Source organism: Polypterus senegalus, chromosome 6 (genome assembly GCF_016835505.1).
Source record: "Polypterus senegalus isolate Bchr_013 chromosome 6, ASM1683550v1, whole genome shotgun sequence".
NCBI classification, from domain to species: Eukaryota; Metazoa; Chordata; class Cladistia; order Polypteriformes; family Polypteridae; genus Polypterus; species Polypterus senegalus.
In genome coordinates this window covers 180472235-180712873 of record NC_053159.1, presented here as the reverse complement: position 1 = coordinate 180712873, position 240639 = coordinate 180472235, and the positions used below count along the sequence as shown (strand labels likewise).

The following is a 240639-nucleotide window of genomic DNA, read 5'->3' as shown; positions in this document are numbered from 1 at the left end:
AAAACTCCAGACTGCTGGAGAAAAAAAATAAAATCTGCAGGGGTTCCAGGCCACGGGACCGCCCAGTCCCCTCTGGGCATTCTACCTAACATAAATGAAACAGTCCTCTTTGTAGTTAGGGTTCTCACGGAGTCACTTGATGTTGATGGTCATACAGACTTCTGGCTTTTAATCCATCCATCATTGTTGGAACATCACGGTGCTTTGAGTAGATGGTGATGGAAAAGGAAACAGAAGAGAGAGTAGGGGTTATGAAGTCAAAGTTCAGAACACGACTAACAGACGAACATTTAAATGTCTCCATACAAGTGAACCTCAGTGGCTCCACTCCACCAGACACCTGCCTCTCTTGTTGACTCCATGCAGTGCCAGTCATCTGACTAATTCAACTAACACATTACACATGCACCTGGACTTGTGAATAAAGTGACATATGACAAAATGACACATAAATAAGGAATATCTGTGTATTTGGAATTGCATTGTTTTGTTTTGACAGCATTCATGTTTTAATTCAATAGTGTGAGATACACTAGAAAATGCATGCAGACATACAAAATGCACTTGCAGGTGAACTAAATATTTTTTTGTGATGTTTTAATGCAAAATGTGAGTTGTGGATACCAACATTTTGTAAATGTTCAGGTAAAACAAGCTTATTCAGTTTGTTTGGGTTGAAATAAGTTATGAGAATAAACATTAGAAAACATGAGTAGCTTCTCAGTTTTTTTCATTTTCTAAAAGTAACTCTCGGGGTAAAAAGGTTGGAGACCCCTGCTGTATACCATGGGCGTTGAACTATGGTCCTGGAGGGCTGCAGTGGCTGCAAGTTTTCATTCTAACCCTCTTCTTCATTAGTGACCAGTTTTGTTTGCCAATTCACTTATTTTGCCTTCGTTTTAATTAACTTGACTTAGGCCCCATAGTTGTTTCTTTTTCGTTAATTAGCATCCAAACAATAATGAGAAACAAAACAAAGCGCCACATGACCTGCTCACCTGAAAATAAAGAAAGGTGATGGTCTCAGTAAGGCTGATCTCCCAGGTCACTAAACCATTTGTCAAGTAAAAAAATAGAAAAATCAACAGTTTTGGAAATGTCTACTGTGGCAGAATGAGAGCAGCAACAAGTCGTGGAATTAAATATCAGGCTTAATTAACAGCGAGAAGCAGCTTCTCATTAAGAGACAGGTTGGAGTTTGAAGTCTCAGTTCAGAGGGTCATCTGTTGGCTCGTTTCACGTCTTTTTTTTGTTTGGCTTCCATTTAATGAAGAAAAGGAATAAATTCAGAGGACTGAATCCTTAAAAATGCGGCTATTAAAATGAAGGGAAAAGAAATGAATTAGCATTGAAAACTGGACACTAATTAGGAAAAATGTTAGAATGTAAACCTGCAGCCACTGCGGCCCTCCAGGCCCGGAGTTCAACACCCCTGCTGTATACTGAAACACATACATTTTACAGTGCTGCTTGGCAGAACATTTACAGCATAAATCGCACAAATTTATAACCTTCTCAAAATGTTTCGGCTGTTACAAGTCTGTTACAGTCAATGCAGTAAATGAGATATGACATCAACATACAGTACATTGTTATGTGTTTAGTATATGACGTATAAGACAAAATCTCATTGTACTGTGCAGTGTACACATTTCATTATATTAGAACATTAAAACAAGTGTGACAAGAACAGACCTTACAGCCCAACAAGCTCATCCATCCGTTCGCTGAGGATTATCTAAAACATCAGGTTGAGTATAGAAGGTCCGTAAAGTCCTACTATCTGCTAAACAGCTTGGTAATTTATTCCATTTGCCTGTATTCTTTGAAGAAAACTCTCAATGTTTCTGTGAAATCTACCCTTAACAAGTTTCTTACCGTGTCTCTGTGGTCCTGTTGAAGAATTTATTTTAAAGTTCCAGCTTTGATCTACTGGAATAATTCCTTTCATACTTTTAAATGCTTCAATCATGCCACCTTTAATTTCCATTTTCTTTAATTCGACCTCAGCTACTTATAGCTCAGACCTCTAAATCAGCCCAGTGGCTCTCCTCTGTACTTCCTCTAGTGTTGCAATGTCTTTTTTTTTTTGTAATATGGAGAGCAAAGCCTCACACAATACTCCAGGTGAGATCTAACTAGTGAGTTATAAAGCTCAAACATAACCCCTCTTGACTAACCCAAACACATTCATAGCACAAATTAGGTGAGGATCTAATATGAAGGGTATTGGCTCTGCATGGCCTCACAGTATTTAGCACTGTTACCAACCTGAGGTCAAATTCAATTCCTGGTGGTTGGTCATGTGTGGTTTGTGCAATAGTGATGGAGAGGTTGACAGACGAGATTAGACAGGAGTCCCCGTGGACTATGATGTTTGCTGATGACATTGTGATCCGTAGCGATAGTAGGGAGCAGGTTGAGGAGGCCCTGGAGAGGTGGAGATCTGCTCTAGAGAGGAGACGAATGGAGGTCAGTAGGAACAAGACAGATTATATGTGTGAATGAGAGGGAGGTTGGTGGAATGGTGAGGATGGATGAGTTTAAATACTTGGGATTAACAGTAGAGAGTAATGGGGATTGTGAAAGAGAAGTGAAAAAGAGTGCAGGCAGGGTGGAATGGGTGGAGAAGAGTGTCAGGAGTAATTTGTGACAGATGAGTATCAGCAAGAGTGAAAGGGAAGGTCTACAGGACAATAGTGAGACCAGCTATGTTATATGGGCTGGGGACTGTGGCACTGACCAGAAAGCAAGACACAGTTGGAGGTGGCAAATTAAAATATTTTAAGATTTGCATTGGGTGTGACGAGGATGGACAGGATTAGAAATGAGGACATTAGAGGGTCACCTCAGATTGGATGGTTGGGAGACAAAGAGAGGCGAGATTGCGTTGGTTTGGACATGTGCAGAGGAGATATGTTGGGTATATTGGGAGAAGGATGCTAAGGATAGAGCTGCCAGGTAAGAGAAGAGGAAGGCCTAAGAGAAGGTTTATGCATGTGGTGAGAGAGGACATGCAGGTGATGGGTGTAAGAGAACAAGATGCAGAGGACAGAAAGATATGGAAGAAGATGATCCGCTGTGTTGACACCTAACTGAGCAGCCGAAAGAAGAAGAAGATCATGTGTGGTTTGCACATTCTCTCAAGTCTATATAGGTTTTCCTGAGGGCTCCCACATCCCAAACGTTGTGTACACTCTCAAATACACATTTTAAGTTATCGAGACCATAAAAATTAAATAGTGTAAGAATTTCAGGGCATGAGATAAAAGTTCACCATACACCGATCAGAAACAACATTCAAACCACTGGCTGGTGGGATGTATAACATGGATTACCGTGTTACAGTGGCACCTGACAAAGGGTAGAATGTAATAGACGGCAAGTGAACTGTCAGTTCTTGAAGATGTGCTGGAAGCAGGAGAAAGGGGCAAGCATGAAGATCTGAGTATCTTTGACAAGGGTCAATTTGGGCTGGCTGGACAACAGGTTCAGAGCATCTTCAAAACGTCTGGTCTTGCGTGGTGTTCCCAGGATGGAGTAGTTAGTACCTACCAAAAGTGGACCAAGGAACAACAACCGGTGAACTGACAAGTCTCACTGATGTGCATGGGAAGCGAAGCCAAGCTTGTCTGCTCTGATACCACAGAAAAAACCATAGCACAAAAAAGTGAAAGAAAAGTGTCTGAACACGCACTGCAGCTCAGCTGGATGAGTATGAGCTGTGTAGCCACAGACCACTCAGAGTGCACAAGCTGACTCCTGTCCACTGCCAAAAGAGCTTACAATGGGCACTTAAGTGTTGGAGCTGTATGGCCAAACGATGGAAGAAGGTGGCCTGGTCTGGTGAATCCCATTTTCTTTTAGATTATGTGGATGAGCAGGTGCGTATGTGTGTGAAGAGGTGGCAGCAGGATGCATTATGAGAAGAAGGCAACGGTATGGAGGCAGTGTTCTGCTGGGAAACCGTGGATCTGACATTCATATTGGTGTTGCTTTGACATGTACCACCTACAGTACTTAAAGATGGTTGCAGACCATGTGTGACAGTGGCATTCCCTGATGGCAGTGGCCTCTTTTAGCAGGATAATGCACCCTACCACACTGTTCAGGAATGGAACGGGACAAAGAGTTCAAGGTGTTGACTTGCCCTCCAGATTCCTCAGATCTCAATCTGACTGAGCATCTGTGCGACGTGCTGAAGAAACAAGTGTGATCCATGAAGGCCCCACCTCGTAACTTACTGGACTTGAAGGATATGGCACTAAAGTCTTGGTGAAGATACCACAGGACACCTTCAGAGGTTTTGTGGAATCCATGGCTTGACGGGTTTGAGCTGCTTGGACTACATGAGGGAAACCTACACAATATCAGGCAGCTGGTTTAAATGTCATGGCTGAATGGTGTATACTGTAGTGAGTGTGTTTCACTGTGAAATGTATGCATTTCAGTATACAGTGTATGGCTGTTTCATTATAGAGTGTTTAGGTTACAGTATACACAGTGAAAGCATTTCAGTAAGCAGTTTATTTTTCAGTAAATAGTGTATGTACTGTGAAGAATGACTTGAGTCCTAAACAGCACCTTATAGACAAAATGAAGCTGCATTTGGCAACTAAAAAAACATGCTTCTCCCAAAGTGGCTTACAATTGCAGCCATCAAGGTAACGTGGTTCTTGCCTATAAAGCCCACTTTTATGCAGTGTTTTCCAAATTTTGGGATCCTGAACACTGACCTGGGGTGAAGGCAGAGTAGGCAGAGTTGTGTACTATTTAAAGCTTTGAGGTTCAAACCCTGAGGTTATGGGTTCCTCTACTGCTACTGATACTGTGTGACCCTGAGCAATTCACTTCACTTGTCTGTGCTCCGATTGCAAAAATAAAAGAAATGGAGCCAGTTGTAAGTTGTCTTAGATAAAGGGGTCAGCCAAATATCAGAATTCACTTTATGGCCCAGGTACGCTAATGTGTAGTGGGAATTGATCTTGACAGTATTGGTGCAACATACAAGCACATCACAGATTATAAAAGATAAATTATAAAACGACAAAATATGATGCAGCATACAAGGGCAATGCAAAAAATAGAGATAGTAGGATTAAAAAGTCCAGGCAGTCTGGTGTGCAGGTATACATTGATACTGAGAAGAAGCTCAGACCTGATAGTCAGAAGAACTGCACTCACTGTTCAGTTGACGTGTTGTTTTAGCTTTCACTGCACAAAGACGTTTGCCGGAGAGAAGCGTTTGGAACGAGTAATGCTCTGGATTGATTGGATCAGAAATTATCTTTGTGGCCCACTTCCTTACCTCGGATTCTTATAAGTCTTGAATGTGAGGTAAGTTACCGTACACATTGTCTAATGGTGTGCTGCAGATTGGCCTTAGCCTTAGCAGAGGCAGCACCAAACCAGACAGTTCGAGACGAGGTCAGAATGGTCTCGATGAAGTCTATGTAGAATTGGACCAATAATGATTGAATTTCCTTACTTGCCGCAAAAAAAAGAATATCCTCTGATGGGCTTTCTTAATAATACATGTGACTTGTTAAACAGAACCTTCCAGATTTTCCTCATCTTGCACCCTCATCCATGCTGGAAAAAATATTGCTCAATTTTAAGGAATTAGACTCCATCTCTACAATATATAAAATCATTTTACAATCCCTCCCTTTCAAAGATCCAAGAGGACACTGGGAAAAAGATCTCTCAATTAATATATCAGAACAGGTGTGGAAAGTAGCAATGCAGAGAATTCACTCGAGCTCCATATGCGCAAAGCATACAATTATACAACTTAAAATTATTTATCGAGCACATCTGTCTCGACTAAAACTCTCCAAAATGTATCCAGGGCAGGACCCAACCTGTGAACGCTGCAAATTAGTGCCAGCCTCACTGGGTCACATGTTCTGGGCCTGCTCCAAATTAACATCATTCTGGACAAAATTTTTAATTACCTCTCAGACAGCCTTGGACTCACAGTCCCTCCTAACCCATTAACAGCTGTGTTTGGGGTTCTTCCAGAGGGGCTTAAAGTGGAGAAGGACAAACAAACTGTGATTGCATTCACTACACTTTTGGCACGCAGACTCATTCTGATAAACTGGAAGAATCCAAACTCTCCTCTTTTAAGTCAGTGGGAAACTGATGTGTTATATTATTTGAAATTGGAAAAAATCAAATACTCAGAGGATCCGTACAGACGTTTTTCAAAACATGGCAGGATCTAATCATCCATCCATCCATTTTCTAACCCGCTGAATCCAAATACAGGGTCACGGGGGTCTGCTGGAGCCAATCCCAGCGAACACAGGGCACAAGGCAGGAACCAATCCTGGGCAGGGTGCCAACCCACCGCAGAGGATCTAATCAGTAATATTTTAAAATAAGTTCATGAAGCATAGAGAATTTATTAATTTAGGTATGTTTAAAAGCTGTAAAATTTTTATGCTGTTTGGCTTGCTCTCTCTCTCAAGGGTGGGGATCGATCTGTTCTTAACTCTATTTTTCTTTTTGTAAAAACTTGATTGCTTTGTATGGAGTGTAGTAAAATTAATAAAAATAAAAAAAAATAAATAAATAATACATGTGACGTTATTGTCCCACGTAAGGTTTGCTGACAGCAGTATGTCAAACATGAGAAGCCTGCAGCTCTTTGGATGCTTTTTTTAGGATCTTTTTCTACCTCCTTGACAATGTTATGTTTCACCCTTGGTGTAATTTTGGCAGGCCTGCCACTCCCGGGAAGACTCACGTCTGTTCCAAGTGATTTCTATTTTAAGATTACAACTCTCACTGTGGTCCTGTGATGTCCCGGAACCTTAAAAATGGCCATCTTGCACTTTCTTGACTGGTAAGTGTAAATAATTTGTTTCTGATCACTTCAGGAATTTCCTTTTGATTGTAGTATTATGCTCTTTTAAATCATTATGTTGGTAAATGGACTCTACAGTGTGGATCAAAATAAATGAGAGTTCTAGTAAACCTGACTGACTGTCATCAAGCCCAGCGCGACTGTGTTAAATAAGCCCCTTTCAATTATCTCTTTAATGGGGTGATTAACCGGGGGGCAGTTACCTTTTTTTTTTTAATGCCAGCTAATGTTGAGTAACTATGAAGTACATTTTTACAAACTGTCATGTGTTCCCTTTACCTAATATTTAATTACAGTTCCATATAAAAGTTTGGACAATCAGTCGGTCACTCATTTCCCAACCCGCTATAGCCTAACACAGGGTCATGGGGGTCTGCTTGAGCCAATCCCAACCAGCACAGGGCACAAGGCAGGAACAAACCCTGGGCAGGGCACACCAAGCACATACCAGGGACAATTTAGGATCGCCAATGCACCTAACCTGCATATCTTTGGACTGTGGGAGGAAACCCACGCAGACACGGGGAGAACATGCAAACTCCATGCAGGGAAACAAACTCCTAAATGTGAGGCAGCAGCGCTACCATTGAGCCACTGTGCCGCCAGGTTTGGACACCCTTAGCCAAATTACATATTTTGTTGACATTTGAAGAAAAAAAATGTTAAGTACAACTTCAACAGCAACTTAGAAGTGTTAATATACAATTAGGATTTAATTAATGTACTGAAAAAAAAAGTAAGAGTAAATGCGGTACAGATATTTGCAAATGTTTGGGCACCATTTCAGTTGTAAAGTGGTGGGACTCATGAGGTTGATATTCTGGTCTGGCTTCACTTGTGAGATGTTAGTCTGGTCAAGAATTGTCATTAGGAGTGGCCAGCTGACTCTTCAAACAACTATGGGCTCTTCTAAGCTAACTGGTGCCCACAAAGCAGGGTAAGGCTATAAAAAGAGAACAAAGTGTTTACAACCAGCAATTCCCACAGTCCAAAAGTCAAGGGGAACCATGGTGGTCAAGACAAGAACTGTAAGAAAAGTGAGAAATAGAACAGTTGGTGTACTGTGCAGGAAGGCAAAGCAAACCCCCCATATAACTGCAAGGGGCCAGCAGGCAGGTTTAGCTGTGATGGTGCACTGATATGGCCTTCATGGAGGAACAATCAGAAGGAATTCTTACCTGCAATCTCATCACAAAAAACAATGGGTTAACTTTCCAAAACAACATCTGTATAAGACAGTTGCATTTCCGAACCAGATGTTGTGGATGGTTGAAGTTAAAATTGAGCTCTTTAGACACAACAACAACAACAACATTTATTTATATAGCACATTTTCATACAAACAGTAGCTCAAAGTGCAAACCACAAATGGTTTGTTTGGAGAAAAAAAGTGAAGTAGAATTTGAAGAAAAGAACATCTTAACCAACACTTACGTAGGGGGGTGTGGGTCTGTTATGCTGTGGTGTTGTGTGGCAGCTAGTGGCGCAGGGAACATTGTACAAGTATAGGGAAGAATGAATCCATCTAAACAGCAACAAATTCTCAAAGTGAACATCGGATAGTCTGAAGACTGAAAAAAGGATGGCTTCTGCAAAAAGACAACAATCCAAAACACACTTGGAAATCTACTATTAAATACCTTAAGAAACATAAGGGGAAGGTGTTTGAACTTTCCTTGCATTTCCCAGGCTGTAATATCATTGAACATCTGAGGGTAGATCTTAAACATACTGTTCATGCGATACAGTCCAAGAATAAATCATGGCTATCAGCGACCTGGAATGGAAAATGTCCATCCATTATCCAACACGCTATATCCTAACACAGGGTCACGGGGGTCTGCTGGAGCCAATCCCAGCCAACACAGGGCACAAGGCAGGAACAAATCCCAGGCAGGGCAAATACACACACTACGGACAATTTAGGATCACCAATGCCCAGACACAGGGAGAACATGCAAACTCCACGCAGGGAGGACTCAGGAAGTGAACCCAGGTGTCCTTACTGCGAGCCAGCAGAACTACCACTGTGCCACCGTGCCGCCCAAAAATGTGCAAAACAAAAAATTAAACAACATTTATTTCTATAGCACATCTTCATACAAATGATGTAGCTCAAAGTGCTTTACAGGATGAAGAAAGAGAAAAATGACAAAATATATAAGAAATCAAATTAGGCAATACTGATTAACATAGGATAAAAGTAAGGTCCGATGGCCAGGGAGGACAGAAAAAAAAAAAAAACTCCACACGGCTGGAGAAAAAAAAAATCTGCAGGGGTTCCGAGGTTACGAGACCACCCAGCCCCCCTCTAAGCATTCTACCTAACTTCAATGACCTCAATCAGTCCTCATGGTATTAAGGGTTCACATGGAAGAAGTTGATGATGAGGGTCATGTGGACTTCTGGCTTTTAATCCATCAATGTAAGGACATCACGGTGCTTTGAAAAAGAACAGCAGAGAAAGTAGGGGTTAGTACGGATTATGGAGCCAACATGAATGATAATGGTAATTAAATGCATATACAGAATATCAGGATTAAACTAAAATGTAGCTATGAGGAAGCCGTGTTACAGTAATGAGTTTTTATCAGTTTTTTAAAGTGCTCCACCGTATTAGCCTGGTGAATTTCTATCGGTCTGCTATTCCAGATTTGAGGTGCATAACAGCAGAAGGCCGTCCGCCTCACCACTTCTTTTAAGTTTAGTTCTTGGAATTCTAAGCAGACCCTCATTTGAAGATCTAAGGTTACGATTTGGAGTGTAAGATGAGAGGGATTCCCAGATATATGATGGAGCAGATTATTGAAGGCTTTGTAAACCATCAGCAGTCAATAAAGACTCACAGCTGGCCACAAAAAAGCTTGCAAGCTGTAATTTTTGCAAAAGATGCTGTTACAAGCATTGATTCAACATGGTGGACAGGAACTTTTATACTTTATTTATTTGTTACATTTTTCATCAAATAAACAAATGCACAAATAAATAAATTTATAAAATGGAGAAAGCTGACAGCACTGTGAGGATTATGTTTTTTGATTTCTCCAGTGCCATCTACCCATCCATGGATATGCAGGTGGATGAGCCTGTGGTGTCCTAATAATAAGACAATCTTGTCCAGGAGACTGCAGTTTGTGGGACTCGAGGACTGTGTGAGCAACACTGGAGCACCACAAGAAATAGGCCTGTCTGCTGGACTCCTCACTCTGTACACCTCAGACTGTAAATGTAACAGCAGGTCACGTCACTTGCACAGAGTTTCAGCTGATTCTGCACTTATGGGGTGCATTGATAAGGGGGGGTGAGACAGAGGAGTGGAGTCAGGGGGAGAACTTTGTTTCTGGGTGCAGAAAGGATTGTCTACAACTTAACATCATCAGACACAAGGAATTGGATATTGACTTTTGCTACACCAAAAGAGCCTCTGTGCCCAGTCACTGTTCAAGGAATGGATGAATGGGTAGTGCACTCCTACAAGTACTTGGGGGGTCGACATCAGTGACAGGTTGAACTGGTCTCATAACAAAGAGGAGATAAATAAGAAAGGGCACAGCAGGGCTCTTCTCCCTTAGGAGACGGAGCACTTTAAAAGTGGGCAATAACATCCTTTACATCTTCTACAACTCTGTGATGGTCAGTGTGTTTTTCTATGCTGTAATGTGCTGGGCTGGTAACATCACTTAAAGAGAGGAACCCAGAACTAACAAGCTATTTAAAAGGGCAGGCTCAGTTATAGGATGAACTCTGGATCTCCTGGAACTCATAGAGGAGGACAGAATGTAAATGAAAATTAGTGCCGTTATGAACAATGCTGCACATCTTCTCTCTGACACAGCAACACTGAGGACTTTCAAACAACAGATAATACAGCAGAACTGTGTCAAAAAATGTGACTGGGACTCCGTTATACCAACAGCAATACGCCTGCATAGCTTAGCAACTCGCACAGACTTGGACTGCCAAGTCAGACATTTCTCTTTCTTTTTAGTTTTCTTCCTTTTAGGTCAGTCTGGTGTGTGTATTCAGAGTGTTCAGACCAAAGTACTATCTATCTATCTCTCTATTATATAGTGCCTTTCATATCTATATATCTCTATTATATAGTGCCTTTCATATCTATCTATCTATCTATCTATCTATCTATCTATAATATAGTGCCTGTCTCATCTATCTATCTATCTATCTATCTATCTATCTATCTATCTATCTATCTATCTATCTATCTATCTATCTATCTATCTAATGAGCTTCTGAAAAAGAGTGCCATTATGAACAAGGCTGCACATCCTCTCTCTGACACACACTGAGCTTGGGCTTTCAGCCAATGAATTACTCAGCCAGAGGTATGTCAAGAAACACTATGTGGGTCCTTTATACTGACAGCAATACGCCTTTATAGTGCCACACAGTGACTGGGACTGCCAAGTCAGAATTTCTTCTTTCTTTATTATAATGTTCTTCCTTTTAAGCTATTGTGGTGTGTGTCCAGACTAGAGTCTGTCTATCTATCTATTGAACTAGATGTACCATCCTGGCAAATTTGTTTTTTTAACTAAATGGATAGTAGCGATTTTTAATTTTTTTTTAATTTTTTGAGTGAATCTATCAAGTTTGCATTGTATATAGATTTATTTATTTATTGAGCTTCTGTAAAAATCCAGGATCTAACTGTGGACAAATAAAGTGCTATATCTATCATATATTGCCTTTTGTATCTATTATATAGTGCCTTTCATATCTATCTATGTAGTGTATAGTGCCTTTCATATCTATTATATAGTGCATTTCATATCTATTATACAGTTCCTTTCACATCTATTATATAGTGCCTTTCATATCTATCATTATATATTGCCTTTCATATCTATCTATCCTACCGACTATACCAATTAATATCTATCTATCCTGCCGACTATACCAAATATCTATCTATCTATCTTGTGTAAAAAGTCTAATTCCTCCCTAGGGACAAATAAAGTTCTGTCTTTGTATCTATTGACCTAGATGTACCATCCTGCCAAATTTCAACTTTTTTTTAACTAAATGGATAATAGTGTGCTTGTTCATGAATGAGTGAGTAAATCCGTCGTCTTTGCATTATATAGATTTGTTTTTATCTATTGAGCCATTCTAACAAGCCTAATTTCCCTCTGGAGACAAAGTGCTATCTTCCTATCTATTATACAGTGCCTTTCACATCCGTCTATATAACAAAGCCTTTATCTATATCATAACTGTACATTAGCATTTCATACAACTGGTTTTATTTTAGTCTGTTTGCTGTGGACGCTGTGCTGTGCATTTACTATTTTTTTACGCCAAATGTCAATTAAAGACGTCATTTGGCCAGAGGTGTACAAACTTTTGCAGTAAAAGATGAAACCTGGCCGGGGGGCGTATACTTTTCTTGGCACTGTTTACTATTTAAGCTGCAGCCTAACATGTGAGTTTACCTTAAACGATGCCAGCAATTTGTTTTTAAGAATTGAAGTTTTTTTTTTTTTTTTACGTTTACATCTCCCACTTGGAAACAGCCCTGCGGAGAAGGGCGATGTGGTTGGATGAATCCAGCCAAGCTTTGCCCTCGTGGCACACACCCCCCTCTTCTATTTGAAGTTCTAAAATAGGGCCCAAAACGTTCCGTGCCAGTGGAACACACCCTGATGGGTTTACAGAGGAACATCTGGCAACTAACGGGGCACTCAACCCCTGAGATGCTCCCAGTGTCGCACAAATTTTAGCGCTGGCCTTTTAACTGTCCCCGTCTTTTTCCACGTTGTCTTCAATAATCACCGCTCGTTTTTCTCCGACCTCTGCGTTGCTGGCTGGCGTGCGGCGTGCTCCGCAGTCCGCGCCGAGGGCGAAGCTCCTCCAAGGGAAGTTTGGCGGTTTTAACATCGAGCGGCTTGGAAGCGCCAAGAGGAGCAGCGGCCGCACATCTGGCAGGGTTGCATCATTGCCTTGCAAAAGGTCCCGGATTGAGAAAAGTCCCTGCGGCTAATAATATCCTCCTCGGCGCCGCCGCCGCTGCTGTCGCTGCCTAGAAGACGTTGCCGCGAGCCTACTGAGTAAGCGAACGTGCGCCTGCCAGCCCGCTCGTCCGCCGTAACAGTGATGTGAGACGCCACCAGCGAGCCGGTAAGTGCCACGACGAAACTCGAAAAGTGCTCACCCGCGACTTGCTGACATTGTTTGAATTTTCTTCGAACTGTTGCGCTCTTAGCGGGGGATGGGAGCGTCGTACTGTGTTTTTGGGAAGGGTGGCGTTTGGAAGAAGGAGCTGCCGCTGCTGCTTCGTGTTTACGGAGGGCATCACTTCGGCGAAACTCCACCAAGTGCGCGCGGCCGCGGCGGAGCGCGCGTGTTCGATGACAACTAAATCAAACGCGCTAGCGGGGCGAAGACTGGACGGCAGACTTTTAAATCGCAAGTCCGCGAGTCTGCAGCTGCCCCTTACGGACCATCTCTAACTTGTTGGAGGCGCGGTATCTGCCGGGGCTGGCTCGCGGACAGATTGGTTCAGATCGCCATGCCCAGGACTGGCAGTGCTTATTTCATTCGATGAGGCAGCAGTGTTTGAGTGAGGGGATTCCTTCCCACTGGTTTTTGAGGTTGAATAATGTACGGTGTCTACTTAGCTTGTGGCCACTCCACATAGAGCTTACATGTGTGGTCACCCAGTGGTCAGTGTGATCTGCTATGTGATCTGCTGTGCCACGTCCTTCTGTGGAGAGTCCAATGAGGCTGGCAGTCCTGTGGTCCACCCACTGATCTCGTGGTCATCTGGTTATGAGGCCACTTGGGCAGCAGTTTGTAACCATCCGCTGGTCAAGCCTTTTGATGCCAGTTAGAAAGCGGTATCTGGTCTAATAGCTGTGGTCGATCATCAGGCAGCGCTGCACATGTTCATTTGAGCAAAAGTCTTCGGTGCTTTCAACAGTTCACTGAAATGTTTGTCTTAGAAGGTTATCTTCTGGTGTGGTACGGCAGCGTAAAAGATGAACGAAATATGTGTGTTATTTCACAATCATTTTTATTTTTTTAAAAGTATTGCATTATTTCACAATAATTACTGCATTATTTTGCAGCCAGAATTTTGCAGTTATTGTTATTTTCCAAAAGTATTGCAATATTTTGCAATAATCATTGTGTTATTTCGTAAAAGAGTTGCAATATTTTACCATTCTTACCGTTGTTTTCCGAAAGTACTGCATTATTTCACAATAATTGTTGTGTTGTCTTGCAAAAAATGTCAATATCTTGCAGTCATCATTGTTATTTCCTCAAAGTATTGCATTCTTTCACAGTCATTAGTGCATTATTTTGCAAAAGAATTTCACGATTTTGTATTCATTATTGTTAATTCCTAAAAGTATTGCATTATTTCACAATAATCATTTTGTTATTTTGTAAAAGAATTTCAGTATTTTACAGTTATCATTAATTTGCAAAAGTACTGCATGATTTCACATTAATTATTGTGTTATTTTTGCAAGATATTGCAAGAATTCTTTTTTAATCATTATTATTTCCTAAACGTATTACATTATTTCACAATAATTATTTTTATTTTGCAAAAGAATTTCAATATTTTGTAATCATCATTGCTATTTCCCAAAGGTATTGCCTTATTTCACAATAATCATTGTGTTATTTTGTATATGAATTTAAATATTTTAAAATTATTATTATTTTCCATAAGAACTACATAATTTCACCATAATTGTGTTATTTTGCAAAAGAATTTCAATATTTTGTGATATTTCCTAAAAGTATTGTATTATTACACAATAATTATTGCATTATTTTGTAAAAGAATTTCAGTGTTTTGCGATCATTATTGCTATTTCCCAAAAGTATTGCCTTATTACACAATGATCATTGTGTTATTTTGTATATCCATCCATTATCCAACTCGCTATATCCTAGCTACAGGGTCATGGGGGTCTGCTGGAGCCAGTCCCGGCCAACACAGGGTGCAAGGCAGGAAACCAACCCCGGGCAGGTTGCCAGCACACCTCAGGTTATTTTGTATATGAATTGTAATATTTTAAAATTATTATTATTTTCCAAAAGTACTGCATTATTTCACAATAACTATTGTGTTATTTTGCAAAAGAATTTCAATATTTTACAATAATTATTATAAATTTGCAAGGCTATTGTCTGCTGCTCTCATATCATCATTCCCAGTCAGTTTCGGTTTCAGCTATTTCAGAGTTTTGGTTTCAGCTATTGATCGAGAGATTAAGCAAGCATGTAGCTTGCAATTAAATAATAAAAACTGAACAAATGTTATAACAATCATGTTCATTTCATTATTTCTCAAAGACACTGACTTTTGGGGTCGATAATAACATCATGCAGGCAGTGTGGTGTAATAGTTGTGAATTTCCCCTTGGGATTAATAAAGTATCTATCTATCTATCTATCTATCTATCTATCTATCTATCTATCTTTTATATAGTGCCTTTCTATCTATCTATCTATCTATCTATCTATCTATCTATCTATCTATCTATCTATCTATCTATCTATCTATCTATCTATCTATCTATCTACTCTGAGCAAGTCAATTAGAAAAACAAATGGAAATGGAACCAATTGTATCATTATTTTCGTAAATCATCCTTGGAGAAAGGCATCAGCCAAAGAAGTAAACGTAAATGTGCTCTGACAGTCTAGTGACAGATGTTGAAGAAGAGGTTAAGCATGTGCATAGTGTGCGATCAAGTGACAAGAACTGACCAAAAGTTCTAGAATATGCATTTTAATCCTGCATGGGCTAAGAGGTACATTTAATCCACTTAATTAGTGTCATAGGAATGCAATGATTATTCTCACAGCAACACATGTGTGTAAAGCAAGAAGCAAACTGGTGGACGATACATCAGCTGATTACAGTTCACAATCACAGAGCCAATCAGCAGAGAGTGTGCTGCATGTAATCTGGTTATACAAACCTACACGTAACACAGGTTTTGTTTTAGTCTTATTATTTGCTATAGATATTTTGGAACAGTGTGATTTGGTGGCCCAATGAATTGTATTCATACCACAAATCTGCAAGAGCTCAGGTCGGAGATGGAAAAAGGGAATGGATGTTATTTACGTTTCCTCCCACAATCCAAAGACATGCAGGTTAGGTGGATTGGCGATTCTAAATTGGCCTTGGTGTGTGGGTGTGTTTGTGTGTGTCCTGCGGTGGGTTGGCACCCTGCCCAGGATTGGTTCCTGCCTTGTGCCCTGTGTTGGCTGGGATTGGCTCCAGCAGACCCCCGTGACCCTGTATTCGGATTCAGCGGGTTAGAAAATGGATGGATGGATGTTATTTACATCCCAGCACGTGAAGGACTAAATGTGTTTTGTTAGTTGAGAAGTATTACTGACACATTTCCAGTGTTAAACAGGTAATCGTATGCAGTTTAGCACACTCACTGATACAATCAATCCACAAATGCACACGGAGCACATGCAGACCCCATACAGACCCTGGTGGTGTGAGTCAGGAATGACAGCTCTGCGCTACCACTCTGTATATATTAAAACACATGTGCTAAACTTTAACCAGATTAATTACATTTACTTTTAATCTGGTTAATCTACAGCATTTGTTCATCCTTTAATTACAATAGCTGAAATAGAGGAGACTGAAAATGATTGGCTCAATAATATGACAGCAAAATAACACAAGAAGTATTGTGAAATAATGTGATACTTTTGTGAAATAACACAATTATAATAGGCTTCCATAGATTAGTGTGTCCATAGAAAAGAGCATATTTTAGAATTCCAAATATTCACTTTCCAAAAAGTGAAGCAGTATAAAAAGATATATGAATGCCCTTAAAGAAAGAAAGATACTCACATTGTAGTGGACCACCTTCTAGTCGTAAATATCAGATCTTTGTAGGCATACGGCCCGGTGCTTGATCACAGTGCTAATGGTACATGACATCATTTGGAGTTGAACCAAAGTGATGAACTGAAACAGAAACGGCCATGTAGGGGGAAATAAAACTGGGCAAGGGATCACCAGACTGAAAAATGAAGATGCTGGTAGACTTGGCTGTTTGACCTGCAAATCTTAACACCATGGGAAAAGTGAGCATAATGACAAGACACAAATGCGGTCCTCCTGCATCATCAAAGTTTCTCTCAAGAGGACAGATGTTTCCAGTTGTGCCCTTTGTCAGGCACAAACAAACAGGCAAGGTTTAGGGCTGGAAATGCATCAGTCAGCCACAGAAATTGAGCGCAGCAAATGACAAATTCATGAAGCTTACTTCCTGTTTTAAATCAGAAGATATCCAGCCCTGCTATCAGTGCAAAACGGGCAGAAACCACTGTGACTGTGGTACGTCTATCTTCAGTCCAGAGTAGACTTATCAGAAGTGGTCTTCAAGGAAGAGTTGTGACCAAAAAAACATTCTATTGAGGTAGAAATAAACTCAAATGACTCACCAACACACAAAAACACTGAGTCTAGGGTGCAGGAAAATGGCAGCAGGTGCCCTGGAGTGATGAGTCAAAACCTGAAATTTGTGGCTCCTACAGAAAGCAGTTTGTCCACTAGGACTAGGGGGGTGCGATACACAGACGAATGTCTGCAGGTAAATGTGATGCATGATGGAGGAACCCTGCGGGTTCGGTGTTGCATTCCTGCAAACGGAGTTGGTGATTTGATCAAAACTGATGACCCCTCTACTGCTGAGAAATGCAGATTTTTATCCATCATGTTGTATCATCAATGGAGGAGGCGTCACATAAATCCCAATGTCATCCTGCAATTCTGTGGTGTAGGAATAACCACTGACATGGCTATAATCATCGAGGACTATCAGCAGTGAAAAGAGGAATATATGGGAATATATGGAGTGTAAAGGCACAAGAGACAAAAGAAAGCAGGCAGGCAAACCCTGTATATTAAATGGTGGGCAAAAAGTGTTAAGAAAAAAAACACATTGTTAAGTGAAAAAGGTTGAGTTGCCCTGAAAGTTCAGTCCTCCTACCCAAGATGGTGACATTTCTTATGAAGGATTCTGGGAGGAAGAGGTGGATCCAGGTGATCTGACCCCGGAAATGACATCATGGGTGGAAATACATCAGTCTTCCTTTCTACAGAAGGGAAAGGAGAAGAGAAATCATTATTACGCAGTGTCCCTTCTTGTCTTGACAGAGAATTGCATTAACATAAGCCCTTGAGCTGCTCCCCAAGAGCACGCATCTGACCGTTGTCACTCACTATGTACATTGTATGTGTGTATATATTTATATATATATCCATCCATCCATTTTCCAACCCGTTGAATCCGAACACAGGGTCACGGGGGTCTGCTGGAGCCAATCCCAGCCAACACAGGGCGCAAGGCAGGAACCAATCCCGTGCAGGGCGCCAACCCACCGCAGTTTATATATATATAATATATATCATTCATCCATCCATTCATTCTGTATCCACCATATCTTTAGCAGGGTCTCAGGGAAGCCAGAGCCTATCTCAGTAAGTGTAGAGCACAAAGCAGGAGCAATCCCTGTACAAGGATCAGTCCATCACATATAAATATCCATCCATCCATCTATTTTGCAACCCGCTGAATCCGAACACAGGGTCACGGGGGTACATATAAATATACAATATATATTATATACTGTGTATATATATATATATATATATATATATATACTGTCAGAGGTTTAAAACTTAGGTTAGGTCAACTCTGCTTTAAGACCGACAGAGGGTTTTTAAGTAATCAACAGAAGTTGGGACACTTCTGCAAATTGTTTGCTTCAACTAGCAAAGCTTAATTTGCTTTAATTGCTGGAGAACATCTGTAAGCTGTAACCTATTAGTTGCTCCTTGAAGAAGGCCCATTTGTAATATTCTGAGATTTCTTTTTTCAGTTTTTCTAACCTAAACTTTAAATTTAAACCTCTGGCAGTTTACTGCTTACCTTTCACCATTTTAGGTCATTCCTTGCATTTCAACTGATTAAATTTGGAGAAAAAATGGAAAAAAAATTAAGTGTTCTAAAATCTTTGTCCGATAGTGTGTATGTATGTATCTATATCTATATCTATATATATATATATATATATATTGTGGTCCCGGCCAGGGCTGGAGCCCGGCTGGGACGCCCAGGAGGACCAGAGGAGGGCTTGTGCCTCCTCCAGACCGCGAGGGTACGTCCGTCCTGGTTATGTTGTGGGCCTCGGGTACAACGCTTGGAAGCCCAGCCCTGTAAGGACCCGTGGCCACCGCCAGGCGGCGTCCCGGTGCCGGAATATCCCGTGTGGTCGCCGGCCGGGCTCGCCCAAGAGGACCGGAGGAGGGCTTGTGCCTCCTGCAGACCGCATGGGGGCGATCGCCCTGGTTGTATTGGGGGCCACGAGTAGATGGCTTGGAAGCCCAACCCTGTAGGGGCCCGTGGCCACCGCCAGGCGTGCGCCCAGGTGCCTGAGGAACCCTGGAGCCCAGCACTTCCGCCACACCAGGAAGTGCTGGGGAGAAGACGACAGGGACACCCGGACGGCTTCGGGTGCGCAGCCGGCACTTCCGCCACACTGGGGTGTGGCTAGGACTGATTGCCGGGAAGCAGCTGGAGCCCATCCGGGTTCCCATTTAAGGGGCCGCCTCCCTCCAGTCAGAGACAAGAGTCGGGTGGAAGAGTGGCAACGTCTGGAGAAGGGAGGAGGCAGTAAGAAGAAAAGAAAGAAAGAGAGAGAGAGAGAGAAAAGAGAAGAAGAAAAGAGAAGGCATTGGAGTGGCCTGGACTGAGGGGTATTGGGGATTAGTGAGCTGAATTGTAAAAAGAGATGAAGAATAAACGTGTGTTTGTGGGTGACATTAACGTGTCTGCCTGTCTGTGTCCGGGGCAAGGTTCACAATATATATATATATATATATATACTTGGAGATTTGCCCTCTGCTTGCTTCGCTTGCCAACCCCCCTGGCCTGCACTATGCACCAGCCACTTTGCGTCTCTGCCTCTCCCGTTGTGAAGAGGGGGGCTGAACGCACCCCAAGGATACGCGGTCGCTCCTCCGAAGTCCCCTTTTAACCAGTGATACAATGGGAAACACATACACTTTTTTTTACCTCCTGTTTGCTCGATCAGCTGCTGGCTTGCTGCTGCTGCCATGCTGTGTGACCTCGATCTCGCGCAGCGCTTCGAACGTTTAAAAGCTTGTACAGCAGCTGTCCTACTCTTTGGCTTTTATTTCCGGCCCCAGATGTGGTCAAATTTCTTGGCACAAACTCTCATCTCGTGGGACGCGAGCTCTTGATATTTTTTAGTTTATAATTTAAAAACAGAATAAGAATCTGAATATCTAACGACATCACATTAAATTTCGATACATTCTGAAAAGAATGACACCAAACATATATATGTAGGTTTTAAAATAAGCCCGATTTAAAGCGTGACATAAAATCATTGCACAAAATCGTTGCACTTTTAGGCTTAGGATTTTATACATATATATATATATATATATAGGTTCAACCAAGCAGTTGACAATGCCAATTAATACTAAAGAAGTTTAAAAATGATCAAAAGCAACAGGTACATGAGGGTGCAAATAAGCACAGCCAAGGCTGAAGTTAGAAATCAAATGAACGCCTAGTGGTCAGCTTGGTCTCCCGGTCCTGTATGAATTTCCACTTCAGGTTGTTGTGGTCCTTTTATCTGGTGGTTATGGAAACAGGCAGGACTTGGTAGAAGATGCAGAAATGACCTCATTGTTTTTCTGAAGCCTCTGGATTGTGGACACAGATGTCCCTCCTTGGCTTGGTGTGTAATTGCGTACCTTTCCAGAGTCATGAAGAAGACTCCAAAGAGCTTTTGCTTATCAGTATATATTGCAGTAAATATGTTTAGCACTTTATGTAAGCTGTTTTCTGTTGATTTTGTACTCTCACTATTTTGGGCATTTGCTTGTAGTATGTACACGTGATAATAAATATGAACTTGAACTTGAGTCCACCGAAGCAGCATTGTCTGGCCGTTCAGTTGTCAGTCCATAGAGCAGGGCTTTTCAAGTTCAGTCCTGGAAGGCCGTAGTGACCACAGGTTTTTGCTCCAACTCTCTTTCTCAATCAGAACTCAATTCTTGTTTATAACAAAACTTGTTTTTTTTTTTTAATTTTATTTTATGGCTTTTATGTGGTTATGTCAGGACACTCATAAAATTCAGACTTGTCTTCTCTAAGAGTGTCAATCAAATGGCGTGAGGCCTGGACTAAATTAGTAATTCTCAGTCTTTCACTTTTTTGTGTTGTTTTCTTTCCAATATTTTATTTAAAAAGAGACTTCATAATACACACACACACACACTCACACAGATTGTCAGTTGTTGAGCTGCTGTAATTGTTAATTAGTTTAGTAATTAAAGGTTGTAAATCTCAACAAGCAATTCATGAAAATGCAGTAAGGATGTTTAGCTTTGAGGATTTCATGCCCTTATTGTCAGTTCACTTTGGCTGCAGTGTTTCACCAGTACTGTACTACTGGGGGTCCTTTGAGGCTGCAGATTCTGGGCAGTCAGGTGTCAGTCCAAAGAAAGTTGTGTCACATTTCTGAGAAACAACTGAGGCAGCACTTAGCACTTGTTAGTCACCCTACGGTCAAGCTGTGGAGGGTCTTGTCTGGTTTTGAGACCATATAAGAAGAAGTGTTTGGTTCCCATGTCCATGTGCTGTTTTGAAGTCACATGTTTATCACAAGTCAAGCTAATGAGGATGTTGCCTTGTATTGACCTCCATATAATAAGAAGTGTTTGGTCATCTCAGTGTTGGTGTTTTTTTACACTTCCATGAGTCCACTGCGGCTACAGAATCTGCTAAATAAGAAGGTAGCCTAAAAGAGGCAAGGGTCACTTGCTTGTGATTGTGAGATCATGACGTGCTGTGTTGTTAACACAATGGGATTGCAGTTTCTGGTCATCTAGTAGTCAACCCACATAGGCTCCCATGTGAGCTCATTCAAGTCTGCGTCCATATAAGCTGCTCAATCTAGTCACCACACACTCCATTGTGAGGCCATATGAAATACTGCGTCTCATTATGCCAGTGAGAGGTCAGTGAACCTGCAGTTTCTGGTCATCCAGTGGTCATTCCATGAGTCTTTATTAAAGGCAGAGGCTGACGTTTCTGTGTATCTAAAGGTCAAGCTACAGACTTCCTGATCCTGTTGTGAGGCCTTATATGGTGCCGTGTTTGGCCATGTTGCGCTTTAACCACAAAGCATTTGAATCACACTTCTGTGAGTCCACTGCAGTCGCATTATCTCTTTCCCCAACGGCCACCACACAGAGGCTCCTTTATGTTGCCGAGGCTGCAGTTGTAGTTTGCCATACAGTTGCCCTTTGGTCAGGCTTCAGAAGGTTTGGTCACCCTTTTCTGAGAAGATTTATGATGGGATGTTTAATTATGCTGCGGTGGACTGGCGCCCTGCCTAGGGGTTTGTTTCCTGCCTTGCGCCCTGTGCTGGCTGGGATTGGCTCCAGCAGACCCCCGTGACCCTGTAGTTAGGATATAGCAGGTTGGATAATAGATGGATGGATGGTTTGATTATGCTGTTGAGAGATCACTCTGTTGCACTTTCTTGCTGCAGGTCCAGAATGTCTACATAATAACATCAGAAATTGGAGAAACGAGAGGAGACCATTCAGTCCATCGTGCCCATTTTGTTTAGCTCATAGCTAACCTGTTCCAATATCTCATCCAGATTCTCCTTAAAGATTGTCAAGGTTTCTGCTTCAACTCCATGTCTCGGTTTTTTGTTCCACAGTACCACAACTCTTTGCGTAAAGAAGCGCTTCCTTAAGTGCAATTCTCCTTCATTTCCAATGGTGTCCTCAAGTATGCAGTTCACCCTTAAACTGAAGGAATATTGCTGGATCTGCTTTATCAGTGTCTTTGAGGATTTAAATACCTGGATGAGGTCCCCATGCAGTCTCCTCTGTTCGAGACTAAACAGGTTTAATTCCCTGAGTCGGTCACAGTAGGACATGTCCTTATGTCCCATGATGCACTTGGTTGCTCTCTTCTGCACAGCTTCAAGTGCTGTGTTGTCTTTCTCATCCCGTGGTGACCAGAACTGCACGTAATACTCCAGATGAGGTCTTATGTAGTGTATCTTCTCTACTTCTTCGTCTTCTTGTCCTGTCATTGACATACTGTATACACCGGTATAACAATGATGTCTATTGGTTCTCCTTTAAGTTTCAGTTCAGGTAATATATTACCTTTCTCTTTTATCCCGGTAAGATGATTAGAGTACACCTCACAATGACAGTGACTTCTGTATGTGGCTGTCATCTGTACATTTCCATTTGTAAGTTCATTTGTCATTCACTTACGAGTGCAGTTTACTGAGGCTGCTTTTAGTTTTTATAGCCTGTAGCGTCTAAGGCAGGGGTCCTCAACTCTGGTCCTGGAGGGCCCCACTGGCTGCAGGTTTACATTCTAACCCTCCTCTTAATTAGTGACCTGTTTTTGCTGCCAATTAACTTCTTTTGAATTCATTTTAATTGACTTGTTTTTAAAGATTTGTTCCCCTGAATTGCTTCCTTTCTTTCCTTAAATGGCACTCAAACAGAAATGAAATGTGAAGTGAGGGAGCCAACAGAAGACCAACTAAGTCAGGGGCCTCCAAATCCAACCAATTTCGCTCCAGCCAGTTGCTTCATCAGGTGCTGAGTCTCGTTGTTAATTAAACTCGTTCTTTAATTCCGTGGCTTGTTGCTGCTCTCATTGTGCAATAAGCAGACATTTCTGAAACGGTCGATTTTCTCTTTCTAAGAGCTCTGGTCAAATGTTTTGGAGACCTGAGCGGATCAACATACCTGAGACCTTCACCTGTCTTTATTTTCAGGTATTGTGTGATGGACACCAAGTGTTTTGGCTCATTTTGTATCTCATTATTGTTTGGCTGCAAATTAAGGAAAAAGAAACAATTGAGGGGTCCGTGTCTTCAAGAGCAAGTCAATTAAAATGAATTCAAAAGAAGTTAACTAGCAGCAAAAACAGGTCACTAATTAAGAAAAGGGTTAGAATGAAAACATGCAGCCATTGTTGTCCTCCAGGAGTGGAGTTGGGGACCCCTGGTCTAGAGAGACACTGGAGACTCTAGTTGTCCTTTTGTTGACACCTCTTTATAATTTGTAGTGATTCAGCAGTCCAATCATGGATGGTTTTAGAAACGTCTTTTTGGATTACTAGGGGGCTCGCTTCACTCGCCTGGCTGGTAATCCAAAAAGACGTTCCTAAAAGCAAAGTGGCTACCCTCCAGCCACTTTGTGTCTCTGCCTCTCGCATATGTGGATTTCACTTTCACCAAACAACAAATCTTTTAATTCTCACAGATAGGCCTCTTCTTCTCCTAAAAGAAGAAACTACTTTTACCTGATGGCAACATGAATTAGATGATCTGCAAGTCTCTGACTTAAACTTGAAAGCAGAACAATATGTCATATCACCTATGTCTGTATATTCAATCTCTTTTTGCTGTTCCATCATTTCACCGAGTAATAATTTCCATTTGTTTGTGCTAATGCAATCTTTATTTTCATTTTTTTTGAGACTTTCGAATTTTTGTACGTTCATTATCTCTACCTTGCTCTGCATGCCGTTTTTAAACCTCTTTACGACATTCTACTTCTCTTTGTCTTTTATTTCGACCCTGGGCGTTGTTAAATCTCATCACGGAACCAGAAATTATCTCTCTGAAAAAATCACGTCTCGTCGACCCTGGGCGTTGTTAAATCTCTTCACGGGACTCTCTGAAAAAATCACGTCTCGTCCCTGGCTAAAAAGTCTTGTCTCATCCCAGGATTTTTTATACAAGGGTGACATAGAAAAATGGGAACTTTTGAAAAACCCAATAAAAATAGAAGAAATCCAACAAAAAAAAATGTATTGACAGCAATTGAACCTTTTAAGAGACAGTAATCCAAATTATCAATGTCTGAGAATTGCGTCCTGTAGATGGCGTCCTCCTGTACGTATGCATTCTTCCAATCTGCTGTTGAGGTTCTCCATTGATCACTGCAACATCTCAGCTGGGATACCACGAGTTTCGTCTTGAATTCTTTGTTTCAATTCTTTCAGTGTCCTTGGCCGAGTCGTGTAGACCCGACTCTTAAGGTAGCCCCACAAGAAAAAATCACAAACGGACAAATCCGGTGATCTTGAGGGCCAGGGAATGTCACCGAATCTTGAGATGACACGGTGACCGAACAATTCTCGCACAGCTGCCATTGATTGCCTTACAATTGATTACTAAATGACTAAATGGCGAGACTGTTTACAGCTCAAGGTCCCTGTTCCGCAGTGCTGCCAACTGTACATGGCTGCCACTACGCATTTCAAAAGTTCCCGTTTTTCTGTGTCACCCTGTATAATAGAGAGATACAGTGTATTGGTTTTCCGGTCGCGCTATGTGAGGCATTATACCATATAAACTGGATTATCTTGACACTCTACTGGGAGTTTGTATGTACTGAAGTGTCCAGTCAGCCCATGGAGGTTTAAGCCTTTATGTTAGTGCCACTAATGCCACGTTCTGTAATGTCACTGGTCAGTTTATGGTGAGCCGTGCAGGGTCAGAGTATTCAGGAAATTCCCTTGTGAGGCCACATGGTGTGTATTCTGTGACCATTAAGGGGATCAATTTAGGACATTAAGACAGAAGCTGCTGATCATCCACAGATGTCCTTGGCCAGCCTGCTAAGAGTCCATATGAGGATCAGAGTCTGTTTATTTTGTTGAGCATCCACTAAGGTTGCAGTTTCTGGTTAATGTGCTGTAAATAAGCTCTTGAGAATGATCGGCCTCCAGTGGCTTTTAATGTCTTTCTGTGACATCAGTAAGGCTGCAGTGTCCAGTTCTTCTCAACCAGCAGTGAGCCAGTGGAGACTCTGGTCATTATCTTATTAGTACCTGAAGGATGCAGTTTGAGTCCCAGTACACTTGGCTCATCATAAGCCCGACTTTCATTATTATCAGGCACTCAGCCTTCCTTTATGGTGACTGCACATGCCACAGTGTCTGGGTTTCTGTTACGCGAGGGACAAAGCCAGCTGCTTATCTCTATGGCTGGTTCAGTGTGGCTGCTCGTGAAATTTGCATTTTGTTTTACCAGTTTGTAGTATGAAAGTTTGGACTGCAAAGGCAGAATCTTAAAAACATTTATATACTTTTTATATTTTTCACACATACAGCTTTTCATTTTTGGTTTACAAGTAGCAATTCTTTGGATTTACAGTATCTGCACACATACTGTATGTGTCAATTTAATGTTCCAAAAATATTCATAAAGTTCTTTGAAGGTGCTCAGGAATGCCGCCTTTACTCCCAACATGGTTTTTAAAAAGTCATTCCACATATAAATAGAACACATAATCTTGTCCTTTTTTTGTCGACTTAAAATTAGAATACATTTTACACATGAAACAGAATCTTCTTGTCACAAAATCAAAAGAAGGCCAAAGTAAGGTTTGGGACAGCCACCCCTATGACATTCCTTGGCTTCAAAATGGTTTAAATGTGTACAGATTAGAGTCCAGAACAGAACTGAGGAGATGGAGGAAAGATGGCGGCTTTAAAGGCCAGTATAGGAAGTGACAGCAAAGGGGCAGGAACCGGAAGGGTCTTCATCCATAGGCTCACACCCGGAAGTGACGAAGGGGCCGGAACCAGGAATGACGTCATCAGGGCCAGGTGGAATTTCCCGTGAATGGTCTACAGAAAAGTGAGAAAAAGAGTTAGTGCACTCTGCTACCTCCCGGTCTGACTCAGAATTTCTCTCATTCAAGCCCTTTAACTGCCTGCAGTTAACGTGCGTGACACTTTATTTCACAGTATTTAAAAAAAGCTTCATGACGCATATTTCAGGTGCCATTCATAAAATTAGAATATCATGACAAAGTTGATTTAGTTCAGTAATTCAATTTAAAAAGTGAAACTTGTATATTAGATTTACTCATTACACACAGATGTATTTCAAATGTTTATTTCTTTTAATTTTGATGATTATAACTGACAACTAATGAAAGTCCCAAATTCAGTATCTTGGAAAATTAGAATATTGTGAAAAGGATCAACATTGAAGACACCTGGTGCCACACTCACTCTAATCAGCTAATTAACTCCAAACACCTGCAAAAGCCTTTAAATGGTCTCTCAGTCGAGTTCTGTAGGCTACACAATCATGGGGAAGACTGCTGACTTGCCAGTTGTCCAAAAGACGACCATTGACACCTGGCACAAGGAGGGCAAGACACAAAAGGTCATTGCTAAAGAGGCCGGCTGTTCACAGAGCTCTGTGTCCAAGCACATTAATAGAGAGGCGAAGGGAAGGACAAGATGTGCTAGAAAAAAGTGGACAAGCAATAAGGATAACCGCTTGGACCCTGGAGAGGATTGTGAAACAAAACTGTGGGGGAGATTCACAAAGAGTGGACTGCAGCTGGAGTCAGTGCTTCAAGGACCACCAGGCACAGACGTATGCAAGACATGGGGTTCAGCTGTCGCATTCCTTGTGTCAAGCCACTCTTGAACAAGAGACAGCGTCAGAAGCGTCTCGCCTGGGCTAAAGACAAAACTGCTGCTGATTGGTCCAAAGTTATGTTCTCTGATGAAAGTCAATTTTGCATTTCCTTTGGAAATCAAGGTCCCAGAGTCTGGAGGAAGAGAGGAGAGGCACAGAGTCCACATTGCTTGAGGTCCAGTGTAAAGTTTCCACAGTCAGTGATGGTTTGGGGTGCCATGTCATCTGCTGGTGTTGGTCCATTGTGTTTTCTGAGGTCCAGGGTCAATGCAGCCGTCTACCAGGAAGTTTTAGAGCACTTCATGCTTCCTGCTGCTGACGAACTTTATGGAGATGCAGATTTCATTTTCCAACAGGACCTGACACCTGCACACAGCGCCAAAGCTACCAGTACCTGGTTTAAGGACCATGGTATCCCTGTTCTTGATTGGCCAGCAAACTCGCCTGACCTTAACCCCATGGAAAATCTATGGAGTATTGTGAAGAGGAAGATGAGATACGCCAGACCCAACAATTCAGAAGAGCTGAAGGCCACTATCAGAGCAACATGGGCTCTCCTAACACCTGAGCAGTGCCACAGACTGATCGACTCCATGCCACGCCGAATTGCTGTAGTAATCCTGGCCAAAGGAGCCCCAACTAAATATTGAGTGCTGCACATGCTCATACTTTTCATGTTCATAACTTTCAGTTGGCCAACATTTCTACAAATCCTTTTTCTGCATTGGTCTTAATTGATATTCTAATTTTCCGAGAGACTGAATTTGGGACTTTCATTAGTTGTCAGTTATAATCATCAAAATTAAAAGAAATAAACATTTGAAATACATCAGTTTGTGTGTAATGAATGAATCTAATACACAAGTTTCACTTTTTGAATGGAATTACTGAAATAAATCAACTTTGTCATGATATTCTAATTTTATAACCGGCTCCTGTAGTTAGATAGATAGTGTGACCATGGTGATGAGATAAAATAAAGGATTTTTAATCTTTTCTCCACAGCAATCAGCCACAATAACGCTACACAATCATGATAATGACATTTCCTCCTCCTCTCTACCTCTGCTAAGTGTTGCCCACTACCTCTTTAATGTGAGGCAGCAGGCACCCTTTTATGCCAGACCCAGGAATGCTTCTGGTGCCACGCCATGTCTTCCAGGAAACACTTCTGGGCCATTAAGAAAGTAGGGAGTAGACAGCAGCCAATATCGGTACATAAAGGCTGTAGCGACTCCAGCTGAATGATGGTCAGCTCTCAGACTGATGGTTTATGAATGTTTATTACCGTTTCCGTGACCTTGTCTCATAAACACACCGTAAGAACTATAAAGGCAGAGTACAAAATAAAAATCATGTAAATAACTTAACATAGACATCTGTAACTTTTGTTTTACATATAATACAGAGAAATTAATACCTTATTCACTTTTCAGCGAGGTGCTTGTTTCTTAACCCCATATGTCGCTATTTTCCTTTCCTATTCCCGGCAAAAACTGCACAATTAATTATGTAAACCAAAGACACCCAATAAGTTATCAAAATAAAAGTCACTCAAACACTGTGGTTCAAGCCCTGCTGAAGCATCATGTGTCCTTTACAAGGACCCCGAGTGGGCTGCATTCACTCTATATCCCAAGCACACTTGTGGGTGTCCCAGCTGGGTTCCCATATGAGGACCACTGCCACCTGGTGTATGGGGGATGGAACAACTCCCAGTTCTCGGTTTCTTTCAGTCCGTCTCTTAAATGATAACGGCCGGGCACAAAGTTATTTTTCCTTCCTTCCGACCAATTCATTTGCCATTCTGCTCTGGCCCCCATCCAGGTAATGAATCCTCCTCCTTTCCAGCCGGGATGCCCATTGTCTCCTTATAACAGATAGATAGATAGATAGATAGATAGATAGATAGATAGATAGATAGATAGGTAAGGGGCTATATAAAAGATAGATAGATAGATAGATAGATAGATAGATAGATAGATAGATAGATAGATAGATAGATAGATAGATAAGGCAATATATATCTTTTTTTTTTAGCTGAAGCTCAAATATGGTTACAACATACAAGTCCATTCAATGTTTCATTAACAGTTCATCAGTTCACTATTAAACAGTTCAGCCCCGAGGTTGTTGTTGCTGATAAGATATTATTTGCCCAGTTACACTCAGTAACTTGGAATGCAGAGTGACTTGTATTTCCACTTCTTTAACAGGGATGCCACGTAAGAATTAGATCGATAGTGTGGAAACCAGCCCGGACACCAACACAGACAGACACAGGAACAGTCCCGAACACACACTTTTAATTATAAATTAAAGTCTCGCACACAACACAGTGCCCCTGCACCAAACACTCTTTCAAAGTCCGGGCCTCTTTCTGGTCCTTCTTCCACTGCCTCTGCTCTGCTCTTCTCCTCCGAGCTTTGTCTTCTTCCTCCCGACTCTGGCTAACGACTGGAGGAAGGCGGCCTCTTTTATATCCACCCGGATGTGCTCCAGGTGCCGTCTGGCGATCTTCCTGTGGCACCTCCTGGTGTAATTATGACCCTATAATTAAATGTGCCTTTGGCAGGTACGTGATTTTACTGTTGCGTTTATGGCATGCAGTGCTGTTTGTTTTAGAGGATAAAGTCTTGACCATTAAAGCATAAGGGTTGCCAGTTCAAACTTAGCTTTTACTCTAAACAAGTAACATAAGTTGCCCCTTACTTGAGCTGTAAAATATTGTATATGTTTAAATATTTGGAACAGATATTTGTCCTTCAGAAGCACCTAGTGATGGTGTTCAGTACTGAAAGTAAATAACTGTCTTTTAACCAAAGTCATAGTGAATATGGCTATTTGCAGATTACACATCTGATAGTTTGCTCTTGTGGGGTTGGGTTACAAAAAAATGTCCCCAACATCCACTATTAATTTTGAACCATAATTTTAAACATCTCTCATTGGAAAATAAAATTTGTGATCCATGAACTTTTTTCTTCAGCAGAGTTCACTGTAGGATTCTTTCTTTCTTTCTCTTCAGCATAGTCACTTACTGTATTTCCTTTTTTGACGTTTTAAGTGTCTCCTATAAGAAGCATGGTTAAAATGTTGGATCCCAAGGCCCACCTAATTTCTTATTGCAAACAGTCAGCCGTTTTCCAATCCGCTTAGTTCTGGGGGGGTCTGCTAGAGCCTATCCCAGATAGCGTAAGGCACAAGGCAGGAACAAACCCAGTCCATCAGAGGGCAAACACACACATGCCAACTACACGCCAAAGCTGATTTAGCACCACCAGTCCACCTAACCTGCATGTCTTTGGACTGTGGGAGGAAACCCACGCAGACACGGGGAGGACATGCAAACTCCACGCAGGGAGGACCCGGGAAGCAAAGCCAGGTATCTTAACTGCATGGCAGCAGCGCTACCACTGCGCCACCGTGCCCACCCACAGAACTAACATCAGAATCAAATATAACAGGAAGAAATGTAAGGGTCTTAGTGTTGTCGGAGATGGAGGACCGGAGGAGGGCTTACGCCTTCCCCAGACCATGTGGGGGCGACTGCCCTGGTTCCTTTGGGGGCCACGGGTACAGAGCTTTAAGGCTGTACCCTGTAGGTGCCCGTGGTCACCGGCAGGAGACACCCCTGTACCTTTGGAGTCCTGGACCTCAGCACTTCGGCCACACCCGGAAGTGCTGGGGGGAAAAGGACTGGGAACACCTGGAGAGCTTCAGGGTATGCAGCCAGCACTTCTGCGACACTGGGGAGTGCGGGTGGAAGATTGCCGGGTGGCACTTGATTATAAAAGGGGCCGCATCCCTTCATACAATGGCTGGAGTCGGGTAGGAGAGGGACAGAGCTTGGTGGAGGAGGCAAGGAGGCGGCCTGAAGAGAGTGAGGCATTGTTGTGGCCAGGACTTTGGGGACTTTAGGGACTTGTGAGCACTTAATTGTATATAACAGAATGTATAGTAGGCAGCACGGTGGCGCAGTGGTAGCGCTGCTGCCTTGCAGTTAGGAGACCTGGGTTCGCTTCCCGGGTCCTCCCTGCGTGGAGTTTGCATGTTCTCCCCGTGTTTGTGTGGGTTTCCTCCGGGTGCTCCGGTTTCCTCCCACAATCCAAAGACATGCAGGTTAGGTGGATTGGCGATTCCAAATTGGCCCTAGTGTGTGCTTGGTGTGTGGGTGTGTTTGTGTGTGTCCTGCGGTGGGTTGGCACCCTGCCCAGGATTGGTTCCTGCCTTGTGCCCTGTGTTGGCTGGGATTGGCTCCAGCAGACCCCCGTGACCCTGTATTCGGATTCAGCAGGTTAGAAAATGGATGGATGGAGAATGTATAGTAAATGTGTGTGAGGTGATTCAAATGTGTCTGCCAGTCTGTGTTCCACAGTGTCTTGAGGCTCTGCTTGTTTTGTTATATTTTAAACTGCTCACCAAAAACACTCTTACTGTGTTCTCATTGTCAGTGAATTCAGTTTACATGTAAATATCTGATTAAAATAATATTTGGAAACTGAGCTTGTTGTGGAATACTCGTTTTAAGCAAAGAGCAGAAAGCAGGATAAGGATGGATTTGTGTAAACTGATACTGAATGAATGGAGCACTAAGCATGAAAATCTCTTCCTGTGTCGTAAAGTAACCCGTGAACAGAAGAGACATGTCTGCTAGCTGCAGTACACACTTATGTCGGTGATCTTGCCTTCGTTTAAAGGTACCCGGCTCAAGTCATTGGAGCAGCCAAGCGGAGAGCGTGTTTGTGCTGGGAACTGTCAAGTTAATTTTCAAGACGAGAAAGACGAAAGAAGGCTGTTAACGGAAGTTCTGCACTTCCTACTTCTATCATATTATTATAATCCTTTTTTTCACATCTGCTGTCTCTGTAACCAAGATGAGAAGGAAACATGGTCGATGTGGTGAACACGGTTAAATGTGTGAGCATCAACACCTTGGAGTCTGCAGTCATACAGTAGAGTCCTGCCAGCTTCACTCGTATTACCAAGCTCGCCCAGTTTCTGTTTCTCACGCCCCCCGGTCTGGTTGTTTGTAATCTCTGTGCTACTTCGGCTCAGTTCAGATTTTATAAAGTGGCCTGCCTTTGCACTGTTATTGTTATTTATTGTTATTATGCATAGACATTTTTATTTTCATCCTCAGAGACATGTTCCCAATCCAACCACCTGTCCTCTTGTTAGGTATTAAGAACTAGGAAATAAGGAAATGACTTATTAGAAAATAATTATTCCTTTCTATAGAAATTCAAAAGTTACAAAACAACATTCCGAGTAAAAACTGGAGCTCCTTGATATTAGTTTCCCTTGAATCGCAGTTTTCTCAAATTGGACTGAAGTTGGTCTTGAGAAAACAGCATGCAGTTGCCCATGTGAGAAGACAGGATTAGGTAAGTAACTTCCAACTTTTGGTAGAGTTTGTGTTTGTAGCTTGTTGATCGTCATAACAAATGTGACTTGCAGGAATTTGTTGTTTTAGGCCAGGGTTATACTTCATGCGATGCGGCTCATGCTCCAGCAGACGCTCCTGCTACACAAGCGTTCTACTGTTTATGCTTGCGCCCATACTTTACATAAATCTGGAGGAATCCAGCAGGCGGCAGTGCGAGATATCATCACGGTGAGAACAGGTTCGGCTTCACTGTGTTGTGAATTGCCTGAAACACGTGTTAAATTCTGATGACACCTTACCGCAATATCTCGGAAACGGATGTTTAATGATTAAATCCATCAATCCAGGGATGTGTCCATTCCAGCAAGCATTGGGCACGAGGCAGAAACAATCCCTGGACGAGGTCTCCGCTCATTGTAAGGTGAATACAAGCACACACACACACTGGCGTCATTTTAGTGTCACCAAATCTGCATATCTTTGGAAGGAAACCGGAGCACAGTGTGGAAACCCAGCAGGGAAACACGGAAACTCCAGGCAGGGAACACCAGCGACGTGACACGCTGCGAGACAGCAGTGCTACCACGCTGCCACCGTGTCACCCCCATGTGTGTAATTATTAACAGTATTTAAACCTTTTATTGGCTAACTAAAAAGATTACAACATGCCAGCTTTCGAGGCAACTCACGCCCCTTCTTCAGGCAACATGTAATCAATTGCATCTCACCTGAAGAAGGGGCCTGAGTTGCCTCGAAAGCTGGCATGTTGTAATCTTTGTAGTTAGCCAATAAAAGGAGTCATTTTGCTTGGCTTTTCTCTACACTCATAATGGCTAACACAGTACAACACCCTAGTACTACAGTATTTAAACGAAATTAACGATTAATCTGTCAAATGTAACATACATACTGTAATGCAATTCATCATGAAAGTGAGATCAAGGAATCTAAGGATTCTAAATGTGCAGAGAGTTGGAATATCATAAATGTAAAGCGTTGTGTGTGGTGATCAATTGCTGTTTGCCGCTGCTGTCAGGTCAGGAGGAAGCCCCAGAAAAATAGACGGCACAAAAGATGGTATTAGAGACTTTTAGAATGTATCATCGTGTCATTACAATCGGGAATATGCGACACTTGAATATAAAAGCACCACGAATGCATCTGTATGTCGGCATTTTGCTTCACCACATCAAACCATTCGTCAAACATCGATCCTGGAGGATCCTCAAAACAGCTTTCTGTCACATGTAGATAGTAAACAGAGACTGTGACGTCACATTCCGACTTTTATCACACTGTGCCCCCAGACTCGCACGCATCTCGTTAATTTCTGAGGACGTGCTTAGAGGACGCATCAAATGAATGCTGGGAACGCGTGGCAGCCATGGGTGAAGTATAAACGAGCCCTAAGTGAAATAAGTCTGAACTTTGATCATCCAAACGAATCAGTGGTGTAAAAACTGTCCAGTAAGAACTTCTCCAAATATGAGATTAGGTGTTAATTGTGCAACAGTAAGTCTTGTTCCATTGCATAATCCTTTTTTCCTATTGATGTTCCTCAATAGAATACTAATGGCTCTTATTTTTCATTTAAGTCGACATACTGTATGGGCATTCTAGTTTGAGTGAGAGAATTGAGGAATTCAGCAGGAAACTTGATTTGATCTGCTCAGTTCCATCTTTGATTGAGTCGATTGACTAACACTCCACATTTTGTCCTTTAAGAAGATTTAGTATTCGAGATCTTCTCTTACATTTTGCATGTGCAGATCTACTTGAAAGATCTGATTTTTCTTTTGTAACTATTATCGTATTTACCTTAAATGTTGCCAAGTTTAATACATTTGTTTATCACATTTTTTAACGCATGTAAATAATTTAGTTGTTATTAGATTTATATACATTCACTGGCCAAAAAATTGTCATTTATCAGCTAACTGACTAAGGCCGGTTTTACTGTAGCTACGCAGTATTCAGTATTTGCACCATTATGTTTTTGTGGCAGTTTGATAAGTAGTTAGCAGATGTTTTTACCACTAAGTGTATTTTTAAAAATATCATATTTGAATCTGTGCATTTAATTGCTGTAATTTTTCTGTATTAAGAAAGATATTAGCAAATATAGGTGGAAAAACAGAGAAAAATGAATTAAAGTCACATTTCTTTTGGAAGAACATTAATTATTGAGAATATATGTGGGTCAGGCCCCTTTATGGTTCTGGCCGAAAATATAAAACATTTTTAGTCAAAATTCTGAGGTCACAACACCAAAAATGAAAGTACCTATTCAGGACAAAGATCTTTCTCTTTCCTGTATTATGTAGATATTTTCTCGATTCCTTTTTCCAAGTCAGTTTAAAAGATCAGGATACAATACTGTAATTAACATAATTTGATTTTACAGTTGAAGCATTGGCAGTTAAGTGGCTTGCCCATTGCTTTACTGGCAGCCCTGGTATTTATAGTCTAGTCTCCTGTTCAATGTACCGCACTGGCCAACTGGCAGCCCAGCTGATTCCTGGACCCACTAAAAGTGACAATCAAGTTGTTCAGGCAGGCAAGTGTCCCAGAATGGCAGTCCTGGTAGTGTTGTTTGAAGGATTGCCCTGACAATGAGGAGTCGCTTGCCGGGAGATGGAAGGCACACTCATGAAAAACAGCGTGAAGTAATATTAGGTTAGTGGCAGCTGTTGGATACGATCTCACTGTTCTTACTAATCTCTGATTTATTCACAGATGTCACTTATTTGGCAGGTTGTGGACATTGATAACATTGTTTTTGTTTGATCTCATTTAATTTTTATACTTCTTCTTTTGTGGGGTCTCCACAGCAGATCATCTCCTTCCATATCTTCCTGTCCTCGTCATCTTGCTCTGTCACCCATGTCCTCTCTCACCACATACATTAACCTTCCTCATTTCGTCTTGCCTGGCAGCTCCATCCTTAACATCCTTTTCCCAATATACCCAGCATCTCATTATTTAACCCAATTATTTTTATTGCTGTTTTGTTTCCATATTCTTATTGAGTGCCATTGGTTAATTACATTATCAGCTACTTAATTCAGGCTGCCCATGAATCTGATGTTTTGTCATCTCCTGCTGCACGTGTGTATGCTGAAACAAGTGTGTGTGCAAGAAATACAAAAAAACAAAGATGAAGAGTTGGGGTGCCTTGTAAGCGAACCTCATATAATTGGCTGGGAAAAATTATCAAAATGACAAAAGAGCGATTATGTCTTTCTTAAACTGGAGTCTAGATAGCAACTGAATCAAAGATGGTGGCGCACCCCTTAAAAAGTGGCCAGGCCTGGAAGGGGTGGGGTCAGGAGACCATGATCCGCGAAGTGACATCACTGGGACCATAGACATAGAATTACTAGACGCCGCATGACCAGCAGCATCGTACGTCAACGTCGCCGCCATATTGCGAGTGGCACTGTTGTTGAGTGAAGTAATGAATAACGTGCTGCTTGAGTTTGTGCAAACCGCTGTACGCTCCAAACCAGATCCCAGGGGATTACATTTCATAGGTAAGGCTGAACAATTGTTTTGGTTATATTTGGCCATTAGAAAATCCCGTTTTATAATCTTAGCACTCAGGGTCACCTTACAATAAAATGAAACAACATTATTAAAATAAAACAAGAGAATGATAAATCAAAAGCAATAATTAGCAAACAGACAAAGATAACTGGCAGTAACAGTGCAAAGTTCACAATTGGTATGCCAGTTTGAAAAGATAAGTTTTGAGGGCAGTTTTAAAATGTGTTATTGAATCGAGCTGACGGATATGAGAGTGAAGAGAACTCACAAGTTGAGGAGCACAATGAGAGACGCTCGAACTCCCATAGCACTGAGTCTGACGTGTGGTACAGAAAGTCGAGCTGCAGATGAGGATCTGAGTGAGCGAGAGGAGTGCCAGTCTGGAGGAGATCAGCGAGGTTGTGTGGAGCGTTAAATGTTCAGAGCGGTGTTTAGTATTGTATTCTGTATTGAACAGGGCGCCAGTGAAGTTGAGAGAGAATCGGTGTGATATGTTCAGTGGATTTAGAACAGCAGGTTATTATCCTGGCTGCAGAATTTTGAAGAAGGTGTAAGCGATGGATACGTTTTTGTGGGATGCCAGATAGAATAGCATTACAGTAATCTATACGTGAGGTGACTCGGACATTAACTGATACTTCAATACTGTGTTGTGTAAGAACAGGACGAGGTCTAGAAATGTTTCAGAGATGGAAGAAGGCAGTCCAAGAAATGTTACTTATATGGGAGGAATTATTTAATAATAATAATTAAATTAATTAGTGTAATAAATAATTGCATGTAAACGATTCGCCAAACTGTTTTAAACATTACTGTTTTTTTCATCAGAAAACCCAGTCTCCACATCTACCTGTATTAGTTTAAATGGCACTTTTGCCACTTGCAATATGGCAGACGCACTGATGTATCGTGTCAACTGGGCAACACAGTGAATGCGGCGTCCAACTATATATGTCTATGACTGGGACTGCCGGTCACCTGATCTGTAGGAGAGAAAGGAGGAGAAGAATCAGGCAACAGCGCCAACCTACGACTCGGGGTGGAATTACCATTAGATAAGCCTTCAAATTGTCTCCCAAGCCCACTTGTGTGACAGCGTCTACATATCAGCTGTCTTATTTAAGGTCCAACTACGTATCAGAACCTCAGAATCATTCCTCTAGGACGTGCACTAAAAGTCTGTCTAGGATACGAATTTGTACTGCCCCAGATTAGAGAGAGTGCCACCACACGACAAACCAACTCAGGATCCCAGATTAGCACCACACCAGTTCAGATGGAGTGGAACAATGTGAGGTTTTTTATGGTGGCAGGAGTGCCAATTCTGCCACCAACCCCCAGGTTTTCCCCTACAGGTTGGAGGGCCTACATGCAGGGCTGGATGCAGATTAACGTCATATCCAGGATGGAGCAATTGGAGGTTAAGGGTCTCGCTCAAGGGCCTAACAGAGCAGGACATGAAAAATAGGAAACATGAGAAATCAGACAAACGAGACCATTCAGTCCATCAAGCCCGCTTGTTTAGCTAATAGTTCAAGCTGCCCATATTAGTTATGAAGCATCCTACACATTTCACAATGAATATATTATGATTTTACTGAAATCACATGACACTTTGTAATTTTCTGATGCTAATGCTAAGACTTCACCACAAAGATTATCATAATACTAATAATAATATTCAAATATTTGTACATAGGTATGTTCAAATTAAAGGTTTGCACCACTCTCATAAAGCATTCTAGAGTGCTGCTTAAAACGGAACAACTTCGCAACAACAACAACACATGAGTATGGGAAAGGTGCAACATAATTAAAATGTGTTATTGTTATTATTATTAACATCAAGAATAATACTTTAATGAGCACCACAGTGGAAAGCTTGAGACACACGCACCGAATGAGAGTTAATTCCGATTACAGGCCTGCTTATTTAACAATAAATGATTCACAGCCGTACTTCCAGAAGAATCAGCTTCCCGCTTTTTAGGCCACAGGAAACGCCACGTAAAATAACAGTTACTGAAACTAACCACAGCTCATCTTGCGCTATTTCTGAAGTCGTGTTAACTCTTCCAGTGTTCCTGTTCATTCTGTAGACTCGCATGCAGTGTCTCTCTTCTTGATATCCCCCCTTATCTTCTGTGAGGCTCTATTTATCCAATGCCCCAGGAGTCACTTTCTACTTTCTTGAATCTTCCTGGGTTTGTGAAGTGTAACACAAATATGCCAGGGTTTTGTGGAATACAAAGTTTATCATACCTGTGTGACATTTCACTGTCAATGATTCATCAAGCCCTGCCTATCTTTAGGGTAATATGCTGGCTCCTATAATACAATTTGTATCGATGACCGCCTGGGTGTTTATACTGTGATATCGCTTGCGTTTCACATAAGGCACGGGTGTCGAACTCCAGGCCTGGAGGGCCGCAGTGGCTGCAGGTTTTCATTCTAACCATCTTCTTAACTAGTGACCAGTTTTTGCTGCTAATTAACTTATTTTCCCTTAGTTTTCATTAGCTTGATTCAGACCCCTTAGTATTTTCGTTTTCCTTAATTAGCAGCCAAGCAATAATGAGACACAAAACAAGGCACCACATGAGCAGCTCACCTTTGCCCATCACACAATTTTTGAAAACAAGTAACGGCGTACTGCACGCTAACATGCAGTGAATACGAGGTGTGGCAGAAAAGTAATAAGACTGATTTTTTATTAACCAAAGTTTTTATTTTTTTCAAACATCAATGTTATCCCCTTCAAAGCAGTTCCCTTGGGCAGCTACACACCGATGGAGACGTTGTTCCCACTGTTGGTAGCAGCGCTGGAAGTCTTCAACCGGTATGTTTTCTAAAGTCCCGAAATGACGTCCTTTGAGGACATTTTTCAGTTTAGGAAAAAGGAAAAAGTCACACGGACTGAGGTCAGGCGAATAAGGGGGCTGGGGAACCACAGGAATGCCTTTTGAGGTCAAAAATTCTGTTATGGAGAGGGCAGTTTTTCGGCACCATTTTGGCACAGACCTTTCACATGTGCAAATGTTAAGTCAAAATTTGATGAACGGTAAATCTGTTCAAATTTAATTGTCCACTCAACATTCTTAATGTTAAACGACGGTCTGATCTCACAAGAGTGTTCACACGTTCGATGTTTTCATTGGTTTTCGAAGTTGAAGTCCTCCCTCAACGGTGTTCATCTTCAACGTGTTTTCTGCCTTCCAAAAATGATTTGTGCCAGCGAAAAACTTGAGCTCGGGATAAAGAATGTTCCCCATAGGCCTGTTTTAACTTTTCAGACGTCACACTTGCCGTTTAATGGCACAACGTTGCTCCAAATTCCGCTGTTCCATTTTGCGTGACGCACAACCAAAAACACAACTTCGCTAATAGCAGTCACAAAAATCACGTAGTTAACGGAAGGAGTTGAAACTCGCACTGAGCTATGGGAGGGTACTGATACACGGGCTCTATTAAGGACAACAGCGCAGCGTTGCCACATCGCTTGCCGTGTTGCCAGTCTCATTACTTTTCTGCCACACCTCGTACACTTGACTTGAGCATTCCTAGTTTTCATCCTCTTTCTCTGTAGTTTATCATTCATTTGATGCGCTTGCTGCTTCCTGAGCTGCTCTTCTTTTTTCCAACCTAGCGGCCCACTGCTTCTTTTCTTTCGTCTGCATCTTTTCGCTTTAAAACTGATTAAGTTAGTTTTTGTGTTGCAACTACTTGGTACGTTTTCTTTAATTTTTCACTTAAGCTGGCACTTAAGTCTTCAATCTGCCTCAAGAATGTTGAGCTAAGGTGGTAGGGAATGAGAACGGCGTCCATACGCATGCGCCGCACGGCCATCCTGCTGCACGCTGCCGAGAGTTGATTCTACAATAAAATAAAATAAAAATAAAAAAAATAATAAAAATCATCACCCCGAAAGTGGATAGTAGATGTCACGTAGTATTTGTGTACCAAATTTCAGGTCAATAGGTGAAACAGTTTGCGAGCTACTGGTGATTTAAAATCCTGGACAGACAAACGAACAGCCACGGTAGCGTATTATATAAGAAGACTAGCAAAATACCCGCGCTTCGCAGCGGAGAAGTAGTGTGTTAAAAAGCAATGAAAAGAAAAGGAAACATTTTGAAAATAAGGTAACATGATTGTCAATGTAATTGTTTTGTCACTGTTGTGAGTGATGAGTGTTGTTGTCATATATATATATATATATATATATATATATAAACATATATATATATACATATCTATACATATACACATATATACACACACATATATACACACAAATACATATATATACATATCTACATATATACACACACAGCTATTTCGTATCAGTGCAATACGCTGTTTGTTAAAACGGTTGACTCCCGCTCTTACGTGCAATAACAAATCAAATCATTCAGTTGTCTTTGCTCTTATGTCATTTTAGAGCTGGACGCCTGGCATCTTTTTGGCCACAAGTTCGTTTCTGTTTGCTGTGAGGTTCTGTGTTGTGGAGATTCTCAGGATGGATTGCAGGTGCTCATCAGTGAGGCGACTCCTGTGTGCTGTTTTGTTAGTCTTTATCACTGAGAAGAGCTTCTCACACAGATATGTGCTACCAAACATGCACAAGGTTCGAGCCGCATGTAGACGGACTTTTTTTGTTCTTCAAAGTCACCAAAGCGCCGTGCAAACTCAGTGCGCAATAACTCTAGCTCCGCAATAACTTGCAGCATCATAAGGTAGACTTGATTAATGCGGTAAGTGTTCGGCAAGGCAGCTGAAGTGCTGCATTATGGGATCTGTAGTTTATTGTGTTACCAGCGCTTCATATACCGGGCCATTAATAACAATAATACAGTATATAAAATGATCTCGGGCGGATATAATTACACGCCGGGCGGATGTGGCCCGGCCCTTGAGTTTGACACATATGGACTAAATAGAACTTGAAAAGATATATTTTTCAAATGTGATCGCGCAATTCAGATAGAGTTGACGCAAGACTACAGCCTGCATGCCTCAATAAGTCATCCTCCCCTCGCTCTTACTTTTTTACCGTTCATCTAATGAATACACTGAGTATGGCTTTACCAAAACAATCATTGATGGCGAATAAAGTATCCATTATTCGAATATGTAGATCGGGATATATATATACATATATATATATACCCGTATCAGCGAGAAGTAGTGTGTTAAAAAGGTAGAAAAAGAAAAGGGAACATTTTAAAAATAACGTAACATGACTGTCAATATACAGTATTTGTTTTGTGAGTGTTACTGAGTGTTGCTGTCATCAAGGATTTGATTATCATTATTTCTTTCAATCAGGTTCGTATTTGTAGGATGTGTTGTGTTCAAGTTACATTCCGTGTTTGTCAATCGTTGTAAAGATGACAGGTTTCATTCATCGATTCGTTTCTTACTGCATCAATAAACAGCTCGTCTTCTTCTTTATCTGAGACCTGACACACTGCATGCACGGGTTTTTACACTGTCTTCCTTTAGCGGGACATTGACTTTTCCACCGTGTGCTTTGTTTCCACAGTAGCTGCATTTATGAATATGCTTATCAGGCGCTTCATATTTTTGCTGCCTTTTCAATTGTGTAATTCGGTTTTTGTTCAGCGCTCTTTGGAACTGTTGCTTTTTATCTGTGCACTGCGTCAGTTCACGTGAGCCACTCGGTGTACTTGCATCGAAGGTTCCCAGCTGTGCTGGTGCCATCTCGTGCTATGTCCATGGCTGTATTTAATGTTACCTTAGTCCTGGCACTTAAAACTTTCTCTCGCAGTTTCGCTGAGTTTGTGTCAAACACCACCCTGACCATCTCATCTTCCTCTCCATAAGCACAGTCCTTCACCCGTGAATATTTAGTGGCAGTTTGCTATTGGATTGCCGCTGACGGACGGCCTTATATGGGCAGGCACTAAATTACAAACGCCAGCGCAGCCTGTCTATGAACTTAATTTAAAGTGTAGGTTTACATCGTGCTTTGTTTCAGTAGCAGAACTCATGAATATGGTTGTATATGTCACTCACTCGCTTCTTATTGTTTCGCTGCCTTCTCAATTATATAATGCATGTTTTCTTCAGCGCTTTTTGAGGTCTTCCTGGTTTTCTATGTACTGCGTGATTACGTGGGAGGCGTGATGATGTCACACGAAACTCCGCCCCGTTGAAGCTCATCTCCATTACAGTAAATGGAGAAAAACAGCTTCCAGTTATGACCATTACGCGTAGAATTTCGATATAAAACCTGCCCAACTTTTGTAAGGAAGCTGTAAGGAATGAACCTGCCAAATTTCAGCCTTCCACCCACACGGGAAGTTGGAGAATTAGTGATGAGTCAGTGAGTGAGTGAGTGAGTGAGGGCTTTGCCTTTTATTAGTATAGATATAGAAAAGTGAAGGTCTCAGTAAGGCTGATCTCTGACATTTTTAATGATGTTCTTAGAAAAAACAGAAAAATCAACAGTTCTGGAAATGTCTGCTGTGCCAGAAAGAGAGCAGCAACAGGCCATGGAATTAAAGAACAAGTTTAATTAACAGCAAGAATCGGCTTCTCATTAAGAAACTGCTTGGAGTTTGAAATTGGGTGGAGTTTGAAATCCCAGTTTAGCTGGTCATTTGTTGGCTCGTTTCATGTCTCATTTCTGTTTGGCTGTCATTTAATGAAGAAAGGAATAAATTCAGTGGGCTGAATCCTTAAAAACAGGGCTATTAAAATAAAGGGAAAACAAAGTTAATTAGCAGTGATTAGAAAAAGGGTTAAAATGAAAATCTGCAGCCACTGCGGCCCTCCAGGCCCAGAGTTCAACACCCCTGACATATTGCATGATCACTGACACTGGGGGAATGAACATCATGTCAGTCTTTATGTCAATCACACAGCCATCTCCTGGAAAGCCAGTTCTTTGTATGAGTTCAGCCTTCTATTACCTCATGTGCAATAGTAGAGAAATGTATAAATCTGAAGATTACCTCACACATTGTCGGAGTATTGAAAGTTTGGTTCAAAATTTGAGAAATGGTTGCTTGTGACATACCCAAATCATTGCTATTGCAAAGCTGCATTTTTCCTGTGGCCAAAATAATGTAACGTTACCAACACTTTCACTTTGCCTGACAGCACATTGCTTTTTCTTGTAGATGGAGCGATCAAGTGGCGTACAAGATGTATTACCAACACTATTCCATCTCTGTCAATGTGACAGTAAAAGGCAGAGTCAGAGCCTCTTCAACCTGAAACCGTCAATAGTCATGAACCAAGATAAGCCGAGCAAATGAGGACACACACATACAGCAAGGGGTTGGTGCAAAAAGTGTCAAGTGCTGTTAGAACAGTAGAACACTCGAGACAAGAACAGGCCATTCAGCCCAACAAAGCTTGCCAGTCCTATCAACTTATTTCTTCCAAGAAATCATCAAGTCGAGTTTTGAAAGTCCCTAACATCTTACTGTCTACCACACTCCTTGGCGTCTAATTCCAAGTGTCTATCGTTCTTTGTGTAAAGAAAAACTTTTTTAATGTTTGTGCGAAATTTCCCCTTCACAAGTTACCAACTATGTCCCCGTGTTCTTGATGATCTCATTTTAAAGTCACCGTCTCGATCCACTGGACTAATTACCTTCATAATTTTAAACACTTCAGTCAGGTCTCCTCTTCATCTTCTTTTGTTTAAACTGTAAAGGCTTGGCTCTTTTAATCTTTCCTCATAACTCATCCCCTGTAGCCCTGAATCAGCCTCGTCGCTCTTCTCTGGACCTTTTCTTGTGCTGTTATGTCTTTATGGAGACCCAAACTGCACACAGGACTCCAGATGAGGCCTCACCAGTGTGTTATAAAGCTGGAGCAGAACCTCCTGTGACTTGTACTCCACACAGCAAGGCGCTATATAACCTGACATTCTGTTAGCCTTCTTAATGGCTTCTGAACGCTGTCTGGAAGTCGATATCTTAAAGTCCACTGTGACTCCTAAATCCTTCTCATAAGATGGACTCTCGATTTTCCGACCGCTCATTGTGTACTCAAACCACACATTTTTACTTCCTATGTGTAATACTTTACATTTACAGACATTAAATTTCATCTGCCACAAATCTGCTCAAGTCTGTATGCTGCCCAAATCCTTCTGTGATGATATAACGGATTCCAAATTATCTGCTAATCCACCTATCTTGGTATCATCTGCAAACTTAACCAGCTTGTTCCTTATATTCCTATCTAAATCATTTATATTTATTAAAAATAGCAGCAGCCCTAGACTGACCCCTATGGAATACCACTCTTAATATCGGCCAGTTCTTTTTTTACAAAACAATCAAAAAAGCAATCTGTGTTCAAAAAGTGTAGTGCATCAAATTCTTCTTTCAATAAATGAATAACCCACAAAAATTTGTATGAAGGTGGAGGTTAAAACTTTTCAATAAATAAATATCCATAAATGAGGTTAAAATCACAAGGCAGGAATCTGTTTCATAAAACACTCACAAGCCCTAGTGCATTCTTTCTGCTTACCCCAGATGGGATCCTGCAGGCAGAGGAGACGTCTTTCCACCTTTCATCAGTGGGGTTCCCAGCAATGTGCCGCACCGAGCTGAGCCTCACTCCTTCATCTCCCACTGCTACTCCTCGGCCTTATGCAGGAGCCCTCTATGAGCATCGGGTCACTCCAGCCACCCCAAGAAATGCTCAGTTGGAGCGGCTATCTTCAGATCTCTCAAGTGTCGGCCATATGCTCCTCTAGGGGCTCTCCTCCCAACTGCCTGCCCTCTTTCCTCTGCACTGACATCTCCATAATCTTCTCCCCTTTTAACCTCTGACTCTCTTTCTCTGTTCTTTTCTTTTTTCCATTCCCTTCTCTTTTGTCTTTTGCCATCTTTTTCCATCCCCTCTTTGCCATACAGGCTCCTTTTTATGTATGTGCCTGATTGGGCGCAGGTGTGATATGCTGCTCCCTCTGAGGTGTTGATCAGGCACCTGACTGAGGAGCATTTGCACATGTATGCGCGATCGATCACCCAGGGACCCCAATCAATCACAGAGCACAGCACGCTCGCACCTATTTGGAGCCCGCATGCTTTTTCAGTTATTTATTTAAAAACTGCACCGTGCCGTGGACCTCTTATCACAGTCAAATCAATTTCTTTTTTACAAGTTCATCATTTTCCAGCCTTTTCAAAACCTGGGATGTGTGTGCTGATCTCTGCCTGATCTTCATCTTCTGGAAGCTTTTATCAAGTTAGGACAGCTCTGGAGCTCTCATAAAGCCTGGTGAAGTTAGGAATAATTTCCAAAATTACTAAAATTGATGCTTTTGGTCCTACTCCTACGAGCAGGGCCCAATTTGTGTCACTCAGATTTTTTGAGCCAGTTACTGTAAGTGCATTTTCCTTCTCAGAGACGCTTGATGAATATGGACACTGATCTTTGTTTAAAAGTAAAGAGAAGATTTGATTTCAAGTATTAATAGTCTTTTTTTTTTTGTGTGATCAACTTTTTCATTAAGTAAAGACTAATTGACAAGATATATCAATAAACAGACACGGCATACAAAGTAACATTAAAATTCTGCTTATGGTTTATAAAGCCTTAAATAATCTCGCCCCATCTTATATATCGGAATGTCTGACACCTTATATTCCAAATCGTAACCTCAGATCCTCAAATGAGTGTCTCCTTAGAATTCCAAGAACAAAACTTAAAAGAAGTGGTGAGGCGAGCGGCCTTCTGCTGTTATGCACCTAAAATCTGGAATAGCCTGCCAATAGGAATTCGCCAGGCTGATACAGTAGAGCAGTTTAAAACACTGCTGAAAACACATTACTTTAACATGGCCTTTTTATAACTTCACTTTAATTTAATCCTGATACTCTGTATGTTCAATTCTTCATAATAACTATTCATGGTGGCTCTAAAATCCGTACTGACCCCTACTCTCTTTTCTGTTTCTTTTTCCGGTCCTGCGCCATCACCACCTACTCAAAGCTTCATGATGCTCCAACAATGATGGACGGATTAAAAGGCAGAAGTCTACATGACCATCATCATCATCAAGCCCTTCCGTGAGAATCCTAAATACAAAGAGGACTGTTTCATTTATGTTAGGTAGAATGCCCAGAGGGGACTGGGCAGTCTAATGGTCTGGAATCCCTACAGATTTTATTTTTTTATTTTTTTTGTTTTTTCTGTCCCCCCTGGCCATTGAACCTTACTCTTATTCGATGTTAATGTTGATTTATTTTGTTTTATAATTGTGTCTTTCATTTTTCTATTCTTTAATATGTAAAGCACTTTGAGCTACTGTTTGTATGAAAATGTGCTATAGAAATAAATGTTGTTGTTGTTGTAACCTATCCCACCCAGCCAGGGGATTTAAGAAAAAAAAATCAAGGAGTTACAAGTTGAAATTTTCACAATTGAGCCTCAGCAGATCAGGATTCAATTACATTACTGGGAGCGCCATTAATCTCCAGATGTGTTAGGTTGTAGAAGAGGACTTCCAGTTGTCGGCAGTGACACATTCAGGTGTCTTCCAGCGGGAGGCAAGAATTAGTTTGGCTGCCAGGGTACACAGACAGAATGACTTGCCTTTGGAGAGTTTGAGTGGAAGCCTAGAAAGGTCTAAAAGAACATAATTAATATTCTTGAGCAGTTTCACGTTATGACAAATCACCCATGTTATGATTTTAAGGGTCATTTATTCCTATGCATTAGGATGCTTGTTTTTGTCTCCCTGGTGACACAAACCACATTCCCATCTAATTCTGTTTTTGCCACTACACATGACATCATAGAGCTGTAGATTTTGCTTTTTTTTTATTTGAGACTGAAAATGGTTACAACATACAAAAACAACATTTATTTCTATAGCACATTTTCATACAAATAATGTAGCTCAAAGTGCTTTACATGATGAAGAAAAGACAAAGTAAGAATTAAAATAAGAGAACACTAATTAAGATAGAATAAGAGTAAGGTCCGATGGCTAGGGAGGACAGAAAACCAACAAAAAAAAAAAACTCCAGACGGCTACAGAGAAAAAAATAATCTGTAGGGGTTCTGGGGCCACGAGACCACCCAGTCCCCTCTGGGCATTCTACCTAACATTAATGAAACAGTCCTCTTTGTATTTAGGGTTCTCATGGAAGGACTTGGGGCGGCACGGTGGTGCAGTGGTAGCGCTGCTGCCTCACAGTTAGGAGACTTGGGTTCGCTTCCCGGGTCCTCCCTGCATGGAGTTTGCATGTTCTCCCCGCGTCTGCGTGGGTTTCCTCCCACAATCCAAAGGCATGCAGGTTAGGTGGATTGGCGATTCTAAATTGGCCCTAGTGTGTGCTTGGTGTGTGTTTGTGTGTGTCCTGCGGTGGGTTGGCACCCTGCCCAGGATTGGTTCCTGCCTTGTGTCCTGTGTTGGCTGGGATTGGCTCCAGCAGACCCCCGTGACCCTGTATTCGGATTCAGCGGGTCAGAAACTGGATGGATGGATGGGATGGAAGGACTTGATGATGATGGTCATGTAGACTTCTGGCTTTTAATCCATCAATGTAGGAACATCACGGTGCTTTGATGAGGTGGTGGTGGTGGTGCAGGTCAGCAGCACAGAAAACCGGGAAAAGAAACAGAAGAGAGATTAGGGGTCAGTATGGATTTTAAATCCGCCATGAATAGTTATTATAATGAACTGAATAAACAGAGCATAAGGATTAAATTAAAATGAAGTTACAGCATACAAGTCCATTCAATTTTTCATTTACGGTTTATCAGTTCACTATTAAACAGTTCTTAGCTCTAAGGTCTTTGTTGCTGATAAGAGCTGGGATAGTATTTGTCCAATTATACTCAGTCTCTTGCAATGCAGACTTATAGTTTCATTTCTTTAACATTATAATGGGTTGTCAGGTAAGAATTAGATAGATAAGGTACTATATAATAGATGGATGGATAGATAGATGCATAGGAAAAGCAATATATTACAGACATATTATAGTTCTTAGCGTTAAAGGAAATATTGGCTCTGGCAGTTCTGATGCCAATGTCAATTCAGAGCTGAGGGTACAATATCAGTGGAAGTGGCAATCCGAATATCATTAATGATTGTCCCAGGAGTACATACTTAAGTGGTACAACCATTTAGTAATGGCAGTAGGAAATGATTAATAATTTAATATTAGTACCCCATTCCACTACAGAATGAGCTCATCATCAGTATTTGTGAACTCCAACAGTATATTGGGGAAGACAGAGGGATTGTTTGCTTCATTATCATCTTTTCCCACTTCTATGTGGAGCCGATGTGCTTGATCCACCTTCTCCACCTCCTCCCCAGTCAGGCCCTTTTCCTTCAGATCTTCTTTTACTTTATCCATCCACCTCCACTTTGGCCTCTTTCTCTTCTCCTGTACGTCCATTCTCATCACTCTTTTGCCCACATCTTTATTGTCTCTCCTTATCACATGTCCAAATCACTTCATCCTACTTTCCTCTGTCCTTTCTTAGATATCTCTCCCACTTTTGTTGTACCTCTGATTGTTTAATTTCTTATCCTGTCCTTTTCTTTTGAACTCCACACATCCATCACAACTTTCTCATTTCTGCCACATCTAACTTCTTCTCCTTCACTGACCATGTCTCAGCTCCATCCATCTTTGCTGGTCTGACCACTGTCTTAACCTTTGCTTTAATTCCTCATTATACACAATACTCCTGATACTTTCTTCCACTTGTTCCGTCCACACTGCACTCCATGGGTTATCTCTGTGTCTAATTGACTAATTGCGTCTAATCTGGCTCTTTTAGTCAAGGTCATGGTTCATTTTTGCAGGAGTAGTACCCAAGGCTGCTTGGGAAGCTTTAGAAGCGTGTCCTCAAGGCTGTCAGAGCACAGTAATGACTCTGTAAGTGCTTAATGCTGATTCTCCTGGAAGTATTCAGAGACTCCAGTATATTCAGAATTGCGCTGCCAGGATCCTGATGAGGGTGCAAAAGCATGACCATATCACCCCAATCCTGAAATCACTGTCCCACTCAGAATAGAGTATAAGGTCGTTCTCCTCACCCATCAGTGCATCTATGGACATGCCCCCCCTTTACTTACAGGAACTCGTTACCCTTCATACCTCCTCACGCACCCTCCGCTCCGTACACACAAACACTCTCCAAGTCCCTAGAACCAAACTTCACAGTATGGGTGATAAGGCTTTGTCATCTGTGGCGCCGAGACTGTGGAACGCCCTCCCTGACTACGTGAGAGCCCCACAGTCGACTGATGTTTTTAAACGGAATCTAAAAACTCATCTTTTTAGAAAGATATTTTGTTAAAGTATAAATAGATTTTCTTGTTTTATTATTTTTGTTTTTACTCTGTAGCACTTTGAGATTTCTAAAATATGAAGTGCAATATAAATAAAATGTATTATTATTATTAAGTGAAATAGAAATGGGGATATAAGAACACTGCACTTCCAAGGACCAATTGCTCTTGGAGACAGGAGGAGAGTCAATGCAATAAAGAGAGGCAAGAGTACGAGACAGACAGCAGGTAAGAAGGGGGTGCTTGTGACACATTAGTGGGCCAATTGACCAAAACTCCTGTCTGTTAGACTGGGGCTTGAATTCATTTGCAGAGTTTTATTTTATTTCTGATTGTGTCATATTTTTGGGAATTCCATTAGTGTTTTCTTCGCCGTCTTTTATTTTTGTTGTATATTTTTGCTTTCTTTAGCATTATTTTGGGTTTGGGGTGTGACCAGTAGCGCCCAAACACAACCTCACGGACACAGTCCTGGGTTCAAACATGAACACTTATTATTTTACAGACTTCCTTTGAGAGGTTTCTCTCCATAAAATACAGCATGATGCCACAATGTAACTTTTCTCGTCTCCACTCCTCCCTGGCAAGTGTCCTCCAGATCCTCTCCTGACTCTAACTCTTAACATCTAAAATGGAGCTGCTTTGTTTATCCTGGACTTGGAGTACTTCTGGTGCCATAACACTGTCCCTCAGAAGCATTCTCAAGTTAGACAGCAGCCCCATGAAGTAGGGACCATTAATCCCTGCAGCACCTCATGGTGGCACCAACGGAACCCAACAGGGCTTCCCCCATGGGACTACAGTTCCCAGCATACCCTGTGGATACCTGTAAAGAGATGTTTTGGGGGAGTAAGTAACCCAGGTAAGTTGCCTCCATTGTACTGGCATCCCGGCCAGTTAATGATCCTTGATCAAGTCCTTCTGGGATGCCAGCATATTCATTTCTGTCCATTTCCTGGCTACTGTAGGGACCACCCTACTTATTTGGTGGGCTGGTCTCCTGGCCAGGAAAGAAATCTTGAACCAATCTTCAACACAAGCCCATGCCTGTCATCCATTACGTGGGACAATTTTAACCTGTATGATGCACAAATTACAAAAACATAAAGGCAATTATTTGGGGAATGTGTCCAAGGATTAATTACAGGCACAGTAAGAATTATTCATAAGATCTGTGACCACCAGGGGCATCGCAGTCTGCCACACGCCCGACACAAAGGCACAGACACGAGTCCCGATTAATACAAAGGTTTTAATCCTTTAAATACCTTCACAATAAGGCACACGGCACACACTCAATACAATGCCTGAAGGCTCTTTTCTTCTCCTCTGCTTCTCCAGCCAAGCTTTGTCTTCTTCCTCCCAACTCTGGCTCGCCTGGATGAAGGAGACCACTCTTTTTAAGTAAACCCGGGAGCACTTCTGGTGTCCTGATACTGTGGCTCGGTAGTGCTTCTGGGTATGTCTGGTGCATGGCGAACTAGGGCTGGCACGGGACCCAACGGGGTTGGCCGATAGAACTACAATTCCCAATGTTCCCTGAGGGTCTCCGTAGCAGTACCAAAACCCAGAAGTGCTGCCACCTAGGGTGCTGGAGTGGACAAAGTCCTGAATAAATTGTCTTCCCTTGTCCTTCCATGCTGTTGGCATCCTTGCCAGGGAAGGATCCCAGTTCTGCTCCAGCCGAGATGCCAGTCCCTGCATGTCTTCTCTCACAGAGCATGGTAACTGCATGAATTGCATGACATGTCTCATAACGCTATAGAAGATTTATATTTAAATATGAGATGGTCAGTGTGAAACATAAAACGGCTAGAAATGCCTAAATGAAGTATCAGTGTGAGTGTGCATGTCATATCTGTCTCAGGTCGACTTCTCATTAAGGATCTCCATCTGATGTATTGTGGCATTGTTGCTATCTCATTTCTTTTTTAAAGTCTCCTATAAATCAAAGAAATCATCCACAACAGAAGTGTTAGGACTTAGGAGTTCAAGTAAGCCTGAGGAGGTGAGGCTTCGCTTCATTTTGAAAAAGTTTAAAGACAAGGAAGTAGATAAAACTGCAGTCAGTATTGGAGACTTTGGATATCAGGCTTTTGAAGTTAATGTCGTGAAAAGTCAAGCAAAATGAAACTTTCTATTAGTTAACTAGAAAGATTACAATATGCACCATACACCTCAGACTATAAATATAACACCTGGTCATGTCTGTGGAAGAAATTTTGGGGTGTATTGATAAGGGGGATGAGAGAAGGGAGGGCAAAACTTTGTTTCCTGCTATAGTACTAGGGTGTTGTACCGTGTTAGCCATTATGGATGTAGTGAGAAGTTAAGCAAAATGACATCTTTTATTGGCTAACTAGAAAGATTGCAATATGCAAGCTTTCGAGACAACTCGAGCCCCTTCTTCAGGCGAGATGTAATACAGAGACTGGAGTTCCCTGTGCTTATATACACACACTAGGACAATCAATCAATCAATCAATCAACATTTATTTATATAGCACATATTCATACAAAAAATGTAGCTCAAAGTGCTTTACAAAATGAATAGAAAAATAGAAGACACAATAAAAAATAAACATAAGTCAAAATTAATTAACATAGAATAAGAGTAAGGTCCGTTGGCCAGGGTGGACAGAAAAAACAAAAAAAAACTCCAAAGGCTGGAGAAAAAAAATAAAATCTGTGGGGGTTCCAGACGACGAGACCGCCCAGTCCCCTCTGGGCAATCTACCTAACATAAGTCAAGCAGTCCTCTTTGTATTTAGGGTTCTCATGGAAGGACCTGATGATGATGGTCACGTAGACTTCTGGCTTTCAGTCCATCAATGTTGGTGCATCAGGATGCTTTGAGTAGGTGGTGGTGGCGCAGGCCGCCACCACAAAGAAACCAGAAAAAGAAACAGAAGAGAGAGTTGGGGTCAGTACGGATTTTAGAGCCACCATGAATAGTTATTATGAAGAATTGAACATACAGAGTATCAGGATTAAGTTAAAGTGAAGTTATGAGAAGGCCATGTTAAAGTAATGTGTTTTCAGCAGTGTTTTAAATTGCTCCACTGTATCAGCCTGGCGAATTCCTATTGGCAGGCTATTCCAGATTTTAGGTGCATAACAGCAGAAGGCCGCCCGCCTCACCACTTCTTTTAAGTTTAGCTTTTGGAATTATAAGGAGACACTCATTTGAAGATCTAAGGTTACGATTTGGAATATAACGTGTCAGGCATTCCGATATATAAGATATATATATATATAAGGACAAGAAACAACATTGGTCTTCAGTTCTTTTAAAACAGGAGATGGAGTCAGTTTAGTTCCAACTGCACCAGATAGACTTCTCTAGTACGGAAAAGCAGGGCTAAGGAGCAGATAACAGATTTGCTGCACCAAAATGATGACTTGCTAACACTTCAATGGTGGCTGAATGCTGATATCTTGCTGGGAAATGTGCTGTGACCGTTCACTTGAGGCACAAAAGACAATATTCCCCAGTGGCTCAGTTAATCCACATGAAAGGTTTTCAATTCCCTGGTGGTGTCCCATTTAGAGAACGGTCTTGTAACTTGAATCTGGCCTGTGCGAGAGGTGAGTGGATCAGTTCTCCCTCCATAAAAAGTGGAACTGAGCAAGCAGCATGTGAAGGAATATAAGTGTAATGTGACCAAAGTGGCAGCTGTCTGCTTCCTCAAGCCTTGCTCTTTAGTGTCACTTGTTTGTAAATTTGTATTGTTAGAGAATGAAGAAAAGTGTTAAGGAGCCATGGGTTATCCTTTATTATTAGAAATAATTAATGCCTTGTTTCTTCAATGTAAAGTGTTTGTCTGTATTCAGCGCCTTTGGAAATAACAATAGTCCCTCAGGACTCATTTTCTATGGATGGTTTATCTCACAATGTACTGAAGGTATCAAAAAGGAAAGAGGTGCTTTCCTACCACAGGAACTTTGTTTTTAGGAACCAATGAGTTCCTGCACGATGTAGGCCCTGGGTTACCTGTGGTCCCCAGCCACTTTCATGTGTTGTGTTCCCACCACACAACAGAAACTTTTATGCAAAATATGAGATGTGCAAACAAAAGTGTGGTGTGATCGCAACTTCATAGGGGACAAACCTTATTGCTTCAAAGTGATTGCAACTTTACATGGAGACAGAGACCGATATTTAAAGACAGCTGAGTTTGTCATGTGGTGGGTGCGGCGACGTGCAATGTCAGCGCAGGTATCTCCTCTGAGTTTCCATAAGAGTTTGCATAACAGTGCTGAAATAATATTACATACCATCGAACATTTACTCTGATTGGTTGGTTAGCTTACACACCCAAATAAAAGTCTCATTCCACTACAATCTTGTCCTTCTCAGTATCTCTTAAGTTCAGCTCTTACCCTTTATGGAATTTCTGTGTACATGACAACTGTCAAGTCTTACTGTGCTCATGACATCAACCAATTTCTTACACCACCGCCTAGAACAGGGGTCCCCAACTCCGGTCCTGGAGGACCATCGTGGCTGCAGGTTTTCATTTGAAACCTTTTCTTAACACCCCCGTGACCCTGTAGTTAGGATATAGCGGGTTGGATGATGGATGGATGGACCTTTTCTTAATTAGTGACTTGTTTTTACTGCTAATTAACTTCTTTTGAACTAATTTTAATTGACTTGCCCTTGAAGACTCAGACCCCTTAATTGTTTCTTTTTCCTTAATTTGCAGCCAAACAATAAAACAAGCCAAAACAACTGGTGTCCATCTCACAATATCTGAAAATAAAGAAAGATGAAGGTCTCAGGAATGTCGATCTTCTCAGGTCCCCAAAATATTTTATCAGTGCTCTTAAAAAGAGAAAATCAACAAGTTCGGAAATGTCTGCTAATGCACCACGAGAGCAGCAACAGGCGACGAAATTAAAGAACGAGTTTAGTTAACGACAAGAATTGGCACCTCATTAAGCAGCTGGTTGGAGTGAAATTGGCTGGAGTTTGACACCTTCACTTAGTTGGTCTTCTTTTGGCTCTCTCACTTCACATTTCATTTCTGTTTGGGTGCCATTTAAGGAAAGAAATTCAGGGGGAGCAAATGTTTAAAAAGCATTTCAATTAAAATTAATTCACAAGACGTTAATTAGCAGCACAAACAGGACACTCATTATAAAAAGAGTTAGAATGAAAACCTGCAGCCACGGTGGTCCTCCAGGACTGGACTTGGCGACCCCTGATCTAGAACATTCTTGTCTCTTTACTTAACTATTTCGGCAGTCTCTTCAGGCTGTTTCTAAGACAAATGCTTTATATTTATTTTTAAATGTAAACTGCATGTCAAAACACTTGATGCGCAGTAACTATAGTACACCTGAATAACTTCAATTTCTTTCATGGTAGATAGACCCTACAGTTAACATTTTCACATATGGGCATTGGCTTTTCGATGAATTTGTTTATAAATTAAATGTAGAGATGTGAAAATGTTACACAATGTGTATTCAGGTCGTCTCTATCTGTTAGTGGGGATGAGTTTCTGAAACATTTGGGGCCAAAAATATGAAAAAAGCCCACACAATCAAAAGATTTCAGTAATTTTTCATGGAACTGTGAGTATATTGCACTGCTTCTCTGACCTAAACATTTATTTTAATTTATTGGACATGTGTGTTTATATTTGTTTTATACACGTGTTCAATTATAGGTAGAATATTGACTGGGAGCCGATCGAATCGGGCTACAAATTCTATGTTTGTGAAATCCATACTTTCTCTGCAAAGAATTATTTGTTTTTTTAAGTCCTTGAAATGATTTTGTTATCATGGCACTGATTCGTGCCTAAAATAGACATTTTCGGCCGATGTAATGAAGAGCTTCCTTTTTAAATGGGGCTGTGAGACGTGAACTCAGCTCTCCGGCGCACCTCATTTGACTTTTTTCCAGCAAACAAATTTTCAAAACAAACCGTATTTTACGACTCTAATCAGAGTCGGAGTAATAATTATGTAGTCGTGGTCATTTTAGATCTGAGATCGGCTAAAATTTAAACAGTGACCGTTGTTAATACCCAGCCGTCATTACTCAGTTTGCCATTAGATGTCAGAAGGACGGATGCCAAAACTGAACTGCCCAAAGATAGATTTTGACGTACCAAGGGAATGGCGATACGTTCTAAATTACTTGCGGTTCCGGAGCTGTGGAAGGGTTTAAGTCAGTCGATGATGTTAGTCCTGGAAAGTACGCCCCACCAAACCAACGCTCCAAAAACCAACCGAACTTACTGTTATCTGCTCGAACCAACACTGATTTACTATACAGTAATCCCTCCTCGATCGCGGGGTTGCGTTCCAGAACCCCCCGCGATAGGTGAAAATCCGCGAAGTAGAAACCATTTCTTTGTATGGTTATTTTTATATATTTTAAGGTCTTAGAAATACTCCCACACTGTTTATAAATATTCTCCGCACAGAATATAGATTATACAGATACAGAATACAGATTATACAGTAAACCCTCGTTTATAGCGGTTGATCTGCTCCAGACAGATAAATGAATTTCCAAGAAGTAGGATTCTTTATTTATAAATCTAATATTTTCGCAGTTAGAGCATTGAAAATCTGTTTACGACCTACTAAATACGTTTTTTTTAACATTATTAGAGCCCTCTAGACTTGAAATAACACCCTTTAGTCAAAAGTTTAAACTGTGCTCTATGACAAGACAGAGATGACAGTTTTTTCTCACAATTAAAAGAATGCAAACAGATCGTCCTCTTCACGGTGCGCGTAAGGAGCGGAGAATGTCAGAGAGAGAGTCAAGTAAACAATCAAAAATCAATAGGGCTGTTGCGCTTTTAAATATGCAATCACCGCGATAAAGCGGTGCAATGAAGGGATCAATGTGAAGGTAGCCTTTCAGCATTTTTTTACAGGCGCGTCCGTATCTTCTAAGCAAACAGCCCCTCTGCTCACACCCCCTCCGTCAGGAGCAGATAATGGGGCCAATCAAACGCCTCCCTGATGGTATTGCATGATGGATAAGTATCTGCCTGTATTTCTCAGAGAGAGTGAGAGACAGAGAAAAGCAAACAATGAAAAATCAATCCGGGCTTTTAAGTGTGCGAAGCAGCGCTTTGAGGAGTTTTATTTAATATGTAATACGTGCTCTGATTGGGTAGCTTCTCAGCCATCCGCCAATAGCGTCCCTTCTATGAAATCAACTGGGCAAACAAACTGAGGAAGCATGTAACATGAATTAAAAGACCCATTGTCCGCAGAAATCCGCGTACCAGCGGAAAATCCGTGATATATATTTAGATATGCTTACATTTAAAATCCGCGATGGAGTGAAGCCGCGAAAGTCGAAGCGCGATATAGCGAGGGATTACTGTACTCAGCCGTCCAGTGGCGTCACTGAAGCGTTCGAACATTCTTAGCCAATCATGCAATACTGCGTCCGCGTTTGCCACGTGATGTTCAAACTACAGAGGCAGAGTCCCATTGCTTGGTTCTAACTTGTATTGAGTCGAAGTATTGACACGAACACCATACATACGGATAGTATCAAATTATATAGAAGGACAGACAGATAGAAAGAAAGCAAAAGGACTATAAAATAGATAAATAGCTATTACATTTGTCAAAAAGGGAAAATTTAGTTATCATAGAAGCACAGTACATAAATATTACAGCACCAGTGGGTGCCGTTTTAGTCATAAGTTTATTTTTGTAAACAAGTCTTCTGTTTTTTGCCCGATTAGAAAAGTGCTTATTCTGCCTTTTGCTTTTTTTTTCTATTTTTTTATATAAATTGTAACTGTAAATTCTTTTGGAACAATACTCACTGTGAAAGGAGCCATACAAGACAAAACCTGTAGGTTTACAAGGCACTGTATAATAGATGAATTTCTAAAGAGTAAAAAGAAAGACAGCTTTTTCTGATATTCTTATATGATTATTATTTTAGCAATAAAGGTTACATATTTATTTTTATCACAGAGTGGTTTTATAATCAGCAGTTTACCTTTATGTTACATTTTGATACACTAATAATACTGCATTATAGATTAAAGGGCTTGGAAATGGAAATATGCTCTAAAATGAAATAAATCTGAAGCAATTTCTAAATTATACTGTTGCCATTATTTCTGTCTTTTATTCAGAATTTTGGCTCATTGAAGACTGTTCTCATGGTCACACCTGGAGTCGGTGGTGAGGATTGTTCTGACTTCTTCTTGAATTACAATCCAACACCTTAGCCTCTAGAGAGCCACCCTGTTTCCTAGTTAAAGGGGTTCAGTCTGGCAGATTACAGTATGTCAGATTTCTTTTGTTTGCTATTCAGAGCAACTTGATGACAAAGAAATATAAATGCTAAGCCGGCTTTTTTTTTGGCCATTCTCTAATTTATTCAAGTACTAGCTGTTATCCTGTGGCTTTGCCCACATAGTAATGAAACAGAACAAACTTTAAAAATCAATAGACATTGGCATTATATCTGATCGTGTTCAGCTCTGACGTTAAAGCGTTCCCCGCGTGGGGAGAAAGGCACATGCCCGTGATCAAGTCCCAAGTCCTCATGGTTTGGGAGATTTCGTGATGAGTAAGTCAGTGGTATTTGGCTTTTATATAAGTAGAGATAATAAGCATTTAAAGCAGAAGTTCCCAGGTTCAGTCCTGGAGTACGACTGTGGCTGCGGGTTTTCATTCCAACCAGCTACACAAACACTTACTTCTTAGTTCTAAATGAACTAGTTGTTGAATTAGTCTTTTTCTTGTCTTATTTTGTATTCAGAAATATGTGCTAGTATATTTACATGTAATCAAAATTGAGAAGTTGGCATCTTTGTCATATCTTTAAATGTTAACTTTCTTTTAACTCACCTTTCCCTGTGCAGTTTACTCCCTGAATTTTATCCGAATTCTGATGATTAAGGATGAGCAGTGCAGACACGGGTGCAAATGACACAGAATGTTAAACCAGACCTGCCACTTCAATGTTACGTTTGTTTGTGTGTTAATTAGTAATACAAAGTGGTCCTCAAGTTCAGTCCTGCAGACCACCTGAACTGCACATGTGCATCCCAACCACCTGCTGCTGTTAACTCCAGCTTTTATTAAACTAGCTGTTATTTCCCCCGTTTCTGTCTTTTTTGTTATTTCAGAAATTACAAAATTGGTTGGGCGGAACGGTGGCGTGGTGGGTAGCATCTGCTAGGGCTTCCCGGGTCCTAGCTGCGTGGACTTTGCATGTTCTCCCCGTGTCTGCGTGAGTTTCCTAAGACATGCAGGTTAGGTGCGTTGGTGATTCTAAGTTGTCCTTGGTGTGCGGGTGTGTGTGTCCCCTGCGGTGGGCTGGCACCCTGCCTGGGGTTTGTTTCCTGCCTTACGCTCTGTGTTGGCAGAGATTGGCTCCAGCAGACCCCCGTGACCCTGTAGTTAGGATATAGCGAGTTGGATAATGGATGGTTGGATGGACAAAATTGGTTTGCTAAATATTCAGAGGAATTTAGCAAGCATTTGTATGCATGGCATTAATTATTGCTGTTTTTCTTGTTTTTTAAGATTTTACTCTTTCTGTGTTCTCGTCATTTATGTCTTTTCTTATCATTTAGCTCACAAGTGAATTTTATACTGAAGTGTCTGTTTCCTTTTAGTATTCAGTGCCATGTGCACCTGTGTCTGTGCTGCTCATCCTTAATCGGCAGAATTTGGATACAATTAAGGGAATAAACTCCACAGGAAAAGGGGGATTAAAAAGAATGTGGTTAAAGAAAGTTACATTTTAAAGATATAGCAATTTCTTTTTTTTTACATGTAAGTATACTAGCCTATACAGTGGATATTAAAAGTCTACACACCCCTGCGAAAATCATAGATTTTGTGTAATAAAAAATAAAACCAAGATATCTTTATTGCATAATTGCAATTTATACAAAGAAGGCGAAAACAAATCAGAAACTATTTAGTGAAAAAAGGAATAAAAATCGTTAGTGTGCAGACCCTGTGGCAGCATTCAGAATCAGCCAATCACAATAAGGCTCATCTCAAACAGTAATTAGTTTACATCTGACATCAATTCAAGTGGCTCTGATTGAGCTCAGGTAAATGTTGGCTCTTCCTGTAGGACTATTCTGGTATCTTCTTGGTGGCAACACACTCTAAAAGTCGTGGTCCACAAAGAACTTTTAAAACATGAACGGGATCTCATCATTGAAAGGTATCAATCAGGACAGGGGTAGAAAAAAGTATCCAAAGTATTAAGCATCCCATGGTGCACAGTGAAGACAGTCATCAACAAGTGAAGAAAATATGGCTGAACAGTGACTCTACCAAGATCAGGGAGTCCCTCCAAGACTGAAGAGAAGACAAAGAGAAAACTGGTCAAGGTGAACACCAAGAGGCCTACAGCAACGGTAAAGGATCTGCAGGATTTTCCTGGCAAGTACTGCTTGTTCCCTACATGTGACAACAATCGGTCGTATTCTTCATAGGTCTGGGTTCTTGGGTAGTTTAGCAAGATGAAAGCCTTTTCTCACAAAGAAAAACATCCAAGCCTGGCTAAATTGTGCAAAAATGTATACCTAGTCTCCCACAGCCATGTGAGGAAGTGTATTATGGTCTGATCAGACCAAGACTGAACTATCCATCCATCTATCCATTATCCAACCTGCTATATCCTAACCACAGGGTCTGCTGGAGCCAATCCCAGCCAGCAGAAACAAACCTCGGGCAGGGCACACGCACACACCCACACAGCAAGCACACACTAGGGACAATTTAGGATCGCCAACGCACCTAACCTGCATGTCTTTCAACTGTGGGAGGAAACCCACGCAGACACGGGGAGGACATGCAAACTCCACGCAGGGAGGATCCAGGAAGTGAACCCAGGTCTCCTAACTGCGAGGCAGCAGCGCTACCACAGCACCACCATGCCGCCCAAGACTGAGCTATTTGGCCAGAATTCCAAAAATTATGTTTAACGCAAAAATAGCCCAGCACATCGTCAAATGAACACCATAGTGAAGCATGGTGGGGGCAGAATCAGGCTTTGGGGCTGCATTTCTTCATCTACATCAAAATCAGCAAAGCAATGGCCTCAACAAAGGAGGATCAATGTTCTGGAATGGCCCAGCCAGAGCCCACTCAGATCTGCGAGGAGAGCTGTGCACAGGAGATGCCCTCATCGTTTGACAGATCTGGAGGAGTGGGTAAAAATCGCCAAGTCCAGATGTGCCAGATTGATAGACCCTTACCCAAAACTACTGAGTGCTATAAAGACATCAAAAGGGGCTTCAACTAAGTATTAGTTTAGGGTGCGTGTGTGTGCACACTAACAACATCAGGTTTTTGTGTGATTTTGTTTTCCTTTTTTCACTAAAAGTTTCTGATTTGTTTTCACCTTTTTGTACAAATCCACTGCCACGGGGTACCCCAGGAGGTGAACATGGGTACATCCTTGACTTAGAGGAGTCTGCATCTAAATATGTGATACAGGAAAGACGTCAGTGCAAGTTTTAAGGTTATCTGTAATTCTTCCTCTCGGGATTAATAAAGTATCTATCTATCTATCTATTGTGGAATATGACCCAGACACAGACAGGCAGACACATTAGTATTACCTCACACATGTTTATTGTGGTCTTCCATCCTTTACAAAAGTCAGCTCACAAACCCCCAATACCCCTCAGTCCAGGCCAACACAATGCCTTCTCTCTCTTTCCTTCAGACCACCTCCTTCTCTCCTCCAGAGACCTTGTCCACTCTTCTACCCGACTCAAGCCCCACTCTGAAGGGAGGCAGCCCCTTTACATAGGCACCCGGATGTGCTCCAGGTGTGTTCCCGGCAATCTCCCACCGACACGCCCCAGTGTGGCGGAAGTGCCGACTGTCTCCCCGGAAGCACTACGGGTGTCCCTGGTCCTCTTCCCCCCAGCACTTCCTGGTGTGGCGGAAGTGCTGAGATCCAGGGTCCTCCAGGTATTGGGGTCCCCTTGGCGGTGACCATGGGTCAAGCTTCCCAGCTCTTTACTCATGACCCAGGGCGGTCGCCCCCTCGAAGTCTGTAGGAGGCACAAGCCCTCCTCTAGTCTTCTCGGGCGTCCCGGCTGGGTAGCACCCCTATCCGGGTACCATACTATCTATTATATAGTGCCTATCTATCTATCTATCTATCTATCTATCTATCTATCTATCTATCTATCTATCTATCTATCTATCTATCTATCTATCTATCTTATCTATTATATAGTGCCTTTCATATCTATCTATCTATCTATCTATCTATCTATTATATAGTGCCTTTCATATCTATCTATCTATCTATCTATCTATCTATCTATCTATCTATCTATCTATCTATCTATCTATCTATCTATCTATTATATAGTGCCTTTCATATCTATCTATCTAGCTATTATATAGTGCCTTTCATATCTATCTATCTATCTATCTATCTGTCTATCTATGTATCTATCTATCTATCTATTATATAGTGCCTTTCATATCTATCTATCTATCTATTATATAGTGCCTTTCATATCTATCTATCTATCTATCTATCTATCTATCTATCTATCTATTATATAGTGCCTTTCATATCTATCTATCTATCTATCTGTCTATCTATCTATCTATCTATCTATCTATCTGTTATATAGTGCCTTTCACATCTGTTATATAGTGCCTTTCACATCTATCTATCTATCTATCTATCTATCTATCTATCTATCTATCTATCTATCTATTATATAGTGCCTTTCATATCTATCTATCTATCTATTATATAGTGCCTTTCATATCTATCTATCTATCTATCTATCTATCTATCTATCTATCTATCTATCTATCTATCTATCTATCAGTTAAAAATACTTCTGGGATGGATCTGGAGAGAAATGCATATAAAAATGGATACACCATTCCTTCCTTTTCACATATAGACTCACACAGAAATAGACGAGAAACTTAAGAGGTACATGGAAGCTGAAATCTTAAAAAAAAACAAAGCAAAAGTTGAAAAGGAGAAGTTCAAAAATGGTTGCACACAGAAACAAGCTCGTTTCTCTGTCTTCTTTGCAACCTTTGCATGTATTGGTAAAAAAAGGAAGCACGTTGCTCAGTAGCTCAGCTGTGCTGCAAATAGGATGTGTAAAACTTCCTGGGGGGCGGGGGGTGTCATGTGGCCAGTGACAGGGAGCAGAGTTTGTGGGTACTGACACCTCTCAGGGGTTTAAATGGGAAGCTCGTGTTTGGTAAGGGCCAGTGACTGGCAGGCAAGGCTTTCTTTGCTTTTTTTACACGCTAAGAAGCTGCTCCTTCTACAGTGGCTGGCAAGAACATGACAAAGGGCCATTTATTTATTCACATTGATTGTGTTCTTTTGGCCTTTATACATTCATGAAAAGATGCCCCTGTAGAGCCATGCCAGCAACACAAGGCCCCCCTCTGTCCAGGCTGGCGTGAGCTGAGCTGGAAGCTGTCGGCGTCTGAGTGGAATACTTTAGTGCTGAGAAGTTTCACGTGTCGGCTCAAGTCAGTTGTGACCCTGCTGACATCTCATAATTATGACAGATGCCTTCAGTAAAATACTGAAGTTAGACTTTTTTTAATCGAAAAAGAAGAAGAGCTGTAAATCTCTTGTATCTGTTTTCTAATTGCCTACTGTTGGTCACTGGAAGACACAGATCATCTTTTAGGAGAGTAGCTGGCATGTGTTGGCGTGCATAGAGTCTTCAAAATGAAGAGCTGTGCGTGAGGCTTTTGGGATGTACGACTGAATTGAGAGTTGAAGGAGACGGCGTCCTCTTTAGTTATCTGAGATGCAGTAGACCCTGTAAAAATAAAGCTTTTATTTACACTTGGAAAACACGGAAACTAAAAGAAATGCCTTGGCCTGTATGGATATATTACAATACAGTTTACAATACAGTTTATTTTTGTATAGCCCAAAATCACACAGGAAGTGTCGCAATGGGCTTTAACAGGCCCTGCCTTTTGACAGCCCCCCAGCCTTGACTCTCTGAGAAGACAAGGAAAAACTCCCAATAAAAACCTTGTAGGGAAAAATGGAAGAAACCTCGGGAAAGGCAGTTCAAAGAGAGACCCCTTTCCAGGTAGGTTGGCGTGCAGTGGGTGTCAAAAGTAGGGAGTCAATACAATACAATATACAGAACAGAACAATTCCTTAAGACAGCATAATAATAAAAATTTTAGAAGTACGGTTTAACAGTAGATGATATGACATAATTAGGTTTGGATATTTTTAGAGTCCTGGAGACCTCATCCATCTAGCTGCCTCCCCATTTGGCCATGCCACGGCTGAAACGTTGCTCCGATGAAAGGACCCCTCTTTCCCATGATTCCTGTGATCCTCCATCAGGGATGACTTTACCATAGGCAGGCAAACAACTTGGCAGGTGGGCGTGGCACCAATTGCCACATTTGGGTACCGAGAAAAGAAACAGAATAGGTGAGGGTTAGTATTCAAATATAATTATCATGTTACTTATGTTTAGTGCTAATGACTAACAACAGAGATGCAGTCTGTACAGTTAATCAGCAGCTCTAGTCAGGGTGTGCTAAACTGAAGTAGTGAGGATTTAAAGGCTGAGACTGAAGGGGCATCTCTTATGGAAGCAGGAAGACCATTCCACAGTTTAGGGGCCCTGTAACTAAAAGCTCGACCTCCCACTGTTATTTTATTAATCCTTGGAATCCTAAGCAGACCGGCATCTTGAGATCTTAATGTGCTCAGGTTTGTAAGTCATGATAAGTTCAGACAAGTAAGCGGACCTTGGCCATTTAATGCTTTATATGTTAAAAGGAGGATTTTGAAATCTGCCCTGAACTTAACTTGGAGCCAGTGTAAAGATTTAAGAACTGGGGTTATGTGTTCATATTTTCTTGTTCTTGTAATAATTCTTGCAGCGGCATTTTGGATTAACTGGAGGCTGTATAGAGAACAGTTTGAACAGCCAGTGAACACCGCATTGCAGTAGTCAATCCTACTAGAGATAAATGCATGAATTAATTTCTCACAATCCTGTTTATTTAAAAGCGCCTTAATTTCCTAACATTTTTAAGATGGAAAAAACATGTTTTGGATGACTTTGTAATATGCGCTTTAAATGACATGCTAGAGTCAAAGAGAACTCTGATATTGCGGGCTGATTCAGTAAAATTAATTGGGATTCCAACTGAGTTAAATGGCGACAAAATATTGCTGTGATCAGCGTCATTCCCTCAACAATTAACATCTCTGTTTTATCTGTATTTAAAGACAAGTAGTTCTCATTCATCCATTCCTTTAATTCACTAACACAACTAATTAAAGACAACATCGGAGAAACTTCATTTGATTTAAATGAAAGGTATAACTGGGTGTCATCTGCATAGGTGTTTCTGCAGTGAAAATTAACATTATGTTTCCTAATGAGAGATCCCAGTGGAAGCATGTAAAGTGAAAACAGTAAAGGTCCCAGTACTGAGCCCTGCGGGACACCATATTGAACTTCTGTGTATAATGATGGAGTACTGTCTGCACATTTCTGTACATACTGGAATCGATTTGATAAATAAGAACTGAACCAAGCGAGCACGGGGCCTGTAAGCCCAACATCGTTTTCTAGCCTGTGCAGTAAAATAGAATGGTCAATGGTGTCAAATGCTGCACTTAAGTCCAACAACATAATTACAGTGGAGTTTCCTTCATCAGAGGATATCAGAATGTCATTTACAACCCGTGTTAGTGCCGTTTCTGTACTATGACCAGTGCGAAAGCCAGACTGGAATTTCTCAAATAAATTGTAATGTGTAAGGTGTGACTGAAGCTGATTGGCGACTTTTTCTAGTATTTTAGAGAGAAATGGTTAATTTGAAATAGGCCTATAGTTATTTAGTATGTGTGGGTCTAGGTCTGACTTTTTAAGTAAAGGTTTAATGACTGACACTTTTAGTGCATCAGGTATGTGCCATGCAGTAATGAACTATTGATAACGGTTAGAATAGGTGCTGCAAGAACATCCATTGCACTTTTTACTAGTTTTGTTGGCACCGGGACTAGGGAACAAGTAGTGGGCTTCATTTTAGTAATTAAAGTTAAGACTTCCTGGTGAGTTACAGGATTAAAATTAATATAATAATATTAATATTCATCCAGCTGCTGGAGCCGATCCCAGCTAGCACAGGGCGCAAGGCAGGAACAGGGCACCAGTTCATCGCAGGCCAAACACACCCACACCCAGTTTAGCACCACCAGTTCATGTGTTTGGAGCACCAAGAGAAAACCCACATAGAAATGGCGAGAACATGCAAACTCCACGCAGGGAGAACTGGGGATGTGAGTCCTGGTCTCCTAACTGTTTACACTGCACCAGCCATATTAATGTTCGCTAATTAATCATTTATTTTGTGTAGCATTCTTTATAGGCAGAGCATAGGGCAGCTGTTTCCTATGAATGTAAAATACGTAAGCCATTTGATGAAGCAAATAAATACCAGAAAGTGCTCCAGCTTTCAAGTCAGTTAACTACTGTAAGTCACAGCCGAGTGTTACACTATCTGCACATTTCTGAACTTTTTTAAAATAAGAAAATGCTTATTTAGCCAGCATTAAAATATGCAGAGAAACTTAAAAAGTACAATGTTTTCTGTCATTTAGATATCATTAAATGGTATTTGTATCATTTTTTGTGATGATGACTGACTTATAAGCCAAGACGTTCTAGTGCCGAGTTTTATAAACTATCCCGACTTTTGCCTTAGAAATGGCTCACAAGTGTTTCTGAGCGTAAGCAAATTTTATACATGAGGCCCGTAGTGTCTACTTCATTCATTGTTAATTGTTATTATTAGGACATAGTTAAGGGGGCAAGCGCCACAGAAAAAGGTTAAGTAATAAGAACTTGACCAAAGAGAGACACTTAGTCAAAAATATGAATAGGAGTGTAAAGTTTACACTATTGTTCTTTTCGCAATGCGTAATAATAGAAGATAAAAACAACCGACTACTTAAACACAGATCAGTCAGGTACAAAATGATTCAATTGCTGTGAAACAGGCTGGAAGAAAAATCTGCAGCCACAGGGACCCCCAGAAGTGGGCCTGAAGCTGGTCTAGGCTATACTCCCTTATTATTCTCATAAAGGACCTCATGCGATCAGTCGGCCTTTATATACATCACGCCTTCAACGCTGAACACTTTCACAAATCACTTGTTTTGTAACACATTAATCTCGCCTTGATTACTGCAACTCGCTGTATTCTGGGATTAGCAAATCGCTGATACGCAGGTCACAGTTGGTCCAAAATGCTGCCGCTCGCTTCCTGGTTGGGGCAAGAAAGTCTGATTCTGTTTCTCCAATATGAGCTTCTTTACAGTGGCTGCCTGTCAGTTTTCAAATTGATTTTAAAATCTTTTTGTGAATTTCTCCTTGGGATTAATAAAGTATCTATCTATCTATCTATCTATCTATCTATCTATCTATCTATCTATCTATCTATCTATCTATCATGTTGCTAGTTTTTAAATCTTTACATGGTCTTGTTCCTGCCTATTTATCTGAATTGTGTGTCTTACACCAGCCATCCAGAGTGCTCAGATCTTCTGGTCAGTTGTCTCTTGTTGTCCCTCATACCAAGTGTAAAACTAAGGGGGACAGACAGGACTTGTGCTGCTGCTGCTCCTCGCCTGTGGAACTCTTTACCTCGTCACATAAAGGAGTCGTCTACAATTCAAAACGAGATTAAAGACTCATTTCTATTCAGTTGCTTTCCGTGACCTTCAGTAATACTGATGGTTTCCTCATTGTGATTATGTAACATTACTTCTATTTATTATTTATTTTATTTATTTACTTTTATATTAATTGTATGTTTTTTTCTTATTTTATTGTAAAGCACTTTGGCCACAGCATTCCTATGTTGTTTTAAATGTGCTATATAAATAAATTGACATTGACATTGTATGGTGTCTTCTGTAGTAAAAAAATGTAAAAGAGTCAATACTGTAAAAGCATAAGTTAAAAATTAGAATCATTAAAAATAATTTGAACATTGAACACTGTAATAGGTCTTTTGAAGTGTGCAGCAAGCTACTGGAAATGTTTTAGCAGTCCATTGTAGCCAGCGTGTTGTTTTCATGGTGGTCTCCTGGGGAATCAGCTTGATCTTGTGTGATGTAAAACACCTGTACAGAATTATCAGTAAAACGATCCCCATCATAGAGTTATCCCTGGACACTCTGGAGGCAGTTTTAGAAAAGAGGATGATGGCAAACTTGGATGCCTTCATAAGCAATTCTGCTCATCCCCTCCAGGGGGCGCTTTCAGTACTTTCAGCCACATGCAGGCTCAGCCTCTGCCATAAGATGGGCCTCTGGTGATCTTGTCTGCCTGCTGCCATTAGTCACAGATTCAAACTGGTACACTTAATGTTTTACCATAATACATATTGTATCATGTTTGAATTCTATTGTTTTATATTGTACTTTGATTCCATATCTGTGTAGTTTATGTGTTTTGTTTTGCTGTGGTGTGCATTTGAATTTCCCCTTGGTGATTAATAAACTATTACTAATCTAATCTAATAGTAAAGGAAATTCATCACCTCACTGAAAGTGCTACAAGATCATCAATGAGGCCAACACTCAAAAATCCAACCCAATGAGGTCATGAGATCAGGGAGAATTGGCCAAAAGATAGACATGATCCTTATAGAAATTATTTAGATAGTTTAATAACATCAAATTGCAATATATAAATAAAATGTGATATTTTAGTGTAAAATGATACACAGTATGGATACGAAGTGTTGTTTTTTTAGGTTACTTCTCATATTACAAGAGGGCCAAAACCACCATTTTGAAATTAGTCTTTTCTGCATATAGTGCCTTTCATATATAAAATATACACACAGAATATGATAGGATTATTCACACCATCTTTATATTTTTGGACTGAGAAAGAATAAATTTAATTGTGCAACTGGGCATTGTTATTTAACATATTTTATAATAGGGGGACTTATGGAATAAAACGATGTGTAATGTTTTGAAAGGATGGCAGTGTGCAATGCCTCATAACACTTGTTAATAATAACGTTTTATCTTGTATGGCTCCTTTCACAGTGAGTATTGTTCCAAAAGAATTTACAGTTACAATTAATGTAAAACAATAGAAAAAAAAAAGGCAGAATAAGCACTTTTCTAATCGGGCAAGAAAAAAAGATTTGTTCTTGTAAAAATAAACGTACGATTTAAAAAGCACCTAATGGTGTATATTTGCTGTAATATTTATGTATTGTGCTTCTATAATAAACTAAATTTTCTCATTTTGATAAATAATATATTACCTATCTATTATATAGCCTCTTTGCTTTCTATCTATCTATCTATCTATCTATCTATCTATCTATCTATCTATCTATCTATCATATAGTGCATTTCACATTTATCTATCTATCTATCTATCTATCTATCTATCTATCTATCTATCTATCTATCTATCTATCTATCTATCTATCTATCTATCTATCTATCTATCTATGTCTCCAAGAACGATCTTAGTAAGAAGTGACTGTGTCGTCGTTTTTGCTTAATACACATTTCGCCGGGTGCTGCTTCTGTTTTGCCGGTGAATCAGATCGGAAGATGTTTCTCATGAGGCTTCACGGGGTTTAGGTGAAGAGAGGAAGTTTGCAGCTGACATTGCGCTTTCAGGAAGTTCGCGATCACAGACACTGGCGATCGGCGCTTTGGAGCCTGCAGTCCACTGGACGCCGCCGTGAGTAGTCTCATTTTTATAAGTCATGCCGAGATCCTTGGCGTGAACTGCTACTTTATGTCAAAGCCGTTTGTCTTTGCGAAACTAGAGACAAAATGAGCGGACCCGTGAAATGTAGCGTGTATTTGGTTGTCGGCTATGTGGCTATACTTGATTTGCTAAAATTGAGTTTTTTTTTGTTTGTTTTTTTTTGTTTTATTAACTCTGAAATTAAAAGGGGGACATCGTTTCAGGAAAGAATTGCCTTTCCATTCTGCCCTCGATCAGTTCGCGTTCTTGCCGTTATTTTATAGAGGAACTACCTGTTGAGCACTGTCAAATCTAATTCAGTTAAGGAAATGGCATTGTATGAAAATCAGTACCTCCCTCGTGAACTGAAGTCGAGGTTTTAAAGAACTATGGAATAAAGCAAAACACAACAGTAATTTAGCTGTAAAGTAAGATTGGATGTGTAAAGAGAAGGAAATTGGGGGACAGAATTATGCTGCAGTGGGGAGGTAACGTGTGGCTACTGCTTCATAGTCCCTGCGCCCAGGGTTCAGATTCGCGCACTGCCTGTGTGGAGAAGTCTGTGTGTCCTCCACATGTCTTAGCAGGTTTTTCTCTGAGAACTCAGATTTGCCTTCTCACAATCCAAACACATGTCGATAAGGTTATTTGTCATCTATAAAAAAGAAGAAAAAAATAACAACGGGCAGAATGTGAGTGCAAATCTGCTCTAGAAAAGGACTAGTGCCCCATACAAGATTCCTTCATGCCTGGTACCGAAGGCTGTCTGGATAAATACTGGATCTTAATGACTTGTACAGTTTACAAAGTTTTGAATATGGATGATTTTTTTAATGTGTGTTTGGGGATTTTTTGTTTGTTATATTATTTATATATATTTCTCTTTTTCTCTCTGGATCTTCTGTAAAGTTTTAATTTCCTCCAGGGGAAAAATAAAGTATCTATCTATCTATCTATCTATCTATCTATCTATCTATCTATCTATCTATCTATCTATCACTCATATAGTGCCTTCTATCTATCTATCATACAGTGCCTTTCATATCTATCTATCTATCTATCTATCTATCTATCTATCTATCTATCTATCTATCTATCTATCTATCTATCTATCTATCTTCTGTAAAAAGTAAAATTTCTCCATAGGGACAAATAAAGTTCTGTCTTTGCATCTATTGACCTAGATGTACCATCCTGCCAAATTTCAACTTTTTAACTAAATGGATAATAGTGTTTTTGTTCATGAATGAGTGAGTGAATCCATCGTCTTTGCATTATAGATAGATTGTTTTTTATCTATTGAGCCTTTCTAACAAGCCTAATTTTGCTCTGGAGACAAAGTGCTATCTTCCTAACTATCACTTTTATAGTGCCATCTATCTATCTATCTATCTATCTATCTATCTATCTATCTATCTATCTATAAATCAGTAAGGATTTTGATGTTTAGTAAAGTTTTGTAGAGGGCAGAGGGTAAAATTACTCTCCTATTTTTAATTTGAATACCGGGAATTTGTGTGGCCTAAAACTGTTTTTCTAGGCCTTTAGTAAATTAGTTTACCATCTGCCTGACTTTTTTTTCCTTCTACTTTCTGTGGACTAGCATATTACAAGAGTATCAATCAAGCAATTGAGCATTTATAAATATAAAATGCCAATACATTTCTGTTTATCACGTGACTACTCACAAAGTAATGGGGCTGGATCCTTTATCTTGGTCTCAATTGACAGCTTATGGTCAGATATGTTCTGGTAATTCAATTCAATTCAATTGGTAGCGTCAAACTGGCAGTCACTTTACTGGTGGGCAGAAAAGTTTATTATAATGAAAGCTCAGTCTCTGCAAGCTCATTTATTGATAATCCCCCAGAGCACAGTAGATACTTTATGTGTTCAGAATTCAAAATAAACTAAAGTGTATGAATATTTAGCCTTTTGTAGCATTTTATTTCAGGCCCGTAGGTTTCACTAGTATATATCAGGGTCCTCAGTCACCATTGTGGAAGGCCGCAGTGGCTCCAGGTTTTCATTCCAGCCAGTTTCCTAATTAAAATTCAGTCCTTGGTGATAATGAAACTTGGTATTTAACTCCATGCCTTGTTAGTGCTTTCATTTATCAAAGACAAATTTTAGTAACATTGTAGATCAGAGGTCCTCAGTTACAGTCCTAGAGGTCCGCAGTGGCTGCAGTTTTCACTTCAACCAATTTCTTAAGTAGAACCCATTTATTTACCACTAAAGCAATACATTTTTAGGGCTTAATTTTTGTAATCTTGCCTGTTACCATTCAGAACCCTTAATTGCCTATTTTAGTTTTTAGCAGCTGCGTTGAAGTTGTAACTGTTGCCTGTTTTTTTAGCCAGACATTAATTAATAATGAAATGCAGATATCCAATAAACCCGCAGATCTCCAGCAAACGTGCTTCCTTTTAAACCTGTGCATATGCACCTTGAAGTATGTGTGTGTTTTAAAAAAAATGTTTAGAGATAAATGAGAGGGGAATCGGAAGGAGCGTTAAGTTTAAATCAAACGCATGGATAATGTTCTCAGAAGCTCTACAGTGCGATTAGCATTTCTCTTGGATGAACGAAAGCACTAACAAGCCAAACAGTTAAATGCTAAGTTTCATTATCAGCAAGGACTGTCTTCTAATTAGAAATCTATTTGGATGGAAAACCTGCAGCCACTGTGGCCCTCCAGGACCGTGATTGAGGACCCCGGGTATATATTAATGTGGTACATTTCATGGTGTACACATTTTACTGGGCTACACGATTGGAGCACAGCAGAGTCAGGCCAATTATCCACAATAAGGAGTAAGTTGTGAGCCACAGCTTGAAGGTGAACCTGCAGCCTTGTGGTTTTTATCTTTGCCAGTCGATAGAGCTGCCATTCTGGGATTCTGATAGCTCGATGAAAAGCACAGCTTTCGTTGACCACACATGAATTTTTGGCTGAGGAGGCTGACATCTTAGAGCTGGATGTGTGTGTGTGTGTGTAATGATGCCTCATATATTTTGACCCTTTACCCTGAATGCACTCCATTGGCCATGAGGTGTGAGCATGAGGATATGAGAGCACCTTCTGTTAAGTGATGGGCACTCAGCTGGTAAGGCAGGCCTGCCCGATGTGGTGCACAGGACAGACAAACAAACAATAAAATAAAATAAACCTGGCGGAGTGAGATAATTAAATAAGCTGCACTGGGGGCCATGGAACAATTGTTTGTCAAGAGCTGAGCTTTGAACAAATGTGAGTGTGGTGAGGGGATTTTAAAAGAAAGACAGGAAGGAAGTGTTTACTAAATACATGAAAACAGGCTGCTGGTGAAGAATGAGGTGCGTGAACAAGTTGTGGTTTGACTCAGAATTGAGGATTCATCACAGTAAAGTGGATCTTGAGCCTGCTTCTCAGGGGATTGGTCAGTGATGACCCAAAACACCTTTATGGTACTTCAGATAAGGGGACATACAGTAAATGACATTTTAAATTTTAGGTTTTTGTAGTCAAAATGTCTTGTCTTGTGAATCCTTGTCTTTCCTGGCCAGATATGACTGGCCACTCTAATCCAGCTCTCCTGTGTGTCTTGGCAGCACCCCCTTTCGTATCCCTGCTTTACATCATTTTCAAGGGCTGACGTTCGGTGCAGTCTTCAGCCGATCCTATACACCCCCTCTCCTTAGTTTGGCCAGCCCAGCTGGACTATATCTTAATAAGAAACCTTCATGGTGGCCTCTATCCCGAAGCACTTTGCATGTGTTTTATACCCAGGAGGGCAGCTACAGTATAGGAGTGGCACGTGGATACACAGTGCGCTGGCAGAGGAGTAAAAGCCCACAGTCTCAAGTCTTCAATCAGTAGCTCGGCCTTGTTGCCTACCACTGTGTAAAGCGGCTGTTAACCTGGCTTGGCCTGCTCTCTGAACGATTGTAAAGTTCACCAAGGTGGGTTAGTTGGCATGGATGGAGACTCCACTTCTACTCCCCGTCACTTTCCAGGTGAGAAGTTTGAGTTGCAGTTAATCAAAGACCCTGAAAAGAAGAGAAAAGAAAGCTCCCTGCAAGAAAACAAAAATGTGATTAGGGACCAATAAAGAAACTGTACTCCATGGCAGGATCACTTGCTTGTTTAATTTGAAGTACGTGACAACACATTTGGAGCATCCATGAGCGACTGGTGGTCATTAGAAAATATAGTATTCACTCTTGTTTGCCATCCTAGAAGTGATGGCTTGTAGAAGACAAGCAGGCAGTGTGGATATCACACTCATTTGAGCAGCATAAAGAGCACATGCTGAGCTTCTGCATTTTGAAGAGAATGCGGAGAGGAAGTAGAAGTCAGTGAAGCCAGCTAAGGTTATGTGGCCATTAAATCAGGTCTGAGCCTCTCGTGTGCATTGTGCTGATTTGTATTGCATTCTTGGATGCCATTTAATGATCATTATTCAGGAAAGTACTAAACAGATGAGAAATAATTTTATTATTATTATTTTTTTTTATCATTATTCATTTTAATTAAAGAATAACATTTCGGTGGCGCAGTTGAGAGTCCCTGGTTCGCTTCCCGAATCCTCCCTGCGTGGAGTCTGCATGTTCTCCTCCTGTCTGCGTGGGTTTCCTCCTACAGTCCAAAGACATGCAGGTTGGGTTCATTGGCAATCCTAAATTGTCCCTAGTGTGCGCTTGGTGTGTGTGTGTGTGAGTGTGCCCTGCGGTGGGCCGGCGCCCTGCCTGGGGGTTTGTTCCTGCCTTGCACGTTATGTGGGGGCTGGGATTGGCTCCAGCAGACCCCGTGACCCTGTGTTAGGATATAGCGGGTTGGAAAATGGATGGATGGAATAACATTTCATACAATCAAATCTAACTTATACAATGAGGAAGATGACATCACACACAATCAAGTCGAACCTAACAAAACAGAATTCAACCTCCAGCTGAGACAGAGAGGAGAGTCAACAGCAAGGGCAAAACTTTAAAAACACCAAAGAAGGGAGAATGTCTTTTTCCTCCAATATAAATGCTTATTCTAAAATGTTATTAATTAGATCTTTGCTATATTTTAAAAAAGTTTTGAGCAGATCCTCTATGCGAGAATTTGATTTTTTCCAATCTCAAACAGTACAGAAATGGGCGGCGCGGTGGCACAGTGGTGGCACAGTGGTAGCGCTGCTGCCTCGCAGTTAGGAGATCCGGGTTCGCTTCCCGGGTCCTCCCTGCGTGGAGTTTGCATGTTCTCCCCGTGTCTGCGTGGGTTTCCTCCGGGCGCTCCGGTTTCCTCCCACAATCCAAAGACATGCAGGTTAGGTGGATTGGTGATTCTAAATTGGCCCTAGTGTGTGCTTGGTGTGTGGGTGTGTTTGTGTGTGTCCTGCGGTGGGTTGGCCCCCTGCCCAGGATTGGTTCCTGCCTTGTGACCTGTGTTGGCTGGGATTGGCTCCAGCAGACCCCCGTGACCCTGTATTCGGATTCAGCGGGTTAGGAAATGGATGGATGGATGAAACAGTACAGAACATCACTGACTTATGACAGGTGGCCGAGGATTCTTCCAGTTGAGCAAAGTAAGTCTAAGCGCTAGTAGTGTGGTGTCGGCAATTACAATCCATTTGTCCTTCTCTACTTTTAGCCCATCTGGGGGTCCACCACACACGGATGTCAATGGGTTAGGAGTGATTGGGACCCTCAAGACTGTCTGATAGGCATTCACAGATTTTTGACCAGAATGATGTTCATTTGGTGAACTTCCACAACATGTGATCCAGTGAGGCTGGAGCTCGATTACAATGTTCACAGATTGAATCTTACCCTTGGTACATTTTGAACAATTTTAAATGAGATACATTTGCTTGATAAAATATTTTAAGTTGAATGATTTGCATATATGGAGCTCGAGTGTATTTTCCTTCTCTGAGATGTTAGATGAAAGATCCTTTCCCCATCATACCTTGGGTTCTTTTAACAAGAAAGACTTTAAGATGACTTTGCTGTCTGAGTCTTCAAAACTGATCCGTATTTCTTCCGGAATAGAAATAGATGGGAGGTGAGGAAAATTGGGCAGGTGCCTTTTAGCAAAGTTTCTCATTTGTAAGTAGTGGAAAAACTGTGCTGATACGAAGTTAAATTTAAAGCATCTTTGTTCATAAGTTGCAACGACATTATCTATGTACAATTGTATGTGTTGTAATCTCAGACGTTTTCCATACATGAAATACTAATTAGGTTTGAGAGGGTAGAAAAAGGTGATTATCATGTAGAGGTGCAGTCTGCCTTGAAGTGCTTCCTGCATTGGTTGCATATTGTGAGCTAACACGCTGGAAGCATTTTCTATCATGAGTCGTGTGATGGATTGGAGTCCAGTGTTGCGTCCAGCTTTATACCCAATGTTACAGGCATGAATGCTGTCTCCCTGTGACTAAAAAACAGCTGTGATAAAATCGAGGCATGGTAGTGCATAGGAAGTGTGGTAACGCTTTATAAAGGTGACCGCATAATTAAACATTAATAGCAGTTCGCTCTTGTCTAACACTACTTGAGTCTTCACAGGTTAGCACCTAAAAGTGCTCAGAGCTAGATAACTGACAAGTGGTTAATGATAGAAGATAGAAGATTTCAGTTGCCTTCATTTTGCTGCTGCCAACATTGCAGATACCTGCTACTTGACTGGCTCCAGCAGCTGGCAGAGAGTGACATGCTGCAACAAAGCCCCGCAGTAATAATAATAATAGTAATAATAATAATGATAATAATAATAATAATAATATATATATATTGCCCGGCCGGGACACCCAGGAGGACCGGAGGAGGGCTTGTGCCTCCTCCAGACCGCGAGGGGGCGTCCGCCCTGGTTATGTTGGGGGCCTCGGGTAAAGGGCTTGGAAGCCCAGCCCTGTAGGGACCCGTGGCCGACACCAGGCGGTGCCCCGGTGCCTGTAGAAGTCTGGAGCCCAGCACTTCCGCCACACCAGGAAGTGCTGGGGGGGAAGAAGACAGGGGACACCCGGCATTTCCGCCACATTGGGGCGTGTCTTCTGAGGAGTGCTGGGAAGCAGCTGGAGCCCATCCGGGTTCCTATTTAAGGGGCCACCTACCTCCAGTCATTGGTGGAAGTCGGGTGGAAGAGAGACGGAGCTGGAGAGAGGACGGGAGGCGGCCAAGAGAGAGGCATTTTGACTGTGTGGCCTGGACATTTGGGGGAACGGTGCAAGAGGCACTGGGACGTGCACTAACTTGTAAATATTGTAAATAAAAGTGTGTTGGGTGCAAAAGCGATGTCCGTCTGTCTGTGTCTGGGCCAGCGTCCACAATATATATATATATATATGCTGCCTTGCAATTGGGAGACCCGGGTTCGCTTCCCAGGTCCTCCCTCCATGGAGTTTGCATGTTCTCCCCGTGTCTGCGTGGGTTTCCTCCCACAGTCCAAACACATGCAGGTTAGGTTCATTGGCGATTCTAAATTGTCCCTAGCGTGTGCTTGGTGTGTGTGTATGCCCTGCCCGGGGTTTGTTTCCTGCCTTGCATCCTGTGTTGGCTGGGATTGGCTCCAGCAGACCCCCGTGACCCTGTGTTAGGATATAGCGGGTTGGATAATTGATGGATGGATGGATATACAGTAAAATGCTATGGGCAGTCGGTCTGTCATGCAAAAACTTGTGAACCTCTCACACTTAAACCTTGATCTTAATCATCGGCTTATGATGTGACACACGTAGTGGTAGCAAAAAAATCAGAGGTGTTCACCACCTTGTCGATGGCTTGGACTTAGCTGACAGGAAAAAAACAGCAACGTTGTGATCAGGGGTTATGGCTGACAGGAAGACAGTAGATGGCTGACAGGAAAAAAACAGCATCAACAGCGTTGATGATGTGACGAGTAACTCCATAATAGGAAAGGCACGGCGTCACAGCCACGAACAACTCCCTGAACCGCAATGCACAGGCCTCGCTGATTGTCAAATACAGGATACTGACACTGATCGATGAAGAGACATGTCAGAAAGAACAGCAGTGACTAACAACTCCGTAATAGGAGGGCGTAGTGATCCACAGAGAGACATGGCAGACATCTGCTGCTGGTGAGGCGCATTGCACAGGCCGACTGACATGACTGCTAGCAAATCCATACAGAAAATCTCATTCCACGAAAAAGAACAAAACATGTGACCTCAGCTCAGAACTGCCACAGTGACTTGGCAAAAAGAGAAGTGGTGTTGGAATGGACTGTGTTTCCTAGTAACAATAATATGGGAAAGGCACTATAGAAATAAAAAGTTTTATTATTATTAACAATAATATGTTTTATGCAGTTTAAGAAATTGAGCAGGGATGTATAGAAATCACAATTTCATATTTATGTAAAACACTAATGATGTACGTCATGGTACAGTTTGGACATGATATAACACAAGCAGTGAATTCCTTTTATGGTACATTGATAGAATATATGAAAAGGTAACTTATTTAGGAATCTCCAAATAAATTCTCAACTGGGCAAATAGAACTGAAGCATTAAAGAATGATTCTGGGAACTACAGTGTTGATAGGACACTATGGACACTAGGGGTGTTACTGTCATGGAGTTGTTGTGGAGAGGAAGTTGGAAGAATGGAGGAGAGCTTTGGACGATAGAGAGTTGAAGGTAACTAGAAAGAAGAAGACCAAATATCTGAGGTTTAATGATGATCAGAATTCAGAAGTTAGCATGCAGGGAGAGCCACTGAAAAGAGTGGAGAAATTGAAATATCTAGAATCAGTGGTTGCCCAAGATGGAGATGGGTGGAACAACCAGAAGAAGTAATCAGAAGTATTGTGTGATCAAAATATTAAGGCAAAGGTTAAAGGTCTGGTTTTTAAGGCAGTGGTATGACATGCAATGATGTTTGGAGCTGAGACGTGAGCAGTAAAGGGAGTGCAGGGGAAGAACTTAGATGTGGCAGAAATGAGAATGTTGAGGTATATGTGTGAAGTAACATAAAGGGAAAGATTAAGAAATGAGACAATCAGAGGCACAACAAAAGTGGGAGAGATCATCTAAGAAAGGACAGGAAAGGAGGTTGAAGTGGTATGGACATGTGATCAGCAAAGAGTGATGGGCATGAAAGTACAAGGGAAGAGAAAGTGAGGGAGGCCAAAGCGGAGTTGGATGAATAAAGTTGGATTAAGATCTGAAGTAAAAGGGTCTGACTGCTGAGGAAGCGTAGGACCGAGCTGTTTGAAGAAGGATGAACAAGCACATCAGCCCCATATAGAAGAGGGGAATAATAAAGAGGAAGAAAGTGTGTCACTCTCATAGTTCTTCCCTTGAACCTAAATATATGTTCACAGGTTCAGAATCTGAAAAAAGGCTTATTATACAAATGAAATATACAATGAGTACACAGAGTAAACAAAGTAAAAAGCAAACAGAATACACCAACACCTTCCACCTCACTTTCCGTCTCTGTCTTTGTGTCACGGTCTCTCTGGATTGACTTGCTACCTGCAGATGAGCATGTCTCCTCCAGCTTACCTCCCTACTCCAAACTCAGTGAGCCCCTGGCCTGTCTTAGGTGACGCTTCCAGCCACGTCCTTCTAGATTGGGCAGTTGTGCTTTTGCTGCAAGTGCACTGGGCTAGAGCTCTCTTCTCTTCTCTTCTCTTCTCTTCTCTTTTCTCTCTGTCTCTCCCTCTCCAGCAGCCTATCGTCTCTATCGTATCCTTGAGCCTTCAGTTAGCCAGTAGAAGAGTCAGGGTGGTTCCACAGTCATCAGGTCTTAAAGAAGGGCAACCCAAGCACACACATGGGACTGTAGAACATTCTGTGAGCCAGATAAATGGCATTAGCAAGGGATGGGGAGCACTGAGGATGCTGCAGCACACTCTGAGAGCACAACATTCATAGTTTCTGACATAAAGGTGATTTCAATAAATCAGACAAGATGAATGGAACTGATAAAACAATGGGAAAGGGGCAGAAAGTTATCAATTTATAATAACTAAAACGTATATATGTGTTGTGACAGATAGGGGGCAGTATCGCTCCCTTGAACCCCTGTCCAAGACTCCAGACACCAGGTAAAAGTCCAAAAACAGCCTATATTTTTATTATCAACAGTGCACAAAGCACCCTCTCCTCCACTATACTCATCCAAATCTCAATACACAATAATAAACAATCCGGGTCAGGGACTATAAAAGGATTGTGGGAGCTGAGCTGGGTGGAAGGGTGGCACCGTGTCTGGGAGCTCCCACAATCCTTTTATAGTCCCTGACCCGGAAGTGTTCCAATCGCCCAGTCTTCACTTCCGGGTCAGGTACGAGTCCTTCTTCTCACCCCGGAAGCACGTCGCTCTGCCTATGACGCACTTCTGGGTTATAGGGCACATATGACTCTTTGCTCCTCTCTGCAGTTCCCTCCAGTGGCCCCTGTGGTATCCAGCATGGCTGTGGATGAAAACTCCATTGTCCATGATTCCCTGCTGGTCTTCGGGGCACCTCAGTGCTGCAGGGAGGGCTCCATCTGGCAGCCTGGAGGTATTGGCCCGGGATAACAAGCCAGCCATAGACCACAGTGTGTATACTGTATATTTGAGGAAGTACTTCAGAATGCAACAGTGGAACTGCCTCATCACATACTGGACCTGCAAGAATGGCTATTGTCCAGAAATATACTTTAGATTTCTTTTTTCTTTAGAAATGGCATTTTTTTTCCTAAAAAAATATAAAACAACACCACTGTAAATCACCTCATCACTGGCACTGATCGAAAACATTTAGCCACCTTCGCAAACCAGGCGTCAATACAGGGAAACCCGCGCGCTGCTTGCACATGTGACTGCTGGAAAGCACCTCCAGATTTGAGGAACCTTTTCAAGTAAGACAACTGTTTTATTTTTATTTTTCTGCAGCGATGCAAAATAGCTTTTTATAATAATCCTGTGAACAGACTTGGCACATGCAATGATTCAGAATTGTGCTTGTTTTCGGTTTTGAGGTTGGGAGCATGCGCTGATTACAACGTCTTGCTGGAACCCACCACACGGCGAGCCAGCCGGACTGAGGTCCAAGTGCAGCTGTGCGAAGGGTGACACCACACTGAACAGAGTGAGGGATGCTGCTAAAAAACTGCAGCCAGTACAGTACATGCATAAAAAAGGCAGTTCACATTTACACCCATAATCTGTTATTAATGTGAGTCCTGAATTGAAATCGTTTCTGCACGAATTTTAAGGATGCAGAACACTGGATTTTTGGACTTAAGCATAAGAGTGCTTCGTTTTTTTAATAATAAACTTTTATTGAGTTTATTAATCATATTACAGTTATGACACAGTTCAGTCAAAATTCAACCAGTACAATATTCCAAACATTAACATTTAAAATTATAATTCATTAAATGATACTCACCAGTTAATACTGTCCTCCATATCAGAGAGCTGGGTGAACAGAAAGGCCATTATGAAATCGGTCCTCATGTATATTAAAACAGAGAAAGGGAGACGGAGCAGAGGCTGAGGCCCAGCGGGTTTATTTTAGAACTGCATCAATGACTTCTTGCCAGATTCTGAAGAAGCTCTGCACTGTTTCCTCATAAGAAAAATAATTTTTTTTTCTAGTCTTAGATTGCTTTCACATTGACTTATTGAAGGCTGGTTTAAGATTCTTCAAGACGTGAAAGATGAGCCAATATGAGCAAAGTGATATAGGAGATCACAATGGGTTTTTTGTTGGATTTTGTTATCCTATCTGTTCTTATTTAAAATAATGCTCTTATAGGATTATATGTAATTTTAAGTCCAAAACTCTCTGACAAATAATCAGTTATTTGCCCCCAAAATATTACGGAAATCTTATACTGTATAACTTAGCTAAGCTGGGGCTTGATACTATTGCTGGTGCTGTGATCCTGTTCCTGACCGTTTTTTAGATAATTTTATTTTTGACAGTTTTAAACTGAATTACCCCATGCTTGGGACAGACTGAAAAAGAGCAAATTTTGAAAGGATGGCTGCCATTCCTTATCATAGATATTAAGAGGTCCCTTTGCCATTGATGGCTAAGATTGTTTAAGGGTATGCACCTTGAAATAAATTGATAAAGTTTGAAAGTAACATTTAGGGATAACTCAAAATGCAGTTTACTTTTTAAGGTATCTGAAACTTGTTTCTAAATATCTCCAGATACGTTCCTTTACATTTTAAGAATATCAGACATACATTTTGAGATACAGCATCTCAAATACATTTCAACATACCTCTCAGACATTTTAAGATATCTCAGACTGACCCTTCCAAAGGACTTCCTGTAAAATTTCCTATTCTTTCAAATGGGACTTCCTATCTATTTTAAGATATCATGAAATGCATTTGCGATATCTCAAAATGAACATGAGATTTAAAAAATAAAAATTGATATTCAGATATCTTATTCATGTTTTTTTAAAATATCTTAAAACATTGTGTGTGTCCTGCGGTGGGTTGGCACCCTGCCCAGGATTGGTTCCTGCCTTGTGCCCTGTGTTGGCTGGGATTGGCTCCAGCAGACCCCCGTGACCCTGTATTTGGATTCAGCGGGTTAGAAAATGGATGGTTGGATGGATCTTAAAACATATTTGAGATATTTTGAAATAAAATTCAAATTATATTGAAATACATTTTATCATGAAACAAATTTGATGTATCTAAAAATGTATTTTAGATATCTGGAACATGAGTGATGTGAAGATACCTGAAATACTTTTTTAAGATATTTTGATTACATGTCTAGATACCTTAAAATAAAACCCAGAAATTTTCAAAATACTTTGTCTTTTAGGTATTTTTTCAACATTTCTTGCATTTCCTGTCATCCTACACTTACATAGATCTTTATAGACACGGAACACACGTGAAATGCGTGTGTTCGAAATAACGATACATTTTTTTAGCCTATACAGCTGTAGGTACTACCTCTCTCCCTGATGAACAAAGCTTGAGCTGAGAGAGGTTTTTGCCGTTTCTTTGGCGGTGAGAGAATGGGATAGCAGGCTGCTTGCTGCTTGGGCTTATCGACACATTTACAAGACAAAAGACGCTGACTGAGAGGTGTGAATGGATTTAAGGTGATAGATAGATAGATACTTTATTAATCCCAAGGGGAAATTCACATAATCCAGCAGCAGTATACTGATACAAAGAAACAATATTAAATTAAATAGTAATAAAAATTAAAAAAATGAAAATAAAATTAATGTTAGCATTTACTCCCCCGGGTGGAATTGAAGAGTCGCATAGTGTGGGGGAGGAACGATCTCCTCAGTCTGTCAGTGGAGCAGGAAGGTGACAGCAGTCTGTCGCTGAAGCTACTTCTCTGTCTAGAGATGATCCTGTTCAGTGGATCAGCAGATTCTTCATGATTGACAGGAGTTTGCTTAGTGCCCGTCACTCTGCCACAGATGTTAAACTGTCCAACTTTACTCCTACAATAGAGCCTGCCTTCTTAACAAGTTTGTCCAGGCGTGAGGCGTCTTTCTTCTTTATGCTGCCACCCCAGCACACCACTGCGTAGAAGAGGGCACTCGCCACAACTGTCTGGTAGAACCTCTGCAGCATCTTACTGCAGATGTTGAAGGATGCCAACCTTCTCAGAAAGTATAGTCGGCTCTGACCTTTCTTACACAGAGCATCAGTATTGGCAGTCCAGTCCAATTTGTCATCCAGCTGCACTCCCAGATATTTAAAGGTCTGCACTCTCTGCACAGTCACCTCTGATGATCACAGGGTCCATGAGGGGCCTGGGCCTCCTAAAATCCACCACCAGCTCCTTGGTCTTGTTGGTGTTAAGGTGTAAGTGGTTTGAGTCGCACCATTTAACAAAGTCTTTGATTAACTTTCTGTACTCCTCCTCCTGCCCACTCCTGGTGCAGCCCACAATAGCAGTGTCATCAGCGAACTTTTGCACGTGGCAGGACTCCGAGTCATATTGGAAGTCTGATGTATATAGACTGAACAGGACCGGAGAAAGTCCAGTCCCCTGCGGCGCTCCTGTATTGCTGCACACAATGTCAGACCTGCAGTTCCCAAGACGCACATATTGAGGTCTGTCTGTAAGATAGTCCACGATCCATGCCACCAGGTGTGAGTCTACTCCCATCTCTGTCAGCTTGTCTCTAAGGAGCAGAGGTTGGATGGTGTTGAAGGCGCTAGAGAAGTCCAGAAACATAATTCTTACAGCACCACTGTTTTTTCATAGGCTTTGGTAATTCTAGTGTTAATAGACATTGTGACTTATACAGAGTGTTATTTAAAAAAAGCTTTATGGAAGGTATTTGTGATTGGACTATTTAAGGTATTAGAAGCATAATGAAAGGCACTGTATAAAATGAATATTTAGACTTTTATTAATATCACAATAGGCATTGTGGTAGTGAGCATTCTTAAAGGTGCTATTGGTCATTCTCTTGTAACTCATTGTCACAGAGAAGGCTTCCTGATACAGCAAGTTGTGAAAGTTCTTTCGTTTCATAGGGGTGGTGTAGGTCCAGAAAGACATTTTCCATTTTCTTATTTGGCTAACACCTTTATCCAAGACAACGTACAACATTTATGGTACAATTGCTTACATTTCCTTTTTGGATTTCCCAATTGGAGCACAGGCAGGTCAAGTGACTTGCTCTTGGTCACACAGTGGTGTCAGTAGCAGAATTTGAACTCACAACCTGAAGTCGGAAGCCTTAACCACTACGCCACACTGCCTTAATGTGAGAAAAGGATGAATGAAATAATATTGTAAAGTTTGTTGTAGTTGTGAAAATGTTTAACGTCACCAGAACGATGGAATGAACAGCATGTGGAAACTTAATTGTATGAATAGATTGAAAAATGTAGCTTAAAAACAACCTGCGGTTGCCACACTAGCCAATGGAACGTAGATGGTGAGTCAATACATGCAGTGTAGGAGGTATCTGTTCTCCTACTTTCATTCATCTGGAATAAAGTGAATGCAACGTCACTGCAGAAGAATAGTTGCAGGAGGTGATGACTTCTCTTCCCCAGACTGTTGATCATTTTTTATGACCTCTTTGCGCACAGTTTTAATCGAAGCCTCGTCTTTTGATAAATAAAACACGACGACTTCTGTTATCTGATTTTGCGTTCGATAGCCTGCTGTACTTACTGTATATATAGAGATGCGTTACCGTAAAGAGGTCATTAATGGTTTTAAGTGTTGCGGACCTCATATTCAGGAACTTTGCACTGCTTGGTTAGCTTTTATGCACCCTAACAAGCGTAAGGATCTGAGCGACTTTGACAAGGGCCAAATTGTGGTGGCTACACGACTGGGTCAGAGCCTCTCCAAAATGGCAGATGTTGCAGGGTGTTCCTGGTATGCAGTGGTTGGTACCTACCAAAAATGGTCCAAAGAAGGCTTGTCTGTCTGGTCTGATCCCACGGAAGGTCTAGTGTAGCTCAGATTGCTGTCTGTAGCTCCTGGAACCACTTGCGCCAACGTAAGGACATAATTCACACACAGTGCAGTGTGGTTAGGAGGCAGGGTGATGAGTGGAGTGGCAACAGTTATGTCTATAGTTTAGTAACGTTCAGTACAGTTCAGTAGTCTTTGGCCTGCATCGAGAAAAGTGGCGTGTTTTCTTCCCCTGCAGGGCGCTACATGTCCATGAGAGAAGGGAGTCAGAACACACAATGCATTGCAGCTTGCTGCGTAGCCACAGACCAGTCAGAGTGTCCATGCTGCTCCTTCTCCATCACCAAAAGTGCCTACAGTGGGCACATGAGGGTCAGAAGTGGCCCATGGAGCAATGGAAGAATGTGGCCTAGTCTGATGAATCATATTTGCTTTTAGGTTTTCTTGTAGATCATGTGGATGGCAGGGTGCTTGTGTGTTGTTTACTTGGGGAAGAGATGGCAGCAGGTTGCAGTATGGGAAGAAGGCACGCTGGCAGAGGCAGTATGCTGCTCTGGGCAATGTTCTGCTGGAAAACCTTGTGGTTCTGGCCGTCCAGTGGATGCTACTTTGACACATACCACCTACCTAAAGATTGTAGCAGACCACATACACCCCTTCATGACAACGGAACTCCCTGATGGCACTGGCCTCTTTCAGCAGGATAATGCACCCTGCCACTCTGCCAGTGTTGTTCAGGAATGGTTTGGCAAACATGACATGAGTTCATGGTGTTGATTTGGCCTTCAAATACCCCAGATCTTAATCTGATCGAGCATCTGTGGGATGTGCTGGAAAAACAAGTCTGATCCATGGTAGTCCTGCCCCAAAACTTACAGGACTTAAAAAATCTGTTGGTAATGTCTTGGTGCCAGACATCTTCAGAGGGGTTCAGAGCTGTTTTGGCAGCATGAGGGGGACCTGCACAATATTAGGCAGGTGGTTGTAATGTTACAGATGACCGGGGTACAATAAATAGTAAGTGACTGTATAAACCAACACCTAAAATATACAATTTACAACACAGACCACCTAAAGTGTGTTTCAGTATGGGAATAACTATTTCTGTCCATCAACTCCTGACTCACCAGTAGAAGAAAACCCCCAGATATCATATATACCATTCAACGCATCTTAATGTCTAGTTATGCAAGACATTAAGTAAATATTTTATGTTTTTTGCCCAATAGACCTTAAAAATCCTCCTTTTTAAGAAATTCTTGGACCATATTTTGTGCAGGAAATTACATCTTTATGAGAAAGAGTCTTCAGCAAAAATGATCTGAAGGACGTGACGTTGCGCAGGCCGCATCAGCTGACCCCTGAGGTTCACCCCTAGGAGGAAATGAGGTTTTTAAAGTTACTCCTTTGCACAAAACTTTGAAGAAATGGGGACAGGTAAAAATAAGCATATGCAAGGTTTTTTATGTTATTTTAAGATTGCTAACCACAAATATGATATTATTGATATTTGATTCTTACTGCTGGGCATAGTCCTCTAAGGTTAAAAATGACAATTTCAAACATAATCATGTGGGGTATCGTTTTAAACTCTTTCAAGGACACTGATTATGAATATGCAGCAATTTTTGACCCTTCTATGGACCTCTAGGGTGAAAAATGACAGATTTCTTTTACAGTTGATAGTATTTATTAAATATTTGAATTGGAGCACACATTTTGATATTTGAAATATCTGACTCAACAATTCTTGGTTATTGTGTACTTCTGTCTCATTATGGAAATCATTACATTACTTTTAAACACCCTGAATTAGTGTGGCTTAAGTTAATTTAGACTTTTTTTTTGTATAAAAAACAATCAATCAATCAAAAAAAAAAATACACTACATAAAATAACAATTGATTGCATAAATTGTGTTGTAGCATTGCTGGCCATGAAAGGCACTTTTCAAAAAAGGTTGGTTTTGCAAAGAACATTATGATAGCACTCAGTTTATGAGGAGCTACTGTATAAATAAAAATAGATAGATATGTGAAAGGCACAGTATGATAGATAGATAGATAGATAGATAGATAGATATGAAAGGCACTATATAATAGATAGATAGATAGATAGATAGATATGAAAGGCACTATATAATAGATAGATAGATAGATAGATATGAAAGGCACTATATAATAGATAGATAGATATGAAAGGCACTATGTAATAGATAGATAGATAGATAGATAGATATGAAAGGCACTATATAATAGATAGATAGATAGATATGAAAGGCACTATATAATAGATAGATAGATAGATAGATATGAAAGGCACTATATAATAGATAGATAGATAGATAGATAGATAGATAGATATGAAAGGCACTATATAATAGATAGATAGATAGATAGATAGATATGAAAGGCACTATATAATAGATAGATAGATAGATATGAAAGGCACTATATAATAGATAGATAGATAGATAGATACATATGAAAGGCACTATATAATAGATAGATAGATAGATATGAAAGGCACTATATAATAGATAGATAGATAGATATGAAAGGCACTATATAATAGATAGATAGATAGATATGAAAGGCACTATATAATAGATAGATAGATAGATAGATAGATATGAAAGGCACTATATAATAGATAGATAGATAGATAGACAGATATGAAAGGCACTATATAATAGATATATAGATAGATAGATATGAAAGGCACTATATAATAGATAGATAGATAAATAGATAGATAGATAGATAGATAGATATGAAAGGCACTATATAATAGATAGATAGATAGATAGATATGAAAGGCACTATATAATAGATAGATAGATAGATAGATATGAAAGGCACTATATAATAGATATATAGATAAATTAATAACAACATCAAGGCTGACCAAAGTGCTGTACAATAAAACCCAAAATATCAGACATAAAATAACCAAAGGGTAAAAGAATCAGAAACACATAAACACATAAGAACTGAATAAATTCATAATATAAAGTATACAGATAGCCAACATATCATACTGGATTAAAGGCCAGGGAGTAAAAATTTGTTTTTAAATAGGCTTTAAAGACAGCTAGCGAAGGAGCCTAACGTGCAATGGCAAATTGTTCCAGAGTTTTGGAGCTGCAACTGAAAAAGCCCGATCACCTTGGAGTTTGCATCGTGTCTTTGGAACACGTAAAAGCATCTGATCTGCTGACCTGAGAAAGTGAGACGGTACATACAGGGGCAGCAGTTCCGACAAATAAAATGGGGCACAACCATTAAAATGATTTAAAAACAAATACAAGGATCTTAAAATGGATTCGAAAACGAACTGGAAGCCAGTGAAGGGAAGCCAAAATTAGGGTAATGTGGTCATGCTTGATAGATATGAAAGGCACAATATAATAGATAGATAGATAGATAGATAGATAGATAGATAGATAGATAGATAGATAGATAGATAGATAGATAGATAGATAGATAGATAGATAGATAGATATGAAAGGCACTATATAATAGATAGATAGATAGATATGAAAGGCACTATATAATAGATAGATAGATAGATAGATATGAAAGGCACTATATAATAGATATATAGATAGATAGATATGAAAGGCACTATATAATAGATAGATAGATAGATATGAAAGGCACTATATAATAGATAGATAGATATGAAAGGCACTATGTAATAGATAGATAGATAGATAGATAGATAGATATGAAAGGCACTATATAATAGATAGATAGATAGATAGATAGATAGATAGATAGATAGATAGATATGAAAGGCACTATATAATAGATAGATAGATAGATACATATGAAAGGCACTATATAATAGATAGATAGATACATATGAAAGGCACTATATAATAGATAGATAGATAGATAGATAGATAGATAGATAGATAGATAGATAGATATGAAAGGCACTATATAATAGATAGATAGATAGATAGATAGATAGATAGATAGATAGATAGATATGAAAGGCACTATATAATAGATAGATAGATAGATATGAAAGGCACTATATAATAGATAGATAGATAGATAGATATGAAAGGCACTATATAATAGATAGATAGATAGATAGATATGAAAGGCACTATATAATAGATATATAGATAAATTAATAACAACATCAAGGCTGACCAAAGTGCTGTACAATAAAACCCAAAATATCAGACATAAAATAACCAAAGGGTAAAAGAATCAGAAACACATAAACACATAAGAACTGAATAAATTCATAATATAAAGTATACAGATAGCCAACATATCATACTGGATTAAAGGCCAGGGAGTAAAAATTTGTTTTTAAATAGGCTTTAAAGACAGCTAGCGAAGGAGCCTAACGTGCAATGGCAAATTGTTCCAGAGTTTTGGAGCTGCAACTGAAAAAGCCCGATCACCTTGGAGTTTGCATCGTGTCTTTGGAACACGTAAAAGCATCTGATCTGCTGACCTGAGAAAGTGAGACAGTACATACAGGGGCAGCAGTTCCGACAAATAAAATGGGGCACAACCATTAAAATGATTTAAAAACAAATACAAGGATCTTAAAATGGATTCGAAAACGAACTGGAAGCCAGTGAAGGGAAGCCAAAATTAGGGTAATGTGGTCATGCTTGATAGATATGAAAGGCACAATATAATAGATAGATAGATAGATAGATAGATAGATAGATAGATAGATAGATAGATAGATAGATAGATAGATAGATAGATAGATAGATAGATAGGAAAGGCACTATATAATAGATAGATAGACAGCCCAGTGCTTTAGCCATTAGGTCACACTGTCTGCTGATAGAAAGTACAGTCAGTCAGTGATTATCCAACCCACTATATATCCTAACACAGGGTCACGGGGCACAGGGTGCAAGGCAGGAACAAATCCCAAGCAGGGCACCATCACACACTAGGGACAATTTAGGATCGCCAATGCACCTAACCTGAATGTCTTTGGACTGTGGTAGGAAACAGGAGCACCCGGGGAGAACATGAGGAGAACATGCAAACTCCACGCAGGGAGGACCTGGGAAGTGAACCCAGGTCTCCTTACTTTGAGCCAGCAGTGCTACCACTGCGCCACCGTGCTGCCCTAGAAAGTACAATATAAAGCAAATCTTCATAAAATCAAGAATATAATTCTTCATTATGATTGAAAAATTCAGTTTATAAGCATTACTGTTATTTATTGTTATTGTTATTTATTTGTTGCATTGTCTTCCTAAACAGAGATCTTTTGTTTTTTTTTTCTTTTTGAAGCTATACTTTGTTTTCAAGTGACTTTTAGATTTATCGTTTTACATGAGCAATATTTTTTAAGAAGCTCCACATCTCAAATGTCTCATTTAAAAGACTAGAGCTGCTCAGTGGCTTCCAGGATGGCCACTTTTCTTTAATAAAATGCTCATTTGCTAAATCAGACCTATTCACCATGAAGCTTGAATGCTTGCCACTGAAAAAGCAGAGTCCATAAAATTTAGCAGACCCAAAATGGTCAGAGAAAAGGATGATTAATGCATTCTACTTAAGCTTTGTGCCACCCGCTCTGCTCTGGATTTGCTCTCAAGTTTCTCTCATACAAGTTAAAAATAACAAATGAACCACAATTCAGTTTTATTTGCAAGCACCTCACAGGAAGAGTGAGTCACTTACCCGTGGATTACCGGATTTTGGCACATCTTGTTTTTTTAATTTCTACCTAAGTGCAGATGACTCAAGTTGTCAGCTAGCAGAATGACCAGAGGCCTGCTGATTAGGTCTAATGTTTAATAATTTATGTGGTGAAAGTGAATTCTTACCTTATTTGTTTATTTGTAATGAACCTACCACACGAGTTTCTTTTGTGACAAATTTGTACAGATGTTGTGATTTTCTGCAGTTTGGCGTGGGCCGAGCCGCGATTCCTCACTTTTTCCTTTTGCTCTGCAGTAAATGACAAAAAAAGCTGCCGACTCTTGCAAAGTGGTACAGCCACCTTCCTCTCTCAAAACCCATGGACTGCTGGGCAGGCTGCCCTGCTTTCCTTGGCTTTGTTCACTTAAGCTGGGCATGATTGTCTGAAATAATTGTGGACGGCAACCTCAGATAACGGATTTCAGAAGAACGATGAGCTATCTGAAAGCAAATCTTTCTTTCAAAGTCATTTAGAATTTAATTTCTTTTTGTTATATAAATCAGGGGTTCTCAAAGTCGGTCCTGGGGGCTCATTGTGGCTCCAGTTAAGTCTGATAACACTGATCTCAATTAATTAGCTGGTACTTTTTTTTCTCTTCTCTTATTCTACATTAAGAAAGCACAGAGGCATAATTTTTACATTTATAAGACACGGCTTCACCCGCGTATTGGTGAAACAGGACAGCGAGGAGGCCCGGCCCAGTGACTCCTGCCATCACTCTTCCTCCTCTCCTCCGTCCGCAGCCTTTGTCTCGGATTAGTGTGAATATATCGCTCCTGCAACCGAACTCTGATTCTTAGCGCAATGAGAGAACTCGCAAAATCAACCGGAATGTTCAAGCAAATTATAGAAAAAAAAAGATCTTAATCCGTTAAGTTGTTCTCTCGGTCGCTAACTAAGTGGAGTTAGAAAGCAGACGTGTGAGTAAGGAGGGCCCCGCAGCCCGATGAGTCTCTCTCGAATTCATGCTAATAAATCCGTATTGCAAACGGACTATGATACTTAGTGCGATGAGAAAGTCGCAGAATCAACAGAATGTTCAAGTAAATTATAGAAAAAAACCCGATCTAAATCCGTTAGGCAGTGAAAAGCGGACAGACATACAAATGAGTCTAAAAAACAAATTTTGCAATTAGACCACGAAATTTTTTAAATTGTTTCTTAGTGAGCACCTGTAGGCCAAGGGTAACCTACATTTCAAATTTCAAGTCCCAAGTCCTCATGGGAGATTTCGTGATGAGTGACTCAGTGGTAGTTGGCTTTAATACTTATAGCAGGCCCGCCGCCAGAAATATTTGGGCCCCAGACAACTGAGTACGTGTGGGCCCCTCTGCCTTCCCCCGGGTCCCCACATGCCAAAACCTTCAAATACGTATACAAAATGACCGTCATGTAGTTTATCCGACAGCGACAATGATACATTTATGAATACCACACTTGGTGAGTTAAGCCTTCTCGCACATCGAAGTTTGACTGCGAGAAGGAAAGTCAGTGCTAATAGAAGCTGGTAGAGGAATTGAAACACATTTATGAGATAAGCCTATGTATTATCTAACGTGTAACGGTACAATTATACCAATGCAATGAATAGGAGTAACGTCTGAACATTTTAATATATACTAACGGTTAGGGTTATCTACATGGTGAACAATCAGTATGGTAACTTGCGGTATCAAACTTCAAAGTTTTCAAAAAATCCGGGTGATCCAGAATCTTTAGTGATACACACAAAACCAACGCACACTCGTCACTGCTTTAAAAGCAACAATAAACACGAAAGCGAATGAATTATCAAACTACGGAGACGGACTTCTGCTACACCATACACGTCAACATCCACGATAGTGCACAACAATATCGCTGTGGTCTGAGACAGAACAGCGCCTGTGTGTGTGAAACGGAAGTATTCAATTACAGCGGCGAAGTCAATCCATTATCCACGTACCCTGTACAACAAACATACTACTCAACGTCAAGCTCAAGGATGTCGGCGTCGGCTCTCCTTTGTCTTTGAGAAGCGTGCCGCTGCCGGCCCCCTTTGACAAGCGTGCTTCACACGACACGAGCACGATATCTACTTGCGTGGAGCGTGCGGCTATTAAAACACTCACTTGTATTGTTGTAAGCTAAATGATTTCACTTTTCTATTACATGTAACTTGAATAATTGTCCGAATATATATCTACGCGCACAACATCAGCATAAAAATAATCAAGCGTGAAGGGGCCCCCTTCCATTAGGGACCCAGACCAGAGTCCCGGTTGTCCCCTCCGGCGGAGGGCCTGCATATAGATCTAGAAATATTTCCATTTTTGCTATAGATTCAAATGCTTAACTCACTTTTGTTGCTTTCATTCTATTTTGTCTCTTTCTCTGTGCAGTTTGCTCCCTTCATTGTATCATAATAATGACAATTAAAAACAAGCAGAGCAGACAGCCAGGCAAACAACACTGAATCGTGAAAGGCTGAAACTGCTTGAGCATTAGACCCACTAATTAGAAAAGAATGGGTTGATTAAACAATTAGAACACCCGGAAAAAATAGAAATATATTGTTAAAAAAGAAAAAAAATACATTATTCCAATATATCTGCTTAGTACATTGTAATATTTATTTTTTAACCAAACTTAGTTTTCTAATTTCTAAAGACATGCAGGTTAGGTGCATTGGCGATTCTAAATTGTCCCAGGTGTGTGTGTGTGTGTGTGTCGTGCGGTGGGCCGGCGCCCTCCCTGGGTTTTTTTTCCTGGCTTGGCTGGGATTGGCTCCAGCAGACCCCCGTGACCCTGTAGTTAGAATATAGCAGGTTAGATAATGAATGGAGATATTGTCCCCAAAACACAGAATCTGGAAAATAATACTTAATTAGCCCAGGAGTCCAATTACAAGCAGAAGCTGGTTGGAACAAAACCCTGCAGCCACAGGGGGTCCCCAGCACCGATGTTGAGGACCCCTGATATAAATATATGTGAGTACTCGGATGCTGAGGAGAGACCTTATCTGATTTGAGTTCTACAGAACATGCATTAAATGAAGAACATAGTTTAGTTATTTTATCAATCAATCAATCAACATTTATTTATATAGCACATATTCATACAATAAAAATGTAGCTCAAAGTGCTTTACAAAATGAATAGAGAAATAGAAGACACAATAAAAGATAAACATAAGTCAACATTAATTAACATAGAATAAGAGTAAGGTCCGATGGCCAGGGTGGACAGAAAAAAAAATCCAGAGGCTGGAGAAAAAAAAAAAAAATCTGTAGGTGTTCCAGACCACGAGACCACTCAGTCCCCTCTGGGCAATCTACCTAACATAAGTCAAACAGTCCTCTTTGTATTTAGGGTTTTCATGGAAGGACTTGATGATGATGGTCACGTAGACTTCTGGCTTTCAGTCCATCAATGTTGGTGCATCATGATGCTTTGAGTAGGTGGTGGTGGCGCAGGCCGCCACCACAAAGAAACCGGAAAAAGAAACAGAAAAGAGAGTTGGGGTCAGTATGGATTTTGGAGCCACTGTGAGTAAAATGACACAAAGAGCACAGATAAAGATATGGGGTTCCACCTTGGTAACCTTGTATAATTCAACAGTTTGTGTAGATTAAACTTGCAGTTAGCAAGTGTTGAGTCCCAACAGAACTGAAAGAGGTAACTGGTTTGCCGGTTCATAAAGGCGGATGGTGGGAAGGGGCGGGTCCAGGAGGACGGACACTGGTGATGACGTCAGTGACGGTAGGGCTGTCAATTAGCTGATGGGGAAAGAGAGAAAGGATCCGAGAACAGCGCCGACCCCTGGCTCGGCAGGTTAATTCCATTTACTAGCGCCTGTAAGCACACGCACATGACACTGTGTAAAATGAATGTATTGTTTTGGGTCAGACTCAGACTTTAAACATCATCACATTAATGGAATGGGCTTCATCTGTGTGCATAAAGTAGGACATTTCACAGTGATCTCTGTTCCAGACTTCTTTGAGGAATTGTCAATGTATTTCCCCAGTTGGAGCACTGACTGACAAGGTGCTAGAAACTCTTGCCTGTTGAGTTAGTGCTGTTATGTTCTTCTTGTAATATGGAGTCGAGCTGCTCACAGTATCCCAAATGTGAATTCAGAAGTCGTTAACCTTCAGCAGACACGCTCTTTACAAGAACTCCACACAATGAGGTCAGTAAGCAAGCATCCTACTGAGCCTTTTAATCTTTGCTTGACGGTGTAATTGAAGGGTCCACTATAACACCAATGTCTTTCTGACACATTTTATGTTCTTGCCCCAAACCCCATATTGGCAATTTTACTTAATATTTGTAAAAAATTTACCTTTATTTACGCTAAACTACATTTTAATAGTAGTAATAACCATACTTTACATTTATAAAGTGCTTTTCTCACTGCCCAAAGCGCTTTAGATAGTGAGTGGGGAGCCACTTCAGCCACCACTAATGTGTAGCATCTATCCAACCCTCCATATCCTAACTACAGGGTCACGGGGGTCTGCTGGAGCCAATCTCAGCCAACACAGGGTGCAAGGCAGGAAACAAACCCCAGGCAGGGCGCCAGCTCACACACCAAGCACACCAAGCACACACTAGGGACAATTTAGGATCGCCAATGCACCTAGCCTACATGGATAATATAATGGCGGCCATTTTTGCTACAGCAGGTTCAACACACATTAGTTGTTAGCTGGTGACGTGGTGAGAGAGAGATAGCCAGTTAGACACAGGATGATTAGGGGACCACAATGACTAAGCCATGAAGGACAATTTAGCCTGGACACACCCTAAGCTTTATGAAGGATGTCCTGGGATCTTTTATGAGCACAGAGAGTCAGGACCTCAGTTTAACATATGAAGGACGGCACCATTTTTACAGCACAGAGTCCATCATAACTGCACTGGGGGCAGGCATTGAGATCCACATTCAGACCACAGGGTAAGCGCCCCCTGCTGGCCTCACCAACACCTCTTCCAGCAGCAACCCAAGCTTTTCCTAGTTGATCTCCCATCCAAGCACTGGCCAGGCCCAAACAGGCTTAGCTTCTGGTGGATGGCCTCTTCTGAAGTGCATGTGGTATTTCTACATACTGCATCTGATCTGCTGGAGCCAATCCCAGCCAACACAGGGCGCAAAGCAGGGTGCCAACCCACCGCAGGGCGCGCACACACACACACACCCCAACAACACACGGGGGACAATTTAGGATCGCCAATGCACCTAACCTGCATGTTTTTGGACTGTGGGAGGAAACCCACGCAGACACGGGGAGAACATGCAAAATCAACACAGGGAGGACCTGGGAAGCGAACCCGAGTCTCCTAACTGCAAGGTATGCAAGCGCTGACCCTGGCAGGCTTTGACCTTACCCAAAACAGAGAAGGTTCCTGTGTGATAAGCCACTGTTGGTATAATTAAGCCAGTTCTGCACATTATGCTCTAAATTCTAGCAGGTTGTTGTCTGATGATTAGCCTCCCATAGGGAACCAAATCCAAAGCTTTTTAAAAGTCAAAATAAATAATATTGTGTGCTCCACTGTAAAAAATGCTTTTATTATTTACTCTGCACTCTAACATCTTAGCAAAACATGATCTCTCCCATCTTCACCATGCTGGGCTTTTCTCTGTTTTGTATTCTGTGATTGCCTCTAATAAAATATCTGTTGTACATATTAAATTAACAGGAATCTCATAAGTTCACTACCATTGTGACTGTATACAGTGGCAAGGAAAAGTACATGAACCCTTTGGAAATAATTATGTGTTTTAAAATACGGTCTAATCTTCATCTAAGTTGCAGTAATGAACGAGCAGTCTGTTTTAATAACGTACAAATTATTATATTATTCTTGTACATATTGAATACAGTGATCCCTCGCTATATCGCGCTTCGACTTTCGCGGCTTCACTCCATCGGATTTTAAATGTAAGCATATCTAAATATATATCACGGATTTTTAAGCTGGTTCGGATTTCTGTGGACAATGGGTCTTTTAATTTAAAGTACATGCTTCCTCAGTTTGTTTGCCCAGTTGATTTCATACAAGGGACGCTATTGGCGGATGGCTTAGAAGCTACCCAATTAGAGCACATATTACGTATTAAATAAAACTCCTCAATGATATACGAGCGGATTGTTTGCTTTTCTCGGTCTTTCTCTGACATTCTTTGCGCCTGACGGAGGGGGTGTGAGCAGAGGGGCTGTTTGCCTGGAGGATATGGACGCTCCTCTAAGAAATGCCGCTTTATCATGGTGGCCCAAAAGCACGTATTGATTTTTTGATTGTTGCTTTAATCTCACTCTCCCTCTCTGACGTTCTCTGCGCCTGACGGAGGAGATGTGAGCAGAGGGGCTGTTTGCACAGAGGCTGTTTGTTTAGAAGATACGGAGGCTACTCTAAAAAATGCTGAAACACTACCTTCACATTGCTCCCTTCTTTGCGGCTGCTTTATCGCGGTGCTCATACTTAAAAGCCCAACAGCACATATTGATTTTTTGATTGCTTGCTTTTCTCTCTCTCTATCTCTCTGACATTCTCTGCTCCTGACGGCGCTCCTTTAAAGAGAAGATATATTTGCATTCTTTTAATTGTGAGAAAGAACTGTCATCTCTGTCTTGTCATGGAGCACAGTTTAAACTTTTGACTAAAGGGTGTTATTTCATGTCTAGAGGGCTCTAATAACGTTAACAGGGTGGGAGAGTTTATAAGGGCTTAAAATATATAAAAATAACTATACAAACATATGGTTTCTACTTCGTGGATTTTCACCTATCGCGGGGGGTTCTGGAACGCAACCCCCACGATCGAGGAGGGATTACCGTACATCATTCAGATAATCACAGTGTAGGTTGGGAAAAAGTATGTGACCCCTGTGGCTAACTGAGTCAGGAGTTGACAATGCTGAAACTGATTGGAGGTGTAGTTTAGAGCTGCTTTGACTTTTAAAAAAGGACAGGCATTTTGAGTTTGCTATTAAAAAGAAATAACTGCTGAGGTGAAGCACATATCTCTCTATTATAAAAAAAATCATGGAAGGCTTGGAAGGAGACGATACGTGATCTTCTCAGAAGACAATTTTAACGTCCCGCAACACAAGGCAGTGAGACAAAAGCACAGCTGCTGTTCAGGCTTTTAAATGATCGACACGCAGCTCGCCAGCAAAAAAAAAAAAGATCTTGGAAGATCAACAGCTGTTGATTCACATAAAGCTGAAAAGGGTCACAACGTAATTTCAAAGGTTTAGGTATTCATACGTCCACAGTTAGACAGACTGTGTATAAATGGAGATGATTTGGTACTGTAGCTACTCTCCCTTGAAGTGAGAGCCCAGCCAAGATGACTCAAAAGGCACGACACAGTATGCTGAATGATGCCAAAAACAAGCCTAACGGTAACAGCTGAAGACTTGAAGGAATCACTGGAACAACAACGTATTTCTTGAATAAGCCAAAATGACACAAGGATTGCCTCATTGACCTTTAACAGGCCGTTTTTTGATAGCCCACAAGCCTTGACTCTCTAAAAAGACAAAAAAAAAAACTCCCAAAAAAAAGAATGGAAGAAATCTCAGGCAAGGTAATTCAGAGAGAGACCCCCTTCCTGGTAGGTTGGCATTCAATGGGTGTCAAAAACTGATGTAAAAACATCACACAAAACAGAACACAAGTGATCCTCTTCAAAGAGCTGGACGGCCAGTCTGTCATGGCCACCTCAGAAATACAATTCAACAGTACAAACTATGTTCCTGTGTAGCTCTTCTCACCAAGTGCAGACACAGAGTGCAGCATCAACTCCCAAGGCACCATCTAAGATGATACCATTCACTAAATACAGAACGATCACATGTGAAGGTACACATTTGTTCAAATATATCAGTAACAAAGTAAAAACTAATTGTAGCTGCGTTTTCCCAAAATTACCAAAGTTCAGCAGCTATAACTTAAAAAATGGGATTCAACATTAGACATCATCTCTGCAATATATAAAATTATTTTACAGTCCCTCCCTTTTACAGATCCAAGAGGACAATGGGAAAAAGATCTCTCAATCAATATATCAGAAAAGGAGTGGAAAGTAGCAATGCAGAGAATTCACTCGAGCTCCATATGCGCAAAGCATACAAATATACAACTCAAAATTAAATATTGAGCACATCTGTCTCGACTAAAACTCTCCAAAATGTTTCCAGGGCAGGACCCAACCTGCGAACGCTGCAATCAAGTCCCAGCCTCACTGGGTCACATGTTCTGGGCCTGCACCAAATTAACATTATTCTGGACCAAAATGTTGAATTACCTTTCAGACAGCTTTGGTCTCACAATCCCTCCTGATCCACTAACAGCTGTGGTTGGTGTTCTTCCAGTTGGACTTAAAGTGGAGAAGGACAAACAAACTGTGATTGTCTTCACTACACTGTTGGCACGCAGACTTATTTTGCTAAACTGGAAGAATCCTGACTCTCCTCTTTTAAGTCAGTGGGAAACCCATGTTTTATACTACTTGAAATTGGAAAAAATCAAATACTCAGTTAGAGGATCTGTACAGAATTTTTTCACAACCTGGCAGGATCTAATCAGTAATATTTTAGAATAAGCTCTTAAAGCACAGAGGAAGCAATTATCTCCACATTTCTTTTTCTTCTCCATTCATCTCTATTGGCTTGTCAAACTCATCAATTTAGGCACAGTATGTTTATAAACCTTAAGTTTTACTCCGTTGGCCGTGATCTCTCTCTCTCAGGGGTGGGGGGCGACTTGTTTTCAATCCTATTTTTTGTAAAAATTGAATTATTTGTATGGAATGATTACAATAAAATAAAAAAAAAATGGGATTCAACAAAAGCCCGACGCGCCAAAATGATTTCACAGTCAAAATATCTTTGTTTTTTAAAGTTTTAGTCAAAATTCAAAGTAAAGCAGTTCACACAAAAAAGAAAATTAAAATAGCAAAAAAAAAGAAAGTTCTTGTTAAGAAAAGTTCTGTTCAATTAAAAACGAGCAGAGCAGACACGCTGGCAAACAACACTGAATAATCAAAGGCTGCAACTACTTTAGCGTCAGACCCACTAATTAGTAAATAAAGGATCATAAAGATGAAAATATTGTTAAAAAGAAAAAATACATTATTCCCATATAACTGCTTGGTACATTTTAATATATATATATATATATATATATATATATATATATATATATATATATATACAGTATATAATATATTTACCAATCTTAGTTTTCTAATTTCTGTATTGTTCTCAAAACACAGAACTTCGGAAATAACACATCCCTTAATTAGCCCAGTAGTCCAATTAAAAACAGAAGCTGGTTGAAATAAAAACCTGCAGCCACAGGGGGTCTACAGGACACTGGTGTAGATTAGCAGTATGCTATATGCTCAGACCATTCAGTAACATAAAACAATTACAGTGGAATCTCGGGTCACGAACGTCTCTGAACACGTACAAATCGGGTTACGACTAAAAAGTTCGCCAGACTTTTGCATCTGTTCACGACCACACACTCGAGTGACGAACAAGCCAGTTTCCCTTCCAGTTCGTACGCGCCGATAATTTCCGCACGTGTTCAGTCTCTCCCTGTACAGTACATTGTTCTCGGTCAGACGTGCATCGCGCACAGGGACTTTACCTCAAACAAAACTGTATTCTCCTCTCCACCCAGTTCCTCTTCACTTCCTTCATGCCAGAACTCGACTCCTGTAAGGTTAGTTTTCTTGGTTGTTTATGGTTAGTTTTTGTATAAATTACGGATTTTTTCAAATGTTCATTTTTTTCCCTGTGTTTAAAACTCATTTAAAAAAAGTGTTTACAGTGAGCGGTTCGTAAGGCTGTAGCGTGAACTCCTGCAATGTTAGTTTTCTCTGTTGTTCAAGGTTTTCTGAGTGTTATTCAATGTTTTTACATTTAGTTTACTATTACACTGTGCATTCTATGGTATAATTAATTATTTTTGTGCTTAAAAATCTTTAAAAAAATATATTTACATACAGTTCATACTGTCCGGAACAGATTAATTGTATTTGCATACAATCCTATTGGGGAAATTAGTTCAGGTCACGACCAAATCGGGTTGAGACCAGAGTTTTGGAACAAATTACGGTCGTGACCCGAGGTTCCACTGTACAAGATAGCAAAATTATAAGATAGAGAGAAAAGTTGGGATTTCAATTGTGAATTAAACTTGGACACCAAAATGGTATCTGGAATTCCGCCGGTACAAATCCTGTTACTGCCAGAAGGGATCCTTCTCCTTTGGGACCTTGAGCTAGGCCCTTAACCTTAAAATTGCTCCATGGGCACTGAACAAAGGCTGACCGTGCACTCTGACCTCCAAAGGTCATGTGAAAAGACAATTTCCCCTCAGGGATAATCAAAGTATATATATATATATAAAAAAGATCCTTAAAGACTTGATTTAACAAGAGGGAGTTCCAGAGAATCATAGCCACAAAACTAGGTAAGCGTATACCTAAAATTGAATGAGTCTTTGCAATAGTGAGACGGTCCGTTTCAGAAGATTTCAGAAGCTCCAGTGTGTATGAATTAGCAGCTGTCAGCCATCGCACAGGGAGCCAGTGTATACATTTAGTCATTTGGACCTGTTTCAGTTTGTTAATTCTTTACGAAGGAACATCATTTTATAATTAATTGTGGTAAAATAACCAAGAGCTGATGACAATATCCATATGGTAAAATGTAGAGTTTAGAAAAGAGTCCAAGTAGTTAGCTGTAAGACACATCAAACAAGAAAAGTAGCAGGAAGCTGGCTTTACCACATTAGACATCTGACTTAATGCCACCAGGGAGACAGGATCAGGTCCACCAAGTCCAGCTGTATTTAGTGCTCTTCAGGCTGTTTAGGGGAATGTTGCGGTTAGCCGTGTCCAAGTCAGCTTTGAGGTCAGGAAGAACCAGCATTCAAATTAAGGGTGCAGCTCTACAGACTGAGAAGATTCAGTTGAAGATTTATCAGTTACAAGCTGAGTAACATACTGTAAATTCTGCATTTTAGGATTTTTGACATAAAAGAAGATTTGAAGTTGAATGCGACTTAATCAGAATGAAGAGTTTTGAACTGCCTTCTGTAAAACACTGAGAACATTGGCAAGCTTAAGTGCAGCAGGAACAGAGCTACACCGAAGGGACAGGTTAGTTGTGTGTGATTGTGTGATTTCAGATGTTTGTGTGTTTAGTTCTTTAACACTAAGTGGTTAACACAGACAAAGATCAGTAGGCAGTATTTTCAAAAACGTATTAAAATGGCATGAAATTAACAAATATTATTCATCAAAAGTTTGATCATTGCAGATTCTGCTGAAGTGTAGACTTCTTTGGAATTGTATTCAATGAAAATGTTAGTTGATTCAGTAACTTTATGATGCCTTCTAATGGAAACAAAAACACTCAGGTACTCATAACATAACATTCTCGACCCAAGGGTTTCTGGGAGACCTGTGCCAATCCCTGCAGCTAGAATGAACTCTGGATGGCACACCAGTCCAGCAAAGGGCCCATTCACACACAATGGGGCCAATTCAGAATTACCAGTTCACTTAACCCATCAGATGATGTGGGAAAGCTGGACGAAAAAAAACCCAGACAAATAGGGGGAGAGTATGCAGCCAAGGATGGGAATCTGTCAGGTGGCAGTGCCAACATCTGTACCGCCCTTCTCATTCACTCACTTTACAACAACATCAATTTATTTTGTTGTGGAGCGCAAAATCACACAAGGAGTGCTGTAATGGGCTTTAAAAGGCCCTGGTTTTTGACAGCCCTCGGCCTTGACTCCCTAAGAAGACAATTAAAAAAAAACTTGGAGGGGAAAAAATGGAAGAAATCTTGAGAAGGGCAATTCACAGAGAGACCCCCTTCCAGGCAGGCCGAGCATGTAAAGGGTGTCAAAAAATGGGATAAACACAACACACAAAGCAGAACACAAGTGATCCACTTCACAGAGCTCGCTAGCCGATCCATCATGGCCCCCTCAGAAATCCAATACAACAGTGCAAACCTCTTCTTTTTCTTTCGGCTCCTCCTGTTAAGGGTTGCCACAGCAGATTTTTTTTCTTTCTGTCCTTGTCATCTTGCTCTGTCACACCCATCACCTGCATGTCCTCTCTCACCCAATCCATAAACCTTCTCTTAGGCCTTCCTCTGTTCCTCTTCCCTGCCAGCTATATCCTTAGGATCCTTCTCTCAATATACCCAGTATCTCTCCTCTGTACATGTCCAAACCAATGACATCTCACCTCTCTGATTTTGACTCCCAACCGTCCAACTTGAGCTGACCCTCTAATGTCCTCATTTCTCCTCGTCACACCCAATGCAAATCTTAGCATTTTTAACTCTGCCACCTCCAGCTCTGTCTCCTGTACCACCGTCTCCAGCCCATATAACATAGCTGGTCTCACTACCGTCCTGTAGACCTTTCCTTTCACTCTTGCTGATACCCGTCTGTCACAAATCACTCCTGACACTCTTCTCCACCCACTCCACCCTGCCTACACTCTCTTCTTCACTTCTCTTCCACAATCCCCATTACTCTGTACTGTTGATCCCAAGTACTTAAACTCATCCACCTTCGCCAACTCTACTCCTTGTATCCTCACCATTCCACTGACCCCCCTCTCATTCACACACATGTATTCTGTTGTGGTGGTCCTACTGACCTTCATTCCTCTCCTCTCCACCTCTCCAGGGTCTCCTCAGCCTGCTCCCTATAGTACAAACTGCAAAGCAAAATGAAAGAATAGATGATAATGCTCACTAAATACAGAACCATCACATATGAGAATAAAGATTTGTTCAGAGTCCTGAAGACTTTATTTCCTGCAGCATAATTAGATCAAGATAAACACTTCAAAAATATATTTGAAGATGATGAATAAAATAAGGAAGAACAAAGTGTTTAGAAAAAAACTTTATTGCCTTCTGACCACGTCATAAAGGTAAAAAAAAAATCTGTTAAAGCTCGGACTCCTTATTTCTGCACAGACGTTCATTAAGGGCAGAAGATAATTGTTGTTTTGACACTTCCACTTGTATTTCTTCATTCTGTCTTTTTTTAATGTAAAGTAGGGTGAGGTATGTTTGTGGCAGATTTTTTTGCCTGCTTATCTACTGGTCATATTTTGAACTTCCTCATTGTGACGTTTGAAAACATTAAACTTTTTTCACTTCCTTTAGAGGACAAGAAATGTTCATCATATGTCAGGTTTATCATACGTACCTCCTGGTGCTCTTTAGTACTACTATATATTGTCAGCATCAGCTGTAGTTTGAACTTATTTTATTAAAGCTATAAATCATGTGACCTGCCCACTCACTCAGTGGGTCTGATATTACCAGATGGTCAGGTTCATGAAGTGTGTAAGATTTTGACTCGAAGTGAAACTTGAACACATGGACTCCCAGTAAGATCAAATTTCTGTACAAATCGACAGTATCCTTATAGGAATCATGTGTTATAAATAGATCCATTATATTTCATTAGGGCCGGCACAGTGGCACAATGGTGGTACTGCTGCCTCACAGTGAGGAGACCCGGGTTCGCTTCCCGGGTCCTCCCTGCGTGGAGTTTGCATGTTCTCCCCATGTCTGCAGGTGCTCCGGTTTCCTCCCACAGTCCAAAGATTGCATTGGCGATTCTAAATTGTCCCTAGTGTGTGTTTGGTGTGTGTGCCCTGCAGTGGGCTGGCACCCAGCCCGGGGTTTTTTTTCCTACCTTGTGCCCTGTGCTGGCTGGGATTGGCTCCAGCAGAGCCCCGTGACCCTGTAGTTAGGATATAGCGGGTTGGATAATGGCCTGCCTTTACTTTATATAGTGAATTTTATACATTTACTTATTTGGCCGATACCTTTATCCAAAGCAGCTTACAACATTTGAGATACAGTTGGTTACATTTCTTTTGTTTTTCCAGTTGCTCAGAGTCACACAGTGTCAGTCGGAGGATTTGAACTCACAACCTCAGGGCTTGAAGTTCAAAGCCTTAACCGCTGTGCCACACTGCCTGCCTGCCTTTATACAGAACCATACCACATTCTCTCAATAAATTCATTTTTATTTTATATAGTTGTGTAATCCCAGACCAGTCACTGCCCTTGTAGCGTTTACATAGTCTTTATATATTTCTGTGCCTTTCTCTGGATGTTTCGGTATCTGCTCATATTTCATATGTTCTGTAATGGAATGGTGTCCCATTTAGGGTTGATTTTAGCCTTGCACTTGATGTCACAGGGATAAACTCCACCTCTAAGAATGAGGAAACTGTGTAGAATATTTCTAGATGTAGAGTGTTTTCAAAGGTAAGGACTTTAAACCACAGGTCACAGCATTCAGTTTCCACTTCTGGTTAACTAACTGTATGACCTAGGCAAATTCACTTATTCTGCCTGTGCTCCACTAGTAAAATAATAGATATGTTATGATAATAATAAATGATAATAGATATGTTATAATATTAATAAATGATAATAGATATGTTATAATATTAATAAATGATAATAGATATGTTATAATATTAATAAATGATAGGAGACCCGGGTTCGCTTCCCGGGTCCTCCCTTCATGGAGTTTGCATGTTCTCCCTGTGTCTGCATTGGTTTGCTCTGGGTGCTTCGGTTTCCTCCCACAGTCCAAAGACAAGCAGGTTAGGTGCATCGGCGATCCTAAATTGTCCCTAGTGTGTGCTTGGTGTGTGTGTGTGTGCCCTGCGGTGAGCTGGTGCCCTGCCCGGAGTTTGTTTCCGGCTTTGCGCCCTGTGTTGGTTGGGATTGGCTCCAGCAGACCCCCATGAACCAGGAGGTAGGATATAGCAGGTTGGAAAATGGATGGATGGATAATAGATATGTTATGAATTGAATTGTGCATTGTCATGATCTCATAGGTTACCTTGGGCAAAGATATCAGCTAAATATACAATAATAATATCTACTATATAATAAAACACTAAGATCTGTGTGTCCAGGCCCTCAGAGCAATCTGATGGGTCAGTCTGGCTTTGGTGTGTTTGGTCGGCTGGTGCCATGACGGAACAGGAAATAACGAGTGTGAGAGGAGGAGTAAAGGCGCATGCTGAGATTCACCTTCGAAGATGGGAAGTATAAAATCAGAGAGGAGGGGTGTAAATTTCATTCCTTGTTCCATGTCTCCCGTCACTATGTATAGCGCTCCAGTCTCCTGTTATAATTGCAAAAGTATTTCCCTTTTCATGTTCCAAAATATAATCTATTTTGAAGTATATCTTAGAACATAAGAAATTTGACAAACAAGAGGAGACCATTCAGTCCATCAAGTCTGTCCCAACATCTCGTCCAAATTCTTCTTAAAGCTTGTCAAGGTTTCTGCTTCAACTCCATATCTCAGTAGTTTGTACCATAGTCCCACAACTCTTTGCATAAAGAAGTGCTTCCTGGCTTCATTTTGACGTTCCACTGATGTCCTCAAGTACCTGATTCATCCTTAAGCTGTAAGACTTCTTCTGGATCTACTTTATTAATGCCTTTGAGAAATTTCAAGTCCTGGATGAGCTCCCCAAGCAGGCTTCTCGGCTCGAGATTAAACAGGTTTAATTGTCTGTGTCTATCATAGTAGGAGATGTCCTTAAGTCCTGGGATACACTTGGTTGCTCTCTTCTGCACAGCTTCAAGTGCTGTGTTGTCTTTCACATCCCGTGGTGACCAGAACTGCACACAATACTCCAGATGAGGTCTTATGTAGTGTATCTTCTCTACTTCTTCGTCTTCTTGTCCTGTCATTGACATACTGTATACACCGGTATAACAATGATGTCTATTGGTTCTCCTTTAAGTTTCCATTCAGGTAATATATTACCTTTCTCTTTTATCCCGGTAAGATGATTAGAGTACAGCTCACAATGACAGTGACTTCTGTATGTGGCTGTCATCTGTACGTTTCTATTTGTAAGTTCATTTGTCATTCACTGCTCTCTAAGTTGCATGTCTGGCTGGATTTTCACTGTGTACCCTTCAATATGCTGTACCTGCTAAAAGACGTTGATCCCAAATATTGAGGCTATCCCAACACAAGATTATAAAGTAGGAGCTGCTGACACACCATCTTACATTCAATTATTTCCCCTGAAAATTTTCTTCAAAGCGACTTACAAATTACAAGTGCCTAGTGGTTATTTTCTTCTTTTCTACAATAAGTGGCATGCTGAAGATCATGCAGTGATCCTGGTGAATAATGAACCACCACTGTATTGCACTCACACTTCTCTCTAGCAGTACATAGCTACAGGTTTAGAGCTCTTATATTAAACCAGAAAGTGGTCTCTTGAAGACACTTCTGGATCATGTGAAAGATAAGTGGCATCACTGAGCCCCAAAACCCTGGACACATCTAACACAGACACAGTCACAGGGTCACATACAGTGATTTTATTCTTTCCCATACCTTTACACGCCCTTCTAGAATCCTCTGTAGAGCACAATACAGCACACAATAAAGGTTGTCCTCCTTCTCCTTCCTACTCCTCTTCCTCCAAGCGAATGTTGACCTCTGCCTCCCGACTCCGACTCACTTGGATGATGTCAAGCATGACCAGGAACACTCATGGTGCTAGAGCATAACCCATTGGAAGTACATCCAGGTCAAACAGAAGTCCCTGAAAATAGGAGATGGGTTCAGCTTCAGACCTCTTAAGCTCCGCTGGGAAGCCAATTGGACTGCATGTTTTTTATCACTTGATTTAATTGACTTGAATCAGATAACTTCTCCCACATCTCTAATCTTAACCGTAGTGTGACCAAGCGTGTCACGTAACATCACTGACATTTAATACAAAATGGCAACCTCTGAATGGAGAAGAGCTCTGGAGGGACTGCAGCTAGACTCTATTGGAGAAGCTCTATTGGAAAGTAGGGATTCTGGTGGTCGCCACGGAACTCAACAGGGCTGCCTCACTGCACTACAGCTCCCAGCATGCCCTGTGGGGTTCCATGTGGGAATCCTAATCCAGGGATGCTGCCATCTAGCATACTGGGGGATTAAGGATCCAAACATTTTTTCCTCCCCTGGTCCTTCCATTATATTGACCTCCCAGCCTCCAGGTTGGAAAGTCTATCCATCTCTTTTATTTTATTACGGTATTCCACCTGGGAAAGGAATCGTCCTCCATCAATTAAAGGTGCCTGTCCATCCTCTATGGCACTCACAATCACCTAGGCAGTGGGTGTTGAAATATTCACCTCTCTCTCTCTGCCACTCTATGCCTGTCATTAGATGTAATATTTTTTTTATCCTTTTACCAGTGCTTCCTCTAAACCCTTATGCTGCTGGCTGTCCTTCTCCAAGATCTTGTAGGACTTGTGTTGCATGGCTCCATTTAATTAATATTTTATGCAAAGGGAAAATGCCTAACATATACAATTTGGCACAGGTGTCATTATTTGCCATATCACGCCAGCATTCTATTCAGGGTGAGAGAGGACAGTTTGGTTAACTGTTAATCTGCTCATATAGTAATGCTGGCGTCTTGTGTTACGTGTTGTCGAGGGATGTTGTGGTGTAGTGTTAGGAGCTGCCATCTTGTACATTTTAAAGAAACGGATTATGGTCCGTGAGCAGCGAGCACTGTCAAACAACCCTACAGTCTAGTTGTGTTTTAAATCACATCTTTCATAGTCTAGAGTGCTTTTAAAAGTGAGTGCCAGCGTGTTATGTGGGTCACCAGGATGTGGCATGAGCCAGACCCCAGTGTTTCCAACAGTGCTCTGCGTTAGGCCACAGACTTAAAACAGAAGCAGCCAGGCCGTGGCTGAAGGAGGCACCTGTTACCGGTGTGCCCACAGCAGTAAACAAGCAAAGAAGCATTTCCCAGGATGAAAAATGGGCGTGGCATTGGCGATAAAACAGAATTAATCATTAACATGTTATTTGATGCAAACCAGACCGACACTGGTAAGCTCTTTCACCTTCACTTCACTTTGATGTTAGACATGACTTCTCATGAGACCTGACCAGAACGAACGGGGAGCTCTTGAGTACAGGTATGGGGGAACCTGCCTGATTATTATTTATTTATTTTTTATTTACTTCTGCCAAAAAGAGCAGAGTTTGCTTTCGATGCTTAAACTTTGCACTTTCACTCTTACATTTCCAGTGTTGATTTAGTTTTGGTTTTCTTATTAATGCCAGCCTGAGAGAGAGAGCAGGAGCAAAGGGAGCTGTGAGCTGTCTCCTTGGGGATTGGTATGTGTTAATGTAGTTGTGCTGTGTGACCTGCAACACATGCACAACTGTCAGCCATTGAATACTTCATTGACCACAATGCATTTTGTGTTTCAGCCTTAAACCCAGCCACCAACACTGAGGGTTACTGCTGCATGCAGTCCATAAATAGAGCTGCTAATAAAAAATCTTGATTTTAATTGCTTGAGTTGTCAGATTTCCATATATATGAGAGCGAGAGAGTGAGAGTTGGACTCCGCCAGGGCTGTCCTTTGTCACCGATTCTGTTCATAACTTTTATGGACAGAATTTCTAGGCGCAGCCAGGGTGTTGAAGGGGTCCAGTTTGGTGGACTCAGGATTGGGTCACTGCTTTTTGCAGATGATGTTGTCCTGTTTGCGTCATCAGGCCATGATCTTCAGCTCTCTCTGGATCGGTTCTCAGCTGAGAGTGAAGTGGCTGGGATGGGAAATGGCACCTCCAAATCCGAGACCATGGTCCTCAGCCGGAAAAGGGTGGAGTGCCCTCTCAGGGTTGGGGGAGAGATCCTGCCCCAAGTGAAGGAGTTCAAGTATCTCAGGACCTTGTTCACGAGTGTGGGAAGAATGGAGCGTGAGATCACCAGGCAGATCGGTGCAGCGTCCGCAGTGATGCGGGCTCTGCATTGGTCTGTCGTGGTGAAAAAGGAGCTGAGTTGAAAGGCCAAGCTCTCAATTTACCAGTCGATCTACGTTCCTACCCTCACCTATGGTCATGAGCTATGGGTAGTGACCGAAAGAACGAGATCAGCTGAAATGAGTTTCCTCCACAGGGTGTCTGGACTTTCCCTTAAAGATAGGGTGAGGAGCTCAGTCATCCGGGAGAGGCTCAGAGTAAAGCTGCTGCTCCTCCGCATCGAGAGGAGTCAGATGAGGTGGCTCAGGCATCTGATCAGGATGCCTCCCAGACACCTCCCTGGTGAGGTGTTCCGGGCACGTCCAACCGGGAGGAGGCCCCGGGGAAGACCCAGGACTCGCTGGAAGGACTATGTCTCCCGGCTGGCCTGGGAACGCCTCGGGATTCCCCTGGAAGAGCTGGAAGAAGTGGCTGGAGAGAGGGAAGTCTGGGCCTCTCTGCTCAAGCTGCTGTCCCCACGACCCGACCTCGGATAAGTGGAAGAAGATGGATGGATATATATTTTATGGCAGAAATAATCCTTCACTTGAAGAACAGTTTAAGTAAAGCAGAAAGAACCGGTGAGGCCAGGAGTGCCTCTTTTTCCTCTTTGTCCTTTGTTGTCATAGGCTGTTATTTCAGCTTTCTTCCATCCATTTTGTGTACCCCCTTTTGCTTGTGTGCGTTCATTGGGACCTTAAGGCTATCCTGGCTAGGCTACAATTTGCACTAGACATGAAACACCAGAAAACGTAAAGCCGGCACAGCACAAACACCACCCTCACACACTGAGTGAACTTGACCAAATACCTCTGTGCTATGAGGAGAAACCTGTGTGTTCATTTTTACACAGACCTCCGTCAGGACTGAATTAAAAGTATCGACTGAAATATTTCTAAGCTTTTGGCAGTAATCATTAGTATTGTGCTATTTGGATAATGGCCTCAAGATCTCAGATAATTTTTCTTTAACTACATCCTTCTTATAAAATAATGTTTTGACGGGAGAGGGTAAATACAGGCTGTTACTTTAAAGTGAGTTCTTCAACGACAACATGGGGCACAGATAGAAACTGCTTAAGGGTAAATTCCGTACTAATGTTAGAAAGTGTTCCTTCACACAGAAAACAATAGATAAATGCAGCAAATTAGCAAGCAGTGTAGTAGATAATGGGGGCCTTGGGGACTTTCAGATCTTGACTTCAAGGTCATTTGTAAAAGTTAGGTGATTAAGTGAATAGAAAATAAACAGTTGCAGTGGAGTAAATGGCTTCTTCTCTTGCAAGGTTCTGTTATGTGTATGTTTGGAGTTAAAGAACTCCATTTCTTGGAATTTTTGGTTCAAATCTTATGTGAGGAAACTGTCAGACACATGTTCAAAGGTTGGGGTGCCAAGCTGGCTGTACCCCATTTAATTGGTTTTATCTTAAATGAAAAGTCCAAAAGTAAGCACAAAGTAACATATGCTGTTAGGTAATCTTCGGGAGCTCTGTCTCCTCTGCTGTCTGCTTTACTTACCTATCACTATACACCCAATCCTCTGGAGGGTGGGGCCAATGTTACCCCCTTGGAGGCGGGGCTAGGCCTGCTCTCTGGCAAGTGCTGTGGAGGAAATGGGAGATTTCGTTAGTGGTAGTGCCACCCTCTTATCTTGGGGTGCTATGAGTACACTTACAAGGGCTTTCCAGGTGGTCTTCAAGCACACATGTGTGGCCCCTCTCTTCAGCCTTGGAAAGTAATTTAAGTATGTCAAATAAAAAACAAATTTTAGGGAATCTTGAATTTAGCGCTTCAACCTCTCAATACTTATTAGCAACGTTTTTAACATTTTCAAACTGGAGTGACGTTTCTGAGGCTGAAAATCGGTGGTGACATCTGGAAGGTTGCCAGTTCAAGTCCTGTTACTGCCAGAAGGGATCCTACTATGTTGGGTCCTTGAGCAAGGCCCCTAGCCTAAAAAATTGCTCCAAGGGTGCTGTACAATGGCTGACCCTGTGCTTTGACCACCAAAGGTCTGGCAAAAAGACAATGTCACCTCGGGCATTAATGAAGTATTCAAAAAGACAAAGAAGAGTATATTGTAAAGATGACGGCGCCAAGAGAGGAGTTCTGGTACCATATGAGGAAGTTAGGAGTAGCAGTAAAGTATGTGAGAGTGATGCAGGATATGAGTGAGGACAGTGTGACTGTGGTGAGGTGTGCAGTAGGAATGACAGCCTGGTTCAAGGTGGGAGTGGGACTACATCAAGGATCGGCTCTGAGCCCTTTCCTGCTTGCAATGGTGATGGACAGCTTGACAGATGAGGTCAGACAGGAGTCTCCATGGACTGTGATGTTTGCAGATGACATTGTGATCTGTAGTGAGAATAGACAGGAGGCTGAGACGAATCTGGAGAGGTGGAGGTACACACTGGAGAGAAGAGGAATGAAAGTCAGTAGGAGTAATACAACAGTGAAAGGGAAGGTCTATAAAATGGTAGTGGGATGAGATATGTTGTATGGTTTGGAGAGAGGCACTGATGAGAAGACAGGAGGCAGAGCTGGAAGTGGCAGATTTGAAGGTGGTACAAATTTTGCTTGGTGTAATTAGGGTAAACAGGATTAGGGATGAGTATATTAGAGGGACAACACAGGTAAGACAGGTTGGTGACCAAGTAAGAAAGAGGCAAGATTGACTGTGTCTGACAGTTTCCTCACATAAGATTTGAACCAAAAATTCCAAGAAATGGAGTTCTTTAACTCCAAACATACACATAACAGAACCTTGCAAGAGAAGAAGCCATTTACTCCACTGCACGGTTTGGGCCTGTGCAGAGGAGAGATCAGAGGTACATCAGGTAAAGAATGTGGACGATGGAACTGCCAGGCAAGAGGAAAAGAGGAAGGTCAAAGAGAAGGTTTATGGATGTGGTGAGGGAGGACATAAAAGCAGTCGGTGTGGCAGAAAATGATGTAATAAACAGGGATAGAAGGAGACGGATGATCTGCTGTGGCGACTCAAAAAAAAGAAGACTATAAAGATGATCCTAATTATAGAGACACATATTTTTTTTTCAAAAGAGTGCATCCTATGTAAGTGGCTCAGAATTTAGCTCTTCAGCATCATGGGATGTAGCATCATGGGTTTGAATCCTGCACCCGATCATTGTTTGTATGCAGTCTGCATCTTCTCTCTGTATTCACGTAGGTCTTTCTCCAGGACACTCAGTTTTCCCCCCACATACCATATATTACACAAGTTAGGCTGCCTGGCGATTTTAAACTGGCCCTGGGTAAGTTTGGCTGAGCATGTGAGTTGGCCCTGTGATGTACTGGACGTGTCCAGAGATGGATTCCTGTCTTGTACCTTAGGCTCTAGTTTCCCACAACTCCATTTAGGATAAAGCAGGTCTGAGATTGCTGTCATATATTAGGGTTAGGGTTAGGGTTAGGGTGAATGGTGTGCCTAATTGAACAGGCTTACATTTGTTACCGCTAAGCGAGGCTCCATTCTCAGTGTGCCTGACCCAGAGAAAGCGACTACAGAAAATGGATAGATCGTCAGTTTTAAAGGGTGTCCCAAAATTCACGCAAGATTTGAATTTGGCGCCATTTGTGCGGTAAAGTGTTGCCAACGAAAAAAAAAGACAGCGTGACAGCTCACAGTTCAGGGTTATTAAAAATGGAGCGCTACACGAAAGAACAACACGTTTTCGTTGTTGAGCAATATTTTAAAAATAATGAAGGTTTGGCAGCTACAGTTCGAAATTTTCCTGGTCATGTAATTTCCCGTTTTGGTGATCAGAACTGGCCGCCCAGATCATGCGATTTAATGCCTTTGGACTTTTTTCTTTGGGGTTTTTTGAAGTCTAAAGTTTATGCCATCAAGCCCACGACCACCCACGCCTTGAAGGAGGAAATTGAGCGCTGTATCAAAAAAATTCAGCCACATTTATACAAAACGGTCATGGAAAATTTCGACAAAAGAGTGCGTATGTGCAGCAAAGCCGTGGAGGCCATTTACCCGATATGCTATTCCATACATAACCCTATACTGTATACTTTATGAATCGATTAAAAATTTACAGTTTTTAATTAAAAACCTGTGTTCTCTATCAAAATTACTTCTTGCATGAATTTTAGGACACCCTTTATATTAGTTGAAGGTTTTGTGTTTGATGTTTTTTGTAGTTCTCTGGTGTTTTGTGTTGTTATTGTTGTATATTTCATGGAACCCCTTAGGTGTTACATTAGAGTAGACCAACTAGAGTCTACCCATCATATGCAGTAGTATTATTGCTTTAAGTAAAATGTAACCTTAGTTGGAGGCTATTATGTTACTGTTCTGAAGATGAGGCCCACATTAAAGTCAGATCCTGTTACAATGCACTACCCCGCCCACCAGTGAGCATTCACTAAAGTGACAGGTCTGCAGATGTGCTGCGTCCTGCACGTGAGTGAGGAGCCTCTGGACGCTGCCAGAGCAAGCGAGCGAGAGGGAGAGGGGGAGAGAGAGAGAGAGAGAAAGAGAGATAGAGAGAGAGAGAGAGAGACAAAGAGAGAAAGAGAGAGAGAGAAAGAGAGAGAGAGAGAGAAAGAGAAAGAGAGAGAGAGAGAGAGAGAGAGAGACAAAGAGAGAAAGAGAGAGAGAGAGAGAGAGAAAGAGAGAGAGAGAGAGAGAGAGATCAAAGACGCACCCGCCCGGCAGCTCGTGTTGCAAGTTTCCTCACAGACCTCCACCTGGTGAGATACCCTAATGCCTAATAACTTTAACGGACTGCAAGTGTTAGAGTTGAGTTCATTCATTGCGATTCTAATGAGAAGGTAAGAACGACATTTTTTTTTACTATTTTAGTAATCAGTTTCTGTGTTTGTCAATTAGAGGAGACCACAGGAAATGGACTTTAAAATGAAACCTGCAAGTGACGAAATGCTCACTTCTGCCATCTTTTCAGTTTTTTTAATGAAAGATTTCAGAAAGGTCACCTATTATGATTGGGGCAGGAAAAAAGAGGAGCGCTGGAGCATGCAGTTAGTTTTCCCAGACAATCTGGAAAAGACTTGATGTGGATATTAGCTGACACGCAGCACTTCCAGAAACAATCGGCCTCTTGTTTTCTGTATTTCTTGGTTTCATGCAGAGAGATATCACAAAAGCTATCATTGGGGTTAGTTGTATCTCTTGGATGATAAGAGTGTGGCTGATTTATTGATTATGCTGAGGTTTTTTCTTCTCTAGAAGTTAACTAACTGTTAATAAGTGTATCTCAAGTGACAGCAGGGGGCGTAATGCTAGCTTGGCAAGAAATAATCACACAACACTCTGAGTTCTCAAACTTAGGGGCAACCTGCGGTTTGTTTTACATTTTAGCTCATTTTCATACTTCTACTTTTGTCTTCATTCAATTTCTCTTTTTACACTTTTATCCAAAGCTAACTAAAATGCGAATTGTAGGTAGACCATTTTTAATTTGTAGCTGTTATTATTAATACTAAAAATATTATACAATGTGGTACTATTTATATAGAAATATTAGAAAATTCAGGTTCAATTCAGATTTCCTTTGCCCCGTTTAATACAAGTTCTTGCTGGCTGGATGTTTTGTCTGGCTGAGGAATGCCTTTCCATCCTGTCCTGCTGAAGTTTGGTTAACCTCTCCATTTCAGAAGTATATTAAGCTGAAGGCTGACCCTGTGAAGGGAGAAGGAATTATTCCAGTCTCCAGACCTCAATTTGGTCCGCAGCCTTTCATGAATGCTTAGGTCGTCACACTTTAATGTGGTAAACAGACCCTCTTATGCTTTTTAAAAAGTGCCTGCTCATGTACTTGTCCGAAACAAATGTCTGTTCTTTCATCACCTCTAAGGCGTTCAGATTCAAAGTTACTGCAGTTACTACTTCAGCAAAAACACTGACTAGCCCCTCATTGCATCGTTTCACCCTCATTTTTGTTTGAAATGCCGTCATAAAATAAGGAGGGACATAAAAGAGATAACACTTTCCAATTGAACAAAGAGACTTGTGTATACAGTACTTTGAAAGCATGCAGAATCTATGCAGTGTCACCACTAGGGGGAGTTACAGCACCCCAAACCCAAACTCACAGACAAAGTCCCAGGTTCAAAATATAAATATTTATTGAACAACCTGCCTTATACTGGTTTTTCTATATTAACACAGCACAGCATAGCATTGTAATTCATTCTCTTCCCTCCTCCACTTCTCCCTAGCAAGTGTTCAGTCAGGCAGAGCTGCTCCTCTTATACAAGACACAGAAGTACTTCCTGTACCAGGGTATTGTCCATAGAAAGCAGTGAGGTGGAAGCTTCAGAAAAGTAGGGAGCACAAGTCCCTGCAGTACCCTCAGGCAGTACCCCGGGGACCCAACAGAGCCAGTCCATGGGACTGCAGTTCCCAGCTTGCCCTGCGAGTGTTCATATGGGTACCATAGTCCGGGGGTGCTGCCATCTAGTGTCTTGGGGAATAACGCAAGTTATCTCCCCCTATCATTCCTGCATGCTGGCTTCCGGGCCAGGTAAGAATTCTTCACTAAGCCTTTCTGGGACGCTTGCATGTCTGTTGTGGTGTTGGCACCTTCTACCAATCTGATGGTTAAGGCAGGGGACGCTCTGCCTTCCTTCTTGTCCAATTACTGGCTTGGTGCCCTGGCTAGATAAAGACTCTTAAATTATCCTGACTAGGACACCAGCCCATGTTTGCCATCTACTTCCATAGAAGGCTGGCATCTTTCAACATCTGCAATAAGATGCTGCAGATGTTCTATCAGACGGTTGTGGTGAGCGCCCTCTTCTACGCGGTGGTGTGCTGGGGAGGCAGCATAAAGAAGAAGGACGCCTCACGTCTGGACAAACTGGTGAGGTAGGCAGGCTCTATTGTAGGCACGGAGCCGGACAGTTTGACGTCTGTGGCAGAGTGACGGGCGCTGAGCAGACTCCTGTCAATCATGGAGAATCCACTGCATCCACTGAACAGGATCATCTCCAGACAGAGGAGCAGCTTCAGTGACAGACTGCTGTCACCATCCTGCTCCACTGACAGACTGAGGAGACCCCACACTATGCGACCTGGGGGGGTAAACGTTAATATTATACAAAGTTATTGTCTGTTATACCTGCATTGTTATCACTCTTTAATTTAATATCGTTTATTATCCGTATGCTGCTGCTGGAGTATGAGAATTTCCCCTTGGGATTAATAAAGTATCTATCTATCTATCTATCTATCTGTCTGTCTGTCTGTCTGTCTGTCTGTCTGTCTGTTATATAGTTCCTTTCACTATCTATCTATCTATCTATCTATCTATCTATCTATCTATCTATCTATCTATCTATCTATCTTGTTTAAAGTGATTTTTTGATGTATATGATTCAACTTCCAAAAAGTAGTTTGTTAAATGTAGTCATTATTAAATGTAATCATTTAAATAGAAAATTAAAATGACGTATAGAGAAAAATGAAGATACATTTTGCATAGATTTATTCATATATAGAGAAACGGCATTAATTTTTCACATAGAATTATTTAAAAACATCAACTAGACAAGAATATACTATAGATGCACTGATAAGCCGTGTTCTGATTATTAACTTAATATAATTACACTGCAAAAACCAGAACCAAAGTAGTGTACAAGTGATAGGTGGGGATGATTTTTGTGCAGAGCAAGAACGCATTCGGATTTCGGATTGATAATGAAACAAAATTATAAATTGTAAATTAGTTGTTTATCTTCCTAGAAGTTATTATCGGTGTAATGTTTATGTTTATTAATGTTATCCATCCATCCATCCATTATCCAACCCGCTATATCCTAACTACAGGGTCAAGGGGGTCTGTTGGAGCCAATCCCAGCCAACACAGGGTGCAAGGCAGGAAACAAACCCTGGGCAGGGTGCCAGCCCACCGCAGTATTTTTGTGATTGCCTCATTAAATTTCAACTGCTGTGTCTGATGCCATCGCAGAAGGACAGTCTGAAAATTATTTTTGAAGCATTTGTGGATATAAATCAGAGAATTTAACTTTTTTCATTCATGAGTGATATTTTTTTCCAAACCCTCCTGCTTACGCATGAATTGCTCTGAGCCTTTCGGCCAATGCTGCCCCCTCTGCCCGCCCCTAGCTACGCCTCTGCTAGTCCTTACCTGCAGTGCTCTCCCATCCTTCTCCCCTTGCACATCTTAACATACCTGCCTTACAATCATGGATTTTGTAATTTCTGAGTGACTTTTTGTCATTTGTGCCATTTACTTATAAAACTTTTCTGAAATGTCACTTTACCTACCAGTGCTTAGTAATATAGAAACCATTATATGCAAGGCTGGATTAAGAACCACATGGCCCCAGGATGTCAAAGCTCCAATGGCCCCCCTTCACCTCACCTCACCATATGAATCCCACCAAGCACACACACATATTCAGCTCACACCCTATGAACATCAAATATCCACCTTAATAAAAGGAAAAGCGTCCGTGTCTGTGGAGTTAGGAAGAAAATTTTAAAAAAGGGTAAAACATGCAGAAGACGGGATTGGAGGCTGATTAGTTTCAAACCTAAGTTTGTTGGTTTTGTAAAACCTGACTTGGTTGTATGGAATGTTATTTAATTTTAATAAATTCAATAAAATTAAAAATAAAAAAACATGCAGAAGAAGGTCACACTTTGAAATTGAAGACAGGACTGTTGGCCAGTGTATCAGGGGAGAGGTGGGCCTTCAGTTCAAAAGTGCCACCTTGTGTAAAACGGTTCCAGGATGTGGGCTAGTTTTGTTTTAACGGAAGGATCAATTTATCATTATTTTGATCAACACTTCATGTTTTTGCACATTTTGAGTATTGAACTTTATGACTTTACATAGCTTATATGAAACGAGTAGTGTGAGATTTTTTCCCATTAGCGTTTTGATATTGTTCACTGTCTCCAGTGTTGTCCTCCACTTGTTACCACTTCTGTTGAGGCATAAACTTTATTAGCTTCATTTTGCATGACAACATGAGATTACACCTTTTACTTGTGTTATGCAACATTTAAAAAAAAGGAATGATTTTTGGAGAGAGTATGCCTTTAAGAGGCAGCTTGCTGGCACAGTGTGAAACACACATTGCCTTAGTAATAAGCTGAAGTTTTAGGTGGTCCGATTCAGCACCCTCATAACTGGCACTACACCTGAGTTATTAGCAGTAATTGGAGGTGCCGCTCCCTTAAGCTTAATTTTTAACTGAAAGAAAGGAAAGCAATTAGAAAATAAAAGAAACTGATGTTGATAACGCAGATGTGCAGTAATACTAGCAGTTGAACTGTAACTTTAAATCATGCTGGAATTGAATTAACTTTAAAGGATACTATAGACAGTTTTTTCAGAAATTATGAGTGGATAACGGCAAGCTAGGCCTGCAGCTGTATTTCATTTAGCAGGCAGTGTGGACCTGAAGACAGGCTTTCTTTATGGGTCGTTGTGCCTACCATTGTTCCAGTTATATAAATCTGGAAAGAGTTGTACTGCGCTCGGCCAAGTGACAAATGAACACCCCCTTCAGTGAGTTTGGTTAGCCATCTTGTGTTACTGGGTTCATCAGTGTCCCTTTGAACAGAAAAGAATTAGGGATGCAAAAATTGTTGAAGTCACCAGGAGACAAAAAGGTCAAAATTCAGTAATATTAGTCCTCCTCAGGAAGTCACAATGGTAACACTCAGCTGACAGCTAGTGGTGACTTGACAGTTGGAGTGCAGAGGAATGGTGTGTTCAGTTTAAGGCATCGTGTCACACTGATTGATTGGCAGAGAAAGTCAATAGGGACAAAGTCAAAAGTGTGACAAAAATATACCACAGAATAAAGGCTGTCTTTCAGTCCAAGATGGAACTCTGCATCCGTGGTGTATACTGTGTCTCATCTGTGGTATTGACTTGAGTGCTGAAAATAAAAGGTCTGGAGTTACAGTAGATACTCACTACGTCCTCAAATAAGAAGAGCACTTCCACTGCCATTGTTCTGTAATGCACCTGAGTAACATTTACTTTGAAACAATCCGTACAAAATTACAACAATGACATTTGAGTCTCTACCTCTGTTTTACTGTAAGTGCTTACATTGTAAAAATATGAAAATATCTCATGATAGATAGATAGATAGATAGATAGATAGATAGATAGATAGATAGATAGATAGATAGATAGATATGAAAGGCACCATATAATAGATAGATAGACAGATAGTGTAATATGGACGCTATATAGCGCCCGGCACAGACTGACGCAGAGGCACGTACAAAATAAACAAAGAGCTTTAGTATTTTCTTCAGCCGTGGGACACGTCTTCCCCATGTCACACAGCCCAACACGGTCCCAAAGCACAACAACACAAAAACACTCTCTTCATTCTTTCTCCTTTACCACCACTCCTCTTCAAGCTTAGTCCTCCTCCTCCCAACTCTGGCCATCGAGTGGTGGCTGGCCCCTTTTATAGCCCACCCGGAAGCGTTCCAGGTGTTTGACCACCTGGTCCTAATTGCACTTCCGGGTGGGTCTGTTGACTCCATGCAGCACCCCCTAACGGCCATCACAGCTCCCAACCAGGCTGTGGAAGACTCCATCTCCCATGGAGCCAGGCAGGAGGCTGGGGAATCACCGTCGGCCCAGGAGGCTGCCACCAAGGGTCCCGGGGGAGGCATTGAGCTGTCCATGGTTGCTCCCCCGGAACATATGCAGCAGGGGCGTCCCGACCGGACATGGGACCCAGTCGTCCATCACGATAGATAGATAGATAGATAGATAGATAGATAGATAGATAGATAGATAGATAGATAGATAGATAGATAGATAGATAGATAGATAGATAGATAGATAGGCACTATATAAAGTGATAGATAGATAGATAGATAGATAGATAGATAGATAGATAGATAGATAGATAGGCACTATATAAAGTGATAGATAGATAGATAGATAGATAGATAGATAGATAGATAGATAGATAGATAGATAGATAGATAGATAGATAGATAGATCTAGCACTTTTTTAGAAGCATTTTAAAAAAACAATGGGAAGGCACTTCAACCAGAACCAATGTGAAGTGCCAACATGGATAATTTGATGACAGCCAATCGTGTCCCAGTTCACCAACCACATGTTAGCTATTAGCTGATGAAAGGATGATATTTGTAACAATCGCCCAATACAGGATGCAATTACTACACTTCACCACCTGAGAGGGAAGTGGACGATATTTGAAGGATAAAGTAGCATTAACATATTTGGTCCTCGGCCCATCTTCTCCCCTACACGCGCCCTTAAATAACTGGCAAAAAGTCAGAAGGAAGTGGGACTGGTAAATATATTGAAATCCAATTAATACATTACATTTACTTGCCCGGTGCCTGAGTGCTAATTTGTGAACCGCTCTCCCCAGCGGACAAATCTTAACCCCCGGTTTGACACAGACATAAAGAGAAAAAAAAAGAACAGATCTCAGAGAAAACAAAAAGAAAGATTTAACGTAGTCCATAAACACGGCGAAGAAGCCTGCAGCACAGTTCCTGCTGTGGGATGGAGTGAGGAAAACAGAAACAGTCCTCCGGTGAAAACAGCTTCCCAGCTGGCTATCCAGAAGATACTCAATCACGAGTCTGACTCACCAAACGAGAGCACCCAGAGAACACCAGCCCCTGGCCTCTTCTCGGGAATTCGTCACACTCATTCAGCTTCGGGGTGGCCACCCACAAATAGCAGACGTCCCTGGGTGAAGTCTGATCCAGAAGATTCTTAAAGCGCAGATGGTCACCTCCTTGCCTTCTGCCATTTCCTTTTTTTTCCTCCTCTCCTCGATCTACCATTCCCCTTAAAAAGAAAGGTTTCCCGCCAAAACAACCTTTCCCTGCTTTGTTGTTATAGTAACATGACGCCGGCAGCTGGAATATTTACCGGGCTATTCATAGACACCCTCCCAGTGACATTATATAGTGACAGAAATTCCAGAAGGCCAACCCGCCCAACAAGTTCTGTAGCCTTGCTACATAGTTAGCCAGTTAGAGACTGGAAATAATTAGGAGCCCAGAATGGACAAGGTCATGTTGTGCAAATTAAGACAGGACATGGGGTGCACCCTACTGTTTTCTAAAGATGCGCAGGGATCTTTTATGACCACATAGAGTCAAGACCTCGGTTTTACTGTCACATCCAAAAGGACGATGCCGTTTTTACAGGACAGTGTCCCCGTCACTGCACTGGGGCATTGGGATCCACACACAGATCAGAAGGTGAGTGCTCCATGCTGGCCTCACCAACACCTCTTCCAGCAGCATAGTTGGTCTTCCACCCAAGTACTGGCCGGGTACAAACATGCTTAGCTTCAGGTGGATGACATGTTCTGAAGTGCAGGTGGTATGGCTATTCAATAAGTGAGAATAGTCCCCAGTCCAACAAACTGTAAATTTAGAGACTCTTGAATTTTTAAAAACAAAAAACTAATTATGAAATTTAGACAAATAAGAAAACATGCAATAAAACAGCCAAACTCTTCTCTGCCCCATACTCACCTGACCTACAGACGGTTTAGGTTCATGAGGCTGGGATTTCCATCTAATCTACCAAACAGCACCTTCTTGCACCCTCTCACCACCAATGACTGAACACATTTCCTTTTTGTGAGCTGCTCAAACCTTAATGCACAGTGGCAGGAGGTAGGCAACACTATTTAACAGATTTATGAAGTCTTCGGCCCATCTTACATAAATTGCCGCTTCTTCTGGGTAGGACCCCTTGCTACATTTGTTTATTTCAGAAAATTAGAATACCCGCTTGTTAGCTGTTTGCTTGTACAGTACACTCTTACTTACCAGTTTTTAGTGGAATCATTTCTTAGAGGTTTTATTCCATTTTATTAGATTTGCCCACTTATGTTATGTTGCGGCCTTTCTGATTCATTCTATACAACATCCACAAGATCTAATCGTAATCGTATCTGACAGAGTATGCAGCACAACTCCTGGTCCAGGCTTTGGTCTTGTCACATCTGGTCTACTGCAACATTCTGCTGACAGGAGTACCTTGATATCTGGTGTGCGATGACGTGAGGTGGGCACATGTCTCTCCTCCTTTCTGATCACCACATCGGCTCCCTGTATTAAGTTCAAACCTTTCTTGCCTGCCTACAGAGTAGTCAGTGAGTCTTCACCTATGTATATGGAGACGCTTGTGAGGTCCTGAGCTCCTTCCTGACGATGTAGGTTTGCTGCTGAATGGTGGCTAGTGATGCAACCTCTGCATGACATCATGACATCAAATCTCAATCCAGACTCTTTTAATTTGTAGCTCCTGCCTAGTGGAACAAACCGTCCCCCATTATTTAAGATTCTGACTCCCTCAATGTGTTTAAGGAATCGTTTGAAGACTCTCTTTTCCTGTGAATGTCAGCCTCACTGATATTAGCTCTTAGGTTTTGTTGTCTAGGAATTGGAATTTGTTTGCATTTTGTTCTGAGCTCTTCGCTTACAATGATCAATTTTGTAATTCTGTCCTGTAACACTTGTCTCCCAGCAGGCTTACTGAAACATGAATCACCATTAAAGAATAACTCTAGAAGCAGGCTTGCTTCAGATTCAGTGCTTCCATGTAGAAATATTCTAACTTTTAACTTTTCATTGATGCTTCTAATGATGTTATTCTTTCCTGCCACTTTCGAATGACCAATAGTCAGTGTTTATATAGCACACTTCCTGTTAACAAAAGGAAACTAAATAAATTTAATTTTGCAATAATTTCCAAACAAATAATTATGATCTCATTTCAATGACATCTTCTTTGTGTAATAAGTGAGGAGCATCTGGCTGCTTTAATGATCCTGAATGACTTTTTTGTATGTTGACTAGAAACAACAGATATTCAGCAATGTCAGTTTTAAATAGCCAGTGCGAGTGACATCTAGTTGAGGGACAAAGAGCGGTCACTAAAGGAGATAGGAATGTCCCAGAAAATTACTGATTGTGTGTTCTTATGTGAAGCTTGCAGCCTTATATTTATATATACAACTGATAATACAACTTATTTTTTGCATAGTGCTCTTCATTGATTGCACACAGATCACCATGAACAGTTAAAATTGATAGATAGATAGACATGACAGATGACACATAAACAACACTTGTCATGCTCCTGACACCTGTTTTGTTACATCTTAGATAGATAGATAGATAGATAGATAGATAGATAGATAGATAGATAGATAGATAGATAGATAGATAAGGAACTATATGATAGATAGATAGATAGATAGATAGATAGATATTTGGTATAATCGGCATAATAAAAAAAACAGTGGTCCTTTAAGGCTGCAGCTTGACTTGATAGGTTGTATGCAGTGGTCTGCATGAATGGAAATTAAAGCAAAGGATATTTATTTAAAGAATAATTTAAGAGTGTTTCTCACAAAGGTATAAAAAATGAAAAATTAATGGAAGTTTATCAGTTTTGTGCAACAGTAAAATAAAATTCCAAGTCACAAATTGTGAGGTTTGTAATTTATCTAGATCTGCTCCATTCTTACTTTATAATCCATTCATCAGTCCACCCAGTTACTGAACCCATGGCAGGATCAGCCGGTTCAAGGCAGAAAACAAACCGTGAAAGGTTTTATTTTTCTAGAATTATCACTGATTTGTCTTTGTTATTTTGGTAGACACACCAAATATTGATAGATAGATAGATAGATAGATAGATAGATAGATAGATAGATAGATAGATAGATAGATAGATAGATAGATAGATAGATAGTGTAAAGACTACTACTACACTACTACTACAGTCTGTCCACAGACAGACAGACACCAAATGTCCCGAATATACATGTGATTTATTCTCTTTTCCTCCTCACTTGTAAGCTCGTGTTTTCTCCCTCACAACTCCGGCCATCAAGTGGAGTGCAGGGGCCTCCTTTATACTCCACCTGGAAGTGCTCCAGGTGCTTCTTGATTAACATCCAGCAGCACTTTCACGGGTGGGGCGGAAGTGCTGCCGACCACCGTTCCGGAGCTGGCCAGAGCCCCCTGGTGGTGACCAGGTCCCCCCACAGAGTTGAGCATCCTAGCTCCATGGCTCCCATGCAACCCAGGAAGGCTGCCTTCTTCTGTTCCGGGGAAAATACTGCCCCTCTCCCGGTCCTTCCCTTCTCCCGGCATCCCAGTGGGGCAATGTCCCCAGACATCTGTCACGATAGATAGATAGATAGATAGATAGGAGTCCCAATAGCATCTCCTGACACACTTCTGCTAATAATTTGTTGTCTGAAAGTCCCCAGTGTTGTTGTGTCAGAGAGAGAATATGCAGCATTGTTCATAATGGCACTCAGTTTTGTTTTTATTCTCTCCTCGTGTGCTACATCAGGGCCTCCAGAGTGCGTTCCATAACTAATCACGTCATTTTAACTGATGTTACCACCTCAGCATACCACACTGGTCATAAGAGAGTTATAGGGGATGTGAAGGATGTCACTTCCCACATTAAAGGAACACAGTCTCCTAAGAAAAAAGAGCCTGCTCTGTCCTTTCTTATACAGTACCTTTGTGTTCCAAGACTAGTATAGCCTGTCATTAATGTGGACCCCAAAGTCCTTGAAGGAGTGGACCACCTCTACATCCATTTCCTAAATACTGACTGGACACAGAGGCTCTGTGGTGTGGCATAAGTCTAAATCCAGTTCCTTAGTTTTGCTGATGTTAAGTTGCAGACAGTTCTCTTTGCACCAAGAAGCAAAGTCCTCCACCTGACTCCTCTTCTCTGTCTCATCCTCCTTATCTATTCACCTCCTAAGCAGAGAATCATCTAAGAATTTCTGCAAGTGACATGACCCACAATTATATTTATAATCGGAGGTGTGCAGAATAAAGAAAAATGGAGATTATACTAATTACTAAATACAGAACTGGTACACATATAAATGGAGATTCGTTAAAACACACAAAAAATAAGTTAGAAATGGATTAAACATAACTGGAAAACAATTACATCCGCCCATTAATTAACTGATGACCTATAGCCAGTTGACAATGGTGGAGATTAAAATTGTAAAACCAAAAGTTAAAAACGAGTCCCAGTCCTGGAGACCTTGGCCAACCTCTCGTCAAAAAAAAGGGGTTAAATAAAATATAATACAATACACAGAACAGGACACAAGTAATTCACAATACAATACAATAGTAAAATAAAAATATTACAAGTACAGAGCAGAATTTAAAAGTAGATGATATCACATAACATGATTTGATTTGTTCAGAGTCCTAGAGACTTCAGCCATCAAGCTGGCTCCCCCTATTGGCCATTCCACAGCCGAGACAGCACTGGGCCAGCCAATCCGATGAAAGGACCCCTCTACCCCACGTTTCCTGCGATCCTCCATCAGGGGTGACTTTACCTTAGGGAGGCAAAACAACCTGGCAGGCGGGCAGTGGCACAAAGTGCCACATTTGAGTACTGAGAAGAGAAACTGAATAGGTGAGGGTTAGTAACAAATTCTAACTATCATATGACTTATGTTTTAGTGCTAATGACTGACAACAGAGGTGCAGTCTGTACAGTAAATCAGCAGCTCTAGTCAGGGTGTGCCAAACTGAAGCTGTGAGTCTTGAGCCGGGATTTGAAAGCTGAGACTGAAGGGGTGTCTCTTATAGTAGCAGGCAGACCACTCCACAGTTTAGGGGTCTTGAAACTAAAAGCTTGACCTCCTTAATGTGTGCTCTGGTTTGTAAGTCATGATAAGTTCAGATAAGTAAGCCGGACCTCGGCCATTTAAGGTTTTATATCTTAAAAGGAGGCTTTTGAAATCTGCTGTAAACTTAACTGGGAATGTAATGGTATACAGCCATTCTAACACTCTGAAATATCTCTGAAGGTCACCCATAAGGGGCTTTGATAGGATATACGTACATATATACAAGTGAGTACCTAACCGTCTCACTCTGACACCACCCCTCACTTTCCGGTGTGTCGTTTTGTCTACCTCAGGTATTGGGCTACTTTTAAGTTTAAGCTATCCTTGGATGATTAATATTTTAAGGACCTGGCAATCCTGAACTTGAGATCTCAGTATGCCCACTGGTTTGTAAATATTGGTAAGTTCAGATAAGTAAGTAGAGCCTTGGCCATTTAAAGCTGTTTAAGTTTAAAGGAAGATTGTGAAATCTAACTGGGAGCCAGTGCAAGGACTTGAGAACTGGAGTTACGTGTTTGTATGTTCTGGTTTGTGTAATGTCTAATCTCCTGATTTGTTTTGCTACACCCTTTGCTAAAAGAGGTAGGTCATGGTGCACCAGTGCAAAGGTTCCTTTGTCATTTCTGTGTAATGGAGTGAAGCACCAAAGGCTCATACCTTTTTCCTGCATTGCTTTAAACTGATTTTGGTTTTATAAAATTACACAAAGAGAAATACCTTCAGTTTTGTCTGAAATGTATGGTGAATTTAAGAACCTTCCTTTTGAGGTGGAGGTGCAGAAAATTCAAAGAGGTTGAGACAAAACTCTATAAGGAAAATACTAGTAAGAAATATGTATGAGCGGTTTGCAACACCCGAACCTCTTAATAACACCTTTATAAAATAAGACCATTTAAGACTTCTATTCAGCCCTGCAGTTAACGTTTTGAAAAGAAAACACAGAGCAAAGAAATATTGTGCTCTACAATCAGCCCTCACTAGTGGTAATAGTTTTTTTCTACCTCTGTTCTCTTTTATTTTATTATTATCTTTTATTGAATTTATTAAAAGCATGTAACATTCCATACAATCAAGTCAGTCAGTCATCCATTATCCAACCCGCTATATCCTAACACAGGGTCACGGGGGTCTGCTGGAGCCAATCCCAGCCAGCACAGGGCACAAGGCAGGAACAAATCCCGGGCAGGGCGCCAACCCACCACAGTGATAATTGTTCAATATGTTATTTTTTGATTTGATTTGATTTTTTTGTTGATGGTTCTTTAATGTACATAATCCATCCATCCATCCATTATGCAGACCGCTATATCCTAACTACAGGGTCACGGGGGTCTGCTGGAGCCAATCCCAGCCATCACAGGGCACAAGGCAGGAACAAATCCCAGGCAGGGCGCCAGCCCACCGCAGTACAATCAAGTCAAACTTAACAAAACTAAACTCAATTCAATCCCCACCCATGAGAAAGAGAGGAAGGCCAACAGTCAGAGTAAAACTTTTGAAAGTAGTAAAGAGTTAAAGAAGTCCTTCTCCCCACTATATCAATATAAAAGTTTTGAACACATCCTCTAAGTGAGAATTAGATTTTTTCCAATTTCAAATAGTATATAACATCAGAGGGCGGCATGGTGGCGCAGTGGTAGCGCTGCTGCCTCGCAGTTAGGAGACCCAGGTTCGCTTCCCGGGTCCTCCCTGTGGAGTTTGCATGTTCTCCCCGTGTCTGTGTGGGTTTCCTCCCACAATCCAAAGACATGCAGGTTAGGTGGATTGGCGATTCTAAATTGGCCGTAGTGTGTGGGTGTGTTTGTGTGTGTCCTGCGGTGGGCTGGCGCCCTGCCCAGGATTGGTTCATGCCTTGCGCCCTGTGTTGGCTGGGATTGGCTCCAGCAGACCCCCGTGACCCTGTATTCGGATTCAGCGGGTTAGAAAATAACTTAAAGGAGGTGGGCTAGGATTCTTCCAGTTCAGCAAGACAAGTCTATTCTACCTCTGTTCTCCATATACAGGGTGGTCCAGATTTAATTATGCAGATCCCGATCGTCTAGATGACTTTGATTTATGTGGGGACGATTCCAGTTCGGCGTGAAGACGATTCTTCATGTCATCAGTTCGCACACTTCTCGATGGTCTGAGATTTTTTCGGGCGATTTTCTATGTAATCAACATAATAAGTTATAGCGTAATGAAAATTGCACAATTAGATCTGGACCACCCTGTACTAATGGGGAGACAGCACAGAAAGCAGGCAATGGACAATCCCAAGACTCTTTTGCATGATATATTTGGAATGACGAGTGTAATTGATGCTGCCTCTCTGTACATTTGGAGCTTCAATACAGTCTTTGTAGTGGATGATCCCAGATGAGTTTTTTTTTTTTCTTTTTCTTTTATTCAGCTGAATGCTTCCTGTAACTGGCGTGTATTGAAAATCTGCCAGCGTAAAACAGTTAGTGATCAGCTAGAGGCAAGTTTCCAGCAGAAGAATCTATGTCACCCTGCCTTGTCCTGAGTTTTCAGTATAGACGCATTTGTTTGCATAGTTTTTATATCTTCAGTTCAGGCAAACTGATATTATAAAGTACTTGAAATTATGACTGGAAAAATAAAAGGTGAATAGAAGTTACCACTTGAGAAGAAGTCCTTACAGATGTAAATTTTATATAAACGAAAGAGCATATTTTTAAACACAGAATTTGTGATAACACCTTATAATAACTATCATGGACTGAGCCCATGTTGGTTCCCATCTTCTGTCCAGTGTTGTGTGTATACACACTGGCTCTTTGGGACCCCAAAATGTATTGTTGTGTGAGCAGTTGTCTGTCTCCACATCCATTACAGTCAGAAAATACAAAACTTGCTGTATGTAGTATGTGCCTTGGGAAGACAATGTGATACCCTGTGGTTGTGATCAGTAGCACACAAAAGGGTGAAAAGGGCAATGAGACCTCAAACAAATGAAAACTTGCTCAGGACTTCACTGATCAGTCTTAGAAACAGGCCTCACTCCAGGCAACCTGACTGCAAATTTAACAGGCAAGCTTCCAGGCCTGCTCAGACCCAAGATGTGCTTCATACTTTATAAGTTCAAAAATACGTCTGAAGTGCTGAGATGTACAAAAAGTACACTTCAAGGGAGAGAGAAACCACAAACCTCTGGCTTTTAGAACAACACACAACAAAGTTCCTTATATACTGTATATACACAACAGAGTGTTTATTTAAAAGGTTATAAATGTTACTGAGTGATAATGAATGTATTGGCAGCTCATTGTAAGAACTTATCAAGACCTAAACAAACATTATATATTGCTCATCTTTGCATATAATTTATTAATGAGTTAGAGTATGAGATTGTACCTTAGTGCACTGTGCCATTGTGACATTCTTTACAGTTAATAAAACAGAGTTCATAGAGCTCTTGTAATAATCATAACCTGCATGTAAACAACTGCAAACTTACTTTTTCCCACCCACGTACAGTACAAAAAAAATTAAAGGTACACACTTTGAAAACGCATCAGATCTCAATGGGAAAAAAATCCTGCTGGCTATCTCTACTGCTATGGACTGGTATGGTGATGTGTTAGGAATGAAAGGATGGCACATCGTGTGATGGAATTGAAAATGATCAACGTACAGAGGGCTGGATTCAAAGACACCCCGAAAATCAAAGGGAAAAAATGATGTGGCAGGCAGGCGAGTCCATTTTGCCGAAATTTCATTGCAGCAACTCCAAGTCGTACTCAGTAGTTTGTATAAACCCCACGTGTTTGTATGCATGCCTGACAACGTCCTAATGAAGTGATGAACGGTGTCCTGGGGGATCTCCTCCCAGATCTGGACCAGGGCATCACTGAGCTCCTGAACAGCCTGAGGTGCAATCTGGCAGCGTCGGATGGACTGAAACATAATGTCCCACCCAGAGGTGTTCTGTTGGATTGAGGTTAGGCGAGTGAGTGTGGGGGCCAGTCAATGGTATCAATTACTTCATCCTCCAGGAACTGCCTGCACACTCTCGCCACATGAGGCCGGGCATTGTCGTGTACCAGGAGGAACCTCTCTGTACATAGGGTCTGACAATGGGTCCAAGGATTTCATCCCGATACCTAATGGCAGTCAAGGTGCCGTTGTCTACCCTGCAGAGGTCTGTGAGTCGCTCCATGGATATGCCTCCCCAGACCATCACTGACCCACCACCAAACCAGTCATGCTGAACGATGTAAGAGGCAGCATAACGTTCTCCACGACTTCTCCAGGCCCTCTCACGTCTGTCACATGTGCTCAGGGTGAACCTGCTCTTATCTGTGAAAAGCACAGGGTGCCAGTGGTGGACCTGACAATTCTGGTATTCTATGGCAAATGCCAATCGAGCTCCACAGTGCCAGGTGGGCAGTGAGCACAGGGCCCACTAGAGGAAGTCAGGTCCTCAGGCCACCTTAATGAAGTCTGTTTCTGATTGTTTGGTCAGAGACGTTCACACCAGTGGTCTGCCTGCTGGAGGTCATTTTGTAGGCTCTGTCAGTGGTCATCCTGTTCCTCCTTGCCTAAAGGAGCAGATACCGGTGGGTCCTGCTGATGGGTTAAGGATCTACGAGGGGCCCTGTCCAGCTCTCCTAGAGGAACTGCCTGTCTGTCTCCTGGAATCTCCTCCATGCCCTTGAGACTGTGCTGGGAGACACAGCAAACCTTCTGGCAATGCCATGTATTGATGTGCCATCTTGGAGAAGTTGGACTACCTGTGCCACCTCTGTAGGATCCAGGTATGGCCTCATGCTACCAGTAGTGACACTGACCGTAGCCAAATGTGAAACGAGTGACAAAACAGATGAGGAGGGAATAATGTCAGCGTCCTCCACATTTTAAACCATTCATTCCTGTTTTGGGGGTCGTCTCATTGTTGCCCCTCTAGTGCACCAAACTGATAAAGAAGCCCCTCAGATCAATAGCCCACAAGTGTCTTTGACTTGATGCTATACTCTCATTAAAAAGGGTTCCTTTAATTTTTTTGAGAAGTATATATCCATCCAGTATCGAACCCGCTATATCCTAACTACAGGGTCACGGGGGTCTGCTGGAGCCAACCCCAGCCAACACAGGGTGCAAGGCAGGAAACAAACCCCGGGCAGAGCGCCAGCCCACCGCAGGGCGCACACACACACCCACACCAAGCACATACCAGGGACAATTTAGGATCGCCAATGCACCTAACCTGCATGTCTATGGACTGTGAGAGGAAACCCACGCAGACACGGGGAGAACATGCAAATTCCAGGCAGGGAGGACTCGGAAAACGAACCCAGGTCCCCTAAATTGTAAGGCAGCAACACTACCCACTGTGCCACCCAGAAGTATATACAGTGGTGTGAAAAACTATTTGCCCCCTTCCTGATTTCTTATTCTTTTGCATGTTTGTCACACAAAATGTTTCTGATCATCAAACACATTTAACCATTAGTCAAATATAACACAAGTAAACACAAAATGCAGTTTTTAAATGATGGTTTTATTATTTAGGGAGAAAAAATCCAAACCTACATGGCCCTGTGTGAAAAAGTAATTGCCCCTGAACCTAATAACTGGTTGGGCCACCCTTAGCAGCAATAACTGCAATCAAGCGTTTGCGATAACTTGCAATGAGTCTTTTACAGCGCTCTGGAGGAATTTTGGCCCACTCATCTTTGCAGAATTGTTGTAATTCAGCTTTATTTGAGGGTTTTCTAGCATGAACCGCCTTTTTAAGGTCATGCCATAGCATCTCAATTGGATTCAGGTCAGGACTTTGACTAGGCCACTCCAAAGTCTTCATTTTGTTTTCTTCAGCCATTCAGAGGTGGATTTGCTGGTGTGTTTTGGGTCATTGTCCTGTTGCAGCACCCAAGATCGCTTCAGCTTGAGTTGACGAACAGATGGCCGGACATTCTCCTTCAGGATTTTTTGGTAGACAGTAGAATTCATGGTTCCATCTATCACAGCAAGCCTTCCAGGTCCTGAAGCAGCAAGACAACCCCAGACCATCACACTACCACCACCATATTTTACTGTTGGTATGATGTTCTTTTTCTGAAATGCTGTGTTCCTTTTACGCCAGATGTAGCGGACATTTGCCTTCCAAAAGTTCAACTTTTGTCTCATCAGTCCACAAGGTATTTTCCCAAAAGTCTTGGCAATCATTGAGATGTTTTTTAGCAAAATTGAGACGAGCCCTAATGTTCTTTTTGCTTAACAGTGGTTTGCGTCTTGGAAATCTGCCATGCAGGCCGTTTTTGCCCAGTCTCTTTCTTATGGTGGAGTCGTGAACACTGACCTTAATTAAGGCAAGTGAGGCCTGCAGTTCTTTAGACGTTGTCCTGGGGTCTTTTGTGACCTCTCAGATGAGTCGTCTCTGTGCTCTTGGGGTCATTTTGGTCGGCGGCCACTCCTGGGAAGGTTCACCACTGTTCCATGTTTTTGCCATTTGTGGATAATGGCTCTCACTGTGGTTCGCTGGAGTCCCAAAGCTTTAGAAATGGCTTTATAACCTTTACCAGACTGATAGATCTCAATTACTTCTGTTCTCATTTGTTCCTGAATTTCTTTGGATCTTGGCATGATGTCTAGCTTTTGAGGTGCTTTTGGTCTACTTCTCTGTGTCAGGCAGCTCCTATTTAAGTGATTTCTTGATTGAAACAGGTGTGGCAGTAATCAGGCCTGGGGGTGGCTACGGAAATTGAACTCAGGTGTGATACACCACAGTTAGGTTATTTTTTAACAAGGGGCAATTACTTTTCACACAGGGCCATGTAGGTTTGGATTTTTTTCTCCTAAATAATAAAACCATCATTTAAAAACTGCATTTTGTGTTTACTTGTGTTATATTTGACTAATGGTTAAATGTGTTTGATGATCAGAAACATTTTGTGTGATAAACATGCAAAAGAATAAGAAATCAGGAAGGGGGCAAATAGTTTTTCACACCACTGTATATACTGTATATAGTATATACACACTGCAAGTTGTCCTTTTATAGAAGTATATTAATAATGAACTTTTAAAATAAGATTAAAATGGACATGAGCCAGGAGTGTATCGTTTACTTGTATTGAAGATTTGAGTCAATGGCAGTGTGTGGAATGTGGCTGCTATCCCTTCAGCCTTAATGGCTTCCAGTAAAAGACTACTACTCACACTGAAAAGATTCAGCAAGTATGCAAAGTTGTACAGACAGGGTGATATAAATACCTGAACCTAGGGGTTGCTCCTTAGGGGCTTGTATCACTCTTATTTCTAAGGACAATGACATTATCTCACCTCTGGGAACAGATTTATGCTGGCTGAATCAGTTTGGCAGATGTCCCATTTAGGTAGCAATTCTGTTATTTGCCTTGTTTCTTGACTCAATATTAGATAAGCAGTTTGAAAAATGAATGCATGGAAACATCAAGCTATTGTAAGAACTTTCTAAGAACTTTGAATAAGAAGAATAGAGATACATTCCTTTGCTCTAATCAGAGTGCTTGTTTTTGTGCAGTTACAAAATATCTTAAGCGAGACTTTGTTGTTTTCTTATGCAAACCGTCAGCAGAATAAGCACCTTATGTTTGTCGTGTTACAGAGTTTAGGATTTCCTGCTGTGGCCCCCGGCCGGGGCGGGAGCCCGGCCGGGACGCCCAGGAGGACGTGAGGAGGGCTTGTGCCTCCTCCAGACCGCGAGGGGGCGTCCGTCCTGGTTCTGTTGGGGGCCACGGGTTGAGGGCACGGAAGCCCTTCCCTGTAGGGGCCCGTGGTCACCGCCAGGCGGCGCCCCGATGCCGGTTTATCCGTCGGCGGTTGCGGTGGGGCAGGAGCCCGGCGGGACGCTTGAGGACCGGAGGAGGCGAGTGCCTCCTCCAGACAGAGTGGGGCGTCCGTCCTGGTTAGGCACGGGCCCTCGGGTACAGGGCTTTGAAGCCCAGCCCTGTAGGGGCCCGTGGCCACCGCCAGGCGGCGCCCCGGTGCCTGATTATCCCGGGAACCCGACACTTCCGCCACACCAGGAAGTGCCGGGGAAGATACATTGTGTGCGCCGGAGAGCGCCAGGAAGGCAGCCGACACGTCCGCCACGCTGGGGCGTAAAGGATGGAGGGAAGCACCTGGGGCTCATCCGGGGCATTATTTATAGGGGCCGCCTCCCTCCAGTCATTGGTGGATGTCGGGTGGAAGTGTCGGGTTCCCGGGATAATCAGGCACCGGGGCGCCGCCTGGCGGTGGCCACGGGTCCCTACAGGGCTGGGCTTCAAAGCCCTGTACCTGAGGCCCCGTGCCTAACCAGGACGGACGCCCCCACTCTGTCTGGAGGAGGCACCGCCCTCCGTCCTCCAGGCGCCCCGCCGGGCTCCTGCCCCGACCGGCAACCGCACGGATAAACCGCATCGGGCGCCGCCTGGCGGTGACCACGGGCCCCTACAGGGAAGGGCTTCCGTGCCCTCAACCCGTGGCCCCCAACAGAACCAGGACGGACGCAGCGGGTCTGGAGGAGGCACAAGCCCTCCTCACGCCCCTCCATGCGCCGCCTGGCTCCCCGCCGCCGCCACACACATCGTATATTCACAGCAGTAGTAGCACTTAAAATAGGCAAATGCTTAAGAAGTGACTATTCTAAGAATTTACTGACAAGGATCTGTAAAAAGGTCACTTCAATAAGCAGAATGAGCCGCTCGGTGTGTGCACTGCCAGGCTGTTCACTAAATTAAGAGAATTCAGCAGTACTGTTGTGACCTGGGGAAGCGTCTGCAAGCAGGCAGCTTAGACATTGTTTCCCCCCACATTCTCTCACAGTGTTCTTCTGTCATTATTTGTTTGCATTTCCTTCTGCTCCTTTAGGTTTTGTTATTACAATCACATTTCTAGCAGACATCTTACAAGATCAGCATATATTCCACCTGATTTCAGATATTTTTTTATAGTTGGAGCGTACGCAGGCAAAGTGACTGCAGTGGTGTAGCTAGGGGTGAACTGAGGGGGCGGTCTGCCCAGGGCGGCACATTTTTGGGGGCAGCATTATTAGCTAAAAGGCTCAGAACAATTTGTGTGTAAGCAGCAGGGTTTGGAAAAATATCACTCATGAATGAAAAAAGTCAAATTCTCTGATCTTTATCCACAAATGCTTCAAAAATCCTTTTCAGACTGTCCTTCTGTGACGCAGCAGTTGAAATGTATGAGGCAATAACAGAAATAAACATAAACATTACACCGATAATAATTTCTAGGAAGATAAACAACTAATTTACAATTTATAATTTTGTTTCGTTATCAATGCGAACAGGATCGGTCGAGGCCCCAGGTTAACAAAGACCGCCACCAGTACTGTTAGCCAACAGGGTGCTGGCGGATACTGGGCCACTGTTGGCCAAAGAAGAAGAAGGAGAAGAAGAGGGGGGGGAGACGTGTCCAGAGGCAGGAGGAGAGGAGGAAAGTAAAGAGAGTGGAACTGAGGGTAGGAGCTTTGAATGTTGGCAGTATGACTGGTAAGGGGAGAGAGTTAGCAGATATGATGGAGAGAAGGAAGGTTGATGTGTTGTGTGTGCAAGAGACTAAATGGAAGGGGAGTAAGGCCTGGTGGATCTCAGGTGGATTCAAATTGTTCTATCATGGTGTGGATAGGAGGAGAAATGGGGTAGGAGTTATTCTGAAAGAACAGTATGTCAAGAGTAGGGCTGTGCGATATGACCAAAATCTTATATCCCGATATTTCATTTCATATCCCGATATCACGATATAGTACATTTTCTTTGTATTCAGTGAATAGTTTATATAATCACCACTCCTTTTTTTTCATCCATCCATCCATTTTCTAACCCGCTGAATCCGAACACAGGGTCACGGGGGTCTGCTGGAGCCAATCCCAGCCAACACAGGGCACAAGGCAGGAACCAATCCTGGGCAGGGTGCCAACCAACCGCAGGACACACACAAACACACCCACACACCAAGCACACACTAGGGCCAATTTAGAATCACCAATCCACCTAACCTGCATGTCTTTGGATTGTGGGAGGAAACCGAGCGCCGGAGGAAACCCACGCAGACACGGGGAGAACATGCAAACTCCACGCAGGGAGGACCCGGGCCTTTTTTTTCATTTAAATTAAAAAAATCAAAAATGAGAAGTACTCTGTTCTTTTATTTAGAACATTTGATCAAATGTTTGACTTAGAATGTAAACATAAAATGTTAATGTATCAAATATAAAACACTTTTCAAAAACAAATTACTAAAGGCCCAATATAAAATACTGCTATATAAAATGCCTGACATAAACAAAATGTGAACTGTAGCAGCAATAACTCTCACAACATATATTAAATATAAAAGGATCAAAGCACTAACAACTAAACTATATAAGGCCAATAAACCCTTTAAACAAAATAAATACAAGTCTAACATTAACTGTCAAAACCAAATGTAAACATTGTACTTCAAACTGTAGCAGCAATAAGGCTTACGACAAAAATATATTAAATATATAATATTAAATATAATATTTTTAGGCTACATTCTAGTAAAATGTTAATTTGCACATATCGTAGTGTGGCAAATCTCCGTTAATGAGTTACAGCTGATCCCGTCGCGGTGACTGGACGGCGGCTAACGTGTTGATGCCGTCCAGCCCCAAGCACGGGCGCATCCGCTGTAACTCGTTAACGGAGATTTGCCGTGTTAATGCAGTTGTATGCGTAAACGTAATGTAGCGTTCTGTTCTTTATTGTAGAGTTCTGTTCTGCAGTTTGTGTTCTGTGATTTACATCCCTCTCAGTTATTTATTCTGTTGTCTCTGTTATTTCTGATGGACTGTAATAGAGTGGAAGGTAAAGTAGGTTCCGGAGGGATGGGGGGTGGAGCTTGGGGTGGAGCGCTGTGAAAAAGGAGGAGTGGACGATGATCTTGTCGCCCCTAGCTAAGAGAGTTTGTTTTTGGATTGCTGTCTGTTCGGCGTGGTTGTGGCCAACAGCAACCATTTTTTTTTGTTTGTGTTTAATAAAGAGGGAACTAACCAAGTGACCGTCTTGGATCGTCATTACGTCTGGAAGACGCTACAGTAATTTTAACAAGATTAACGCTGACAGCAAACGCTGCAGGGAAAATGATGCCTTAAGCAAATTGTTTTGGTAGCAATTAATCTTCCAAGCTTTTAACATGCTCGTTTAAATAGTACCTTTACAACTGTAATATCCTACGTGGCCTGCCTCTCAGTTGTAAACTCTCTGCATGCTCACTCACGTGCTTTTTGCGGAGGTGGTAGAAGAGGTTTGTCGTGTTGGAGTCTGTGGTAGCGATCGGTGTGCAGCATAATTTGCACAGTACCGTTTTCTGGTCCGTGTCAGACTCTTCAAATCCAAACCATCTCCATACTACAGAGGTAGCCCCTCGTTTAGGAACAAGGTCCTTCTGTGTGGAGCTACCTGGTGTTGCCTCGTCTTCATCAGCCATGCTAGTGTGTCTGCGTCCATGTGGTGGCCATCAAAACAATGAAAAAAATATTGCCGTAAACAGTTTATTTTGCAACACCACGAAACAAACGATAGCGTAATGTGCAGCGATAGACGTTTTCATATTGTCATCCGATATATATCGTTATATCGAACAGCCCTAGTCAAGAGTGTTTTGGAGGTGAAACGAGTGTCAGACAGAGTGATGATTATGAGCTGGAAATTGGAGGTGTGGTGATGAATGTTGTTAGTGCATATGCCCCGCAAGTTGGGTGTGCAATGGGTGGATTTTGCCAAAAGGATGGACATGGCTGTGGTGATTATGTATTTTAAGAAGAGGGAGGAACACAGGGTGACGTACAAGAATGGAGGAAGATGCACACAGGTAGATTACATCCTATGCAGAAGAGTTGATCTGAAGGAGATTGAAGACTGCAAAGTGGTGGCAGGGGAAAGTGTAGATAAGCAGCATAGCATGGTGGTCTGTAGGATGATGTTGGAAATCAAGAAGAGGAAGAGAGTGAGGGCAGAGCCAAGGATCAAATGGTGGAAGTTGAAAAAGGAAGACTGCAAGGTTGAGTTTAGGGAGGAGGTAAGACAGGCACTGGGTGGCAGTGAAGAGTGAAGAGTCACCAGACAGCTGGGCAACTACAGCAGATGTAGTAAGGGTGACAGCAAGAAGGGTGCTTGGTGTGCCATCTGGAAAGAGGAAGGAGGAAAAGGAAACCTGGTGGTGGAAATACAGGAGAGTATACAGAGGAAGAGGATGACAAAGAAGAAGTAGGATAGTCAGAGAGATACAGAAAGTAGTCAAGAATACAAGGAGATAAGGCACAAGGTGAAGAGAGAGCTGGCGAAGGCTAAAGAAAAGGTGTATGATGAGTTGTGTAAGAGGCTGAACACTAAGGAGGCAGAAAAGGACCTGTGGACTACAGAGAGGGGCTGAGCTGGGAAAGATGAGCAGCAGGTAAGGGTGATAAAGGATAAAGATGGAAACGTACTCACAAGCGAGGAGAGTGTGTTGAGCAGATGGAAAGAGTACTCTGAGAGGCTGATGAATGAAGAGGACGAGAGAGAGAAGAGGTTGGATGATATGGAGATAGTGAATCAGGAACAGCAACGGATTAGCAAGGAGGAAGTAAGGACAGCTATGAAGAAGATGAAAAATGAAAAGGTCGTTGGTCCAGATGACATACCTATGGAAGCATGGAGGTGTTTAGGAGAGATGGCAGTGGAGTTTTTAACCAGATTGTTTAATGGAATCTTGAAAAAGTGAGAGGATGCCTGAGGAGTGGAGAAGAAATGTACTGGTGCTGATATTTAAGAATAAAGGGGATGTGCAGGACTGCAATAACTACAGGGGGATAAAATTGATGAGCCACAGCATGAAGTTATGGGAAAGAGTAGTGGAAGCTCATTTAAGAAGTGAAGTGATGATTAGTGAGCAGCAGGATGATTTCATACCAAGAAAGAGCACCACAGATGCGATGTTTGCTCTGAGGATATTGATGGAGAAGTTTAGAGAAGGCCAGAAGGAGTTGCATTGCGTCTTTGTGGACCTGGAGAAAGAATATGACAGGTTGACTCGAGAGGACCTGTGGTATTGTATGAGGAAGTCGGGAGTGGCAGAGAAGTACGTAAGAGTTGTACAGGATATGTACGAGGGAAGTGTGACAGTGGTGAGGTCTGCGGTAGGAGTGACGTGGTGGGATTACATCAGGGATCGGCTCTGAGCCCTTTCTTATTTGCAATGGTGATGGACAGGTTGACAGACGAGATTAGACCGGAGTCCCCGTGGATTTTGATGTTTGCTGATGACATTGTGATCTGTAGCGATAGTAGGGAGCAGGTTGAGGAGACCCTGGAGAGGTGGAGATCTGAGAGGAGAGGAATGAAGGTCAGTATGAACAGGACAGAATACATGTGTGTGAATGAGAGGGAGGTCAGAGGAATGATAAGGATGACAGGAGTAGAGTTGGCGAAGGTGGATGAGTTTAAATACTTGGGATCAAAAGTACAGAGTAATGGGGATTGTAGAAGAGAAGTGAAAAAGAGTGCAGGCAGGGTGGAGTGGGTGGAGAAGAGTGTCAGGAGTGATTTGTGACAGACGGGTATCAGCAAGAGAGACCAGCTATGTTATATGGGCTGGAGACGGTGGCACTGACCAGAAAGCAGGAGACAGAGCTGGAGGTGGCAGAGTTAAAGATGCTAAGATTTGCATTGAGTATGACGAGGATGGATAGGATTAGAAATGAGGACATTAGAGGGTCAGCTCAGGTTGGACGGTTAGGAGATAAAGTCAGAGAGGTGAGATTGCGTTGGTTTGGACATGTGCAGAGGAGAGATGAGGGGTATATTGGAAGTAGGATGCTAAGGATAGAGCTGGTAGGGAAGAGGAAGGCCTAAGCGAAGGTTTATGGATGTGGTGAGAGAGGACATGCAAGTGATGGGTGTGACAGAGCAAAATGGAGAGGATAGAAAGATATGGAAGAAGATGATCCACTGTGGTGACCCCTAAAGGGAGCAGCCAAAAGAAGATCAATCCCAATGAGTTCTTGCTCTACACAGAAAACATCCCCACCTATCACTTGTACACTACACTAGTTCTGGTTTTCGCAGTGTAATTATATTAATCTAATAATTAGAACATGACTTATCAGTGCGTCTATACTATATTCTTGTCTAGTTGATGCTTATAAATAATTATATGTGAAAAGTTATTGTTGTTTCTCTATATTTGAATAAATCTATGCAAAATGTATCTTCATTTTTTTCTATACATCATTTTAATTTTCTATTCAAATACTGTAGGTTAACATATAAAAATATGTTGGAGGACTAACCACATCACTGAGTGACTGTCAAAGAACCAGCAACCACGGGGTTTCATGTCCAGTGCCTTAGCTACAACACCACATTGCTTACACTAAATGTTGCTCGTGTGTGCACATCTATAGCTAATGTTGCATTTCTTTTAGTGCTGCATTAGTGATATTCACAGCAGACCCTTCCATGAGATGAAGAATATATAAGAAGGGACAGAGCAGGCTGCTTGCCCTCAGGAGATGGTATTCCTTTAATGTGGGAAGTGATTTCCTTCTCATCTTCTACAACTCTGTGATGGCCAGTGTGCTGTGCTGGACTGGTAACATCACATCAAGAGCGGCCCATCACCTTATTTCAACTTGGATGCAGAAAGTATAAATGGCACTTCCTTTCTGTCTGAACCAGCTGACAGGAAAAAAGAAACACAAGACTGTGTCTTCAAGAATTCTTTTATACTAGGTTGACCCGGCTTTTAAGTTGACCACTTCTTAAGGCAATTCAATATGTAGATCAATTTGATATTTTATACAAACTCATTCATTTGGTTATATTGCATTTGAGCGGTATTACTACAATACTCGTAGTTTCTGTTATTTTTGTGATGAAATTTAAACTTTTTTTCTATATTGAGGTCGCCCTTTTGAACCCCCCTGATATTTACTACGCGGTGAGGCATTTGTACTCCATCAACATTAATTATTTCCAGAGACATAATTTTGTCTATTTTTCCAGCGCATCGCGCACAAAAGCAAAGGAACGATGGGAGTACCAGAACTCTGCTCACATCGCGTCGCTTCGTACCGCAAGTAGTAAGTCTGTGATAAGCGGAATACTGCTACGCTTTCCACTCACGGGACGGAAGGACAATCCCGACCGCTTTTATATAGTAAGAAAGAAGAAGAAGATATCGCACAGTCTGGAGTAGAAAATCATCTTTTACCTGGAAAAATGAAACTACAAATCCCATCGTGCATTGCAAAATGGACGGGGCGTGTGTGAAACTCCGCGCCTGCCTGCGTAGCACTCATGGGACGGAAGGACAATCCCGACCGCTTTTATATAGAAGGACGGTAGGCTCCATGTCCACATATTCTCAATATCACTCATGCACTATTTATTTCTCTGCAGCTTGCTGACTGGCACATTTTCTTTACAAGCAACATAAACAGATTTCATCTTGTTGTGCCTCCGTATGTCTTATATTTCCCACCATGCAAGCCTGTCTGGAGGACTTCTACAGAGCTGAGCATTAAGACTAACAGCAATAAAAGCCAACAAATGACTTTGAATTTTGGACATTCTCACTTTTGCTTTAACCGTTTCCCACTAGTCCAGTCCCTGCACTCCACACTTGTTTGCCTGTAATATTCCAAGGCAATTCATTTGAGTGTAAAATGTGGTTTCTTGCACGGCTGGGGCTCTGCCTGAGTCTCGTTTCAGCCGCCATCCGCTCTGTTATTTCTGGACTGAAATGCACGGCAGCTTGTCACAAAAGATTAGATAGCACCGGGGCTATCGGGAGAAAAACAGCTGAGCTTGACCTCGACGAGGCCTCATAATAACCTTTTGTATTTTTACATCAGGAAAGGCTCAACAGATTAAAAAATGTGGGCAAAAGCCAAGAAGAGGGTGTACTCAGCAAAAAAGGATTTCTTTTTTTCTGATGAATCCAGTAATGATATTTAAAGTCCCTGGTGCCGTTTGTTTTAACATAATTTTCGTTGTGATACCAGCACAAAGAAAGGAGTAGTAAAATATGTATTATTGGCTATATTTAGAAACTACAGAAAGTTGTTGCATTTCTCTTATTTCCTGACAAATTAAAAAAACTGACATGAATAAGAAAAATCCAAAGAGCTTCTGAGTAGAGCCACTGACTGTCCACATCGAGAGGAGCCAAATGAGGTGGTTTGGGCTTCTGATATCAACGTCTCCCTGTGGGAGGATTCACAGATACGACCAGCTGAGAGGAGACCCCGGATTGGATCTCCCAAATGGCCTGGGAGGGCCTTGGGTTCCCACAATATGAGTTGGCAGGTGTGGATGGGTAAAAGATGCGTGGGCCTGACTGTTGCCCCCGTGACCTGGTCTCAGATAAGCGTTGGAAAATGAACGAATGAAAAAGGGAGGAAACATTCTGATCAATGCTAGGGCTTCATCCCAGAAAAGTCATATTAGGTTGTGACAGATAGAGGGCGCTATCGTCCACTTGAACCCTCGGACAATACGTCAGCCACCAGATAAAAGTCCAAATTATTATTTTATTAACAAAATAATGTGTACAAAGCACCCTCCTCTCCACAATACCCATTAAATAACCAATACACAATCAGTAATCACTCCACCACTCCCAGACGCGGTGCCACCCTTCCACCCAGCTCAGCTCAACGCTCTGGTGTTTTTCCCAGTCTTTTATAGTCCCTGACCCGGAAGTGTTCCCCATCCTTCAGTCCATGTGATCTCCTATCACTTCCGGGTCAGATAAAAAGTCCTTTTCTTCCATCCCGGAAGCACGTCATTCCTCTTGTCCATGTGACTCGGACGTACTTCCGGGCCGTAGGGCAAATAGTCACTGCTCCTCCCTGCAGCTCCTTCTAGCGGCCCCCGTGGGATCCAGCAGGGCTGTAAAGGAAAACTCCAACGTCCATAATTCCCTGTTGGCATTCGGGGCACCTCCATTCTGCAGGGAGGGCTCCACCTGGCGGCCTGGGGGTATTGGCCGGGATGAACGGCCGGCCATATATCACAAGATATAAAAGCCTAATTAACTTTAGACACTCATCTGCTTTCTTAACCTGTTTTTTACAATATGGGGCCAAACTGGAGAAAGTAAATTGATCAAAACACGAATGGATTCTGGTAAATATTTTTTAACCTCTCCTACATGCAAAATTTCTTTAGTTGAAAGATGTTTGTAGATTTGTTCCTGCACGTCCTGCTTGTTTCAATCCCCCCCATAATATTTCAGTGGGATTCAAATCAGCACTGTAATTCCATGTCTTTAAAGATGACGTCTAATGCCGTATGGAGTTGTTGCTTTGAGGCTGCTCCGGGTTCAAGTGGAGGATTCTTCTAACGCTGGAGTTCACTCCTTCTCTTTCCTTCATGATCTTTTGTCTGTGGCGTTCTGTCAGGCTGCTTTCTCAGCTTACTTTCTGCTGCACCTTCTGCAACGTCTTAGGAGAAAGCATCGAACTTTCTGGCGCAAGAGTCTCCTTCTTGAAGTAATGGCTTCTTCTCAGTCTTTTCAAACTGCTGGCACACAGCGTTGGCTTGGCAGACTGGATCTCAGCTTTTATCTCCTCAAAGAGGAGCGGCTCATCAGCTTTCTGGTTTCAGAGAGAGGTTGTTCAGAGATATCCGGTCATTTTGGAGTGAGAGAGCAGAGTCCTGGTGGGAGTTTCCTCAGAGTTCCTGAGAATTCCCTTGAGAGTCCAGTGAGTGTGCCCAGGTGTGGGTGCAGCTCATTTTTAAGAGGGCATTCTAACCTCTGCTGATTGGATTAAAGCCACTTTCAGTTACAAAATCAAGGTCTGTTCATAGGTGCGTTATTTGGTCTTGTCAAGGTTGTCATTTCGTTGAAGTGTAGCTCTTTGTCCTCAGGCGTTTACTTTGTGGCTTTTGGCTCAAGAAGCTTGCAAAAGATGCAAAGATGTCAGTTCAACTCTGACTTACACCTCAGTTAGCAGATGAAGTACAGGCAGATCCTGTCATGAAGAGTTCAGTCACTCACTTTGGAATGTAAGTTGAGGGAAAGTGGAGCTGGATGTCTGCTTCCCTGTTAAATCTGCTTTGTGTGCCACTAAAGGCTAGCAGAATGGGCAATGCCCACCTTGTCCTACAATTGTAGCACCAAAATAAGTGCGTCTTGCATGTTGTCAGCATACGACTGGATGACTTGACGTGTGGACTGTTTGCTGTTATCTAGCGTTTCTGTCAGAAAATATGTTTTGTCCTTCCTCCTTGCAAACATGAGATTAAAAACGTTTCCTCATCCATCACTATAAACTACATGAGGTAAAATAATAAAACAGTGGACCTTTAAGGCTGCTACTTGACCTTAACAGTTGTATGCAGTGTGCTGCATGAACGGAAATTAGGGCCCATTAAAGCAAAGGATATTTATTTAAAGAATGATTTAAGAGTGTTTCTCACAAAGGTATAAAAAATGCAAAATTAATGGAAATTTTTTTATCAGTCTTGTGCAACAGTAAAATAAAATTCCAAGTCACAAATTGTGAGGTTTGTAATTTATCTACATCTGCTGCAATCTTACTTTATAATCCATTCATCAATCCATCCAGTTACTGAACCCACTTAGTCTGATTTTAGGGAGCCTATGCCAGGATCAGCAGGTTCAAGGCAGAAACCAAACTCTGAAAGGATAGATAGATAGATAGATAGATAGATAGATAGATAGATAGATAGATAGATAGATAGATAGATAGATAGATAGATAGATAGATAGATAGATAGATAGATAGATATGAAAGGCACTATATAATAGATAGATAGATAGATAGATAGATAGATAGATAGATAGATAGATAGATAGATAGATATGAAAGGCACTTTATAATAGATAGATAGATAGATAGATATGAAAGGCACTATATGATTGACAGATATATAGATATGAAAGGCACTATATAATAGATTTTTTTAGTGTAGTTGGCAAGATAGATAGATGGATAGATAGATATGAAAGGCAGTATAGATAGATAGATAGATAGATAGATAGATAGATAGATAGATAGATAGATAGATAGATAGATAGATAGAGTAAAGCCAAACCCCCATCTGACTCCATGGGGCCTTCTGAGTATGGAGTGATGGAGCGCTCCTCTACTGTGCAGCATTACATACATTACATGGACATGGCCTTCATGGAAGAGCCATCAGAAGGAAGCCTTACCTTTAAAAATGTAAGAAAATGGTGAGACATTATGCATACATATTGCTGTTGGTATAAAGGAGCCCCCCTGTCATGATGTTCTTCTGCTTAATAATTGGATGTCTGAAAGTCCCCAATGTTGCTGTGCCAGATAGAGGATGTGCAGCACTGCTCATAATGGCACTCAGTTTTGTTTTCATTCTCTCCTCCTCTACGACCTCCAGGGAGTCCACAGTGTGTCCCATAACTGCGCCGGCACTTTTAATTATCCTGTTGATTTGGTGAGCCACTCTTGAAGCAATGTGACCAGCCCAGAACAATCGCAGTGATTATCAGTTGTAATGTGGGTAGTGAAAGATGTCACTTCCCAAATGAACCTCCTAAGAAGTAAGAGTCTGCTCTGTCCTTTTGTCTGTAGTTCCTCTGTGTTCCAAGACCAGTCCAACCTGTCACTGATGTGGACCCTAAAGTACTTACAGGAGTACCCCACCTCTGCCACCCACTCCCTGAGGCTCTTTGGTGTGGTGAAAGTCAATAAGCAGTTCATTAGTTTTGTTCAGTTGCAGACAATTCCCTTTGCACCAAGAAACAAAGTCCTCCACTTGACTCCTCTCCTCTGTCTCATCTCCTAAAAGTGCAGAATCATCTGAGACGTTCTGCAAGTGACATGACCTGCTGTTAAGTTTATAATTGGAGGTGAACAGAGTGAAGAGAAAGGAGACAGGCCTGTGCCAGCTGCATAACTCTAACCACCGTGTTTTTTTAGAAGGGATATGGAATATAAAACGGTTGAGACTTAGACAGCGGATTAAAGAATGCAGCCTTTGTCAGAGAGTTGTTTGTGGGTTAAGACCTGAGTAGAAGATGTTATAGTGGCATTATCAGTATTGCTGCCATGTTCAATTCTGTTTTATGTAGGTGTGCCCTCCAGGGGGCCAGTTATGTTCATGATTGGCTCTGTAACCTTTGAAAGAGCAGGTTCACAATATAAATAAAAGTAAATAGTGTACTGTATTATGAAAAGTAACCGGCTGGTGTGGGCGAAATGAGGAAAGCCGTGCTGAAATATAAAGCAGCTCAGCGGTGACCGACCCTGCAGCGTGCATATTTAGGTGATCCACTGCACTCCAGAGCTTTCAAGTTGCTTTTATTATTGTACATTCTTTGCAAGTTGACTTGTAAAATAGAAGTGCTGAACAAGCAGGATGACTGTGGTTTCATTATTCTTCCTGTGTTGCAGGAAGTTGGAGGCCTAAGTCAAAGCAGACTTGTGATGGGCTTCTTTTTTCATGCAAAATGGCTTTTAAGAAGGGCTTTCTTTGTTTCTGTTAAAGACACAGCATGCAACACAAATGTCTTGCAGTGGACAAATTCGATGAAAATGCAAATGATAAAGAGTGGACTGGTAAGACTATAATATATAAGATACGTAACAAACTGCGGCTGCAGACATTAGAAGAGAGCAGCAGAAGAGGCACACAGAGTGTGTGGCTGACCACTGCTACCCTTTTGTACAGAACTGAATATAAAGTATCCCCCCAACTCCCACACCCAAAGTGCAGCTCTCAGACCGTTTAGCCATTGATGATGACTCCCGCAGGACCTTCCCTTCCTTCCTTTTCTAACAGTGTATTTCTGCCCTTTTTTTTTCTTTTTAAGTCTGCATATGTACACTCAAGACTCGTGTCAAAAAGTGAACACACGTATTTGAACAGACAAGCAGCTGATCTTCATGCAAACCGTGCCCACAGATAAAGGGGATGTACTTGACTAGAAACACGAGGAAAAGTGGCAAATGTTCAGCAAAAATATCAGTCGATGTACTGGGCAAAAGTAAGCACACCCTTGGCCTCCCCTTAGGCAGAATTGACTTTTTGTGGGCATTTTGCATACCTGCCCACCACACTCTGCCACCGACATTTTTGACCTCTCCTCCATGCACGATTCCTTCAGTTACAAGAGGTTTGCTCGCACGTTTTGCCCGTTATCAGATCCCTACACAACATTTCAATGAGATTCAAATCGGTGCTTTGACTAAGCCAGGCCACAACTCTCCATTTCTTCATGTTGAGCCATTCCTTGGTGGATTTACTTTTGTGTGGTTCAGGTCATTGATGTGTTGAAAGGTCCATATCTGGTTCACCTTCAACTTTTGGACAAGTAGCCTCACATTCTCCTCAAGCACACTTTGATGTGACGCAGAATTCATAGTTGACTCGATGGCTGCATAGGCTGCCCAGGCCAAACCAACCCCAAACCAGAACGTTTCCACCGCCATGCTTCACAGTTGGTGTGAGGTTTTTCTCCTGAAATGCTGTCTTCAGTTTGCCACAAATTTTGTCTACTTTTATTATGACCAAGGACTTCCGTCCAGAGCACATTGTTCTTGAAGGTCTGGTCTTTGCCGAGATGTTCATGGGAAAGCTGTAGTCTTGCTCCAGTGTTCGTTTTGGACAGCAAAGGCTTTTTCTTGGCACCCCTTGTATGAAGGTCACATTCGTGCAGTCTCTCTCCGATTGTAAATGCATGCACTTTGTCGCTTTTGCAGATCCTACAATTACGTTTTTGGGTTCTTGGCTTCTTTTAGTATCAAACGGTCAGCTGTTGGGCTGAATTTGCTTTTAACTCCTCATCTTTTGAAATCTACACCACTTGTAGATGATTTATTCTCCTTACAGTGCAATGGTTGATTTCCTATAATTTCAAATCCCTTGCCAGACTACTAGACATACACAACCTACCTTCTGAGGGTCTTAGAGAGCTGATCTGATCTTGGCACGATGATACCACACACGTCAATGGCAAAGAGAACACCAGACCCTTGGTGTCAGAGAGCTTAGTAAAGTCATGTCTGAACCCCCAGAAGGGGTTTTCTGCTCCCAAGAGGCTTTGTGTTCCACCATCTTGGTTTACTTTACACTGTCCTACTGATTTACTTGCTTATTGCTGTAAATTGTTTGTTGTATTTTAAATAAATGACAAAACATGGGAATTCACCAGTGTCTCGTCTTTAGTTATGTGACCGTGACTCTTGAACCTTGCGAATCAGCGCATTTTACAGAGCTCCCTGAAGCCCCTCTCTTACAAGAGATATCTGTGATTGAAAGGTCCACCTGCATACGCCCTCAGGAGGTTCGGATCATCGGCACATAATCTGGAACACCTGATTCTAAACTTATAGGTCTGAAGTGGTGTGTGACACTCCGGGTTGGCTCCGTTCTCTGTTGTCACATACTCAAAAAATCATGGATTGTCATGAACAGAGAGGAGCCGATGAGCAAATGAGGACACACACGTTCACTAAGGGGACTTGTATTGCTTTTATTAACGTCCACACAAAATGAAAGTGCAAACAGTGCAGTGATTCAGATCAAAACAAGTGAATGTGGAAGTTAAAAAGTCCAGTAAATAAGCCATGAAATTGAGGTTAAAATCACAAGTAGGATCCTTAAAAGTACCTAAGCCCCAATTCTTCCTTCTAAAACAGGAAGATGTCTCCTCCCGTGTGGGTTAAGGAGAGGAGACGTCTTTCTGACAGGTGCAACCCTAAATACCTGGCTTGGGTCCCCATTACTCTGAATTCACTGTCGTAATCTTCTTTAGAATTAGAATTAGAATTAGAACAATCTAGACGAGAACAGGCCATTCAGCCCAACAAAGCTCGCCAGTCCTATCCACTTGCTTCCTCCAAGAAAACATCAAGTCGAGTTTTGAAAGTCCCTAACGTCTTACTGTCTACCACACTACTTGGTAACTTATTCCAAGTGTCTATCGTTCTTTGTGTAAAGAAAAACTTCCTAATGTTTGTGCGAAATTTACCCTTAACAAGTTTCCCAACTGTGTCCCGTGTTCTTGATGAGCTCATTTTAAAATACAAGTCTCGATCCACTGTACTAATTCCCTTCATAATTTTAAACACTTCAATCATGTCACCTCTTAATCTTCTTTTGCTTAAACTGTAAAGGCTCAGCTCTTTTAATCTTTCCTCATAATTCAACCCCTGTAGACCTGGAATCAGCCTAGTCGCTCTTCTCTGGACCTTTTCTAGTGCTGCTATGTCCTTTTTGTAGCCTGGAGACCAAAACTGCACACAGTACTCAAGATGAGGCCTCACCAGTGCATTATAAAGGTTGAGCATAACCTCCTTGGACTTGTACTCCACAGATCGTGCTATATAACCTAACATTCTGTTAGCCTTCTTAATGGCTTCTGAACACTGTTTGAAGTTGATAGCTTGGAGTCCACTATGACTCCTAAATCCTTCTCATAAGGTGTACTCTCGATTTTTCGACCGCCCATTGTGTATTCAAACCTAATATTTTTACTTCCTATGTGTAATACTTTACATTTACTGACATTAAATTTCATCTGCCACAAATCTGCCCAAGCCTGTATGCTATCCAAGTCCTTCTGTAATGATATAACGGATTCCAAATTATCTGCTAATCCACCTATCTTGGTATCATCTGCAAACTTAACCAGCTTGTTACTTATATTCCTATCTAAATCATTTATATATATTAAAAATAGCAGCGCCCTAGCACTGACCCCTGTGGAACACCACTCTTAACATCGGCCAGTTCTGATGAGGTTCCTCGCACCATCACCCTCTGCTTCCTGTGTCTGAGCCAATTCTGCACCCATCTAAAAACATCACCCTGAACTCCACTTCTTTTAACTTGATGCCCAACCTCTCATGTGGCACCTTATCAAATGCTTTCTGAAAGTCCAGATAAATAATATCATAAGCTCCACTTTGATCGTATCCTTTTGTTGCCTCCTCATAGAATTCCAACATGTTAGTAAAACACGACCTCCCTCTTCTGAACCCATGCTGACTGTTCAGAATAACTCCTGTCCTTGCCATGTGTTGCTCAATCTTATCCTTAATAATTCCTTCCATTAATTTTCCTGTGATGCATGTTAAGCTTACTGGCCTATAGTTGCTTGGATCTGCCCTGTCACCCTTTTTATATAATGGGATGATATTTGCCATTTTCCAGTCCTTTGGAATCTCTCCAGTGCACAGTGACTTCCTAAAAATATGTGTCAAGGGTTTATATATGTACTCACTAGCCTCCTTAAGAACACGAGGATAAATATTATCTGGTCCTGGTGATTTGTTTGATTTCATCTTATTTAATCTGAGCAGCACTTCTCCCTCTACAATTTCCAAATCCTCAGTACCTCCTTAGTAGTTGTTACTGCTCTGAGGTTATCCACTTGCTCACTTGTAAACACCTCAGAAAATGTAAGTTTAGGGCATCTGCTATTTCACTGTCTGTATCTTTTAATTCCCCTTTACTATTCCTGATGAACTTGACCTCCTCCTTAACTGTTCTTTTACTACTAAAATACTGAAAGAATCTCTTGGGGTCTTCTTTCGCCTTATCTGCTATATTCCTCTCCAACTGTCTTTTAGCCTCTCTGATATCCTTCTTAATGGTTGCCCTCATTTTCTCATACGCGCTAAATCTGCTCAAAATTAGCCCTAATAAAGTTCAATTTAACAATTTTAGTCTTTGCATCTGTACTCTTACAAAATACTGAGAATTGTATTACATTATGGTCACTTGACCCTAGTGGTTCAATCACCTCTACACCCTCAATTCTATCCTGATTATTACAGAATACTAAATCCAGACAGGCTTCACCCCTTGTTGGTGCTTTAACATGCTGTGTTAAAAACAGTCGCTGATTACTTCTAAAACTCCTGCTCTTGTGCTCCTCCATCTGTAAGGTTATCCCAGTTAATATTTGGATAATTAAAGTCCCCATGACTATAATATCCCCCTGTAAACTTGCCTTTTTGATATTACTAAAAAGATGTGTGTTGAAATTACTGTCTGAATTGGGTGGTCTATAACACACTCCTAAAATAAGACCTTTTCCCTAATATTTTCCAGGCGAAGCCACATGTCCTCACTAAGATGGGGCTCATCATCCAACTGAAGATGACTTACATTTAAATCCTGTTTGGCATAAACAGCAACCCCACCTCCTTTTCTGTTCTGTCTATCCTTCCTAAAAAATGTGTATCCCTCTATGTTACACTCATCCCCATCTTTGTTATTTAGCCAGGTTTCCGTTATTGCTATAATATCATAATTGTGCTCTGCTACATACAACTCCAACTCACTTACCTTATTTTTGATACTTCTAGCATTAAGGCAAGCTATTTTTAATGTGTTAATCCTTCTATCTTTACGTGTTTGCTTAAAATTTACATTACTATGCATTTTTATTTCTACACCATTGTTTGTTCTTCCATGTATAGATCTAAATCTGGCCTGTCCTAAACTCCCTGCCCCCATTCCCTAGTTTAAACAATCCTCGACTAGCCTACACATACGCCTCCCCAATACATTGGTGCCCCTCCGGTTCAGATGTAACCCGTCACGGCGGAACAGGTCCCATCTGTTCCAAAGGAGTCCCAATGCCCCATAAACCTATACCCTTCTACCCTGCACCAAGATTTGAGCCACGCGTTAAGCCTTCTAATCTCCTCAATCTTACCTGGACTGGCGCGTGGCACAGGCAGAACTTCGGAGAAGACTACCTTGTCAGTTCTGCTCCTCAGCTTGGTACCTAACTCTTTGAATTTGGATCGCAGAACTGACAGACTACCCTTATGTATGTCATTTGTTCCAACGTGGACAATGACAACTGGATCCACCCCCGCTCTGGCCAAGAGCCTATCCACCCTTCCAGGGAGGTCTCCCACCTGTGCTCCCGGAAGGCAACACACCGTCGAGACTCTCTCTCTGGAGCACACCTGCGCTTCAATCCCCCTAATGATTGAGTCCCCAACTATCACTACCTCTCTTTTTGGGAACTGGTTTTGAGGTGGCCCGTTGGGGCTCCTCAACCCTGCCTACCACCTCAGAATTATCAGAGTCACCGTCCAGCTCCGGCAGGACATGATAACGGTTAGACACTTCTAATTCTGGGGTTGATGCCCCAGGACAGTGTGCACCCTTTACCTTACGCCTTGCACCGTGACCCACCTATTCCTACCTGTCTGGTCTGGAATCTCCTCCCGCCACCTTAGGGGTGCACACTATCTCTCTAAAGGACACCTGGGCCAAGTCCGCCAATTCTCTATTACAACGCAGGTCAGCCAACTCCTCCTCCAGTTCAGCGACCCTGAGCTCGGATCAGCTGGCATCTCTTGCAGATGTAGCCCTCATAGACAACTGGCTCTTCCAAACCATCATCTAAAAAGTCCAACATCCAACAGGACTTGCATTGCACTGGCCTCATTTATGTATTTATTTGGTTTGTACAATGCTATATACTGTATACCCTGCTGTTCTTTCTTATACTCTGTAAGTGCCTTGAGCATGGGAAAGGCACTATATAAATAAAATTTATTATTATTATTATTATTATTACCAGCATCCATGGGGTGCCATGCTGAGCTGCACATACATCTCCTGCCACCGTTGCTTTGGCGTCTGTGGGACAAACCGCATAACAGGCCGCTCCTACCCCTCGGCATCACCCTCCGCTCCCGGCCACTTGCCTCTATTCCTGTCCAGCATGGCCTCTCCTGATCCTGCCTCTCGCTCTTTCTTCCTCTTTAACCTCTGTTCGCTCCTTTTTGTTTTTTCTCTGTTCTCTCTGTCCTTCCGTCTTCCATGCAGGCTACTTTATATGGCCTAATGGAGGTGCAGTTGTGACCCTCTGCCCACTCCGAGGTGTGAATGAAGCACCTGACTGATCTGTTCGCATTTGCACGTGAGTGTGTGATCAGCCAAGCACGGCAATCAAACCTTGGAGTGGTGCCATCATGTGCACACCCACTCCTGTTCTGGGCCTGCACGCTCTCGGGACGCAATTATTCTTTAAAAGCCTGCACTGTGCCAGGGACATAGGGGTGCACTTATTTATTCCACGTCACAAATGTGCATTTTGGTTCATGTAAATTTTATGTGTTTGAGCGGAAAGTAACTGCAGGAGGAGACCAAAATAAGTGCCACAGTGCACATGTGATGGCTGAAGCTAGCTGAGCCATTTACGTATTTGGCTCATGCCATCATTCAAGATGATACAATTGGTTATGTTTCCAATTGGAACACAAGCAGGAGATGTGACTTGCTCAGTGTCACATAGTGGTGTCAGTAGTGGGATTTGAACCCACAACTTCAGAGTTTGAAGTCTAAAGCCTTAACCACTGTGCCACACAGCCTGCCTGTGTTTCTTTTGGCAGTGTGTTATAATAGCACCCCAGACTAAGAATTAAGCTAATAGAGATATTACAGTCTCTATTTGGACAGTTTCTTGACATTTTCAAACAAAAAATATAAAGACAAATATATGAAATGGCACAGTTATTATATTTAGGCAAGCTCCAAATGTAATGGATGACCACAAAATGGCCAATGTAAATGATTCTTGCATGAGACAACATGTAAGAAATGTCACCCTACCTACAACTGGTTTGGCTGAGAAGGCTGCCGAGTAGGGAATCCATTCTCAGACGGGTTTATCCATTCCCGAGAATTCGGGAATCTCACATGTCATTCGGCTCCTGGGGATGACACAGTGCACGGGCATCTCACATGTGAACGGTTTTAGAACGCCCGACACTACTGCAATACGTTGACACCAATGAAAGACTAACCTTAACTACAAGCAGTTCATGCTGCCATATCAGTACACGTATCTGTGAATTTCCCCTTGGGATTAATAAAGTATCTATCTATCTATCTATCTATCTAGTTAGTGGCGGTAATAAGAGCGTAGAAAGCACAACATCTCCAGCGTGCGCTCGTCCAGGCGAGAACACACCTTCATGCAGAGTACGCCAGTCGCTGAGAGAGCACGCTCTACCTCCATTGAAGCAGGCGGCACAGTCAACAGATACTGATACACTTGCTCTAAACACTTGCTGTTGCTCTGAAACACCGCCATTTCAGCTTTTACTAATGCATCCAGTTTCTTGTCATCATTCTGTGATGCTAAGTTTCTTGGCACAGATAATGCGGATGCAACAGACTGACTGACGCATTGCAATTTCAAGTTGCTGTTCAAAGCTGTTGTCTGACAGACGTCAATGAAGTCTGCCCCGTCCCGGCATTCGTGAGCTGCAGAGTGCAGACTCCTCCCAGTCCACTGTACTCGGTCTTAGTGGGAGCCGGGAGACTGACGACTGCTGCTGGTCTGTTGTTGACTGAATCAATCGGCAACACACTACGCCGTGGGCCAAAAAAACGTATTTATTTTCAACTATAACTCAACGATTTTTACACTTTTACATGCTATATATGCAAGCTTGGCTGTTCCTGGTTTCCCGGGAATGAAACTGCTGAAATTAATGAAAAATGTCCGGGAATCCCTGGCTCCCGATTATGGATTCCCTACAGCCGAGTGATGGTTGAGGTGACAGTAGATAACGAGACAACTGCACAAGTCTGGCTCATGATGGCACAGAAGTGGGGAAAGACCTCCGTCTTAGTGGATAAGCTGTTGGCCGGGTCAGCAAGAAACCACATCGGTAGTGTGGTAAAAACGTCCTGCGTCTCCTTTGAGTTGTTTGAACTCCAACAGATTTGTAATCCGTCCATCCATTTTATAAGCTGCTTGTCCAGGTCAGGGGAGCAGAACTCAAACAAGGCGGCTAAGTCGTGACATACTGTAGTGAGATTTCTGCTGAGCTCCCTTGCCTGAGTATTCGTTATTGTCCATGTGTCCAAGTGGCATCGGCAGACTTGAGAGTGTGACTGACCCTAAAACAACTGCTGCTGTTTTCATCTCACTTCTATATACTTACCCCGCTTGCTTCGTCTTACTTCATCTCTACTTTTTGTGCTTGTGTTAATGAGAATTTGTTTTTTTTTTTCTTTTTTAAACTTTGTTATTTTTGGAGTCGTTTTTTTTGCTCAGTTCCTGTTCCTGCCAGATTATGCCCAGCTCCCTTTAACACCACATTGAAAAACATGGGTGGTGAATTAATATTGGTAGACTAGTGCTGCACCGCAGAGTTCCAAAACATTTATTCGTGGATAGAATTTCACAGACGATTCATTTTCATTTTCTTGTAAATCTCAAGCCTTAGAGCCAAGTTTACTCTTTTGGAAGTCAGGCTACTGCACTTTTAGGACAGCTTATGTTGCAAAGGTTCCAATGGGAAAAAGGTGAGCTGGGCAAGCCGGACTTTCGTTTCCCTAGCAACATATTCCAGTTCTTTTTTGTGGGATCCTTACCTTAGGTGATCTTGTGGCAAATATGAGATGTCATTTTTAGTGGGAGTAAACCTATTGACTCTCCCAAGAAAAAATGTGGTCACTGCTTTGAGTTCGCCATAGGCAGCATCTATGAGGGGGTTTTAGAGGCAACTGCTCCCGTAATCCTAAAGGCAGGGGGGTGTGAAGCAATTCATTTTATTTCATTATCCACCATTTATCAGAGACCAGGTCACTGGGGGCAACCGTCTTAGCAGTGAGGCCCAAACCTTCTCAAGCAGAACAACCAGGTGCATCCCAGGACATGTCCTACTGGACAGACTCAGAGAATGAAACCTGCTTAGTCTGAGCAGAGGAGACGGCGTGGGGACCTCATCCAGGTGTCTGAAATCCTCAAAGGGAGTGATAAAGTTGGTCCAGCAGAATTCTCTCAGCCTAAGGGTGAATCACGTCCTCGAGAACATCAAATTAAGGGGATGTGCATTTAGGACTGAAGCCAGGAAACACGTATTTACGCAAAAAGTTATGGGACTGTGCAACAAACCACTATGGCACCCACAGGGGGCATGCCAGGCACCCTACCCGACACAAACAGACGCAGAAGGCACAAGCTTTATTTTTGTTTTTCTCTTGTGGGAAACGTCTTCCCTGTCTCCTGCAAGTCAAACACAGTCCAGCTCAATCACAACACAATTCTCTTCTTCTCGTCCTCTTTCTTTTTACTCCTCCACTCCTCCTGGCAAGCTTCGTCTCCCTCCTCCCGACTCTGGCTCCTGCACGAGTGGTTGCTGGTCCCTTTTATAAGGCACCCATAAGTGCTCCAGTTGCTTGATGACCGACTTCCAGGTGTGGTGGAAGAACTGCCCATGAGGGCTCAGCAACTGGCGGTGCCCACAGATCCCAACAGGGCTGCACCAAACTCCAACTCCCATGGAGCCCTGCAGGAATCCAAGGCACTGCTGGCAACCCTCTGACCACATTTGCTCCCCTGGACCTCCCAGCGTGGAGGCGTCCCGACCGGACAAGGGCTCCGGCCATCCCCCACACTACCTAGACATGGAGTCGAACCAGAAACATTGACAACCTTTAAGAAGAATCAGGAGGGGACATTGGGACAACTTAGCTATTAGTAAAACAAACGGGCTTCATGGACTGAATGGTCTCCTCTCATTTGTCAAATTTCTTATGTTCCGTTTCCCCAGCCATACTAGCCAAGGTTTTCTCAGGTCATCTAGAGAAAAGCCAAGCAAAATGACAACTCAGGCCCTTTCTTCAGGCAAGATGGAATACAGAAACTGGAGTTCCCTGTGTTTATATACACACACACTAGGACAAGATTACATCTCGCCTGAAGAAGGGGCCTGAGTTGCCTTGAAAGCGTGCATATTGTAATCTTTTTAGTTAGCCAATAAAAGGAGCCATTTTGGTTGACTTCTCACTACATTCATAATGGCCAACACGGTACAACACCCTAGTACTTCAGGCTGGTGCTGGGTGATATGACAATATATATCGTGGGGACGATAGAAAAGTGTCTATCGTCCTATTTCTCTTCTATCGTTTCTATCGTTTCTAACCTAATTTTATCAATTACTAAAGAAAATATTGCATTAAATAGGCTATGACAAATGAATGATAATGTCTTGTCGCTATGCAATGCATACTCTACCCTTTATATAAGTGATAATCAAGAATAAAAATGAACTTTTTCGCAAAGAAACTCCATCTTGTGGTTTTGTGACAGTTCAGTTAAATGTCACTTCAAAATAAAGTTGCAAAAAAAAGTATGCAATGATATTTTTGTCAAACTTTTCAGAGAATAACTGGAAACGTACTTTATTGTGGGTGGTATATCGTGATATATATCGTTATTGTGATATAAAATAATCCATATCGTGATATATGATTTTTCCATATCGCCCAGCACTACTTCAGGCCATCTAGAAGATATAATCCTCCCAGTGAGCCCTGGGTCTTCCCCCAGGGTCTCCTCCCAACTGGTTGTGTTCATAAAATGTCCACAGGGAGACGTCCTTCAGGTATCAGATGCCCAAACCACCTCAATTGGCTCCTCTTGATGCGGAGGGTCAGCAGCTCAACTCCGAGCCTCTCCTGGATATCAGAGCTTCTCATCTTATCTTGAAGGGTCCTACAGCAATGTATGAATGAGCTGAAAAATCCATGCCAACTGCATTTGAGTCTATGAGTTGTTATGGGCTACTAAGGCTACATTAAGCTTGCAGTTAGAAGAACTCAATTCCAATGTGTCACTTATATCTGATTTTTGTTTTGTTTGACCGTTCTAATTAATATTTTAAGAGATTCAAATCAGATATGACAGTGTACTAATTAAAAACTAATTCATCAGACAGATGCAACCTAATAGACAACCAATAATATCAGCGACATGTTGACATGTTGACTTGCTGAAATACTAACTTCATCTTGGTTACAGTGCAGGACGTCTGTGGATTCGACGGCTCACAATGGCAAGTGCTCTGTGATGCTTTACGTGGAATTATGCCGGATCTGTGGACACGAGAGAACAAGAAGTGGAGGGGTTTGATACAAAATAGAAATTGGACAATCTGAGAATATCAAAGGGGGCATTTAATTACTCATAACAGCCTCAGTCTGCAAGACTATCTTGGAAAATAAGTGCTTGAGGCGTTACATTTCAGTAAACACATAGCGACTTTGCTATATTAGGCTTTTTTTTTTTTTTACAGTTCACATTACTGTAAAAAGATCGAATTTGTGACATGCGAGTGAAAAGAAACATCGTGTGTGAACAGCAATATAAATGACACTTACATGTATTACATAAACTGTATTTGCTTAGCAGACGTTTTTATCCAAAGTAACCTACAAAAGCGGCCAAAATAATCAAGTAAGCATCAGTCGGGGGTGAGGAGAACGTTACAAACTCGATCATCACGAGTGAAGAGCTCAGAGCAAAATACAATGCGTTACACGTCCTTAGTTACAAGAATCTAACAAGGCCATTTTCAGTTAGGCAGAAATTCACAGAATAAGAGAGACGTCAAACGTGTCATAAGCAGTTTGATTAGCAGTGGGCAGCAAAATCCACCTGCAAGGGGCTACACATGAAAAGAGTTTGGATTGAGATTTAATGCCAGACACATTTCTGTAAAGTTGGCACCATAAACCATAAACCTGTACATTTAATTTAGGTCCCGAAATGAAATGACAAGCTTAATATCATCACAAATCCAGTGACCCTGGAGTATGATGATTATCTTTAAACATTTACCCACAATTCCTGTACATGAAGAGTATAATCGATCAAATCATATAGGGTAGTAAACAGCAGAGGATGATATTTATGGGGTGTTATGGAAACTTTGATGGAAGCCTGTTTCAAAGATGCTTATACTTTGAATTAAATCAACCTTTAACAGTGCGTTTAAGGCACAGGGTTGAAGTCCTTTGGCCACCTTGATGGTTTAATTTTAGTTGGCTGCATTGTGGGTCTTCTATGCTACTTCAGTGTGACTCTTATTTTTAATTATTGCTTTTGTTTGATTATCATCTGTGTTATAGCCAATTATGCTTTGCCCTCCCTGCAACCTTTCTGATGAGTTAACGGCCATACAGATCACCCCCTTGTCTTTTTTTTAAATTTGTGATCAAATATTTATTGAACAAAATAGAATCAAATAATACAAAAGGCTGCGGTGAGCTGGCCGGGGTTTATTTCCTGACTTGCACCCTATGTTGACTGGGATTGGCTCCAACAGACCCCTGTGAACCTGTAGTTAGGATATAGCAGGTTGGATAATTCAAAGGCCTTCAGAAAATGAAAGGAAAATCTGGAGAGTGCCATCTATCTGTCTATCTATTATATAGTGCCTTTCACATCAATCTATCTGTCTATCTCTGTTATATAGTGCCTTTCATATCTATCTATCTGTCTATCTATTATATAGTGCCTTTCACATCAATCTATCTATCTATCTCTGTTATACAGTGCCTTTCATATCTATCTATCTATCTATCTATCTATCTATCTATCTATCTATCTATCTATCTGTTATATAGTGCCTTTCATATCTATCTATCTATCTATCTATCTATAGTGCCTTTCATATCTATCTATCTATCTATCATATAGTGCCTTTCATATCTATCTATCTATCTATCTATCTCTATCATATAGTGCCTTTCATATCTATCTATCTATCATATAGTGCCTTTCATATCTATGTATCTATCATATAGTGCCTTTCATATCTATCTATCTAACTATCTAGCGATGAGAGACACTGTTGTAGCTTATCCTTGAAGCTGTTCAGGACTCTCCATTTCTTCCTGTCGCAGAGCTTGTTTTCTTGACTGTAATTTCAGGTTAGCTTCTTAAAGTTGTATTTACATTTCTTTGGATCAGCCTTATTTAATCCAACCATATGCTCATCTTCTGTGGTTGACGTCTCTCAGTTTAACCGTATCTAGTAGATGGAAGGTAATTGCTCAAATGGCAGAATTGTCTGTATCAAGGTTGGATGGACTGGCATTCCAACCAGAATGAAGGGACGGTGGTCCCTTAACTGGACAGGAGGCCATAAGGTAAGGTTTGGGATGGACAGGTGTCCCAGCCAGGTTGATTGTGGGTTCCTTTCCTGGCCGGGAAGATACAATGAAAGGACAGGGAAAGTCTGTTTCTTGGAGCCATATTGTCCCCTAGTATGCCAGGCAGCACCATCCTTTGAGTAGAGCTCCCATTTGTACAGCTGGCATCTTGGGAATTGTAGTCCTGATGGACAGCTCTGTCAGGGTACATGGGAGCCACCAGAGGGAGCTGTGAAGAGAGGATTCACACACTTTAAGGAGGTTCCACTTGACTGGTATGTGCTTCCAGGGTATGGCACACTCCCAGGTCTGGCATAAAACTCGCCACTTGCTCTTATCCAGGTGAGTTGGAGTCAGAAGGTGGAGGGCAAGGCTTGCCTGGATGAGAGTAGAGAATAATTTGTGCTTGTGAGTACTTGTTTTGGAGAAAGAACCTGAAAAGGTTATTTTTTTTAATCTGTGTACGCGCACTTGTGTCTGGAGTCTGGGGCTCTGGGGCGCCCCCGCTGGTCACAGAACTAAATTATTGCTGCAGATAGTTAACTAGTGACACAGAAGTAGCGAATAAACAGTCATTCCAGAATCTCGCACTTACAGTTTAGTACAATTCCAGCCTTTTAACTCTACAGCTTCTCACCCAGCATGCCGATCAGTACTTCGTGAGTAGGGACGAATGTACCCTGAGCCCATCCTCGCTTGATGAGAGTCGTCGGGTCTTTTTTTTTACATTTAAGATTTGAAGCATCTCTGACCAGACTTTCATAACCATAATGTAGTTAATCTACGTCTACTTTTTATTCATACACTTCTACCTCAGCTCAGCACCGACCCCGACCTTTCACTCTGACACACTGGTACACTGAGTCAAGTTCCAAACTGCTGAACCCAGCATGTCTTTTAGTCCAGGGCTGAGGTTGTCACCAAGCATTGTTACAAATAACTGGCACCTATTGTCTATTAGAGGAGAAGTTGTACCCGACAAAGGACAAGTCATTCAGCCTGGTGGACTTGATATACAGTATGCTGCACTATACAGTGTAGGAGAGTAACGGGTAAACTGGCGTTATATGGTGTGGTGTGAGAACACAGTGCTGCCAGCGAGGCCGAGTCCAGTACTAACCTGCACCTCTTCCATAGACCCCATCATTTGTATTCTTACTGACCACAGGTGACTAGGCAGCCAAAGGTGCTGTCTATCTAGTAGCAGAAGGCACTTTAGTTCTTTTTCTCGCATTTCTTAGTACTTAGGGTGTTGTACCGTGATAGCCATTATGAATGTGGAGAAAACCCAAGCAAAATGACCCCTTTTATCAGCTAACTAAAAAGATTACAATATGCAAGCTTTCAAGGCATCTCGCCTGAAGAAGGGGCCTGAGTTGCCTTGAAAGTTTGCATATTGTAATCTTTTTAGTTAGCCAACATAAGGGGTCATTTTGCCTCACTGTTCTTAGAAAACCATTGTTGTAGAGAGTAGCCTTATGTGATAGTGTGTGATAGTAGCGACCTACATAATGAAGCAGCTCTGCCTAAACAGTAAATGGCTGCCGCTGATTTAGGCCTTTTACTCTACTGCCAACATAAAGAGCAGAGAGGAAAAGACCACGGAATTACTACAAGCAAAGTCCCAGCATCATAGGACCCCCATATTTTGATAGCAAAACTGAAACATACACAGGCTTCAGAAACATCATGGACCCCTATGCTCCTGGGGGTCTCAGCCAGTGCCCATTATGCCCATACGTCAAGACGGCCCTGGCCACGGAGATACAGTATAGGAATATAAGGGCCGCGTTTTTCTTAATCTGTTCCAGTTATGCTGAACTGGGATTGCTATTACTTAGTAAGGAGATGTTCTAGAGGTGACGTGCAGTTAGTGGCATTAAAGAAGACGCTTTGGGTCTACCAAACAAAACCTGCTGAAGTTTCTAATGGCAACTTAAACAGTTAAGAAAAAGGAAGCAGCTTCTCCTTCACTTTCAGGCCCGCTAGCTGAGATACTTCTTGAATTAAAAAAAAAGGGCATCAGCCTGTAAGCCGGAACAATTTATATATTATAACCAAAAAAAAAAAACTAAACTTCACAGAGGAAGTTGTGAAACAGCTCATTAGCTACTGCTTTAACTTCACACTTTTTTTTGTTTTGTTATTAAACCAGTGACCAGAAGCAGGCGTCTGACTCTTCACTTCCTTTTTACTGTGCACACCAGATGCTTGCTGGATATAAAAGAGCTGGTAAAACGGGCGAAAAAAGTACAAGTACCCTCGGAGTACAAACAGCAGGACTTCAGCTTCTGAGAACTGAGCCGGCGGCAGGAAATGTTTTTATTTTTCCATTTGCCTTGGCATTTGTAGGAGCGTTGTAGTCTGCTGCTTATCCCTTTCTGTTGTGGTTTATTTCTTTAGCTGATCTGTTTGTCCGTAGCAGCTTATATACCGCAGTGTCACAGATGTTTGCATCTTTCTAGAATTTGTGCACTAGTAGATAAAGCGTCTCTCACAGCCCTGGTCTTTACAGTCTAATAGTTTAGTTACAAGTTTGACACACTTTCAGCCTTGATTTAGAACAGATTTTGTGATTGTGACAGTTTTTTTTATTCTGTGTTTATCCAGATCTATATTGGTGTCATGGTAGATGTTGGTCAGTTTTGCCATGATAGGTTCGTTAGGTGATCCTATTCCCCTTTTATACTCCCTATTATATAGATGTTAACAGAATGCCACAAATAACTACACTGTCACACATCAACTGGCTGCAGTTCAGAACGTCCCCTTCCTTTAACATGTGTAAACCTCCATCCATCCATCCATTTTCTAACCCGCTGAATCCGAATACAGGGTCATGGGGGTCTGCTGGAGCCAATCCCAGCCAACACAGGGCACAAGGCAGGAACCAATCCTGGGCAGGGTGCCAACCCACCGCAGGACACACACAAACACACCAAGCACACACTAGGGCCAATTTAGAATCGCCAATCCACCTAACCTGCATGTCTTTGGATTGTGGGAGGAAACCCATGCAGACACGGGGAGAACATGCAAACTCCACACAGGGAGGACCCGGGAAGCGAACCCAGGTCTCCTAACTGCGAGGAGGCAGCGCTACCACTGAGCCACCGTGCCGCCATGTGTAAACCTACTCAATGGAACACACACCAGAATGACTAAAAAGGAAGAATTGAAAATGAAACGAAAGAAAACGTCTGCCTTGGCAGTCCCGGGGAGGTGCTATGCAGGCGTAGTGCTGTTGGTATAATGGAGCCCCCTGCCGCTTCTCTTGACACACTTCTGCTGAATGATTCTTTGGCTGAAAGTCCTCAGTGTTGCTGTGTCAGGGAGAGGATGTGCAGTAGTGTTCATAATGGCACTCAGTTTTGTCTTCAGTTCACTCCATTGATGTTATGTCCAGGGGGTCCAGAGTATGTCCCATAACTCATCCTGCCGCTTACTTAGTTTATTGATTCGGTGGGCCTCCCTTGAAGTGATGTTACCAGCCCAGAACACCAGACTGACCGTTACAGAGTTGGAGAAGATGAGAAGGATGTCACTTCCCACATTAAAGGGCCGCAGTCTCCTAAGGAAAAAGAGCCAGCTCTGCCCTTTCTTATACAGTACCTCCGTGTTATGAGAGCAGTCCAACTTGGCATTAATGTGGACCCCCAAGTACCTGTAGCAATGCACCTCCGCCACATCAACTCCCTGAGTAGTGACCAGACACAGAGGCTCGTCGGTGCCGTGAAAGTCAATAAGCAGTTTTTTGGTTTTGCTGATGCTGAGTTGCAGACAATTCTCAAAGTTCTCCCCATGACTCCTCTCCTCTGTCTCGTCCCCTTTATCAATACACCCCAAAATCTGAGAATTTCTGCATTTCACATGACCTGCTGTTATATTAGATACATACCATACACTGGAACCTCGGTTCACGACCATAATTTGTTCCAAAACTCTGGTCGTAACCTGATTTGGTCATGAACCGAAGTAGTTTCACTCATAAGATTGTATGTAAATACAATTAATCTGTTCCAGACAGCACAAACTGTATGCAAATATATATTTTTTTAATGATTTTTAAGCACAAATATAGTTAATCTATACTAATAAAAGGCAAAGCCCTCACTCACTCACTCACTCACTCACTCATCACTAATTCTCCAACTTCCCGTGTAGGTAGAAGGCTGAAATTTGGCAGGCTCATTCCTTACAGCTTACTTACAAAAGTTGGGCACGTTTCATTTCGAAATTCTACACGTAACGGTCATAACTGGAACCTATTTTTCTCCATTTACTGTAATGGAGTTGAGCTTGAGGGGCTCGAGCCGTGGGGGGCGGAGTTTCATGTGACATCATCACGCCTCCCACGTAATCACGTGAACTGACAGTCAACGCAGTGCGTAGAAAACAAGGAAGAGCTCCAAAAAGCGCTGAAGAAAACATGCATTATATAATTGAGAAGGCAGCGAAACAATAAGAAGCGAGCGAGTGACATATACAACCATATTCATGAGTTGTGCTACTTCGGAAACAAAGCACGATGTAAACCTAAAGTTTAAATTAAGTTCCAAGGGGATTCCCACATAACACCTGGCTGTGGCAGATGGAGGGTCATTTCTGGAGGGTGGGAGTGGACTGTGTGTCCACCTTGGGGGGGGTGTGGCTATGCCAACTGGGATCTCGAGGTATTTCATTGCGTAGTGGTTGTGACAATATGCTGTACCAGTGCATGCTCCCCCAATCTGACCTGACCAGACCTTCATACTTCTCTGGCCAGCATCAGGGTTTGGTTACCTGCAGTCCTTACATCAGCTATTGCTCACTCCCTCCTCACAACTCATACCTGACAGCAGTCACCATCACCATCACCATCACCATCACTACAGAGGAGTCCTGAATCTGCCTTTGGATTCCCCCCCACTCCAAGTGCTTTATTGTACTGTTTATATGTTGTATTTACTCACATGCCCGAAACTATACAATTTCTTTGTACCAATATTTTATTTTAATAAAACTGTGGTAGTTAATCTAATTTTTTAAATATATATTGTAACTAGCAAAATACCCGCTTCTTGCAGCGGAGAAGTAGTGTGTTAAAGAAGTTATGAAAAAGAAAAGGAAACATTTTAAAAATAACATAACCTGATTGTCAATGTAATTGTTTTGTCACTGTTATGAGTGTTGCTGTCATCAAGGATTTGATTATCATTATTTCTTTCAATCAGGTTCGTATTTGGAGGACGTGTTGTTTTGAAGTTACATTCCGTGTTTGTCAACCGTTGTAAAGATAACAGGTTTCATTCATCGAAGTGTTCACTACGCAAATTGCTACTCGTGAATGTAAGATGTTTAACAGGCATTCCCGGTATTAACTTGTGCTAAACGCACCATGGTGTGACGTAAGGGAGCTGACTGTAAAAGGCAAGGAGGCGCGTATTTTGAACGAAAAGGGAGAAGACAGCGAAGGAGCAGAAAAGTGAGAAGGAAAACTGTTCAAATAAAGAGCTAGGAAGGTGAATGGAAAGAAGAAGCCAGTGGTAAAGCAAGGAAGACTTCGTAATAAGGACGGTTCGGTGCACATAGAAGGTGTAACAATAAGATTGTTAAGCCTTATGATAATGTTCCCGCACGGAGGATTTAGAGAGACACACTGGGAGAAGTATAATCTGAACCTCTCTACAGTTTGTTTATTTTCGAGTTGTAATGTTCATCAAATTTACGTATCATCTGGTCCAGTGGTGGACTGTGCATTTCACACCTAGGCCTTCAGTAGTGCTCCGTCTGAATCAACCCGCCCCTCAAAAACTAATTTATGGTTATAAAAACCATCTTAATATGCAGAAATACAGTAAAAAGAGCCGCTGCATCGCAGATAGATAACTCCTGTTGCCACAATAAATGTCTTTATTGAATAGACAAACCAGGGCTGAACAAGTTCCTTTCTACTGCAGCTACAGCCACGACACACATAAAAAACATCAATAACTCCTCATAAACTTGCAATATTATTTAGGAAAATCGCAACATTTTACTCACCAAAAATTCAGATTATTTGTAAACAAAATCCATCCTCTTCTCTTTCCTCAAACAGTTCAATTACTCTGTCGTACGGATTATCCGGCACTTCAGTTCCATCAAAAAGTCCCTTTCTATCGCCATCGAAGCTAATGCTGAAAGTCGAACCTGCCCTGTCGTATTTCTGGCATAAGTTTTAATTCACTTTAGGGCTGAAAATGTCCGCTCAACAGAAGCAGTGTACACGGGAATGGTCACCGCCAAATATACCAATGTGAACAGCTGCCCCATGCTCTCATTCAGATTTTTCTGATGAAGGAAGTCAAGGAGATCAGTGGGAGATCTTTTTCCAAAATCATCCATGGCATACATTACAGTCAGTTCTGTTTTTAGCCGAGACAGATCAAAACTGCTGTGGCTCTTGTGTTAAACTGGAGAAGGCTGCATGCGGGAAATTTTTCTTGTATTCCCGAAACTTCTGGGGTCGAGGAGCGTGACAAACATCAGGTTTTCGTGGTCTTGAAATCTGGTCTGTGTCTGGCAAATAATATTGTCCAGAATCCTGCCATGAAGTTGGCGGTAGTGTGCGTGAGGATCTAGCGCTCGGAGCGCCTGCGGTGCGTTCAGTGGCCTCGTAGAGTTCCTCATATCAGCTTCTATCCAATCAATGGGTCTGAATACGGTGACGTTGCCCTACGCCTGCTAGAGGGCCCTACTGACACCAACTCAAAATCTGATTGGTTGAAGCAACAGTTTAATCGACATTTATTCTGTGTTAGAGGGCCTGCACAACGGATTGTGAAGGCCTCTCTGCCTGGCAACAAATGATGGCTGAAATGTGATTGGTTAAATGCTTTAATACGAAAATACATGTCTGGAAGCAGCACAACCATCGGAAAAGCTATGAAAGGAAGCGGACAGACTATTTGGAATTATTTAATAAGTATTCATGGACAAAATATAATTAACATCAGTTTGTGATTCAGATATTTTTTTAGGCCAGCAGAGAAGGCATGACTTCGCCAGGTCTTTAGCATTGAGACTTTATACACTGCGTCTTCTCATTAAACTTGTATTTCGCGAATATCTTGTGCGATCTTGCGATGTCCACAGTTTTATTTAATTTTAGCTCAGACCCGGCACTTAAAAGTTTCCCTCGCACATTCGCTGAGGGAGGGTTTCTGCAGTAGCTGCACTTATGAATATGCTAAGCACAGTCCTTCACCCGCAAATATTTACCTTATATGGGCAGGCACTCAATTACATGGGAGGCGTGATGATGCGAGACGCAACTCCTCTTACACGGCGACCGAGCTGCAGGCTATTACAGTATATGAACGAAAGTAGGTTCCAGTTACGACCGTTACGCGTAGAATTTCAAAATGAAAACTGCCTAACCTTTGTAAGTAAGCTGTAAGGAATGAGCCTGCCAAATTTCAGCCTTCCACTTACACGGGAAGTTGGAGAATTAGTGATCAGTGAGTCAGTGAGTGAGTGAGTGAGGGCTTTGCCTTTTATTAGTATAGATGGGTGACGTGCAGAGACTGGCATCCTGGCCAGGATTAAACAACGACCCTTACCCGGCCAGAAGCCCGTACAATGGTAGGACTGGGGAAGATGGATAAATATTTCAATTTTCCTTTCCTATTATACTTGGCGTCCTCAAAGGGCTCCATTTTTAGGTCATATGAATAAACACAAGATGAACTTGATATTTTGCTAACAGTCTTCTTTTTGTCTCTGCCAGGAGTGAACCTAAATAAGAGAAAATGCCTGTGCCTCCACCGCCAGGACCACCTCCACCGCCAGGGCCGCCTCCTCCACCAACATTTAACCAGGTAAGGAAGTAGCTCTCTGCATTAGTCTTTGGTTTTGTAACTGGCACCATGTCCTCCATTTTCAGGGTCTGAACAGTCAGTTTATATAAAAAACAAAATAGGTGGTCTCATCTGCCAAACTGTATTCAGGGTGATAGCTGAAGTGCTTTGTCTCTTTAAAAGTCATTAAGGGTGGCATTGGTTAAGATTAATGGTTGATGTATTTCGTAGATTTTGTAAAGGGGCACAATAATAGCTGTGGAAAACAACAGCATAATTTTGATGTACGGCTTCATTCCACTCTACTAGTGGCGCACCATGTTAATTAAAACTGATGGGTCAGCAAAACACAGAACTTTCCTTTGTTTGGGCAATATGAGTTTGCTGACTGGATGCTGTATTTTAGTCTTTATATATATTAAGATCTTATAGAGTACTTGAACATATGTGGGCACTCTGTGTGTGTGATGGCTTGTGACGGTCTGGGTCAGCTCCACGCTGTGTTACATCCGGGTGCTGTTTGAGTCTGAACCGCCAGTAGTCATAACCGAGATGAGCCGGGCAAATGAGGACACACACACACACACACAGTAAGGGCTCGTTTATACTTCCCAGTGTTCATTTGATGCGTCCTCTGAGCAGGTCCTCAGAAATTAACGCAATGCATGCGCGAGTTGCAGCACCAGCAAAAAGTCGGGGGCGCAATGTTTACTATCTACATGTGACAGAAAGCCACTACGCGGATCCTACGGGATCGACATGCCTGTTTCAATGTTTGAGGACTGGTTTGATGTGGTGAAGCAAAATGCCGACATACAAATGCATTTGTGGTGCTTTTATATTCAAGTGTCGCATATTCCCCAACGTAATGACACGATACATTTTAAAAGGCTCACATACCATCTTCTGTGCCATCTTCTTTTTTTTTTTTTGCACCTTCACAGCAGCAGTAGAATGTATGGCAGTGTATTTGAGCCACAGAGAAAAAAAGTAAGGGTGTGGGGAAAAGGTGTATTTTGTGATTAAAGTGGAAATTTCGGCTTTAATTTCGAAATGTCCACTTTAACCTCGTAGTTTATCATTAAAGCGGAACGTCATAAATGTAACCTTAAAACCCACCCAGTTGTTAATCGCTCCCTGCTCCTGGGGCTTCCTCCAGCGCTGACAGCAACAGGCAGCAATAGATAAGCACACAGAACACATTAAATGTATGATATACCAGCTCTCTGCATGTTTAGAATCCGTAGATTTATACTTGATATCACATTTATGATAGATAGATAGATAGATAGATAGATAGATAGATAGATAGATAGATAGAAGTGAAAGGCACTATATAAAATAGATAGATAGATAGATAGATAGATAGATAGATAGATAGATAGATAGATAGATAGATAGATAGATAGAAGTGAAAGGCACTATATAAAATAGATAGATAGATAGATATGAAAGGCACTATACAATAGATAGATAGATAGATAGATAGATAGATAGATAGATAGAAGTGAAAGGCACTATACAATAGATAGATAGATAGATAGATAGATAGAAGTGAAAGGCACTATATAAAATAGATAGATAGATAGATACTTTATCAATCCCCAGGGGGAAATTCACAATGATGAAACACATTAAAGTATGTATGTTACATTTTACAGATAAATCGTTAACTTTGTTTAAATAATGAATACTGTTAATAATTACACATGTTGTGGTGGCACGGTGGCAGAGTGGCAGTGCTGCTGTCTCACATTACAGAGTCACGTCTCTTGTGGTCCCTGCCAGAAGTTTGCATGTTTTCCTGGTGGGTTTCCACATTGGGCTCAGGTTTCCTTCCAAAGCCATGAAGTTTTAGGGATTTGGTGACACTAAAATGACACCAGGGTATGTGTGTACTTGTGTGTTCACCTTGTGATGAGCTGATGCCCCGTCCATGGATTTTGTCTCTTTCTTGCGCCCGATGCTTGCTGGAATGGGCACATCCCCGGAATGATGGATGTAATCATTAAGCATCCTTTTCAGAGATATTGTGGCAAGGTGTCTTTGGAATTTAATGGATGTTTCAGGCAATTCACAACACAGCGAAGCCGAACGTTTTCTCACCGTGATGATATCTTGCACTGCCACCTGGTGGAATCTTCTAGAATTAATGCAAAGTATTCGCGCAGGTATAAACAGTAAAACACTTGCGTAGCAGTAGCATCTGCTGCAGTATGTGTTGCATCACGTGAAGTATAAACCTGGCCTTAGGGGTAGATGCAAAAGTATTCAAGTGATTTTATTTTAAAAATAATCAACAATCAAATGGTGTTCAAGTAAATAGTGCAATTTAAAATCTTCTTACATAAATAATTAATCTTTAAAACTGAAGCAAATCCCAAAAGATTAACAAATCCCTAATGAATACAGTATCTTTGGAAATGGAGTTAAAAACCACGGCTTACCATCTGCGGACCCATTAGCCTGAGGAGACGTCCTGCCGATAGGCGCGGCCACCCCAGCTGGGCTCACAATCCGAGCCGAGCTTCACTCCATTTGTGTCTACCTGCCTCTTCCTGGACTTACAGTATGTGGCAGCTCGCTGTCAGGATCAGGTCACTCTAGCACTCTACTGTATATAGTCGAGTCGACCCTCTTCAGTCCCCCTTGAGTGTCCGTTCTGCGTTTCTCCTGGGGCTCTTCCTCCCGGTTGCCTGCCTCCAACCTCTGTCTGCTGGCTTACACCACCTGCTATCCCCGTCATTCCCTCTTTTAACCTCCGTCTCCTTATTGCTCCCTCTTGTTTTCTGTCTCTCCTTCATTCGGGACTCAGTTCATTTTCCTCTCTTCTGCTATGCAGGCTCCTCTTATTTCTCTCCTGTGTATTTGGGTGCAGGTACAACATGTCGCTCCCACCAAGGCACAAATGAGACACAAGGCTGACACTCACATTCCAGTGTTTGTGCGATCAGCCAGGCACCCCAGCTGTCCCGGGAGCGGAGTGGAGCGCACTTGCACACACCTGCACCCAATTCCAAGACTGTACACCTGTGTTGATTATTTATTTAAAACTTTCACAACACCACGGACCACTTATCACATGGCACCCAAAATAGTGCCTGGTGTTCAGGTAATCTCCTGTATATCAATGGTTCAGTTAGTTAATGAGGAACTGGGTGGAAAAATAAAGAGAAATAATTGTTAAATACAGTTGTGCTTGAAAGTTTGTGAACCCTTTAGAATTTTCTATATTTCTGCATAAATATGACCTAAAACATCATCAGATTATCACTCAAGTCCGAAAAGTAGATAAAGAGAAACCAGTTAAACAAATGAGACAAAAATATTCTACTTGGTCATTTATTTATCGAGGAAAATGATCGAATATTACATATTGGTGAGTGACAAAAGTATGTGAACCTTTTTCTTTCAGTATCTGGTGTGACCCCCCTAAACGTTTCCGGTAACTTCTGATCATTCCTGCACAACGGCTTGGAGGAATTTGAGCCCATTCCTCTGTACAGAACAGCTTCAACTCTGGGATGTTGGTGGGTTTCCTCACATGAACTGCTCTCTCCAGGTCCTTCCACAACATTTCGATTGGATTAAGGTCAGGACTTTGACTTGGCCATTTCAGAACATTCACTTTGTTCTTCTTTAGCCATTCTTTGGTAGAACGACTTGTGTGCTTAGGGTCGTTGTCTTGCTGCATGACCCACCTTCTCTTGAGATTCAGTTCATGGACAGATGTCCTGACATTTTCCTTTAGAATTCTCTCATATAATTCAGAATTCACTGTTCCATCAATGAAGGCAAGCCGTCCTGGCCCAGATGCAGCAGAACCGGCCCAAACCACGATACTACCACCACCATGTTTGACAGAAGAGATGAGGTTCTTATGCTGGAATGAAGTGTTTTCCTTTCTCCACACATAACGCTTTTCATTTAAACCAAAAAGTTCTATTTTGGTCTCATCCGTCCACAAAACATTCTTCTAATAGCCTTCTGGTTTGTCCACGTGATCTTTAGCAAACTGCAGACGAGCAGCAATGTTTTTTGGAGAGCAGTGGCTTTCTCCTTGTAACCCTGCCATGCACACCATTGTTGTTCAGTGTTCTCCTGATGGTGGACTCATGAACATGAACATTAGCCAATGTGAGAGAGGCCTTCAGTTGCTTAGAAGTTACCCTGGGGTCCTTTGTGACCTCGCCGACTATTACACGCCTTGCTCTTGGAGTGATCTTTGTTGGTCGACCACTCCTGGGGAGGGTAACAATGGTCTTGAATTTCCTCCATTTGTACACAATCTGTCTGACTGTGGATTGGTGGAGTCCAAACTCTTTAGAGATGGTTTTGTGACCTTTTCCAGCCTGAGGAGCATCAACAACTCTTTTTGTGAGGTCCTCAGAAATCTCCTTTGTTTGTGCCATGATACACTTCCACAAACGTGTTGTGAAGAGCAGACTTTGACAGATCCTGTTCTTTAAATAACACAGGGTGCCCACTCACACCTGATTGGCATCCCATTGACTGAAAATACCGGACTCGAATTTCACCTTCAAACTAACTGCTAATCCTAGAGGTTCACATACGTCTGCCATTCACAAATATGTAATATTCGATCATTTTCCTCAATAAATAAATGACCAAGTATAATATTTTTGTCTCATTTGTTTAACTGGTTTCTCTTTATCTACTTTTAGGACTTGAGTGAAAATCTGATGATGTTTTAGGTCATATTTATGCAGAAATATAGAAAATTCTAAAGGGTTCACAAACTTTCAAGCACAACAGTATAGTTGGTGTGTTCTTATTTTTTGAGGATGATTGGTAACTCCAGTATAACGTCCTCTACAAGCTGAACAGGACTAAGACATAAGGTGTCAGACCTGGAGCCCCAGCTCTTTTTAACATAAATAAGCAATCCGGACAAGAATCTAATCAATAGGCAGGTTACATTTGTAGATGACACCCTGCTAGGCAGAAGGGCAGAGAACGCAGAATCAGCTACATTTTTACAGAAGGACTTTGATAGGATAGAGACTTGGTCAGATTTGTGGATGATGACATTTCATTCATGTATATAAATGTAAAGTATTACATTTGAGAGTAAAAATGTTAGATTTGAATACACAATGGGACGTCAGGAACTTGAAAGTACCCCTTTATGAGAACAAGTCAAAGTGAACTCGTCACTCTCTGCGTCAAGGCAGTAAACACAAGCAATCAAGAAAGCTAATGGGAAATTCGGTTATATAGCGCCCTGATGTGTCGAGTACAAGTTAAGGGAGGTTATGCTTAATGCACTGGTGAGGCCTCACATGGACTACTGTATTCAGTTTTGGTCTCCATGTCACAAAAATAACATAGCAGTGCTAGAGAACGTCCAGAGAAGAGTAACCAGAGCTATAAGCCATCAGGAGAGACTGAAGTTTGGGCAAATTTAGATAAGTAGGGATATTACTGGGGTATTTAAAGTTATGTTAAGGGAATTAGTGCAGTGGTCCAGGCTGGTACTTAAAAATGAGCTAAACAAGAGCATGGGGACGCAACTGGAAACTTGTAAAGGGCAAATGTTCACACAAAGAACCACAGACACATGGAACCAATTATCTAGTAGTGTAGTGAAGAGGAGGACGCTGGGGACCCTCAAATCACAACTTGATGGTTTTCATGGATAGATAGACAAGCTCACTGGGCTGAATGGCCTCTCCTTGTCATAGTTATATGACAAGAATAAAGATGAAAGACGCCTCACGCCTGGACAAACTTGTTAAGAAGGCAGGCTCTATTGTAGGAGTAAAGTTGGACATTTTGACATCTGTGGCAGAGCGACGGGCATTAAGCAAACTCCTGTCTATCATGGAGAGTCCACTGCATCCACTGAACAGGATCATCTCCAGACAGAGGAGCAGCTTCAGGGACAGACTGCAGTCACCATCCTGCTCCACTGACAGACTGAGGAGACCCCACACTATGCGACTCTTCAATTCCACCCGGGGGAGTAAATGCTAACATTAATTTTATTTTAATTTTTTTCATTTTTTTTTTATTTTTATTACTATTTAATTTAATATTGTTTCTTTGTATCAGTAACCTGCTGCTGGATTATGTGAATTTCCCCTTGGGATTAATAAAGTATCTATCTATCTATCTATCTATCTATCTATCTATCTATCATATAGTGCCTTTCACATCTATCTATCTATCTATCTATCTATCTATCTATCTATCTATCTATCTATCATATAGTGCCTTTCATATCTATCTATCTATCTATCTATCTATCTATCTATCTATCTATCATATAGTGCCTTCATATCTATCTATCTATCTATCTATCTATCTATCTATCTATCTATCTATCTATCTATCTATCTATCTATCTATCATATAGTGCCTTTCACATCTATCTATCTATCTATCTATCTATCTATCTATCTATCTATCTATCTATCTATCTATTATATAGTGCCTTTCAAATCTATCTATCTATCTATCTATCTATCATATAGTGCCTTTTACATCTATCTATCTATCTATCTATCTATCTATCTATCTATCTAGTTTTTTTATACATGGTTTCCTTTATGATTTGTAAAGTCTAAATACATTTCTTGTAAAGCACAAGAACATACAGTACTATAAATACTTGATATTCATAATTACACAATACTTTAAAGATCTATTTGTAATCTTTTGTCAGTAGGCATCTGGAACATATCCATTAAGAGCTTGCAGACTGGTTTCATATGTCTGACACTAGTTGTGAGAATCATCATATGGCACCCTACCTCATTTTCTAGACCCTTCCAAGCACATTCCTTTATACAAAAATATCTATGCATCCCCTAAAACTGCTTAATCCTGAGAAGGGTCACGGGAATGCTGGAGCCTATCCGTCATGCATAGGGCATAAGACAGGAACAATCTCTGGACAGGATACCAGTCTGTCACAGAGTAAACGCACAGATACCTGCCACACTGGGACCAATTTAGCATCACCAGTCCACCTAACCTTATATGACTTTGGCCTGTGGGAGTAAAGCAGAGCACTTGGAGGAAACCCACACAGACATGGGGAGAACATGCAAACAACATGCAGGGAGGACCCAGGGCATGAACTGTGGCAGCAGCGTGACTACTGTGCCACCATGTCGCACTGTAAATATATCCATCTTAAAATATGTGATATATTATTCATTTGGAATGGCAAAAAGTTTTGTCTAATTAAACTGTCTCTTCAGAGACCTAAAACAGAGGGTGTCTTATTGTAGGAACATTAGAACATTAGATCATTCTAGACGAGAACAGGCCATTCAGCCCAACAAAGCTCGCCAGTCCTATCCACTTGTTTCCTCCAAGAAAACATCAAGTCGAGTTTTGACAGTCCCTAAGTCCTACTGTCTACCACACTACCTGGTCTCTTATTCCAAGTGTCTATCGTTCTTTGTGTAAAGAAAAACTTCCTAATGTTTGTGCGAAATTTCCCCTTAACAAGTTCCCAACTGTGTCCCCGTGTTCTTGATGAGCTCATTTTAAAATACAAGTCTCGATCCACTGGACTAATTCCCTTCATAATTTTAAACACTTCAATCATGTCACCTCTTAATCTTCTTTAAAGGCTCAGCTCTTTTAATCTTTCCTCATAATTCAACCCCTGTAGACCTGGAATCAGCCTAGTCGCTCTTCTCTGGACCTTTTCTAGTGCTGCTATGTCCTTTTTGTAGCCTGGAGACCAAAACTGCACACAGTACTCAAGATGAGGCCTCACCGGTGCATTATAAAGGTTGAGCAGAACCTCCTGTGACTTGTACTCCACACATCAAGGCGCTATATAACCTAACCAGGAAGGCAGTATTCTTACTTTGAAACTTTGGAAAGAAGCGTGCCACAGCAAACCTGAACATTTCTCCATTAATATAGTAGTAACCGGACAGTTCAGCAGTCATTAATGATCAAGTGTCAGCTCTGGTGAAGTTTGGTGTCAGAAGCATCAACGTCAGTTGCGTCTGTAAATGCTGACCATACACCCCACCACCAGTATCAAGTTAATGTAAAAGTCTGGTATTAAGACTTTTTGAGACTTACATATTAAAATGTACATCTTTACAAATCTTCTCCTCTAAATATTACTGAAATCAGACACATTTCCTCTATTTTATGAAAATCAGAGATTTTATTAAAAACAATATATTGCTCTCATAACCTTCTAAGTTATCAACAACCAAGGTGTTAATACAATGTATTAATATTTCTAAAGGAAGTAACTCCAAACTATACCAGTACTTTTATAAAATAACATACCAAAGTAATCTGAGATTGCTCATGGCACAGGGACTTACAAAAACTTTCAGACAATGAACAGAAATCAACCATAGACTACAGGCTTCTTTAATCTGTGCAGGATGCTGTATAATTCATCTGAAAATTGTACGTTCCAGGTTATGAGAGAAATGTAACAAGCCCCCAACCCTGCTGTGTATGGGCTGGGCTGGGCTGGTAACATCACTTCAAGAGAGGCCCACCGAAATAACAAGCTAATTGAGAGGGCAGGCTCTGCTAAGGGACGCACACACTGGACACCCGGGGATCACAGTGAAGGAGAAAAATAAAACAAAACTGAGTGCATTAACTCTCTGTGATCAACACATGCTCCCAACCCCTCTCTGAGTGCCGTTATGAACAACTCTGCACATCCTGTCTCTGACACACCAACACTGAGGACTTTTAGACAATGAATTATTCAGCAGAAGTGTGTCAAGAAACACAATGGGTGGGCTCCTTTATAACAACAGCAATACCCCTGTATAGCACCTCACCGCAACTCGGACTGCCAAGTGAGAAGTTTTCTTTCTTTTTAAAGTTTTCTTCCTTTATAGTCATTCTGGTGTGTGTTCAGACTACCATCTGTGTATATATATGTATTTATCTATCTAACTAGTTATGTATTTATTTATTTAAAGAGCTTCTGTAAAAAGCCAAATCATCCTCTAACGACAAGTAATAAAGATCTATCTATCTATCTATTTTATAGCGCCTTTCATATCTATCTATCTATCTATCTATCTATCTATTTTATAGCGCCTTTCATATCTATCTATCTATCTATCTATTTTATAGCGCCTTTCATATCTATCTATCTATCTATCTATCTAAGCACCTTTCATATCTATCTATTATATAGTGCCTTTCATATCTATCTATCTATCTATCTATTATATAGTTCCTTATCTATCTATCTATCTATCTATCTATCTATTATATAGCACCTTTCATATCTATCTATTATATAGCGCCTTTCATATCTATCTATCTATCTATCTATCTATCTATCTATCTATCTATCTATCTATCTATCTATTATATAGCACCTTTCATATCTATCTATCTATCTATCAAATAGTGCCTTTCACATCTATCTATTATATAGTGCCTTTCATATCTATCTATCTATCTATCTATCTATCTATCTATCTGTTTTGTCTTGTTAGAATCCTATGTGACTCTGATTTTCCCGTTTTGTAATCTTCATTATGTAGACTTTATCAGAAGGCCTCAAATCCCCTAGACTTATCACTGTTTACATGGTATTGTACTTTATAACTTCTCCCCACCTTCACTTCTACATATATAACCTCAGGTAATTAGATAGTGTAAAAGGACAAACAGGAGTTGTGTTAGTCATTCTAATAATGTTTTACTTGTAATATTCATAAAATAATAATAATGAAGCAGAGTACATGTGAATATTGGCAACCATGCAACCTGATACAGTAAATGCTAGATGTATAGTTTCAGGTGGTTACTCAAATGTCTCTGGCCAAGTCATCATTTCTAAGCAGCTTTCTTCAGGACAGACCACATACCTGTCTCAATATGTCTGCCATTTAATGATTTTGTTCTCTTCATGGCCATGGTGTGTAAGAGAGATAGAGGGAGGGATAAAGCAACCAACCTTATACATTCCTGACCTTATCTTTAGGCCAATAGGGTGTTGTGGTAGAGAATGGCCTCTGATTCCAAACCAATCCCAAACAGCCCTACTTCAGACCAATGGGTGCACACGCTGCCTTATCACACCTGCCCTCAAGTAGTGGATACCATTTATTTAGCTGAAGCTTCCCAGCTGGGTAGTTTTATGGACTTCCTGTCTCATAGAATGTCCTGCACATAACCCCCCTTGCCAACCCGGTTTGAGGCAGTGCAGTAAATTTTATATTCTGCGTCAGTCCTAAAGACTGAGGTGTTTGTTAGACACGAAAGTAAAACAAGACTAATGAAACACTAATATTATAATTGGTATGTCTAGCTTACAAATAAAGACATACAAAATATTTATCAAGTTATATGCAAAATATCACTCCACCACAATATCTATCTATCTATCTATCTATCTATCTATCTATCTATCTATCTATCTATCTATCTATCTATCTATCTATCTATCTATCATATAGTGCCTTTCCTATCTATCTATCTATCTATCTATCTATCTATCTATCTATCTATCTATCTATCTATCTATCTATCTATCTATCTATCTATCTATCCCTCAGAAACACTTGTGTTCCAGTTATGTTGCCTGTTTCAACATTTCTGAATAGCAGTGTTCACTATTAATCAAGTGTAAACCTCTGTTCAGTAATAACTCTCTTTGTGGTAATAAAGACAGATCATCACTGCTTAGTGGACACGTTTTTATTAATGGTGCCAGCAAGATAGATCTGGAAATAATTTCTTATTGCTGGTACTTTTTTTCTTGTGGTAAGCATACGTTTTCTATTAGATTGTGTGAGTTTATACATAAATTTGGAAGTAAATTAAAACAAAACCAACCACATGGCACGAAAAGTTTACTGTGATTTGGTCTTGTGAGAGGAAACCACACACCCCAGGGGTATGAAAGGTTATTGTGCAGGAAGGCTAAGTGCTGAGGTGTCACGCACGGCTGCACTTCTTTTAAAATGGCTGAATCTCATATTTTTGGTGTTTTATTTGGTTCAAAAATGACATATGTAAACCTTTTTATAACGTGTGTGTAATCGCAAGATGTGGTTCAATGCTCAACAACTGTCGTGGCTTAAAAATGGAGTTAATTTGGTAAGTTTTTAAGCCTTTCCTCTGAGCCCCATAGACTGCAATGTATAGCCCAGTGCGGCAAGATGTTTTTTTTTTAATTTATGGCAAATACATATATATGCTGTGAGACTTGCCCGGACACCACCAGTCGGAAACCACATCTTTATAAAAGGCACACGTTAATTTATCACAAGAATACAGTCCAAAACACCACACAATGCACTCAGCAATAAATCTCCCCAATAAACCTTCTTCTCACAGTCTTTAGCCGCCTCTACTCTTCTCCTGGGAGTTTCATTCAGCTCCCACTCCCGACTCTAGCTCCCAAATTGTTAGGAGGCAGCGCCTTTTATTCCTGCCCGGATGTGCTCCAGGTGGCTGATGACGCATTTCCGGCAACACTTCCTGGAGTGGCGGAAGTGTTGCCCTTTGCACCGGAAGCACTCCGGGCGTCCCTGGCAGGTTCATCCGCCATCTTGTCTGGTGTGGCGGAAGTGACAATTCTCCAGGTCCTACGAGGCTGGAGGCGCCCCCTGGCGGTGGCCACGGGTCCAAACAGGCCAGAATCCTTTTTCTCCTTTCCCATGGTCCTCTCCTAGTCCAGGGCGGTTGCTCTCTCGTGACCCGGAAGCTATTAGCGTCCTTTTCCGGTCCCTCCAGGCACCCCTGCCAGGTAATGACCCCGGCAATCTGCCACACTGCCCCTCCACCAGCGAAGACTTGTCGGTCGCAGTGGCCTGTCCTGCGAGGGTATACTTTGCCCGAAGCGGGCGTAATTTGTCGTCTCCCAGGGCCTGATCCTATAAAAAAGAAAAGAGACACAGAGGCGGAGACGTTGCCCTGACTCCAATGTTTGGCTTTTCTGTCATTAGAGTAGGGCCAACGCTCCCCTCTTTGACCAGCACCCTGGTCACCGAAACCTTGGCACCCGCTCCGTGCCTCTCGGGCCCCCACCTTTAGGTTAACTATAGAGATCGCCCTTTTCTGAAACACCTCCGCTGACTTTGGGGCTTCCCTCTGCACTTGCAGCGGGCGTCTCATCACTTTACGTTAGCTCACGGGCTCATGTCTCTCTTTGTAGGAAGAACCGGCTTTCCTCCAACGATTCTTCCTATTTCTCTGGGCCCTTCTGACAGCTTGGGTCTTCCTACGGGAAAGGAAAAGACCCCTTGCCGTCTGTGCCCCTGCAGAATGACGCGAGACTGATGCTGGCTCCGGCGGTGGAGCACTAGGACCCACGGCACTCGTCAGCCGGCGTCTTGGCTCCACCCCTTCCAAGCGATCAGCTCTTCGTGTCACTTCCACTGTCGGAGACGTGGCTATTCGTTCTCCGGAACTGCGCGATACCGGGACACATTCGCTCGCTTCTCCTCTTTGCTTTAAGGTATTGGTTTTACTCACCTCTACCGCCACAAACCCCCGACTAAAGCTTCCAACGTCGCGCCCTTCCGCCCTGTGACGCCCCGTCTGACGTGGCACGACCGCCTTACCCTTCAGCTTGTCCATACAGACTCAGAGGTCGTGTTCTACCTGCTCGATTCTCTGCATTAATCGAAGCATCCTCTCCAATTCTTCTCGATCTGCAGGTAAAAATAGAGCTTTAGCCAGTGGAGGACTTACCTTATAATTGGTCCTACTCACCGGCTTTGCCTCCTGGAGCTTTCTTCCGGGATTCACCGGACCCTCCCCTTGCTCGAGATGGACGTTCGCCTGCCCCGTCGTCAACCAATCACCAACAGGAGCACGGCACACACCGTCCAATCCTTTGCCTGTCACGGGGAGGAACTTCCGGTCCGCGGCCATCTTGCTTCTCCTCCCGAGGGGACTGCGAGACTCGCTGCCGTCCCTCTGCCTCGGCTGCTGGAGACGTGGCGGATCCTCCCCCTCCTCTAGCGACGCTGTCCCGGCTTCATGGTTAGGATTTGCACATCCCAGGTAGTCTCCTCTGGACATGTCTGTATCTGTGCCTACCGCAGTCCCTCCGGCAATGACAAACGCTGGGGAATTCCCCTCTCCACTGCCTTGGCTGGCATTCCTCACCCCCCTCGGGTGGAAGATGGCACTTTGGAGAAGTTCTGCAGCCTCAGGGTGATTCGCGGGGCATCCGTGGTGCAGGTGTTGACCGTCTCCCTGTGGTGTGTGTGTGTGGCCGACTGAGGTCCCGGGCAGGTCACAAAAAATTTATTTGAAGGGTTCCCCGTCTTGGAACAGACAGGAAGTCCCTGTTCGGGCGCCATTGTGAGACTTGCCCGGACACCACCAGTCAGAAACCACATCTTTATAAAAGGCACATGTTTATTTATCACAAGAATACAGTCCAAAACACCACACAATGCACTCAGCAATAAATCTCCCCAATAAACCTTCTTCTCACAGTCTTTAGCCGCCTCTACTCTTCTCCTGGGAGCTTCGTCCAGCTCCCGCTCCCGACTCTAGCTCCCAGACTGTTAGGAGGCGGCGCCTTTTATTCCCCCCCGGATGTGCTCCAGGTGGCTGTTGACGCACTTCCGGCAGCACTTCCTGTTGTGGTGGAAGTGCTGCCCTTTGCAACGGCAGCACTCCGGGCGTCCCTGGCAGGTTCATCCGCCATCTTGCCTGGTGTGACGAAAGTGACAATTCTCCAGGTCCAAACAGGCCAGAACCCTTTTTCTCCTTTCCCGTGGTCCTCTCCTAGTCCAGGGCGGTTGCTCTCTCGTGACCCGGAAGCTATTATTGTCCTTTTCCGGTCCCTCCAGGCATCCCGGCCAGGTAATGACTCCGGGAATGTGCCACAATGCATATTTAATATGTTTGTGAAGAAATAACTTCAACTTGAAAGCACCAAACATATCTGTTAATCATTTCAAGCCCTATAGACCTATTTGTGTATTTGTTAGTTTATTAATATTTTACCTGAATAATAGAAATTCTGTTTTTTAAAGAAGCCATATGTAATCACATATATGTCCCATGTAAGTTCATATCAGACATGTTTTAATATGTCTGGATCTTACCTTTGTAATTGTGCTTGACACATATACTGTAGTTTGAAGCCCTTCTCCTTTTTAGCTCCTGGTGTCTGTCCTCCAATATGTGATTCACCCTTAAGCAGAAAGGATTCTACAGGATCTACTTTATCAGTTCCTTTGAGGATTTTGAAGACCTGAATTAAGTCCCCATGTGGTCTCCTCTACTCGAGACTAAACAGTAATTCTCTGCGTCTATCCTCAAGTCCACAGATGCACGTGGTTGTTCTCCTCTGCACAGCTTCTAGTGCTGCTGTGTCTTTCTTTTTAGCAGGGTGACCAGAACTGCACAGAGCACTCCACACGTGGTCTCACTAGTGCGATAGATAGATAGATAGATAGATAGATAGATAGATAGATAGATAGATAGATAGATAGATAGATGTGAAAGGCACTATATAACAGATAGATAGATAGATAGATAGATAGATAGATAGATAGATAGATAGATAGATAGATAGATAGATAGATACTTTATTAATCCCAAGGGGAAATTCACATACTTCAGCAGCAGTATACTGATACAAAGAAACAATATTAAATTAGTGTAAGCATAACTCCCCCAATTTAAACTCAACAGCTTTTATGATATAACATTTTATTTGCCTGTTTAATAGATTCTGCACATTGCTTAGTCAATGAAAGCTTATCAACATAAACCCCTAATCCTTTTCAGAAGTTTCCACCTGTATCTCAGTGTCTCCCATCTTATATTTATAATTGATGCTCCTTTTGTCCACATATAGCACTTTGCACTTTTCTACATTAAACTGTATCTTCTCGGTGTTCGGCCACTATGTACATATACTGTATGTATGTTTACAGCATAGTAGACTCAGAAAGTATTCAGGCCTCTTCACTTTCTAGACACTGTATTGTGTGGCAAAGTCTTATAAATATCCTCTGCTGGTGATCTGCAGTAATACCATCAGACAAAGAAATATACAGTGACCGGGGTTTTGTATATATTTATATAGTGTGATCAACTGGGGGACTACAAAGCCCAAAACAGACAAGCCCTGGGTTCAAAACAAAGGTTTTGATTTTAAAGAAATACCTCTGCACTGCATTTATAAGCACTCTTTTTCTCTCTTCTCTCTGCTGCTCCTCCCAGACTAGTATTGCCCATCTCTTCTCTTGGCTCTGACTCGCCTGGACAAGGCAGGGTGCTTCTTTTTATTGCAGACCTGGGAGTACTTCCACTGCTAGGCCATTGCCTGTTGGAAGTACTTCTGGGTCATGCCAAAGTCCCACAATGTAGAGAGTGTAACTCCCTGCAGCACCTGTGGCAGCACCCATGGACCCCAACAGGGTGGCGCTACTGGACTGCAGGTGTCTGAATGGGTACCAAGCCCAGCGATGCTGCCATATAGTGGGTGGTGGGAGCATACAGCCTTGAAATGGAGTCAGCCCTAATCTCCACATTGTACTGGTCTCCTGGCCAGCTAAGAAACTGTGACCAATCCCAGCTGGGATATCTGCCATAGATAGATAGATAGATAGATAGATAGATAGATAGATAGATAGATAGATAGATAGATAGATAGATGTGAAAGGCACTATATAACAGACAGATAGATAGATAGATAGATAGATAGATAGATAGATAGATAGATAGATAGATAGATAGATAGATAGATAGATAGATAGATGTGAAAGTCACTATATAATAAATAGATAGATAGATAGATAGATAGATAGATAGATGTGAAAGGCACTATATAATAAATAAATAGATAGATAGATAGATAGATAGATAGATAGATAGATGTGAAAGGCACTATATAATAAATAAATAGATAGATAGATAGATAGATAGATAGATAGATAGATAGATAGATAGATAGATAGATGTGAAAGGCACTATATAATAAATAGATAGATAGATAGATAGATAGATAGATAGATAGATTTATCTTTCTTAGATGACTTATGTTTCAATTCAGAATACATTTTGTAGAGACTCATACCATGCAAATTTTATTTTTCTTTATGCAGCATAATCTTTCAAATTTGTGTCAGACGAGCCCTGACATACGTATACGTAACTCCTCGCATTTTCAGATTGTCTCTCTGAGTTACCGTGTGCACTTGGTGTTGTGGTAATTGTGAGGACGTGGTGACCAGTCATTGCTGCTCATATGTATATTTGCTGTATTAATATTATTTTGATGTCTGTTATTCTGCTTCTCTATTAAGTACAGCCAGCCCAATGAGGAAGTTCTTGAGAAACACCATAGCCTCGATATCTGTAAAGGTCATCAAATAATATTTAGGTCATGTCACATTTATGGTAAGATGGTTAAACTAAGTCCAAGGAAAGTGTGTGATACTTGTCTATCCGTTGGAAAATTTGTCAGTGTCTCTGTTTATGTGGTGTTTACACATTCTCTCGGTTTCCCAGCTGCTCCAGCTTCCCACACATCCTAAAGACGTGTATGTTTTGTCGACTCATGACTTTATAAAATTCACCAGCGTGTCTGAATATTATGTTAGTGTGTTAGGTTTGGTTTCAGCCTTCCACGCAGTGTTATCTGGACAGAGTTGGGCTGCCTTTGACTCTGAAAAGTGAGACAGCTAGTTTGGAAAATGGATTGATAAATGTCATCGTAATCAATTGTCTGTTACGTAACATTTCTTTCCTGACAATGTTCTTTTTAACATCTCTTGCTAGGCCAACACAGAAAAGCCATCTCTGAGCAGATCTGAACAACAAGGAAGAAATGCGCTTTTGTCTGATATCTCTAAAGGGAGGAAACTAAAGAAAGCTGTCACAAATGACCGAAGTGCTCCAGTTTTTGACAGTAAGTGATGCACAAAAGGAACTTAACATTTACACAATTAAATTGCTTTGCATGCTACAGTGGTTTGCTCTCACACTTTGAAAACACGCATCTTAAGCGAACGGTGACTTGAAATTGTCTGCAAGTATGAATGTGTGGGCCCGGCGTCCTGTTCAGGATGGATTTCACTAACCACAACACAAGGTTTTCTACTTATTTACAAGTTGACCGCGGACTGCAGTTTCTGTTTAGCTTACCTAACAAACTCACACAAGGAAGTAGTTTACTAACGTGAGCTGAATGCATTTTTAAACTTAATCCATTGTGACTTCCAGCGAGTTAAAAAATGACATGACATGACTAAGAATGGAGGTTAACAACAAATCGGTTTTGTTTTCAAGAGGGCCACGTGGAGATTTGGAGTAAATAGAAGGGTCAGTGCAATTTGTTTCTCCTTTTTGTTAGCTGCTTGATATCCAGAATATTGCCTTTGATTTGCAAGCCTGTGTGACAGCCCGGGTCAGCTGCACTCTCCATAGTTCCGTCTGTTCTTCCTTTGTTAATTTTCTCCTTCTCCCCCTCGCCACCATGCGGGCTTACTTTATAACAGCAGTTGGGTGCAGATGCTCTCCTCGTCATGCTCAGAGGTGTGAATGAAGCACTTGACTGACCCGCTCACATCTGTACGTGAATACTCAATCAGACAAGCACCCCAGTCAACCTCGGAGCAGTCCGTGTGCACGGTGCAGGACCCCTGAATATTTAGTCAAATCGCACTTCACCATGGACATCTGGTGTCACACTACACAACTTCCAGGAGAAGAGCTCGTCACACTTGGTCAGCCGCAGCTGCTGGATCTCATTGCTTTGAGGCGGTCAGCTTATATGACTAGGAATTACGAGAGGACTCCATTATGATATCTCAGTATAGTTTCACATTTTCTGTTGCAGCATAAAAAAAATCACAAAGTTGACATAATTTTGCCAAGCTAATCAATGTGGATTACACCAGAATGGCAACTGGGGCACCATGTGAGAGTAAACAGACAACATGGAGAACAACGAGGTTGTAGCCACTGCTGCTGTTGTCATCTGTTCTTTACTTTCTAAATAGAAAAAAAGCAAATGGGATACATCATAAAACTTACATTATTTCTTATCCTGGTTGAAGCAACCTGTCTCAGTACTCCAGGAACTGCTAAATTTGTGTTGATGAACTGAACATAAAGTGCAACACAATCTCGAGATTGGTAGGGTAAAGCAACATGCGTTAAGTAGTCTGATGAATTTTTGAAGTGACGAGTAACATAACACAATACTTAGTCAGTCAGTCATTATCCAACCCGCTATATCCTAACTACAGGGTCATGGGGGTCTGCTGGAGCCAATCCCAGCCAGCACAGGCCGCAAGGCAGGAACAAATCCCCGGGCAGGGCACCAGCCCACCGCAGAACACACACACCTGTGTTTTATTATATAGTAGATATCATTATTGTATATTTAGCTGACATCTTTGCCCAAGGTAACCTATGAGATCATGGCAATGCACAATTCAATTCATAACATATCTATTATCCATCCATCCATTATCCAACCTGCTATATCCTACCTCCTGGTTCATGGGGGTCTGCTGGAGCCAATCCCAGCCAGCACAGGCCGCAAGGCAGGAACAAATCCCCGGGCAGGGCACCAGCCCACCGCAGGACACACACACCCACACTAGGGACAATTTAGGATCGCCAATGCACCTTTACCTGCTTGTCTTTGGACTGTGGGAGGAAACCGGGGAGAACATGCAAACTTCACGCAGCGAGGACCCGGGAAGCAAACTCAGGTCTCCTTACTGCGAGGAAGCAGCGCTACCACTGCGGCACCGTACAATATTGAAGTAAAAATACCTGCGCTATTATGTTCCCAGCAGCACTGGGTGTAAGGCAAGCGGCACACATATTGGTATCGAGGTCCTTCACAGGGCTCAGTCACACAGCTAAGCAGAAAAAAGTGAGCTGCATGCAATCCAGTAACTGAAACTATAAATGAAGCGCCAGTTTGACTAAACATATTTATAAAACGCAAGATGGTTATCACAGACATCGTGCATATTTTCTGATTCATGGTGGTCAGTGATGCTCTTTAACTCAGTTACTGACGCTGGAACATTTTGACAAAGCAAAACTCCAGAAGACTGCAGATTATTGAGAAATCAGGTTAACCCAATTACATGTGTGCCTGTGAAAGCACCGATCATTAATGGAGGGATGATGACTTCTTATCCCTTTTAAGGTTTTCCTGCCAGTAAATAATGAAATGTTTGTTGCTTTCTTCTTTTTGCAGAACCCAAAGGGTCAGGAGGTGGAGGTGGAGGTGGAGGAGGAGGAGGCGGAGGAGGAGGCGGAGGAGGAGGAGGTGGAGGAGGATTTGGAGGAGGAGCTCCAGGAGGGCTTGGGGGTCTATTCCAGGGAGGGATGCCAAAGTTAAGATCATCAGGCAACAGAGACAACGCTGGTAAGAATTAAGCCTCATCCTTCAAGCTTTTTGAGACATTCATTTTATGTTTATTCATTCTCAGGACTATAATTGTGCAAGTTATGCTAGCTGACCTAAACATTGTCTCCATTTTCTATTACAGCCTATAGTAAGAGATTTATTTATTTACTAGCCATGGTATCTGTTGCAGGGAAGTAATCAAATAATTAAAAAATATTTTCTATCTCTTGCCCTAAGTGTACCTTCGGCGCCCTTCCTCTGTATTCACTGGCGCTCCCTCTCTTGAACGCGTTTCTCTAAAGCCCGTGTCTCATACTCTTTCACTATTTGCGAGGCACTTTTCTCATCTCCTGTCTGATTTTCTACTTGCTGTCTTTGAAGGCGACTCTCTCAGCGTGGCTCATACGCTTTTACTCATAGACATATATAGGTAGACGGCGCATTCACTGTGTTGTCCAGTCGACACGATGACACGATATGTCAGTGCGTCAGCCTTATTGCGAGTGGCAAAAGTGCCATTTAAACTAATACAGGTAGACGTGAAAACCGGATTTTCTGATGAAAAAACAATAACGTTTAAAACAGTATCGTGTACATACAACAGATTTTGGTGAATCGTTTACATGCAATTATCTATATCCATTTATACACTAATAATGGCAATTATTAAATAATAATAATTATCATTATTATTATTATTAAATAATTCCTCCCTATAAGTAACATTTCTCGGGCTGTCTTCTTCCATCTCTGAAACATTTCTAGACTTTGTCCTGTTCTTACACAACACAGTACTGAAGTATCGGTTAATGCCCGAGTCACCTCACGTATAGATTACTGTAACGCTATTCTATTTGGCATCCCACAAAAACGTATCCATCGCTTACACCTTCTTCAAAATTCTCCTGCCAGGATAATAACCTGCTGTTCTAAATCCACTGAACATATCACACCGATTCTCTCTCAACTTCACTGGCTCCCTGTTCACTACAGAATACAATACTAAACACCGCTCTGAACATTTAAATACAATACTAAACACCGCTCTGAACATTTAAATACAATACTAAATACCGCCCTGAACATTTAAATACAATACTAAACACCGCTCTGAACATTTAAATACAATACTAAATACCGCCCTGAACATTTAAATACAAAACTAAATACCGCCCTGAACATTTAAGGCTCCACACAACCTCGCTGATCTCCTACAGACTGGCACTCCTCTCGCTCACTCAGATCCTGTAATTTGAGAGTATTCAGTCTGGCAATACGGTGCAGCCTTAGTTTGTGGAAGAGAGACACAACTAAAGACATGAGCATGAAATGATGGTTGTCAATTTCAAACTGTGTTTCCTCGATGTGCTCCTTGAGAAAAAACACATCATCAAGTTTGAGAAATGTTAACAGCTAACAACAATCTACATAGTTAGTGGCTAAATACGTTTAGCCAAAACGTTGTTTGGAGACTCACTTGAGCACATAAATACATAGCTTTGCTAGCTTAGCCTGGTGTAGCTAAAGTAAAGATTATAAAACGGGATTTTCTAATGGCCAAATATAACCAAAACAATTGTTCAGCCTTACCTATGAAATGTAATCCCCCGGGATCTGGTTTGGAGCGTATAGCAGTTTATAAAATCCCAAGAAAAACATGTGTGAGGCATCTTATTCATTACTTCTCTCCACAGCAGTGCCACTCGCAATATGGCGGCGACATTGACGTACGATTCTGCTGGTCATGAGGCGTCTAGTTATTCTATGCCTGTGCTTTTACTCTTCTATGTGTGTCTCACACTCCCTCATTCGTTGCATCACCAAAACTCAGCTGACCAATCACACCAAAGCTAAACTGACCAATCAGATTGTTCTGAGGACTCGACACACAGACCTTAGCATTTTACCTTATAGTACGTGTATCTGACATCTTTGTCTAAAGTCAGCTTAAAGGACAGATTTGGCATTTTTCAAGTTGAAGTTTTTTCTTTTTGATTTTACAAAATACAGTAATTATTGTTGCGCTTTAAAATGGAAGTTATGGGGCAGTAGTCTAAACATGAAAGCAAAAGGTTGTCCTGTCTTGACAGGAAAAACAGATAACTAGTTTCTACAGTAAACCGAGAAATGTGAGCAAAAGTCAAAACAAAAGAAAAGTAAGAATAAACCAAAGTGACCAAAACCCAGATGTGAGGTAAAATATACAGTCAAATACCAGGCAAGACTTGAAAAGTAATCACACGAGAAGTCAAAATGGTTGATAAGGTTTTTACCTGCAGATCAGATAAGACTCAGAGTCAAAGGCTGACCCTTTATCCCGTCTGCTGATTAATTCAAGGTTACGACCCTAGAGACCACACCCCTAGAAACACGGGATGCGACTCTGACAACGGTATACAACAACAACAATAACCTTTATTTCTATAGCATATTTTCATACAAATAATGGAGCCCAAAGTTCTTTATATGATGAAGAAAAGAGAAATAAAAGACAAAGAAAAAGAATTAGAATAAGACAACATTAATTAACATAAAATAAGAGTAAGGTCCGATGGCCGGGGAGGACAGAAAAAACAAAAAACTCCATACAGCTGGAGAAAAAATAAAATCTGCAGGGGTTCCAGACCATGAGACCGTCCAGCCAGCCCTCTCTAGGCATTCAACCTGACATAAATGATGAGTCCTCATTGTATTCAGGGTTCTCATGGAAGGACTTGATGATGACAGTCACATGGACTTCTGGCCTTTAATCCATCAATGTAGGAACATCACGATGCTTTGATTAGGTGTTGGTGCCGCAGGTCGCAACCACAAAAAAACGGAAAAAGAACAGAAGAGAGAGTAGGGGTTACTACGGATTTTGGAGCCAAAATGGCTTCCCTAACAGGAAAAAGCTACAAAACCTCAATCTTCAGCATAAATCATGACAAAGGCTTTAAACTTGATAAATATGTCTACTTTGAAGAAGAAAAGGTTTTGATTTATGAAAACATGCCTTCCACAGTTCTGAGGCCTGATTGTGACCACAAAAGTAAACTGGAAGTAATACATTTTATAACAGATTCTTGTTGCTGTTTTCTCAAGGTAAGGATACGTTTCCTGTTCGCTTGCCTGCTCGTAGCAGCTGTTGTGGGTAGAATTTTGACATTTACCCCTCGTGAACCCCCAATTCGCCAAATTTACGTAGCTTCAGCCCACATGTTATCATACTTTTGTCTCTCCAGTTCTGTTTATTCAACAGTAATGTTTTGCTATTGCTTGTAACAAATGAGGCTCTTCACAAAAGTATGCCGAGTGTCTGATATGGCGGCAGGCCTGTCAGTATGTCCAGAAATCATCTGATTTGAGTAAACATCTGCTGTGATTCAGAAGCCCCCACTGTCAGTACGTGCATACTCAGATCTTATTATTTTTCTCATGCCATGTGTACCCAAAACTTTCAAGTTTTATAACACGCTGATGAAGCTTCATCTGCAAGTACTGTGTGCAGTTTTGGTTACCATGTTACAAAAAAGATAACAGCAGCATTAGAAAAAGTCCAGAGAAGAGCGAGTCGGCTGATTCCTGGGATGCAGGGGATGAGTTAGGAGGAAAGATTAAAAGAGCTGAGCCTTTACAGTTTAAGCAAAAGAAGATTAAGAGGAGACCTGACTGATGTGTTTAAAATTATGAAGGGAATTAGTCCAGTGGATCGAGACGGTGACTTTCAAATGAGTTCAACAAGAACACGGGGACACAGCTGGAAACTTGTTAAGGGGAAATTTCACACAAACATTAGGAAGTGTGTCTTTACACAAAGAACGATAGACACTTGGAATAAGAGACCAAGTAGTGTGGTGGACTTGAGGACTTTAGGGACCTTCAGAACTCGACTTGGTGTTCTTTTTAGAAGAACGAAGTGGATTGGACTTGCAAGCTTTGTTGGGCTGAATGGCCTGTTCTCATTTAGACTGTTCTAAGTTTCAAATCAGCCTTTTTATAGGCAATGAATCACATACTGTACAGACATATTATTATATTGACAGATTTTCACTCAAACCATATATCTGTCCTAAACATCACCTACTTTTTGTCCATTACATTCCGTGTTCTTACTTTAAATAGTCTACAGAGTGATGTTGAGAGGCTGCATGGTGTCTGAAGCTGAAGCATGTATGTTAAGAGTATCATTGTACTTTTGTACACATAACAGTAAATCTGAACTGAACTGATTACACTGCGTAGCATTTTGTATAAAAGCCTTAGTAACGATGTGCAGATGGCCTCGGCTCTTTTGATTTTAAAAATCTAAGTTGATGATGCCAATGAACACTCAGCATTATGCACTCTGTGGTGTGGCATGTTCATGCACAATAAAGAAAATACTGAGAAAATGAAAAAGGCACATTATGTCATACAGCCAAACCACAGTGAAACAGATTGATGTGCCACAAACCAAATATTGAATTTTATGGCGTATCCTGAGCATAAGGCAGTAAAAGAACCGAGGACAACGTTTTTGAGTAAGCAAACATCAGTAGTAAGTTTCACTGTTTCTTTGCGGTAGACATTTAGTCAAGTGCATACATAATATGGCAAGAACGACTGTGAGTGATCATATGTGTGACATTTTTTCCACGATTACTAACTAGTTGTCTACAAAACAGAGACAGCAATTCACATCTGGACATCAGCATTCAATAATGTCAGTTAGCGTGCCTGGAGATGACTTTGTGAAGTGAAACAGCGTTCTTGGGCCTGAAAGGCTGTTATGGAAGTAGAGGATCAATGAGGTGAAGCGCACAGCCGGTCTCCTTTTAAATTGGTTGAATCTCACAAAAATGTTTTTTTTTCTTTCCTAAAGCGACGTGGCTTTGCTGTTTTGCAATTCGTGGGAGATAATACTTGGTAACACATTTAAAAAATCGGGAGTGCGCTCCCCTCGACTTTCTCCTATACTGAGATAGAGGAAAAGGTCATCAGAACCACTTTCAGTTGTGCAATATTTCTCAAATATCATATCTCTTTGTTTCTCATCATAACTAATTAATAATATCGATACACAATCATTTATCTCTATTTACAATCAAACTTTATATTAAAATGATATTTTCACACTTAGGGAGGTCGAAAACGGTGGTGGCATTTTTTTCACGATTACATATGCATCACCTAGAATACGTGCAAAGTAAAAAGACTAAAACATAGAAAAAGTGTTAGTATTATATAATACTTGTTACAATGAATTGCTTTAGGTAAAACTGCATTTAGCTACATTTAATTATGATAATAATGGCAGAAATTAAAAAAAGAATATAAAATGAAATGTTTTACAAGTAACACAACGGGGATGTAGCAGCTTATTGTTCCCGTTACACCTTTATATTTACAGGGCATGTTCAATGTTTACACGTTATTGTTAAACTGATATAAATTGAAATAAAATTAATAATAGTTGTTGAAAGAATACGCGTTATATTGAATACAGTTTTTAATATCGTGTACAGATTTATATTTCCATGATACAAAAATTTTGGATGGTTTTTTAAATAAAATACTACTTCCGGTTGAGTAATGTTTCTCATATTTCATATCTGTTTGCTTTTTATTATTATAAATATCTATAGGCGGCACGGTGGCGCAGCGGGTAGCGCTGCTGCCTCGCAGTAAGGAGCCCCTGATTCGCTTCCCGGGTCCTCCCTGAGTGGAGTTTGCCTGTTCTCCCCGTGTCTGCGTGGGTTTCCTCCCACTGTCCAAAGACAGGCAGGTTAGGTGCATTGGCGATCCTAAATTGTCCCTCATGTGTGCTTGGTGTGTGTGTGCCCTGCAGTGGGTTGGCGCCCTGCCCAGGGTTTGTTTCCTGCCTTGTGCCCTGTGTTGGCTGGGATTGGCTCCAGCAGACCCTCGTGACCCTGTAAGGACATAGCGGGTTGGATAATGGATGGATGGATAAATATCTATACAAAATTGGAGTCATAGGTTACTTGAAAATTCGCAAAACTATTCAGTTAAAGTACCACTTCGGGTTGGCGGACGTGGCCCAAAGGTTGATAGATTTCCTTAATTTTGATATAAAGCAGGTGTACAAAATCTCATTAACAGGTCTAAAGTGTTTTCGAGTTATCATGTTTACATACAGACAGACATAATTTCAAAAATGGCATTTTTGGGCTCAGGAAGGTCTAAAACGTCAAGATTCGTCAAAATCCCGAGGTTTCTTTTTCACGAATCCTATACTTTCTCTATACTATGTATACAAGAAAATAAAAATGGATGCATTTGTTAAGTTTTAAGTTTTTGTTTTCATGTTTATAGCCCTGGGCGGCACAGTGGTACAGTTGTAGCGCTGCTGCCTCGCAGTTAGGAGACCCGGGTTCGCTTCCCGGGTCCTCCCTGCGTGGAGTTTGCATGTTCTCCCCGTGTCTGTGTGGGTTTCCTCCCACAATCCAAAGACGTGCAGGATTGGTGATTCTAAATTGTCCCTAGTGTGTGCTTGGTGTGTGGGTGTGTTTGTGTGTGTCCTGCGGTGGGTTGGCACCCTGCCCTGGATTGGTTCCTGCCTTGTGCCCTGTGTTGGCTGGGATTGGCTCCAGCAGACCCCCGTGACCCTGTATTCGGATTCAGCAGGTTAGAAAATGGATGGATGGGTTTATAGCCCTGCCCCATGACTTCAATTTTATAAGACAAGAGCAATCATAGTATTTTTAAAAATGTATAAAAAATGCTTCACTTTAGAACACTTCATATGGCAAATTAATCTATACCACGATTGTGAGCAAATAACTTTGACTTGAAAAATATTAGACGTATCCTTCAAGTGACTGGCTAGCAGACAAAGAGTCACTCATTCAAATTATACAAGACCAGTAATGGCGTACTGCACGCTAACGTGCAGTGAATACACTTGACTTGAGCATTTCTAGTTTTCATCCTCTTTCTCTCTACGTTTACCATTCGTTTGCTCAAAGGTTGATGCGCTTGCTGCTTCCTGAGCTGCTCTTCTTTTCTCCAACCTAGCGGCCCGCTGCTTCTCTTCTTTCGTCCACATCTTTTCACGTTAAAACTAATTGTTAGTTTTTGTGTTGGAATTGCTTAGTACGTTTTCTTTAATTTTTCACTTAAGTCTTCAATCTGCCTGAAGAATGATTAGCGAAGGAGGTAGGGAATGAGAACGGCGTCCGTACGCATGCGCCGCACGGCCGTCCTGCTGCGCGCTGCCGGGAGTTGATTCTACAATAAAATAAAATTTAAAATAAAAAGAGTAATAAAAATCATCACCCCTAAAGCGGATAGTAGATGTCACGTAGTATATGTGTACCAAATTTTAAGTCAATCGGTGAAACGGTTTGCGAGCTACTGGTGATTTAAAATCCTGGACTGACAAACGAACAGCCACGGTAGCGTATTATATAAGAAGATCCTTGAACACTGCATAGACGGTTGTTAAATACTCAGTAAAACGTTCATGTGGGTCTCACTTTAGATATGCTTTAAAAATACAAGATGTTTATTACATGCGCCCCATGTGTCTCTTTTCATATAAATATAAACCCAAAGTCTATCCAGTCGAGTGTCTTATCTTTTATGGGAGCGCGTCCTTCTATATATGGAAGTTGACCATGTAGACTAGTACTAAGGTACAGAAGTTGTAAACAAGTTCATTCTAATAATAATTCTTAACATTTATATTGTGCTTTTCTCACTATTCAACATGCTTTTCATAGTGTGTGGGGAGCCACTTCACCCACCACTAATGTGTAGCATTCACCTGGATGATGCGATGGCAGCCATTTGGCTCCAGTGTGCTCACCACACATTAGTTGTTAGGTGTTGAAGGGGTAAGAGATAGTTAGCCAATTGCAGTTAGGGGATGATTAGGGGGCTACAATTACTAGATTATGATGGCCAGTTTAGCCAGGACATTGCGATACACCCTGCTCTCCGTGAAGGATGCCCACAGAGAGTTAGGACCTCGGTTTTACGTCCCATTTGAAGTATGGCACCATTTTTACAGCACAGTGTCCATCATAACTGCACTGGGGCATTGGGATCCACATTCAGACCACAGGGTAAGCACCCCCTGCTGGCCTCACCAACACCTCTTCCAGCAGCACCCCAAGCTTTTTCTGGTTGGTCTCCCATCCAAATACTAGCCAGGCCTGAACAAGCTTAGCTCCAGGAGGATGAGCTGTTCTGAAGCACAGGAGGTCTGGCTGCTGGAAAACTTCCTTCTTTAAAGGAATATTTTGGTATTCCAAGTATTCCAAGTAATTCCAAGTAATTGTTATTTCTTCACAGTCATGGTATATAATAATTTTCCACATGCAATTGCATTCTAAGTGAATCATAGTTTATATATATTTAAAAAATAACTAGGTTACTCTTGTATTTTATAATGGAGCTTATGGGTACTGGCACCCCATTCTGCAAATAGTCTTAAAATTTACCAGTTACCTACGCTGTTCAAGCCAACGAAGGTATTGAGTATTGGCATCTTGAGATTACACCGTATTGCAAAACCGTGTATCCATATGTCATTTTATGAAGAAAGGGAAACAAAGTGGGACATCAGTTCCCTTAAACTCCATTCTAAAACACAAGGAAGGGCTGGTTATATTTTCAAATTTATGAAATAGTAGGGTGCTGCGGTTTCCTCCCACAGTCAAAAGACATGCAGGTTAGGTGCATTGGTGATCCTAAGTTGTCCCTAGTGTGTGCTTGGGGTGCGTGTGTGTGTGTGCCCTGCAGTGGGCTGGCACCCTGCCCAGGATTTGTTCCTGCCTTGCGCCCTGTGCTGGCTGCGATTGGCTCCAGCAGACCCTCTTGACCCTGTAGATAAGATATAGCAGGTTGGACGATGACTGACTGACTGAAATAGTTGCCATGTTACAAGTAATAAAATAAATGTAAAAATATTTGATATCTCTGGCTGTATGTGCACTTTCAGTGCCTCTCTTGACCGGCACTCCTCCTCTGTCAAATGCGTTCTTGTAGAGCCTGCTTCTCAGACCGTCATTTTGAGGCGCCTTGCTCACCCCTTGTCCACTTTATACGTCTGGTCTTTGAAGATGACTCTCAGCGTGTGCCTTTACTCCTCCTCATGTATTTCACACTCACACTTGCTCTTTCTTCGCATCACCAAAGCCAAACTGAGCAAACACACCAAAGCCAAACTGACCAATCAAATCGTTCAGAGGGACTGGACATACAAACCTTACTGTTTTGTTAGACAGCTGATAGACAGTGGCAGCAGAGTTTCCTGAGTGGTAATTATGGGGTCTGTGGCCTTTAAGCAGGGTTTGTACGGATGTGGAGGGGCTTCTGGGAATCGCAGATTGCAATTGTAGACAATGTATAAAAGCTGGAAGAGAAGCATCTGGTGGACCTTTTTCATTTTAACATACACATGATCAGATCAGATTGCTTTGAGGGACTGGACACACACACGGACCTTAGCGATTTATTATATAGTAGATGATTCACTTTAGACCACAATTTCATTTGGTAATTTAACATACACCTTGATTGTGAACTTCAACTTGAAAAATACCAGGCTTATTCTTTAAATGTGACTCATTTAAAAGGGCAAATAAAATGTTGGATTACACCTTAAAAATGATTGAATATAATATAAATTAAGAGACAATACCCTGATGAGACAAAACATTTAATAACATCATATGTCAACATTAGTGACATGTTAGATGGTACGCTGACATCAAGTACAGTGGAACCTCAGTTCACGACTGTAATTTGTTCCAAAACTCTGTTCGTAAACCGATTTGGTCATGAACTGAAGTAATTTCCCCCATAGGATTGTATGTAAATCCAATTAATCCGTTCCAGATCGTACAAACTGTATGTAAATATATATTTTTAAAGATTTTTAAGCACAAATATAGTTAATTATACCATAGAATGCACAGCGTAATAGTAGACTAAATGTAAAAACATTGAATAACACTGAGAAAACTAACATTGCAAGAGTTCACGCTACAGCCTTACAAACCGCTCGCTTTTTTTAATGAGTTTTAAGCACAGGGAATAAAATGAAAATTTGAAAAATCCTTAATTTAATATCTGAAAAATCCATAATTTAATAAACAACCAAGAAAAGTAACATTGCAACAATACACGCTACGAACCGATCGCTGTAAACAGAAGAGAAGTGGAGGTTAAAATCCAATAGAAAAAAGTCTTCATTAAATACAACGAGGTTAAAACAATGCTTGAAGCAGTCTCTTTAAAAACAAGCCTCGAGCATTCTTTAACTGCCTTCTCAGCCTTATGCGTCCAGCCGTCTCTCTCTCGCTCGCACGTGTGTGTGTGTGTGCGCGCGCGTCTCTCTCGTGTGTGTGTGTGTGTCTCTCTTTCTCTCTCTCTCGCTCTCGCTCTCTCTCTCTGCACAGGGAGAGACTGAACATGTGCGGAAATCATCGGCGCGCACAAACCGAAAGGGAAACTGGCTTGTTTGTATACCGAGTGTGTGGTCATGAACAGATGCAAAAGTTTGGCGAACTTTTTGGTCGTAACCCGATTTGTACGTGTTCAGAGACGTTCGTGAACCAAGGTTCCACTGTACTTGTATTTGGTGCGTTGAATGCAGAACATATGGGCAGGTTTAAAGATCTGAGTGACATTGATAAGGGACAAATTGTTCTATTCAGACCTCTCCAACAATTCCTACCAACAGTGGCATGAAGAGAGAAAAACCACAAACTGCCATCAGGGTGCTAGACTCATTGATATGTGAGGTCAATGAAAGATGCCCCACCTAGTACAAATCTACAGAAGGGCTTAATGGTGGTTACGAGAGTAATGTGTCACAACACACAATGCATTGAACCCTGTTGCATATGGGACTGGATTGCCACAGGCCAGGTGGAATGCCCAGGCTAACCCCTGTCCATTGTTGAAAGTGCCTACAATAGAAATACAAGCAACAAAACTGGGCTTTGGCCTGATTGGCGAGGAGGTGCAGGGCCGAGCTGTATAGAGAAGGTTGATCAAGCACATTGAGACCACAAAGAAGTGGGAAAAGATGAAGAGGAAGAAGAAGGATCAATGAAAGGAAGGTTGCCTGATCTGACGAATCCCATTTTCTGTTGCATTATGTGAATGGCTGGGTATATGTGTGTCATTTGCCTGGGGAGGAGATGGCACCGGGATGGACTGTGGGAAGAAGATAAGCCAGTGGATAAAGTGTGATGCTAGGAAACACTGGGCCCAGTCTTTCATTTAGATGTTATCTGATGCTTACCACTTACCTAAATATCACTGCAGAGCAGCTACACCCCTTGATGGTAATGGTAATCCCTGGAGAAACTGACATTTTTCAGCAGAATAGTGTGCCCTGCCACACTGTACTGCAAAATGGTTTGAGGAACAAGATGAAGAGTTCAGGGTGTTGCCCTGCCCTCTAAATTCCCCAGATCTGAATCCAATCAAGCATCTGTGGAACGTTTTGGAACAACAAGTACTTGAGTTAGAGGATCTGCTACTAATGTCCTGGTGCCAGATGCCACAGAACACCTTCAGAAGTCTTCCAAGATGGTGCTGTTTATGGGGGCACACAGGTTGGGCAACAGCATATTAGGCAGATGATCATAACGTTTTGGCTCATCGATGTATACACCAACTCTGTGTAGTGAAGTACTGAGAACATATCTGTAGTACACACAACAGAGTAAACAAGAACATCTTTTAATTAAAGAGCACGTCCTGTTCTGACCATTGAAGATGGAAACCAAGAAGCCTGTATTCACAAAAAGGTTTATCATCTACAAAAACTATGCAATCAAGCTGAAGCAGATACCTTTAAGACTTTAAAACATGTCTGGCAAAGATAATAAAACAACTTAGCTGTTAACTGAGCCAGAAAGATTGATGAACTTAATGGCCCCCAATCACTGGTAACACTGGCAGTGCTCTTATGTAGATGTACTCATTTGCAGCATCCCTTTTGCACTTGTTGACATGTTAGGTAGGCATTCACCATATGTTTATATTTCACAAAGTATTTTAGGAATGCCTGATACATAAACATGTGAAGTTGGCCGGCTGTAATATCACGACTCTGCAGATGGCCGCAGATGAGCCTCTTCTTGATGCAGTGTATGCTGGGAACTCCAGTCCGGGGCTCCCAATCTCTGCATGTGCAGCAGTACAAGTGAAGACAGCATCAGACAATTTTACTGCGGACACTTTCTCAAGAATATTTGGAGAATATTACAATGTCATTTTACATACACATTCATTGTTACATATTGTTCTTGTTTTGTGTGTATAGTGTAAATAAAGATTAGAAACACACTTTTAATGTACGTATGCTCATATAGTATGTTTATTAACTTGTTAAAGCTTCATGTGATTTTTAAGTGCATGTCCCTGAATCAAACATGCTTGTAAGTCTCTAGATATTTTTTAATTTGTAAACCACTAGTTATTCTGTTATATTGATGTCTGGATTTATTTTTATATTTAGTAAAACAGGAAACATAATAATTTGTAATCTAATATATAAATCTATGTAGGTGTGTGTGTATGTAGGTATGTTTGTTTGTCCGCCATACAAATCTGCACCGGGTGTCCGATCGCCACCAAACTGGGGATGGGGCTCCTTTGTGACCAGGAGGAGGTCATGGGGTATGTTTGGTTGGGAAAAATGTTTGTGGTGAATCGCAGGGCACCTTCTCACTGACACAACGTTCGGCACACTCGTTGCAACAGACGTCCACGGCGGCGCCATCTAGCGGCAGCTTTGGTCCCTGTGCATCGCTCTTTACCCATGTTTCTTTAAATTGCCAAGAGATGGCGGAAGTGTTCAAGTATGAGAAGACCGACTGCTTTGATCGGGTGAAGGCGAACTGCCATATGGATATAAAACGTGAACGACCCAGTGCGCGTGACCGGCTAACACACCCGGGTTTCTGCACGTCACACTCCCACATGCACTTATAGTGCTGTATTTCATTCGCCAACGTCCGTTATATGGTAGCACGTTTGAACAGAGTCTCACCTTAAAAAGACAACATCCTTCCCCCACCATTTTCCCCAAACGCAGCAGCGGTTGTATGTCACTTCTCTCTGTAGTTACCATTGACAATGTCCATTAGATGGCAGCACGGTTCAACACAGACGCTCTTTAGAAACAGAGCACCACTCCCCGCCATTTTTCCCAGTACGGTTTCAGTGCTACTCTTTCTCACTGGCTTTCCGTATTTGTAGTGCTATTTCCTCCCTTTTCCGACTCACAGTACAATTTCAGTGTTGCTCTCTCTGACTGACTGGTGCTATTTGTTCGCTTTCTGACGTATTGTAAATAATGTAAATTCATCTCACTGTGGTGCTTATTCCGTACGTAATACCATGTAACACATTATAATTGTCCTCCTTTTTGCTAATATACCCATGCCACCGAACAAAAGACGTACAATTGGAAGGTCCACTTCAGATGCCACAAGAAAGTCTATTTCAAGGGCGTCTGAAACGCCACAGCAGACACAATCCAGAGTGGAGGAACTTACAATAAAATGTCAATCAGAAAACTGTTTGTTCTATTTCTATGTTCTGTTTCTTTCATTTGGGAAATTCACCGGTTATAGATTCCCGGGCAATGCCGGGTAATCCTGCTAGTTTCTGATAAAAATAAATTAAGCAAAAAAAAGCCATAAATCTAATAACATGCTACAGTGTTCTTCCTCATTTGATCCTAACCTCTTTCCTTTTACTTTTAGATTCTGGAGGAGTGAGACCCCCAGTACTTCCACCGGGAGGACGTTCAACCACTGCAAAGCCCTTTGGAAGCGGCCCTCCAACACCTTCCAGATTTCCTGGACCATCTTCTCATTCCTCCAGAAACAACGATCCACCCAGAAGCAGAATGACACCACCAAGACCAGACACTGCTGGTGGTCCGCCACCTGTACCCAGCACGCCTCGCCCTTCCACTGGTGGTTTGCAGCCTCGTGGTCCCCCACCAGTGCCAGGGGGAGGCAGGGTACAATCGCAAGGTGCTGGACCAACTCCTCCATCTCTTCCAAATAGGAATCCAGGACCACCATTGCCAGGAAGTTCCCCATTTAATAGGCAACCTTCCTTCAGCAGTGTCTCAGCTCCCAGCTCAAACAGACCACCTTTGCCTCCAGCACCTGGCCGGCCCACAGAAGACAGACCCCCACCCCTACCAGCTGGAGGAAGACCTTCATTAACAAGGGACAGCCCGCTGCCCCCTCCACCACCAGCATCAATGAACAGCAGGCATCAGGTCCCATCTGCACCAAGACCTTCTATGTCTTCTGTTGCCCCCCCACCGCCTCCACCATGGAGATCCACTCCGCCAGCACCACCCCCAAACAACCCTTGTGCTGATGAAGAAATCCCGAGACTCCCACAGAGGAGTCAGTCCTTAAACAACCATGCTCCTACACCCCCGCCATTGTCTGGACGTTCTGGTCCTTTACCTCCACCACCACCACCCAACGAGAGGCCTCCACCACCTGCTAGAGAGCTACCAGGCAAATCAGGTAAAAGAATTTTTATATTGTGGAGCATTGCTTACTTCTTCATCTGGTGAGCTATTCCATTTAAAGCAGTGTAAATGACTAGGGTCAAAAACTGCAGTCAGGCCACATTACAGTCTGGGCCATACAGTGCAAAACTTTTAAATGAGAAATCAAAGTCAAGTGTGGCAGAATAATTAAGAGAGAAAACATTTAAACACATAGAGGTAGACACTCCAGGAACAGGGTGACCTCTCACTGGGACAAAGTACAAGCAAAGCCAGTCTGACAGAATTACTTACCATGTAAATCACCTTGTAAGGGAGCATGCGCTGGAGGGCATTAGGTTCCCCCTGCAAGACTGAAGTCCTGCTCTCTACCATATAGTGTCTATGATTCTCTGTGGGGGAACAAAAAAATGTTGGTTAGTAATTTACCCTTAACACGTTACAAGTGCCCCTTGTTCTTGTTGAACTCATTTTATGATAACAGGCTAAATCCACTGTATGTTGCCACTTCATCTCTAGTTCCTTAAATTGAAAGTTGCAATTCCTTTACTCTTTCCTTATAGCTCATACCTCTCATTCCTGGACTCAGCCTAGTCGTTCTTCTCTGGACCTTCTCTTGCGCTGTTATGTCCTTTTTGTAGCCTGAAGACCCAAACTGCACACAGGACTCCAGATGAGGCCTCACCAGTGTGTTATAAAGCTTGAGCAGAACCTCCTGTGACTTGTACTCCACACATCAAGGCGCTATATAACCTGACACTCTGTTAGTCTTCTTAATGGCTTCTCAACACTGTCGGGAAGTCGATAGCTTAGAGTCCACTACGACTCCTAAATCCTTCAATTTTCAGACCTCCCATTGTGTATGTGAACCTCACATTTTTACTTCCTATGTGCAATGCTTTACATTTGCTGACATTAATTGTCATCTGCCACAAATGCGCCCAAGCCTTTCTGCTGTCCAAGTCCTCAAATCAGCCTTTCTTGTGCTGTTATGTCCTTTTTGTAGCCTGAAGACCCAAACTGCGCACAGAACTCCAGATGAGGCCTCACCAGTGTGTTATAAAGCTTGAGCAGAACCTCCTGTGACTTGTACTTCACACATCAAGGCGCTATATAACCTGGCATTCTGTTAGCCTTCTTAACCACCTTAGCATTAGAACCAAGCATCACACGGGCAAAAGTTATAGACATGGCTAGCGTAAGCATTAGACCCGAGGATTACTTGGGTTATAAAAGTGCCAACTGCGTTAGAGCCGAGCATTGCACTGGAAATGATATACTGTAGGTGTGTCTTGTGTAAGTGACAGGCACGAGTGTTACCTGGGAAACGGTGCACACAAGTCCTCTGGCCTCATAATGGCGTCTCGTAAGAAACATTTTTCAGCAGCACAGGTGTTGCACTTTCTTGTCAGTGATGACGAAGTGACTCTGTCTTCAGGCAGTGACATTGAAACAGACAGTGAAACCAAAAGGGATTCTGCTGAATCTGAAAGCGACGCTCGTGTCAATCGCACATGTGCAGTGTGTGCTGTTCAAAAGCTGATCCGTCTGGAAAGAAAATCCGCAAGGAATCCCACTACTGTTGTCCTGACTATGACATTGGATTGTGTATTTCACTGTTCTTCAAGATATTCCACAGAAACGAAACATTTTGTCTGTATATACAGTATTAGCATTATTTTTATTTGTATAATTATTATACTTTCTACACTTCTGACTTTGTGCTTTTAGTGTTTTGCACCTTTTACAGTAGAAAGATCAGATTTAATAGATATGTCATTTTTCAAGCCAAAAATGCAATCCATTTTACATGTGTTTTTCGAGACAAAAATGTAATGCTAAGGATCTTATTGGCTTCTGCACACCACATGGAGATTAATACTGGTCAGTCCACCATAACCCTGCATGACATGTAAAATGGGTTGCATTTTTGGCTTGAAAAACTACATATCTGCATGACAACAAAGATGATAAACTGGGCTACTTACCATAACGTGCCCTTCATCCCTCTGAGGCATTCAGGGGTTTGCAGAGGTTTAACGTATAAAGCCGGAATCAGCCAGTCTGTAAAGCTTCACGCGTGGTTCAGTAATCTCGCCTCCTCTCTTCTTTGCACCCAGGACCTCTCCCTCCTCCGCCACCCAGTGGTAGGAATGGGAGCAGCATGAAGTCATCTTCAGGGCCACCGCCACCACCACCACCTAACAGGCCTGGAGTTGATTCACCCCGAGGAGGGTCCAGACCTCCTCTGCCTCCTGACCGACCAGGAGTTGGAGCTCCGCCGCCACCACCACCACCCATGAGGAACGGCTTTCAGGAACACCAGCAGCTGATGAATGAAGGTACTCGATGCCATTTGTGTTTGTCACTAAGTGTCTGAACGCCTGTGTAGGTTACTATTATATCACATTTGTATCTTCATCATTAAAGATTTTAGAAAAACTGAAGCTCCTAGCAATCTTGTGAATGAAGTCCATAAAATCTTTGTTCCTTTAGTATGTAAAATGGAAAATGCGCTTTTATGTTAGCAGTCCACCTGAAGGTATACCTGACTTGGAACTTTGGTTCTGCTTAACTCAGGAGAAACTCAGGCCTTCAAATGTCGAACCATCTGCAGCAGAAGATGGTTAAAATAAAAACCTGCAGCCACCTCGGCCCTCCAGGACTGGAGTTTGACACCCCTGCCATAGCGGATCATCTGTCTCCATTTCAGTCGCCACACTGACTGCCTTCATGTCCTCCCTCGCCACATCCATAAACCTCCTCTTTGCCCTTCCTCTTATCCTCTGGCCTGGTGGTTCCATGCTCCATATTCTTTTCCCAATGTACACCTCATCTCTCCTCTGCACTTGTCGAAACCATCTCAGTGGAACCTCTCTCACTTGGTCACCAAACTGTCCTACGTGTGTTGCCCCTCTAATACACTCATTGCTAATCCTGTATACTCTTGTTAGTCTGAGTGAAAATCTAAGCATCTTCAACTCCGCCACGTCCAGTTCTGCCTCCTGTCTTCTCATGAGTGCCACCGTCTCCAAACCATACAGCACAGCTGGCCTCACTACCGTCTCATTGGCCTTCCCTTTCACTCCTGCTGATATCTGTCTATCACAAATCACTTCTGCCATTCTCCTTCGCCCAGTCCACCCTGCTCTTCTTCACCTCTCTTCTGCCACACTTAAAAATATACAGAATAATGGAGAATAAAGAATTTACCAAGCATTAAACATCTGATAGAAAATAGTTTTTAGCTTTTCCTTTCCACTGACCTCCCTCTAATTTACAAAGAACTGGAATGGAGAGGATGCAAGGAGTAGAGTTGGTGAAGGTGGATGAGTTTAAATACTTGGGATCAACAGTACAGAGTAACGGGGATTGTGGAAGAAAAGTGAAGAAGAGAGTGCAGGCAGGGTGGAATGGGTGGAGAAGAGTGTCAGGAGCGATTTGTGACAGACGAGTATCAGCAAGAGTGAAAGGGAAGGTCTACAGGACGGTAGTGAGACCAGCTATGTTACATGGGCTGGAGACGGTGGCACTGACCAGAAAACAGGAGACAGAGCTGGAGGTGGCCGAGTTAAAGATGCTAAGATTGGCATTGGGTGTGATGAAGATGGTCAGGATTAGAAATGAGGTCATTAGAGGGTCAGCTCAAGTTAGGAGACAAAGTCAGAGAGGCGAGATTATGTTGGATTGGACATGTGCAGAGGAGAGATGAGGGGTATATTGGGAGAAAGATGCTAAGGATAGAGCTGCCAGGTAAGAGGAGAAGAGGAAGACCTAAGAGGAGGTTTATGGATGTGGTGAGAGAGGACATGCAGGTGATGGGGGTGACAGAGCAAGATGACGAGGACAGAAAGATATGGAAGGAGATGATCTGCTGTGGCGACCCCTAACAGGAGCAGCCGAAAGAAGAAGAAGAAGTTTTTAGCTTGGGCCCTGCTTACTGTGTTTTAAGTTATTTTGTGGTTCTTGTTAGAGGAGAATTCTGGGTGAAGGTTTCTATGTGTTGAATTATTTGGACAAAGATTATTTTTATTTTCATTTCATTCTGTTCTTTGTTTACATGATATTAGTATCACATCATGTGACCATCGTCTTTACGTTCCTGGGGTACGCTGCAACTGGAGTTTAAATACGGTGGCTTGTCCTTTGTGAATTATCCCTCTGGATGGAGGAAACAACTTCTTAGTGTTAGTTAGTTTCTTCTTTAAACTAGTCTCGGCGTCAGGTATCATTTCCGAATGTTGAACTCTTTTTTGTCTTTGCTCCTAATTTTACACTTTGATTTTGGTTGCCTTGTCTTTCTGGCTCTGACCCAGCTTTGGCTCTTTGGCTCTTCGAATCTTTGACTTTTGCCTTACACTGCCATCTCCTGGTCAGTTCAGGTGCTGATGACAACTCCTCGACATGCTACCTAACCCCACATAATACATCCATCCATCCATCATCCAACCTGCTATATCCTAACTACAGGGTCACGGGGGTCTGCTGCAGCCAATCCCAGCCAACACAAGGCGCAAGGCAGGAACAAACCCCGGGCAGGGCGCCAGCCTACCACAGGGCACACTAGGGACAATTTAGGATCACCAATGCATGTCTTTGCACTGTGGGAGGAAACCCACGCAGACACGGGGAGAACATGCAGACTCCACGCAGGGAGGATCCGGGAAGCGAACCCAGGTCTCCTAACTCCTAACCAGGTCTCCTACCCACTGCGCCACTGTGCCGCCCATGTGATAATAATAACAATAATAATTCATTACATTTATATAGCGCTTTTCAAGGTACTCAGAGTAAGTGGGGGGCTAATTGAACCACCACCAATGTGCAGCACCCACCTGGAAGATTCGACAGCAGTATGCTCACCACACATGAGCTGTTAGGTGGTGAAGGGGTGAGAGAGTGATAATTAGAGACAGGGGATGATTAGGGGGCATCACAAAAGACGACCAGGGGGTCTTTATTGACCACAGAGAGTCAGGACCTTGGTTTTACGTCTCATCCAGTGGACGGCGCCATTTTTACAGCACAGTATCCCCATCACTACACTGGGGCACTGGGATCCACATTCATTGCAGCAACCCAGTGGACACCACAGCAAGCCAACCATGCACACCTGAGGGCACGACACCGAGGGAGACATACCACCCAAGCTCCTAAAAGTCTAATAATACTGAAAGCCCATTATTAACACCAAGGGGTGCCATTTATGTAACTCAGGTGGTAGGCGCTTTGGACCTTTCCAATCCCATACCCCCCTGCCACCTCCATCCACGCACTGGACAGTGAGGGGCACTGTTTATGTAACAAAAGGGCAAAGGATGGCACATCATAAGAATTCAAGAGGAGATGAAGGGGACCTTAAATTGTGGTAGCTGGAGTTCATTTTAATCAGTTTGTTGTTTCCTTATGCTGATCATCTCCTGATGCCAGGGGTCTCCAACTCCAGTCCTGGAGAGCTACTGTGGCTGCAGAATTTCATTCTAACTCTTTTCTTCATTAGTGACCAGATTTTGCTGCTAATTAACTATTTCACTTTATTTAATTGATTCTTTTTTCCTTAAACGGCACCTAAACATAAATTTGATGTGAACTGAGCCAACAGATGACCAACTTAAGTTGGGGCCTCAAACTCCAACCTTCATTCAGTTTCTTAACTTGAAGCCAAATCTCGTTGCTAATTAAACCCGTTATTTCATTCCATGGTGCTCAATCTGCCATGGCAGACATTTACAAAACTATTGATTTTCTTTTTTAAGAATGTTTAGAGGACCTGAGCAGATCAACATTTCTGAGGCCTTCACCTTTCTTTATTTTCAGTTATTGTGTGATGGACGCAGGGTGTTGTTTATGTGTTGGTACATTTTGTACCTTAATATTGTTCGGTTGCTAATTAAGGAAAAAAGAAATAATTAAGTGACCTGAGCCTTAAGTTGTGCATCAATTAAAATGAAGGCAAAGCATTAATAAGCAGCAAAATCTGGTCACTAATGAAGAAAAGGGTTAGAATGAAAACCTGCAGCCACAGTAGCTCTCCAGGGCTGGAGTTGGAGACCCCTGCACTATGCGGTGTGAGTAACTGAATCCCCCAAGTGAAGGTAGTGAAACCTAGAACTTGATATTCAATAATAGGATTATGTTGCTTGTTGAGTCTGTTATACAGTGGAACCTCGGGTCACGACCGTAATTCATTCCAAAACTCTGTTCGCAACCCGATTTGTTCGTGACCCGAACTAATTTCCCTCATAGGATTGTATGTAAATACAACTAATCCATTCCAGACCGTACAAACTGTATGTAAATATATTTTTTTTAAGATTTTTAAGCACAAAAATAGCTAATTATACGACAGAATGCACAGCGTAATAGTAAACTAAATGTAAAAACATTGAATAACACTGAGAAAAACTTGAACAACAGAGAAAACTAACATTGCAAGAGTTCACGCTACAGCCTTATAAACCACTCGCTTTTTTTAATGAGTTTTAAGCACAGGGAATAAAATGAAAATTTGAAAAATCCGTAATTTATACAAAAACTAACCATAAACAACCAAGAAAACTAACCTTACAGGAGTCGAGTTCTGGCATGAAGGAAGTGACTAGGAAGAACTAGCCACTCGTAGAAGGATAGTTTTGTAGCAAATCGCCACGAATCTTCCTGGCTTTCTCGCATAACATCGCCTCACTTACGCTGTCCCCTGCAAGTTGCTTCTCCTTCAGCCACACTAGCAACAGTTTTTCCACCTCTTCCAGCACTTGAGGCCTCTGCCTGGTTAACACTGTAACTTCTTTTGCAACATCAGCTGCTTTAATGGCCTCTTTCTGCTTTAGAATAGTCGAAGTCGTAGATTTTGACTTCTTGTACTCGACATCAAGATCAGTAACACGAACGCCACGCTCATATTTTTCAATAAGTTCTTTCTTTAATTCGATTTCAATTTTCTTCGAACCTTTCTCCTCACCAACACTACCACTCTTCACTTGCTTAGAGGCCATGGTTAATTGCAAAATTAATGCAAAAAGCACACGAAATAGAGCACAAAGAGTTCACAGTGAATGTACGCACGTCTGACCGAGAACAGTGTACAGGGAGAGACTGAACTCGTGCGGAAATCATCGGCGCGTACAAACCGGAAGGGAAACTGACTTGTTCATCACCTGAGTGTGTGGTCGTGAACAGATGCAAAAGTTTGGTGAACTTTTCGTAACCCGATTTGTTCTGAGACGTTCGTGACCCGAGGTTCCACTGTACTGGAATGAGTCTCGTGGCCATGGGTTAGATGGAGCCATTGCTTTAGTGATCTAATGACAAACACTACAAGAACAGCTTCCTCTTTTCTGTCATCAGCTGGCCTTATCTCAGTCTATGTTAATCATTAACGTCTATGGTTTTCAACTGTGTGTTTAATATAATATAATGTGTTTTAAGTATGTAGATGTTGTATGGTTTAATCATTTATTGTTGGTGTCTTATAGAGTCAAATATATGTCAGCACTCTGAGGTTGTACAAAATGAGAGCAGCAGTATAACAAAATAAACTGAAGTGAACTAAATAGCAAATCATAAGGCTGGTTGTGAGACCGCTTTGAAAGAAGTTGTTATACCTCTAAGGCCTGGTGTGTTTGCAAGCTTATATTTTTTGTTCCTACAATATGTAAAACAAGAAACAATGAAAAACAACTGTTCAACTTTCTAGAGCAGGCTACCAGGGTTTAAAGAGATGACCAGGGGAGGAAACATAAAATGAGTGGAAATTCAAAACCAGAGAAGCAGTTCTGTCTTTCGTGTAAATCATAAATCAAGAAACACAAAGCAAGATCCAGGAAATCTAAATATTAAAATTAGGGAGTCCAAGAAAGCTGTTTTTTGAGTATCCGTAATCTCGGATAAAGAAAGTTCAATAACTCATTCTGCCAATGAAGTTGTAGTGACTCAGCATGAAACCATAGATATTTTAAAAGGTTAGAAACAGGTCAAAACACAAAACAATAAAACAGGGAAGGGTTGTAACCCGAAAAGGTAGATGACCAGACGTCAAGTTTAAAATGCAAGTTAAAAATCAGCATCTACAAAACCAGAATAAAATATGTTCATAACTAGGAATAGAGAGAACAATATAAAATAACACACAGCAGTCCTGATATCCGATGCTGTGGAGTAGAATGTGCCAACCTTTTTGCTGGCACCCTGAATGACGTCACACGTCACATACCACCGAGAGATTCTGGAAAGGATCGCCGAAGCAACAGTCGACAAGATCACTAAGAAATACCGATGCCCTACTCATAACCAAAATGGTGTTCCAATAAGATGTTATTAAAATTCACCGTTTTAAATATTTCTTGAGGCAAAAAAAAAGAGATGAGAAACTCTGTATGTTCTCCTCATGTCCACATCGGTTTCCTCCCACAGTCGTTTTGATAAGAATAGGCCAAGAGTCTGGCAGGGAGTTCTGGGCAGATGACCACAGGAGTTTTGTACGACTATCTAACCCTGAAAGAGGTTCAGAAGAGAAGAACTGAAGGGATCAGACTTTACTCCAGTGAACTTCGAGTTCAGGTGGCAGGAGGAAGAAGAAGAGAAGAGCAAGAAGGAAGAAAGTTAGGAGTAGTCAGGGAGAGGTGCTGTTTTGTCTTGGTAGAGTCCTCTGCTTCTATAAAACTGAGTGCATTAACTCACTGTAACAGACATCATCCCAAACTCTCTCTGAGTGCCGTTATGAACAATGCTGCACATCCTCTGTCTGACACACCAACACTGAGGACGTTCAGACAATGAGTTATTCAGCAGAAGTGTGTCAAGAAACACGATGGGTTGGCTCCTTTAGAACAACAGCAATACGCCTGTATAGCACCTCACCGCAACTCGGACTGCCAAGTCTCAAGTTTTCTTTCTTTTTTCATTTTTCTTCCTTTTCAGTGATTCTGGTGTGTGTTCAGACTACAACCTGTGTTTATATATTTACTTATCTATCTATTTATGTATTTATTTATTTAAAGAGCTTTTGTAAAAAGCTAAATCATCCCCTGACAACAATTAATAGAATTCTATCTATCTATTATATAGTGCCTTTCATATCTATCTATCTATTATATAGCGCCTTTCATATCTATCTATCTATTTATTATATAGCGCCTTTCATTTCTATCTATCTATTATATAGCGCCTTTCTTATCTATTTATCTGTTATATAGTGCCTTTCATATCTATCTTTCTATCTATTATACAGCACCTTTCATATCTATCTATCTATCTATCATATAGCGCCTGTCACATCTATCTATCTATCATATAGCGCCTTTCATATCTATCTATCTATCTATCTTTCTATTATATAGTGCCTTTCATATCTATCTATCTATTATATAGTGCCTTTCATATCTATCTATTTATCTATCTATCTATTATATAGTGCCTTTCATATCTTTCTATTTATCTTCTCTTGGTAGAGTCCTCTGTGATTCTACTTCCCCCTTTTGTACTCTTTATTAGCTCTCATCTATAACTTCAGGCAATTAGGTAGAGTAAAAAAACACACAAGAGGTAAGTTGCATATTTTAAATAATGTATTATTTTAGGTAATATTCATTAAATGGCAAACCATAATCATGCAACCTGATAAATGCTAAATGTGTAGTTTAGGGCGGCACACAGACTTGTCGTTACTCAAATGTCAAATCATTTCTAATCTGCTTTCTCCAGGACACACTGCATGCCTTTCTCAATATGGCTGCTGAGTTGTGTGCCTCATTAGCCATGGTGTGTGTGAGAGATGGGGGGGTTTGGGGGGCAGTAAAATGACCAACGTTATACATTCTTGTCCATATCCTTAGACTGGTAGGGTGTCGTGGTATAGAATGGCCTCTGATTCCACATCAATCCCAAACAGCCCTACTTCAGACCATTGAGTGCACACGCTGCCTTTTCATGCCTGGCCTCAAGTAGTGGATGCCATTTGTTTAGCTGAAGCTTGGGGTTGTTGGCTTTTCGAATGTCCTGCACAGAATCACCTTTGCCAAACTGTGAAATAAAATTCACATCCTAAGTCAGTCTTAAAGACTCGGGGATTGGTTAGTTAGACTTGAAAATACGACAAGCGTAATGAAACACTGGAGAAGGACAAACAAACTGTAATGGCCTTCACTTCACTATTAACACGTAGACTTGTGTGTGTCACTCAGCTGGAGGAATCCTAACTCACATCTTTTAAGTGAGTGGGTAACTGATGTTATATATTATCTAAAATTAGAAAAAATCTAATTCTCACTCAGAGTATCTGTACAAAACGTTTTCAAAACCTGACAGGATCTGATAAATAACATTTTAGAATAAGCATTGGAAGTGAATCATCTCCCCTCTTTTTCTATTCTGTCTATTTTTATTTATTCATTTATTTACATATTTTTACTATTATTAAAGTGCTACTCTGCTGGCCTGGCTCTCTTTCTAATGGGTGGGGGTCGATTTGTTTCAAACCAGTTTTGTTAAACTTGACTTGCATGTATGGAATGTTTTTTGATTTTAATAAAATAAAATATTAATTTAAAAAAAGATACTGACACTAATATTACAATTGGTATGTCTAGCTTACAAATAAAGAAATACAAAATATGAATCAAATTATATACAAAATGTCACTCCATCACAGTTCTGAAGGGGAGAGTTGTAATAAACCCGTTCTTTTCCTTATATTTTGTTTCCTTCTTGTTCCTGTGGGTTTGAGCACCGTGAGAGCAGCCTGTTGAAGACTTGAGATCTCTGGCCTTACACGTGCCTTCAGTGCCTTTCCAGTGTATTCATGGGTCTCTGATTGTCTCTTCACCTGCGCTTCATCTCTTGGTTGCGTTCCCATACAACCTGCTCCTCAAACTCTGTCATTATTTTCAAGATGCCTTTCTCACCTCCTGTCCCGTTTTATACTCGCTGTCTTTGAAGGTGATGCTCCAAGTGCGTATCTTACATTGTTACTAATGTCTCTTCACTGACGCTCAGTCTCTCAAGTGCGTTCCCATAAAGCCTACTTCTCAGACTCTCATTATTTTTGAGGTGCCTTTCGTGCCTTCTGTCCAGTTTTATACTTTCAGTCTTTGAAGGCGACTCTATCAGCTAGCATCTTATGTCTAACGTCTCTTTACTGGCGATCTCTCTTTTGATTGCATCGCCAAAGCCAAACTGACCAATCACATCAAAGCGAAATTGACCAATCAGATTGCTCTGAGGGATAGACCTTAGCATTTTATAATATACTCTCTCTCTCTCTATATATATATATATATATACAATCTGATTGTGTGGGTGGTTACCTACCAGGTAACGCTTGTGGTTGGTCAGCAAGTCGGCTAAGATCCACCACGGTGCCCTCTTTCAGTTGCGAGAAGCAGATCATAGAATGGTTGAATAGTTTTACTGTCAAATAATGCAAAGAGTACACGACACGTGTTTCGCCCTAATTGTGGGCTCATCAGGCGTACACACTCACTGCACCACCTCTCAGGGAATCGAACCTCAGGCGTCAGTGCTAGAGGCGTTAGATAGATAGATAGATAGATAGATATGAAAGGCACTATATAATAGATAGATAGATAGATAGATAGGAAAGGCACTATATAATAGATAGATAGATAGATGTGAAAGGCACTATATAATAGATAGATAGATATGAAAGGCACTATATAATAGATAGATAGATAGATAGATAGATAGATAGAAGGTGCTATATAATAGATAGATAGATAGTTTATATATATAGTTTCTGCATTTGCGCTTTTCCACTGACTTTTTCAAACGATGTTAATCTGTGTTGAGTTGTTGTACCCTTATAGTGGTGTTCCGTGTTTATAATATCACTAGAGGGGCCGGCATCCAACCCCCAGTTGCCCCTGGTAGACCGTCCCACTTACGGCTTAAATCACAAAATTCTATAAATATGTAAAATAAAAATTAATTATTATTTAACAAAAAATTTTGTAAAAATCATGAAATGAGAATAAAATATTAACTTTCTTACCGGCTGGAGTATTCTCGTTAAACTGAGGTCCACAATGCTCGATGAGTATTTATAAGAGACTAAATAATCGATCCATTTGTTTTAACTGAAATTCGTATAGATAAAAAAAAACTTCTTTGGAAAAATGACTCATTTAAATAACAGGAAAAATCACGTGAAAACTAAATCACCTAAATACAAACAACTTTCTTGATATGTTAGTTTATAATTTAAAAATGGAATAAGAATCTGAAAAATCTAACAACATCACATTAAAATTCTGAAAAGAATGATACCAAACATATATATGTAGGTTTTAAAATAAGCCTGATTTAAAGTGTGACAAAAAAGTCACATAAAAACGTCACAGAAAATCGTTGCACAAAATTGTTGCACTTTTAGGCTTAGGATTGTATATATAGAGAAAGTACATTTGTTGTTGTTGTTCTCTTTCTCTTCTCGGTACTCAGCTGTGGCACTTGGTGCCACTGCCCACCTGCCAAGTTGTTCTGCCTGCCTAAAGTAAAGTCAGCTCTGATGTAGGATCGCAGAAATCGTTGAGTAGGGGGGTCCTTTCATCGGATTGGCTGGCCCAGCGCTGACTCAGCTATGGAAAGGCCAATAGGGGGAGGCAGCTTGATGGCCGAGGTCTCTAGAAATAAACAAATCCAAATCATATTCTGTGATATCATCTACTGTTAAATTCTGCTCTGTACTTGTAATATTTCTATTGCACTATTATATTGTATTGAGGATTACAGTGGGACCTCGGTTCACGAACGTCTCAGTACACGTACAACTCGGTTTACGACCAAAAAGTTCGCCAAACTTTTGCCTCGGTTCACGACCACACACTCAGTATACGACCAAGCCAGTTTCCCTTTCGGTTTGTTCATGTTCAGTCTCTCCCTCTGCATTTCCTGTGCAGCGCGAGCGAGAGAGCACGTGACACACACACACACACACACACACACAGGCAGCGAGAGAGAGCGCGACACACACACACACACAGAGGCAGCGCACAGACACACAGGCAGCGAGAGAGAGCACTGGACGCATTAAGGTAGGAGGGCAGTTAAAGAAAGCACTGGGCTTGATTTTGTTTTCACTTCTGTGTCCAGCGATCGGTTCGTAGCGTGTATTGTTGCAATGTTATTTTTCTTGGTGGTTTATTAAATTACGGATTTTTTCAAATGTTCGTTTTTTTCCCTGTGCTTAAAACTCATTTAAAAAGTGCTTTTAGCCTGCGGTTGGTAGCGCTATAGTGCGAAGTATTGCAGTGTTAGTTTTCTCTGTTGTTCAAGGTTTTCTCAGTGTTATTAATTTATGCTGTCCATTCTATGGTTTACTTAACTATATTTGTGCTTAAAAGCTTAAAAAAATATATATTTACATACAGTTCGTATGGTCAGGAACGGATTCATTGTATTTACATACAGTCCTATGGGGGAAGTTGCTTTGGTTCACGACCAAATCGGTTTACGACCAGAGTTTTGGAACGAATTACGGTCGTGAACCGAGGTTCCACTGTACTTGTATTCTGTTCTGTCTATTGTGTTGTATTGACCCCCTTTTTCTTTTTGACACCCACTGCACATCCAACCTACCAGTAAAGGGGTCTCTGTCTGAACTGCCTTTCCTGAGGTTTCTTCCACTTTTTTCTTGTCTTCTTAGAGAGTCAAGGCTGGGGGGCTGTCAAAAGGCAGGGCCTGTTAAAGCCCATTGCGGCACTCCTTGTGTGATGTTGGGATACATAAAAATAAATTGTATTGTATTGTATGGTATTATATTGTATTTGATTCAGTAAAATCAATATAAATCTTTGTTTTATTTATGCAGATGAGTGGGAAGGGAGATTTTCTTTTCATCCCCTTTCTGACTTGCCACCTCCAGAGCCATACATCCCATCTCAGAAGACTTATCCCAGCAAAATTTCACGAAGTGAAAACCAATGTGAGTAAAGGCGAATTTACATTTTTATTTTAATAAAGTTTTTTTTTTGTTGTTTTCTGAATGGAGGGACAAGCACAAAATTCAGAAGGGCAGATAATGTAGAATCAACTAAACCGTTACAGGGGGACAGCATACATGCATGGGCAGGTAATAATAATAATAATTCTTTGCATTTATATAGCGCTTTTCTCACTACTCAAAGCACTCAGCAATTGCAGGTTAAGGGCCTTCATCAAGCCCTTCCATGAGAATCCTAAATCCAAAGAGGACTGTTTCATTTATGTTAGGTAGAATGCCCAGAGGGGACTGGGCGGTCTCATGGTCTGGAATCCCTACAGATTTTATTTTTTTATTTTTTTTGTTTTTTCTGTCCCCCCTGGCCATCGAACCTTACTCTTATTCGATGTTAATGTTGATTTATTTTGTTTTATAATTATGTCTTTCATTTTTCTATTCTTTAATATGTAAAGCACTTTGAGCTACTGTTTGTATGAAAATGTGCTATATAAATAAATGTTGTTGTTAAAGGCCCAACAGAGCAGAGTCCCTTTTGGCATTTACGGGATTCGAACCGGCAGCCTTCCGATTGCCAGTGCAGATCCTTAGCCTCAGAGCCACCACTCCACCTCAGGCGACCCTGAATTGTTGTTAATACAGTTACATGTAAATGACTGCATGTAGGAAGTAAAAATGTTAGATTTGAATACACATTTTTTTTTTAATCATATTAGCCTGGCAAATTTCTATCAGTAAGCTATTCCAGATTTTAGGTGCATAACAGCAGAGGGCCGCCTTAACACTTCTTTAAGTTTAGCTTAAGTTTAACTCATCCCCTGTAGCCCTGAGTCAGCCTAGTCGCTCTTCTCTGGACCTTCTCTTGTGCTGTTATGTCCTTTTTGTAGCCTGAAGACCCAAACTGCACACAGGACTCCAGATGAGGCCTCACCAGTGTGTTATAAAGCTTGAGCAGCACCTCCTGTGACTTGTACTCCACACATCAAGGCGCTATATAACCTGGCATTCTGTTAGCCTTCTTCATGGCTTCTGAATACGGTCCGGCAGTTGATAGCGTCGAGTCCACTACAACTCCTAAATTCTTCTTATAAGGGGGACTTTTGATTTTCAGACCTCCTATTGTGTATTCAAACCTAACATTTTTACCTCCTATGTATAATACTTTACATTTAATTTAATTAGATTTTCTTCTTTTGTTTAAACTGTAAAGGCTCAGCTCTTTTAATCTTTCCTCATAACTCATCCCCTGTAGCCCTGAATCAGCCTTGTTGCTCTTCTCTGGACCTTCTCTTGTGCTGTTATGTCCTTTTTGTAGCCTGGAGACCCAAACTGCCCACAGGACTCCAGATGAGGCCTCACCAGTGTGTTATAAAGCTTGAGCAGCACCTCCTGTGACTTGTACTCCACACATCAAGGCGCTATATAACCTGACATTCTGTTAGCCTTCTTAATGGCTTTGTCTGGCAGTTGATCGAGTCCACTACGACTCCTAAATCCTCCTCATGAGGTGCCCTTTCAAGTTTCAGACCTCCCTTTGTGTATTCAGACTTCACATTTTTACTTCCTACGTGTCACATTTTACTACTTACATTAAATTTCATTATCCACAGATCTGTCCAAGGCTGTTTGCTGTCCAAGTTACTTGTGCCGTCTCATTTTACTTGTGCCTCATAATCCACATAAGCACACAATGGGCAAAACATGCACATTTATTTCCTAAAATATTGTTAAATAAATACTTCCAGAACATCAGTGCAGTGCACCAGCGGAAACTTGCTCAGACAAGAAAGAGCTTTTGCATTGAAAGTCCTCTGTGGAAACATCCATTTTTTCGAATGTAACAGATAAAAATATCACTTTGGCGGAGTATTACTTCAAAGAAACTAACAAACAGAAAGAACGATATTTTCCCAGAGTAAAGTAGGTGTCCAGTTTCTGGTGATTTTTAGGGTTACTCGGTCATTTAAACTGAGCTGACATTGTAGCCGCTTTGGCCAATACAACAAAAGCAGGACTATACATTTCTGAACAAATGATGGCTCTTTTTGAAATGCGACAGAAGGCTTTTGTCACAGAATGTCACCCTCTCTTTTTCATTTATGTCTTACAGCCTCAGGACGAAAGGAGCGAGGGGCCCCACCACTCCCACCTATACCAAGGTGAATTGGCAAGTCTTTCCGGATGACCCTTCTTCTCTGGAGGCCAATCTTAATTATTCTTGTTTTTGCTTTTAACTCGCCCTCTTCAGTATCCACTGTTGGTAAGGTGAACGGGGGGGTGACGTTTCTGCCACATTCTGGCTGCAGTGAGCCATCTTTAATCTCTTTTGTTAATTTAATCACTGCTGCCTGTCAAGTATAACGGTGCCTTACAAAACTAATTATGCTTTACAGACCAAAGGACCCTTTTTTTTCAGAAGGTAACTCTTGTAAATGAAATTTAAGATGGCTTTTTTAAAAAAATAAAATTATAATAATAATTTGTATTTTACATTGCTATGTTAGAATAGGATCTTTTTTTATTAAAATTATTTTAGAAATCCAATCTGGTTTTGCATTATTTTTAAAGTGGTGATGGCGATTTTACTCTGGCATTGCATTTGTATGTAGTATTATGATACAAATACTTTGTTAAAAAAATATACAGTATAAGACATTGATTGGTATTTTCAAAGGTTCCAGAAGCCCCCTGTAACTCATCGCATTGCCATATATGTCTGAAACCGGTGAGTTGCAAATGATATTCTGCTTCATGTGTTAACAGTTGAAGGGTTAAGCTGTGCTACCTGTCTAAGACGGGCTGAAATCTCAGTAATCAATGTAGGCCTCAGCATTAACGTTTGTAGTGCACCCTGCAATGAGTATGTCTCTGTTATATGCCATTTGGTATGGGATTCTTAAAGCAGTGTTAATGTTTGTGATGCTCCATCAGTTGGAATGACAAATGCAGTGCGTTTCATTACTAAAAATACTTGTGATGCGCCATCTGTTGGAATGTCAAATGCAATGCATGTCTCTGTCAAGTGCCATTTCGTATGGAATTTGTAAAAGCAGTGTTAATGCTTGTGTTGCGCCATATGTTGGAATGACACAGAGACATAGCAACTGGATGGACACACAGACGGACACAGAGACACATATCCCTTTATTATTTAGAACGGGCTGTGTTCCCCATCTAAGATGAACTGAAATCTCAGTAATCAGAGTAGACCTCAGCATTAATGTTTGCAGCACACTATGCAATGTGTTAGGTCTCAGTTACAGTATATGACATTTAAGCAATGTTAATGTTTGTGATGCGTCATCTGTTGGAATGACAAACACAATGCGTATGTCTCTATTATATGCCATTTGGTATGGGATTCATAAAAGCAGTGTTAACTTTGTGATGCACCACCGAATGACAAATGGCAAATGCAATGTGTTTCATTACTACAAATGTTTGTGATGTGCCATCTGTTGGAATGACAAACATTCCTTCACACACACACACACACTTATCCTTGTATTATTATCTAGCTGTGCTACCTGTCTAAGACGGGCTGAAATCTCAGTAATCAATGTAGGCCTCAGCATTAACGTTTGTAGTGCACCATGTAATGCGTATGTCTCTGTTATATGCCATTTGGAATGGGATTCATAAAAGCAGTGTTAACTTTGTGATGCACCACCGAATGACAAATGGCAAATGCAATGTGTTTCATTACTACAAATGTTTGTGATGTGCCATCTGTTGGAATGACAAACATTCCTTCACACACACACACACACACACACACACACTTATCCTTGTATTATTATCTAGCTGTGCTACCTGTCTAAGATGGGTTGAAATCTAAGTAATAAACACAGACCTCAGCATTAACGTTTGCAGTGCACCATGATCAATACATACGTCTCCATTGTATGCTGTTTGCTATGGGATTCATAAAAGCTGTGTTACTGTTTGTGAACATCATCTGTAGGAATGACAAATGCAAACATTTGCAGTAATAAAATGTATTACTACAGAGGTTTGTGATGCACCAGCTGTTGGAGTGGCAAATGCAAACTTTTGTAGTTATAAACTTCATTGCTACAAATGTGTGTGATGCACCCACCGTCTGTTGGAATGAAGAAGACAATGCATATATGTTTCTTATATGCCATTTGGTATGGGATTTGTAAAAGGAGTGTCAACATTTGTGACTCACCAGCTGTTGGAATGACAAATACAATGCCTATTGTAGCTAAAAATGTTTGTGATGCAACAGCTTTTGGAATGACAGGGATATGGCAACCGGAGGTAGACACCGACAGACACATATTCTTATATTAAGGTTGATAAGCCGAAATATTACGACCATCTGCCTAATATGTGCCGACACACCGAGGTACGGACTCCAAGACTCTCTGAAGGTGTCCTGTGGTGCCTGGCACCAGGATGTTAGCAGCAGATCCTCCAAGTCCTGTAAGTTGCAAGGTGGAGCCGCGGCAGATCAGACGTGTTGTTCGATCACATTGAGATCTGGCGGATTTGGAGGCCGACTCAACACCTTGACATGCTCCTCAAACCATTCCCGAACAATCTGTGCCGTATGGCTGAGCGCATTCCACTGCTGACAGATCCCACTTCCATTGTTGCCATGAGGGGGGGCACCTGGTCTGCACCTACGTTTAGGCTGGCAGTAAAAACGTATGAAATTAACATTCATATGAGTGCCAGGATCCAGGGTTTCAATGCGTCACACACACTCCAGCAGCTTGTCTTCTTCCCATAGTGCATCTTGTTGCCATGTCTTCCCCAGGTAAACAACACACTCGTCCCCAAGACAAGAAAATGGAATTCCTTGGACCAGGCCGCCTTCTTCCATGGACCCAAGGTCCAGTCCCGACCCGCACTGTAGCCCTTTGCGATGTTACATACCGTGTTTAGCTTGGATTTGGGCCATGGAAGCCCTTCTGTTGGTCTGAAGCTGACGGGATAGCCTTGGTTGACCTCTTAGTGAGACTCGGCCATCTTGTTGACAGTTTGTTGTGTTTCTCTCACCTGACCCTTGTAGGTGGGTGCTCACCATGGCTGACCATGAGCACCCTCCCCACCAGCCTCGCCATTTCAGCATGTCGGGCCGTGACGATTTATCATTGTCACAGTCCTTCAGGCCAGCTGGCAGCTCACCATCTGACATACTCCTGACCATGACATGCGCCGCTGCTACGAGGTAATCGGCTCAGATGGTTTCGCTCTTTGGTGTACGCTGTAACGTATAAACTCTGAAGTTCAAAATATATTCAACTTTGAAATATCTGATCAGGCAAATGCTACTATTAGTGTTTAACACATTAATAAGGACCTCCAGCAGCGAGCGTCGGAGGAGCAGAGCAGAAATCTGAAATCAAGTGAACGTCTGCACAGCCTCAGGCCTTTCTGCTTGTGGTCTGTCAGTCCCTGGTGGGACGTGTGCTGCTTCGTGTGACGAGATGTTTGGGCAGAAGAGGCCAACAGGTTGAAGACGTCAATTGGGGAGGCTGGCACTGTGCTGGGTACTGATGACTGAACAATGGCTCACAGCCTCTGCACGGTCAACCTGCTCAGGCAGGGACCCTCACTAACAAAGCTGATTCTACCACAGTGGTCCGGGGGGTGCAGTAAGGTGGAGCTCTTCTATTAGCCAGCCGCCATCAGACTTTGGAAAGTGTAACATAAGCGTTAGCTTTACTTACTGCATGTTTCTGCTAATTTGGGGGTTTCATTCGTGAGCTTTCCATTTCTACAGTCAGTTTCTCAATCGGGTTGGTATTTTAAAGGTTGATTTTTATTATCATCTGTAAATATAAAATTGTAAGGGCTGCCTGCCTGTCACGTAAAAAACTTTAGAACATTAGAACCTTCTAGACGAGAACAGGCCATTCAACCCAACAAAGCTTGCCAGTCCTATCCACTTATTTCTTCCAAAAAAACATCAAGTTGAGTTCTGAAAATCCCTAAAGTCCTGCTGTCTACCACACTACTTGGTCGCTTATTCCAAGTGTCTATCGTTCTTTGTGTAAAGAAAAACTTTTTTAATGTTTGTGCGAAGTTTCCCCTTAACAAGTTTCCAACTGTGTCCTCGTGTTCTTGATGAACTCATTTTAAGTCACCGTCTTGATCCACTGGACTAATTCCCTTCATAATTTTAAACACTTCACTCAGGTCTCCTCTTCATCTCCTTAAGGCTCAGCTCTTTTAATCTTTCCTCCTAACTCATCCCCTGTAGCCCTGAATCAGCCGAGTCGTCTTCTCTGGACCTTTTCTTGTGCTGTTATGTCCTTTTTGTAGCCTGGAGACCCAAACTGCACACAGGACTCCAGATGAGGCCTCACCAGTGTGTATTATAAAGCTGGAGCAGAACCTCCTGTGACTTGTACTGCACACATCAAGGCGCTATATAACCTGACATTCTGTTAGCCTTCTTAATGGCTTCTGAACACTGTCGGGAAGTCGGTAACTTACAGTCCACTACGACTCCTAAATCCTCCTCATAAGGTGTACTCTCGATTTTCTGACCTCCCATTCTGTACTCAAACCTCACGTTTTTACTTCCTATGTGTAATTCTTCATATTTACAGACATTAAATTTCATCTGCCACAAATCTGCTCAAGCCTGTATGCTATCCAAGTCCTTCTGTGGTGATGAAATTGGATTCCAAATTATATGCTAATCCCCCTATCTTGGTGTCATCTCCAAACTTAACCAGCTTGTTCCTTATATTCCTATCTAAATCATTTATATTTATTAAACATATCAGCGGCCCCAGCACTGCCCCCTGCGGGTCACCACTCTTAACATCACCCAATTCTGATGAGGTTCCTCTCACCATCACTCTCTGTTTTCTGTGTCTGAGCCAATTCTGCACCCATCTACATGCCACACCCTGAACTGCCACTTCTTTTAATTTGATGCCCAACCTCTCATGTGGCACCTTATCAAATGCTTTCTGAAAGTCCAGATCAATAACATCATCTGCTCCACTTTGATCGTATCCAAAAACTTGTGCATCCATGGCCTTTGAAGCTCGATCTTCATCTCAGTAGACAGCTTATACTGTGATACATGCAGCACAGCCTGTTCAGGACATTGCGGGACCCTCACATGGCCAGCAGAGACGTGGTAGCACATTTCTCCACACCTGGCCTGATAACCCTATGCACAGCCATGCACCCTGCTCACATGCAACATACCTGACACAATAACTACGGCCGCCCAATCACGTTGTATGTGCGGCACGATAACACTCTCACTTGACAGTTTGTGCCGTGGTACGCACAGCTCGACCCATGAGTTAAACACAGTCATGGGTACCACTGCCATGGAAGACCAGCACCATGTGCCTTTCCACATAGCTGACACGACAACTATGACCGAACAATCACAACACTGGTCTGTCATGATCATGAATAGAAGGTGCAGCCCACGCCGGCCAGGCTGCAGAAATATCTACTTGGTAATTTAAGGCTGTAATGAGGTAAGCATGCCACCCAAACCGTGCCAATCCCCCCCAGCCACAAAATTATTGAGAAGAAAGGCAAACACCACGCAATGTGCCACATCGCTGACCTGTCAATTACAGCCAAGCAATCACACCACAGCATAAATTGAAGAGTCGGAGTCTGCGGCACCGTAAATTGGGGAGGTGGAGTCAGAGATGCTGCTGCTAGAAATTGAGGTGCTGGAGTTGGTGGTACCGTGAATTTGGGAATTGGAATCGATGGCACTAGAAATTGAGAAGTCAGAGTTGATGGCACTATAAATTGAGGAGTCAGAGTTGGTGGCACAATAAACTGGGGAGACGGAGTCACTGGTAATAATTTTAGGAGTGGGAATCAGTGGTACTATAAATTTGGAAGTTGGAGTCAGATATGCTGGTACTGTAAACTGAGGAGTCGGAGTTGGTGGTACAGTGAATTGGGGAATTGGAATCAATGGTACTAGAAAATGAGAAGTCAGAGTTTGTGGCACCATAAATTGCAGAATTGGAGTCGACGCGACTAGAAATTGAGAAGTCATAGTTGGTGGTACCATAAATTGGGGAGATGGAGTTGCTGATACTTTAATTTTAGGAGTAGGAGTCAGTGGTAATATGAATTGAGAAGTTGGAGTTGGAGATGCTGGTCCTATATATTAAGGAGTCGGAGTTGGTGGTACTGTGACTTGAGGAATTGGAATCAATGGTACTAGAAATTGAGAAGTCGAAGATGGTGGTACCATAAATTCAGGAGTCAGATTCAGAGTTGTTGCCACTGTAAATTGAAGTGAAGGAGTCAATGGTACCATAAACGTCAGAGTTGGAGTCAAAGTCGGTGGTATTATAAATTAAGGTGTTGGAGTCGGTGGTATCATAAATTGAGGAGCCGGAGTTGGTGGCACAGTAAATTGGGGAGACAGAGTCACTGGTACTATAATTTTAGGAGTGGGAATCAGTGGTATTATAAATTGGGAAGTTGGAGTCAGATATGCTGGTACTGGAAATTGAGGTGTTGGAGCCTGTAGTACCATAAATTGAGGAGTTGAGTTGGTGGTACCATAAATTGGGGAAACGGAGTCCCTGGTACTGTAATTTTAGAAGTGGGAGTCGGTGGTACCGTAAATTGAGGAGTTGGACTCAGAGACACTGGTACTATAACCTGAGGTGTTGGGAGTCAGTGGTACCATAACTTGAGAAGTCAGAGTTAGTGCTACCGTGAATTGGGGAATTGGAGTCGATGGTACTAGAAATTGAGAAGTCAGAGTTGGTGGTACCATAAATTGAAGAGTTAGAGTAGCAAGTAGCTGATACTGTAAATTGTGGAGTCAGAGATGCTGGTATTATAAACTGAAGTGGTGGAGTCAGTGGTACCATAAATTGAGGAGTCACATTTAGTGTCATTGTTACCATAAATTGGGGAGCTGGAGTCAGAGGTTTTGTGTTCCAACTCCACAGCCCTGTTCCTGACAAACTTGAATTTTTCTTAACGTTCTACTGTCACGTACTTTTGTTTTCACCGCGGGCACCGCTTTTCTAAGAAAATTATACGCTGGTTATTGACATGGAAACCAGTCTCAGAATTGTCTAGGACGCTCTCGTTAGCAACATCAAACACATGACGGTATAAAACTTGAAGGAGAGCAGCCCTTTAGATTGTGACAAACCTAAACCTGATCTTGGCTCTCCATTCGCTTTTTTGGCTTTGTATTCTGATTGCGTTGTGGACTCTGACAAAATGTGCTTTCTGGTTGCCAGTTTTGACTTCGGCCCATATTTTGGTTTTCGGATCTTCTGGACATTTTCATTTTTTGACCTCCGTCTTTTTTTTAGACATAACAACATTAAGACAAAGCGCACTGAAGACCAACAACCAGGAAGCACTTTTTTAGGTAAAGAGTTGTGGGACTCGGGAAGAAACTCCCGAGACACGGAATTGAAGCAGAAGCCTTGACAACTTCTAAGAAGCATCTGGATGAGATATCGGGACAGCGTAGCTATTAGCTAAACCAGCAAGGCTTGATGGACTACATGGGCTCTTCACGTTTGTCAAATGTCTTGTGTTCCTATGAGAATTGAATCAAACCCCTGGTGAGTGGGCTACCATTTAATAGCTATATATATCACAAACATGCAATTCAGGACTCATCTAACAGCAATTCCACCCCAAGTTGTTGGCTGGCACTCTTGCCTAAAGCTTCTCCTCCTTTCTCTCTGGTAGACCTGCCATCAGTTTCTAGGCTCCAGTCTCTTGATCCCGGCCCTCCTGCCTCAGCCTCCTCTTCCACCGCCAGCTTGATTTCAGTCCACACTGGGACTTGTGTCTGGAAAGACGTTTTCGCCAATAAATGAACTTTTTTTTTTTTGTTTGCCTACGGGTGTCCCAAATCTTTATCATTTCCCTCATCTTTACATTCTGACACAAGTCAGAGAAAGGCTGTGCTCTCCTTAACCAAGAAGCAAACCATCGCTCTGCTAACCTCTACAACCAAAATGAACTCGCAATCTTCAAAACAGACGTACGGCGTCTTAGCAGAAAAGGTCAAATTAGCTTTTAACAGAGAGAGTGGGGTGGCACGGTGGCACAGTGGGAGCAGGTCCGGGGGTTCATGTCCTGGGTTTCCTCCCACAATCCAAAGACATTCAGGTCAGGTGTCAACTGGTGTCCGCGTGTGTCCATGTTTGTTTGGGGGGTTGGTTGGCTGGTGCCCTACCCAAAGCTTCTTCCTACTGTGACAAAGGCGCTATATCAACGCCTGACCCGACACGGACAGACATGGGAGGTGCACTGATAAAACAAATAAACGTTTTATTTCTTTTTCTTCGTTTGTGGGCAACGCCTTCCCCATTCTTTTCCCTTCTTTGTCTTCCTCCTCCTGACTCCGGCTCTCGCTCCTGAAGTGGTGCCTGCTGTCTCCTTTTATAACCCACCCAGCTGCAGTCTCGTGTGTGGTGTAAGAGCCGCTCACATGGGCTCAGGAGCCACTGCAGCTCTCCCTGGTGGCACCCTCCGGATCCCAACAGGGTCGTAGAGAACTCCATCTCCCATGGAGCCCTGCGGGAATCTGAGGCACCACTGCCACCCAGGGGGGCTGCCATCTAGCGTCCCGACGGAGGTTCTGATCAGTCCATGCCTCTTCCTCCGGACCATATACAGAAGAGGTGTCCCGGCTGTCCGCCACACTCCCTGCCTGATGTTTTCTGCAATAGGCCCCAGCTTACCTGCCCTGGATAAGCAGGTTTACAAAATGGATGGATCACGAGAGTGCTTGCTGCCATCTTTGAGACCACACTACACTTCTCTTAAAGGCCAGCACACAATACGGCTTTTCCAACCAATTTTCGGTCGTAGACTTCAGGATATTGCTGAGTCAGTGGTAGACGTGGCACACTCCCGTGATCACCAGTCGCAGTGTGTGTCTCGCCCCTGCAGAAACTTAAGCCATAAGGGTGGGCTGCGTGTTCACGAGAGCCGATAACCAATGAAAGCTTATCCAGAGGTATAATGCATACAAATGCAGCGCCTTTATGGGGGAATTTGGACCCTGCAAATAGAAAAGGGGTTCATTGGTCTGATGTTGTGTGTTTTATGTGCCACCATAGAATGGATTCAAAACAAGAAAAGGACCAAGAGGCTGTAGCTCAACTCACCGTACCTGCAAACCTGCATGGCCATCGTCCACCTGGAGAAGTGAGTGGTACCCTGGAAAAGTGACGCTGTGCTGGAATGTCCTCGAATTTCTGGTCGTGTTTTGTGACATGCTCTGGGGACAAGACCACCCAGTCATCAAGTCAGACGTCCCCTCTGACTGGGAGTCGTGTGATGAGACATTAGCTTAGTTTGAAATGGTAAGTGGGCTTAGTAGACGGCTGGATGGGTGTGACGGAGGTGTCACTCTCACTCTGCAGTGCCGTTACACATCTCAGCTTGTCCTGTTTGCTGGCAGCCACCCACACAATTACCAAGCGGCCGCAACATTACCAACCTGTAATTCCCTAAATAACAGTACGCAACCTGGGCTTTAGGAGTACTCTGTCACGTCTGAACGACAGGGAAATTAACTGAACAAACAGTAAATAACTCGGAGATCCAAAGAGGCGGCTAATTTAATCTCATTTACCTCCAGTTACAACAACGAATGAAACAAAAACTGAAGAACATCTCCCAGAATGAGCTGCCGTCATTCCTCACTGCTTTGCCATTTTCAGTTCCCTCTTTTCGGACTTCTCTGTCCAGACTCCTCCTTCTTGCACATTTCTCTGAACTTTCCCCACTTTCTCTCTTCATCCAATCCTGCAGGGCATGTTCTCTCTGTGGATGTCAGTGATGTCAGACTGGCACAGTCATGTCACTGGAAATACAGCATGAGAGGACCATCCTCACCCCTAAGGGTATGTATGTCATACCACATGGAATCCCAGTGGATTTAATACGACTTTTTAAATGCTGAACAACCGAAAAAGACCCTCCAATATCAACACGAGAACAGATCTCTGCACAGGGGGTCACAAACGTAAAACACAAAACAACTGATGGCAGAAATGGACTTCACCCCCTTGGGAACACTTTTTTCAAATAAACTAAAACAAAAGTTTTATGAAATGTTAAAGTAGAATCACAACTGAAAAAATACAACTGGAAATGCAGTGTGTGCAAAAGTCTGGGCACCCTTGAGGTTATAAGGGCTGAGAACTCGTCAAGTCGCTGGTTTGGTCTGCCATACATAGATAGAGAGATGTGAAAGGCACTATATAAGATAGATAGATAGATAGATAGATAGATAGATAGATAGATAGATAGATAGATAGATAGATAGATAGATAGATGAAAGGCACTATATAAGATAGATAGATAGATAGATAGATAGATAGATAGATAGATAGATAGATAGATAGATAGATAGATGTGAAAGGCACTATATAATAGACTGATAGAAGTTGCCTTTCCTACCCATCTGTCCATTACAAAGGCCTTTCATTCTATTGATCAAACTTATTTAATGTTCCTGTATAGTTCCTTTTATATCTCTTATATAGTGCCCATTCTTTCTTTCTTTCTTTTTTTCTATCTATCTATCTATTATATAGTGCCTTTCATATCTATCTATCTATCTATCTATAGGGTGGTCCAGATCTAATTATGCAATTTTCATTATGCTATAACTTATTAAGTTTATTACATAGAAAATCACCCGAAAAATTCTGGACCAACGAGAAGTGTGTGAACATCTTCACGCTGAACTGGAATCGTTCCTGCATAAATCAAACTCATCCAGATGATCTGGATCTGCATAATTAGATCTCAAACACCCTGTATTATATAGTGCCTTTCACATCTATCTATTATATAGTGCCTTTCACATCTATCTATCTATATAGTGCCTTTCACATCTATCTATTATATAGTGCCTTTCACATCTATCTATCTATCTATCTATCTATCTATCTATCCATCTATTATATAGTGCCTTTCTATCTATCTATCTATCTATCTATATATTATATAGTGCCTTTCACATCTATCTATCAGTGCCTTTCTATCTATCTATCTATATATTATATAGTGCCTTTCACATCTATCTATCCATCTATTATATAGTGCCTTTCTATCTATCTATATATTATATAGTGCCTTTCACATCTATCTATCTATCTATCTATTATATAGTGCCTTTCTATCTATCTATATATTATATAGTGCCTTTCACATCTATCTATCTATCTATCTATCTATCTATTATATAGTGCCTTTCTATCTATCTATATATTATATAGTGCCTTTCACATCTATCTATCTATTATATAGTTTCTTTTCTATCCAGCAAAATCCTTTCATGTTACTATATAGTAGTATATAGTGCCTTGAGGTTTTCACATCTGCTATATGATTTCCATGCTCAGTCCCTCTCGGCAGTCTGACTGGTCAGTTTGGCTTTGGTAACGCGATTGAAAGAGGAAGTGCCAGTGAGTGACGCCCAAGGAGGGGTAAAGGCGCACGCTGATAGAGTTGTCTTTAACAATGGAAAGTATAAAACCAGACAGGAGGTAAGAAAGGGTCTCAGAAATAATGACAGGGTCTGAGAAGCAGGCTTTACTGGAACGCACTCGAGAGAGGGAGCGCCGGTGAAGAGAGGTTAGTAAAGGCGTATGAGGCACACTAACAGAGCCGCCTCCCAAGAGGAAAAGTACAAAACTGGACAGAAGGTGAGAAAGACGCCTTGAAAAACATGAGAGTCTGACGATCAGGTTTAGGGGTATAAACTCAAGAGAAAGAAGCGCTGGTCAAGAAACCTTCTGACACACGAGGATCCCGAGGAAAGCCACTAAAGGTACACGAGACGGGCAACAGATCTAAAATATTTTTGAATTATTCTATCACCTGCCCTCGACAGGTACCATGGCTACTTTTAGTTTACAACATTGAACCCCAGTGAATTTCATTTTGGCTTCTTTGACGCTGATCAACAGAGAAAGACTCTTTAATGTCAAGGTGGAAACAGATCTCTGCCAAGTGGTCCAAATTAATGACAAATATTAAACAGCAAATCTTTCATCACATAAGCATTCAGCCCCTTTGACAGACATGACAGCCTTGAGCCAGTGTAGTGTGCTCACGTTTCTCTCGGCTCTGCCATGTTTTTATCTTCTCATTCTTCTTCTTCTGGACTCCTTCAGTGCTGTGTCTCTTCTGAGAATCCTTGGGTCCCGCTGGTTTGACTTTGTGTTGCTCATGGAGATCCGAATGAGCCACATGACCTGCATTGTGAGGGAGCGTCAGTTACGGCACTACGGCAATGTGGCACGATTACCCAAGGGTGATCCTAATGATTGAGGACCCAAGCAGCTGGTCCAGACCAAGGGGACGCCCACGTAACACCAGGCTGAGGCAGATAGAAGGTCTGGGACTTGAGACTGGACCACATGTCTGCCTGGGGGGGGGGTTGCCAACCAGGATCCTGAGCCGTTTCATCATGTGGTGGGAATGGCAACGTGCTGTGCCGGTGCAGGCTCCTCAACCTGACCTGACTCGACTCTTCTTCTTTGCTAAACTGCTCAGCTCTGTCACGTGTCATGGAGATCGTGAGTGAAGAGCCATTTTTAAGTTTAGCCACAGATTCTCCTTTGGATTGAGCTCCGACTCAGCCACTCCAGCACATTCATATTGTTAATTTGAAGCCAATCCTCAGGTTTTGGCTTTATGCTTGAGCTCGGTTTCTTGTTGGAAAGCTAAAGCTCTCTCAAGGTGCAGGATTCTTGCAGACTGCAGAAGGTTGTCCTTAAAGAGTTCCCCATATTTTGTTGCATCCATTTTCCCCTCATAAGCCTTGCAAGGCCTGCTGCAGAGAAGCTCCTCCACAGCCTGATGCTGCCACCACCAATCCTCATGGTGGCCATGGTGTGTTTTTACTTTCTCGTATATGAAGTTTAGGGAAAGTTTTGGAATCGTCCAAAAATCCAATGTCGAGATTTTGATGAGGCGCAGTGGTAGTTCTGCTGCCTCGCAGTTAGGAGATCCGGGTTCACTTCCCGGGTCCTCCCTGCGTGGAGTTTGCATGTTCTCCCCATGTCTGCGTGGGTTTTCTCCGGGCGCTCCGGTTTCCTCCCGCAGTCCAAAGACATGCAGGTTAGGTGGATTGGCAATTCTAAATTGGTGCTTGATATGTTTGTGTGTGTCCTGTGGTGGGTTGGCACCCTACCCGGGATTGGTTCCTGCCTTGTGCCCTGTGTTGGCTGGGGTTGGCTCCGGCAGACCCCCGTGACCCTGTGTTTGGATTCAGCGGGTTGGAAAACGGATGGATGGATGGATTTTGATGAATCTTGACATTTTACACCTCCCTGAGTCCGAAAGTTGGAATTATGTCTGTAGGTCTGTCTGTAAATATAATACCTTGAGTACGCTTTCACTTCGGTCAACCAAATTTTGCATACAAGTATTACGTAGATCTTTCCGCTAACTGGAAGTGGTACTTTACCATTTATTCATGCAGCGGCAGAGTCTGATTTATTCAACATTACTTTTATAATAATTGTTCAATATATCATTAATTTGATTTGTTGTTGATGGTTCTTTAGTGTACATCTCTCCATTATAAAAAAAAATCTTGGAAGGTTGGAAGGAGACGAGACGTGACTTTATTCAGAGAGACACTTTAACGTCCCGCGAGACGAGACTTTGTGCCAAGAGATTTAACCAGGCCCAGGACCGGAAATAAAATACAAAGAGTAGATGACAAAGTAGAATGTCATAAAGAATTCAAAAATGTTGGTGTGATACACATGCACAGGAGGTTAGAGATAATGAAAGTACGAAAATTCAAAAGTCTCAAAAACAGGATAGTAAAGATCGCATTACCGCAAGCAAACGGAAATGATTACTCGGTGAAATAACGGAGCAGCGAAAAGAGATTGAAAATACTGTAGCGAAGCCCCCTAGTAATATAAAAATATAATCATGGCCTTGTGGTTTACTCCTCAAATATTCATCCCCATATCTGAGTAAAGTCGAGGGGAGACCACTCCTGACCAGTTAATCTTCTCCCAGCCGACATCAGAGTCTCTCTCATACAGCTGTGACTGGTGAAGCCCCCCGGGGGCACAGTTGTTGTTCCTCCAATGAGAGTAGCTGTAGCTTGTCACCCTCTCCCGCTCTAGCAGATTCACGGCCCTGATGCACTCTTTCCATCTCTTCTTGACTCACGTCACGTAACTTGGGCGTTTTCTTGTCTCGGTCCCCTGACTTGTGATTTTCATTAAGTTCCTCGGTGTGTTCTTTTGCCGCTGTGGTGCTGGTTAGCCCACCGTACTGACCACAAGCTGGCCCTTTCCACATTTAGATTACAATTAAAGGGAAACCCCAGACGGGTGACCTCCATGGATTAATTCTGAAAGCAGTTGGCTACACCAGTGTTGAGTTAGTGGTGTCACAATGAATATTTACGAGATTGGTGATTTGGTGTTTTATATTTGTCATTAATTCAGACCACTTTGCAGAGATCTGTTTTCACTTTGACATTAAAGAGTCTTTGTCTGTTCATCAGCATCCAAAAAGGCCAAATGACATCCACTGGGATTCACCGTGGTATAACAAGAAAATGTGCAAACATCCAAGGTGGTGAAGATGTCTCCCAGGCCCTGAGACCCACGTCTGCTTCTGCTGACCCCCGTAAATCATCTTCCCAGACCCCGACTCTTCTTGGGCCCTCAGCATCGAAGACTAGCAGACATCTGGCCCAATCGTCAGGGAGCGACTGGCTACCCAGTGACCTCATCCTCCATGTCGCCTTTCTTTTGCAGGCTGGCTGTGGACTGCTGCCCTTTTTTGACCAGACACACAGGCTCCACTATGTTTGTTATTGTTCCTCACTGGGTTGTGGTGGGCACAGCTGGGGGTTGTTATCTTATAATTTCACACATCCTGTTTGTATTTTTCTATATAAAACTTTCACAAAAGAAGTTATTTCAGCCGCTCAGTACTAAGTGTTGACTGGAATGGGTGGGCATCATGGGTGCCTCACAGATCCAGCATTCATCAGAACTGCAACACGAGTGCCAAACTACCGAGTGGTCGATTGATCTGCTCAAGGGCTACGATGCCATGCAGACATTTAGACATCCCTGGCCAAATAAAGAGAACCTTAGAGGCAAAGAAAGGAAAAGAGCGGCATTTCATGAAAGACCACCGGCAGTAATTTGGCTCCTCGTCGAGCACCTGCTGCAGGTACTGTGAGGCTCGGCAGATACTGGAAAAGGCGGGCAGGTAGTGGATGGCAAAAAGGACGTGCAAGAGCAGGGGTCTCAAACTCCGGTCCTGGAGGGCCGCAGTGGCTGCAGGTTTTCATTCTGACCCTTTTCTTAATTGGTGACCAGTTTGTGGTGCTAATTAACTCATTTTCCATTCATTTAATTTGACTTATTCTTTAAGATTTCTTTGTCTGGTGTGGCGAGCGGCTGGCAGCAGTACCCAGCCAAGATGCCCTGAAGGACCAGAGGAGGGATTACGCCATCCTGGTGGCTTTGGGGACCACGGAAAAGGAGTTTGGAAGCTCAACCCTATAGGGGCCCGTGGTCACCACCAGGGGGCGCCCCGATGCCTGAGGAGCTCTGGCCCTCAGCACTTCTGCCACACCCGGTGGGCAGCACAGTTATCAATCAGAAGCCGAATCATCCTTTTCTTCTTCTTCATATTGTGAGGTTTCTGAATTCTTTCGGTATAGGAATGTTTTTTGAACGAGACTCAATGAACCACATAAAAACGGCTTTTTCGACATCTTCAAATGCAGCAGTTTACATACGTTTGCAACCTGAGATTTTCTTCTTTTTTTGCTCGGTCTTTCAAGAAAGTTGGCAGTGTCGATGGCGAAATTCCGAATTTACTAACAACGTCTTTTTTTCTTTTTGCCCCAATCAAGAGCTGCAAAAATTGTAAGTTTTTTTTTCCCTAATATGAACTGTTTTCGTTTTTTCATGTCTGCCGTTTATATAGGAGGGTGAATGTTGACAAAAAACAAGCAAAAGGCATCACTGAAAACCACCGAAAACAAAAACAACAAAAAAAAAAACAGTACGAGGAAAGTTCGAAGAAAGACATTTTTTTACAGTGTTTCTGTGTGGGGATTGTTGTGCACAACTAAGCTGTGACCACAGAACTGACTGCTCTGCGGATGAGTCATTCAGGCATTTCAAGGTCACTTCGTTGTAATGAAAGTATCTGCTGAATGTACTTCGTAGTAACGAGATTTCTATAGATTTTTGTCATATGGGGAAACTTTCGGGACCATAAAAATACTTGTAATGAAAATTTCGTTGTAAAGATATTTGTTGTAACAGAATTTTACCTGTACTTTATTTAATACACCTGTTACAGCTACAGAAAAAACTCGTAATCCTGACTCACCTTCAATCCCTTCACACCTCTCCATCAGTGTCTTTTGTGTTGTAAATGTGTCGAGCAGCACAAGCAGCCTGCTGTCCCACCAACGCCTTGACGAAGCTCAATTCTCCCAGCCCAAGCCAAGGCTGCATGTGCGGTGAAGTGAGGTGCCTGGAATTGTAGAGGGTACATAAATAATACATTTATGCATTTCATTTGTATTCCGGGTCTACAAAGATCTGGGAAAGTGTAGGATGAAAGGAAATTAATGCGAGGCAAGAAATGCTGAACACGTAACTAAAGTAGAAACTTTTACCATGTTATACTAATGATGTGAAGTCAACAAGCCAAAGTGACGCTCCCTCAGCATGCAGGTAATGTGCCTCATTCGGGACTCTGTAAGCAACACAAAGTCAAACCAGCGGTACACAAGGATCCTCCGAAGAGACACAGTACTGAAGAAGTCCAGTCTTCATCTCAGGTCACTGGATAGCGTCCATGTCTCACAACCTTATAGCAAGACAGGAAGCACCAGGACTCTAAAGACTTGGACCTTCGTCCTTTTGCAGATATCGGGAATGGCACACACCCCTTTCCAGTGACCTCATGACCCCCTCATGCTCTCCCAATCCGTCTACTGATTTTATAGGAAGAGTCACCAGAGACATGAATGTCACTGCCAAGGTAAGTAAACCTCTCAATGACGAGGTCGACACTCTCTCTGCAGATGGACACACTGCTGATGGCCGTGCCCAAGATGTCATTATAGACAGACAGACAGAGGTTTTTGCAAATTTATTAAAAACTAGCAAAATACCCGCTTAGGCGAGAAGTAGTGTGTTAAAGAAGCAATGAAAAGAAAAGGAAACGCTTTTGAAAATAACGTAACCTGATTGTCAATGTAATTGTTTTGTCACTGTTGTGAGTGATGAGTGTTGTTGTCATATATATATATATATATATATTTACACACACACACATAAACATATATATATATACATATCTATACATATACACACAAATACATACATATATATATATACATACATACACACACACATATATAAACATATATATACATATACATACATATCTACATATATACACACACAGCTATTTCAGATCAGTGCAATACGCTGTTTGTTAAAACGGTTGACTCCGCTCTTACGTGCAATAACAAATCAAATCATTCAGTTGTCTTTGCTCAGATGTCATTTTAGAGCTGGACGCCTGGCATCTTTTTGGCCACAAGTTCGTTTCTGTTTGGTGTGAAGTTCTGTGTTGTGGAGATTCTCAGGATGGATTGCAGGTGCTCATCAGTGAGGCGACTCCTGTGTGCTGTTTTGTTCGTCTTTATCACTGAGAAGAGCTTCTCACACAGATATGTGCTACCAAACATGCACAAGGTTCGAGCCGCATGTAGACGGACTTTTTTTGTTCTTCAAAGTCACCAAAGCGCCGTGCAAACTCAGTGCGCAATAACTCTAGTAAGCGGTAAGTGATCGGGAAGGCAGCTGAAGCGCTGCATTATGGGATCTGTAGTTTATTGTGTTACCAGCGCTTCATATACCCGGCTTTAATAACAATAATACAGTATATAAAATGATCTCGGGCGGATATAATTACACACGGGCGGATGTGGCCCGCCCTTGAGTTTGACATATGGACTAAATAGAACTTGAAAAGATATATTTTTCAAATGTGATCGCGCAATTCAGATAGAGTTGACGCAAGACTACAGCCTGCATGCCTCAATAAGTCATCCTCCCTCGCTGTTACTTTTTACCGTTCATCTAATGAATACACTGAGTATGGCTTTACCAAAACAATCATTGATGGCGAATAAAGTATCCATTATTCGAGTATGTAGATCGGCATATATATATATATATATATATATATACCGCGTATCGCAGGAGAAGTAGTGTGTTAAAAAAAGCTATGAAAAGAAAAGGGAACATTTTAAAAATAACGTAACATGACTGTCAATATACAGTATTTGTTTTGTGAGTGTTACTGGGTGTTGCTGTCATCAAGGATTTGATTCTCATTATTTCTTTCAATCAGGTTCGTATTTGTAGGATGTGTTGTGTTCAAGTTACATTCCGTGTTTGTCAATCGTTGTAAAGATGACAGGTTTCATTCATCGATTCGTTTCTTACTGCATCAATAAACAGCTCGTCTTCTTCTTTATCTGAGACCTGACACACTGCATGCACGGGTTTTTTACACTGTCTTCCTTTAGCGGGACATTGACTTTTTCCACCGTGTGCTTTGTTTCCACAGTAGCTGCATTTATGAATATGCTTATCAGACGCTTCATATTTTTGCTGCCTTTTCAATTGTGTAATTCGGTTTTTGTTCAGCGCTCTTTGGAACTGTTGCTTTTATCTGTGCACTGCGTCAGTTCACGTGAGCCACTCGGTGTACTTGCATCGAAGGTTCCCAGCTGTGCTGGTGCCATCTCGTGCTATGTCCATGGCTGTATTTAATGTTACCTTAGTCCTGGCACTTAAAACTTTCTCTCACAGTTTCGCTGAGTTTGTGTCAAACACCACCCTGACCATCTCATCTTCCTCTCCATAAACACAGTCCTTCACCCGTGAATATTTACCCGTGGCAGTTTGCTATTGGATTGCCGCTGACGGACGGCCTTATATGGGCAGGCACTAAATTACAAACACCAGCAGCAGCCTGTCTATGAACTTAATTTAAAGTGTAGGTTTACATCGTGCTTCGTTTCCGAAGTAGCAGAACTCATCAATATGGTTGTATATGTCACTCGCTCGCTTCTTATTGTTTCGCTGCATTCTCAATTATATAATGCATATTTTCTTCAGCTTTTTGAGGTCTTCCTGGTTTTCTATGTACTGCGTGATTATGTGGGAGGCGTGATGATGTCACACGAAACTCCGCCCGGCGTTGAAGCTCATCTCCATTACAGTAAATGGAGAAAAACTGCTTCCAGTTATGACCATTACGCGTAGAATTTCGATATAAAACCTGCCCAACTTTTGTAAGGAAGCTGTAAGGAATGAACCTGCCAAATTTCAGCCTTCCACCCACACGGGAAGTTGGAGAATTAGTGATGAGTCAGTGAGTGAGTGAGTGAGTGAGGGCTTTGCCTTTTATTAGTATAGATAAAAAAACTGAGAAATCAAATGTACATAAATATTCACAGCCTTTGCTCAATACTTTGTCGATGCACCTTTGGCAGCAATTCCAGCCTCAAGTCTTTTTGAATATGATGCCACAAGCTTGGCACACCTATCCTTGGCCAGTTTCCCCCATTCCTCTTTGTAGCACCTCTCAAGCTCCATCAGGTTGGATGGGATGCATCGGTGCACAGCCATTTTAAGATCTCTCCAGAGATGTTCAATCGGATTCAAGTCTGGGCCACTCAAGGACATTCACAGAGTTGTCCTGAAGCCACTCCTTTGATATCTTGGCTGTGTGCTTAGGGTCGTTGTCCTGCTGAAAGATGAACCGTCGCCCCAGTGTGAGGTCAAGAGCGCTCTGGAGCAGGTTTTCATCCAGGATGTCTCTGTACATTGCTGAAGTCATCTTTCCCTTTATCCTGACTAGTCTCCCAGTTCCTGCCACTGAAAAACATCCCCACAGCATGATGCTGCCACCACCATGCTTCACTGTAGGGATGGTATTGGCCAGGTGATGAGCGGTGCCTGGTTTCTTCCAAACGTGACGCCTGGCATTCACACCAAAGAGTTCAATCTTTGTCTCATCAGACCAGAGAATTTTGTTTCTCATGGTCTGAGAGTCCTTCAGGTGCCTTTTAGCAAACTCCAGGTGGGCTGCCATTTGCCTTTTACTAAGGAGTGGCTTCTGTCTGGCCACTCTACCATACAGGCCTGATTGGTGGATTTCTGCAGAGATGGTTGTCCTTTTGGAAGGTTCTCCTCTCTCCACAGAGGACCTCTGGAGCTCTGACAGAGTGACCATCGGGTTCTTGGTCACCTCCCTGACTAAGGCCCTTCTCCCCTGATCACTCAGTTTAGATGGCCGCCCAGCTCTAGGAAGAGTCCTGGTGGTTTCGAACTTCTTCCACTTACGGATGATGGAGGCCACTGTGCTCATTGGGACCTTCAAAGCAGCAGAAATGTTTCTGTAACCTTCCCCAGATTTGTGCCTCGAGACAATCCTGTCTCAGAGGTCTACAGACAATTCCTTTGACTTCATGCTTGGTTTGTGCTCTGACATGAACTGTCAACTGTGGGACCTTCTATAGACAGGTTTGTACCACAGGTGGACTCCATTGAAGCTGCAGAAACATCTCAAGGATGATCAGAGGAAACAGGATGCACCTGAACTCAATTTTGAGCTTCATGCCAAAGGCTGTGAATACTTATGTACATGTGCTTTCTCAATTTTTTTATTTTTAATAAATTTGCAAAAACCTCAAGTAAACTTTTTTCATGTTGTCATTATGGGTTGTTGAGTGTAGAATTCTGAGGAAAAAAATGAATTTAATCCATTTTGGAATAAGGCTGTGACATAACAAAATGTGGAAAAAGTGATGCGCTGTGAATACTTTCCGGATGCACTGTATATAGATAGATAGATAGATAGATAGATAGATAGATAGATAGATAGATAGATAGATAGATAGATAGATAGATAGATACTTTATTAATCCCAAGGATTAATAAAGGCCTGATCTTTGGTTTTTATCGGACCCTTGCAAGCCCAGACACTCAGACTCCTCGCTCAGTCTCTCAAGACTCCCGATCAGAGCCTCTATTGACTCCTTGAAGATCACAGCATCGTCAGCAAGGACAAGATCCGTGAATCTTTCTTCATCAACAGATGCCCCACAGCCGCTGGACCCCAAGATCCTGACCAACACCCAGTCCATGCAAGCACTGAACAGAGTAGGAGCAGAACAGAGCCCTGATGAACCCCAGAATCAACTGGGACAAACACAGAGGTCCTGCCTCCACTCTGCACAGAACTCACAGTACCAGTGTAAAAGGCTTTAAAGGCCAGGGAGTAAACGTGTGTTTTAAAATAAGATTTAAAGACAGCGAGTGAAAGAGCCTGCCTAACGTGCAACGGCAAATCATTCCCAAGTTATGGAGCTGCAACTGAAAAAGCCCGATCATCTCGGAGTTTGCATAGTGTCTTAGGAACATGTAAAAGCATCTGGTCTGCTGACCTGAGAGAGAGAGACGTACGTAAGGGTGCAGTACTTCTGGCAAATAAAATGGGGCACAACAATTAAAATGATTTAAAAACAAATACAAGGATCTTAAAATGGATTCGAAAACGAACTGGAAGCCAGTGAAGTGGAGCCAAAATTAGGGTAACGTGCTCATAGTTGCTTGTGCCAGTTAAACATCGAGCAGTGGCATTTTGCACCCGCTGTAGGCGAGCAATGGAGGCCTGGCTAATTCCAAAAAGAAGCACATTGCAATAATCTAGATGAGATGTTATAAAAGTAGGTATCCCTGTTTCAAGGTGGCGCTTAGACAAAACAAGCTTGATTTCTGACAGCCGCCTCAACTGGAAAAAGCGAGATTTTACCACTGCGTTCACATGGCTATCAAGTTTTAAAGTGGAATCCATTTTCACACCTAAATTTGTGATCATGGATTTCTGAAATTGAGCCGCAGTGGAAAGGTCGATGCAGGGGGTCCCGCTGGTGCTATTGGGTCTAAATAGCATGACTTCTGTCTTGTTCACATTAAAATTTTGAAAATGTAATGTCATCCAACTCCTTATGTCAATAAGGCAATCAAGCAGGGGCTGGACAGAACACGGACCAGGGTGCTTCAGAGGGAAATAAGCCTGACAGTCATCTGCATAAAGATGAAAGAAAATAGCGCCGAGTGGCAGCAAGTACAAGGAGAACAGAAGAGGTCCCAGGATGGAGCCCTGTGGTACCCCCCAGGGGAGGGCAACGGAGGTACCTAATAAATAATAATAATAATAATAATAATAATAAACAGGTGTACCTAATAAAGTGGCCGGTGAGTGTATCTGAGGACAGGGTGTCCTCGTCTGAAATGATAAAACCCGCTAATGCAGGCTTTTAACGCTTCTGCTCTGCTCTTCATTTTATCTTTCATCTTCTGTTGCTCAAGGCAATCAAACCGATGAGTGAACAGAGAAAGTGCTTGTGGCACAGCATGTGCCCGTCTAGTCAGAGCTACCAAAGGCTCCATTATGACTCACAGACAAGCGTTACTTTCACAAGGCCACATGGATTGCTTAGCCAGTGTTTTCTACTGTGGATCTGCAAAGTTATAATTTAAACAGACACAACAAACACTTCTAAGAATGAATATGTTTTTCTGTTTTTTTCTTTACAGTTCAAGGACATGCAAATGTGAATGTCCAAGAAATGATAATCAACTACGAAACAAGAAGTCGTCTGTGAATAACAATCACAAGCTACTGTGAAGTAATCTTAGGGAACACCACAAAGATCATATCACATCACACTGGTGTTTGTCCAAAAAGAGAAAAAAAAAACAAGTAGAGAACCGTGAAAGAAAAGGTCCGTGTCTGTTAAGGAGAGCTCTGTGTTTTAACACGAGGCTCACACGGAGGAGTTCAAATTATAAAACGTCGAGCTGAACACTCAAAACTGCTGCAGTTTGAAAGCGGGGCCTGGAGACCTCTGCCATTCCCATTACAGT

The 240639-nt window shown here is 41.9% G+C and overlaps 1 protein-coding gene across 5 annotated transcripts; it reads left to right on the top strand.

Moving 5' to 3' along the window:
* The first annotated feature begins 12539 nt into the window (after nt 1-12539).
* On the top strand, nt 12540-218144 carry wipf1a (WAS/WASL interacting protein family, member 1a). Of its 5 annotated transcripts, none has more exons than XM_039757669.1 (9): nt 12541-13012; nt 101551-101686; nt 167779-167869; nt 184592-184721; nt 187035-187205; nt 200903-201691; nt 203796-204017; nt 215501-215614; nt 217740-218144. In XM_039757669.1, exons 3-9 carry the CDS (start codon nt 167801-167803, stop codon nt 217790-217792), a joined length of 1548 nt encoding a protein of 515 aa, XP_039613603.1. In that variant the 5' UTR covers nt 12541-13012; nt 101551-101686; nt 167779-167800; the 3' UTR covers nt 217793-218144. The 5 variants fall into 5 exon arrangements, with proteins under 5 accessions (XP_039613604.1, XP_039613603.1, XP_039613605.1 ...); XM_039757667.1 differs by lacking the exon at nt 12541-13012 and adding an exon at nt 69362-69431; XM_039757670.1 differs by lacking the exon at nt 101551-101686 and having other exon boundaries at nt 12540-13012.
* Nucleotides 218145-240639: the final 22495 nt, after the last annotated feature.

Bases quoted from the DNA above. Each gene is read 5' to 3' on its own strand.
- wipf1a (XM_039757670.1), top strand. From the start codon at position 167,801: ATGCCTGTGCCTCCACCGCCAGGACCACCTCCACCGCCAGGGCCGCCT. The intron at 167,870-184,591 runs GTAAGGAAGTAG...ATCTCTTGCTAG, and splicing joins CTCCACCAACATTTAACCAG to GCCAACACAGAAAAGCCATC. The intron at 187,206-200,902 runs GTAAGAATTAAG...TTTTACTTTTAG, and splicing joins AGGCAACAGAGACAACGCTG to ATTCTGGAGGAGTGAGACCC.